The 239,107-nt window shown below is 42.6% G+C and overlaps 42 protein-coding genes and 4 non-coding genes across 95 annotated transcripts; 25 read left to right on the forward strand and 21 right to left on the reverse strand.

Moving 5' to 3' along the window:
- Positions 1-1,993: 1,993 nt before the first annotated feature.
- LOC115764452 (ryanodine receptor) lies at positions 1,994-26,543 on the forward strand. 21 transcript variants are annotated; one of them, XM_030707468.1, is made up of 27 exons: positions 1,994-2,147; positions 4,898-5,101; positions 5,446-5,457; positions 6,294-6,371; positions 6,438-6,826; positions 6,895-7,419; positions 7,498-7,622; positions 7,696-9,118; positions 9,182-9,785; positions 10,335-10,434; positions 11,415-11,619; positions 11,679-13,652; positions 13,985-14,137; positions 14,209-14,324; positions 14,424-16,696; positions 16,806-17,285; positions 17,421-17,558; positions 17,730-18,016; positions 18,085-20,182; positions 20,464-20,576; positions 21,542-21,890; positions 21,979-21,999; positions 22,101-22,401; positions 22,689-22,823; positions 22,885-23,304; positions 23,360-23,561; positions 23,626-26,543. In XM_030707468.1, the coding sequence occupies exons 1-27, from the start codon at positions 2,094-2,096 to the stop codon at positions 26,312-26,314; spliced, it is 15,468 nt and encodes a 5,155-aa protein (XP_030563328.1). In that variant the 5' UTR covers positions 1,994-2,093; the 3' UTR covers positions 26,315-26,543. The 21 variants fall into 21 exon arrangements, with proteins under 21 accessions (XP_030563328.1, XP_030563330.1, XP_030563329.1 ...); XM_030707485.1 differs by lacking the exon at positions 21,979-21,999 and having other exon boundaries at positions 1,995-2,147; positions 11,679-12,435; positions 12,493-13,652; positions 17,742-18,016; positions 22,713-22,823; XM_030707477.1 differs by lacking the exons at positions 10,335-10,434; positions 20,464-20,576; positions 21,979-21,999 and adding exons at positions 9,966-10,065; positions 20,985-21,094 and having other exon boundaries at positions 2,094-2,147; positions 11,679-12,435; positions 12,493-13,652; positions 13,943-14,137; positions 22,713-22,823.
- An 87-nt stretch (positions 26,544-26,630) lies between these two features.
- On the reverse strand, positions 26,631-29,957 carry LOC115764483 (F-box/LRR-repeat protein 14). 2 transcript variants are annotated; one of them, XM_030707568.1, is made up of 3 exons: positions 29,582-29,899; positions 28,230-29,495; positions 26,631-27,833 (listed from the first exon to the last, which is right to left on the reverse strand). In XM_030707568.1, the coding sequence occupies exons 1-3, from the start codon at positions 29,630-29,632 to the stop codon at positions 27,114-27,116; spliced, it is 2,037 nt and encodes a 678-aa protein (XP_030563428.1). In that variant the 5' UTR covers positions 29,633-29,899; the 3' UTR covers positions 26,631-27,113. The 2 variants fall into 2 exon arrangements, with proteins under 2 accessions (XP_030563428.1, XP_030563429.1); XM_030707569.1 differs by lacking the exon at positions 26,631-27,833 and adding an exon at positions 27,852-28,152 and having other exon boundaries at positions 29,582-29,957.
- Positions 29,958-30,043: 86 nt separating this feature from the next.
- On the forward strand, positions 30,044-31,512 carry LOC115764484 (dynactin subunit 2). The gene is made up of 3 exons (XM_030707570.1): positions 30,044-30,190; positions 30,243-31,161; positions 31,221-31,512. Exons 1-3 carry the CDS (start codon positions 30,155-30,157, stop codon positions 31,403-31,405), a joined length of 1,140 nt encoding a protein of 379 aa, XP_030563430.1. The 5' UTR covers positions 30,044-30,154; the 3' UTR covers positions 31,406-31,512.
- Positions 31,513-31,806: 294 nt separating this feature from the next.
- Positions 31,807-36,651, forward strand: LOC115764498 (protein transport protein Sec31A). The gene is made up of 11 exons (XM_030707586.1): positions 31,807-31,836; positions 32,024-32,229; positions 32,283-33,252; positions 33,315-33,558; positions 33,614-33,726; positions 34,085-34,178; positions 34,272-35,677; positions 35,734-35,844; positions 35,929-36,243; positions 36,304-36,375; positions 36,444-36,651. Exons 2-11 carry the CDS (start codon positions 32,033-32,035, stop codon positions 36,630-36,632), a joined length of 3,711 nt encoding a protein of 1,236 aa, XP_030563446.1. The 5' UTR covers positions 31,807-31,836; positions 32,024-32,032; the 3' UTR covers positions 36,633-36,651.
- Positions 36,652-36,772: 121 nt separating this feature from the next.
- Positions 36,773-38,224, reverse strand: LOC115764500. The gene is made up of 2 exons (XM_030707589.1): positions 37,437-38,224; positions 36,773-37,372 (listed from the first exon to the last, which is right to left on the reverse strand). The coding sequence occupies exons 1-2, from the start codon at positions 38,188-38,190 to the stop codon at positions 36,789-36,791; spliced, it is 1,338 nt and encodes a 445-aa protein (XP_030563449.1). The 5' UTR covers positions 38,191-38,224; the 3' UTR covers positions 36,773-36,788.
- Positions 38,225-38,331: 107 nt separating this feature from the next.
- Positions 38,332-38,664, forward strand: LOC115764502. The gene has a single exon (XM_030707591.1). It carries the CDS (start codon positions 38,416-38,418, stop codon positions 38,638-38,640), a length of 225 nt encoding a protein of 74 aa, XP_030563451.1. The 5' UTR covers positions 38,332-38,415; the 3' UTR covers positions 38,641-38,664.
- A 76-nt stretch (positions 38,665-38,740) lies between these two features.
- LOC115764501 (MRG/MORF4L-binding protein) lies at positions 38,741-39,400 on the reverse strand. The gene is made up of 2 exons (XM_030707590.1): positions 38,980-39,400; positions 38,741-38,924 (listed from the first exon to the last, which is right to left on the reverse strand). The coding sequence occupies exons 1-2, from the start codon at positions 39,377-39,379 to the stop codon at positions 38,755-38,757; spliced, it is 570 nt and encodes a 189-aa protein (XP_030563450.1). The 5' UTR covers positions 39,380-39,400; the 3' UTR covers positions 38,741-38,754.
- A 64-nt stretch (positions 39,401-39,464) lies between these two features.
- Positions 39,465-41,909, forward strand: LOC115764503 (guanine nucleotide-binding protein subunit gamma-1). 2 transcript variants are annotated; one of them, XM_030707593.1, is made up of 2 exons: positions 39,465-39,562; positions 40,157-41,909. In XM_030707593.1, exon 2 carries the CDS (start codon positions 40,343-40,345, stop codon positions 40,553-40,555), a length of 213 nt encoding a protein of 70 aa, XP_030563453.1. In that variant the 5' UTR covers positions 39,465-39,562; positions 40,157-40,342; the 3' UTR covers positions 40,556-41,909. The 2 variants fall into 2 exon arrangements, with proteins under 2 accessions (XP_030563453.1, XP_030563452.1); XM_030707592.1 differs by having other exon boundaries at positions 40,323-41,909.
- An 838-nt stretch (positions 41,910-42,747) lies between these two features.
- LOC115764499 (T-complex protein 1 subunit theta) lies at positions 42,748-44,995 on the reverse strand. The gene is made up of 3 exons (XM_030707588.1): positions 44,761-44,995; positions 43,573-44,603; positions 42,748-43,510 (listed from the first exon to the last, which is right to left on the reverse strand). The coding sequence occupies exons 1-3, from the start codon at positions 44,818-44,820 to the stop codon at positions 42,961-42,963; spliced, it is 1,641 nt and encodes a 546-aa protein (XP_030563448.1). The 5' UTR covers positions 44,821-44,995; the 3' UTR covers positions 42,748-42,960.
- A 254-nt stretch (positions 44,996-45,249) lies between these two features.
- Positions 45,250-48,586, forward strand: LOC115764510 (WD repeat-containing protein 43). Of its 2 annotated transcripts, none has more exons than XM_030707605.1 (7): positions 45,250-45,599; positions 45,663-46,189; positions 46,251-46,733; positions 46,790-46,918; positions 46,981-47,130; positions 48,210-48,307; positions 48,362-48,586. In XM_030707605.1, the coding sequence occupies exons 1-7, from the start codon at positions 45,291-45,293 to the stop codon at positions 48,565-48,567; spliced, it is 1,902 nt and encodes a 633-aa protein (XP_030563465.1). In that variant the 5' UTR covers positions 45,250-45,290; the 3' UTR covers positions 48,568-48,586. The 2 variants fall into 2 exon arrangements, with proteins under 2 accessions (XP_030563465.1, XP_030563466.1); XM_030707606.1 differs by having other exon boundaries at positions 48,365-48,586.
- On the reverse strand, positions 47,226-48,192 carry LOC115764512. The gene has a single exon (XM_030707609.1). It carries the CDS (start codon positions 48,091-48,093, stop codon positions 47,260-47,262), a length of 834 nt encoding a protein of 277 aa, XP_030563469.1. The 5' UTR covers positions 48,094-48,192; the 3' UTR covers positions 47,226-47,259.
- Positions 48,587-48,649: 63 nt separating the features above from the next.
- Positions 48,650-51,739, reverse strand: LOC115764511 (glucose-6-phosphate isomerase). The gene is made up of 6 exons (XM_030707607.1): positions 51,462-51,739; positions 51,244-51,381; positions 50,102-50,684; positions 49,801-50,040; positions 49,200-49,728; positions 48,650-49,137 (listed from the first exon to the last, which is right to left on the reverse strand). Exons 2-6 carry the CDS (start codon positions 51,375-51,377, stop codon positions 48,947-48,949), a joined length of 1,677 nt encoding a protein of 558 aa, XP_030563467.1. The 5' UTR covers positions 51,378-51,381; positions 51,462-51,739; the 3' UTR covers positions 48,650-48,946.
- A 210-nt stretch (positions 51,740-51,949) lies between these two features.
- Positions 51,950-55,753, forward strand: LOC115764583 (protein lines). Its single transcript, XM_030707732.1, has 2 exons — positions 51,950-52,296; positions 52,582-55,753. The coding sequence occupies exon 2, from the start codon at positions 52,648-52,650 to the stop codon at positions 55,189-55,191; it is 2,544 nt and encodes an 847-aa protein (XP_030563592.1). The 5' UTR covers positions 51,950-52,296; positions 52,582-52,647; the 3' UTR covers positions 55,192-55,753.
- Positions 55,754-55,877: 124 nt separating this feature from the next.
- Positions 55,878-57,899, reverse strand: LOC115764586. 2 transcript variants are annotated; one of them, XM_030707737.1, is made up of 4 exons: positions 57,144-57,899; positions 56,981-57,074; positions 56,294-56,494; positions 55,878-56,222 (listed from the first exon to the last, which is right to left on the reverse strand). In XM_030707737.1, the coding sequence occupies exons 1-4, from the start codon at positions 57,696-57,698 to the stop codon at positions 56,014-56,016; spliced, it is 1,059 nt and encodes a 352-aa protein (XP_030563597.1). In that variant the 5' UTR covers positions 57,699-57,899; the 3' UTR covers positions 55,878-56,013. The 2 variants fall into 2 exon arrangements, with proteins under 2 accessions (XP_030563597.1, XP_030563596.1); XM_030707736.1 differs by having other exon boundaries at positions 56,981-57,077; positions 57,144-57,879.
- Positions 57,900-57,933: 34 nt separating this feature from the next.
- Positions 57,934-61,019, reverse strand: LOC115764584 (serendipity locus protein alpha). Of its 2 annotated transcripts, XM_030707733.1 has the most exons (7): positions 60,844-61,019; positions 60,603-60,776; positions 60,220-60,543; positions 59,552-59,876; positions 58,782-59,495; positions 58,176-58,277; positions 57,934-58,106 (listed from the first exon to the last, which is right to left on the reverse strand). In XM_030707733.1, the coding sequence occupies exons 1-7, from the start codon at positions 60,931-60,933 to the stop codon at positions 58,045-58,047; spliced, it is 1,791 nt and encodes a 596-aa protein (XP_030563593.1). In that variant the 5' UTR covers positions 60,934-61,019; the 3' UTR covers positions 57,934-58,044. The 2 variants fall into 2 exon arrangements, with proteins under 2 accessions (XP_030563593.1, XP_030563594.1); XM_030707734.1 differs by lacking the exons at positions 60,220-60,543; positions 60,603-60,776; positions 60,844-61,019 and adding an exon at positions 60,021-60,201.
- Positions 61,020-61,095: 76 nt separating this feature from the next.
- Positions 61,096-63,706, forward strand: LOC115764585 (stromal membrane-associated protein 1). Its single transcript, XM_030707735.1, has 2 exons — positions 61,096-61,444; positions 62,048-63,706. The coding sequence occupies exons 1-2, from the start codon at positions 61,315-61,317 to the stop codon at positions 63,478-63,480; spliced, it is 1,563 nt and encodes a 520-aa protein (XP_030563595.1). The 5' UTR covers positions 61,096-61,314; the 3' UTR covers positions 63,481-63,706.
- A 773-nt stretch (positions 63,707-64,479) lies between these two features.
- On the forward strand, positions 64,480-65,947 carry LOC115764589 (protein FAM8A1). Its single transcript, XM_030707740.1, has one exon. It carries the CDS (start codon positions 64,574-64,576, stop codon positions 65,579-65,581), a length of 1,008 nt encoding a protein of 335 aa, XP_030563600.1. The 5' UTR covers positions 64,480-64,573; the 3' UTR covers positions 65,582-65,947.
- Positions 65,948-65,966: 19 nt separating this feature from the next.
- Positions 65,967-67,223, reverse strand: LOC115764590 (aminoacyl tRNA synthase complex-interacting multifunctional protein 1). The gene is made up of 2 exons (XM_030707741.1): positions 66,866-67,223; positions 65,967-66,810 (listed from the first exon to the last, which is right to left on the reverse strand). The coding sequence occupies exons 1-2, from the start codon at positions 67,001-67,003 to the stop codon at positions 66,013-66,015; spliced, it is 936 nt and encodes a 311-aa protein (XP_030563601.1). The 5' UTR covers positions 67,004-67,223; the 3' UTR covers positions 65,967-66,012.
- A 207-nt stretch (positions 67,224-67,430) lies between these two features.
- On the forward strand, positions 67,431-72,600 carry LOC115764587 (PAN2-PAN3 deadenylation complex catalytic subunit PAN2). Of its 2 annotated transcripts, none has more exons than XM_030707738.1 (16): positions 67,431-67,591; positions 67,727-67,920; positions 67,995-68,164; positions 68,309-69,464; positions 69,526-69,640; positions 69,703-69,824; positions 69,896-69,992; positions 70,053-70,109; positions 70,225-70,343; positions 70,397-70,573; positions 70,639-70,832; positions 70,892-71,462; positions 71,525-71,736; positions 71,797-72,018; positions 72,108-72,217; positions 72,276-72,600. In XM_030707738.1, exons 1-16 carry the CDS (start codon positions 67,534-67,536, stop codon positions 72,440-72,442), a joined length of 3,741 nt encoding a protein of 1,246 aa, XP_030563598.1. In that variant the 5' UTR covers positions 67,431-67,533; the 3' UTR covers positions 72,443-72,600. The 2 variants fall into 2 exon arrangements, with proteins under 2 accessions (XP_030563598.1, XP_030563599.1); XM_030707739.1 differs by having other exon boundaries at positions 67,432-67,591; positions 70,056-70,109.
- A 997-nt stretch (positions 72,601-73,597) lies between these two features.
- On the forward strand, positions 73,598-74,730 carry LOC115764461 (immune-induced peptides). The gene is made up of 4 exons (XM_030707501.1): positions 73,598-73,696; positions 73,769-73,984; positions 74,042-74,550; positions 74,611-74,730. The coding sequence occupies exons 1-4, from the start codon at positions 73,645-73,647 to the stop codon at positions 74,620-74,622; spliced, it is 789 nt and encodes a 262-aa protein (XP_030563361.1). The 5' UTR covers positions 73,598-73,644; the 3' UTR covers positions 74,623-74,730.
- Positions 74,731-74,826: 96 nt separating this feature from the next.
- Positions 74,827-76,763, forward strand: LOC115764462 (immune-induced peptides-like). 2 transcript variants are annotated; one of them, XM_030707502.1, is made up of 3 exons: positions 74,827-75,398; positions 75,462-75,677; positions 75,734-76,763. In XM_030707502.1, exons 1-3 carry the CDS (start codon positions 75,311-75,313, stop codon positions 76,027-76,029), a joined length of 600 nt encoding a protein of 199 aa, XP_030563362.1. In that variant the 5' UTR covers positions 74,827-75,310; the 3' UTR covers positions 76,030-76,763. The 2 variants fall into 2 exon arrangements, with proteins under 2 accessions (XP_030563362.1, XP_030563363.1); XM_030707503.1 differs by having other exon boundaries at positions 75,465-75,677; positions 75,734-76,721.
- An 80-nt stretch (positions 76,764-76,843) lies between these two features.
- LOC115764460 (leucine-rich repeat-containing protein 1) lies at positions 76,844-78,163 on the forward strand. The gene is made up of 3 exons (XM_030707498.1): positions 76,844-77,122; positions 77,188-77,772; positions 77,880-78,163. The coding sequence occupies exons 1-3, from the start codon at positions 76,943-76,945 to the stop codon at positions 78,132-78,134; spliced, it is 1,020 nt and encodes a 339-aa protein (XP_030563358.1). The 5' UTR covers positions 76,844-76,942; the 3' UTR covers positions 78,135-78,163.
- LOC115764463 (mitochondrial import inner membrane translocase subunit Tim10) lies at positions 78,139-78,707 on the reverse strand. The gene is made up of 2 exons (XM_030707504.1): positions 78,469-78,707; positions 78,139-78,399 (listed from the first exon to the last, which is right to left on the reverse strand). The coding sequence occupies exons 1-2, from the start codon at positions 78,617-78,619 to the stop codon at positions 78,272-78,274; spliced, it is 279 nt and encodes a 92-aa protein (XP_030563364.1). The 5' UTR covers positions 78,620-78,707; the 3' UTR covers positions 78,139-78,271.
- LOC115764464 lies at positions 78,685-78,983 on the reverse strand. The gene is made up of 2 exons (XM_030707505.1): positions 78,925-78,983; positions 78,685-78,858 (listed from the first exon to the last, which is right to left on the reverse strand). The coding sequence occupies exons 1-2, from the start codon at positions 78,960-78,962 to the stop codon at positions 78,705-78,707; spliced, it is 192 nt and encodes a 63-aa protein (XP_030563365.1). The 5' UTR covers positions 78,963-78,983; the 3' UTR covers positions 78,685-78,704.
- Positions 78,984-79,197: 214 nt separating this feature from the next.
- Positions 79,198-82,254, reverse strand: LOC115764573 (golgin subfamily A member 1). Its single transcript, XM_030707711.1, has 6 exons — positions 81,928-82,254; positions 81,072-81,857; positions 80,917-81,015; positions 80,191-80,604; positions 79,794-80,033; positions 79,198-79,738 (listed from the first exon to the last, which is right to left on the reverse strand). Exons 1-6 carry the CDS (start codon positions 82,111-82,113, stop codon positions 79,616-79,618), a joined length of 1,848 nt encoding a protein of 615 aa, XP_030563571.1. The 5' UTR covers positions 82,114-82,254; the 3' UTR covers positions 79,198-79,615.
- Positions 82,255-82,516: 262 nt separating this feature from the next.
- On the forward strand, positions 82,517-94,088 carry LOC115764572 (centrosomin). 6 transcript variants are annotated; one of them, XM_030707706.1, is made up of 9 exons: positions 82,517-82,762; positions 88,026-88,069; positions 88,560-88,930; positions 88,991-89,068; positions 89,158-89,361; positions 90,857-91,045; positions 91,110-93,144; positions 93,202-93,275; positions 93,991-94,088. In XM_030707706.1, exons 1-9 carry the CDS (start codon positions 82,569-82,571, stop codon positions 94,024-94,026), a joined length of 3,225 nt encoding a protein of 1,074 aa, XP_030563566.1. In that variant the 5' UTR covers positions 82,517-82,568; the 3' UTR covers positions 94,027-94,088. The 6 variants fall into 6 exon arrangements, with proteins under 6 accessions (XP_030563566.1, XP_030563563.1, XP_030563564.1 ...); XM_030707703.1 differs by lacking the exon at positions 93,991-94,088 and having other exon boundaries at positions 82,518-82,762; positions 93,202-93,961; XM_030707704.1 differs by lacking the exon at positions 93,991-94,088 and having other exon boundaries at positions 82,518-82,762; positions 93,205-93,960.
- Positions 86,807-87,976, forward strand: LOC115764574 (lysozyme 1). The gene has a single exon (XM_030707712.1). It carries the CDS (start codon positions 87,217-87,219, stop codon positions 87,727-87,729), a length of 513 nt encoding a protein of 170 aa, XP_030563572.1. The 5' UTR covers positions 86,807-87,216; the 3' UTR covers positions 87,730-87,976.
- Positions 94,089-94,655: 567 nt separating the features above from the next.
- On the forward strand, positions 94,656-119,149 carry LOC115764547 (probable phospholipid-transporting ATPase IA). Of its 6 annotated transcripts, none has more exons than XM_030707664.1 (11): positions 106,315-106,955; positions 111,008-111,134; positions 111,287-111,470; positions 111,556-111,716; positions 111,802-111,999; positions 112,064-113,435; positions 113,494-114,300; positions 114,403-114,656; positions 114,726-114,824; positions 117,579-117,610; positions 118,688-119,149. In XM_030707664.1, the coding sequence occupies exons 1-11, from the start codon at positions 106,490-106,492 to the stop codon at positions 118,783-118,785; spliced, it is 3,798 nt and encodes a 1,265-aa protein (XP_030563524.1). In that variant the 5' UTR covers positions 106,315-106,489; the 3' UTR covers positions 118,786-119,149. The 6 variants fall into 6 exon arrangements, with proteins under 6 accessions (XP_030563526.1, XP_030563522.1, XP_030563524.1 ...); XM_030707663.1 differs by lacking the exon at positions 117,579-117,610 and adding an exon at positions 118,213-118,295 and having other exon boundaries at positions 106,316-106,955; XM_030707666.1 differs by lacking the exons at positions 106,315-106,955; positions 117,579-117,610; positions 118,688-119,149 and adding exons at positions 94,656-94,932; positions 116,267-117,183.
- Positions 95,197-95,270, reverse strand: Trnai-aau. Its single transcript has one exon. It is a non-coding gene; the product is annotated as a tRNA-Ile (tRNA).
- Positions 97,459-98,378, reverse strand: LOC115764549 (trypsin alpha-3). Its single transcript, XM_030707668.1, has one exon. The coding sequence runs from the start codon at positions 98,367-98,369 to the stop codon at positions 97,590-97,592; it is 780 nt and encodes a 259-aa protein (XP_030563528.1). The 5' UTR covers positions 98,370-98,378; the 3' UTR covers positions 97,459-97,589.
- Trnai-aau lies at positions 100,884-100,957 on the reverse strand. Its single transcript has one exon. It is a non-coding gene; the product is annotated as a tRNA-Ile (tRNA).
- Trnal-caa lies at positions 101,281-101,403 on the forward strand. Its single transcript has 2 exons — positions 101,281-101,318; positions 101,359-101,403. It is a non-coding gene; the product is annotated as a tRNA-Leu (tRNA).
- Positions 101,685-101,758, forward strand: Trnan-guu. Its single transcript has one exon. It is a non-coding gene; the product is annotated as a tRNA-Asn (tRNA).
- LOC115764550 (protein D2) lies at positions 109,718-111,071 on the forward strand. The gene is made up of 2 exons (XM_030707669.1): positions 109,718-110,851; positions 111,008-111,071. The coding sequence occupies exon 1, from the start codon at positions 110,119-110,121 to the stop codon at positions 110,683-110,685; it is 567 nt and encodes a 188-aa protein (XP_030563529.1). The 5' UTR covers positions 109,718-110,118; the 3' UTR covers positions 110,686-110,851; positions 111,008-111,071.
- A 240-nt stretch (positions 119,150-119,389) lies between the features above and the next one.
- LOC115764531 (TATA-box-binding protein) lies at positions 119,390-120,808 on the forward strand. Its single transcript, XM_030707629.1, has 2 exons — positions 119,390-120,319; positions 120,418-120,808. Exons 1-2 carry the CDS (start codon positions 119,543-119,545, stop codon positions 120,694-120,696), a joined length of 1,056 nt encoding a protein of 351 aa, XP_030563489.1. The 5' UTR covers positions 119,390-119,542; the 3' UTR covers positions 120,697-120,808.
- Positions 120,809-120,825: 17 nt separating this feature from the next.
- LOC115764532 (eukaryotic translation initiation factor 3 subunit K) lies at positions 120,826-121,748 on the reverse strand. Its single transcript, XM_030707631.1, has 2 exons — positions 121,576-121,748; positions 120,826-121,503 (listed from the first exon to the last, which is right to left on the reverse strand). Exons 1-2 carry the CDS (start codon positions 121,644-121,646, stop codon positions 120,906-120,908), a joined length of 669 nt encoding a protein of 222 aa, XP_030563491.1. The 5' UTR covers positions 121,647-121,748; the 3' UTR covers positions 120,826-120,905.
- A 532-nt stretch (positions 121,749-122,280) lies between these two features.
- LOC115764571 (protein stum) lies at positions 122,281-131,217 on the reverse strand. The gene is made up of 9 exons (XM_030707702.1): positions 130,485-131,217; positions 129,917-130,426; positions 127,312-129,854; positions 126,587-127,166; positions 123,748-124,389; positions 123,583-123,688; positions 122,983-123,109; positions 122,730-122,924; positions 122,281-122,669 (listed from the first exon to the last, which is right to left on the reverse strand). Exons 1-9 carry the CDS (start codon positions 131,174-131,176, stop codon positions 122,548-122,550), a joined length of 5,517 nt encoding a protein of 1,838 aa, XP_030563562.1. The 5' UTR covers positions 131,177-131,217; the 3' UTR covers positions 122,281-122,547.
- Positions 131,218-136,454: 5,237 nt separating this feature from the next.
- On the forward strand, positions 136,455-138,523 carry LOC115764580 (probable cysteine--tRNA ligase, mitochondrial). The gene is made up of 2 exons (XM_030707728.1): positions 136,455-136,710; positions 136,771-138,523. The coding sequence occupies exons 1-2, from the start codon at positions 136,700-136,702 to the stop codon at positions 138,425-138,427; spliced, it is 1,668 nt and encodes a 555-aa protein (XP_030563588.1). The 5' UTR covers positions 136,455-136,699; the 3' UTR covers positions 138,428-138,523.
- A 124-nt stretch (positions 138,524-138,647) lies between these two features.
- On the reverse strand, positions 138,648-140,343 carry LOC115764581 (transmembrane protein 39A). Its single transcript, XM_030707729.1, has 4 exons — positions 139,994-140,343; positions 139,707-139,933; positions 139,086-139,650; positions 138,648-139,027 (listed from the first exon to the last, which is right to left on the reverse strand). Exons 1-4 carry the CDS (start codon positions 140,264-140,266, stop codon positions 138,800-138,802), a joined length of 1,293 nt encoding a protein of 430 aa, XP_030563589.1. The 5' UTR covers positions 140,267-140,343; the 3' UTR covers positions 138,648-138,799.
- A 105-nt stretch (positions 140,344-140,448) lies between these two features.
- On the forward strand, positions 140,449-140,953 carry LOC115764582 (cytochrome c oxidase assembly factor 5). Its single transcript, XM_030707730.1, has 2 exons — positions 140,449-140,780; positions 140,833-140,953. Exons 1-2 carry the CDS (start codon positions 140,580-140,582, stop codon positions 140,872-140,874), a joined length of 243 nt encoding a protein of 80 aa, XP_030563590.1. The 5' UTR covers positions 140,449-140,579; the 3' UTR covers positions 140,875-140,953.
- LOC115764578 (ATP-dependent RNA helicase DHX8) lies at positions 140,951-145,000 on the reverse strand. Its single transcript, XM_030707727.1, has 2 exons — positions 141,667-145,000; positions 140,951-141,517 (listed from the first exon to the last, which is right to left on the reverse strand). The coding sequence occupies exons 1-2, from the start codon at positions 144,926-144,928 to the stop codon at positions 140,970-140,972; spliced, it is 3,810 nt and encodes a 1,269-aa protein (XP_030563587.1). The 5' UTR covers positions 144,929-145,000; the 3' UTR covers positions 140,951-140,969.
- Positions 145,001-145,394: 394 nt separating this feature from the next.
- LOC115764533 (KAT8 regulatory NSL complex subunit 3) lies at positions 145,395-151,198 on the forward strand. 11 transcript variants are annotated; one of them, XM_030707640.1, is made up of 8 exons: positions 145,395-145,630; positions 146,645-146,958; positions 147,023-147,549; positions 147,616-148,061; positions 148,129-148,360; positions 148,556-148,624; positions 149,048-149,800; positions 149,869-151,198. In XM_030707640.1, exons 1-8 carry the CDS (start codon positions 145,487-145,489, stop codon positions 150,645-150,647), a joined length of 3,264 nt encoding a protein of 1,087 aa, XP_030563500.1. In that variant the 5' UTR covers positions 145,395-145,486; the 3' UTR covers positions 150,648-151,198. The 11 variants fall into 11 exon arrangements, with proteins under 11 accessions (XP_030563500.1, XP_030563499.1, XP_030563501.1 ...); XM_030707639.1 differs by having other exon boundaries at positions 148,553-148,624; positions 149,866-151,197; XM_030707642.1 differs by lacking the exon at positions 145,395-145,630 and adding an exon at positions 145,848-146,019 and having other exon boundaries at positions 148,553-148,624; positions 149,866-151,197.
- A 10,535-nt stretch (positions 151,199-161,733) lies between these two features.
- On the forward strand, positions 161,734-163,471 carry LOC115764490 (RE1-silencing transcription factor-like). The gene is made up of 2 exons (XM_030707577.1): positions 161,734-162,429; positions 162,550-163,471. Exon 1 carries the CDS (start codon positions 161,813-161,815, stop codon positions 162,347-162,349), a length of 537 nt encoding a protein of 178 aa, XP_030563437.1. The 5' UTR covers positions 161,734-161,812; the 3' UTR covers positions 162,350-162,429; positions 162,550-163,471.
- Positions 163,472-199,366: 35,895 nt separating this feature from the next.
- LOC115764459 (SH3 and multiple ankyrin repeat domains protein 1) lies at positions 199,367-234,688 on the forward strand. Of its 2 annotated transcripts, XM_030707496.1 has the most exons (11): positions 199,367-199,874; positions 225,306-225,431; positions 225,492-225,823; positions 225,967-226,135; positions 226,347-226,541; positions 226,743-226,809; positions 228,368-228,808; positions 229,869-230,445; positions 230,507-232,444; positions 232,519-232,913; positions 233,067-234,688. In XM_030707496.1, the coding sequence occupies exons 1-11, from the start codon at positions 199,698-199,700 to the stop codon at positions 234,179-234,181; spliced, it is 5,532 nt and encodes a 1,843-aa protein (XP_030563356.1). In that variant the 5' UTR covers positions 199,367-199,697; the 3' UTR covers positions 234,182-234,688. The 2 variants fall into 2 exon arrangements, with proteins under 2 accessions (XP_030563356.1, XP_030563357.1); XM_030707497.1 differs by lacking the exon at positions 228,368-228,808.
- Positions 200,168-201,766, reverse strand: LOC115764458. Its single transcript, XM_030707495.1, has 4 exons — positions 201,712-201,766; positions 200,763-201,045; positions 200,513-200,636; positions 200,168-200,454 (listed from the first exon to the last, which is right to left on the reverse strand). The coding sequence occupies exons 2-4, from the start codon at positions 201,027-201,029 to the stop codon at positions 200,360-200,362; spliced, it is 486 nt and encodes a 161-aa protein (XP_030563355.1). The 5' UTR covers positions 201,030-201,045; positions 201,712-201,766; the 3' UTR covers positions 200,168-200,359.
- LOC115764457 lies at positions 201,716-203,292 on the reverse strand. Of its 2 annotated transcripts, XM_030707493.1 has the most exons (7): positions 203,095-203,292; positions 202,924-203,030; positions 202,818-202,873; positions 202,256-202,392; positions 202,096-202,187; positions 201,881-202,016; positions 201,716-201,803 (listed from the first exon to the last, which is right to left on the reverse strand). In XM_030707493.1, the coding sequence occupies exons 1-7, from the start codon at positions 203,222-203,224 to the stop codon at positions 201,745-201,747; spliced, it is 717 nt and encodes a 238-aa protein (XP_030563353.1). In that variant the 5' UTR covers positions 203,225-203,292; the 3' UTR covers positions 201,716-201,744. The 2 variants fall into 2 exon arrangements, with proteins under 2 accessions (XP_030563353.1, XP_030563354.1); XM_030707494.1 differs by lacking the exons at positions 202,924-203,030; positions 203,095-203,292 and having other exon boundaries at positions 202,256-202,566; positions 202,740-202,821.
- Positions 234,689-239,107: the final 4,419 nt, after the last annotated feature.

Raw genomic sequence — 239,107 nt, forward strand, 5'->3', positions numbered from 1 at the left:
ACCTACATACTAAGAAAAAGAGAGAGACGCAGAGAGAGAGAGAGAGAGAGAGAGCAAAACTAACAAGCAACAAGCTGCCAGTCGCCCATTATCGCGGCACGCCCACTTTCCATAGTCAGAGCGCAGACCTTATTGCCTTCGTGCAACAGTGTGCCGGACCGTTTCCACTACAATGTTGCCGGAATTCGGTTCATACATTTTCCAAAATATTAAGAACAGATAAAAAAAAAGAATAACCAAATTTGATTTTTATCGATTGCTTGAAAACGGAACAAGATATCGATTATAGGTTCTACGTGTTCTTACATACGGAAAGACAGACGGACGGACAGGCATGGCCAGAATATATATATATTTCACGGAGTCGGAGATGCTTCTTTCTGGCTGTTACATACATTTGAACAAATACATTATACCCTCAAGCATTTTCAATGGGTTCAGGGTATAAAACAACTTGGAATTGCGCATTCACAACGATTCGGTCTGCAAGCCTTAATGTATGCAAATGCTTAAGAATTTGTCGTGCGCTGCACACATTGCGTATACTTGAACCACTGTGCACTGAGATACTTTTTGGTCGCCGCTGCTGCCGCATGCTGCGTGCCGCAGTTTTTGGCGCTCGGCGCTCGCCGCTCGGCGGCATTCGGCAATCGGCATTTTCCCAGTCGCCGTTCGACCGTGCTCGTCAGTCTAGAGAGTAATATCGACACGAAAAGTAAGTTGGCCTGTGGGTCCCTGTCCGTTGGCCCACAGCAGCTAAATCGAGTATAGAATTTATAAGTGTGTGAGCATATAATCATTTACATAGTTCTACATGTGATGGAACTGCGTGGAAAACGTGGAAAATCCATGCGTACGAATCAGTTGCCGCGCGTGTGCTTTTCCAATAGGCAATTGCATAAGAAATGCAATTAAATCTATGTTCAAAATATGAACAATTTTGAAAGAAATTTTCAAATTCTGTGCTAGTTTTTTGTGCTGCCCAGGGCTTTGCGTGTGATATTTTTGGACTGGATGTCTGAAGCGCTCGTTTACTCTTCGGGCGCGTTCGTGCGGCGAAAAAACCCAAAAATAAACACACGACAGTGCTGCAAACTGCCAAAATGTCTTCTGGCTAGATTGAAAGAAGTATCACACTTATATCTATATATATAAAAGATATAATGAAATCCCAATGTGGGTGCTAGTGCCGGATATAATCCAATATATAATATTAGACGCTGCGTCCATTGCGTGCCATCGGACCCTGGATTACTGATGGCCGCAGTGGGAGCGTCCTAGTGAAATCCTGATGCCAAGTCAAATGTCTCTATACTTTGCACAGATATCAGTGGATATATATAACATGAATATAATTATTAACATATTCTTTGTATCATGCTAGCGACGCCTTGCGAATCCCTAATTTATTTATATTGGGCATGCTCAGATGCATATGCTCATCTACGTAACATTTAAAAATTTGCGGCCTAAAGTCCACAGTAAATTTGGCATGGCCCCAAAAAACAAAATATATTAAATAGAATCCACCTATTTATACAATTAACCATATTATATACACAACATCTGAATGAGGCGCACATAACATGCTGAAAAGCACGCGAAGGCGCCGCAAAACAAAATGACAAATGACACAGAAATGCGACTAGGAAAAGTGGGGAAAACAAATTGGAAAAACCGGCAGAACAGCTGTGCCAACTTGGCAAGCAAAAGCATATGACAAACTTGTAAAAGCCGACGAGCCCACCACGCTAACTTGTGGCAAGAGCGAGAGGGGGACAGAGAGAGAGAGAGAGAGAGAGAGAGAGAGAGAGAGATGGAAAGTTTTCTCTCGCGAGAGTAAATCTCTGTATACAAGGTCAAACATGACTAAATCGTGTAATTTTTCGCATTATAGAGAATTGTCGTTTAGGCATGACCAAAGAATATGTTTGTAATTATATTTGTAATCAAAACTAGTTCGAACCGTTTTTTTAATTGCTCCTAGAGACCGGTTTGAGAGTTACCTGGGAAAATAGACAAATAAACGAAATACTACACACAATTGCATAAAACTTGGTTTGGACGCTGCAGTCGTTGCGTAAACCGGCAAAATGGCTGAAGCGGAAGGTGGCTCCGAGCAGGATGATGTCTCATTCCTGAGAACGGTGAGTAAAAAAACAAATAAATATATAAAATACAAGAAAACAATTTGAAAGCACATCTAAAATCAATTACGTTCAGTCAATAAAACATGACGAGGATTTCACACAATTGATGTCATAAAGCACACACACACACGTGCTAGACAGGGGCGCTGATGGGGCTCCATAAAGGATACACGAATCCTATTTATTTATGGCTTCAGACACACAGCCCCAACTTTCTTTATGGCTGTCAATAAATACAAAAGTCAGGTCCACACTTTCAATCACAGCAGTTTAAGGCTTTCGCCAGATTTGTTGGCTCAATTTACATAAACAGCAGCGAGGTGTGGACTGGGAGATGAACACATCAGCTGACAAATGCACCTGGACATATATATATGTAACACCCTTAACTTGAGGGTGCGCTTTTCTAGTTTTATTAACTTTAGTATTAATACCCCTTGCTTAGGCACATCTATAAATGATAATAACAACGTTATTGGCCCTATTCATAAATGTAAAATATGTATTCGTATTTATACAAAAATATATATTTCATATTTACTTATCTGTTAACTCACACGCATAATTATTTTATCGTTAAACTTGTACAAACAAATAACTGAAAGAACAGAAAAAGTAGAGATATTGCTTAATATAGTCAGAATCGCGTAATAGAGCAGTATTTATGAATTCATGTCTGGGTCATCTTTAGCTCGACTTAATATACGCACTCATATAAATAAAGGTATTCAAATACATTCAAATATATACATTTCCACCAAGAAGGCTAGGTTTGAAAAATGTGAAACAAGTCTTCAATGAATTTTCATAAAAAGTTTTGGAACTCTTTTTGAAGCCAAGACCTGACACAACAAGTCTTTGACCCCATTCCCAACAAGGAGAAATGGATATTCCGTATAGTATGAAACACGCCTCAAATCAAATTCAACGAAAATATTTCGAAATTTAAATTATTTAATTCAAAATAAAATTAAAGTAACTACGGTTTGTGCTGTGATTTCATCACCAATTAGTCAGTCAGGAGAAATAGTTTTTATACCCTGAACCCATTAAAAATGGGTATAAGGGTATATTGTATTTGTGCAAAATCCAAATGTATGTAACAGGCAGAAGGAAGCATCTCCGACCCCATAAAGTATATATATTCTTGGTCAGCATCAATAGCCGAGTCGATCTAGTCTAGTCCGTCTGTCTGTCCGTCCGTCTGTCCGTATGTATGAACGCAAGGATCTCGGAACCTATAAAAGCTAGAGACTTGAAATTTTAGATGTAGATGCTCCTAGCTCGCGCGCAGATCGAGTTTGTTTCCGATAATCGATAGCTTACTCCGTTTCCAAGCAATCGATAAAAATCAATATCGATGTCCTGTTTTTTGGGCAATTTTGGTAAATAATAAGAGCTAGAGTCACCAAACTTGACATATAGCTTCTAAAATAGAATATATATATGCATTTGATGTTGGAAGAAGAAGGTTCAGGGTATCCCCTAGTCGGGAGCTCCCGACTAGAACCTCTTACTTGTTTATATATAAAGTCGTATATTGCCTACCTACCTGCCTGTATCAAAACCTACACCTGGCGCCGAAAATGACAGTCATTATCTGTAAATATGTATAGTTAAATCTGTCTGTAAATAAATAGCCCTTGGCCAGTGTGTTGCCCGTAATCCTTGGCGGTTCCCCCAGGGGCCAAGGAGGTCAGCCTGGGCACCTGCCTGCAATAAATAAACATTCTCCTATGCTTTGTAGCCGTATCTATTACTTTGCTGCCCGCCGGCTTTACCGATGCTCAAATTCAATAAATATGCTCCAAATATAGGCTGAAACACAGTAAGTGTTTTTCTACTTTGACCATTTTTTATATTGTGTGTCCTGTGGCCAGGAAATGCTGGGGGGCGTTGTTGTTTTCACAAGACAACTACGCCAGGGGAGAAATTTTCTTGGGTTTTTCTTTTTAGTTGTTTGCCGTCAAATTAGACTTAACGATAATTCTTTCAAATTTATAGCAATAGCTTCCCAAAGGATGTCTGACCTGGTAGAATGGAATACAAATGTATGCGTTAGAATGGAATAGAACGCACCACTCTAATTGTTCTAATTCTGAAATGATCAGCATTTTTACAATATAAACTATCAAAAACTCTAAGAATCTTCCGCTTATACCATTCATAGATTCTGGCATCGACTTTAGCTTAAACTCGTTGTGAATTATAACTAACAACAGCAAAGCGAGCAGAGACAAAACCTTCCTTCCAAATGTTTGCACCTAGATTGTAGTTGTCAGCTCATTGTCCCAGCCAAATGACTAAAATGTTGTGTTTGGCAATTCATTCCGATTGAAAATATGTAAATTGCTCGATTTGAAATCCATTACCGTTCATTTAACTTCGACTACACACAATAATTCTGGCCACACACCCAACTGACTTGGCCAAGTGCTAGGGTTGGGGCTGTGGTCATAGATGATGATGCCTCAAATTCGGTAACACGCTCGCAAGAGTAGCCTTTGCATCGATTCATGTCCTCAGTCAGGCTCATTTTGCGGGTGCATAGCTTTTGGTTGACTGGTCATTCAGGACGCTTGGGTAAACCAATTGGCAATTGGCAAGTGGTATTTGGATGACATGAATGCTGTCTCGTTGCCCAAAAGAGGGGCAAACGTAACGCACTTTCGGTGCAATTGAAATAAACTGTCGCCTGTGAGTTACCATAAACACTGTGATTAATATTATGATCTGTCAATTTACAGGAAGATATGGTCACGCTTTCCTGCACAGCAACTGGAGAACGTGTCTGCTTGGCCGCTGAGGGATTCGGTAACCGGCATTGTTTTCTCGAAAATATTGCCGATAAAAATGTACCGCCTGACTTGTCCCAATGCGTTTTTGTCATTGAGCAAGCCCTATCCGTGCGTGCGCTTCAAGAACTGGTGACAGCAGCTGGATCAGAGACCGTAAGTCCTTAACCAATTGTTTATCTTATTATATTGATTATAAGACCGTAACTTATCAGCATGAGATTAGTCTGACAAAATAAGAACCACTTCTACCTTCTACCCAATTATGTCGTACGCTACTTCCGTTGTTTCCTCTTTCCAACTCCTACGAACATGTAGTCCATGTATTAAATTCCTTCTTCAATAATAATTCACATATATTCATCTTTAAAAAAAAAAAAACGTATCTACAAATCCTCTCCCTCTGCATGACCTCACTATAATTTCCATTTCTCTTTTTACACAAATTGTAACCTATAAATTTCTCGTTATTTTTCAAAATTTTTCTAAATACACAACAGGATAGTCAAGTTGTAAGTATAAAGAACGTTCTTTACTCGTATTTTGACTTTAAAATCGCGCTTCTTTCTCTTTTTTTCTTAATTTATAACTATTACTGTATCTATTCTTTCTCTTTTTCACTCTGCCAGTCTAATGTAGTTGTTGTCCTTATTATTATTACTATTATTATTGTTATAATTATTATATTGCTATTGCCGCTACATTTGCTTCTCTGTCTCGTCCAGCGGGCTTCAGCTAGTTTAATCTATTAGCATTTAAATATGTGTTACTCTCTCTCTCTTTCTCTCTGTCTCTCTGACTCTTTCTGTATATGTTTTCCGACGATTTGTGAAGAACCAGACCGTGGATTCAGTTGACAAATCAGTTATCAAATCGACTGCTCCTACCGCATTTAACAATCTCATTGACATACTCATCAAGAGTGAATTTTGCCTCAGTTCTACCCACAAAGCATCATTCAACTTAACCTGGCATTCTCAATTAACTTCAAGTGCAAAACTCTCAACTACACAATGCTAATTATCAACACTTCGCGATGATGCACTCAGAGAAAAACTCAAGAATGTTGTTTAATTGTCAATATTCGAATAAGGCGTATGTTAGTTTAAAGAAAGCTTTTTCTTTGACAACAATGCTTATTTAACATATTTCAATTCTTTTCTACTTTAATTAATGCTAAAATATAAAACATCATATTTCTCTGAGTGCGCTTTACATAGTTGTTCATTCTCATTCTTTTTTTCTTACTATACACTGATTGTAGTAGCTGTAGAAACCCAAGCAATTCCCCTTAAACTCTCCGAACATCATTTTGTGGCTGCTTACTTATTAATTTTCAAATCTTCAGGGTAAAGGCACTGGATCTGGCCATAGAACACTACTCTATGGCAATGCCATACTTCTCAGGCATCACAACAGCGATATGGTAAGCTGGACTTTTGATAGTTTTGATAATAGATATTTCCAATTGATCATATTTATATCCTTGCAGTACCTCGCCTGCTTGTCAACCTCATCGTCGAATGATAAGCTCTCCTTCGACGTGGGCCTGCAGGAGCATAGCCAGGGTGAGGCCTGTTGGTGGACCGTCCATCCGGCCAGCAAACAGCGTTCAGAAGGTGAAAAGGTTCGTGTCGGCGATGATTTAATTCTGGTGTCCGTTGCCACCGAACGGTATCTGCACACAACGAAGGAGAACGAGCAGTCCATTGTGAATGCCAGCTTCCATGTGACCCACTGGTCCGTGCAGCCATACGGCACTGGCATATCACGCATGAAATATGTCGGCTATGTGTTTGGTGGAGATGTCTTGCGTTTCTTCCACGGCGGCGACGAGTGCCTGACCATACCCAGTACGTGGGGCCGTGAAGCAGGTCAAAAGTAAGTCGCATCTTAATGCAATCTTCATCGAAGTTGAGGTAAAACTAACAGGTATCATTAACTACCAGCATTGTCATATACGAGGGAGGCGTGGTCATGGCACAGGCGCGTTCTCTGTGGCGTCTGGAGTTGGCGCGCACCAAGTGGACGGGCGGCTTCATAAACTGGTACCATCCCATGCGTATACGTCATATAACAACGGGACGCTATTTGGGCGTCAACGATAGCAACGAGCTTATCCTGGTCAAAAAGGAGGAGGCATCGATTGCAACGACGACTTTCTGCCTGAGGCAAGAAAAAGACGACGAAAAGAAAGTACTCGAGGACAAAGACTTAGAAATAATCGGCTCGCCGATCATCAAATATGGTGACACTACGGTCATTGTACAGCATTGTGAATCCAGCCTGTGGCTCAGTTACAAGAGCTACGAGACAAAAAAGAAGGGTGTCGGCAAGGTGGAGGAGAAACAGGCCATTTTGCACGAAGAAGGCAAAATGGACGATTGCCTGGACTTTTCGCGCTCGCAGGAGGAGGAATCAAAGACGGCACGCGTCATCCGAAAATGTAGCAGCCTCTTCACTCAGTTCATAACGTAAGCTCTAACTTATCCCTGTTTTCGTAGAAAGAAAAGAATTTCTTAGTAATAACTTAAGTTATTTCTCACTTTCAGGGCCTTGGAAACTTTGCAGTCCAATCGTCGGCATTCAGTTTTTTTCCAAAAAGTTAACCTTAATGAGATGGTCATGTGCCTGGAAGATTTAATCAACTACTTCTCGCAGCCAGAAGATGATATGGGTATGCTTCATAAGAGCTTAAGTAGCTTAAAGTATATTAAAAACTGTCTTCCTTTTTTGTAAAAACAACATAGAACACGAGGAGAAACAAAACCGTTTTCGTGCCTTGCGCAATCGCCAGGATCTGTTCCAGGAAGAGGGCGTGCTCAATCTCATACTGGAGGCCATTGACAAGATAAACATTATTACCTCGCAAGGCTTCTTGGCCAGTTTTCTGGCCGGCGATGAGACCGGCCAGAGTTGGGATTTAATCTCCACGTACCTGTACCAACTGCTGGCCGCCATCATCAAGGGCAACCACACGAACTGCGCCCAGTTTGCAAACAGCAATCGCCTAAACTGGCTCTTCTCCCGTCTGGGCTCACAGGCGTCCAGTGAAGGATCCGGCATGTTGGATGTGCTACACTGTGTGCTCATCGACTCTCCGGAGGCGCTGAACATGATGCGCGATGAGCACATCAAAGTGATTATATCGCTGCTAGAAAAGCACGGACGTGACCCCAAAGTTCTCGATGTCCTCTGCTCTCTATGTGTGGGTAACGGAGTTGCAGTGCGCTCTTCGCAGAATAACATATGCGATTTTTTGCTGCCCGGCAAGAATCTACTGTTGCAAACATTGCTGGTCGATCATGTGGCGAGTATACGGCCCAATATCTTTGTTGGCCGCGTCGACGGCTCCTCCATGTACCAGAAGTGGTATTTCGAGGTGACCATGGATCACATTGAGCAAACAACGCACATAATGCCCCACCTACGCATTGGATGGGCCAATACGTCCGGCTATGTGCCCTATCCCGGCGGCGGTAAGAAATGGGGCGGCAATGGCGTCGGCGATGACCTCTACTCATTTGGCTTCGATGGCGCCCACCTGTGGACTGGCGGACGCAAATCGCTTGTCGTGGATGCATTGCCCGAAGAACCGTTCATCAGGAAGGGTGATGTCATTGGCGTCGCCATAGATCTGTCCGTGCCAGTAATAACGTTCACCTTTAATGGCGCCAAGGTACGCGGCTGCTTCAGGGATTTCAATCTGGATGGCATGTTCTTCCCGGTGATGAGTTGCTCATCCAAACTGAGTTGCCGCTTTCTGTTTGGTGGTGATCATGGTCGCTTGAAGTATGCACCACCTATGGGCTTTTCGGCGCTCGTACAGTGCCTGATGCCTCATCAGATTTTAAGCCTGGATCCTTGCTTCTACTTTGGTAATCTAAGCAAAAACGTATTGGCCGGACCCTGGCTCATCGAGGATGATACACCCTTTGTGCCTAAGCCCGTGGATACGACAGGCGTTTCCCTGCCAAGCTCTGTGGACCAAATTAAGGAGAAGCTTGCAGAGAATATACACGAAATGTGGGCCTTAAATAAAATCGATGCTGGCTGGACCTGGGGCGAACATCGAGACGACTATCATCGCATACATCCCTGCCTCACCCAGTTCGAAAAACTGCCAGCTGCTGAGAAGCGCTATGACAATCAACTAGCGGTCCAAACATTAAAGTAAGCACAATTAAATGCTCTCGAATGCACTTTTTATTTGAACGTTCTGCTCCCGCTCTACAGAACCATTATTTCGTTGGGCTACTATATAACCATGGATAAGCCGCCGGCACGCATACGTCCCGTCCGCCTGCCCAACGAGATATTCATGCAAGCCAATGGCTACAAGCCGGCACCGCTTGACTTAAGCGCCGTGACGCTGACGCCAAAGCTGGAGGAGCTTGTGGATCAGTTGGCTGAGAACACGCACAATTTGTGGGCACGAGAACGCATCCAACAGGGTTGGACCTACGGTCTGAACGAAGATTCTGAGAATCATCGCAGTCCCCATCTGGTGCCGTATGCCAAGGTCGATGAGGCCATCAAGAAGGCGAATCGCGATACTGCCTCCGAGACGGTGCGTACCCTGTTGGTCTATGGCTATGTCCTGGATCCACCCACTGGAGAGGGCACTGAAGCGCTGCTAGCCGAGGCACAACGCCTGAAATTCGCCGCATTCCGGACGTATCGAGTGGAGCGCAATTATGCTGTTACCTCGGGCAAATGGTATTTTGAATTTGAGGTCCTGACGGCGGGTCCAATGCGCGTTGGCTGGGCTCGCGCCGATTGCTATCCGGGAGCGATGCTGGGCAGCGAGGACACCAGCTGGGCGTTTGATGGTCACAATGTGAGTATACAAGGTTCCAGGGTTGTTCTGTAGGATCTGTCTACGTTATACCCAAGGATTTATGGTTTGAACGAAGGTTCCATTGTGCCTGCCCTCCGGGGGGTAGCGTGATGTCCAGTTCACATCGATAGGTTAGACTTTAATGATCAAGATCAACTCAAAACCCAAACATGATTATAGGTGACAAAAATGCATGCCGGAACGATCGAGCACTTTGGTGTTCGCTACGAGGCTGGTGACGTCATTGGTTGTTTCATCGATGTTAAGGAGCAAACCATCAGTAAGGATTCTAGCTGCACTGTCAACGTTTCAACGTTGTTTTACTTATTGAAATTTCGTTATGATCGAACGCATTTTGTTTAACTCTCTCTACTTTTTATCATTCAATAATTTGTTTTCTAATCAATACTTTTTTGTTAATTTAGCGATACTCTTTCACATCTGATCATTAACCAAAACCAAAACCAACATAGATACATGTGTATAACTGGGGCTTTGAAAGATCACAAGATCAATCTGTACATTAAACATAATATTACAACTTTTTAGGAAGAGAAAGTCTACGGTGGCAACAGTGAATCCTTTGGTAAACAGTGTGGACCCGGGGATATAGTCGGAGTCTTTTTAGATCTAGCCGATCATACTATTAGTAAGAATTTCTTCTACATGCTCGTTTGTTGTAATGTACCCCCAAACAAGATATGTACATCCGTGCTTTTGATATCTACTAAATGTCAAGGTCCCTGCTATACGAAAGCTAAGTACAATACATATGCATATTCAGTGTATCACATAAAAAGTGTCAACAAAGACCCAACGACCGACAGATCAACAATGTACTGTGAAATGGATAAAAAACAAAAATACATATAGTCAATATTCGAAGCAGGGCATCATATTTCGAACCACATACAAATCGGATAATGTTAAATATACAAAACAAAAATGCATTTATAGAAACATTTTGTAGTCCATTATAAATATTGCTCTTTTTTTTTTTAATAAGTCCAACAAATGTCCCATGCCCTAACACCTGATTTTTGTTACTTTGAACACAAAGCCTAACTATTGCATAATATCGAAGGACTACCTGAGCAAAAGGTGACACATCAGCTCATCTAAAATGCTTATTACCTAATTATTGCCTGTAACTACATCCATAGTATTAAGTTTCAATATTGACTAATTAAAGAATGAAATCGAAACTGAAGTTTCATAATATCTAAGTCAAATTTCGGTTACGATTTCAATCAGCCTACCAAAATATTATACAACAATTTGGCATGATAGCTTACAGTTGAATCTGTTTAATCCGCTTTTCTTTTGTGGCAACTAAACCAAGAACTGCAAAGTGAACTGCAAGCAATCTAACACGCACGCATTTTGTATAGGAATTTATTTTGTTTTTCTAGTGCGATGTGACTTTTTGGTGAATTTTGATTTCTATTTAGAAAGTCAAGGCATTACGGATCGATTAGTAAGCACATTTTGTGATCCTGTGCAGATTACGGCCTGATTAGAATTCTTAATTTATTTCAAAGCGGCTTCGCTTAGATACGTTTATGCATAACATACGTTCAAATTCTGCTGGCTGATTAAGAACTAAATCAAATTCAAAACCTTATACAGGCTTCTCATTGAACGGAGAACTGCTTATGGATGCCCTGGGTGGCGAGACAACATTTGCCGATGTCACTGCCGAGGGCGTGGGCTTTGTGCCCGCCTGCACCTTGGGCGTGGGTCAGAAGGCGCGTTTAATTTACGGTCAAGATGTGGACTCCCTAAAGTTCTTCACCACGTGTGGTCTACAGGAAGGTTACGAGCCATTCTGTGTGTAAGTATTCGGAATGAGAAACATGATCGGAATTGAAATATTATCCGTCCCATTTGCAGCAATATGCGACGCCCAGTTACGCATTGGTACACAAAAGATCAGCCTATATTTGAGAACACCGAGGAAATGCCCGATTGCCGCATTGATGTGACGCGTATTCCTGGTGGTGCCGATACTCCGCCTCATTTGAAAATCTCGCATAACACGTTTGAGACAATGGAAAAAGCGAACTGGGAATTCCTGCGTCTCTCCCTGCCTGTTACTTGCATGAGTGACTTCATCAGCGAACAGGAGAAGGCGAGGCGCTGGGAAGAAATCAAAATTCGCCAATACCGCTTAATGCGAGAAGCACAAGAGGCGGCAGCACAAATGCAAACCCAAACAGTGGCACATATGGATCACATGCTCAAGGGCGGCTTCAACATGAACGACATCAAGGGTTTGACACGCAATTTCGATGACCACGCCGAGGCAGAGGCAGAGCATATGATGCGTGTGCCCTCGCGACCATCACGCAAAGGCTCCTTGACGCGTAATATAACCTTTGAGTCCGATATGACGGCTGCATTAGATGAGATGCAGCGCTCGTCTTCGGTGTTGGATATAAATGGCTTGGGGGATGAATTGGATGACAAAAAGAAACGTGGTCGTAGTCCATTCAAGTTCTTTTCGAAGAAATCCCGCGATCAGAGCCGTGAGAAAAATGGAGCAAGAACTGCAGATGCGTCGCTAGAACGCAGAAATACGGTAGCCCATGGCAGGAACGTGGTTAACCAGCAGATGACAACACGAACACCAACGCTACGACTAAATAATGTGAGTAGAAGAAGACTTTTATTCCATACAAACAGTTTATGTATAAACTTACTTCAGGCCGAAATACCACCCAGCCCAGTGCCTCAGGGTCCAAAGCAGTTGAGCTCATCGAACTTGGGCCAGCCGCCCGTGGAATCATCTGGAAATGAAATGTTCGATGCCGAGTGCCTTAAGCTGATCAACGAATACTTTTATGGTGTGCGCATTTTCCCTGGTCAGGATCCCACCCATGTTTACGTGGGCTGGGTGACCACCCAATATCATCTGCACAGTCGCGAGTTCAATAAGAGCAAGGTGCGACGGGGCTCGGTATACATTGAAGATTACTATGAAGTGCCCATCGAGCGCATAGATCGTCAGAGCTGTTACGTAGTACGCGCGGATGAGCTCTTCAACGAGGTAACGCAAGATGCTTCGGGCAAAGGTGCGTCGCAGGGCATGTTTGTAGGCTGTTTTGTGGACACAGCAACAGGCATCATACGGTTCACTTGCGAGGGCAAGGATACCTCACATCGCTGGATGATGGAACCGGATACGAAATTATTTCCAGCCATTTTCGTTGAAGCCACCAGCAAGGAGATCCTTCAAATTGAGCTCGGTCGAACACCAACTACGCTACCCCTGTCGGCAGCCGTGCTGCCCACCAGCGACAAGCACATTAATCCACAATCGCCACCTCGATTGAAGGTGCAGTGCCTGCGGCCACATCAGTGGGCACGTGTTCCCAACACATCGTTACAGGTGCATGCGCTCAAGCTCTCGGACATACGTGGCTGGTCGATGCTCTGCGAAGATCCAATCTCAATGCTAGCGCTACACATACCCGAGGAGGATCGTTGCATCGACATATTGGAGCTTATCGAAATGGATAAGCTGCTCTCCTTTCATGCGCACACGCTCACGCTCTATGCCGCGCTCTGCTATCAGTCAAACTATCGGGCTGCACATGCACTTTGCCAGCATGTCGATCAGAAGCAGCTGCTTTATGCCATACGCTCGGAGTACATGAGTGGACCGCTGCGTCAAGGTTTCTATGATCTACTCATAGCCCTGCATCTGGAGTCGCATGCCACCACAATGGAGGTATGCAAAAATGAATATATTACACCCTTGGGTGTTGAACTGAAGGAACTGTACGCTGAAGATGAAATGCGTCACTCGCTCCGTTCGCTTGTCACGGAGTCTGTGCGCCCACAGCTGCGCATGACGGAAATCACGTAAGTGCAGACGTGTTAGGTTAGCTGCGGCTCCTAAGATTACTTCCTTGCATTATCACACAGTAGTAGACCACATTTACATACTTGTACATTTTAACGACAGGCATAAGTATGAAAGGTTCTCTTTTCTGTGGCCCATTATCCATATTGCATCTGTGGTTTGCTCATAACCCATTTTATTTCCAATACTTTCAATCAAAACACCTGCACTGATCCAACACTCTATGCACCACCAATCGATACCGATACCGATCACAACAACAACAACAACAACAACTCCACCCGTTCAGACCCCCTGTGATTGCAACATCTAGTATGCCAAGTGTTTCTAGCGAACCGATACCCAACATCGATCAGTTGTACTCCCCGAAGTTCCCATTAGAAGTAGTCAGAGAATTTGTAATGGAAGCTTTAAAGGATGCTGTGGAAATAAATCAAGTGCACAACCGTGATCCCATCGGTTGGACCAATGAGAACCTATTTTTGTAAGTATACGGAATATAAATGCATAATCGTGTGTCGATAATTTATTAACGATTTACGAATTTAATTGTAGACCACTTATTAAGCTTACGGATCGCCTACTGTTAGTGGGCGTCCTTACTGATGAGGACGTTCAGAAACTATTGGTAATGGTGGACCCAGAGACTTGGGATGCCACTTTCGAGAAAGGTGGGAAATGACTGAAGGAAACTTATACAAGAAGCTTTAAAAAATATTCAACACAATTTATCAAAGTCGTATCTAATCCTTTAACTTATCTTTTTGCAGAGGGGAAAGACGAGCATCGCAAAGGCCTGCTCACCATGAAAATGGCTGAGGGAGCCAAACTACAAATGTGCTACCTGTTGCACCATCTGTATGATACTCAACTTCGGCATCGGGTGGAGAGCATAATTGCGTTCTCACACGATTTTGTGGGCGATCTACAAACCGATCAGTTGCGCCGTTATATCGAGATTAAACAATCCGATTTGCCAAGTGCTGTTGCGGCCAAAAAGACTAAGGAATTCCGTTGTCCACCCCGAGAACAAATGAACCAGATTCTGTGCTTTAAGAATCTTGAGGTTGACGATCAGGACAACTGCACCTGTGGTCTTGAGTTGCGCAGTCGCCTAAGCGAATTCCACGACTGTCTAATGCAAAAGGTGTCGCTGAATGCGCTGCAGGAGCCTGATGGTACCGAGAGCAATGCAATCGAAGAAATCAAAACTGGCCCCATAACGAAAATCTATAATTTTATCAATACCGTCAAGGAATTAGAAGAGGGACCCAAAGAAGTGGAGGAGCCTGAGAAAAAGACACCTGAAGAGATTTTCCGCAAAGTCCTAATTAAAACCATCGTCAGCTGGGCTGAAGAATCGCAAATAGAGAATCCAAAATTAGTGCGCGAGATGTTCAGTTTACTAGTACGGCAATACGATACGGTCGGTGAGCTGGTAAGAGCTCTGGAGAAGACCTATGTGATTAACAACCGAGCACGGGATGATGTCGCTGAGATGTGGGTTGGCTTGAGCCAGATTCGTGCATTGCTGCCCGTCCAAATGAGCCAGGAAGAGGAGGAGCTTATGCGTAAGCGTCTCTGGAAATTGGTCAACAATGCCACATTCTTCCAGCATCCAGATTTGATACGCATTCTGCGCGTTCATGAAAACGTCATGGCCGTCATGATGAATACTCTAGGCCGCCGTGCTCAAGCCCAGAGTGATGCCCCCACCCAGACCGAGGGGGCCGAGGGTGTTCCTTCCAAGGAGAAAGACACATCACACGAAATGGTCGTGGCCTGCTGCCGCTTCCTCTGTTACTTTTGCCGTACCGGCCGTCAAAACCAAAAGGCCATGTTCGATCATTTTGACTTTCTGCTGGACAATGCGAATATATTGTTAGCCAGACCCAGTCTGCGTGGTTCCACACCATTGGATGTGGCATATTCGAGTTTGATGGAGAACACAGAATTAGCTCTGGCACTTAGGGAGCACTATTTGGAGAAAATTGCCGTTTATCTATCCAGATGTGGCCTGCAAAGCAATTCGGAGCTTGTTGAAAAGGGCTACCCCGATTTGGGCTGGGATCCAGTCGAGGGTGAACGATATCTGGACTTTTTGCGTTATTGCGTTTGGGTCAACGGCGAGAGTGTCGAGGAGAATGCTAACCTTGTCATTCGTCTTCTTATCCGTCGTCCAGAATGTTTGGGACCGGCTCTAAGAGGAGAAGGAGAAGGTCTCTTCCGGGCAATCGTCGAGGCCAATCGTATGTCGGAGCGCATATCAGATCGTTGTAAAATGCAAGACGAAGCCGAAGGCACCATAGCCGGACTTAATTTTACACATCCGTTGCCCGAAGGCGATGAAGACGAGGACTACATCGATACCGGTGCCGCCATATTGAACTTCTATTGTACGCTTGTTGACCTGCTGGGAAGATGCGCTCCAGACGTGTCTGTCATCGAGCAAGGCAAGAACGAATCACTGAGAGCTAGAGCTATTTTGAGATCTCTTGTGCCACTGGAAGACCTTCAGGGTGTGCTCAGCTTAAAGTTTACGCTCACACAAACTGCTCCCGGGGAGGAGCGTCCGAAATCGGATATGCCCTCAGGCCTCTTACCCAATAACAAGCAGAGCATAGTGTTATTTTTGGAACGTGTATATGGCATCGAAACGCAAGATCTTTTCTATCGGCTGCTGGAAGATGCATTTTTGCCGGATCTGCGTACTGCCACTATTTTGGATAAGAGTGATGGTTCCGAAAGCGACATGGCCTTGGCCATGAATCGCTATATCGGCAACTCCATTTTGCCATTGCTTATCAAGCACTCAAAGTTCTATAACGAGGCTGAAAACTATGCCAGCCTCTTGGATGCCACACTGCACACGGTCTATAGGTTATCCAAGAACCGTATGCTAACCAAGGGGCAGCGTGAGGCAGTATCCGATTTCCTAGTGGCGTTGACATCGCAAATGCAACCTGCCATGCTTCTGAAGCTATTGCGCAAGTTGACTGTTGATGTATCCAAGCTATCGGAATACACGACGGTTGCACTCAGGGTAAGTTTGAAAGTCAAAAATAGTATTATACCTACATTATAGCAAATAATACTTATTTCGGGGGAAAGCCTAGTCACTAGTCGATTAATAAACTGTTCCCTTTCTACAGCTGCTCACACTGCACTTCGATCGCTGCGCCAAGTACTATGGCTCGACTCAAGGCCAGGGCTCATATGGGGCTTCGTCAGATGAGGAGAAGCGTTTAACAATGCTTCTGTTCTCGAACATTTTTGACTCGCTGAGCAACATGGACTATGACCCGGAACTGTTCGGTAAAGCCCTGCCCTGTCTAATAGCCATCGGCTGTGCCCTGCCACCAGATTACAGTCTATCGAAAAATACCGACGAGGATTACTATGGCAGACAAATGGGCGCACCCGATCAACCGCAATATGTACCAAATCCAATCGATACCAACAATGTACATTTGGACAATGACTTGAATTCGTTGGTTCAAAAGTTCAGCGAACATTATCACGATGCTTGGGCCAGTCGCCGATTGGAAGGTGGCTGGACATATGGCGAAGTTCGGTCCGATAACGACCGCAAGCATCCACGCCTCAAGCCCTACAATATGCTTAGCGAATATGTACGTAGTATCTATACATTGAGCAACTCGTTCTAATGGCCATACTCATCGTTAATTGCAATCATATGCATCTTCTACATGTGTCTCTGAGAATATTGAGAACCATTTATCTAATATTTTAAACTGATCTTTCAGGAACGTGAGCGCTACCGTGATCCAGTGCGTGAATGCCTTAAGGGTCTCCTGGCCATTGGCTGGACCGTTGAGCATTCTGAAATGGATTTACCACTCAATCATCGTGGCTCTACGCGTCGTCAATCGAAGCCTACAATTGTATGTATCCCAACACTACTGACTAATATATATTTCCCAATATTTCTCTAACGCCTCTTGAAAATTTCTTCCGCCTGCAATGGAATACCCCTAACACAATTGGCAAAACCACTTGTACTCAAAAACCTGAACACACGCTTGCTTTCACACTGCTGGCGCTTAAACAAATAGCATGATTTTCAGAATGAGGGCAGCCCCTTCAACTATAATCCACATCCTGTGGACATGAGCAACTTGACACTAAGCAGAGAAATGCAGAACATGGCCGAACGTCTGGCTGAGAACTCACACGACATATGGGCGAAGAAGAAGAACGAAGAGCTGAACGGTTGCGGCGGTGTCATACATCCACAGTTGGTTCCCTATGATTTACTCACGGACAAGGAAAAGAAGAAGGATCGCGAGCGCTCGCAGGAGTTCCTCAAATATATGCAGTATCAGGGATACAAATTGCACAAGTAAATAGTAACGAGAAGGAACTAAACTAAACATTCTAGCTTAAACCCTATATTCCTGTTACTGATAGGCCCTCCAAGGGTGGCGCTGTTGAGGAAGGAGGTGCCACACAGGCTGCCGTTGAGCTGCGCTTCTCCTATTCGCTGCTGGAGAAGCTCATCCAATATCTGGACCGTGCGACCATCAACATGAAGCTGCTGAAGCCATCGACCACGTTTAGTCGAAGAACCTCATTTAAGACGGCATCGCGAGACATCAAGTTTTTCTCAAAGGTGGTGCTGCCTCTGATGGAAAAGTACTTCTCAACCCATCGCAATTACTTTATTGCCATTGCCACGGCCACAAACAACATAGGCGCCGCTTCGCTCAAGGAGAAAGAAATGGTTGCATCCATATTCTGTAAACTAGCCGCATTGTTGCGCAATCGTTTGAGCGCTTTTGGACCTGATGTACGCATCACTGTGCGCTGCCTGCAGGTGCTTGTCAAGGGCATTGACGCCAAGACATTGACCAAAAATTGTCCCGAATTTATTCGCACATCTATGCTAACATTTTTCAATCAAACGTCCGATGATCTGGGCAACACCATTATGAATCTACAGGACGGAAAGTATAGCCATCTGCGTGGCACACACCTGAAGACCTCCACATCGCTGGGCTACGTCAATCAGGTTGTGCTGCCAGTGCTAACAGCCATGTTTGACCACTTGGCCGCCTGTGATTATGGCAGTGATCTGCTGCTGGATGAAATTCAGGTGGCTTCTTACAAGATCTTGGCTGCTCTATACCATTTGGGCACCGATGCTACCTTAACGCATGATCGAAAGTATCTAAAAACCGAAATCGAGCGACATCGACCTGCTTTGGGCTCGTGTCTGGGCGCTTACAGCTCGTGCTTTCCGGTCGCGTATCTGGAGCCGCATCTAAATAAGCACAATCAGTACTCCCTGCTGAATCGCATTGCTGATCATTCGCTGGAGGCACAGGACATTATGGTTAAAATGGAAAGCTGTATGCCCAATTTGGAGGCGATACTGAGTGAAGTGGACCAATTCGTCGAGTCGGATAAGACTTACAATGATGCGCCGCATATTATTGATGTCATACTTCCGCTGTTATGCGCCTATCTGCCGTTCTGGTGGTCCCAGGGCCCCGACAACGTGAGTCCAACTAGTGGCAACCATGTGACCATGGTCACAGCAGATCACATGAATTCGCTGTTGCGCAATGTGCTCAAAATGATCAAGAAAAATATTGGCAACGACAATGCGCCCTGGATGACGCGCATTGCGGCGTACACGCAGCAGATAATCATCAATACATCTGAGGAACTACTGAAGGATCCATTCCTGCCGCTGGCCGAGCGCGTCAAGAAGCGTACCGAAAATATGCTTCATAAGGAGGAAAGCATGCGGGGCTTTATCAAGTCAGCTACCGATGATACCTCGCAAGTTGAGACGCAGCTTCAAGAGGATTGGAATCTGCTAGTCCGCGATATATACTCGTTCTATCCGCTACTCATCAAGTACGTGGACTTGCAGCGCAACCATTGGCTAAAGGATAACATTCCAGAAGCCGAAGAGCTTTACAATCACGTTGCAGAAATCTTCAATATCTGGTCGAAGAGCCAATACTTCTTGAAGGAGGAACAGAACTTTATATCAGCTAATGAAATTGACAACATGGCCTTAATAATGCCCACGGCCACACGACGCTCGGCCATTTCGGAGGGCGTGCCGGCAGTGGGCGGCAAGGTGAAAAAGAAGAAAAAGAACAGGGATAAGAAACGCGACAAGGACAAGGAGGTGCAGGCAAGTCTGATGGTCGCCTGCCTGAAGCGTTTACTGCCCGTTGGACTTAATCTATTCGCGGGACGAGAACAAGAGCTGGTCCAGCACTGCAAGGACAGATATTTGAAAAAGATGCCCGAATATGATGTCATAGAATTTGCACGCAATCAACTAACGCTACCCGACAAACTGGATCCCTCGGATGAGATGTCCTGGCAGCACTATCTATACTCGAAACTGGGCAAAACGGAAGAGATCGTCGATGAGCAGGCACTGGAGAAGGTTAACACCAATTCAAATGAGAAGGGTAAAGACAAGACAACAGAGACCGTCGATCGCATTGTGGCCATGGCAAAGGTGTTATTTGGCCTGCATATGGTAAGTACGGACGGACTTATTACAAAGTTTGTAATACAAACCTATATATGGTATTGCAAATACATGTACTCGCATACAAGTATCTATCTTTTTTCACTTATGTACAATATTATTTTTCAATGCCAATTGATATTACTTACTTATACTTTTTGAACTTTGCACATTTCTAATTTTCTTTTCGATACGATACCCAAACAAACAACTATATAACGTACCGCTAAACAACATTTAAATTTCAACGGTTTTATATGCTGACCAAATCGTGAACCAAACAATTACAGATCGACCATCCACAACAGCAGAGCAAAAATGTCTACAGGAGCGTTGTATCGATCCAAAGGAAGCGTGCCGTCATTGCATGTTTCCGTCAGACATCGCTACATTCTCTACCCAGGTTATTACCAACTTATTAACTACTACAAGCAAACATACATACATACATATGTCGATTCGATAGGTCTGTGATGAGTGATATGTATGTATGCAATGTAACGGTACTCTGCGAAAACGATGCTAACAAATAAGAATTTTAGTTGTTAGAACAAGACATTTTACTTACACTCAGCTACAACTTGGGACCAAGCGATAGGCCTTTATACCTATTTGATCTAATATTATTTATAATTTCTATCACATTCCGCACTTTGATATTTTTTGTTTTCATTTTCCACTTTTGTATTTCAACTAACAAAATTGTACTAACGCGCAATACCACTTAGTGTGACCGTAGTGCTCTACACCCATTGTTGTATTATATGTATATTTTTATGCTCTTGCTCTTGCTATTGTACGCTCCATATAGGCAACCGGCGCCAAGAACAAAACAAAACATTGGACTTCGAAAATTTCGGTCGCTCGACGCCAGGCAGTTATTTCAAGCTTACGCGCCAAGCATCTATATCGTTTCAGCAGGTGGTAGCCACATAAAATACTAATATCTTATACACACACGAGTAGTATTCAAATGTATACAAAAAAGAAAAAAAAACTCTTATACACATGTATATAAGTATGTGCAAATGATCGCTTAACTGATTTCAGTTATTTTTTAGTATATTTAGTATTTAACTCCTTGCAGAATCGTGTATTTATCATATTTTAAATGTATGGTCTCTCTTATTACTTATTGTAAAATTCTGAAGTATTTATCGATCTTATTTCGTTTATTTCCATATTTTGTATTATTTATGACAATAATCAAAAAACTCTGCAAGGATAATATTTAACGTTCGGCGAACCGATTAGCTTTCTTTTCGTAGTATGTAAAAGCTTTTAAATTTAAATACTAAACGCATGCCCATTAACGTTGACGGTTGATAAATTCAAATATTTCTAATCGTGATCTATTATTGCCTACAGACATCGTGCCTGCAATATCTTTGCACGCACCTACTACGAGCAATGGCTGCAGGAGGAAAACGTCGGCCAGGAGGTGATGATTGAGGATCTGACTCAGACATTCGAGGAGTCTGAAAAGTCCAAAAAAGATGAAGAAGAAGCTGACGGTAAGCCGGATCCATTGACCCAGCTGGTGACCACCTTCTGCCGCGGTGCCATGACGGAGCGCAGTGGTGCCCTACAAGAGGACTTGCTGTATATGTCGTATGCGCAAATAGCGGCAAAATCCTGCGGCGAAGAAGAAGAGGAGGGCGGTGAGGACGGCGAAGCCGGCGAAGGCGGCGAGGAGGGCGAAGGCACAAGTATTCATGTAAGCTTAGCGATAATTAACTACCAAATGCAGAACTAATCAAACGTAACCCAATTGTGCTTTCAAATCAATCAAATTTGATTGCAAGTGTCGCATGTCCCATTTAATGGTAACTATTTAAGCTAAATTTAATAACTGAGCCCACTAACGTTGCACTTTGCTATATATGAAGCCATATGCTAACAATCAAATACTCTAAACTATCGTTAGGAACAAGAAATGGAGAAACAGAAGTTGCTATTCCATCAAGCGCGTCTGTCGAATCGTGGCGTTGCCGAAATGGTGCTGTTGCACATATCCGCCTCCAAAGGTATACCTTCGGAGATGGTCATGACGACACTCAATTTGGGCATCGCCATATTGCGTGGCGGAAACATTGATATACAGATGGGCATGCTGAATCATTTGAAGGAGAAGAAGGATGTGGGCTTCTTCACATCCATCGCCGGGCTGATGAACTCGTGCAGCGTGCTGGACTTGGACGCGTTTGAGCGCAACACGAAAGCCGAGGGTAAGTTAGTGTGCCTCCCAATTTCGGGATATGACAACCTGAATCGTGAATATCCCGCTTTTAATTTGCTGCCCTCTTAACTTATTATTATTGTTATTGTGGCATCATCGTGCACCACCGTCTCCTGCATTTATTCTGAGTTCAATTATTAATTTGGTCTCTCCTTCCGACTACTGTCCCAATCACCCAACATACTCGCATGCCATCACCACCACCAATCCCGTATATGTACTTGATCCCCGCTATCGTTGTAAATCCCAATGCAACATTTTTGCAACACAACAAAGAGTATATTCCAAGTGCGGGTGCAGGTCTTGGTGTCGGCTCGGAGGGCGCTGCGGGTGAGAAGAATATGCACGATGCCGAATTCACGTGTGCTCTCTTCCGGTTCATCCAACTCACCTGTGAGGGACACAATTTGGGTAGGTGACAATAAATCAAGCAAGTTGACATATACATGTACTCATAATTAATTTCTCATAGAATGGCAGAACTATTTGCGCACACAAGCGGGAAACACGACCACGGTCAATGTGGTAATTTGCACTGTGGATTATTTGCTGCGTCTACAGGAATCGATCATGGACTTTTACTGGCACTATTCCAGTAAGGAAATCATTGATCCTGCTGGCAAAGCGAACTTTTTCAAGGCCATCGGAGTGGCAAGTCAAGTGTTTAATACCCTCACTGAAGTCATACAGGGTCCATGTACTTTGAATCAGCAAGCCTTGGCCCATTCCAGATTATGGGATGCTGTTGGTGGATTCCTATTTCTGTTTTCTCACATGCAGGACAAACTCTCAAAGCATTCGAGTCAAGTGGACTTGCTGAAAGAGCTGCTTAATCTACAAAAGGATATGATCACCATGATGTTGTCCATGCTGGAAGGCAACGTAGTAAATGGTATGTCCTTAAATTTCCTGTACCCAATATATTTAATTACTATTATTCTCTTCAGGCACTATTGGCAAGCAGATGGTGGATACCCTTGTTGAGTCTGCAGGCAATGTTGAACTGATTCTTAAGTATTTCGACATGTTCCTGAAATTGGCCGACTTGATTGAGTCGCCCAGTTTCCATGAGATAGATATGAAGAACGAAGGCTGGGTTATACCCAAAGATTTCAGAGAGAAAATGGAGCAATCCAAGAACTACACACCGTAAGTGAAAAACAGATTGTTGACAGCCAGTTTCTTATGGTGTTTTTTATTAAACCGCATTTAGGGAAGAAATGGATTTCCTTTTGGCCTGCTGTGAACGCAATCACGAAGGTAAAATTGACTATAGAGCCTTTGTCGAACGTTTCCACGAGCCATCAAAGGAGATCGGTTTCAACCTGGCTGTGCTGCTGACCAACCTAAGCGAACACATGCCCAATGAGCCGCGTCTGGCGCGATTCCTAGAGACGGCTGGTTCTGTGCTGAACTACTTTGAGCCGTTCTTGGGTCGCATCGAGATATTGGGCAGCTCGAAGCGTATTGAACGTGTATACTTTGAGATCAAGGACTCCAATATCGAGCAATGGGAGAAGCCGCAGATTCGCGAATCAAAACGAGCCTTCTTCTATTCCATTGTGACCGAGGGAGGCGATAAGGAGAAACTAGAAGCGTTTGTTAACTTCTGTGAGGACGCGATCTTTGAAATGACCCATGCCTCCGGACTGATGGCAACGGACGATGGTGGCAGCAATGTGAAGCGTGATACCGCCTATAGTTCCTATATGAGTGAAGAGGAGGAGGAGCGTGCCGCTCGCGATCCCATCAGACGCACAATTACCGCAGTAAAGGAGGGTCTTAAGTTCGGAGTGCACATGCTGAGTCCATCGAACATCAAACATCAAATCGGAGTTATGCAAACCAAATCTATACCTGAGCTGATTGTTGGTTTCTTCAAGATCATATTCTATATGTTCTACTACACGGGCTATGCACATTACTGTGTAGTCCGCTATATCTTTGGTATTCTTTTGAATTTGATGCGCGGTCCCGCACCAGAGCAGGAGGAGGAAGAAGCTGTTGTTGAAGAGGAAACATTTGGACGTGCGCTGCCACCGTTGCCATTGGAAGAGCCGCCGGGCACTGTTCAGGCCTTTGGCCTGGACATAAACAAGGAGGAAAACGGCATGTATAAGGTGGTGGTGCACGAGTCTCCAGCGGGCTCTTCTGTTGAAGAGGGCGGTGAATCCAGTCCAGAAGATGGCGCAGCTGCTACTGCTGAACTTATCGAGGGCGAACCATATCAGGAGCCCATTTCGATCGTTGATCTGCTGGGCGGTGAGGCCGCTAAGAAAGCGGCTCAGGAGCGTCAGGAGGCACAGAAGGCCCAAGAGGCAGCCATGGCCTCCATCGAGGCGGAGGCTAAGAAGTCATCGGCAGCACCACAGGAGACACCAGCTGTGCACCAGATTGACTTCTCCCAGTATACGCACCGCGCCGTCAGCTTTTTGGCCCGAAACTTTTACAATTTGAAATATGTTGCCCTGGTTTTGGCCTTCAGCATTAATTTCATGTTGCTCTTCTATAAGGTTACCTCGTACCCCGAGGAATCCGATGGATCTGGTGAGGATGAACTTATTCTAGGATCGGGCTCGGGTGGTGGTGCAGACGTAGCTGGCTCTGGCCTGGGTGGTTCGGGTGATGGTGGCTCTGGCGATGGCGATTTTGATGAGGACGATATACCGGAACTTGTGCATGTGGATGAGGACTTCTTCTACATGGAGCACGTTTTACGAATAGCCGCATTGCTCCACTCCCTTGTGTCATTGGCCATGCTGATCGCCTACTACCATTTGAAGGTACCGCTGGCCATATTCAAGCGGGAGAAGGAAATCGCACGACGTTTGGAATTTGATGGTCTATTCATTGCCGAACAGCCGGAGGATGATGATTTCAAGTCGCATTGGGACAAGCTGGTCATCTCGGCCAAAAGCTTTCCGGTCAACTATTGGGACAAGTTTGTGAAAAAGAAGGTGCGCCAAAAGTACAGTGAAACCTATGATTTCGATTCAATCTCCAACTTGCTGGGTATGGAAAAGAGCGCATTTACCGCACAGGAGAGCGAGGAGACGGGCATCTTAAGGTACATCATGAACATCGACTGGCGCTACCAAGTGTGGAAAGCCGGCGTTACCTTCACCGACAACGCTTTCCTCTACTCCTTGTGGTACTTTAGTTTCTCGGTGATGGGCAACTTTAACAACTTCTTCTTTGCGGCCCATTTGCTGGATGTGGCTGTCGGCTTTAAGACCCTGCGTACCATTCTACAATCTGTCACCCACAATGGCAAACAGCTGGTACTGACAGTCATGCTCCTCACGATTATAGTGTATATATATACGGTAATTGCGTTCAACTTCTTCCGCAAGTTCTACATACAGGAGGAGGACGAGGAAGTGGACAAAAAGTGTCATGACATGTTGACCTGCTTCGTGTTTCATTTGTACAAGGGCGTGCGAGCAGGCGGTGGCATTGGTGATGAAATTGGCGATCCGGATGGGGATGATTATGAGGTTTATCGCATTATCTTCGACATCACATTCTTCTTCTTCGTTATTGTTATCCTGTTGGCCATCATCCAGGGTTTGATTATCGACGCATTTGGCGAGCTGCGTGATCAATTGGAGTCGGTCAAAGATAATATGGAGTCCAATTGCTTTATATGCGGCATGGGCAAGGACTTCTTTGATATAGTGCCGCACGGCTTTGATACCCATGTTCAGAAAGAGCACAATCTGGCCAACTATATGTTCTTCCTGATGCATTTGATTAATAAACCGGACACGGAGTATACCGGCCAGGAGACATACGTCTGGAATATGTACCAGCAGCGCAGCTGGGACTTCTTCCCGGTCGGCGACTGTTTCCGCAAGCAATACGAGGATGAGCTCTCTGGCGGCGGTGGTGGTGGAGGCTAGCTCCCCATAGTCTAGATTCTCTCATTTTTCATTGAAAACAATTTATAATGGTTGATAACGATATGATAATGATGCTTGTTTCAATTCTTTTTTTGCTATGTCAATAATTTTAATATAATCTAAGTACTTATACATATGTATGGATATTTTGCATATATATGGACGGATGGATGTTGATGATTCTAGCATGTACAGTTAGAATGCTCCTAACTCAAATAAATAAATCGATTCATTTATACCGAAGGTATTGTTATATTTTTTATTAAGGACACATTGATAACATTTATAAATATATACTTATAGTGTAAAACCACAAATCACATAACACGCAATACACATTAATTGTTTTCTTTTTTTTTTTTAATTTTGCATAAATCACAGCTACTAATTTATTCTAATTTCTACAATTTGGCTAACTTAAAAATTATGTTAATTTCTTGGTGGACATTTATCGAGCATATTTTTCACATTCATATTTGTGCGCTATATATACAAGTGTTCACATAGATAGCCATATATATATATATATATATAACATGTCTGCAAATTCGATTCGGTTCGAGTCCGGAATTCCAAAATATCCTGGTCAACCGGGCATTGGCTCCAGCCAGTTTTCAATTTTATTGGAATTTGCAGTCATGATATGAATAAATTTAACAATTGGTTATAAAATAGTTCTTAGTTGCCTCATAGGCTGTCATATAAATATATTCTAGGTATTTTTTTGTTTCTTTGACTAGCGAAAATTGTACAATTGAAAATAATATAGGATAAATACAACGAAAATTGCCGCAAAATATCAGCAATCGAGTCGCTTCTTTAAGCGAAAGAACTCGGCATTGTCAATGCTATTGATGTTATCCATATATAAATTGCGTAAAGTGCGCACATCCGACATCCGATCCTCGATATCGGTGTACATTCGACGACAGCGATAAATCGAGAGGGTCTCCAGGCAGGCACAGTTCACAATAATTGCATCGATTGTGTGATCCGTCAGCTGGCTGCAGCCGCTGATGTCCAGGGAACGCAGTCGTTGTAGCTTCTCGGTGATAATCTTGATGCCCTGATCGCTGATGTTGTAGCAATCGGACAGATCTAGCATCTCTATGGCTGGGCAGTTGTTGACTAGCGCTTCCATGCCCAATAGCGATATTTGTTGGCAATTGGAGAGCAATAGCCTATTCAGCTCCAAATGTTTTAGGCCATATTTTAGGGAAACATCGCTTATTTTATTGCAGCCGCGCAAATTTAAGGACCGCAATCCTCGGAGCTCCTGTATATTATGACCCTCGAAATCCTCGTCATTGATTAGATTCATTTCGTAGGCCGCAAACATTGCCTGCTTGCGTTTGGCATCCCGTACAATCTCCTCTTCTGCTTTGCTGCGTAACGATATCTTAATAGACTGCAATGAGCCAGTAAAACTATCGGACGGTGGGCACGCATTTCCAGCGGAGGAGGCTCGGTTCAGTTCCAGCTTGGCTATATTAATGCCAGTAAGCGCTGCGTCAGTTAGCTACAAAAATAAACGAATATAAGATTTATTTCTCTATGCAAAGGTTACTTTCGTCACGATTTAGCTGTCACTTTTCTATCCGGTATCCGGCAGTGGAAAACTTAATCCTTTCGCCCCATTTTTAACCAGAGATGTGGAGTTCCCGCTCTGGCTCACAACTCTCAAACAAAATTAGAAAATATAAGTTTTAAGCCAATAGAAAAAAGGAGAAGATAAGATGAGTTTAAATCCAATCTTTCACCCCCATTTGCACTCGGAAATCGGCTTTCCATAGTGTGTTTCACACATTTTTCGGATCTTAGTTTACAATATATTCCGTCTAAGTATGCACACTCATCATTATATTGCCAATCAGTTTATGTAAAAGGAAGCTTTATGTTAACTTTTCTGACTCACCCGGCAACAACTCTCCAGCGAAAGCTCACGGAGCCAACACAGCTGGCTAATGATAAGCTGCATTACCTCATCCGTGACGCCGTTGACGCAGTGGTTCAAGTGAAGGGAGCGCAGAGCGCGCAGATTTCTGGCTATGGACTTAATGGACTCCTCACAGATAGTCAAATATGAGACGTTCAGCTCCAGCAACACGGTGTTCTCTTCCCGTGCTACGCCCTCCATAATGCCATTACTGCTAATGCCGTCGCAATTGGAAATATCCAAGAGACGTAAGCGCGGTAAATGCCGCAGCTTCGCGGCACCCAGGTTGGTGATGCCCGAGCAAGCGTTTATCTTGAGATCATGCAATTGTGGATTTGCCTGCACAATCGCCGCCAGGCATTCATCGTTTAGACACATCGTGGCGGACAAATCCAACACACTTAATTGCCTTTGCGTGCTGAGGAAGCTTTTAATGGTAGCTGCATTCAACTGCCTACAGCCGGCTAAATACAAACGGCGCAATTGCAAGCCACGCTGGGCGTTCTCATCCGCCTGGCTGAGCTCGCACAGTGCCAGCAACGAGTGTCCGATTAGCGTGTGACTAAAGTCGAGTGTGTGCAGCATCCGACGCTGCTGGGTGAGCACGTTCAAGATGTATTTGAATGTCAGCACCGACTCACTTGGCATGCTCGGCTCCTGGGGATAGAAGCGTCGATGTATGGCATTGTGAAACGAGATCTGGCAACCGGACATATTGAGCAACTCCAGCTTTGGCATCAGCGCAGTCAGGCGCAGCAGTATGGCATCGGTGAGATACTGATTCTTGCATATAGTAAGCTCCCGTATGCTGGCGAGATGTGCCGAGATCTCATTCAAATCGCACGCATTTGAGTCTAAGAAGGTGGCCGACATGAACAGGGGCAAACAACGTGTTACGGCCAGGACCTGTAAATGTGGCAGCAGGCGTAGAATGCCATAGAACTGCTTATCATTCAAATCGACATTATCCAGGCTTAACGAACGCGCCGATTGTCCTATGAATGACATCAGCTCAGGTACCTGGCCCAGGGTCACATCCTCGAACAGAAAGTGACGAAAGCGTCTTTCGCATCTCATCAAATCAACAGCGGGACTATGCTGATCCGAGAGCACAACTTTCGAGAAACGTACGCGTGTTCGGGCTATAAATTCAGTTTGATATAGGGCGCTTCTCCAACGGTGACAAGTGGTGCCAGCTGCCAATAGATCGGAATAGCCCAGATACTTGTATATATGCAGCACTATCTGTGTGTAAGAATCGTATATTCAATTATTGTCAGCTGACTTGAGGTCACGAGTGGAAAACTTGCTATTAACCATTGTATACATACCTCTAACGGCAGCTCACTATAGCTGTATGGGTAATAGTCCGAGGACGACATTCTCAATTTAATTCAACGATCCCAACACCGAATATCTCACCTAATTATAGTCCAACTACCTCAATACTAAGCTAACTATAACTATTAAGCAGTGCGACCGTATTGGGTATACTGCAAAATACCATTGTCTTATAATAATAATGGTATTCCTAGATGTAATTTGAAGCATGCTTAATTGACGTTTTGTTGTTAACCCGGAATGTGTTAAGCAAATACAGAAGGGTTAGCTACATAGAAACTCGTTTCTTGATAAAATCGAAAAGGCAAGTAAAATTAAATACATTTACAATAATTTGTAAATTAATTGTACAAAATGGCAAGTCAGTATTTTATTAGGCACAGCTGATCTTATGCTTTAGTTCAATTTACTTTTTTTACGACGGTCACACTTTGTCTATGACATCAGTTTTAGCTTTGCTGTCCATTTTTGTTTTGCAAAACTTTTTGCAAATTTCTGCAATTAGAAAATAATCTACAACATCAAAACGCTGTCGAAATATATAACTCGCAGTGCCCAACATAATGGCCGATCCGAAATTTCAAAACTTGCCCGGCATTGTAAGCATACAAACTTTCATATTTTCTATATGTACACTCATTTCTTGCCTAGGCTTATGACCAGCCGGATGTTTTTGAGACTCCCGACGATCCGGAGCCTGATACGTCCGACTATTACGAAGAGGAGCCGGAAAACGAAGCCATTGAGCGAATGCACATTTCGCCCAGCGCAGCACACAAACGCTTTAGTAATTCAACTCTCGAGGGCAACGTTGATTTCACGGATCGCATTGGACGTCGCGTGTGCCGCGGCTACGATGTGCGCGGCGGGGAATACGAGCTGGTTTGCCAGGGTGAAAAGGAAACGCCGGTGCAAAAGTGTCAGCGCCTGCAAATTGAGATGAATGAGCTGCTCAATGAAGTTGCAGCCCTGCAAGTCGATCGAAAAATCGCCGAAGAAGAGAAACAATCTTATGATGCGGTTGCCACTGTGATTAGCACGGCCAAGAGAGTGTTGGATACCTTGAAACTGGAGCAAGTACTTGGCAAGGAGCAAACGCCCAATGATAAGCAGGTCAAAGCACTTGTCGCCCAAGTGGAGGAATTTAAGCAGTCTGGTGTGCTGACAGCTCTGCCGACGCCTGGCACGGATTTGGCATCCACAGCGCGTGTCGCGAATCTCGAACAACGTTTGCATCAACTGGAAAAGGCTGTCGGTGCGCACCCAGAGAAACTAAGTCGCTTGACAGCGGTCACCAACACGTCCAACGTGCTTGAGGCTGTCCGGCATCTGAGCACCAAGGCGGCCCTACTCCAGCCGGATAAACTGGACGCGATTGAGCAGCGTTTGACTTCTTTGGCTGGCAAAATGGATGCCATTGCCGAAAAGTCCAGCGGCAGCACTCAGGATGCGAAACGTGACCAAAAGGTGACCGAGCTCTATGATATTGCAAAACGTACCGAACCAGTTGTCGAAATGCTGCCACATGTCATTGAACGCATGCAGGCACTGGAGGCTTTGCATAAATATGGTAAGAATCAGTTGTTTGCGTTCTTAGTGATTAGATAATGCCTGTTTTTGTCTTTTCAGCAAACAATTTTGCCAAGATCATTGCGGAAATCGAACAAAAACAGGGCACCATTACGACCAGCCTGGTAAACAACAAGGAACTTCTTCATTCGGTTCAGGAGACTTTTGCCCAAAATCTGGAAACGATCAACACAAAAATGGCTAAAGTTGAACAGCGTGTTGCGGCCATAACCAGCGCTAAGTAAATAGGACAGGATATTTCAAATGTCTAGCACACATGACTAGAATTATAACAATTATCAATGAAAATATTTATTTGTATCAATAAAGCAAACGCTTGGAATTTCCACATGTACTTTAAACGAAACTGTATTAACACTGGTGTCCGTTTTAGAGAGCATACCCCATATAAAATTTGAAATGTGGCGCGAGCTCTTGATTTTAATGCATACAGTATGTATTTGTATGCAACATAAAAATACCGATGCCTTGCACAAACTAATTATCGATTCATCGATATTTTAATGTTGGCAACCGTAAAATGTCGCTGCCTTCGATAGAAACATCGATTCTGCGACAGCTTTTAGTTCTTATAAAAATATTAAAAAACGTATTTATATATATTTTTAATTAATTTAAACATACTGTTCAAGCAATAAACACAAATTAATTGCGTGTAAGTACAGTTTAAGAGTAACTACAACATGACAAAACATAAGAGGCAGCATTTTTCGGCCACGCCAATGTTGTAGCGACTGACAAAAAAAAGTGATGACGGGGCGCGCTCCAATTGGACGTGCCACAATTTCGTTTAAATTCCATTTGGCCAGAGCCATAAGCTAATAATCTAATTGCATTTGCAGGGCGAAAAAATGAAAATTAAAGAGCTACAGAAGACTGTAAACATTGCCTGGTCGCCAGCGCAGCAGCAACAAATACTGCTGGCCGCCGGCACAGCGGCTCAGCAGTTCGATTCGAATGCAAGTGCCACATTGGAGATATATTCACCAAGCATCGGCGATGCCAGCTACGATTTGGAGCTGAAGGCTAGCGTTCCGAGCGACTTTAAGTGAGTTGGAGCTTTATTTGTGTAAGAACTGATAGATAAACGTTATTTGATAGATTTCAGAAACTCATTTGGAGTCCGCACGGTGCAAATGGCACGCATGCAAATGGATTGATTGTCGGCGGCTGTGAGGCTGGCCATATCAATGTCTATTCGGCTGCGAAGCTTCTAGCTAACGAGGAGTCGCTGCTGGCGCGTCAGGATAAGCATACCGGCGCAGTAAGCGGCTTGGACTTTAATCCGTTTCTAAACAACCTGCTTGCGTCATGTGCTTCTGAATCGGAGATTTATATCTGGGATCTGAACAACCCGGTCAGTCCTCTGAATCCGGGCGCAAAGACGCAGCCGCTGGAGGATGTCAAGAATGTCGCTTGGAACCGGCAAGTTCAGCACATATTGGCATCTGTGTTCAGCACACGCTGTGTTATTTGGGATTTGCGCAAGAGTCAGCAGATTATCAAACTGTCGGACACGCAGTCACGCGTTAGATGGCATGCCATTGAATGGCATCCTGAGGTGGCCACACAGGTATGGCTGGCATCGGAGGATGATCAGGCGCCGGTTGTGCAGCTCTGGGATTTGCGTTACGCCACTGCACCGGCAAAAACATATCAGATACACGATCGTGGAGTGCTTGGCATGTCGTGGTGCTTGCAGGATACGGATCTGATGGTCTCATGTGGCAAGGATAATCGCATCTACTGCTGGAATCCGAATACCAAAATACCCGAAGGCGAAATACTTTCAGAGGTAGCCACCACGGCCTCTTGGTATTCGGATGTGCAGTTCTGTCCGCGCAATCCTGCGCTGATTGCCAGCGCCAGCTTAGAGGGAGCAGTTTCGATATACTCGCTGAATGGCGGCACGCACCATTTGGTGCAAACATCCGAGAAAATAGCCGACTCCTTTCCAGGAATGGATCAATTTGCCCAGGCGCCACTGCCTCAGCAAGCCACTCAAGTTGTCTATCACGATCTGACGCACGCTCCCAAATGGATGAAGCGTCCCTGTGGCGTGTCGTTTGGTGTTAGTATTTCCAAGTAATTCCACATAGCACTGTGCCCAATTAATTACAATTTCATCAACAGTTCGGGGGCAAGCTGGTTAGTTTCAACGCAACATCGAAAACTGTGAAGGTATCCCAGCTAACAACCGAGCCAGGTCTCGTGGAGCGTGCGAATGCATTGGAGTTGTCTCTGGCCGAGGCCAACTATGCAGATTATTGTCGACAGCGTGCAGATAAATCAACGGATCAGCACGGTCGCTACATTTGGTATTTCATCAAGGCAAACTTTGAACTGAATCCCAAAGAAGAAATGCTCAACCTTTTGGGTAAGCGCCAAGAGTTCATTATTAAAGCAATCGCTTTAAAGGTTTTTTATTTTAGGTTACAACAAGGATGACATCGATGGAAAATTTACAAAGTTTATCAAAGAGGCCGAGAGCAACTCGCAGTCTGACGTAGATACGCTCACGACCCGCATATCAACTCTTACACATGTGAGTTTCCGCTATGGGCTTTCTATTTGTTCAGCTCGGTCCAGCTCTTATCTCTAAGAACAGAAAAAACATATGTGTATGCTACAACACGCTATCAATATTAAGCATTGCTTCAGTTTGTTCATCTTTCCTTGTATATTCTTCTGATAACAATTTTTCATGCTTGCCTAACATTTGCTCTAAGTAGAGCGACTCATCTGAGGTTGAATGCGACCAAAGCACCAACTCAAGCACCGATAATTCGGTAAGAAATTGGATGCCCTACGAAAAGTATATGCAAATATTCATTCGCGACACTGACATCGAACTAACATTTAATTTATTTGGTAAGAGTTTATTAACATAAATCCATTTCCAGCAAACGAATGACAACAAAACCCCATTTGATGGCGCCTCAATCGACCCGCAAAACGACTATGCTAGACCTCAGTTCAAAATACCAAACGGTGATCGTAAGTAGAAAAGAAAAGGGTTATCTTCGAAAGACCGAATATACCCATTGCAGAATTTGATGCCATCTCCTTATTGAATTAATTTTCTTGCAGACACCGACAGCTTAATTACGGAAGCCATACTCACGGGCAATGTTGAGGCTGCCGTGGAACTGTGCCTGGAGGCGCAGCGCATACCGGAGGCACTAATCATAGCTTCTACAGCGGGCATAGAGACGCTAACACGCACTCAGACCCGTTATTTGCTGCAGCAAAAGAACGAGCTGTCCAATGTCATATCGGCATTGGTAACGCGCGATTGGCTGGACTTTGTCAATCGCTGTACCGTGGACTCCTGGAAAGAGGCTCTCGTAGCTGCGCTCAAGCACAGCGAGCGCAAATTGGACGACATTTGTGAGAGGCTCGGCGATCGCCTGTTGAACGAGTCCGCCAGCAGCATCGAGCTGACGCGCAATGCCATGCTATGCTATATCTGTGCCGGCAGCATTGATAAGCTGGTAACCGCCTGGTATCAGTTAAAGCAACTGGAGCAGCAGAATAACAACTACAAGCTCAATACAACGGAGCTGCAGGAGCTGGCCGAGGTAGTAATGCTGCTAACCAAGTCATTAGAACAGCAAGGCATTGCTGTCGACTTGGCCGGACGCTTTGCCAGATTTATATCTGAATATAGTGGACTACTGGCCTCCCAGGGTGCCCTGACCGCAGCTCTGCAATATATAACAACGCTAAGTAAAGCCAATGCGGAAAGCGAAGATCTGAATGAGTTGCGTGAGCGCATTAGCAATGCTGTCAATGTGGATCCCATACAGCCAGCAGCATCCGCTGCCGCTCCCATGGGTTATATGCGTCAAATGGAGCCGCGTGGTTCCTTCTCAAAGCCAGCCAATCCACTGCCGTATAACCCCTATAATGCAACAACAAATGGAAGCTGGCAGCAGGCAGCAGCACCGCCAGCTGTACCTTTGCCGAGCGCACCTTTCCAGGCAGCTCAGCAACCAACACAAATCTACAATCCGCCTCAAATGAAAGCAGAACCCGTAACGCATCCGCCACGACCCCACAGCAATGCTAGCTCCTCGGGCGGGCCCCCGGTGGCTACGTCAACTGGGTCTGGATCCGGATCTGGCCTCCACTCGCGCTCTAAATACGTTTTAGATCCTTCTGTGGCAGCGCCTACCAGCGCATATGGTATGGCATATAACCCAGTTCCAGCTCCAGCGGCAGTTCCGTTTGGTGGCGCCCCTGTCTCACAGCCTGCCAGTGTACCACAGACTTATAATAGCAACGTCTTCAACACCAACCCTATATCTACGGCTCAACAATACAACCCAGCTCCCTTCATTGGGGCCCCACAAAGCAACTACTTGTCGGGTGCTGCACCCATTGAGACAATGCCAGTGGCTAATGCACCGCCACCTCTTCTCCAAAATATACAACGTAATCCTACGCCACCACCTGGCTGGAATGATCCACCAGCTTTGAAATCCTCGCGTGTGGTAAGTCTTGACTTCATTTTTCCATCTCCTTTTTAACGATTTAATGCAATTTTTAGCCAAAGCCACGACCAACAGCGGAATCAACTGCAGCACCAATACTTCATCCACTATACGGCGTTGATCCGAATCAGAATCAGAACAGCCTTATGGATCCCAACCAGTATCAGGTACCATAAACTTGAAAAGCCTGTACTAATTAGAAATGTTTGTCTAATTGTTGTTCATTTGTCTAATACGATATTTTTCTTCAGGGCGCTCCACCGCCAAGTGCTACATCTTTCTACAATCCAGCTGCCAATAATAATCCGCAGGTCTTTCCACCTCAACAACAACAACAGCAAATAAATTTCCAACCAACGGCAGTGCCTAATCAACAACAGCAACAATACTGGCCGGGTCAGCCACAACAGCAATCGTTCGGCTACACCGAACAGCCAGCACCAATACAAGAACAGCGCCAACCAGAGCCGCCCAAGGAGAAGCCTCCACTCCCGGAGGAATACATTTACTTGCAAACCGTTTTGGAGGAGCTGAAAAACCAATGCCTGAGCGCAACTAATGATCCGGTAAGCAGACAAATTTTAAACTGTTTCTTGTTATTGAATCAATATTTTTATTTTTCGCAGCGCACCAAACGAAAATTTGTGGATGTGGTGAAACGCTTGGAAAATCTCTACGATTGCTTGCGCGACGGACGGGTAAGCATACAGTGAAATTTTTAAATAATATTGAAAGGCTAATAAAATCTTCCACATTGTCGCATTAGCTAACGGCCACAACTGTGCAACATCTGAATCAAATTGTGCAGTATATACAAATAGCCGACTATGCAAATGCCCTGGAGGTGCATACACGCATTGCATTTGGCACGGACTTTTCGCAGTGTGCGGGCTTCATGCAGGGCCTAAAAGTTTTACTTCAATCGGCAGCGGAGCTGCACCTGGTTTTGCGCTAGTTTACGATTATTTGTGGTTTGTGTGTCTAAATCAAAAGCGCGTTTATGTTTGTTCCATTTGATTTTGTGTACTCCTGCTTTTTGTTAGATGCAGTTATTATAAAGGATTTCAAAAATTATACATACATAAATATACAGCTTTGGCTATAATAACAGCTATAATAGCTTTGGCTGATTTCGTATATTATCCAAGTCCAGCATGGGCTCCTGGTGCTGCGCGGCTGCTGGTGATCCGGAACGTGGCATTTTATGCATTGCTTGCGGGGATAATATATGATGATCATAGCCCAATTGCTCTTCGGGCAGCAATCGATATTTTTTGAGATATTTATATGAAGCGTTTGACATGTTACTGGGACTCGGGCTGAAATTGTCAATTTGACGCAATGGTGTTGAATTGGAGCCCGCATTGACCATCACATCATTGCCTGTTTTTGGTGATACATGCAGGTCCTCCATCAGTTCGTTGATTTGCCGTTGGGGCAAATATTTCAGAGCCAGCTCATTCATGACCAAAGTTTTATCTGTGTTCGACTTGGGCAGCGCGGATGCAGCCAGTGGCGGCACCGGTGACTGCTTGCCCTGCGGCGTGTTGGCTCGATATCCAGTGGATTGTGCTACGGGTGGCGCAGCGTGTGGTGATTGAAATTGTGGCAGTTGTCTCGCTGGTAGTTCAAGCTTATCTTCTTCAACTATATAATCGTGAACAATAGGCGTAATCCGCTTAACTGCAGCATTGCCTACAGGCCGTATTATACAAAGGTTTTCTATATAACTAAACTTATGATTTGACTTAATACTTACCCTTAGTTGGGACTACAATCGCGCACTGGGAGGCCGTTTCTTTAAAAGTCTTGGTGCTTGCTTGCTGTTGTTGCTGAGCCAGGGATTCGCATAGGCGTTTTAATTGCTTTTGCTCCTGGCGCATTGTTTCCAATAGAGTTAACAGCTCTCTGATATCCTTTTTATCTGCTAAATTGGTCAGCTCAGGCCTGGCATCCTTTACATCAGATATAGTTTCTGTTTCGGTCTGGGTGCTAGCACAAATTGTAAGCACATCGGCTGCAATTGCATTCGTTTGGGGCAAGCGCGTTGTTGGCACTGTGCAATCATCTGTGGCAAATGCTTCGCGTGTGTATTGGCTAGGTCCAGACACCGCAAATCCTAAATTCACATTGCTACCCACCGAATGCGTGGGGGCTATGTGCTCATCAAAAGCGCGAGTGCGCGGTAGAAAATTATATTCATTGCCACCGGAGGCTGTGCTGATTGCGCCGGGCGTAGCAGACGTCGGGTTGCCTGGGCCCAATTCTGTTGTTAGCACTGGAGAAAAGTTAACACGAGGAAGTATTTGTTTCTTCCAGGAGGCAAAACTGTTTGCTGGACGTTGAACTGGCGCTTGTTGTTGTTTTAGTTGAGCTTGTTGCTGAGGCGGTTGCCCGAACAATATGGACACTTCAGGGACAGTTGGCTTAACTATCTCGTCGGTATGTCCCAGCGGTATTGGCGCACTGGGCCTGGGAGCCGCTCGTGGCAGCATATCTTCTGTTTCAAACATTTTCTATTTGTTTATTGAAATTGAATTCGAGCGCGACATAAATTGTACTGCGCAAGCGAGCAGGGCTGCTATTAACCAGGGCCGTATACAAGCGAGACTCGTTGAATAATAAATGTCTAAAATTTACTGTAGCCCTAGCAGCTGTGTCATAGGAGAACAAAAAAAAGGAAAACAAACGCGTTACCTACAAGCCGACAATTTGAACAATTAAATATTAAAGCCAATATGCCACTGCTAGAGAACATTGAAGCCATGACCGTAAACACGCCACCAGCGCCAACGGCAGAAGCGGACGACCCACACCAGGAGCAGCCCGTACGCGAGCTAACACAAACGGATCACCTAAATAAACGCTTGTTGAAATCGTTGCTGGATTCGATGCAATCCGCAATCGAACCGCAGGATGAGTCAACTGAAACCGAATCAGGCGGCAGCGACTTCGACGATTGAAACTTTAATATATACACTTAATTTTTAAGTCAAAGTTTTGGTCACAATTTAACTAAAACTAATAAAAAATAACTATTTGTTCTTAAAGCATTGATGTGTTTCCAACAATGCATTTTAAATACGACGGCGTTTGCTGCTCTGCAAGGGGGGTGGTGTGGTGGAGGGGCTAATCGATTCATTTGACATGGAACCACGAGTTCGTTTAGCTGGTCTCTTTGGCATATCCAAGACTTTTGCCATCTTCTTTTCGTTATCTTTTGCCTGCACCACTGCCAACTTTGTGCCTATAGATTGGGCATTAATATTGTGAATAATATGGATTGAATCTTAATAGTGTACCTTTACTGTTGCTATCGGTGGCTTGAGCGGCGACCACTGGTACAAGGGAAGCATGTGTATCTGTTGTTTCTTCGCTAGCGTTGGCTCCAAGGGTCTTTTTGGTCACGAACGTGCCGTAATCCTGTTCTGGCAAACAAAACTCTCGCTCCTCATTGGGAAATGGCAGGCCCTCAAGATCATCCAGCTCTTTTAGTTTGTACATTGTGCTCAAGTGCCTCCAGATTAGATCACTGGGCATTTCGCGGTTTAACGATTTTGAGAGACGTTCCGCGATGCAGGACATGTAGAAATGTTTGTTGATGCCCACAGGTCGTAAGCCTTCCATGGCATGAAAGAGCTGCAATTCCTCTTCCGCGGACCATTCGTCCTTCGCCATAATCATTGCACTAGAGTCGGGCATTCAGGGATGGAAGCACATACAACCACCCGCATGTAATATGCCGATAACCGATAGCGATTACTTCGCCATCAATTCGCAGCCAACTTCACGTTCCATTGGTTTGGGTGTGTATCTTTTTGTTCAAGTCAGGCGAACCTGAACTTATTTGTCGGAAATATTGACAAAATATTAAACATAAAACTGGTAAATTTTGTACACATAACTTTATTAATATGTAGTTGTGCTTGTGTGTGTCCTACTAACTGAAAATTATTAGTGTAGTCAAAACATAAACGTTTCCGTGTTGACATTCGTATGCATGTATGTGTGCACTCATGCCCACAAATTTTGGCAAGGGAGAATAAAATCAATTGGCTAGAATTGAAAAACCCTTAATTTACTATCTTTAAATGTGAAACATTACAGTTGCGGTCAACTGCAAGAAAACATTCGATTTCATGAGCTGAAAAGTGAATCATTATGAGCAATAAATATTTACATTCTAATTAGGCAATAATACGTACAATATATTTCGCGTCATTAGTATTTACTCACACACATACATACATGCATCGGTGGACATGAGTGTACCGTTGCCATAACGGTATAGAGCATTTCTTAAAAGCTAACTAACACAATCTTGTCTAGAACTTAGATACTTCCTTTCAAGCTGTACCAACTTTCTGTGTATGTACTCGATGTCGTATCCACTGTCCGTGTCAGTATGCGAAATTTTTAAGAATATTTTAAACAATTATTTTGTGGCATTTGCTCTGTTTTCTTTTACTTCATTTACAGCGCGCGCGTCTGAATACACAGATTCATCCAAAAACGAGAAACCTTACCAAAGAAAAAAAAATCAAAAAGAAATTTAAACTATATTAAAAGCATTTTAAGCACACAACCAGCACTACTACTTACTATTGTATTTGCATATCGTATCTGAGAACATTTTCAACAATAGGCCTATCCGAGACAGCCGTAATGGACGTAATGTCATCATCACTGCAACAGCAGCGCATTGTCGTGGACCAGCTGCGTCGGGAGGCGGCCATAGATCGGCAGTCGGTGTCTGTGTCTTGCGACAAAATGAAGAAATATATATCGGAGCACGAGCAGGAGGATTACCTATTGACTGGTTTCACCAGCCAGAAGGTAAATCCCTTCCGCGAGAAATCCTCGTGCACTGCTCTTTAAGCCGATTCGTATCGGATAATATATTTGTTTTTCGTTATTAAGTTCTTTATAAACATCAAGCACCCAATCCCAATTAAAGATGATGAGTAAAAACCTGAACAATAACACCACCAGCTAAAAACATAATATATATATATATATAAACACAAATTACAAAAAGCAATATTATTACAAAGCAAAAGCGCATAGAAATCTGTAAAAGGGCCTAATGTGTACCAAGTCGTAAATACTTAGAACGAAAAGACATAACAACAAACAGCAATGAAAATCTTAAATTCTTCAAAAACTCTTAACTTTTGGCATTTATTCGGGTAATATCAGCATATATAGTAGAGCAACCAACCAGTGTACACGAATATATCCCAACTTAAAGGACAATTACTGTGCGGACTATAGCAACAACTACCTAAACTATGAAATCAATATGAAATTAATATATCAATCCAATATATATTTATTAAAGCATAGTAAACACACAAATAAATACAAAATTAACACGAACAACACCTATTTTGCCTACTTATTTCAAGAATAATCTGTACACGTTGTTAAACATACTCAATTATGAAGTATGCATATTCAAGAATATATTATTATATACATTTATAAATCCCAACTATGCGGATTCAAACTATATGATTACTTTAAAAGCTTTAAATGCAGGCAGAATTACGGCCATAACAAGCTAGTTCAACTTTACATAGTGTGTTTAATATCAAGTTTTTCTTAGCAAAATATTAAAGCTCGTTGCAGTAACGCGACAAAAATATATAAATGCAAAAATATATATGGTATATATATATATCTCTAAAGTAGTTTTTGTCATTTTGATTATCAACTGGCAGTTCATGCTAATATATTATCTTGCTAAAATGAACGATAATTTATTTTATGGATCTCTAGATCTCAATGAAACTCGACACGAATCTGAAAATTGTTTCTTTCAATTTCTGGCTTAAGCAAATTGTAACAATGTGTGATTCTGTGCTAAGTAAACGAAATATTAAGAAAAGAATTGACAAAAAAACTCACTCATAATACTTGCATATTATTAAAGCTAATGTCGACATTGTAAATCGGGTGTTATCACGACAGCACATGATGTCACATCTATCAAATGATTTGTGCGCGGTTGAGCCTATATTTTTGTAAAGGATAAACGAACCAAATTGTATTTGGCATGAGTGGCAAAGTATATATTAAAGCTGAGTTATTTTTCTACACTCTAACATGGTATTGGGCAAATTTGTATGGTATTGGAATGAAACAAAACGGTTCTCCCATCGAGAGAAACATTCAAATTTCCATAATCACATCTAAAACAAACCCACAACCCACACTCATAAAAAAAACAAAAAAACTATTAGCATAATGCAAATTTGCCTTGTCGACAAAGCTAACATTTTATATTTAATCGGTTCTTCCATTCCTGCATTTATTTGAACAAGGAACCACACATTTTTACTGAAAGCTTTTGTTTTCCAACACATTCAGATAGATTTTGAACTCTGTTCTGCTGTCGTGAGCATTCAGCAGAAAATTGTTCAAAATTGAAGATTCCCTACTTTAAGAGTAGCTTTTCTAGACGCTTCCAAAAAAACCAAAACTGCAGTTGGTTACGAGGCAACTATTTTCCGTAGATTAACAGTATTTGGCACAATTTTCAATTTGCTGCAAGTTTCATGTAGATATCCCGTTTTAATTAAAAGTTTTTGTTCTTCAATTGATTGAATCTATAAAGATTAAAGTGTGCTGAAAACAATTGAACTATCCACTGGAGCACGGATGGTTTCTTTTGCTTTCAGCGACAAACATCAAATCTGATATACGTATTTACAACTATACTTACTAAAGCATACACGAAATAATGGATATATAAAGCACCGAATACCAAGAATGAGAAAACACTTTAAGAACTTTATTAAACTTCAATTTGAAAACGACAACGATATCGTATTTTATTCGAACCAAATATTGAATTGTATCTGCGTATACGCATTTGAAATAATGTAATGTACTCCAAAATGAACAAATAATTGTTTGCTTGAATTCCAAAAATAAAAAGCTTAGATGAGTTATCTAGCGGACACAAAAAGCCTTTTCTTCTGCGTTTAATTTACAGGCATGGACATAAACACGTCGCTTGAATTCACTTAGAAGCCGCACTTCAGGCAATGAAACACAGCGTGAAATGCATTTAGTTTTTTTTTAAGGTTTTAGTTTATTAATACAAAGAAGCTGTTTATGTGAGTTGTGTGTGCGTGTGTGTGTGTGTGTGTGTTAATGAAATTTATAATTTCCATGTGTGACAAAGAATATGTGAAAATACATGTAAAGGATTCTTTGAAACTAAAATAATTAAGCTTTACATATTATCGAATCGTTTAGTTTAATATTACATAAGCTTAACTCTCATCATCGCTGCCAGCCGCCTGTCGCGGTTTTGGCCCTCCGGCACGCTTGGCCATGATAATCTGGTCCACTTTTAATATGGTTGCAGCTGCACTGACGGCATACTTGAGACCCCAGAATTTGGCTTGATACAGATCAAACAGTTTCGCCTCAGCCGCGTCGAGGGTCGTTGCTTTCTCCGCTTCAATGTCAAAACCAATATTCTTGCCCTTCTCCGAATTGTGCGCCAGGTACAGCTGATTGACAATATCTGTGCCATTGGATCCAGAGTTTTCGGCCAGAGCCTTGGGAAAGACTTCGAGTGCATTGGCGAACTTGCGCACAGCGTATTGGTCCAAACCGGGCAAAGTGTCTGCATAGGCAGACAGTTGTGTAGCCAGCTCTATTTCAGTAGCACCTGCGCCGGGCAGAAAACGACCATCGCGAGTCAGGCATTTGAAATTGTTGACACCGTCGTCCATGGCGCGCTCGATGTCATCCATGAAATTGTCTGTGGCACCACGAATCACAATGGTGGCAATGCGTGAGTCCTTGCCCTCATTTCTGTAAGTCAAATTGCACACATTTATGTTTGATTAAATTACCAGTAAGGCTTTGGTACGCACCTGAACGCCACAATTGCGGTGTCACCCAGCTCTTCAATGCAGACCTTGTCGCAATAGCCCAACTCTTCCTGGCTGGGTGTTGTGATGCGCGGCAGCACAGTGCCATTTACGGCGCGGCTCAAGCGACGCAAATCGAATTTGGAGTTCAAGCGAACCGCCATGAGGCCGTATTTGTTCAGAAAATGCAGGGCCATGTCACCGACTTTGCCACCAGCTACTACAACCTTCACGCCCGTATCGGCAATGGCTTTGATTTGGTTCTCTAACAAGCCCTCCTCACCCGAGGAGAAGTTCATCAGCTCATCCGCCGACTTGATCAGCACCGTGCCTTTCGTCTCCGTCTGTATGATATCGACTGGGCACGAGAATATAACGATCTTTGCCTTTTCAGCGTATGAAACATCGCCCTCGACGAAACGTTTGAAGACCATGCCGCGCACAACTTCCGACTTGTAAATGCCACTGCCCAGAATCTTGCAGATGCGGATGTTGTCCACATTGAACGTGCCATCATCTGGCAATATGGACACGCACGCCTTGCTCACCAGTTCCGTGAGGAAATCCTCCTGGCCGTACTGCTTCGACATGATGGCCGAGCGTAGGACTTCCTTGACTTTGTTGACATCGCGATAATCCTCCACCTTATGGCACACCAGAGTTGGCAGAATCTCGAGCGCTTTGTTCAATGCCTTCTCATATCCATCAGCTATTTCGGCTGTGGTGATGCCCAGGCGCAGCAGCTCCTCTGCTGATTCAAGCAGCGCACCAGCCAGCACAACCACAAAATTGGTGCCATCACCAACCTCGGCATCTTGCATTTGACTTGCCATTACAATCAGCTTGGCCGCTGGATGCTCTACATCCAATTCGCGGATTATGGTGCCCGCATCGCTTGTCACAAACTGCTTCTCAATGTGATTGATTATCATTTTGTTCATGCCGTTTGGGCCGTAGGCCGAACGCATTGTCTGTGAGAACTCCTTACAGGCACTGATGTTGCGATAGACTGCCTCCTCGAGACCACTATACATCTAGAAAATTCAAATGTGATGGAACCAATCATTATAAATGAACATATGCGATGACTAATCACGCGCTTCGGTAGAGGACCGCCGGTTTTTTTACAATTTCAATTAAAGCTATACCGAAAACTAGTCATTTATTGATTTTCATATTTATTACACTTACCCTGGCGCCATCCTTGAGCATTTGGGCCATTCCCGGGGCTTTTGGAACAGATAAAGCCATTTTAATGCACAGATATTTAACAAACGCAGAGCAGCTAAAGCAAGGCAATCAGTCGGTAGTGCACTTAACCTCAAAGTGAGGCGAACGAAAATTCTGGATTGTACACTGGTAGCTAGCAAAAAATACTGCTTCTGTTTTGTACAAAATACTGCAAATGTAGTTTCGTTGAGTTAATCGGACAACCAAAAAATATTTCAAAAATATTAACAATTATGTTTTCTATTGACATTAAATTGACAAAGTTGTTTAAACATGCAACTACTCAGCAATCGTTAAAATTTAGGTTATACAAAACTTAAGTTATGGTTAAACATTTAATATGTTAGAAAAATGTTTTTAGTATTTTCATGGCTGTTTACGCTTTATGAAAAACGACATACCAAGAAAACTACCAAAACATTTGGTCATTATATTTGCTTTGCTAACCAACACTAAACAAAGTGTTTTTTGTTCCAACCGATTTTAAAGAGATGTCGCTGGTCAAGAAGCACGTGTTGGGATTCTCCTCAAATGGAGGGAAACTATTTGCCTTGATTGATGAGCAGGGCACATTACGAATATGGGACACTGAGACGAATGCATTGAAACAGGAATTTACACCGAACCTTCAATTAGCTGCACACTGCATAGCGCTCACGTGGGTAACAATTGGCGCTCCTTGTCCAAAGAAGTCGCGCAAATCCCAGCCACAAAAGACTTCCACAGACGACGACAAGCTTTATTTAGCACTCGCTACGGTTAAGGGAACAGTCGCTCTCTATTCAGTGGCAGAGGGAAAGGTATTTGTTATCTTAGTCTATGCCTTATGTTGTACAAAAAATAATCAATTTATTGCTTTGCAGATTGAGCGCATACTGGAAAATGAAAGCCACGACGGGCCTGTCACATCGATTGCCTATGACAACGATGGGCACCTGTACACTGTGGGGGCAGATTGCCGCGCCCTGGTGTGGTCATTAGCCGAGGAACGCTGCACTGGCGAGTGGCCAGTTGGGCCCGAGAAGCCGCTGAATATTGCATATTCGCCAAAAAGCCGCACACTGGCCGTCGCTTCACGCCAAATTAAAATCTTTGATGTGGATAAAAAGGAGTTGGTGGAAACATGCACAGGACACTCGGGAGAAATAAATGCAATTAACCACTTTCAATGCAACAATAATGAATACGTTATTACGACGGCCAAAATGGAGCGGGTCATATCGTTCTGGAAAATTGACAGAAAAGGCAGGAATAAGGCATCGGTGTGTACGCTATTAATGGAGGATGTGGCCCATAGCTTGGCGTGCGAGGTGCGTGAAGATGGACAGTTGCGTGTGGCAAGTGTGACGCGCAATGGCAACATACACATATACTTGCTCAATGCGGATAGGTAACTAGACAAGAATTAAAATGATATTTGTACGAATTATTTATACCGTCACACTCTACAGCCTGTCAGCGGAGAAGTACATTAAGCCTAAGGTTTCACTGCAAATTGCATCAGATGGAGCTGACACCGTGGAACCTATTTATGCTGTAGCCGCACACTTTGTGCATGACGCCCAACGCTCTCACGAGATACTCTTTGGATATGGCAGTCGCCGCCAGCTGCAGTTCGAACGATACACTCCCAATTACGCTGAGAAGCTGAACGTCATTGTGCGCGCCGATCCCAAAAAATTGTACACTAAGAAGCAGCGCATCGAGCACAGCACGGAAGCTGCCCTCAAGTCGCAAACACCTGTCGTGCGTCCCAATGACGTGGAATACAATAGCGCCTTGCCCAAGTCCAAAAAGAAGATAAAGAACGAGGTGCCCATGGAGGCGCGACTGCAGAATTTGACTATCCAGGCGACCAATCTGCCAGGTGGCAAGCTGCAAAGCCAGAGTAAGACGCAACTATTGATGCAAGCCCTACACAGCCAGAACCAAACGTAAGATATTCTACTTAAGGCTATCGAATCACACTCAATGCTTGTTCTCTTTAAAGCATGTTACATGCCGTGCTGGGCACAAACAATGAGAATACAATACAATTAACATTAGATCGTTTGCCACTTGAGTATATAAGCCCGCTGGTCAACGAGCTATCGGTGCTGCTACAAGGAAAGGCTGCCAAGTGAGTAGAAATAAATATATCTTATATAAGCATATGCCAAGTAAATCTATCTTTTCCTTTAGGGTAATGTGTGCCTTACGTTGGCTGCAGATCTTAGCTACAACACATACGAGTGTCATGATGTCAGAGGATAAGGAGGAATTGCGCGACAAGCTGGGTGTCTGCCTAGGCATTGCGGAGCAACGTCTGCATTGTATTACAGAAGCACTGCAGTAAGTGTACATGCAGCTTAATCTCCATATCCATTTCCATTTCGTCCGAGACATTATACCAAACTCTGCCCCGTATGAGTTTTTGTTAGAGCCCCCACCTCGTTTATTGATTCGATCTCTAAAAACATTTTAGCTCGTTTTCTTAACATTCTTGGACTTAACGTTATTCTTGGGCTTGTCGATGGTACCATGGCGACACTCACAGATCTCAGCATAGAAACTCAGTTTTGTGTGTAGTATGGTATCAATATAAAATCTTTGAAATGTATTCAAAGTCAGCGCACGATCGCCCACAGCGTAATATAGTGTGCGATATCCTTCGAAACGGTACGTTATCATCACGGGATAATATTTTTGCATGACAGTGGATACCGTGATTATAAAACGAACCTTGGCAACTGCCAAGGGATTGGGACAACGTTGTGTGGGTCGCGAGAAGTGCGCATCGACAAAGTAAATGGTGCCCTTTAAGGCCACATCGTGTCGTCGGGTATTTGTAAGCACCACGCATTTCGTTTTTGGGGACAGCTGCCATTTACCAATAAAGTCCCGAATCACAGCCAGCACATTGTTGTACTCAAATTCACCAATTTTTAGCCATTGTTGGACGAAATCACTTGAAATGTCACTCAAGCCCATTGAGGGTGTCACTGGGTATTGAAATTCGTCCGAGACATTATACAATGTCTTCGGATACTTGTAGCAGAAGAGTCCGCGCGGATCCGACTCAATTATTTTGATCGCTTCACAGATGGTTGCATTGACCATATTAGAGACGCACTCCAGATCAGCGTCATCGCACAAAGGCTTTTGACAGTTGGCTACGGATTCAATCAGATAATCGAGTTCAGGCAAATGCACACCGTCGACTTTCTCGTTGGATGGCAACCCAAAATTTTCAACTATAATTGGTTCGTTCCCTTCAGCTTCTGTTGCAGAGTCTTTATTGGATATTGGCGCCATTTGCAGAATATTTATTACAACCAGATTTGGGAATGGAAAATTTTGTATAAATAATTAGGAAGAGAGTATCGAGTTTTTTTGCTTTTGTTTTAAACGCTTGTTTTTGTGTATTTCAGAGTTTCTGGAAGGGTTAACTTGATTATAAATCAAATGAAGCGTAACACGGACAATCATTTAAATGAAAACAATGTTTTAGTTGTGGACGAGGATCCTGGTAATGCATATATTATCTATTGTTATCATTTGTAAAAACAATTAGCACTTTTAGCAGATGAAAATCCTACGCACTTGGCCGAAAACAATTGGAGCGATTTGGAGGAGCAAGATAACACAAACTACGCTTTCGATGATGATGATAAAATGGAGGCTGACGATGACATAGCAGCCGATGAAGAGGATTTGATAATGACACAGAATTCTTCAGATGAAGACGAAGATGCAGAGACTACAGACACAGATGCATCTGCTGGTTAACCCATCTGTTCCGTCTCAGTTTAATGTTGAACAAAAGAATTTTCCTTCTCGCCTGCCCAAAAATAGATGCAACTTTAATAAATTTTGTTCCAAATACATTTTATGACTCAAATTTCATGCATTCGTTTTTTTTTGTTTTTTACATGTAATTAACTACTGCCAAACAACAACAAATATCTGTGTAATAGTGTAACTACCGATAGTGAGATTTTTGCCAATTTGCAAACAAATGCTTTACGTATAATTTCAATATGCATGCAAATATAGTGTAAGTATATATGGTTACATATATATTAATTTTGTACCAAGAATAGGATTGGTAGCGCGAGTATATAAATAAGTAAAAGACCTAATTGTCAATGTTGTTGGGCTGCACGATTTACTTCCAATTGGCTTTAATGAAATTAATCAATCCATTCGTGGAACTATCATGTCCGGAGACTTCTTCGCAATGATCAAGCTCTGGTTCGATGGCCTTGGCCAGTTGTTTACCCAACTCGACGCCCCATTGATCGAACGAGTTGATGTCCCAAATGATGCCCTGAACAAAGATCTTATGTTCGTAGAGTGCTGTAAAATGGAATTGAGATATTTCAGAGATCATCGAGTTCGTTCCGCTTCAGTCCACTTACCAATCAAAGCTCCCAACGTGAATGGTGATACCTTCTTTACTATAATCGAGTTAGTCGGCCTGTTGCCGGCAAACACCTTGTGTGGCAACAAGTTGTCCAGCTCGTTGCCGCACAAGCCCGCCTTGGACAGCTCTTCTTTGGCCTGGTCGGAGGTCTTGCCCATCATTAATGCCTCGGTTTGAGCTAGGAAATTCGACAGTAAAATCTTATGGTGCTTGCCACCAGCAATGGGATTGTGCGTCTGTGCAGGCGCGATAAAATCGCAAGGAATTAGACGCGTGCCCTGATGTATCAGCTGATAGAAAGCATGTTGACCGTTTGTGCCCGGCTCGCCCCAAACAATTGGACCCGTATTGTAGCCAACCTTCTTTCCCGATTTGCTGACAAATTTGCCGTTACTCTCCATATCACCCTGTTGGAAATATGCCGCAAATCGATGCATATACTGATCGTATGGCAGTAGAGCGTGCGTCTCGGCGTTATAAAAATTCGAGTACCAAATGCCAAGTAGTGCCAGAATAACAGGTGCCTACGGAATTGAATTTGTATTATTATATTATTATAAAACATTATTTTTTTGTTTTTCAAAAAGTGTACTCACATTTTTGGTCAGTGGTGCAGTTCTAAAATGGTTATCCATAAAATGGGCGCCCTCAAGCAACTGTTCAAAGTTCTCGAAACCAATGGACAAGCAAATGGAGAGTCCAATTGCCGACCACAGGGAGTAACGTCCGCCCACCCAATCCCAGAAGCCAAACATGTTGGCACTGTCAATGCCAAAGGCGGTCACCTTTTCCTTGTTTGTGGACAGAGCCACGAAATGTTTAGCTACCGAATCCTCCTAGAAGCAAATCACATTAAGTCCGAAATGCAGCCTCTCTCTCGCCGATTGGTACACTTACATCCTTGGCGTGCTCCAGCAGCCAAGCCTTGGCCGATGTGGCGTTCGTAATGGTCTCCTGAGTAGTAAATGTTTTCGACGCGATGATGAACAGCGTTGTCTCATAGCAGACCTTTTTCAGGACCTCGGCCATGTGGGTACCATCGATATTGGACACGAAATGCGAATGCAGGCCCTTGCCGTAAGGCTTCAACGCTTCGGTGACCATGAGTGGACCCAAATCGGAGCCTCCAATGCCAATGTTGACCACATCGGTGATTTGTTTGCCAGTGCAGCCACGCCAAACACCAGAAATGACCTTGTTGGTGAACTCTTTCATGTGCGCCAGTTCGGCACGCACATCGGGCATCACATCCTTACCATCCAGCAAAACCGGGTCCAGACCACGATTACGCAATGCCGTATGCAGAACGGCACGATTCTCGGTAATGTTGATGTGCTGTCCGGAGAACATGGCATCACGTGCCGCCTCCACGCGTCGCACTTTCGCCAGTTCCAACAACAGAGGCCACACATCTTCATTCACGCGATTCTTTGAGTAATCCAACAGTATTTCACCATCGCTGGGCGTTGGCAGACGCAAGCTGAAAGCAAAGTTAATTGATTATTGATAAAAATCAATTTATTTGACCTTAATCAAGTATAAATTGGCATATGAAATGGAATGAACGGCTAGCCGACGATTAAATACGCTTGTCAAAAAATAGAAAGAAAACAAACAGTATATAGACCCAACTTGATTCTGATCAATAATATATATACATTAGGTATCTATTGGGATCCGAGATGCCTTCTTTTATGCGTTACACATTTCATGACCATATCAAAATACCCGCAGTGAAAGTATAAATGTCGTTGCTTTGACCTTATGCAAGGACAAATATAATCAGATAACTTTACTAAATTAAATATTATTGTCTGAATACAGTTAAATTCCTTTACCTAATCTCTTTTGCTAAACCCTAACCAACACTTTTTTACTCCCTAGTTTAATGCTCTTTGATTTGGGCGCTCAATCAATACATTAAAATAAATATGTATATCAACGATTAAACACATACACACACATGTGTAAAAATGTAATTGAATCGGTATTCATATGCGCATAGATGTGAGTGTCCATAGATGACCGTGAAAACTCACCTATATTTGGTAAACCGTTTTGGATCATTGACAAACAGGTCCTTAATGACCAGATTCTTGTGGTGAATGTCATAGTACTCCTGGAGTTTCTTAAAGATTGGCTCTTGATTCAGCGGAGGCAGATTACCAGCCATTTTCCTTTTGAAGGTTTCGTTAACACAAGTTGACACAAACAAAGACAGAATTGAACTGCACTCGCAACAGAGTTTACACTTTACTTAAATGTTATTATTACTGTTTTTGGCTCACTGGAGCACAAGTTCTTTGATAATCGGTACTGGGCAGCTCGGCCCACAGCGTAGCTCCACAAAAGCGCCGTTGTTATACTAATTGCCTGTATGGTACCGCAATGGTAGTCCTTTTCCACCCACCAGCTGGAAATGTGTTCACCTTCAATGTCAAATGAAAAACAAGTATCGGTGTTGCCACGTCGTCAATTTGTGTTCGTACCAAAATAAAAGAAATGATTTTGGCTACATAAATTATAAATGTGAAATGTGTTATCAGCTGTCAAAAGTGTTTATAAGCATGTGGTTTTGATTTAAACATAAAATATAATTAATTTTTTTATATTTTAAAATGTGGCAGCTCTGCCTAACAGAGGTGCCAGACAAGGCGAATTAGTATTACTACAATGATGGCCACATTTTTAGCATAATTATAAATTGAAATATTCATTTGAAGTTTCTTTCCCCTTTAACACACAATGGAAGATGAAGTTATTAATTTTTGGAAAAAATTTTCAATATGATAACTTGCATGTATGGTCGTAACGTGTGCGGCGCACGCCTACATGGCTGGCCGTTTGAGTCGTAACGTGTGTGTGCCCACTGGCCAGCATATGAACAACCCAACACTATAAAGATGGCGACGCGCTCGCTACTTGTTAATTAACAGTGGCAGTTGTTTTTTTCACAAACCTTAAATAGAATGAATAAATAATGTAAACAAAATAATGCAAGTCTTGCATGCAAAAAATGTGCACTACAATACCATAATGCAAGCTTCTTGGGAAAATAAAAGTGAAGTGAAACTTATACAAACATTGCAAAGGTAAATGAGCAACAAGTAGCCAAATATTAAAAATATTGAGAACCAACAATACAATAAATTGTGCTATAAAAACTAACAATACACAGTTAGTAAACGGTGTAAATATTTAACAAATATCTGTATTGTCATAATACATAAAATTAAATGCAGCCACACTGCACACGTAACCTTGTGAATACGCGTAATTCGGTAGCACTCGCAGTAGCTGTGGCATGGCTTGGTTGGGGTTTCGTTTGAGTATTTTTGGTGTGCAAAATAATATTATTGGCTTACGTTTACTTGCAGCGCACAAAAGAAAGAGCGAGCAAACAATTAACAAAAGGGCGTCGGGTACGTCAGGTATAACTCAACATGGACCCAACTACGGGCAGCAGTTGCAGCAGCGGCAGTTCAAGCAGCAGCACCAGCGGAAGCAACGGAAATGCTGGCTGCCCCTGTACCGCGTCCAGCACGGGATGTACTGGTGTCTCCACAAATCATCACAACGAACAGCCGCAGACAAAGCGGCAGAAAATAGATAAACAAATACGTTTGGTGGGCAGCAAATCGCCGCCGGATATACTGGCTGAAGCGGATGTAATGGACGCCAACGGCAACAATCAGAGTCATCATTTATGCTCATCATTGTCCTCCTCATGCTCCACACATTCCTTGTCCAGCAGCACAAACAATTCACCCACAAATACGCCATGCAATTCGCGGGCCGCCTCCTATGCGCAGCTGCTGGTCAACAATATCATGCCACAAAATAGTGAAATCGTCGCCAAGGACGAAGTGGACCGTGCTGCCCAGCTGACCGAACTGTTAATTGCCACAAAAGATGCGTCACAGACTAACTGCAGCGAGCGCAGCACCACTACCAGCACAAGCACGAACACTGGCTGTTCCAGCTCTAGCATCGATGATATGCTGGAATTCGAGCAGTCACTGACGCGGCAGTGCCTGTGCGGGGTTTCGGAGCGTACATTGAGGAAGCCTTTTCAGTCGCACTACTCACACGACTCGAATGGCCAGAAGCGCATTGCGTATCTGCGCGAATGGCCCACCAATAAGCTATTGCAGTTCCTGTCCAATCTGCAGCTGCTCTTCGATATTTACCTTAAGCAAAACGCCAAGGGCTACATCTGCACAAGGATTATGGACGTTTGCGATGCGTTGATACGCAACGATCACAAGTTGATCGATGAGATTATTGTATTGGCCGGCTATAATAATTCGTATGTGCAATTTCTGGCGGCACGTGTGCTGGCCGCATTTTTGGTAATTGCCAAGCAGGAGCTGAACGATGAGTGGCTGCAAAAGATTGTCGATCAGCTCTTTAACTATGTGCAGCTGGATGTGGCGGCCGTGCAGAAAATACACTTTAGCTTAGATATAATCAAACGCATTGTTGAGTGGAAGGATGTGGAGCTACATCCGCTGGACGATGACTACACGGTGGCAGCAAGCACGGTCACGAGCACTGTGACAGCGGATGCGTCCGTTAGCTTCATGCATTTCCCGGTGCAGGATCAGCCGCTGGCAAATAACTACTTTGCGCTGCAGTTTCGTGATGCAACCGCAGATCCGACAGATGCGGACCTTTATGATAACAGCAATATTACAGCTAGCAGTAGTACACCCGCTAATTATATGCCGCCTAATGGTTGTCATGTCGTCGCTCTTACCGACTCTGAAAGCTTCGATACAACGCATCTGAAATGCGTGACCATACAGAAATTGGAGCACAAATGGCCAACGCTCGTGAAGAATATGTCGGAGCTGATGACGCCGGCACAACAGGACAGTGCGGAGCATTGTGTGCTCAATTTTCTGCAGCTGTGGGAGAACATTATATCGGTCAAGGCGAATCTCTCGATAGACGAAACGCGACCATTCTATGCGCAACTGGACAAATTTGAGCTATTGCTCAATCACAATTTGTCCTGCACGGTTTATAAGCAGATGCTGTGCCTATTTAATGAGGCTCTTTGCTATGGCTCCACGCTGGCGCTGCAGGACATGCTGCCGGAGGAGACGTGCAAGCTGGCGCATCAGATTGTATGCCATGTGCGTAGCCTGCGCATTCTAGAATCGCTGCCACGTCGCCAACCCGAGAACATTGTCGGATTAATTGGTTATAATGGTGCGCCCGTTAATTATGTTTCAGGCACGCTCCACAATTCGATACAGGCAGCGGCTGTAGCTGCTGACGGCGGCGACCTCATTGAAATGGACAAGACTTTGCTGCAAAAGATGGTGCTGCTGGTGCTGAAATCGATTGCGGTGACCGTTAAGGAGATACGCAGCGATTCATCAGATTCGTCAATTGATTCAACCGATTATGACGCGTTTCAGGATATACAGCTTATCGAGCGATCCATACGGGATGTGCTCAGTAAACTGGAAACGTTCATTAAGCAAACACTGGAGTTTCATCCGGAATGCCATTTTAGTAAAATATTGATACATCTCTTCGATGATCAGGACGATCATCTAATTGAGGCGATGGTCTGCACACTGGATGTCACCTCCGGCATATCGTTTCGTAATAATGCATTTCCGGAGCTGGTCGCTATGTTGAATCCTGTATATACATTTCTTGAGTTTCTCAAAATGACATCGAATAGCTCGGACCTGCTGCTGGATCTGCTCGTCAGCAATGAGACCTGTTTCCTCTTGTATTTGCTCCGTCTGCTCAAATATATACGCATGAACTGGACCATGTTTGTGCACAGCTGCCATAGCTTTGGCATGGGCAATGCCATGCTCGACGAAGCTATGGGAGTACTAATACGCCTCCGACTGCAAATATCCAGACTGGTGTCGCGCCAGCTCTACCCATATGATATATCGCCGGTTCTGCGTTTATTGGAGAGCTGCGAGAGTCTGTACGAGGGCAATGAGCTTAGTTAAAGATAATGTTTAATCACACACAGACACACACACACACACACACACAAACAAACATACACACACGCAAGCCTTATGCAATTAAAATACGTAATTTATTTTTGTATTTAAAGGAATAGAAGAAAACTAGCACAAAATTCAAGAAAGTTTTGTAGATTTGTCACATACTTAATGTACTGATACTCTTTGTACTCTGAGAACATGCATAGACTCTTTTTTTTAACTCATCTCAACCTAAAATCTAAGCAATACACATAAAGAGAACACTTGATAACCTATTCAAATCATATGCATATTGAACTGTAAATCAACTCTTTTTCCATGGATACTCGATATTCCATTCTAAAACAAAACACAATACAATAATTTAGCTTAAGATTGTTTTAAATCTTGCCGTTAAGTAGATTATTAGCATATAGACGTTTTGGTAATACGGCTCATCTGTGCAATTTATTAAATGTGTGTATATTGTATATCTTAATAATTGCATGGGCGTAGTTATAATATATTTTGTGTTTAAAAATGCCTTAATAATACTACACTTATTAATTAAAAGCAAAAAACAAAAACATTAAGATCATATTCTATGATTTGTGTTCGATTTCAAATTCCAGTCGTTGGGGAAGATTAAAATTTGTATTGGTTAGCATTGCTACTCCTTGGCCATGATTCAAACCTAGTTTGAACCTGCAATTTTAGTTTTAATATATATTTATCAAATAGGTACATCTGTAATAGTCGTTTGGATGAGTCTGAGTACACCTAGATATTGCACATAAATTCGTTGAAAGTTATTTCTTATTCGTTTTTTAAAAATGACTTCGCTTAGTGGCGATTTATCATGCGGACCCTACGCTTGCTGTCCGGTGTTTGCAGTGTTGGCAGGACACTTGGAAGCGTCGGGGGCAGACCTGGGATCGCCATGTCTGCTACTGAGCCGCGTCTTACCATTTCGGGATGCATAAGCGGAGAGACGTGCACAGTCTGATAGTTTATGCTGATCGGAACCGATAAGCGGCGGCTCATACGTGGCTCTAGAATAGGAAAACGTAATCTTAGCTCGGATGAATCTCTGTTTTGATGGAGTTGAAGTTTGGTCCATTACCCAAAATCGCATCGCTTGTGAAATGCTTGCCTACAGATGGATGGATGGGCTTGAATGGGTAAGTCCTGGGATGGTCACCAATTGAAGTCTGCTGGCGCACGCTCCTCAGCAGCTCTTTGGGCGCCTTTCCTTCCCGGTAACGATCCAGCGATACGGAACGGCCCTCCGTAAAAATGTTGTGTCTAGTGTGCAATGGAAAATCTGCATTGCCGGCGTGAAAATATAAAATGGGTATCAGTACTTGAAGATTTGAAGAGTATTTGAGAATGAAAGGTAAATAAAACGCAAACTTTTGCATTGTGGCAAGATAATACTTTGTAAAATCATCACAGGAGTGCAGAGAAGAGTTTTATTTGTAACATACATTTCACAGATTCATATAGGGTATATATATAGGCATATAAACATACAAAGTCAATAACACTTAAACTTATATATATTTATAGGAATCGAAGTACATTCACATACAGAAATAGCTTCTAAGTGGAGTTTGAGAGTAAAATTAGTAGTAGATAGGATATGTCTTATATCGATATAGTAGAAAATCAAGTTATAGCTCACAACACATATATGACAATAAAAACTACTTTGTATCTTAAAGTTTTGATTTGTTCCCTATTTGAAAAGCATACAGTTACATTTATGTGGATCCTCTTTAAAATTTTGGAAAACTTTTTGCTGAAATACCTTTTGAAGCACGTCGATCTTGATGATTGTGTCTTTGCTCCTTCTGGGCGTAGGATTGGAGGGAACAGCGACGCAGTCGTTTATCTCCTTTGTTCTGCTGTTGACAATAAAGATGTGTTAATATATATATACCATTTTATAATGATGGTTAAACAATTGTTACCGTTTTATAATGTTGATTAATATCGGATGCTGCCTTTAGCAATAGATATATAAACACCAATGCAAAGAGATAAATAATGGGCTCAGCTGTGTTTGATTTCTTGGAGTTGTCCCTTTTCCTTGCAGACTCAGACTTGGACTTAGTGGACTTCAGCTGTTTGCGTCGTTTTATAAGGAGATTGCTAGACATTATGGGTTGACCTGTGGACTCATTGGTTGTCTTTAATGTAAACAATTCCTTGGAAAAAACCTCAATTTTTCTGCACAGGGGCTGCTCTTCAAAACCCAACTCCTTTCGATAAACGTGTACATTTTTATCCTTGAAGTTGGCATTTGGATTGCTTAGCTTTAAAGCAACAACCCCTGGTTTTACATAGCCGTTGTAATTATTGCGTACTCCTGCGATCATTAGATAGACTGTGACAAGCACTATAAGAATGCCCATAGGGACCACATGATGATTGTTGTTCCGACAGTCGCGCCATTCATTTGGGTTTTCATCGCTTAACCTAACTCTATCAACTGTGGAGTTTTCATCTTTCGTATCCTTTTGCATTGCCAACCCAGTTCAGTTAAAACTTTAAATAACGAAACTATATTTCATATGCGCGCAAATATGTATCTACAAGTCGCTTGGGAAAATCGATAGTCGAACTTTTGGCATTGTACAATTTCGTTCTCAATCTTGCTGTTTTAACAAAACAATTTTTATTGTTGCAATTTGTAGCGGAAATATTTCTTAATATTATAATTTTTTTGTTTTTTTTTTTTATATTTTAAAGATTTGCAAAATAAAAACACCGCGTACTACCACTACGAATACGAGTATGAATATGAATACGAGTTAAAGCGCGTGCGAATGTGTTGTCGGCATTCACAATAGTTTTTTTTTTTAAATTCGCCTACTTCCCCTGCAGGCTCTTGCTGAAGCTGGACGTTAGGCATGTTAGCTGGTTGAGTATTTCTATAAAAAAAAAATAGAAATATTATTAGTAAATGATAAAGTTGTTGAAAAGTCAGTTATAAGTCATACCACTGATTTCTAAACTGGCGGATTGATTATTGCTGGTAGTATGAAGTTGGAGACTCTCAAAAACAGTTTGGCGCTTGAACATCGTTGTGCGAAGACTGTCCTCTGCAAAATTTAAATGTCAGAATTAGCAACTTAAAAAGAAAATCGAATACCTCTGCAGAGAGTAACATCTCAACAGATAAAGATCTCAAGAACAGATGCAAATGCTCGTAATTATGGTTAAGATATCTTAAAATACAAAGATTTTTTCACATTCCTAAGGATACTTTAGATATATCTGCTCTGTTTTAAGATTTCACTCTTATGCGGAGCTTATAACTGCAAAAATTGGTAGGAACTACAAAATCCATCAGTTATTGCTCTAAGAACTCTACTTTAGATGAATAGTTCCCCATTTCGGCTTGATCGTGAAGCAAAAAAGCAAATCTATACCAAGTTTTATCCAGATAGCTTCAGAGCTGCGAGCAGACAGACAATGGCACATGGATATATAGACCAGGCTCTTGATTGCACCTCATAAGTTGATTGTGCTCAATATATTGCTGAAAAAATATAAAGACCCTCCGAAAGAGTATTACATTCGAATAAACCTATGCGATAACTTACTCCGACGTAGACAGTTGTGGGCCTTCGGCTTAAGACAGTCCGAATGAATTTGTTCAGCATTTGGATCTGTTAGCGTACAACTGCTTCCTTTACTGTGATCCTTGCGAGTTGCGTAAAGTATACTGCGTGATGGAGAACACAGTATGCCTTTCGGATTACCTTCATCCGTGCAGTTATTTGGATACTCCATTATGGTATGCTTTATATTTTCTGTAAATGCAGCAGGTTTATTCTGATCTCCAGTAATCTGGCTGTGTAGTTTGCGCAAAATGGTGCGTAATATCTTAAATCTCTTAATAATACGGTCTTGCTGAACCTGGGACGCACACATGAGTATGGCTTTGCATTCCCGCAAGATTCGCACGAAATTTTGCAAGTGCTCGTGACCCGGCTGTAGGACAACCTTTTGATTAGTATCCAGCTGGAAATGTTCGAGTATTGAAAAGCCCATTTGGACCAAGTCTTCCAGTTGACTTTTGTCAAACTTTTTCTCAGCCGCATTAAGGCCAGTTGTAAGAATTTGCAAATAGCAGCCGACAAAAGCGCGGCTATCCATAATCTCTTGCAGTGACTGCTTAAATTTAGACATTTCCTCCTTAAAGTGCTGTTCCAAGAGTTCTGAGTGCAAGTCTGAGGCATTCGACTGCAGCGATGGTATTAAACTGGTATCCAAATATTCAAATGAGGCGAGACAGCTGCGTACAATGGTTTTAACTAAAAAGAGTTATAGTTTTAGTAAACAATAAGAAACTTGATTTAAAGGCACACACTTTTTAAGTTTGGCGCAAAGGCAATTGCAAAAATGCCAATTTGTGTTGCGCGATCCAAATTTACATCGAAATCGGCTATGAATTCATCAGCAGTGGCATCGGTATCCGCAGTGTTTGAGTTACGCAATATATTGCGTATTTTATCGACTGAAATTCTTTGAAAGTCCAGAAAACAGGTGTATACCAAACGCAATAGGGACTCATTTACGTGGTCCTCCAGTTGGCAAACTGCCTGCTCTAAGCTCATGGCTTTAAGTTTTTGCATGGAATAGTTGGTGGCTGTCAGTTGGCATTCCTCTTGGAAGGCACTGCAATCGCGCATGACCTGAAAATAGAGTTATATATAATACAATTGACTTTTTAAGTATAAATAGTAATATATAATAGGTAACAGGTTGCTGCCCGAACGTAAATCAGGCATAAAATGGATTCAGGTAATTTGTTTTGTTACTTGACGCTTGGAATTCACCACAAGTTAAAGCATCGGAAGGAGGACAAGTTGTTAGCAATAGGAACACAGACAATATGCTCAATTTTGTATGCTTATAGCTTCATTTTTTCTGGCATCACATTTAAATAGAAAATAGTCAATATTCATATTAGCTTAATATTAGGAAAGTTATATGCATCAATTTGAATTCATTTCGTACATGGCATAAAGGAAATACCTTCTGACAAAGCGCACTCAACGCCTTCTTATCCTGTTGCAATGCCACATTGGCAAAGGACAATGTTTGGCCAAGAAGTAAATCTATGTGGCACTTTATTTGCTTGCTTAGGGCTAGCACGTTTGCCGGTGAATCTATAACGAGACTTCTGTCTACATTCTCGCTGGTGAACTCTGAGAGGGAATCTAACACAGAATCCAGTAGTTTCAGAAATGAGACGCCTTCTGTAGCGCTGTTCTCTGAAGGTCCTGTCGAAGGCAGCAGACACACGCACAGTCTTTTAAGGCAAACCGAGATGCGGTCAGTAAAATGGTGATGGCTAGCCTAAAATTAAAGGATTTTAAAGCTCAGTGACACAAATTGCGGCTTAAGTAATAATCTACCTGAATCCTTATGCCACTTGCTGCTTCGGTTTGGATTGTGTACTCCAAGTGCCGAATACATATTAAAATTTGCGTTAAGCATAGGCAAATTATTTCCAGACAATCATGTTCTAGCTGGTTGCTTAAGCACTTTTGCAGCGTACTCACAAAACCCAAAAATTTTGCACAGAAGTTCTGAAATGAATAAATTCATATACAAAAAAAAACAGCTGCAAAGGACGCCGGTAATGTTTATGTTTACGTTAAGCCAATTTATATCGCCGTTATTAGTGGATCCACCACAATCTAGCATGTGTAGGCATGCATCTAGTTTCTCTCTCAATGATTGCATATTTATATCAGATTAAAAGTTCACTTGTTGCACATAAAAAGAAAAGTACACACTACAAAGGTTTTAAAAAAGTGGCTTGCCATTTGAACATCTGGCAGCACTGTCTGCCTTTTGCATTTTGACATTATTGTTGCCAGACTTTTAAAATGAGTCTGACGTACAGACGCAGACGTACACTATTTTCGATAGCAAAAATTGTAGTATTCTTAAACCAATAAAAAAATTGACTAAGATCTATGCGAAAATAACTAAACAACGGCCAATCACTTAAACACTCAAGCCCACGTCTCACAATCTGTTTGACTCATTATTAGAAACCTAGAAACACAATTCCAGACATAGAATTTCGTGCAGCGCGTACACAACGACAAGTGCAAGAAAATGAGCACGTCAAATGCAAGCCGTAAGGAAACGGAGCGCACCAAACTGATGCAGGAAAAATGTCAAACCCTGTTAACCCAAATGCTACGTGACGATGACAATAAATATTGTGTGGATTGCGACGCCAAGGGTAAGTACACTGTCACAAAGGGTACGAATCTCTCTACATACATGTACAACACAAAAACAAAAAACATTATGTACTAGCATATGCACACATGCATACATACATTTATTATTAATCTGATTTAATTATAAGGCATAATTTAATAAATGTCGGCGCACGCAACCAGCACGTTCAGAGAGTATTCCCTTTTTAATTAGGGTCAGGGTCAGCTTAAGACAACCACGCAATGTCCTGTACATAATGTACAGTGAAAGGTCTACGGACGGACAGCTCCCTTGGACGAGCCATCCTTCCTTTTGCAAGCAAAAGGCATCCAGTGCTATACATGGCAGTATTAGTTTTGTGAGCACAAATTGCATTAAGCTTCACATTAAAACCCTAAAAAACGGCCAAATGTGTTGAAACGTTTTGGGTAGATAGATGTTTAGCCAGAAAATAGCCAAATTCGCAGCACTTCTGTGGCTAACCGCCTCCTTTATAACGCTTATATACATGTATTTATAACTAAGGCTTCAAGATAAGCACAAATGTTGGATAATTCGTTCTTGGTGCTTTGTTTGTTTGACTGTGTATACAAATTACTCATTGGGTCTTGTAAATTTTCAGGTCCCCGCTGGGCATCATGGAATCTGGGTGTGTTTTTGTGCATTCGATGCGCTGGCATCCATCGCAACTTGGGCGTACACATATCGCGCGTGAAGAGCGTCAATCTGGATGCATGGACACCAGAGCAGGTGATATCGCTGCAACAAATGGGCAATTCCCGGGCACGTGCCGTCTATGAGGCGCAGCTGCCAGATGGTTTCAGACGCCCTCAAACAGATACGGCTCTGGAGAACTTTATACGGGCCAAGTACGAGCATAAAAAGTATTTGGCGCGCGAATGGGTTCCGCCCTCGCCACCCAAGGTCGATTGGGCCAAGGAGATAGATGAGGAGCTGGAGCGGCAGAAACGTAAAAAGAAATCAGCTCAAACCGGTCTCGGCATTAGCAACATAACTAGTAGCAACAGCGGGTCCGTCGATAAACGCCCCTCGGCGACAGCAACAGCGAAAAGTACACCATTGCCGGCGCCACTGCCCAAGCCGAAGCCCAATCAGGTCGGTGGCTGTAGTCCAAAGACATCGCATCGTGTGCATAACAATAGCACCCAAAGTGCCGCCGAAAGTGATCTGTTGGGTCTCGCCTCGCCCACAAAGCCAATCGCCCACAGCGGTGTACAGGACTTGCAGAATGATAGCTTCACTAGCTTCCTGAGTGCCAGCAGTAATGTGAGCGCCATAACAACTCCGGAAAAAACAAATGGGAATAGTGGCGACCATACTACGCTGAACATGCCCAGCCAGCAGTCGAACTCTTTAGCCCAACAGGAGCAGGACTTCTTCAATCAGGGCACACTAGGAGGTGCCAGCGATAAGGATCAGTCGGGCAAAATGTCCAAGGACAGCATATTGGCGTTGTATGGCAATGCACCAACCACACACAATCCACAATTGAGCTTTGGTAATTTTACGGGCATGGCACCTGGCGGCTACATGCATCACCAGCAACAGCAGCAGGTCCCACAACAGGCACATCATCATCATCAGTTCATGACACCTCCCAATTCAGTGAGCATGTACAATGCACCCGTCATGGCCGCACCGAATGCGTTCAGCAATGCGCCCACTGGCGGCGCCATGAATCTGGTGGGCAATGTCGCCTTTGGCGGTGGCCAGTTTCCCAATGTCAGCGCCAGTCCGTATTTGGTGGGCAACAGTCTGGCGGCCGGCCAGGGCACGGCATCAAATTTGATGCAGACAAATCAGAATCTGCTCAGTGGTATGCAGCTGTTTGGTGCCGCTGGAGCACCGCAGGCGACAACACAACAACAACAGCAGCAACAACAAGTGGGAATCGGGATGAACTTGATGCAGCCCATGTCGAGTGGGTTGCCTTCAACTGGTTATCCGGCTGCAACTGGTACCACCGCCTCGTCCGTGACGTCAAACTTAAATCAGCAATTTGGCAATTTAAATATCGGTAATGTTTGGCAATAAATGAAGACTCCTGTGCATTCCTTTATCGAAGGTCCATATGCTGAAATAAGTTATAATTGTTAATGTATAACTTTTTGTACCTACTTGCCGCCGAAGCCAGTGTTTGTGTTGAATTGTATTAATAGATGAATTCTGTATTTTTTTTTTCTGCGCCCCGCCCAACCCTTTCTGTTTATTTGTTTATAAGATGTTGTACAAAAGAGAAAACTATTATTGTCAACAAAAAGAGCTGCATACACATATTTATTTATGTAGGTGCATATGCATACATACGTACTTGTATGTAACTAACAAATGTTCCCGGTTTGTACATCCACATATAATGCATGTGTAGGTAAGTGCATATGTATGCATATGCATTGGCATATACGTACGTACGTGTTTCCGAATTGAACGTGCATACATAATACATAAAAAACATACATACATATAACTAACGATAACAAATTGATAAGTTCTGACCACATAGCTGTATATGTTCATGTTTATGTACTTATCTACTATGCTCATCCAGCCATACGTATGATACGTTCCACCAATACTGGGAAGAAGTAAGTGAGATTTTTTGGCAAGTGTACTTGTAAGTTATATTATATCCTTAGCTGAACTATGTATGTATGTCATTCAATACCTAATTGAGCATCCGCAGTATGAAATACGTATGTACTTCTATTGATAAGTGGATACCATTTTAATAAATAAATATTCATTAACTACATAATAAAATAATTTAACTACAGCTTTTACTTATTTCAAACTTCAACTTCAAAGTCCGATAAATATTTGATCATGGTTTGTCCTCTGGATTAATATGAAATTTAAAATGTATGTATTTTCAATGTTGCCGTTACAATGCTTACATGCTAACTTTTTAGCAGTGAAAAACAAGAGAAATAGCACGCCTGTGTCTTGCGTTTTATCCCACTGGGTATTTGAATGCAACCCTGAAACGAAATAAATACCTCCGATATTTCTGCACACCCCGCGGCCGTCTATTGTTTAACACGTCAACTTCAACAACAAAGTAAATCAAATAAAAGTAAAATTTGAAAAAATCAAATAATATATAATTGATTGCAAAACAATAAGTGAGATGGAGAGCAGCGAAGGGGCAGCTGGAAGCTCAAATGAGCTCCGAGAGCGCAAGTGCAAAGACATAAACAAGGAGTTGTCAACAAAGGAGGCATATTTTGCTAGCCTCGCAGAATGGGCCAAACAGGCGGCGCTCATGCAAATGTTTCCCAATTACCTGCTCGCCAATTATAGCTATCCACAATTGTTGCAAACTCCATTGCCATACGAAGCGCCGCCAGGCATTGAGCAGCTGCAGACAAATCGCCAAACCCAACAGCCGCAGCAGCAGTCAGCGCAGGCGAATGCATCGCCAGCTGTTAGGCCCAGCTTCAGTCGTTTTCGGGTGCTTGACGAGGTGCAGCAACAAGAGATTATCCAAAGAGTTGGTGGCACTGAGATGGTTGTGGCGCCATTTTGGAAACGCGCCTTTGCGGAGGCCATAGACATTTTCATATTATTCATATTGAAAATAATTGTGACCTTTTCACTGTTTCACGTTTTTGATCTGGATTTCGACAAGGATGTGATGCGTAAGACATTGGAGGACGACGATATCTTTGTGAATTTTCTGGACATCTCCATGGACTTCATCAGTCTATCGTCGGATCTAATACTAATTGAGTTGCTGACCAAATTGTTGGTATGCTGCTATGAATGCCTCTGGACGGTGTTTTATAATGGCGCAACACCTGGCAAATCGCTGATGAAGATTCGCATACTCTATGTGGAGGCCGTAATGCCGCTGCAGGCACCTGTAATGCCTCAATTTGTTTTCCAAGCTCAGCGCGAACCGTTGCGAGCTGTGCTCTATCCCGCTGAGACACCTAGCTTCCTCAGGGCATTGATGCGCGCATTAGCCAAGAATCTGGTCATGACGCTACTATTTCCCATTTGCGTCGTTATGGTTTTCTTCAAGAATAATCGCACAGCCTACGACATTATAACAAAGACCATAGTTGTCGAGTCAAACCGAAATCCAGCTCCACCTATCGTGCCGCCCGCCATGCCACGCCCACATCAGCAGTAGTCAGACACAAGATGCGGGACACTTCTATATATAAAGCCAAATCTTGTAAAGAAATGTAGACGACCATGGCATAGCAGAAACAACAAATTAATTTATAATTTTGTTAACCATAAAATGTCTGAGTTCATGTTTGTCAGATAGACACAAATATTTTCTTCCTATTATGATGTAAATAGAAGAAATGTAAAAAAATGTTTTCCAAGCATACGAAGTTCATATCTCTTTTACTCCTATGAACTTAGTCTTAAGTCCGTTTTCTCAATGTTTGAAAGATATCGTTTCCTGAAACCGTATGTTAAGAAACCGGGCCTAACATTGTTATATTATTGATTCCTAGTGAAAGTTAAACAAGACGTCAAAATAAATATAGAATGATAAATAACTTGCAGAATCATAACGCATTTATTGCCAAATAACATTATGCCAAACAATTATTTAACCAAAACATTTTTCAAAGACTGTGCCACAACATTACCTTTGCCTGGCACATGGAGCGGTGCACCCTTATAGCAAGCCACCAGCTCAGAGTTGGTCATAAGATCTGGAGCACACGTTTCAAACACTTTCTTCTTCGGGTTGAGCTGCGCATCTGGTTGGCGTACGTAGCCATCACAATGCACTAAATCACCGGGTACGGCGCCAGTTGGGGGACTGAGTACTTCAACCTTTTCGGGGGTTGAGGCGCACATAACCATTGCCTCAGAGGTGACGCCACGCATCTTGGCCGGCTTCAGATTGCACAGTACAACGACCATTCGGTTCTGCATTTCCTCCAGCGGTACAAATTTAACTAGTCCTGAGACAACAGTACGCGGCGCTGGTTCGCCACAATCGATCTTTTCCAGATATAAGCTGTCCGCATCCGGATGGCGTCCGACCTCAACAATTTTACCCACGCGCATATCCAGGCGTCCGACATCCACTGGAGCCTCTGCCACAGCACTTGGTTTCGCAGCGGCGGGTTTTTTCTCCTTGACCTTTTTCTCTTTGGGAGTAGCGGTAGCTGCGGATGCTTTCGACTCACTCGCAACAGGCGCAGGTGCATCGGATGTTTCAGTTGTGGTGCAAATGCCCCGGTTGCCGGGCACCGGTATCTGCTTCTTGCCATTGCGTACTTCAAGCGCCACTAGCTGCGCCAGAGCTGCTTCTATTTCCTTAGCCAGCACAGCGTTCTCTTTAATCAGCTCCTGTTTTTTACGCTGGACAATCTCGTTTTGTAATGCCACCATCTAAAGTTGTTAATCAGCAAAGTTTTTGGTATGTGGGTGCATTCATCTACTTTACCTCTTCCTTTAATGAGTCAATCAGCATTTCGGCACGTTGGTTATTTTCAACAATTTTTTGAAAAGCAGCCATGTTTACGCTCTTTCTGAACTGATCTCCAGTTAGGTTTAATGCGATTCTGCATGTGGCACGCAGCATTATTGAGACAACCAGGGCTGCAAAACAGTGTTGCTAGCTACCGCTGCAAAAAAAAGCTTAAAATAGCTGAATCGGCTTTCTGAGCGTAACCTTCTATATATGGGATTACTTGAACTTGGCATCGACATGCTTAAAAGAGCTAAATCGGCCTAAAATTGGCCAAATTCGGCTAGAAAATTGAATTGCCAACACTGCTGCATCGTCTAAATAATTTGACATTTAAATAAATCATTTTGATAAGATATTGGTTTGCCCTAAATTTTGAATAAATAGTTTGGACTGCCCCGAATCGTAGTTATCTCATTAGCTCTGTTCTATTTAAAATGTATATAATTTGCTTAAAATTAAATTAATATTTTTTGGAATTCGAAATATCGATGTTAATATTGCTACGACATATCGATAACTTTTTGATACTAAACAATGATGAGTCGTGAGCATAAATATATATACGCAACAACAACTGATGCAAATAGAACTTGTTAAATATAATAATAATAAACAATAGATAAAGAGTGTTCATATTGCAAATGGATTACGTTTATTGTGGCGGCACCGATCAAATCGGTGCGTCCGAAGACATTTTAAGTACGTCAACCAATATACACATAAAATTGTATTTGTATTTGTCTGTACAACGCATATGTATCATGTATTTTGCCAACTTTCTCCATTTTTATTGAAATATACATATACATGTATTATATTTTATATTTGCTTAAGGTGTTTACGATACAGGGCCCCCGCGTAACTCTGAGCATTATTCACCAAGTTTCAATGGCTTCAATATTGGTTCCAGCGATGCCGACTACGTCGCTAGCCCAATTCCAATTCTTGCTGACGGCGGGGAAAATTTTGGCGTCTCGACTGTAGCCTTCGATGACTATGAAGAATTGCTTTGGATGGGAAATCAAGGTGTAAGCAGCATCTGTTTAAACTTAAGTCTGCCCTCTGCTTTGATCAAAAACTTCTTTTAATATACTTTTTACAGGGACATGTTACCTCGTACTACACGAGCTCCCTGCAAAAATACACCTCCTTCCAAGTACACGCCAGCGATATAGTGCGACAAATAATTACCATCGATTCGGGAGTTCTAGTATTAACACAGACTTCACTGCGACACCAGATACGTCGAGGATTGCCAAAGTTTACGCACAAGTGAGGGTTTAACACAATTCCTTTTCATACCTGTGCAAAACGATATGTATACCAAATTTCTGCAAGAGTCTTTAATCTTCGGCAACCCGAAGACAACGGTTCTGTTCTTTTGTAACACTTATGTATAAATATTTTACCAACCAGATCCAATAACATGGTGGAAATGGTGTGCATGCTGCAGTTATCCCCGCATCGTTTAGTCATGGCTGGCTTGCAGGAGGAGCTCATAGATTTCGATATGCGCAGTCTGAAGGAGACGCGGTTGGAGCATGTCGGATCCGCTGGATGTACGGTGTTGCGAAAGAACTCCCGGTATCTATTTGCAGGTGACCAATTTGGCACAGTCACACTAAGAGATTTGAACACCCTAAGCGTGGAGCATACAATCAAAACGCATACAAATAGTCTCTCAGATTTTGATGTGCAGGGCAATTATCTTATATCGTGTGGTTATAGTGGCAGGCAAAATAATTTGGCAATCGATCGTTTTCTGATGGTCTACGATTTGCGTATGTTGCGACTGATATCACCCATACAAGTTCTGATTGATCCGCAAATGCTGAAGTTTTTGCCATCGCTTACATCCCGTCTCGCTGTCGTGTCCAGCTATGGACAATTTCAGCTGGTTGACACTGTGGAGCTGAGCGAGCCACGCGTATCCATGTACCAAATTAATACGAATGGCAGCCAATGCTTGAGTTTCGACATCAGCTCCTCATCGCAAGCTATGGCCTTTGGCGATCAATCGGGTCATATAAATACAATTGCCTCCATACAAACGCCACAGCCACAGTTTAATGCGTTCTCGAGAAACACTGAGTTTGCGGACGTTGTGCCACAGTTGCCAATGGTACCATTTACAGACACAAATTTTCCACTGTCATCGGTTATGCTGCCGCATTTGACGACAGGCACGCGTTGGTTTTCTGATTGGCCAGAGGACCTGTTGCGCTATGGTTATCATCGCCCAAAGACCATAGATCCAGATGTGCTTAATAGTATGAAAATGCAAGGACCCATTGGATATTCACCGAATCCACGAACCGCACGACGAAATCAAATACCCTACTTCCTTATTGACCAGGGACAGAGCGGTGGCGGTAATGCGAATGCAAATGGCAACACGACGGCTACAAAAACCGAGAGCGGCGTTAAAATCATACCCAGGCGATATCGTAAAGTGGAATTGAAATATAGCAAACTGGGTACGCAAGATTTTGATTTCGAACAGCATAATCAAACTTGCTTCGCCGGACTCGAAGCTACCTTGCCCAATTCCTATTGCAATGCCATGCTACAGGTAAGCTAGCCCTAATTGAATTGCTAACCAGAAAATTGATTTAAACCTACTTTCCCATTAGATCTTGTACTTTACGGAACCTTTACGAATGAAGCTAATTGGACACACGTGCTCCAAGGAGTTTTGCTTATCCTGCGAACTGGGTTTCCTCTTTCATATGCTGGACAAAAGCACTGGTTGGTTTTAGTACGCATACAAGTAAATGGCTATTAGATGATGTACGCAAAACTTATTTTAGCTTCAACTCCTTGCCAAGCCAGCAATTTTCTGCGCTCGTTTCGCACAGTGCCTGAAGCATCTGCTTTAGGCTTGATTTTATCTGATCGATCGTCAAATGTTAATCTAATTACACTAATTCAGGCAAGCATTGAAATTTATATCCGCATTGGGAAAGCAAATTAAGTGTGCATTATGAACTTTTTTATTTACAGAACTGGAATCGGTTTATATTGCATCAAATGCATTATGAAATTCTGGATTCTGGCAAAAACTCTGGCTTGAATGGTCCTCAAAGTGCATTATTTGTCGGTAAATGTTTATTACTTTGTATTTCAATTATAATTGGTTTCTCACCAAGTTATATTTTAGCAGAAAGTATGTGCACAGAAAGTAACACGGCTACTGAGTTATATGAATCAATCTCTGGTCAGTAACTGCTCTTAAGAAGTCCCCTAAAGCAATGTATACTTTTTACAGTTTTAAGATTAAGTGTAGCTCGTGCATGCTTTTATGTTCAAATTTAATCATTTCCATCTTACAGACGAAAGCACAAAGGAGGAGGAACGGGAACGTTGTAAAATAAACGCCGAAACGGATATAAGTAAAATTTTTGGAACTAAACAGATATGCATAAACAGATGTATCAAGTGTCAGGCAGAGGTGAATATTAAAATTATAAAATACAATTAATTCTATAAATAACATTTTAACAGAAATCAAAAGAAAATATTTTGCTGGCTTGCAACTTATCATACCCCACGCATATAAAGGACAATGAGCAGCACTTTGATTTTGGTAACATTTTGAAGCGATCTTTGAGCTCTGAAAAAAATATTCAAGCCTTCTGTGAGAGCTGTAAGAAGTTTTCGCCAACGAATCAGAGCGTTAAGGTAACACATCGATTAATATAAATTTCGTATTAAGCCATTAAATTGAATTTTTATTTCTCGACTAGGTTACATCGCTGCCGCAAGTATTGGCGATCAACTGTGGGCTAAACAATGAAAAGGATATTAGCTTCTTGAAACGCCAGCTTAATCGTAACAACGATCGACCAACTGCTGAGGCAGCATCCTTAAGTACCAGCAAGCCGTGCCGTTATGGCATCAACTGCTCGCGTAGTGATTGCCATTTTATGCATCCGGATAGGTGAGTGATTAATTCTTTGTGTATAAAGAATTATAAATTAATGTTTTCTATCTATATAGAAAATCTCCTTCACACACAAATCAGCCAAGCAATGTCAACAGCTCACCAAGTGCGCGTCAAAAATCCTGGTTCCCACTGGCCTTCAACATGGGCATCAGTGAGACAGGTGAGCTGAGCGTGCTATCACCCACACACGCTTCCAAAACGGAACAGGAGTCGGAAGATGAGGAGCTAATGCAGCAGCAACAACAGCAAACGCTGCCCAAGGATCACATCCAACGAATGTATGCCCTCCATGCAGTTGTCTGTCAAATTGACGATGGCACCCAGAAGAATTTGGTGTCCCTAATAAATGTGCGCCAAAAATATCATACTATGAAGGCGACTACCTCGGATGCAATCGATGAGACGCAGTCGCAGTGGTATATTTTCAATGATTTTAGCATTTCACCTGTTTCACCACAAGAATCTGTTTGGTTCACGTTGGATTGGAAGGTGCCGTGTGTGCTGTTTTATCGCAGTGTAGAGGATGAAACAGACGCAACTCCAACCGTGGGAGAGCCCGCTACTGTAACAGCCACACAAACCAACGATTCAGCCAGCAATACTCCAACCAATCCATTCTTGCAAGTAAGAGTATTGACCACATAAACTAGATAACACCATTTTATTAATTCTTTAAATGCTTATAGGACATCTTAAACCCGATACCAAAAAAACCCGGCACTGATGCAACCTTGCGACCACTGCAATCAAATGAGATGCCGCAGGCAGGCGACTTAATCGCCATGGATGCGGAATTTGTAACATTAAACCCGGAGGAAAACGAAATACGGCCGGATGGCAAAACGGCGACCATAAAACCCTGTCATATGAGTGTGGCGCGTATATCCTGTATTCGTGGGCAAGTTTGTGTGCGCAGTGTCCAAGAGGATCAATTACTTAATATCTTATTTAATATTAGGCAAGGCCCTGATGAAGGTGTACCATTCATAGATGATTACATTTCGACACAAGAGAAGGTTGTCGATTACCTTACACAATTTTCTGGCATTAAACCCGGCGACCTCGATGCTAACTTTAGTAATAAACGTTTGACTGCCTTGAAGTATTCGTATCAGAAATTAAAGTTTCTTGTCGATATTGGCGTCATATTTGTGGGTCATGGCTTAAAGAATGATTTCAGGTAATTTGAATATACATAACATGTAATTTGAATATATATATATATAACATGTGAGATATAAGATTTGATCGAATTTGTTATCTTTAAAGGGTCATTAATATATACGTACCATCCGATCAAATCATCGACACGGTGCACCTGTTTCATCTTCCCCATCATCGCATGGTTTCATTGCGCTTTTTGGCTTGGCATTTTTTGGGTAAGTTCCACAATTTGACAGGGTTTTACCACTCATTATTCACATTCAATTTTGATAGGCACAAAAATACAATCTGAAACGCATGACTCCATTGAGGATGCTCGCACAACCCTTCAGCTATACAAACATTATTTGCAATTGCAAGCAGAGAAGAAATTTACGCTAGCATTGAAAAATCTATACGATCGTGGTAAACAGCTGCAGTGGAAGGTGCCGGAGGATTAAGAATTATTGGTACCATCCGCTGGTTAACGATAGTTAAAGCCAGTACAAATGCTAGACCGGCCACCTAGATTGCAAATTTTTTAAATGTTGTATTTGAAAAAAGAATTCCATTTAGTTTTAAGCTCAATATCGTCTGGACAGACATGCCCACAATAAAATCAAATCTAATATATATTTTCATTAATAGTCTGTGTTATGTCTTAAACCAAGCAATACGTAATTTGTTATACCCTGTACTCATTATTAGGTAATAATGGGTATATTGGTATATGAGCTGTGCCTAATAAGCATAAATTCTATATAAATTATGAAAGTCCTGAAATTTAATCAATTCCACATTAAAAATTGCGAATTGCTTTAAAAGGGTATTTTCGAGTCGAATACTCTTGTTTGTTTCAGGGATTGCTTGGGCAAGTGGTTCGGTTCAAAGTTCGGTTCACTTGAATGTTCCTGGAATTCCAGGTTCACATTGGTTCGGCTTAAACTCTGCATCCCTGATTTAAATAAAAAACGTATACAAGAAAAACATTGAAGCTTATTGTAAAACTCGTTTGTAATGCTTATTAAGTGGAGGTTACTTTTTGTTATTGCCTATTTTACGAGCATGATTTGTATTCAATTATAATACACACACACACACACACACACACACAAACTCGCACACACACACACACATATGCATACATATATGCGTATTTACTAATATGCATGCTGTGCATTGAATCGATTTGATCTGGCGTAGATTAATTCAACTTGTTCGTTCGTTGGGTATTGCCCGGGCCATTATTCTGTGTAATCAGAACTAGAAGCTATTGAAAACAAACAATGTGATCTTATTATAAACATGTACTATGTGCATATGCGCCTGAGTTTGATGGGAACGTAAGGTGAGCGCCAGTTTAAATAGTCATATTTATCCATTTTACTGGGGTCAAATCTGGCAGATGGAAGTCTTGGAAGTGTCACAGATGCAAAGTGCCAATATATGAGATATGTTAGCTCAAAGGCAAGTAGATGTTATTAGCGGTTAGCTGGGACTGGCAGCCTCTGAATTTCCCGAGCCCGATCTGTGCTTATCAAACCGAATGTCGTCGTCTGGGGAAATTTTCTGCCGATTAGCACCTTCCGAGACTCTTGCTATAAATACTGGAGAAGCACGGCGCTTATAGCATTCAAAACAGATCAGTTGTGGAATAGGCAACATGGGGTCACAAGCGATGTTTGGATTGAGCTGCGTGCTCTTGCTTTGTGCTGGTAATTAAATATCAATATCAACGCGCTAGCTTTTTCCAATTAAATTAACATTATATTGAATTCCGCCTACAGCGGCTAGCGCACAAAAAACCTATGACGGGCGCAATGGTCCGCACGTATTTGGAACACCTGGCCAGCAGGTATATATACGCGGTCAAAATGAAGGCAGCTACCAGGTGCCTGGTGTGGCTGGCACGTTCCAGAACACGCCCGGAAGTGGATCGCACAGCTATACCGACGAGCGGGGCAACACCTATGTACATAATAAGAATGGCGCCGGCCAGCCAGGTAAATTCCATTATCAGCTTCAACCTCATTAATGGCTGCAAAGTCATAACCTTTTAGCTACCCACAGCATAAGTGGACCGGACCTAGTGGCCCAGCGCAGACCGGCAGCTAATGCATATCGTGGTCGCCGAGGCGTCGTAGTGAGCCGTCCGGATCGCGTTGTCGCCAGCGGCGGTGGTCAAGTCTATGTTGGCCGCAGTAGCCGGGACATTCACGTTGCTCGCCCGGATCGCACAGTCGACTATGGCGGCCCTGGCGGTGACTTTGTTATACAACGAGCCCGCCGCAGCCCCCAGTCTGGGCACGTGAGCCGTCCGGATGGACGCTCTGTTAGCTATGGCGAAGGCGGCTTCGTTGCCACTGGCAACGATGGCCGCACTGTCGCCCACTCCCGTCAAAGACGCGCTCGCGTCCAAGGTGACAACTTTGTGGCACGCGATGATCAAGCTGGAGTCTGGAACGATGGTGTCTCTGTTTGGAAGCGCCCGGATGGACGCACAGTTAGCATTGACAGAAATGGCAACGTCATCACCTCAGGCAGCCCCAATGGACGTGGTCCACAACGCGTAAGTGATATATAACATAGCTAACAAATAGAAAATATTAGCTAATTTACTTCTTTGCAGTATTCCGGTTAATCCTAGATGGAGCGACAATCGTACCCAAAAATCGAAATGTATAAAGTAGGGAAGTAATTATTATTGCTGAGTTAACTCCTAAATGAAATAAATAAGTAGAAAACTATATATATTCTGTTTTTATAATTGAATTTATTATTTTAAAAACGAATCTTTAGTTCAGACTTAAGCCGGGTCAAAACCAGTTTGCGGTCTTTGAAATAATCAATGCTTATTGTAGAACCTTTGCATTTCATGTTAAGTGCAGGCTGCTGGTATTTATTGTCAACTTTACAAGCAAGATTTGTATTTAATTAAAAGCAATACATATAGTGTTTTCTGAGAACTAATTAACATGACCTGTCGTACATTGATTAAAGTTATTTTTTCATTCTGTGTAATTCTGAGCATGTTTTTTGAAATCTATAAGATCGTTAAGTAAGCGCCTGTTAAGTCGCGTTAAATAGTGTTATTTTTCAGTTTTGTTGTTGCATGTCAAATTTAGCAGATAGCTAGAAAAAGTCACAGGTGAGAGGTGGTGAAAATTAATATACATATGTAAATGGAATATATGGAAGTTGTCAGCTTAAAGACAAGTTTGCATTGAATGGGGATTTTCCGAATTTCCCGAGCCCGATCAAGCCGAATGTCGTCGTCTGAGATCTGGAACTTCGCTTCCGATTGGCGCCCGCTGAGATTCTTGGTATAAATGTTGAAAGAGCTTTCCGGCCAGATCATTCGCGGAATAGGCAACATGGAATCACAAGCAATACTTGGATTGAGCTTGCTTTGTATCGGTAATTAAACTGATTTGCATTCTTGCCTTTTTAATTTACATCAACATTCGATTCCGCCTGCAGCAGTCGGTGCACAAAGCACTTACGATGGAAGCAGTGGTCCGCACGTGCTCAGTGCATCTAGCCAGCCGGTTTTAATACGCGGTCAAAATGAAGTTAGCTACCAGGTGCCTAGTGTGGCTGGCACGTTCCAGAACACGCCTGGGAGTGGATCGCACAGCTACACCGACGAGCGGGGCAACACCTATGTGCATAATATGAATGGTGCCGGCAATTCAGGTGAATCCCATGATAAGCATGAACACCATTTGTGAATACCATATCCATGCCCTCAGCTACTCAGCACAATCGTGATCCCACAGTCCGGGCTTATCGGGGCACTCGCAGCGTAGTTGTGAGTCGTCCTAATCGTGATGTTGCGAAACTCGAGCCTAGTTTCGGCTCTAGCTCCGCTCATTCCGAACGAGAGTGTTTCGATGTGGAAAAGCCCAGAACGAAGAAATCAAGTGAATCCGTCCAAATCGCTGAAGATGGCAAAATAATTAAGTCAAGCGAATATCTAGTCGAGATCGAACGAGTGTGTCTTGAACTCTATTATACCAACACAGACCTGTACATAAATTCTAAGTAATTTGTAAAGCCACCAAAAAATTACCCGGCGTTGCATGTGGCACTAAAATACATACGTTTCTTTGTCAACTTTACAATTCGTAACATATTCAATTCGATTTTCTTTATTAACAACGTTTTTTCTCTTTTCAAATAAAGTGAAAGGTCAATTATAAAAAAATGCAATGCTTTCATACAAAAGTTGACCCTCACATTCCTCAATTTGAGACACAAAAGAAAGCATTTCTAAAAATCCCAGTTTTCTAGCCCTTACCGTTGGGAAAAGCCGGCTAGGAAAATGTTATGGCTGAGCTAATTAGCTTACTGTTAAATCGAATATTGTCAAATTGAATGCATGCTCAGATATGTATGTGGTTATACTTGAACTAATTATTAATAAAGAATCCAACCGATGCACAATACCTTATTTGTTTGCCAGCAAATAAATTGAGAGATAACCCGGCACATTGAATCAGGTTGCTAAATGATCTCTTAATTGTAGCTGACATTGATTTCAACTCTAAGTCAATGATGAAATATGAGCACAATAAAAAACCCGCAGAGTCCAATTAGTCTCTCAAGCCGGACCCTATAGCTATGAATTATTTGTTCACCTATATAGTGAGGGTATATTACTTTCGGTGCCATCAAATTTGCGCTGTTATTGCAATTTTGTTTGGCGAGCAACTCAATTTTAAATTTAGAAACCCAGGACTGTGTTGTGTATGCAAATGCCAGAGGGTTCTATACTATAGATTCTATATAGATATATATATATGTGTAGATGACTAGACAAAATGATTTGTACTGGCATTTTAGTTTGTCGCCCAGCCTGTGCTTCGAAAATGTATTATAGATTTGGAAAATATTCGTCCTAAATTGTAACTGTCGGAGACAATTCTCGAGTACTGAGGAGAAACAACGGAAAGCCAGAGATGGACGCAGTTTGCCATTTTTTTCGCACCAATTATATATTGGCCAACTGTGAGGATGTGATATGCAAGAAAGCGTTTTCCTTAAATCTATCGCATTACCAAATGGCCGAGCTACCAGATATTATCGAGCATTGTGAAACGCTGATGAAGCTATTTCTAAATCAGAATAAACTAACTAAGGTAGGCCAATGGCAAAGAGATGTGTGTACAAAATGAATATATGTATCTACTTATAAAATATACAGGTGCCATCCAGTCTAGGCAACTTGATGCGCTTGCAGGTCTTGGCGCTGGACTACAACAAGCTGGATGAATTTCCCGCGTGCATCTGTCAATTGGTCAGATTGAAATTCCTGAATGTCAGCTGCAACAATATAAGTCGCTTGCCGCCGGAACTGGGACATCTCACTGCTCTGGAAACATTCTGGTGCAATAATACGGGATTGCGCAGGCTGCCAACGGAAGTCTCCAATTGCGAGCGCCTGCAAACGCTGGGTGTACGTGGCAATCGTTTGCGCAAGCTTCCCGATGCACTGGGCAAGCTGGCAGAACTGCGCTGGTTTACGGCGGAGAGCAATGAGCTTGGCGAGCTACCAGAAACATTTGGATTACTGCAAAATTTAATACATCTAAATCTGAAGGGCAATCGTCTGAATCGTCTGCCATGCATGCTAATTACCATGCCCAATTTGAAATTCGTTTTCCTCAATGAAAATCGTATTGAACTAATTCCCGATCGCGCTGAGCTGGAGCAACTGCGTTTTCTGCGTATGCTCAATTTATCAAAGAATCCAATTAGCACGCTACCTGCGCTGCAGGAACTGGCGCAGGTTAGTTTTATAATTGGACAAATCCCGCTCAGTATCTAACATAATAACATTATGTTACACAAAAGTTAGTCTTGATTTGTTACATACGAATAATTTGTGCTTTGCAGAACCAGGCAAACATCTATGTGGAGTCGGTGATTGAGCTGCTGCCCGAAGCTGGAGTCACGGCGAACGGGTTAAGTGCCAATGCCAATGTAGAAGAAGAACCAAATGCGCAGCAGGAGCAGGAGTCCTCATCGGATTGGGCTAATAGTGCACGCACCAGCCAATTGGATAGTTCGGATGAGAGCAACTTGGAGAATACCATTGAGGATTTGAGCGTTATGCTGCCTGAAATGTCTCGTTTTGTGACAACATTTTAAGATATTTCAAATAGAATTGTTGCGTACTATGTTTATTTGTGTTTGTGTGTGTGTGCCTGTCGTGGTGTGTGTAAAACGTAACAATTGAAATGCGCTTTGGCTTGGGTCAATGTGACCAAATCCTAGAAACTTAAAATTTAACTAGACATTTTCTTGATCAGCTCCTCGTCCTGCATGGACATGGCAGTTAGCTTCTTGCCAATCTTTTCATGTATGTCCAAATATTTTGCAACGCATCTGTCGATGCAAACCATTTCGCCTTTGCCTACAAACAGCAAATTTGTTGATTATTATAATTAGAAATGGAAATGCTTTCCTATGAATTAAAGCTCACCCAATTCTGACTCGCCGTAGCGCGGCGGGATGCACTTCTTGTGACAGGCGTTTGTCATGCGGTTATATAAATCCGACATCATTTCAATTTCCATTTCTTGCATCAGCTGCAATTTTGCCTGGTCGGCCACGCTTATTTGTGGCATAGCCATTTTTGTTATGTATTATATGTAGTTGCTAATGTAAGTTGGTTATAAATATATATATTTTTTATTTGATTGTATTTGCAGTTGTTTTCTAGTCGAAGCGCCTGTCCGAAATTGTATGATCGTAATCACCGTGGTTTGCCTTTTTCATGCGCTCTCGCACACGTAATGTCTCGAATCTGCGGCCTTCTACTGATCTTTTTGACAATACAAATGCATACACTCCACCAACGGTTAAAAATGCCCTAATGAACACACAATTTTAATTTTAGGTAACAACGTGTTTTTTCTAATGCACGTATTTTACAAACCAACAAACAGCAATTCGCCCAGCGTTTCCAAGCGGCATTGTCAATAGACACAGTGTGACTGTGCCTATTGACACATATGGAAATACCTAAATTTCCTCACAAAAATACCAAGTTCAGAAAATACCATTACTGTGAAGTTTTACGATAACACGAGTTATCGATATTAAATTTTCGCGGCTAAATATGCGCGTGTGCTGTTGCTTTTTAACTTCAAATTAACTTGAAGCAAATTTTATTTAATTCAACTGGTAAGTGTTGCATTAAGAATAGGCTTTTATTGACAGTGCATCACAAACCGTTCTAATTGTATGTATGTACGAATATGTTCATGGTTATGTGTAAAATGTACTGTGTAAAAATGTTACTATATATTTTTAACAAATAATGAGATTAATAAACAAAAAACATAATTAAATCAACAATATAATTACCACAGTATAACTGACGCGTATAGAATGTCGTCATTTTTCGAAGCAATACATTTGTAATTTTTTTTGGTAAGATATTAGATGTATACAGAAATTTTAAAAATCACAATGTAATTCAATGTAATATGTACATAGTACAAATGGCTCACAATGAAAAACTAAATTATATATGAATGTAGGAATGTATGTGTATATGTACATATGAATGTACCTAATTATTGCACATGAAAATGCATGCATTTATCACTTGTCATCGATCGAGTTTAACTGGGTTTCACGCCAAACCAGCTCATTTTCCAATTAAGCGTATCGTGCAGCAGTTTCTCTTCCTCCGGAGAAAGCTGCAACAGCGTGGAAACGGCTCGCACCAGATGACGCGCTTCGACCTGCAAGAAGAGTTTACTTTAAAATACTTTTACGGATATTAAACTCAATCCATACCTCTCTGCTTGTCAAGAACTTGACGATGACATGTTTTAGATACTTAAAATTTACTTCATCCATAATTATGCAATTGGGTTTGTTGTCCGATTGAAAGCTCTCAATTGGTGCATTGGAAATTCTAAAGGCGGGTATAACTTGGTCCGTATCAACATCAATGGTAGCTGTTTGCGAGCTTCGAAATTCTTTTTGCAAGGTCTTTTTAAGGTCTCCCAAACGCTGATTTAACGTTTTTATTGTCTGCATAAGAGATATGACAATGTGTTTAGTGAACTTAGTAATATGAAGATATAAACACCACAGAATGCACAGGCTACCTTTATAGCTAAGTTCTTCTTCGATGCTTTAACTTAGAATTATAATCAACATATGAGATAAATCCCTTGGATACGCTCACCTTATTCTTTTCAGCAATTTCTCGTTGTGTCAGCTCGTATTTTGCCTGATCCATTGCATTCTGTTGGGCCGCATCGTTGAGTAGCTGCAAGGCTTGACGTGCCTCTTGCACATCCTTCTCCAGTTGCTTGTTCTTGTCGAGCAAATCATTGGATTCGGTTTGCTCCATGCGCAGCTCCTTCTTCAGCAGCTCTTCGCTCTGGGAGATCTCCGCGTTGCGCAGCAAGGCAGTCAGTTTCTCCTCGCGCTCAACTTCCAATTTCATTTGTGTGTCGCCTAAAAGATCTTGTTTCTCGGTAATTTGTGTGCGCAGCTTTTGAGCGACTTGCTCAGCATTTTTCACATATTCACTGAATCTTTCGTCAGCGGTATCAAGTCGCATTTTGAGATCTTTTGTTTCAGCTGCCAGTGTTTCCTAAGTTTAAATTTAGTTGAAATAAGTTGTAACATTTGTTTTTGGTTGTAAACCATAAAAGCAGTTTAATAGAAAAAGGATAGTTTCTTGGATTATAATACAGATTGTTAAATAAGAAGAAATGCAACAAAGTATAAAATACATATTATCATTGTATGAAACAATTGCGAGGAAAGTGTTAATTTACTTGCTAATAGAATTTGTTAGTTATATAAATAATTATTCATGCCATTAATAAATGTGTATTACGTGTGTGTGTATGTATGTTTGTGTGTGCCACTGCTAACCGCCAACGTCAGAAGGGATACTCACGGATTTGTTGCGCTCAAATAGAATTTGCTGCTCATTCTCTTCGCGGCATTCTTTTAATGAAATGTTCAGCTCGTTGAGTTCATCTTCCAATAGTTTAATCTATATGCAAACAGTTGAATGAAACATCTCTAGTAAGTTAAATATGGTGTGTTTACCTTATCGTCTCGTTGTTTGATCTCACTGTTGGCTTTTTCCAGCTCGAATGCGACTTGCTTTCGATTTTCTATGGCATCGTCGCGCGCTTTGAGCGCCTTTCGCTTTTCGGTGGTCTCCTCGGCCACCTGTTGGGACAGGCGACTCACTTGCTTCTCTAGCGCAAAGTTCTGGCCACTCCACGAGCTCTTGATGTCGGCTAACTGCAAATGCGCCTCCTCGAGATGCTGCTCCAACAATTTATGCTCCTGCACAAGTGCCTGCACTTGCTGTTCGGTATTCAGTTGGGGCAAAGCTTCCAGACGCGCTTCCTCAATAATTCTCATACGCATTTTCATGTTGCGATTATCCTCCTGCACGGCAGCCAGAGTTGTAGTTAAATGGTTCTTCTCCTGCTGTGTGGCATGGCGCAACTGCTCCAGTTCATCGCGCAAATCCTCAGCAATGGGCTCAATGGAGCGCAATCGTTCCAGCTCCTGGTTAAAATTCTCAATCTGCTGCTGATACTGGCGTATGGCATTCATATGATCAACGGCTTCCTGCTCGCGAAAGCCGAGCAAACTTTTCAGCTTGTCAATTTCAATTTGCTGCAGATTTTGTATCTTTTCCTGTTCCTCGCAATAGATATCCTTTTGGGTCTGAGCGACTCGAACGCTTTCCAATAGAATCTCATTTGTCTTATCCACTCGTGTCTTCTCCTCCTGCAATTTTTGTAAACTTTGACTCAGGCAGCTAACTCTGGACGCGAGCTCATTGCATTGGCTTCGTAGCTGGCACAGTTGTTCGGACTAGAATATAAACAGATGTTTCTCAGTATTATTATTAAATATATAAATGTTGTGTTTGCTTTGACCTCACCTCGCTGTAGACTCCGCCACCGCCCACATCATCAGCTACGTTGGAATTAATGCTCACACGTCGACTGCGTATGCGATAATTATTATTGTTGTTGTTGTTGGTGTGTCGTTGATGCGTCTGGGTTGCCGACGTGGACACATCTTCTCCAGTTTCTTCCTTAATTTTGTTTTTAAGCGTTGCAAACATTTTTTGTTGCCTGCGTGCCGTTGGCTATTGTAATTTTTAGACTCAACTAAGCGTATTCAGTTTATCGCGATGCGGCACACCAGCGTTACGGCTACTTGGTTTTATATCATTGCTCCAATTAGGGTATTTCTTGTGCATGTGCTTATCAATGAAATGTAAATGTAAATCTATTTAAATTTGCAGTCTATATATGTTGCTTCTTCTTTTTATAGCACTACGTGCAAGTGGAGCTTGCCACTTTGTTATGTTCTTAAGTCTGGCAACACAATAGTTGAAAGTTGCCACCTATGTAGCGTACATCGCGACTTATCGATAACAATAAAAAACAGACGCCAAAAAACATCTGAGGCGAGCGCGCTAAATTCTTATAATTGTTTAATATAATATTTGAATAGTTAAGTTTAAAGCAGATATTTTAATTTACAGCCTGGGAATATTAAGACGAGCTAACAAAAATGGAGCAGGATTATTCCAAACAAACGCCGCGTGACTTTTGTGACAGTGACGGCGTTTGTACCTCCTCCTTAAAGGAAATTTCATTGATAGAAACTGTGACCAGTTTCCTAGAAGAAAACGGAGCTGCAAACGTCGATCCAAGGGTTTTAAAAGACTTAGCCGAGGCGCTGTCGAAACGTATCAGCATAGACGAGTGAGTACTAATTAAATATGTTCTTATTGTCCGTGCGTTTGTGATTGTTGTGTGTATGTGTGTGTTGTAGCTGCGTCTTTGAAGTTCTGTTTGGCAGTGCAATTTTGCAAGTGCAACGCACACTTTGGCTTTGATCCAAAACTATATTTGGATTCATAAAAATGAAAGCAGCACATTTCTATTTACTAATGACAATACTCAACCATCCGCATCTGAGCACAAAGTGAGCAAAACTGCATCAGAAGATCAAATGCAGTGCGTACGCGCTCAGCGGCAGGTCCCAGATGAACTCCCCTCACTCGCTGGTGAGAATATATGTACACATGATGTATGTACATAACCCACCCCATTTTGTGGGAGAGCCAAACCCAACACAGCCACATTGGTCATATGGTGGGTGAGCAGCGAGCGCGCTCCGGAAAAAAGTAGCAACATCTGCCGTGCATTTGTGTGAGTTTTGCTGAGCGCATTTTCCTTGCGGAGCGAACAAACATACGGTTGGATGAGATGAACGGATGATGCTTGCCGTTTGGGGGTTTTCTCTCACGTTATCTTGATGCGCATTTTCAGTACTATTCTGGCTTTCGGTTCAATTAGACATATGTATATGAAGAGAACCATAATTCTAGTATTTTCAATTGTATTTTTGTTCGTTTGTTGTGATTGTGATTCGCTTAACGCCTATCAGTCTTTCTTTTTGCGAAATACATATAAGCAAACAAATAAGCATACACTGCGGTTCGCGTTAAAATAAATATATACATTCGAGCGTACACATATATGCGTATATGTATGTGCAAGTATGCAGCAACAAAAGTGAGAATTATATATATTTGTTTTTTTAATCACTGTGTGCTATATGTGTAGATAAAAATTGTCGAATATGCTCGATGAATGCTCTCGAACAGTGTAAAAAGACAATATTCTTATATAAATTACAGACGTGTCTATATGCATGTACATGACTGTGTGCATGAGCATGTGTGTGTGCATAAATTACGGGTACGCGCCTCGTCTTGTTGTTGATTTCCTTTGTCGCTGTTGTTGTTGTTGCTGCTGCATCTAAATTTAGTAGTGGAAAAATATAGCACAGCATCTTATGGATATATGTACATACATATAATATTAATAACTGCGTATTATCATGCTCGATAAGTCGAGCAAATATGTTTACAGGGAACGCTCTGTAAAGCGTACTTCTAGATGTTCAGTCCTGCACATAAAAAAACATCACAAAAAATCGAAAAATTAAAACTAATATTAACAATTTAACTAGTTTAGTATTCAAAAAAGCAAAGTATTCTCGCTTAAATTTCATTTTCATACAAAAAGAGTTTCGAAAAAATATGTATAAAATGTAAACGGCTTTTGTAGATGTTCACCCAGGTAAGCTGTCCGTCAGTAGAGCTTTCACTGTATATACAAGTAGGAGGATATATGTACTTGTGTTTAAGTGGCAAGTTGTTCAGTTTATATGCACACGTTTGCGGCTGTTTGACCTTTGTTTGAACCCCTCACCCCGCTTGCATTGTGCCGTTATAATGCCCTCAGGTTACGCTTTGCACCACCACCACGATTCAGCTAAGAGTACAGTTTCCTTTATTAACGCTAGTTTTATCCCTCTAATGTCTGTACATCGATATGTGCATATTTAGTTACACAAATGCACATCCGTTTTTTCACAGTGCACGGCTTTTCAAAATGAGTTCAGTTTTGTACACGAAGACGCATTCATTTATGGGCAAGCGTCACAATCAAGTATCTTGTTTACGTTCTAGCTTCAAGCCCCAACTAATAGGGGGACCCGGGCGGGAAATCGTTTTTAGACTGCATTTTCATCGTCTTTTGGCGCCAATTGTTGTTAATTATTTTCAGGGCCTTATAATGTTAGACATATGCTACATTCAACTGACGGCTATTTGCTAATTGTTCAGGTAGTGAGCCTCCCGAACAGGACACATGTGGCACATGCAACAGCTGTTGCAACTACAGTTTTCTCTCGCAAACTGCAACACATAGCACTTGGTACCAGAAGGCAACTTAGATCCCATTAAGTATATACATATATATATATGCATATCAATTTATCGTTCTTAACAGATGCATGTGAGGAAGGTAAATTGCATCTTTATCTTTATCTTAGCCCCTTTATCAGTAGCCCGTGAAACTATATCGTTCTGCATTGCAAACTTCAACTGTATAGACACATGTGCATCCTTATGTGGGTCACAATTTGAGCACCTGTTGTGTGCCGAAAGTGGAGCTTTGCTACTCCAAAATCTGCACATATGTTCGGCAGCTGTGTGTGCCCCCATTGATTACCACTGGAAACCGTTGTAACCATAGCTATGTCGGGTCAAAACAAAGCGTAACAGCAACGATTTCAGGCCGACAAAATTATTTCACAGCATAAGCTGCATTTGGTATTTGTGTTTTTGCTCAATTCCCAAAATAATTCATATTGAAGAGGCCCTCACGTGAAATGCGTGGCCCACATGTGTCGCCGGGGCTGCGTCCGGTCCGGTTCGCAAATTTGCAAGCAAACCAAAAAAAAAATAATAGAAACAAGATACATATCTAGCGTAGTCTTGGATGCAGCAGATGCCCCAAAAATATACCCTTCCCAGATAAATATATACGCATGTGTGCAGCTATGTGGCGCTCCTGAGTGATGTGATGCGCCATCATTTCGGGGACATTTGCTTACCCAAAACATGCGCCATGGCTGGCAGCAGAAAGTTGGCGCGCCAATGACTCATCGACGCATAGGACGTGCTACATACATATCTAAGTGTGTGTGTGTGTGTACGTATGCGGTGTAACCCCAGAGTAATTATATACCTGCACTGAAGTTGCATTTATAGACTGGTGTGCCGCAAGTTATTTAGGATAAGCACAATAGCAGCAACAACAACAACAACAGCAAAAGTAAAAACAAACAACGAGATGACGCATTCGTTTCGACTTTAACTAAATCAAAGTCATATTTGTACCGTCAGTATATTCAATGTACTGGAGTGAAGAATACCTAAAACTGAAGCTGCATATTAATGCCAAGAATCAAAAAACAATATAATGGCGGGCCTATATCGCACAAACTCTATGATCAGCACAAATGAATCCCCAAGATCGCCATTTAAACGGTTCTCAGTTTGTGCTGGAGCTGGGGCCACTTTTTGGTAAGTTTCTTCAAGTCAAATAAATATATATAGTAGTATGTTTAAAGATTAGATTGCGCGGGTTTTGAATTTCTTTCAGTTTGCTAAAGTAAACTGCATTTATATCAAGTTTAGATAGCGCGCATTTCTGCTTGCTTCTATGCATTTGAAACCTTAAAAACAATTCTATCTTCTTGTCAGGCCGAGAAAGTTTATTTAAAAATGATTTGCTTATTGAATCGAATAGATTGTCGTCATTTTACATTAATCGACTTAAATGACATCAGAAGCACAATTTATTTGAAAAAAGACAAAAAAAAAAATAGATAGGAGTGCCATTTCTATTCTACTACAGAATTTACACGCTTCACTTAACTCTAGTCCAAATTTTCGGCTGCTCGTATAAATGTACTAGCTACTTATTTGCATGTCATATGTATGTACATTTGAAACCATCTGTCGCTGGGTTTTGCTTTAAACACGAAAGACTTGAATTCATGAAAATCGCATAGAACGGCGATGTGTCCGCTCTTTTTTAAATATATCTTCCACAAACAATTGCACTTAAACTCTCTCAATTTGAACCGATATATTCTCTTTTTCCTCTCTTGTAAATATATCTTTCACAAACTCTCTTTTACTCTCTCATACTTGATCTCACTCTTTCCTCGCTCTAACTCTCTTTCACACAAGTTCCTACTTTGTCTTCTCTTACATTTGCACTCTTGCGTTCATTCCCGTGTTCACTTATCAATATCACATAAAGGTGCGATATAAGCCCGCGTATGATCGAGTACAGAGCTTAGTAATCGGTATCTTTTCGTCGAGCAGTTAAAATATTATACGTTTTATTATAAGACTTATCAAATATGTTTGTTTGTATGTACAAGCCATGTTGATAAACTAGCAGTTAATAATAGGTGCTTGAGGCAGCATTAAAACAATTCAAACCTGTTTAAATTGACCTCCAGACTAGAGATGGATGCGTGATTGAAAAGTGAATGCAAATGTGTAAGCCCTAAAGGGCTAGAAAATATTTGAAATTGTGTTTAGGGCACAGAGCCGTAAAGTGTAGGAACTTGTAATATGGCAATAGAACAGAAGATATCATGAATTTCATGGAATCGGCCGAAATATGTTTGTTTCGTGTTGAATCAGACTGTCACGGCTTGACCGACCACCTCTACTGCACGCCGTGGAATACAGGTGTTGTGACTTATCCAGCTGGTTGCTCAGTTAAATCGTGCTTGAAAGCTGGCCGGATAACTGTCGCTCATAGCAGGAAAAATAGTTAAAATGGATAAGTTCGCCCTGGGCATGTGGATGTGCCTGCTGGTGCTATCACCCATGTTGGCGATACGTCTGACGCCTTGCGATTTGGCCGGACAACTTTATATATTGGACGTGCCCAAAACGGAACTTGCCCAATGGCTGTGCATAGCCGAGTTCGAGAGTCGCTTCAACACACACGTTGTCGGACAGGGCAACTCGGATGGCTCGAGGGACTATGGTCTCTTTCAGATTAGCGATCGCTTCTGGTGTGCGCCCCCAAAGGCAACGCCCTACCACGCTTTCAATGGCTGCAATGTGAACTGCACAGAGCTCTTGAGCGATAATATCACGACGGCTGTGCACTGTGCCCGGCTTATCAAGAAGCAGCAGGGCTGGACGGCCTGGTCTGTCTACGAGGAGTTCTGCAATGGAACCCTCTCGGATGCCGAAAACTGTTTCCAACCGGAAACCACAGAAACGACTGTGACGCCTGATCCGGAAATAGAAACCACGACTGTCGTAACGGAAATGGATTGAGCACCTATTTCGTGCGGATTGATCACTGCCAATGGACAACATTTATTGTAAACTTCTAGACTATATATATTAAAGTACTAGCTGGTGTTACCCGGCTTTGCCCGAGCCAATTGTTTTTCTTTTAATTATCACGTCGCTTCCACTTCTTTTCTGATCCAGTTGGTTTTTTGATATTCGTATTGAATCCATTTGATTGAATCCTGGCAAATTGGAGTTTATATTGATCCTGTTGGAGGTATTACCTCCTGCTACGTGTTTTCCAGTTTTAATCAAGTTTGATGGTTTTTTATTTGCAGCACAAGTCCCGGCGGTATTCACGATGTAACCATGGAAAATTCATGTAAGTATAGAAGAAAAAATAACATTTACTTTTTAGCTGCCGAATGTGAAATACCCTGGCACACAATCCCGATTTCAGCAGAGACTATCAAATTAATTTTACAAGCTTATCGAGTAGACTTTGTTTTGAGGGCATCATGTTTTCGTTCTGGATTTTCTGTCCAACTTTTCTTTTGACATTTTGGGGCAACTATTTATTTGGCTTGCCTGAGCTACTTGTCCGTGTGTATTATGTCAACACACACATCTATTTTATTAGAGTTTAGTTTGGAAACACACCCGTAAATACTATATGCAAGTCAGTCACTCAGTTTCCTTTTATATATTTTTTTATTTATTGCCGGAATGGGCAAAAACGGCATACTATCAGCGGTCTCGCCACGGACATCGACGACAAATGGCTTACGCATGTTTGATGGTTATACGAACGATTCATGGGTTTGAGACAAGTTGCTAGATTAAATTAACGATATTTCTCTGTCTTTTTGTAGATACCAGCTTCGATGCAGCGCGTGCACCGGGAGGTATTCATTCGCCGATGCAGGGTCGGTCCGTGCGCGAGCTAGAGGAGCAGATGTCGACACTGCGCAAGGAGAACTTCAATTTGAAGCTGCGAATTTACTTTATGGAGGAGGGTCAGCATGGCGCACGTGGCGGCAAAAATGCCGCCGAATCCCCCTCTAAGCAGCTCATAGATTCTAAAATTGAAATCGAAATACTACGGAAGCGAGTGGAAGAGAAGACCGAACTCTTAAAGGATGCGGCTCGAGCTATATCACAGCACGAGGAGATGCAAAAGAAGGCTGACATGGAGAGTCAGGCGATGATTGAGCAAATGCAGCAATACATAAATCAGTTAGAGGTAAGTCTCATAATTTTCCATTTTAAATTGAAAGGGAATTCACGATTTCTCTTGGAGCAGGCAGCCGCCACGCAGAAGGCAACCAAAAAGTCAATTGATACGCTGAATGCTGAAAAATTGAAGACTTTGGAAGCAGAGGTTAGTCTTAGTTTTCCACGTCGGCCCTTGACGTTAGCTTAAAATCCAACTGTATATAAATATATTAATGTGAATTCCGCCCCAAACAGGTGCTTAAGTTGGAGAACGAACTGCTCGAAGCCGATTTGCGGGAGACGGAGTCTAGGCGTCAACAGGAGCTCTTGACAAATGATCTAGCCGAACGCCAGGAGACGCTGGTCGCATGCGAAGCCAAGATTGAGGAGCTGGCAATTAAAAATGCCAAATTGGTTGAGCAGATTGAAAAGCAGACGGAAATTGAGCAGCTAGCAAATGTAAGTAAAATAGTTTGTAGTGTATATAAATCATAGTGTTTGCGTGAGTTGGTTTTCGGACCTGGTGGAAGCCACGTGAGATGAGGATTGATAAGTGGTTTGAACTCTTAGCAAACGATAAGTCGCCAGAAGCTCGATTTAAGCGCCTCTTTAGCGGGAAGTGAACGTCTACTCAGGGAGCTAAAAGACGCCGAGCAAGAAATCCAGCGCAAGAATATGTGGGTAGTCGAGGCGGTGACCATATTGAACGTTCAGCGCAAGACAATAAATGTGATGGAAGTAAGTAGTATGTGCAACGAGCAGGGAAACGGTGTGATACCTAATCGAAACTTCCCGCAAACAAGGACCTGATCAGTGATAAGGACCTTGCGCACAGGCGTCTATATCTACGGCTTCTTGAATACGAGAGCGTCATTAGAAAACAGAGCTGCGAGGTTGATATGGTGCGACGCGAAAAGCAATTCTATCAGGATCTGAGCAATAAATTGCAATATACGGATAGACTGCATTGCTTGGAACGGATTGCCATTGTACAGCCGATGCGTTTTGATAAATTTCAAAGTTGTTTTCAAAGTTGTGCCAGCAGTTGTTCGCATCGTTCCAACTTTTCAGCGATCAGCGTATTGCTTGGCAATCAGGATCTCTCCGGCGCCAGTCACGTCAGGCGTTTATATTTCTCAATGCCAGAGGTGAACCATTTGAACAAAAATTCTGTGGTGTATATCAACTCAATCCCCTCCCCGATCCGCAGCATTGCAGGGCAGCTCCAATGCCATTATCCGTTGCCGCACCTAGTACGGCCTTTTACAACTATTCGTTGCCGCCGTTCAATGGATTGCGTGAGCTGCTGTGCCGATGGTGCTGGTGCTCCACGCACCATCCAAACTGATGTTCCTACCTTGCCAAATAGCTGCACTGTACTGCAATGCGACATTCTGTGTTTCCAGACAGAGGCGCGCATCACTGTGTCTGCCTGCTCCGGCCACCGTGCTGATGTCTACCTTGTCTCTGAAATGCAGCATGGCTCAACTGGACAGTGCACTATTCACTCTGATGATCTGATGAGAATATACACACCATACGCCGGCCGTCGCAATTTTGTTTCTATTTATGTCGAGTTCAACATTGTTAGCATAGAGTGTCAACATATTCGCTGGTAGTTATGCAAAAATTTCTCGTTATTAAATACTTACAAATGTAATTCAAATAAAAAGAACAAAAAATAGTGGGCATAATTTGACATGTGCAGAGATCGATATCAGATGGCTATTAAGCGTTCATTTTTGAAAATCAGTTCCAACGATTTTCCACCATAGGTGAATTGTATGAAATCGGCGAAACATGTTAACCTTTCAATTTAAGTGTGTGCTTAAGGTGCAGCTTCTACAACCTATGTTTTGGTCTATGCACTGACCATACGTCGGCGCCGTTTTATAAACATAGATATGGAGTATATATATAGACTAATAATCTTTGTATTTAAATATACTTTCAGCCCCATCAAGAGCTGCGCACACAATTGGCCGACAAGATCTGCGAGTTGCAGGACGCCGAGGAGAAACTGGTTGAAAGGGAGCGAGTGCACGAACAGGCCTGTCGCACCATTCAGAAGCTGATGCAAAAACTCAGCAGCCAGGAGAAGGAAATCAACCGAATGAAACAGCAGCAGCAGCAGGCGCATACGGTATATAGAAATGCCAACTAGATGCCTTAAAGGCCATTTATATTAAATATGTATTTTTTTACAGAGTAAATCAAGCGCGGAGTCCTCGCCCGGCAAACGGTTGCATTCGCTGAGCGACAGCGAGTCCTGTGCCGTAGACATTTCGCGCAGCCTGAAGCAGCGCTATGAAAAACAAATTGCGGATCAGGATGAGCTAATCAAGCAGCTGCAGGCGGATGTTAAAAAGAAGACGGCCAATTTGCAGAATCTCGTCAACAAGGAGCTGTGGGAAAAGAATCGCGAAGTTGAGCGCCTGACCAAGTTGGTGAGCAGCAGTCAGCAGCAACAGTCCGTGGAACACTCAGGCGATGATTCCACAGTTGGCGCCGATTCCCAGCAATCCTTTTCGGAGGCAGAATTCGCTAAAGCTCTCAAACGCAACAAATTGCTTCAGCGCAAGGTTGATGTGCTGCTACAACGTCTGGATGGTGCGCAGCAGGACAGCGAACTTATTGGACAGCTGCGTCAGGAGCTACAAACCATGAAGTTGGATGTGGAGAATGCCAACAAGTGGCGTCTGGAGTGTGCGGACGTATGCAGCGTGCTGACCAATCGTTTGGAAGAGCTAGCTGGCTTCCTCAATTCGCTGCTCAAGCACAAGGATGTGCTGGGCGTGTTGGCAGCGGATCGTCGGCATGCTATGCGCCGCGCGGTGGATCGCAGCTTAGACTTGTCCAAGAGCTTGAATATGACACTGTCCATAACTGGTGTTTCCCTTGCTGATCAGAGTCTAGCGCAACTTAGCAAACTCTCGGAAATATTGTACACTGAGGCGGATGAGTGCAATCATACGTACAATTCGCACGAGGATCTACAGGGAGCAAAGACGGAGAACAAGGCGTTGAAATCAGAGCGAAAAGAACGACGCTCGCTGCCCCTGCCGCAACAACAGCCAGATAATCAAAGCGAATCGGAAGCCTGGTCCGAGCCCGATCGTAAGGTATCTTTGGCGCGCATCGGTCTGGAAGACACATCGAACAGCATGGTGGGCGAGCAACATCTGAGCGAATCGGATAGTGAGGGTCACGCATGTTCGGCCAATACGCTTAAGCAGGAGCGCAGTCGCCACAGCGAACGCATCAGCCAGCTGGAGGCGCTAATAGCCCAGCGAGATGAGCGCATACTGCAGGCCCAATGTCAACTGGTGGACGCGGACAACCGCTTCAAGCAGGAGCAGCTGCGTGTCATTGAATTAACTCAACAGCTGGAACAGCTGCGTGCACAAAACGAGACGCTGCACGCGGATCTGCGTGCGATTGGCAGCCAAGAGGATCAGGAAATTGCCGAGTTGCAATCTCGAATTGAACTCAAGACGCAGCAGTTGGAACAGCTGCAAATGATGCACAATACGCTGCAGGCGGATGCACAAATCTCAGAGCTTGAGCTGCAGGAAGCGCAAAAGAAAATACTGGAAATGGAAAATGAATATAAGACAGCGCTCGCTGAAGCACGCAACGAGCTGGCGCAATTCAAGTTGGAGGCGTCACAACGTTTCGAGGCACAGCAGCGTCTGCATCAGGAGGCATTGGAACGCGACTGGATTGCGGTGTCCAAGCATGAGGAGCTTAAGTGCCAGCTGCTCGACGTGCAACGTTCGCTGGAGTTCTATCAGGACAACGAAAAGGAGCTGAAGCAGACGCTCGTTGAAAATGAGTTGGCAGCGCGTTCGCTTAAAAAAGAATTGGATGAAAGCACGCTGCAGGCTTCCAAGGCTATCATGGAGCGCACCAAGGCCTACAATGACAAATTGCAGCTGGAGAAACGGCTGGAAGAGCTTAAGGTTCAATTAGTACAGCTGCAGGAGGAGCAACGGCAGCATCAGTGCCCACAGCCCAGCGATGTCTCCCAGTCCGGCTACACGTCCGAGGAGGTGCCGCTGCGTGTGGCTCACCAGAGAGCCGGCCGCATTAATAATCCCTCGCCGGATCTGGGCATAGAGAGTGATACTGGTCGTGTCCTGAGCGTCGAGCTATCCAATGCGCAGCGCACCTTGCTTAAGACGGTGGAGCTAGGTGAGCATAATTCGCAGCAAGCCGCTGATATTTTGGACGAGAAGGAGGGTAAGTGTGTGAAGCGCACAATACTGTACAAAAATAAAGAAGATTTCCCTGTGACAGCAGACCTTTCACCCGACACAGAGGCTGTTGCATCGAGTACTGGGGAGCTGCCGCCCATCCACGACTGCGCCAAGGTAGAGCAAGAAAATGCCGATTTACGGCGTAAACTAATACGCACCAAGCGCGCATTTGAAGACACCTATGAAAAGTTACGTGTGGTTAACAAAGCTAAAGCACAAGTCGAGAAGGACATTAAAAATCAAATACTTAAGACGCACAATGTACTGCGAAATGTTCGCTCGAATATGGAGAATGTGTTATAACAATTGATTTGATTTGATTTGATTATCATTTTCGAGTGGGCTCACAAATACCATTGATTTCTTACAATTTCCTCTTTCATTTTTACTAATTTTCTTGTTTCTTTTAAATGTTCTTGTAAATGTCTGTATATAAGGCACGAAAGCAACGAGTTATTAATACTTGCATTTTTTCAAAAGACTGTGTATAATAAAAATATATATAATGTATATGTAACAAAATGCAAGTTTCCACCAACTGCACCTAACTGGTATTAAGTTAACCAGACACACATACACACATTCGTTCATATTGAATGACCTTAAAATACATAGTTAATTAAGAGCATTACTAACCGATTCTGAACAGTATCATAAACACATATAGCTCGCTAGAAATAACCCTTGGATAACCCTGATGCCGAATGCCATTTCTTGCCATATCAAACTAAATGTTCTGTAACAAATAAAAGACTAAACATAATATTTTGCTTGAATTAATATTAATCTCTTTTTTATCCTCAATTTTGGTATGAATTTTCGTTTTCAGTTAACAATTGGAACGGATATTGAAATAATACTATGATTTATTTGTTTTGAATTAATTTTTCTGCTGTACAATTTGTATAATCTGTAAAGATAATAGACCTAAGCGTTTTGTACCATTATGCAATAGAATAAAATACATTTGTAGTTCGTTTTAAAAATTGGTTCGTAATTGGTATTTACGGTATTCGCGGGTCGGTCGTTTAAATGATAACATTTACGTATTTTGTATTTGGCGTTGCCAGATGTTTGTCTTTGTGGCCCAGAATCTAAAAAGATTTTAGCACTTGTAGGGCTTCTGTTAAGTAGCATAATCAGTTATGTTAAAAACAGCTGTTTTCGGCAAAAGCTCTGTTACCATTATTAAACACAATGATTTTCAGTTAATTAACTGTTTTCAAGTTTTTGATATAAACTACATGCTTTTTAATAAAGCGTTCTTTAACTAATTTCAAATTGTAGTCTATTCGAAGATATTTTAAGTATTTATTAAGCAGCAGCTATCGGCAGTTTTACGGCCCTTACATTTGTCCCACTGTTATTAACAGTTTGGCGTAATGTTCTGCATCTGGCTATTTATTTGCCAGTCTGTTTACATCTCATTCCTGCGCGTGTGTGTTTGTTTTTATTTTCTTTTGTTTCGGCTTATCAATAATTAAAATAATAGCAAAATGGGCTTAAGATAATAGCAACAGCCAAAAGTGCATTAGTTACGCAGAATCGGTGTAGTTTCGTATTATTACGTTCGTTCGCGCGTGTTTGTATGTGTGTGCGCTTGTGTGATATTTTTGTTCACACCAGTTGCTTTAATCTCTGTCGGAAGCCCTACACACACACATGGTGTCCCGTTATAAGCTACACGAGGAAGATGTGGATGCCACAGCAGCACCCGCACCTAGGCAAAGTCGATACTCCAGGCCTGAGTCTGCCGGTCTTTTGCAACCACGTAAGTAAACATTTATCAGTTATCTAAAAATACTGTTGTGTGTGTGTGAAAGGAACACAGTCTCAAAGTGATTCATAGGTAAACATGATAGATATCTAATAATGAACTAATGAACAGTATTTCTGTAACACATTTTGTATTTGCGGTACTTTTGATAAGATTGTTGTCATGTGAAACGCTACTATGTGTGCTAGTTTTAAGAATATATATTAAGAGTATGGTAACTACAATTTTCATTTATGAATGTATAAAAAAAAAGAGAACTGGCCCATGGGGGGATCGAACCCGCGACCTTCGCGTTATTAGCACGACGCTCTAACCAGCTGAGCTAATGGGCCGTATTGTCTACGGGAGATCCAAGGCGGCATATAACATAAACGCTTGACATTGTATTGAAATAGAGGTTTCTTTTTATTGACCTAACATGCAATGGAAATCAATAAAAAGTTTCATTTGCTTAATTATTTATTTTTTTTTTTTTGCATATTTTAAGAAATATATTGTACTCTTTAATACACTTTTGTTTTGATTTTCGGTTATATGTTTTATATGTCACGACCTGCTGCCGTTTCGTAGTTGACAACTTACACTTCGGCTTCGTGCAAGCGAGCCCCACACGAAGGACAAAATATTGAGTGTCCTTTTTTGTGGCTTGCCCGCAGTTGGCTTTCGGCTCTTGCACGTAGTGGACGCATTTGGCTGGGCGGATGCCTGAGCAATATGGAATAAATAAATATTAACTGTGCCGCCCCTTAAAAACGCGAAAATCAGAGCTGATCTGAACTAATGTAGATATAGCATACATCTATATCGGCAGACAGTGCGAAATGAAATAAAAGTGGGTTGTACTAACTAAGCCGCCAACTGCACTCAGTTCGATAATTTGAAGGCTTTCGCTAATTTTAACTTGTGCATTTACGAATAACAAATGAAATGAACAAACTAACTGTCTGAAGAAAAGAGATGTGTAAAGTGCCTTTTGGAAAATCAACAAATCTGATTGTTAGTGCATATAACACGTACCTCCCCGCCCAACCCCGCCATATATAGTATTCGCTGTCAGCGACTGCATGTGCGTGACGGGAATAAACTACATATATGTTTTTCGAATATTATAAATTTTTGATGTTTTGACTGCAAGCAAGTAGATACATTTTGGTCGAAAGCTGGCATTGCTTTCGTTTTAAAAATTAGTCTGGAAAGGCGGCGGCGACGGCGGCCCGAAAGGGCGCCAGTTCTTGGCATTGGCTGTGGCTGTCAGTTGTTTTGGTTCTCAAACACATGTCAGAGCTTAAGTTCAAGGCTATTGTTAGCCGTCTTTTAAAGTCGCCCCACACACAGTGCCCACCCGGAAGAGGTTAAAGACCTTATATAACTGAAATATGATCTAATGAACAACAAGCTGCGTTAAAGGTGCCTTGAACGACGCTTTACTTGTGCTATTTATTAAGTGCCTTGGGGTTCTGACCCCCTTCCCCCCCTAATCTACACACAACATGTCCGGCTGTTATCAGCGCCAGAGTCTGGAGCTGCAGGCTCCACAGGACAGCCGAAACACGCGCACCATTTCAGTGGAGCTGAACAGAACGAACACCACCTCCAGCTGCAATCCCAGCCAGAGACGGCGGCAACAGCGGGCAGCCCAGCATCGGCAGGAGTCCTGGTTTCGCCATTCGATGCCGCCGGCAATTAATCGGGACTTTGAATCGTTGGAGCATCTGCAGGCGCAGGAGACGACCAACGGCCTGGATGAGCAGCTGGCGGCCTCATTGAGCGGCAAGCTGCCCGTTCTGAGCCACACCAGCATACACCTAAACAGTGCCAATAGCAATCTCGGCTTCATCGACTCCGACACACCAAATACGCCCATCACGCCGCTTTCCAACTCGGTGGCGGGCACACTCTCCTCCTGTCAAGCGGCTGCAGCCGGAGCCGGAGCCGGCGGCGATAATGGCTCCAGGCACAAGTCGCGTCATCGCAAGGACTCCAGAGCCTCCATCTTATCCAATGCAGCACGCGGCCTGCGCATGACCACATCATTCCTACGCAGAAAACGCAAGGAATACGAAGGTGAGTCGATAGCCAGGAATCAGGATGAATACAAGAAAGAAAAGATGTCTTTAAGTGGGTTTAGTTTGAAGAACTTTGCAGATATTTATCAGATTTTAAATATGTCTCATTCAATTAGCTAATTGCTCCTATGGAAGCTATATATATAAATAGTAATCCGATGTTGAAAACAGATTTATCATATATGGCAGAAGCATAGTTGAACGTTTTTTTTCAAGATATCTTTAAATAATAAAAGAGTTTTTTCCCTACAAATATTATTTTCTAATGAAGCTTTCTAGATTTAAAGCAGTGGAAAATCTAGTTTTGTCCTGATCTGTTCAAGATGTGGGTTCGGTTTGGAAAAAAGTGACTCAAATGCCAGAGAAATCTTAAAGTAACTCGGGTTTAGCTCTGAGCTACTCAAATCTAGTGCGAATGAGAATTTCTTTGCCAAATGCTGAAGATGCTGTAAGATTTTAGCTGGAGAGCCCTGATTTCTGCATTCTCTTGACTTTTATTATTATTAGTATACGAAATAGTTATAAACTATAGAGCTGACCTTTTGATAGTAAATTAGTCACGACTTAAATTGTTTCTCAATGATATTAAATTGTTTTCTGTGCTTGGGCGACCCAAGCGCTGAGCTCGGCCACATTGGCATAGACGCCCGGATAGTTGGGCAGGGCGCAGTTTCTGCCCCAGGACACGATGCCGACCAGCTTGCCGCCCGATACGAGCGGTCCGCCGGAGTCACCCTGGCAGGCATCCTTATTGCTAGACGCCGCACACAACATGGTCGCCCTGATCGTGCCGCCATAGCCATAGCTGGAGCTGGCGCACTCCGTGCGACCCACAATGCGGGTGTTGATGTACAGCAGTGTGGAGGAGGAGGCTCCCTGGTAGCTAGTCGATCCCCAGCCGGTGCAGGTGGCCGCTGCGCCGTGTTGAGGCGTGCTGCTGGCCAATGGAATGGTGTTGATATTGGTGCCCAGCTTGAGCTTGGTCTTCAGCCGCACCAGAGCAATGTCGTACATCTTTGCGCTGCTGTTGTAGGCCTCGTGTACCTTGTAGGCGGACACGGCGCTCAGTGTGCCGCCAAAGAATCTATAATTGGAGCCAGCGCGCACACGCAAATTGGCCACTGTCACGGTCGATTTGATCAGGCAGTGGGCGGCGGAGACCACCAGATTCCGGCTGATCAAGCTGCCGCCACAGAAATGGGCGCCCGAACGCTGCAGCGAAACTTGCCAAGGATGCGCGCCAATTGCAGCCGGCGAGCCGCCCACAATGCGTCCATCCGGCTGTGGAGTGAGGCCCAGCGGCATGATGGCTCCACTGGCCAGGGCCAGCAGAGCGAGTAGCACCATTAAGGTCTTGCAATACATTTTTACTGTCCAAACTTGGGTCTGCCAATGGCATACAAATCGCTGGTCTACTCTATATATATATTTTGCAGCTGATTAACCCTATCGATATTGTTATTGACGCACACTCCCCACTAAATTTACAATCCCCTGTAAATAATCATCAGTTACAGCCGTAAGTCTTTCACTTCAGACTGATAAACTCTAGGCCCACCTGCGTCGATATTTCCGGTTGTCTTTCAGAAAGCAAAATCTTACCAAAATGATAAATTGGCTCACGATCTTTATATTATATATCTCTAACATTTTGGCAGGAAATATATATATATATATATATATTGACTCAGGATTTCTGTAATTCACATCTATTTCTAATTTCTATCATATTGACAATTATTTAGTGTCATTATCTTTTGATTTTATGGTCCTGTAATCAAAACTAACAAGCTCTCATTCTGTTGTGCTTGGGTTTTGCCTGTCGTAAATGCCAAGACATGCAGAAAAAGGCTGTTGCTTGTTATATATAACATATATAAAGATAGTAATTAGTTAAATATTTAACACCCCTTGAGACTTAAAGCAGTCAGCGATTTATTTCTATGCCCAGCCACAGAATTGTTAATTGTTCCCACAGCAGAAATATTTCATAGTATGATTTTGTATCCATCAAAGAAGTAACTCAGCTTTAGAGTTTGATTCAAATATCGCGAAAACAATAAAGTTGATCGTACAAAAACAGAATCTATAGTCTTATCCTATGGCAGCTATATCTCTATATATAAAACTGTTTGTCCTGACTGACTGACTGATTGACTGACTGACTGACTGACTGACTGACAGACTGACTGATTGGTGATCAACGCACAGCCCAAACCGTAAGAGCTAGGAAGCTGAAGCTGTAGTTACCTTAACCCTTCGGGAGATTCCACCCGCAAGTATTGGAAAAATCGCGAAAAACGTTTGTATGAAACTTTTTGGCTTACCATCTGATCGACCTTAAACTCAATTTCAAAGTTCTTTGTTCAAATTCGTTTGCGGGGTGTTTCAAACTTTTCCAAAAATGTATTGCTTATTGGTGGAAATGGGGGAAAACGTTTGTATGAAAGTTGTTTATTTGCCGTCCGATCAGTTTCAAAATCATTTTCAAAGCCTTTTGAGAACATTTATTTTATACGTGCCACGGGCGGCCTTGCCCGCGGCTATCCCGCTAGCATATAATATACTTAGTAATAAGTTGTTGATGAAATATTAACTCATATTGCTAGCATGGCAAAACTAATAGAGTTTCGTTCACATAACGAAAATCAAAATAGGTTTTTCAAATAACAACTACAATATGCTATTTAGTGACTATAGAGCTTGTCCCTCAGAAAAAGGCGCCAATTAACCCTAAGTGGAAGTAGTTTATTGAAGAACTCGTCAACTGTCACGTAGCCTCCATAAAAACATTTGCTGGTTCCGGCCACGCTTTGTAGACTGGGCTGTCTCTATAATTTATTACGTAATCAACTAATATAAAATATAAACTTCATAAACGTTGCCCTCATTTTCCCCTGGCGGATACTCCATTAAGCTGTTCCTCATTCAGATCCTAAAAGGCAGCTTGTTAGTAAAATGTAAAGCATAAATATTTAAGAGCTACCCAATCATCATTCGAGAGCGGACACGTTTTCTCCTGTTTCACTTGCCAATTCTCCGTATATGAGTAATATTTCGTAAAACGATCGAAGGTTACGTGCTTTTTGGACTGTTTCGGTCCATTACCCTTGACTTTGTCCACAGCCGCATCCTTGAGGATGAGTATCGACTTTGGACAGCCCATCGTCTTTGTTCCAGTTCCCAGTTTCGAAGTGCCTGTATTCATTTTATTTGATTTGAATTGTGAAAGGGCTTTTTACTTGTGATATAAAAACAGCTGGTTGCTAAATAGTTCTATTTGTTCAACCAGAAAATGTCTTTCTAAGTACAATTTTTTATATATTCCCCAACTGTTGCACTTTACTGGGGCCCGGCTTGGAAATGTAATTAAAAGCGTTTGGTGGCAAACCTTTTAGTGCAGCAATCTTTTTAGATAAGAAATTAAATGACATTTGACCTGGGCTGCGCCTCTGAGATCACCAATGTCTCAGCATTAACGTACTTGCTTGGATTTCTCTTACTTCATTCTCATGACATCACCGTCGTGGGGGTTGGGACCGACCTTATATCCTAATGTGCCCGACATGAAAGTATATTACTTGCTGTGATTGTGCCGGATACGTTGACATTTTCCAGTCATTGCAAAAAGCTTTTCAGACTCTATTTTTCATGTCCATATAATATAGAGATAGAGGTAGTTAACGACTCGGTTTCCCGTGGTGTTTGAGGCTGCTTCAGGTTTGTCGCTGCTTAAAAAAATCAATGAAAATGTCTTTACATGTGACCGTGTACTCCGGTTCCTTTCATTTGAGTACACATACGAGCAATAAAAAACTATTTTATATGCTCTGAGATACCTTTAAACTGTTGTGAAAAATTAAAAAAAAAATATAAACTTGGCCCATGAGGGGATCGAACCCGCGACCTTCGCGTTATTAGCACGACGCTCTAACCAACTGAGCTAATGGGCCAGTATAAATGTGGGGCACAGGCAGCAAAAAACTGATTTTACGTTCAAAAATAAAAAGCTATTATTCGCATTGATGTATTCTATAATAGATGCATTTCTATGTTAATCTAAACAAAAAAATATATATATATACACATTAAGGTGTGCAATTTTATTTATTTGTGATATGTTTATTTTTTACGTTGAGCAGGTAACGAAACACGGGTACGGCTAAAACAAAACACAATAACATTACAGCGGCAGCTGCTGCGCATGATAACAGTTTACTGCTTCCACACTCGCTCGTACCATATAAGTTTGATTTGCGACAGACTGTTACCAAGTGTCAGGATGGCCGAGCGGTCTAAGGCGCCAGACTCAAGGTTATAAATCTTGCCTCTCAAACAGGGGTTCGTATGAGCGTTCTGGTCCTCTCTGAGGGCGTGGGTTCGAATCCCACTTCTGACAATAGTTTTTTTTTATTTTAAAAAGGTATTTAATAAATATGCAACAACTGTAAACAATAGATAAATTTAACTTTAGTCATTTTTTTCTATCTATAGTGTGGATTTAAGAATATAATAATTTAAACAAATATTATAACAAATTATTATCTGATATATTAAAAAAGAATTTCGCTTAACAATATTAAATCAATCCAGCACATTTAAGGCAGAAGCAAGGGATAAAAATGTGAGTCCTTTTCAGCAGACGTACTAAATGCTATTGTATCGACCAGTTCAACAAGTGCCTCCGTGGCGCAATCGGTTAGCGCGTTCGGCTGTTAACCGAAAGGTTGGTGGTTCGAGTCCACCCGGGGGCGGCAACAAATATTTTATTTTTCGTTACTAGCAATCAAACATAATTTTTTACCTTGAAAATTTGTCCCACATAAATCTTATGTGAGCGAAATCAGCAAGATTAACTATGTTTTAAAACAAGTACTACACCAAGGGCTAACAACAGAATCAATTGTGCTTAACAGTGAAATAACAGCAACAGCGCAAAAATGCGCATACATTTTTTGTTAGTGTAATCTAGTGTGGTGGCTTTGTGATTTTGAATGCATTGACATTTTTGCGCCAGTTTTGTTAGTGGTGAATTCGCCGCTCAGCTGGTGAAATCTGCGGTGTTTTAGCGCTCTTCAGCAATATCCATATGTGTTGCTCTCTCTTGAGCGCTCACAGGTTAGTCAATGGCGGCATTTGTTCAGTTGCTTTCTAAACTCACGAGCGTTAACTACGTGAATCGCGTTATTACTGCTAAACAAACTCGTCGTGCTTAATTGGTGTGAATAATAAATACATTGTGTTTCGTAGAAACGTATTTGGATACGCGATAAAATCCTGTTTTGGAACAATGCCTTTAAGCATGCCCCCCTTAAATACTTTGATTTTCTATACCCAGTGAATCGGCATTGAAAGATAAATGTAAATTACAGAGCTTTTGACGACAACAGTTATTCACATATGACTTGTACATGCAATACATATGCAATGGTATTGGTAATACTAGTTGCGGCTTAACGTTGGTTACTTATGCGCCACGTTTTGTATAGTTGTGTGTGTGTGTGTAGATAAGTTAAATCCATGACCAATCTAATGTTGATAGAATCAGTCACACAACCACACACATGCATGCAAATTGTGTGTTTACGTATATTCAAGATTGTGTGGGTTGGCGCCTTCTCTATTAATTCTGTTTTACTCTATCCAACACCTTCTTCTCTCGCGCGAAAATGTCAGCGGCGATTGTCTTGTTTTATTTTTATTTTGTTTAGCGTTTCTTGCCGTTTATTTCTTTTCCATTGTTGCATTATTGTAATTGTAGTTTTCTCATGTGTATATATATAAATATACATACATATACAAATATTGGCTATGTGTGTGTGTACACAAATGTCGTCCAAACTAGTTTCCTCGTGTTTTTTTTTCGGGGTTTGTTTTAAATGATATTGCCTCCCCCTGTTTATCAGCGTTTTGTTTTCGTATGCTATTTACAGTTTGTTTTTTTTTGTAAATTCAATGCAAGCCTTGCGTTGCAGATTTCAGTTGATGTTTGATAAATGTTGGAAAGGGTGAAAATAATTTCCCACTATTTCAATGAATCAAATATGTTGAATATATATTGTGCAGAAAGTAAACATAAACTACGTGCGGAAGGTAAATTGTCTGAAACTGTTGCATTGCATGAAATATTAAAGGTTCACGAAATGTCATGGAATATATAAGTTCTTGTTATATTCGTATTTTTATACATTTAATGCTTGCCAAATGCAGTGTATATTATTTTTTTTTCCAATTTATTTATACATCGGTTACGTTTGAATTTCAAAATAATTATAATGCTGTTTCAAAAAAAAAAAAATAAAAGAAAAACGTCATCATATGTTCATATATTATAGAAGTGGGAAAATATATTTAAATAATAAATGTGTGCACATTTTTATGTAAGCAGCAGCGGAAAATATTTGTAAAATATCCCAAATCAAGCATGTCTGGGTAATTTATTTTTTCGAAAATATATTTTTGAATCTGCAAGTTTTGCTCGATCTACATATGCTTTATCATGAATAAGAATCCCAACTTCATTTTTATCGCTTCTAAATTATATTCCATATTTGATTTTGTTTTGGATCAGCCGTTTCCGTCCACTTCTCAAACAATGTGACCGGCTGCGGCTAGACAATTATTGTTCGATTGACAATAATTTGCCATTGATTCGTTTTTTACAATTGTCGACAATAACAACTATTGTTGTTGCTGAGCTACATATATATATAGATACATATATATATATATTGGGACCAGCATTGTCAATTTAGCTATTTTCAAGCTAAATTGGACACTTTTCAGAGGGCAACTAATTAGGATTTTTTATGCCAGTTTTCTGATAATAACTTAAAACCTTTTCAACTGTAAATTGTTGCTAAGAAAGTTAGTAGTAGTTTTTTTAACATTTGATTCGGCTACATCTTTAAATGGCGTTTGGCAACACTGTTACGGACCTTGCAATCAGCCAAGCTTTGCTCACAATGATATAATACACACACGCGCACACATACACACACGCATGCACCTATGCGGGCCATATGCATGTGTATGTGTATGCAAATAGGTAATTTTCGAACTGATGACAAATTTCCTTTACTTGTGTGTAGTACCCGTATTCGAAAAACCTTTAAAAAGTGCTGTGGGCTTGCCATAAATGGCATCGGTATATTCCATACTAAATTTCTTGATTGTTGACAAGTAGTATATATATACATATGCAGAGAGAGAGAAAGAGAGACGGAGAGAGAGCGAGAAAGAGAGGGAGCGAGAGAGTATTCAAGGCAAATATTTTGATTAGAGTTCGTTAAGTTCCATTGTACTTTAAATTTTTAAAAACAAATGCGCGTATACAACTAGTTTAAGAGTTTTTCATGAACAGAAAAGCGAATACTAAGCAAAATAGTGAAGTTCCTTATCGTGAACCGAAACATTTTTCAAGTTAAAAAGCTGCTGTTGTGTATTTGCTTACATTATAAATTTAAAAAAAAACATTTTTTGGCGTATTAAATTTATCACAACATTAAATAAAATATTTACAACTTAAAAGCTGCTTCGAATAACAACTGATTCCTTGAAGTACGTGAAACGTTTAATTTGGTTCACGATTCAATGAACTAGTTCATCGAAAACGGAGCGAAAAGTTCCCATTCAAATTTACACGTGTTGTAGATTGGTGTTGTCATTGCCTTGCTTTTTCTTAGTGTTAAATGTTTGCGCAAGTGTTGACTGTACAGGTACATGTGTATATACTATATGCATATACATGTATGTATGTATGTGTATATAAATATGTATATATGTATGTGTACAGTGAGCTGTGCTGCTGTGAAATATGTCATTTAGCGTTAACTGATTGGTGAATCAACCTCAGGTTGAAGCTTTTGAGGCAACTTTGCAACTGTTTCGAGCCAGTTGAGTTGTTGCTAATTTTGTATTAGCCCAGTTTTACTCAACAGAAACCAGTAATTGCAATTTTAATGCGTATTTTTAGTGGACATGCTTGAATAGCGAACACAAATATGCAAGTAAAGCTGTTTGGAATGAATCCAAAATATGCGCCCATATATACATAGAGAATATGTATTATTTTATGCTGATATTTATAGAAGCGGAATAAAGACGGGCGACCGAACGTTGCCAGTTCTGATCAGACTCCATCAGCTTTTGCTGTTATTTTTGGATTTCTTTGAAAGTTAACAACGTAAAGAACTTACTATTAATTGGGCTTACTTTCTGTAAACATACGCGCGGCCTTGTACAGGCACAAATGTCATCTGTAATTACGAAAATTCACAACGTTCTGACCGGGCCAGGCCAGGCCAGGCCAGCGCGGCGCCTTTTTTAATATTTATGATCAATTTCGACCCTCCGCATGCAATCCCAATTGGGGCCTCCACCTGCTTAGCTGCTCTAGTATTGATATATTCCCTGTAATTTAGCACACGGGTTCCGGAACGAGCCCCATTAAATCCCGACGAATCGTCGCCTGACTAAATATAGACACATACCACACATCTGCCATATGAGAGTATTTAATCTTTGACCAAGTCAAAATAACACTTTTTCTCCTTCTAAAGTAATGCTCCTTCTTCTTTAACCAATTGCTCTGAAAATCTGTTAAATAGTTAAGATTTTGGATTGTGATTTATTTGTCCACCAATAAACCCCAATAAACCCCCAAAAACCCCAATAAGCCCCCAATAAACCCCAATAAACCCCCTATAAACCCCCAATAAACTCTCACAAATCGTCGGCTGACTAAATATAGAAATATATCACACATATGATAGTATTTAATCTTTGATCAATCCGAAAAGAACTTTTTCTCCTTCTAAAGTAATGCCCCTTCTTCTTTAACCAATTGCTCTGAAAGTGTGTTAAATAATTAAGTTTTCTGATTGATTATAATTTATTTGTGCAATGCTTAAACACTTGTCGCCACGTTTACAGTAATTATTAATTTTAAATATTTAAGCAATGCATTAAGGTTAGCAGCGCATATTTGCGTTATTTGAGTAACTCTGAAAGGGCTTAATTATATTTGAGTGTTTACTGTAGCTAACGTAAACACGCCAAAGGACAGACCCGGATAGACCATACCAATCCATTCCATGCATGTTTTTGGACACGCGCAAATGTGAGTGTTTACTTGGGATTTGTGAATGGTCGACAGACAGGTTAACAGTGCTGAGTAGTTCCCTAATGTTATGTGGAAGGTCGTTGACTCTTTTACCAGGGTGAATGTCGTCGCATTGCTTTAATGAATCTTGACCAAAATCAATACCTAATGTGTGAATAATTAGTCGTCAAACCAAAGTAGGCATTGAAAAGAACAAAAGCATATGTAAAGGCACGCCCCGAAAGGGTATTTGAAAATGATAATTAAATGTCAAATCGGAAGTACAGTCAAATTTCGTGTGTGCGAGCTAAACTAAACCCATCGAAGCCATCGTTGAATTTGGAGAGAAACACAAAATAGCATATAGAAGAACCATGTCAACATGACAGATCCCAATAGGAATAATACAAATGGCAACAACAAGCCCAAGGGCAGTCACACACGCCGTCCACAAGCGGCTGCAGATCCGAGCTCCACCGAGATTAATGCATCCGGCATCGGCACCGGTGCCGGCTACGTTTTCCACAATCCGCGAGCAGTGGCAACTGTGCCGGCACAGCTGCGCCTGTGGTGCAAGGAATGCCTGCGCCGGCTGAGGGGCGAGGCCTTGCGACACACGGCGACAACGGGACCCACAAGCTTCGCCCCAGATGCGGGAACCAATACACGACGCCCAGACGAGGAGTCCTCCGATACCAGCAGTGCGGGCACAACAGAAGTGGATGCCTCCATAGCGCCGCAGCGCCTCCAAAGCGAACGGACGGAGCCCAAGCCACAGCCGAGCTGGTTCTCGACCACCCGGCGAAAGTTCCTGGAGAGAACGGGCCTGAGGAAGCGCAAATGTGAAGGTGTATATCTATCTATTTTATTATTATTACCAACAGTTCAGGTATACTTTAAACTAACTGCCCAGGTTTTAGGTGACACTCCCTTAAACAAGCTAAGTACCTCCTTGTTCAGTTGACCGAGAGTCTGAATCACTTTGTCAACTTACATCTACTGAGGACTGCAGTTGTATTAGTATTATTTGTTCTTATCTTTTTTGTAATCTTATCGTTAAGCCAGAGACAACAATCTAAAGTCAAATAAGGCAGTTAAATAGTGTTGAGTTGATAGTTGTGTACAGATGTACAACATGCGGGATATGGATATATAGATAGATATTATCTTTCCACTAGGTACACTCCAGTGGTAAATTGACATCAACCCATCTTGTTTTCCACATAAAAAACCAAGTGGTGGAATCAGTTCTTATAAAGATCTTTTAAAACGATTTTAAATCCGAACGGACGGTAAATAAAACAGCTTCCGCCAATTTACCACTGTTGCGGGTGGAATTTGCCAAATCGCTGAAACACATATTCATTAAGTTCTTATGTAGAGCTTTAAAAATAAGTTTCAATCAACTCTTAGAATCGCGCTTTCCACCGGGGAAGCTTTGATATTGCGAAAAGTGTGAAACGCAATGTCACCCACCAAATCTTTGATCTCCATTTCCACCAAGGAAAAAGGCATTTCTTCGAAAAGTGGAAAACACCTCAAGTTGAACAAAGATCTTTCAAATTGAGTTTGAATCCGATCGTATGGTAAACATGCAAATTTTTTCACGATTTTTCCACACATGCGGGTGGAATTTGTCGAAAGCCCGTCTTCAGGTAACTACAGTGAAAATTGTAGCTCTCAGTCAGTCATTCAGGTTATCAGTCAATCAGTCAGTCAGTCAGTATTAACAGTTTTACACATAGAGAAGAATAAGTGCAGGGTAGCTGCTAGTCTAGCACGCACGTCTAGTCAATTTTATAGATTTCAATCGTTATTGGCCCAATGCGGCTAAGAAATGCACTCTCTTTGTAAATACCGTCCAGGGACGACGGCTAGTTACAGTTGCCAGATATCCAAATACAAAGAAGCTCATTCGAGTGCCCAACTACGAGATACCCTGTACTCACAGATGAGCTGCCATAACCTACATTTATTCTAGTCTCAAAAAGCTTATCCCATACCTCAATACAGTCTACAGTCCTTCGGGTCTAATCTTTGAAAATATTGTAGAACTTAAAGATAAAAATCAAACGTGTGAATATGCCACAAATCAGTTTCTCTCAAATGTGGCTATTCGAAGTGTGAAATATTGTTGAAATGTGTTGCAAAATGAATTCAACGTGAACCGAGACGCACAACTGTTGATGATGCTGCCTTCCACAAGCTGTTTCATGCATTTGCACAGCTGCGCTATACCCCTTGTTTATGCCCATGCTATTGACTAAAGGGCAGAGCATGTTTCAAGGGTTTGCGACACACCCCAAAGGATACAAATCAGAACGACGCAAATCGCCTCCGCCAGGGCCGACCCCGAGCGCCTAGAACGTTTCGCTCATTATTACCTACCGTGGCCAAGTCCGGCTCGGCTCTCCCGTGTTGGATTCAGTCGCAACGTTAAGCTGCAAGAGAGCACAACACGCAGCACGCAACAAACTGGGCCAACAATTCGGTGGAAAATTCTCTGTGTGTGTGCGTGTGTGTGTGTGTGTGTGTGCAGCTAAATTGTGTGTATGCAAATACATATTTTGCAATATTTGGCAATTGCTGTTTGTTTGTGAAGAATTAGTGTTAGTTGCAACGGTTTGTGGCACAATTGTCGAGTGCATCACGTGGCAGTCGCTGCGTTCAACGTGCGACAAATCGATAGTGCGCACTTTTCACGCACTTGGCCGTGAGTGAGTGAGTCGGAGCCAAGTGTTGAATCTGTCGCGAGTTCCTTCAAGTCTACCTAGCTAAAAACTCCAATTCTTGCATCATATATACACCTGAATATAGAACAATTTAAACTTCTGATGTACCTGGCAAAATGTCAAAGTTGATGCGAGTTGAAGAAATTATTCCGCCCGAGCAAACGGCATTTGAACGAAATGTGGCCAAAATTAAGAGCGCAAGCGCTGGCTCTGTGAAGCACCTTAAACGCCCACTGGCACGCCCACTTGTGGCTTGCTCGAGCAGGCAGTAGAGCATTTGGTCACAAGCACAATCAACCTGGAGGGCATACTGAAAACGAAGGCAGGCAGCAGGGAGAGCATTGCTTTTCAGGCCGTCGGCTCGGGCATTGAGGAGAGGGACGTGACGGACGCAGCGGATCTGGAATCGATTGAGACGGCCGCAACGGAGCTTATTGGCGACATCAACGACGATTCGAATCGTATCTTGAACGTGACGAAGCGTCCAAGCCGACGCCGGAGACCATCCGTGAGGCAGTGCGGCCGTCGCTGGACCAGAATGAACTTTCGCAATGTTTACAGAGCGCTGCGTATACGTTGGAGTCGTAAGTCCATCTAGTTTTTTTCAAAGATCATTGTGAAAATTCTGCAAATCCACCAGGATGGGTGGAAGTGATTCCGTGAACCCACCCGCAGGGGTAAAAGTGGGAGAAAGTGCGTTTCAAACTCACTCTCCAAGTGTTTCGCAATAGTTACAGAACTCTGCGTATACGTTGGAGTCGCAAGCCCACCTAGTTTTTTTTACAGATGATTGTAAAAATTCTGGAAATCCACCGGAATGGGTGGAGGTGTGGGAAAGTACGCTTCAAATTCAGTGTCTAAGTATTTCGCAATGTTTACAGAGCGCTGCGTATACGTTGAAGTCGTTAGTGCATTTAGTCATTTTCAGAGATCCCTGTGAAGATGTGAATCCACCCGAATGGGTGAAAGTGGGGGAAAGTACGTTTCAAACTCAGTCTCCAAGTGTTTCGCAATACTTACAGAGCTCTGCGTATACCTCTGAATATTCGGTAAATCCACCAGAATGGGTTGAAGTAGGGGGAGTGCTTTGCAAACTCAGTGTCTAAGTGGAAAAGTTTCATTGTTTTCAACACTTTGGGGAATCAAGAAATTAAGAAAAAAACATCTTTGACCGGGCAACGCCGTGAATATGTGCTCTAGTACCTACGTATTTAAAGTCACCTTTTTAGGCTAGTTAAAGTTAGCTCCAAAAATTAGAATATTCAAAATTCCGAACATCATGTTTGTAACCTGTGTCGAGGTGGATCCACTCATTAAACTGGGCCGCTTGATGAAGAAGCACAGGATCATACCAGACGTTGTGAACTGCAGGCCCCATATAATCATCGATGTGCTCTATCCTTGTGATACCGTTGTCCAGCCGGGCTGTCATCTAACCCCACTGAAAGTGAGAAACGAGCCAATCATTAGGTGGATGGCAGACCCTATCAAGTTTCACACGCTGGCCATGATTGACCCGGATGCCCCAAGTCGTGCCTCGCCCACCAAACGGGAATGGCTTCACTGGCTGGTCGGCAACATACGCGGCTGCGATGTGGTGCTTGGCCAGCCGCTGGTGGGCTACATTGGCAGCCGTCCGCCCGCCAAGACCGGCCAGCATCGTTACGTCTTCCTGGCCTTCAGGCAGCACTGCGAGCTGGACTTTGACGAGCCCTACATACCCAACAGCAGCTACGAGGGGCGGCCCTGCTTCAGCATCAAGCGATTTGCCAAAAAGTATGCGCTGGGCAACCCCATCGCTATCAATTTCTTCTTTTCCAACTGGGAGGACGATGATTTGTACTAAAGCAAACATTGGCTGCTGCTTTTGGTTTTAATAAAAATCTATAATGAAAGCAAGGCTCTGTAAGATTTGTATCCATATTGACTGATTGATTGATTGATTGATCGGCGGAAAGTCGAGGTTTTAGAAAATGTCTACTGCAAATATGGAAAATTTGTGAAAAAATAAGGTATTAAATCGTGTTGGTATTCCACCGATTGATTTTTAACTTAAGTGCAAAAAATAATGTATAGTTGCTTAGCTGATTTTAAATAATCCTGCCCATACGCTGGGCAACTTCGTATATGCAGTTCTTTTTAACAAATTTGTTGCTTTATCGTTCCAGATGATGAGGATGACGTTCCGCACTTCAATGGTTACGAGGCGAATGACTCGGAAAAACGCGTCATTACGCTGAACGCGCCACAGCCCACAAAATATTGCAATAACCGTATATCCACGGCTAAATATAAGTGAGTAATGCGAATGGGCAACGATTATCAGCAGAGTAGTCGGCGCATTTATTTGCTATGATCTATTTAAGGGTCGTGGCTAGCGCTGATAAGATATGACCTCCATTTCTAATACTAATTGATTAATAAATGCTTTTGTATTTATCACACAGTGTCCTCACCTTTATACCGTCGTTCCTCTTTGAGCAATTCCGACGATATTCCAATATATTTTTCTTACTAATTGCATTATTACAACAAATTCCGGATGTGTCGCCAACGGGTCGCTACACCACATTGGTGCCACTCCTCTTTATACTCTCTGTAAGCGCCATAAAGGAAATCATCGAGGATTTGGTAAGTACATGTGTTGAAAGCGACATCTCAGAGAGGTATATATATACATATATATATATATATATATATATATATTTATTTGCAGAAACGACATCGCGCAGATAATGAAATCAATCATCGATTGATTGAACGCTTAGAAAATGACACTTGGACCACGGTGCGCTGGTCCGAGCTGACAGTTGGGGATATTATCAAGGTGGTCATCGATACATTCTTTCCTGCCGATTTAATATTGTTGTCGTCAAGGTGAGCAGCCACTATATACACATATATATATATATCTATATTATTACACACTATATCTGAATTTGATGTATTGAAATCTTTGCAGCGAGCCGCAGGCCATGTGTTTCATTGAAACGGCAAATTTGGATGGCGAGACGAACTTGAAGATTCGACAGGGTTTGCCGTCGACAGCCAAATTACTGGAAACAAAAGACTTGTTGCAATTGGAGGGCAAGCTCGAATGTGAATTGCCGAACCGGCTATTGTACGAGTTTAATGGCGTGCTGAAGGAGTATGGTAAACCGTAAGTGCATCTCTGCTATAGCTGATTGATTCCGATTTAAAAACAAAGATTCATTCTTTTGCAGTGCCTGTTCACTTGGCAGCGATCAGGTGCTACAGCGTGGCGCTATGTTAAGGAATACGGCCTGGATATTTGGCATTGTCGTTTATTCGGGACACGAAACAAAGCTGATGAAGAACTCGACCTCGGCGCCACTTAAGCGATCCACTGTCGACAAACTGACCAACACACAGATCCTGATGTTGTTCATGATACTGATCTCTCTCTGCATAACGAGCGGGCTGTGCAATTTGTTTTGGACGCAAAAACATTCCCAAACGGACTGGTATTTGGCCATTGGAGACTTTAAGAGCATGAGCCTCGGCTATAATCTGCTGACGTTCTTCATTCTGTACAACAATCTGATACCCATATCGCTGCAGGTCACCCTCGAATTGGTGCGTTTTCTACAGGCAATCTTCATTAACTATGACATTGAGATGTATCACGAAGAGTCCAATATGCCGGCCAGTGCGCGCACCTCCAATCTCAACGAAGAGCTTGGCCTGATTAAGTATATCTTCTCGGACAAAACGGGCACGCTGACACGGAACGTGATGGTGTTCAAGAAGTGCTCCATAGCGAGGCGCATTTATCAGCCCGAACGCACGCCCGAGGAATCGGACTTGGTGCAGAATATACTTAGGAGGCAGAACTCCTACAAGGACATTGAGGACTTTCTAGTGCTGTTGTCCGTGTGCCATACGGTGATACCGGAGAAAAAGGAAGATGGCACCATTATCTACCATGCCGCCAGTCCCGATGAGCGTGCTCTGGTCGATGGTGCACGCAAGTTTGGCTACATTTTCGACACACGCACGCCTGACTATGTGGAGATAAATGCATTGGGGAAGCGTATGCGCTTCCAGGTACTAAATGTACTCGAATTTACGTCGACACGGAAACGGATGTCGGTCATTGTGCGAACGCCAGAGGGTAAAATAAAGCTATTCACCAAGGGCGCCGATTCAGTCATATACGAGCGTCTCGCGCCGCGAGATCAGTCATACCGGGAGACAACTTTGCAGCATTTAGAGGAGTTCGCCTCCGAGGGCTTGCGCACGCTGTGCTTGGCCGTGGCCGACATTGATGAAGAAGTGTACCAGGAATGGAACGAGACACACCACAAGGCGTCGATATCATTGCAGTACCGCCACAGCAAGCTGGAAGATTCCGCGAATTTAATCGAGACCAATCTACGTCTGCTAGGCGCAACGGCAATCGAGGACAAATTACAGGATGGCGTGCCAGAGACCATATCCGCCCTGCTCGAAGCGGGCATATACATTTGGGTTTTGACCGGTGACAAGCAGGAAACGGCCATCAACATTGGTTACTCGTGCAAGCTGATCACACACACCATGGACATTATCATACTCAACGAGGGCAGTCTGGACGTAAGTTGCATTGTGTGCAGCGATAAAAACATGTCAATAATTTCAATTTGCTTTGCAGGCTACTCGTGATGTCATTCTGCGGCACATTGGCGAGTTCAAGAGCACCTCGGCCAAGGATGCGAATGTGGCGCTCGTCATCGATGGCAAGACCCTTAAGTATGCATTGACCTGTGACATGCGCGGCGATTTCCAGGAGTTGTGCCTAATTTGCCGCGTCGTCATTTGCTGTCGCGTTTCGCCCATCCAAAAGGCCGAGGTAGTCGAGATGGTTACGCAAAGCACCAAGGCGGTTACCCTGGCCATTGGCGACGGTGCCAACGATGTGGCCATGATACAGAAGGCAAGCGTTGGCATTGGCATTTCGGGCGTGGAAGGTCTGCAGGCATCCTGTGCCTCCGACTACTCGATTGCCCAGTTTCGATATTTGCGTCGCTTGATTCTCGTCCATGGCGCCTGGAATTATGCACGCATCAGCAAGCTGATCCTCTATAGTTTCTATAAAAATGTCTGCTTATATGTCATTGAGCTCTGGTTCGCCCTCTATTCGGGCTGGTCGGGCCAAATTCTGTTTGAGCGCTGGACCATTGGCCTGTATAACGTTCTCTTCACCGCCATGCCCCCATTTGCAATTGGCCTCTTTGAGAAGTTCTGCACGGCCGACACAATGCTTAAGTATCCGCTGCTGTATAAACCCTCGCAGAATGCCAAACTCTTCAATGTGCGAGTCTTTTGGATTTGGATTTTCAATGCTTTGCTGCACTCGGTCTTTCTCTTCTGGCTGCCACTGTTCGCATTCCAGGAGGAAGCCATTTGGGGGGATGGCAAAACGAGTGACTATCTGCTGCTGGGCAATATGGTCTACACGGTGAGTTGGTGCACGAATTTATTCAAATGAAGCAAGAGGATATGTATACATAACTATACTTAATATTTATAATTTTATAATAACTTGTTTGTATATTTGCAGTATGTTATTGTAACTGTTTGCTTGAAAGCTGGCCTCATCACTAGCTCCTGGACCTGGCTAACGCATGCCGCCATTTGGGGCTCCATTCTGCTCTGGTTTGTGTTCGTTCTGATATATAGCCACATTTGGCCAGGATTGAGCTTTGCCAGCAACTTTGCGGGCATGGACACTCAACTGTTGTCGACGCCCGTCTTTTGGTTTGGTCTAGTGCTGGTGCCCATCGCCAGCCTGTTGATCGATGTCATCTGTAAGCTGTAAGTTGCGAGACACCAAACAAATCTGGGTGCATAGGCAGCTATTAATTATTGTTCGATTGCTTGTAGAATACATAATACCGTTTTCAAGTCGCTCACCGAGGCTGTGCGTGAGTCGGAAATACAGCGTCACGATCCCTCACAGGTGATGGAAGAGTCGCGCTCCTCGTAAGTATTCAGTTGACAGAGAGAATCTATTGATAAACACTATGTATTTGCAATATTTCTGGATTTATTTTCCTATCGATTGGTTAACTATTTGGCATCAACTGAGCAAAACCAAAAATATGCTACTCTACATTTTCAATTTGAATTGTTGTGCATTTTTCTATTATTTAGTAGCTATTTTTATTTATTTTTGGCAAGGACCGTTTGGAAATTGAACAAGATATAATATCTCTGTAAATGTCATACTATATATATATATATAAATATATATATATATATATATATATATTCCTTGCGGTCCCTGCTTTTATGTATGCAATTTTCGTTTTGTAGTTGTCTGCACCACTTTGTGAGACGTCTTTTTATCATATAGCTAATGCTATTAGCTATTAGATCATTTTGCATTTAACTAATCACCTAATTTAATTAATCTGTTAGTCACTTGTCCAACTGTTCAGACACACATGTGTGTAACTGCTTATGTATCTGCCATTTTTGATTGAACTTTTATTAATTGCCTAACTATTAGTCAGCAAATCTATTGCAATTTGTACTCACAAAGAACACGAGCCTTTAGAAAACTAGTTGCAATTAGCGCCAAAAATAACGAACAAAAACTTATACTAATCACTTAAATATATATATATATATACGTGGATTCATATCAAATCGTAAAACAGCTCTATATATATTTGAAGGCAAAAATGTATATTGGTCTCGAATAAGTTTTTTTTTTACTTGTATCAAGTAAAAACATAAATCTAAGCTAAAGATCTGTTCAGTCGAAAAATGCGTGTTGTCCAACACTGGTCGCTCTTTGATATTTTCCCAGGCTCAATTGCCCGACTCTGAGTCTTCCGCCCGTTTACAGGGAATACTTAAAAGTTAATTGTTAAGCAATAATTATACACAAACAAAGAAAAACGAACACAGCACAGGGTATTAAATAGTCGACTAAAGTTGTTTTTTGTTAGCAAAAACACAAAGCATTGCATATTTGTATTATAAATATATATTTTTAGCAACAAATGCTTGGATTAAATTACGTATTTATTTAGTCATGAATTGAAATTGAGTTGATTAGCAAAAATGTGTGTGTTTTTTTTAAGTAGCAAATAAACACGATTACGTTAAATTAGGAGGCAAAATTTGAAAAGAAATATTAAGTATCAAATACCGAAATTGGTAACATTATTTACTTATTAGCAACAATAACTTTGAAACCAACAAAACCCAACAACAAATGTAATTTTCTCTATCCTCTATCCTTTATTAACAATTGACACACACATTTCGAATACATATAACCTAATGCTCGATCCGAAATGTGAAATCGCATAAACTCATTGTAATCAATCCCAACTCCTCATGCCTAATCCACGATAATTGTCAAAAACTACGTATTCCCGCCGACTCCTTCCATGATGAATGGCAAATAAAAGGGACTTTCGTTTTAAGCACGGACGTATGGAAAATATGTTGAATCGCAGAAGAGCTTCAGACAGGAAGTCGTCGTCGCATATCGCGCCTCGTCACTTGCGCGTCGAAAACTGGGATATCGATGATGATGAGCTGGATAGCCGGGAACAGCAGCGGCAATATCATCGCCGCAGTCACCGATTGGCGGGTGGTTCCCATCATGTGGACAGCGTGGACAGTGGGACTCTGCATATGTAGCCAGGCTGTTGGAGCAGAATCTATATAATAAGTCAGGTGCTTGTATTTGTACCATATATATTAACAGAGAATCTATTGTTTTGTGTCTTGATATAAATAAATTATATATAAATTAGGGCTCATTTAATATATTATATACATATTTATTGTATGTGCTCAGGGCGCACAAAGCCATATCCATTCCAAGCAAAACTTGTAGTATTCAAACTAGAAATCTGCATTATTCATAAATGTACAGGTGTAACTCTTAAAATTGATCCAACTGTGATACTGATTGCTGTAGCAAATGAATTGTGTGCAATTATGAAAATGTTTTAAACTTTAAATAAGCTGATTGTTCTACTATTAAGCATTCTTTTACTTAAAACTTAACATGCCAACAAACAGTTGTTTCCTTTTCTACAATGAACTATACCAACGTCTATAGTATATGTACAAAAACTTGTATGGAATCCAGTTAACAAGAACTATAATTTAAGAGAACGTTTCCTGTCTCAATTGTTGTGCTTTTATGTTATTGTTATTTTGTGACATATACATATATATTTATATATATAGTCAATTAACTGAATAAACATAGTCACTAGCTTAAGCCAGTGTACAGCCCATCCTCAAACCTTCCTGTATACCCAAACAGTTCAATTAATACTTAAACTCAAAATACACTGCGTTTTAAAAAGAGTATAGCGATAAGTATAATATATGGCAAAAATTTTATACAGCCTCAATGAAAGTGAAAAGGTTAACAAGAATCTTAATTTTATCTATGTGGAAAGTGAATAAAATATGTTATTAACTATATAAGTTTTATATTGGCTGCCGAAGTACGCATGCAATTTAATACCCTAACAAAAAAAAAAAATGAAGTCCACTAACAGAACAGTTCGGCGCACATTTGACATTTGGCTGAATGTAATGCACTTTAATTATTGTTTTAATTTAATTCTAACACAAAGCAACAATTAAATACGCAAATTAATTTCCTTTATAAAATAAAACTCAATGCAATTTTCTCAAATATGTATTTTAAAATTCTCATCAATATTTTCTTTGCGTAACTTGTATGTGTGTGCGCAGTACTATGTATGCCTTGGGATCAATTATTCGATGTAAGTAATTCATAGATCAAATGTGTAAATCAAAAAAAATAATACTATATGTATATCTATATATACATAAAGTCCAACTCATAATCATATACAGTCACAACCATCCACGATATTACAATAGGTCACGAATTTATTTGCAATTAAAGGATTTCTCTTAGGTACTCGTAGTAGTTTCTGTATAAAAGGGCAAAGGTAAACAGCACCGAGTTAATAATTAAATAAATATATTTAAGGTTTATTTCTTTCGTTTTTCTTTATCCCTCAGATTATCAAGTTTGTACGCATTGCATGTTCTATATTTTTCTCAAGATTTCGCCATTACTTTTATGTTTGCCGTTTGTCGAATAACAGTCTTTAGTTTTAACTAATAATGCCAAAATTTGCATGCTCCATTAATTTGGTCAACCTCGATTTAATGTAGCGACCTGTGCTTAATTATCATATATTTTTTTTTAATGGCCGTAGAGTGCTAACAATTTAAATTGAAAATTTAAGATCTGCCACGAAAAATGTTGAAGAACCAAAGAACCAACCACTCTTATCCAAATTTATATACTAAACGTCCTGCGAATCTCCAAAACCATAAACAATTAATTCTACAGATTCACTGAAACTGCGAGATTGCTACGCAATGTTTTCACCCGTCGTGCCAACACAAGAGTCGAAACGGAACTAGAATTATCGCGTGAGTACTACCCATATATCAATCAGTTCCAGTGTGTACAGTCCAGTGTAGGACAGTGTGCCCCCAAGGGCGTTTGTTTTTAGTACAGTTTGGTCAAATGGCCAACATTTGGTGGCAGCATTTCATTTTTTAATGGGATAGTTGAGTACGTTTATAGCCACGGTTATCAGCTGTAGCGTATCGGCTAATTAAAGAAATGGCTTTTGATTTTATATTTTTCGAACGCGTGGGTGGTGTGGGGAGGGGGGGGGGGTTGGTGTCAGTATCTATTGTTTTCATAGCAAAAACACATTTCATCCACATGTTCATTAAAAAGCAAACCCCACCCAACTCTACCATGTGCAACGTATAATTATTGTATCTGATATGCAAATATACATGTTTTTCCTCAGATGGCTATGCATTTTCCCAAGAGGAAGGCGGTGCTGTGCCGCAATCTATAGTCATACGCGCCTATGACACGAACTTGCCCAAACCAGAGGGCAATTGAGAACCTCTCGAGAGATAAATAAATCGACAGATAACGGCAGCTATTGTATTTATGGCTATGCATTAGTTAAAGCAACACCTGAAACTTATGAAAGCTTATGTATGTAAAAGGGCCAAAGAATAAAATCATTTAAACACATATTTTAAGCATACTAAATAAACATCAAAAACAAAAAAAAAAAAAACAAGAAAAAACAATGTTAACTGAAACTTTTGTGAAACCACACACTCTTTTTCTGGTATTATTGCATCAATATATATTCTATATGTGTCTTACATTACTATTTTTTTATATATGCTGCATATGATAACTTAAATGTGTATGTGTATCCTAACTGTTAATTATTTTTTAAGTCAGAAACACTTAAATAAAGCCGTTAGAAGCATTTCATTCTTTGTACATATCTAAATCGACTGTGTTTATTGCTTAACTTTTCAAAGATGTTGGCCGTTATGTGTCGAGGTTTTTTCGATTTCTTGATAAATTGTGAAAATAGAACTATCGAAACTAGTGATATTTTGTGTATATCGATAAAATACCTAAACGAACTAAAAATCAAATGAACGAAAATAATGGAGCAATGGATCTAATTCAGTGTTATTTGGTACTACACACACATGAAATACATTTAGTGTGAATGCAACCCTGAGGAGCGACGCGGCTTTCCATTTACGCTCACATATTTTTGTTGAATTTTCACCCAGCCTTGCATTAACACGAATTTGCGGCTCCAAGAATTAAATAAAACAACGTCACAATGGATGACATTATGAGCCCGAACTTTTCCATACCCAGCATTGGGCATGCACCAACGCCGATACACCACAGCCTGGACGCCGATCAACAAATTGAAGCATTACCACATCAGGTTTATCACCCAGCCGCACTGGAGCCAACGCCAACAGCTGCCACAACAGTGCAGCAGCAACAGCAGCCCGACGGCAACAATGGAGTAAGTGCTGCCGATGGAAGCGGCGGCAGTGGCTTGTTTGGCCATGAGCCATCGATACCCTTGGCCCACAAACAAATGCAAAGCTATCAGCCGTCTGCCTCGTACCAGCAGCAGCAGCAGCAGCAGAACCAGAGCAGCAACACGGGCGGCACCACTCCCCAATCTCTAATGCAGCCACAGACGCCGCAGAGCATGATGTCGCACATGATGCCAATGACGGAGCGCAGCTCCACCGGGGATGCATCCCTCAGCAACATACATCAGACTATGGGTCCATCTACTCCGATGACGCCTGCTACGCCCGGCTCGGCGGATCCGGGCATTGTGCCACAGCTGCAAAATATTGTGTCCACCGTCAACTTGTGCTGTAAATTGGATTTAAAGAAAATTGCTCTACATGCGCGCAACGCCGAATATAATCCCAAGCGTTTCGCGGCCGTGATTATGCGTATTCGTGAGCCACGTACCACCGCATTGATCTTCAGTTCTGGAAAAATGGTCTGCACCGGGGCCAAGAGCGAAGATGACTCAAGGCTGGCAGCTCGAAAGTATGCGCGCATCATACAGAAGTTGGGCTTTCCGGTAAGTGTGTAGCTAAATGTATACCCTGTAGGTGGCAGCTCGTAGCTGAGTACAGGGTATCTTAGAGCACTTTTGACATTGAATTGTTCCGCTTTCAGGCCAAATTCCTTGACTTTAAGATACAAAATATGGTCGGCTCATGCGATGTCAAATTCCCCATACGCCTCGAGGGTCTAGTCCTGACGCATTGCAACTTCAGCAGCTATGAGCCGGAACTGTTTCCGGGTCTTATCTACCGCATGGTGCGACCACGCATTGTCCTACTCATCTTCGTCTCAGGTAAGGTAGTGCTGACGGGCGCCAAAGTGCGACAGGAGATATATGATGCCTTCGACAAGATATTTCCAATCTTGAAAAAGTTCAAGAAGCAATCATAAGGCCTACTTCATCATCGCTAAGCACATGTAGTTTTCTAGGGTATTAACTCTTAAAGTTGACTAATTGTAATTTGTATTAAGTTAAGATGCCTGCGTGAGCGCCAAATAAAACTGTATTTAGTTTGTATATATGTTGTAAGATGTGCCTGGATTTTATTGGCATATATAGAGCGTCACTTAACCGTATAAAATTTAAACCTTATTTAAGCTTAGATACATTGTGCCATCAGTGCACCCACATTCTCGAACTCGATCTTCTCCGTAATGTTCTTGGTCTTGATTTTATCGTCCTGCGTTGCGACGACGACGAGATCGTGTCCCTGATGCTTCCAACCATTGCGTTTAATCCAGTTCTCCAGTGTCGAGTCCTCGATGCCGCCCAACAGCTCCTTCAGCAAATCCTTCTTGATTGTCTGGAACGTGGTTCCCACTACATGCGAGACAAATTTGCGTATGGAATCATGGAAGCCGGTTATATGGCGGAACATGGTGCGATTGACTTCAGCGCGTTGCCAGAACAAAGTGAAGTCAGCGCGCTCCAGTATGTCTGCCAAATCGATAATGGTCTGGACATTCTCATCCTTCATCTGCTGGGGCAGCAACAGGCACTTGGCCATAACGAAATCTGTGTGGGGCAAGTTCGTCAGGCACTTCAGCAGAATCGTGTAGGTGATGTCAAAGTTGAGCATGTGCGGATTGAACTGATATAGCTTGAGTACAGCGAGATTTGCCTCCAGATCGTAGGTATTGTTCTTGGCCTGGTCCTGGACGTAAGATTCCAGTATTTTTAAGTGATCCGGATTGTAGCTGGACACATAAAAATATAGGTTATGTTTGTGTGTATTTTTTGACTGCGGTGATTAATGCTGAACAATTTACCGCTCAATGCAGCCCAACATTTCTTGTATGGTCTGGCTTTGGCCGTTTTCCATTTTCACCAAGTGTGCCATATTGAATTATGTGCGATTTTGATTAGTTGATGTATAATTTATATGCAAAAAATAAACGAAACAATATTCGCGTGGCGATGCTAAAGTTATTTTCCACACAGAGCTGTATTGAATTGGAACAAGTTCAATCGAACGACTGACTCACATGAGCCAGCAAACTGTACTGCTGCCCTGGCACTGTTGTTTACAGCAAGCAGTGTTTAGTTAGAGAAAGCTGCCGTTACTCCCATTTTGGTCTAGTGAAAAATTGAATTATCTGTTTGTAATAAAAATAATGAATGAACTATAGTGCGGAATTCTGTGTATACAGTAATAAGTAGTTGGTGAAATTGCGGATATATTCAAGTATACAATTGAGACAAGAATGCATCAAAATAAAAGTGAAATAAAAGTGCAACCAAATGAAACCACATTGAGTAGAAACGGTACTTTTTGCGCGGGAAGCATGTCACAAGTAACTGTCAGCATGTCGATCCAGCCAACTTCCAGTTTCCAGGTTTTTAAGTGAAGCTTTTTAATATCCATTAAAAATGCAATTTTTATATTAGTAAATAAAATGTTTTTTATTTTTTATATTTTTTATTAATCCCAAATTGTTGTTGGGCTCAAGTTTTTTAAATGACTATGTTTAAGGTCACTTATTTGCAAAAGTTTATATAAATACTTATTTATACATATGTGTATATATGTACATATGGAAGTGAATTTTGTTTATCTCCCCTGTACCGTACGCCACTTTTCACTGGAAGTTTGACGATTATTGTTAATTCCCAAAAGGATTATCCACATCCATCTCACTTTGTCTAGGAAGTTTAATTGGAAGTGTGTGTACGTAGTATGTGGAAGCTACTTTTTATTTATACCCAAATGGATGCATTTGGGTTTTGGTATTTCAAGGCCTTTAAGTCTTTGCCGGCTCCGTCTCGCCACGTACCGCAATGGTCGCAGCGGCCGCCAGCTCAGCCTGGCGCTGTTCCTCCTCCAGTTCGAGACGCTCCACCTTTTTGATTTTGCTCAGTTTCCCTGAAAATACCAGGGTCAATGCGATCCATATATGTAAATAAGCTTATTAGCTGAACTCACTTGCACACTTGAGCATAATGGTGCCCCACCAGATCGACCAGCCCCAACCGACAAAGCAGAAGAGCACACAGAAGAATTGTGACACTGCGACAATAATATTTATGATAAAGGATCCAATGCGGGCGCGCGCGCTGTCGAACTGCGAGAAACGGGGAATTCCCACACACAAGCAGAATAGTCCAGAGAGCAGGGTGCCTACAGAAATTGTGCGCTTTAAAATGGGTATAAGGATTTGGTTTAGGAAAAAGCTAACCTAAGCCCGGAAAGATGACATTGCAAAAGGCGCAAAACCAGGCAAGGTAAAGCGGCAGCACGGGTATGGCACCCTTCATCTTGGAAGTATACTCGACCAGATCATTATGCAGCTTGCGACGCGTTTCCTAAAGGTTGAAACGAAACAAATATGGAAAACAGTCAGATACATATATACTAGTATCAGGATTATGTCCTGGCTCAGAAGCTAGCTACTCCAAGCCCCATGTTCACCTAGGTGAGTCGATCGATTGATCGATTGATCGATTCAAAAACATCTCTAAGTAAAATCAATTGGATGAAATTCAAAAAATTGTCATACAACAGTTTTTCTTCCATTTCCCGACTATTTGGACTGGATTGGAAATCGGTAAAACGCGTTTCTAATAAAATAAGTATGAATCGAATTGGGGCGGGGGAAACACGAAAAACTTCATGCAACCGTTTTTCATAAGTATTCCGCCCTTGTAAGTGAAATTTCCAGAAACGCTGTCTTAGTCTTAAGTCATAAAAGGCTACTGTAATAAGTTAAGCTTTGAAGCTCTTACGGTTTAGGCTGCGCGCCGATCATCAGTCAGTCAGTCAATCAATCAGGACTTACTTCGCTGGCTGGTGGCGCTTTAATACTCTGTCGGCGTGCATCGGAGCCGCGGCGCGGTTTCTTGCGGCAGCAGAGCAGCATCAGCCAAAAACGCCTGCAGCAACTCCTGAAATCGCACAAATGATGTATCTACATATACGCTCGTATAGACTCGCTCCGACTTACATCTTGGTGACGTCCTCGGCCACCGTGGCTGTTGACGGTGCCACTGAAGTGCCCTCCAGTACAGCCGCATCTGTGGCAGCTATGCCCAGCTCCGGATCCTGATCGCGCCAGGCCACTTTGGGCTCTGTGGCGGTCGCTCTTTGCCGCCGGCAGGGTATGCAAAAGCAGCACTTCCTTAGCTCCGTCTCGTCGCCCGTTACGGGATCGACTTTGTTAACGGAACGACAGCAGAAAACCTTTCTCAGGCACAGGCCACACTTGCTCTGCTGCTGCTTTGGTCGCATGGAAGTGGATTGATGCATTGGCTCCACGCTCATTTTGGTCTCTTTGTGCTCTGGGCTCGCATTTGGTTTTGGCTTTTTGCGGCAGCTCTTGCAGCAATTGGATGTTGGCCAACAGCGCGACTTCTTAGCGTTTTTGGACTCATCAATTATCTCCAGCTGTGTGGTTGTGGTCGAGGCGCTGCTCCGGGCACTCGAGAGTACAGGCTGCTGCTCCTCAGTGGCGTCATGCAGGCGCTCCTTCCGCACACCGCAGCAGCGCATGCAGCGGGAGCGACGGAATCGTATGCAAAGCGTGGTGCAGCAGCGGCAGCAGCCGCCTTTGCCCACATCGTCCTTGAGGAACTCCTGACTGCTGGTTCTGGAAAATAATGAAAAGAAGACGGCTTAGAAAATTCGTCTTGGGAAAGTGCGAAAGTGAATTTGAACCAGCTTGCAGCCTTGATCTATAATAGATATTCACTGTCTAGCGGATATTGCCGGAGTATAATCATTGTGGGTAATAACCGTAGACCTTGTCCTTTTTGTAATATCATGGAAATAATTTGCACACAATTTGCATGGGGCACATTTATTATGCAAATCGATTTCGTGCCCTGCGGCTGCGGTGCATTCCCATCATTTGCATTTTAGCATATTTAATGACTTTTGCATTCAATACGATAAAGATGAACTGCACGAGAGCACATACATTACCATATGTGTGCACATATTTCAGCTAATAGGTCAAAAGTTCGCCCCAGAGCATATATAATAAATACTTCATTCATGGAACCGATTGTTATATTGTTACGCACACGCATTGCCTGGGTTATTAAACCCACTTTAAGTTCAAGGTTGGCCTTTTCTTTGGCCAAGTCGGGCACTTTAACTTAACATAAATTAGCCCAAACTTACACAATTTTCCACTCGACCACGTGCCACAGAGAGAACCTATACGCCAATAAATAAGATTTCAACGACCGCACGAGCCAACGACCAAACTTATTTTGGAGGTCGAGAACTTGACGCCAGTGAAAGAAATCACAAGTCTTGTACTTTCCCCAACTTTTGACGCATTAACTACTTAATTAATCTGGCGTATATAAGGGAAATAAACAAACTTTGCTAGAGGAGCTTTTCTGTTCTTTACACCCAAACGGATATTTTTCCGCATCAATCAGTTATGTATATATAGCTATATATAAATTAAAAAAAGTTTGATTTAGCAGCTTGTGGTTTACATCCAAAATTTGATCTGATTATCAAATAATTATCAAGATTTTCTGGTTTACCTAAATAGATATTTATCCGCATCAATCAACGAATTCTGCGGTAGATCTATGTGAAAGATGACCGAGTTCTTTTTCTTCTTAGTCAGCATTTCGAATATACTCAAACGTTAGGAATCACTCGTTTTGCGATTGAATCTTTTTGGGAGTAAGTTTTGTGCTGCGCTTGGCGCGATTGTCCGGCTGTAACTGATTTGTTATTGCGGCATGAAACTTTGGACATGCCACGAAAACTAACTAAGCAGCCAGAGTGTTATGTAGCTAGTGTGTGCACACCTCTCGCCAGGCGGACCTGCAATACCATATACCCGCACGTATGTAGGCTTGTATGTATATGCATTGAAGGACGCGGCGCAGCTCACGACCAACGTTGGGGACGACAAGCCAGCCAACGGATATCCTTAAAGGCGTTTCGTATGGTCGCCCAGGCCCCAAACCCCCAACTAGTTCGTAAATTTATTGACGCATTTATGAGTGGCTTGGCGGCCCCTAGCCCCTATATGTATATATATATAAATATACTTATTCTCCTATATACATATAAATGTTGTGTGTGGAGCTACGTGGTTTGCTGGTCTGAAGTTTTGCCCGCACGGTTCTTGTTCGGCGAGTTTCCGGCTATGTAAATTTCCTGGCCAAGGGGTATATGGCTGGCAATTGTTTTTACTTGGAGACTTTAAGGACGTGGCAAAAAGTTAGTAGACTTCACAAATAAAAAAACTATGGCAAATTGCGGCTCGTTCTTCTATTTACTATATATACAAATTGTTGCCCCATAGAGGACGCGTCCAACTAGCAGGGCCAAGCGTTTTTATTGACATTTTCCGACCGTGGGAAAATTAAATTTTAATCGTAGACAAGTGGATTTTTCCTAATCGGTCTAGTAAGGATCTTATACTAAGCAGTTGCAATCAACCTGTTTTTTTTTTATTGGACCTTGGGAGCTATTAAAATAATTAGACTTCCATCGGATCAAAATACAATTTTTACAAACAAAACCTTCTACCTTATCCAGTGATTACTTTGAAGCGAATCAAATGCATAGATTTAACCCTCCTGAACCCTTTACTTAGGCAATTGATGTACAAATTTAGCTATCTTCCTCTGAAGCTTTGCGAGCTAATGATTAGTAAATTAGTTAGTCTATCGAGCAGCCTTAAGTGCATAGACACATGGGCCTGCACATTAGTCATCAGTCAGTGCATCAGTCCATCAATCAGCTCGACATACATCGGCACATTGCTGTGTAACGCTTTGGGTCAATCGGTAATCGGTTAGGCTACTTACTTGGCAATTCCCCCGCTGCCTGCCGTCGAGCCACCCTGTCCGTCGGGTGAAAGTCTTTTGTCATCCACTGGGAAGTCGTCGCCAAGACCAGCCGCAGATGTCGCGTGTTCAAGGTTGACCACGCGTTCCTCCTGCAAATTGGCTTTATCACAGTCGGCCTCTGGCTTGGCCGATACGCCATGTGCACTGATCTGAGCGCTGGCCGCGTCCGTATCGACTGCATTCAGCACGGATATAGACGCTTCAATGGGCTGAGTTGGTGGCAGGGGGGACTTTTGTGTCTCGGCGGGGGAGCTGCGCTGGGCATTGCTGCCATCGGCCGTGTCCAGGCGCGGGGCGGCGTCGTGGGGCTTGGCCAGCATTGTGACTCCACTTGGGGTGGGCGAGGCTCCAGTAACTGGGGCAAGTCCCGATTCGTTTTCGTGCGTTTTATGGTCAATTAAATGTTCATTAACTGTTTTGTGTGCCTCGGTGGTGGCCGCTGCGTTGGACTTCTGTGTGGCCTCTAAGGCATCCGAACTTGTTGCAGCCGGATCCAAGCTATCACTGCCGTCCAGTGGATCCGCCTGGCTGTTAGATGCTGTGTATAAAATGCAGAGAGAGTTAAACTGTTATAAGAGGAAGCAACAGACAGCAGAGGCATGGTATGAGTTCAGAGACATCTTCTCTTAAGGCTTAAGCTTTTTGGCATATTGAAAGTGAATTCATTTGTAAACTGGACATACCCTCGACTTCCGGAGTCTGTTCCGGCACCGTTGCCACTTTGCGATTCTGTGCAGAATCGACTCGCTTCTTGTTGCTTATCATGCTGAGTCGCGAGCTCATGCGGATCAGTGTGGACATGTTTGAGCCTTGTCGCTTGACGGCGCCGCTTTTGGCTGGAGTCGCATTCACCTCGTTGCGGACAGCGGGCAGTGCGTCTGCCGCCGCATTTACTGCGTTGCCCACGTGCATTGCTAGCGGCTTCATGCTGTCCCCCGGGACATCCTTAGCAGCAGCAGAAGCAGTAGCCTCCACTTTTTCGGGTGACTCTTTTTGCTTAGGCTTCGTTGGTGGACTTTCGTTAGGTTTCTTATTGTTCTGCTGGGATCCAGTGCGGGCTAGGGGCTTGGGTAAGCCGCTAGCTCCATTAGTTTTGGTGGCAAGTTTCTCTGTTTTACCGGTATTTTGTCCCGGCTCCTGTTTCTGCGGCTTTGCAGTTGGAGTTTTTGGCTTGGCTGCTAGGTTTTTGGGTGTGGCTTTTGCCAGGACTTTACCTCCGTTACGCTTGACACCCAGCTCGGGCTTACTTATTGACGAGGTCTTCTTTTTGGCACTTTCAGCTTTGTTTGACTTTGCCTTGGGGCTGCTTTTGGACAGTACTTGTGCTGCCTTTTTGCCCTTCGACGCTCCTGATTTACCAGAGGGCGTGTCTGCCTGTTTCTTGGATGGCGAACTGGACTTGGACGCATTCCGACTAACGCTCGTGCTGGTTGGTATGCGGGAGCGTGAGCTCCTACGTTGACTACTTGAGGGCGTCTTATTGCCGTCACGTCTTGGCGAAGGTTTTGCCTGCTTAGCCGCTGGACTCAGTGACATTCGGCGCGCAGCCATTCCCTTTATTGTTTGGCGTTTAGGACTCGTGGAAATGGATTTTCTGCGATTAGGTGCGGTATCAGCGTGACGATCGTTGCGGACTGAAGTCGCCGGTGAAATGCTTGTTGCACGTAGGGATGAACGCACGCTCAGTCTAGAGTTAGCCCGAGAGTTGGCCTGGGAATCTGCGCGAGAGTTGGCCCGAGAGTTAGCCCGGGAATTGGCCTGGGAATCTGCCCGTGAGTTAGCCCGAGAGTTGGCCCGAGAGTTAGCCTGAGAAGTATCCTTAGCTTGGGCTATGCGTGAGGAGGGCCTGGAAGGTGGTCCTCGGGAAACTGGACGACTGACATTGAAGCGAGTGGGCGTCAATCTGCTGTCGGCAAGCGTCGCACCCTGGTTGTCAATGCTACTGCGGATCGTGGCCTGCGAGGGTGAACGACTGTTGCTCGCCTGGGAGTTACGGCCGGACAAGCTGGACAAATTGGCAAAGTCCTTCAATGGTGAATTGGAGCGACTGTTTGGATATGAATCCTGGCGACTGCGCACTGGTATGCGTGATATGGAATCGCGACGCATCGACAACTCAGAAGGCGTATCGCGGTGAGCAGCCTCATAGGCATCCCCATGCAGTGGACTATCCTTGCCGCTATCCTTGTTTGGCGTACCTATAATGGGCGATAGAGTGCTTGGCTTGGCAATCTTGGCACGCTTTGAATCCTTGCTGGCAAAGGGCGGACGTCTTGGGCTCCGCTCGTTGCGCGGCGGTTGATAAACGGAACTGCGACGTTGTGTAGTGGTTGGCAGTGTTGATAGCGTCGATGGTCGACGAAAACTGAAGTCGGAGGTGGTGATGCTGCTCAGATTGGAGCTGCGACGATCGGAAGCGGTTTGCGTGGAGCTGCGTCGCTCTGGCGATGTGGAACTCGAACGTCGTCTCGCCTGGATGCGCATTGGATCAAACGCAGACTTCGCAAGATGCGTACCAATCGTCAGGTCATCCAAACTTAACCAATTCGAGCTGGGTGGGTTGCGAGGGAAGTCGTCTGCCCTATTTATGACTCCAAGCAGTCCACGCTGCTTGCGTGTTGGATTCGGGTTTGGCTTTAAAGGACGCGGCAGTGTACCCGGTGGTATAATCGAAGGTTCTTTGTCCAGTTCCATGGAAGATCTATGTAGTCGGGGTATAGCGCTGCGATATGGATCCGTTATCAAGGGCAACGCCTCCAGACTCTTGATCCGCTGGCCAAACGGAGATGAGCCCATATTCATGGAACCACGACGCTGCACGCGTGGCGTATACGTATCCACCGATGAGGTCAGCGAATCTCTTTGCTGCAGTATGCCCTTGGTGGGCATGGCCAATTTGCTTGGACTATAGCGCCCGCTCATGTTAAATTGCACAGAGGGGCGTGGCGAGTCATCATTGGCCAGCTGGCTGCCGGGCGCGTGAGCGCTTGTCGGCAGTTGCGGCAAACGAGATGCAGTCAGCGACTTGCGCCGCGGCCTCACCTGCGGCTGGGCTGTATTGGAAGAGGTAGTGGTTGACTGTAGGGAGGGATGTCGAGCTGCGGGCACTCGTGTACGGCGAGGAGCCACAGGCGTGGCGCTGGGACTGTGGCCAAGCGAGGTTTTGGGTGAGCGCAACGAGAGTATGGTGAAGGAGGACTTCTTGTGCAGGCGAGTATCTCCCACGCTTTGGAGAAAGAAAAACAGAAATGAGAAATGGGAGCTAAAGCTATTCACTGCAAACCTTACCGATATTCACCGCCCGTTGAGACCGAGTCCTTGATAACCACTGGGGACATAGTCTGCGATGGCAGATGCTCCTGCGCAGGCGTGATATCAATGCTGGATTCAGCTAGAGGCGGCTGACTTGGTGTTCGTGGCGTGTCCAGGCCGTAAGCCCGCATGGTCTCCAGCAACTGTCGTTCATGGAGCAGCAGCTCCTGTTGCTGTTGCTGCAGATATTGCTTTGGCGATAGTATGAGATTCCTGTCCATGGTGGGAGTTGTGCTTGTCATCGGTGAACATTCGTGCATTTGTTGTCCTTGATTGTTTAACAATTGGTCCTCGCCGCCGCTGCTCGAACCGTTCGAGTCCTGCAGCATTGTAGCCAGTGGCGACAGTGGCATCTCCTCGTGCTTCATGGACATCACCATTTTGGAGCTTGGCCGCAGCTTTGGTATGCGACTGAACTCTGCGAAGTGCTGAGCTGTCGGACGGTACCAATCCAAGCCACTGCTCGCATAGGAGCCTGATATGGGCCTAGAAAATTTGGAAATTGATTAGTTATCCTCTTTGCTGTTGGTCTTGCTCCACTTACCTATGCTCGGTCTGTGATTCCAGCTCGTCGAATGTATTGTCCGGGGCTGCCTGGACTGCCTGGGCTGCCTGCTCATATTCACATTCATAAACATCTGGCTTATTAACAATGTCCTGCGGTGCGAGTAACATGAAATTCGGCGAGTCAAGCTGCTCGGAGCTGGAGCCGCCACTCGAATTGGGCAGTATCTGAATGTCGGGCGGTTGCAGGCGCGGTATGGATTGAGTCTGAGCTCTGCTGTAGGGCACATTGGAGAAGAGCCGGCGTCCACCCTCGCGGTGGCCCATGAGGGTGTTGAGAGCAACGGCAGCCACAAGTGTATCCTCCTCGGAACTGGGCATGTCCATAGATCCGGCACGTATCGTCTCAAAGGCGGCCGTGCCGAAATAATCCTCGGGCTGCGGTGGGGGCACTGGATCACCAAATAGGCTGCTGTACGGCTGATTACTCGCGGACGTCTTCTCCATGTAGAGCGTCTCCGAGACGATCTCTGAGTTGCGCTTATAGCTGCCATTGCTCTGTGCAGATGGGGACATTATGCGACCGGGATCGTAGCTAAAGTCGACGGATATTATGGCTGGCGTAGCTGCGGCTGTGTCTGTGTCTGCGTCCGTGGGCGATCTTATTGTCTGGGCTATTGTCGAGATGAGTGTTGGTGATGGCGATGATGAATAGGACAATGTTTGCTGCATGATTTTTCATTTGTGCTGCTCTCTCCACCCGATGCTACACTGATGCTAAGCGAAAAACTCCTTGAGGGGAAATGCAGAGGGCTACAGTGGAAGCACGCCGTTCTTTTAACGTGAGCTGCAATTGTTGTAGCCTGGAAGAAGTGCCATTGTTCTTAATTCTGTAACAAGAATGAAAAATGCGTTAGTTTAATGCAACCTAGTTCAATTTAAGTCATTAATTTTCATTTTTTAAATGAAGGCCAAATTTCGGCCTAAATAGGTTGAATCACAATTTCAAAGCAAAATCTTAATTTAAATACTCTCTCTCTCTTTCCCTTTCTCTCTCTCTCTCGCTCTCTCTCCGCCCCTCTCTAATATCCTGCGAGTGCGTGTTGCCAGTAGGCGTTCTCCTGTTAAACGAGAAATTGCCGGTTCGAACCCTCAATTTTTCGACTGAGTTTATTGTTGAGCGCAAGTTTTCCTTTTCCTTTGATTTACCAAACTCATCAGAAAACATTTGATGTTTATTTATAAATATATGCTGAGAGCCTTACTAAAATACTCAAGTCCTTCGGCTGCACAAGTAAAGTAAGTGACGCGAGGCAACTAAAACTATATCGGCGCACTTACGTATCCAATTTTACAGCCATAGACTGTCAGTTAGACCTTCTGGCCAATGCAATGTCAGTGCACCAAACACGCGAAGCTCCACAGGCCGACTGAAGACGGGCCCAAGCCCGGGCAAATGTGCAACGGAAAAGCCGATATACGAAGCATCAAAAAGAAATAGTTGCGAAAAATAGTAATTATTATTTACAACAATACACTTATTATATCTACTGGGTTTTCTAATATCTAGTATTTCACTGCCATTGCCATTGAGCGCCCCAGGCTGCAGTTAACAGTCCGGCGAGTGCTTATACCCTGTACTAGAGATGTGTTGGGTATAGATGGTACCTCATTTCACACTCAGCTCAAGTATGTTGAAACTTCTTGAATACGTAATTCGAGAAACTATTTGAATTCTACTCCGGTTTTACTACAATTCGAATTAGCACACATCTAAACTGTTGCATGTGTACAGGGTATTTCAATGTCGTGCGCTATGCTACTTTTCACTTATTATTTGCCTGCCTTCAAATGATGTTCGCTAACGAGAGCATAACTTGTGCGTGTCTAGATTATGGCTATGCCCCGCGTTGCATGTTGCAAATTGCTGAATAATGTTGCACTTTAAGGCTGCACCGAATGCCACCGAATTCCCAGCAAAAATTTGCAATGACTTTAACTGTAATTAAGCAATCCCCCCTTTTATCTTTCGTACATGTCTTAAATTAATGAGTGAAAGTGTTTTGCCCGAAACTAAACACTATTATTTATGGAAATCATAAATGTATTAAAGCATTTGCTTTTATAAAGTCAAAAGGTCTGCTTGTGGGTGGAACTCTCTTAAAGCTCGAGCCAAAGATACTTTCGCCACGCCCGCAAATAGGAATAGCTATTATATCCTAAATTCACAGTTTAAAAAAAAAGGATATTTCCCATTTGTTTCGACCAATAAACTAATGTAAAGATAAATATGCATTGAATATAATTAATAGTAATTATAATGTTTTTAACTTTTGAAGTCAGTTACATGAGAACACAGCAAACATTGGCCATAAACAAAAAGAAAATCACTTAAAAATAAGTTATTCCGTTTTTGGGTTAAATCCAATCAGAATCGACTAAAGTGTCAACCGTTCGCCAAGGCGAAATCAAAGCGAAATTTGTAATTGCTTTGAAAGACACTCGAGTTGGCAAATTGGCTACGTCAAGTAGCAAACGTGAATTCGCCGTCGAATTTCGCCGCAAAGAACCGCTGCCGTCGCATGCTAGTTTCGCGTGTGTGTGTGTGTGTTTGTTTGTTCACTTGCCGCGTGGCACCTGTTGGTATGACACGCGATGTGCATTTGATGTGTGCGTGTGTGTGTGTGTGTGCGAATATGTATACACATGCATATATATGCGTGTGTGTCCGTATATGTTACAGTTACAATTTTTGCATGCGTTATAAGCCAGAAAACAATTTGATTAACCCATATTAAAAGGCTTTACGCACAGGCAAACGAAACTTTTGGCTTAAAATGACGTGAAATCTATTTTCAATACAAACACACACACACACACACACACACACATATACATGGTTGCACTTGTGTGTATGTGTGCTGAGGCATAGGACTTTACAGTCGCGCGCACACGAGTGGGTCCACCTTCGGTTGCCTTCTCCTTGGCTTTGGCTCAGGGGGTCAAAATAGCAACAATTTTACACACATTCGCCTTGTGCCCTGCGCCGACAAGTCAACAACCAGGCAGCACTTGAATGACCAACGACTTGCCACGCTCCTGGCGCCGCACTGTTGCAACATGAAAGCAGCACACACAGTGCCAACAACCACAACAACAACAACAACAGCAACAACTATTAATGTGCCACACACAGCCATAGAAGAGTTTTCCGTTAGGCGTTTTGGCTAAAAGAAAATCCTTGGTTAGTGTCGTGATGGCAAATTTCCATTCAGCTTAAGACTTGGCAATTTTCTTTTGCTTTAAGAATTGAAAAATTTTGTTACTTTCATTTAAATTCTGAATATTCGATTTTCAGCTTTAAACTTGAGGAATTTTGTTTGTTTTTTATACGCTGAACCCATTGAAAATGGGTAAAAAGGGTAAAATTATGTTTTATATATATAACTTTATTGCCGAATTTATATTCTTTTATTTGGTTTCGCTTTAAAAAATCGTTATTTCAAGTTTTAGTTTTTCTCCTCGAGCAATTTGTTATTTATGTTGCTTTTTGTTAAGAAATTATAAAAACAAAAAATTTTTAGAAGAATTGAAGATTTGCTTTAAAGGGAATTCAACAGTTTTTTTATATAAGGTTTGCTTCTTTATTTCGATTCAAATTTCGATTACAAATTTTCACTCAAATCAAACATTTACGTTTTTTGTTTCACTTTAAGATTTAAACACTTTAGTATTGGGATTTAGGCTTTGTTATATTCGATTGCAAGTTTTTCTTTTTAACATTCTTTTCGACTTATTGACCATTTAATTTATGCAGGCTTTAATTCAGGACTTTTCAATTGACGCATTTAGATTTCAGTTGGGCTTCCTTTGTTAAATATTACACCTTAGGCTACACTTGAATGTGGAGCAATGCTTATTTAAAATGTGGCAGGATTGTGTGCGTGTGTGTGTGTGTGTGTGTGTGTGTGTGTGTGTGTGTGTGTGTGTGTGTGTACATACAATTATTTAAATCGAATTAAGAGGCAGAGCACAACGCGCTTCTCGCATCGATCCGATGCACTTGCCGTTCGTTGGAAAACTAAACCGCTGAAAGAAAATGCCTTCTTATACTACGTGTTGTCGTCGTCGCCGCCGTCGTCGTCGTCGTCGTCCTCCTGGCCGGCGAAGCTAAGGCAGCGTTTCTTTGATGTGTCCAGTTGTTGTGCCTCTGAATGTTATTGGGCAGCCGAAGTGGCCACCGGAGTCGGTCGGCTGCCCGTCGCTGAAACGTATACGTGGGTCAGTAAACCTACTTCCGGTTGACATAAATACGCCTTGGACATGAAAACTTGCCACTGGCGTTGCGGCCCACCAGTTGTTGTTGTTGTTTTTAGACTGACATTCTATGGCTATAGATATGAATTTCGTTTTTTTTTTTTCAGCTGCGTGTCTCTCTTTTTCTGTTGCAGAATATCAGCCTGAAGAATATATACCGAGACTTTTGTGCCCAAATCTCAAACGTTGTCAATATTCGGCCAAGGTCGAAGTGCTTAAGCCAAGCACGAAATTCTTAACACAAGAACTATTCTTAAACAGCCGCAGTTTCCAAAAAAAAGAGATGTATGTACCTAAATCGAGTATTTGCTAATTTGTTCCTAATTTTAACATTTCAAAGAACATCATTTAACTCAGGAAAATGTTTTAAAGTAGTTGGCGTGAAAGTATCGGACGGCCCGGTTGACCTGGCGACGCCGGGCAACTTCTTCTGCTTCTCAGTGCAAGAGAAATAGTTGGGAATTGCAATTCGCAAATAGTTTAAGCTTTTAGGCACTCGTTGCGGCTTGAAAGCCTTTTGGGGCTGGGTTTCCTTGCTCCACACCCACACACTCCTAGCGTAATCGCTGTGCTGACCTTAATCAGCGGTACCAAACCCAGAATCATATTTGGCCTGGCCGGGCTTTCAATCTAATTTCTATTATCCAAAACTGCACCTTGCACTGGGTGCGACTTGCAACAAGCTGATAGCTATTCATGCTAATTTCTGGGCGCACAAATGTTTTCACGCGATGCCGATTTAAAGCACGGCCAATAAATTAATATCAATTGCTCAGAAGCGAGCAATATGTTAGACCAAGCCCTGGTCGGAAATCTGTGAAATTCCCATTACCGGCAGTATGCGCTATTTTCTATTGGCACAAACTTCAAGGGGAATTCCAGGGGCGCATTATGACTCCTTTTTAATTTGTTGGCAATTTAACTTAACCTCCTTTTTAGCTTGTTGGTCACAAGCAAATGCCTAAATCACATTTAATTTAGTTGCCGAAAATACTACGCTACTTTTCCCTTTGACCTCCCACCTGCTTGTGCCTAATATCCTTGACCCCAATACTCGTTTTTTTTGCTTACGCATTGAAGCTTTGGCAAACGCTTGGACCATGGTGCGTATGATTTTTGCCATTTTCCAAACAATGAGTTCTTATATTGATTTGGCACATAATACAGAACTGTACTGGCATAATTTAACTTCTTTTTACTTGTGGAACTGAATGATTTATTAAGAAATCATTTCTTTTTATTCTCTACTCCCAATGGGTATATTGTGTTTGGGCAATGTACGCTTGTTTGTCGCTCAGTTCCTATGGACGCATATCGCAGTAAGAGCCTGCTGGGAGGACTTAGACCAAAAATTTAAGGATTTGAAGCACATACTTTTCTAAACTCTGAGCAACCATAAGGCGTTTAGTTTTGTTAGAGTTATAGAAGGTTAAAGTTTGGGCAGAGCATTTACTAAAGATTTCGGAATGAGGGGGCAGTAAGGACTTAAGTCCTTGCAATGCGATGGATAGGAAGGAATAGAAACACATAATATAGATACCGGCTTGTATGTTTTTATAACTTTTGGGCAGGTAAAATAAAACTATTTTTATCTTGATTTGCAGCTATTTTTGGAAATCAATTCGTAACGAAAGAGTCAGTTTTAGTGTTAATTGTCATCAACATCAAAACACTAGGCAATATAAATTTATCAACACAAATTTTTAAAAACCAGGGACTGCAGCAAACGAATCGCGGTAAAAAATAAGTACATGGACGTATTTATATCGATAGTTCTCGACTGTAGCAAGTAATCGCGGTAAAAATTAAAAGTATCGATAGTTTCGACGCTGTGCAACAATTGTCAATCGTTTATCAGCTGTTGTTATAAATTTAAGCAAGACACTTTGTACGTATGTAGATCAAACATTTTAAAATTATTGTGGAGAAACAGAGATTATGTTGAAACTGTAAGTAGATCGATAGATCAATGCTGATCCATGGCAGACGCTTATATTCCCTTTTATCAGCTGCCGCCTAGAAGAATGCATGCAGCTGCGCAACTCCCAATGGTGGCTTCGTAAGCTCAGCAGCGGCGCCGAACCGGCACCGCCTGCATCTGCGTTTGGCGGTTGGCAAAGGCCCTGCGGGGAGGATACCGGCATTCGCATATACAATCATAGTGTGCGCGGCAAAGTGCCGCTGGTGCTGCGCAATCCCCAGATGGTCACTTGGTACACCTGTGGTCCGACGGTGTATGACAAGACGCATGTGGGGCATGCCAGCACCTATGTCAAGGTGGACATAATACAGCGCATACTGCGGGACCACTTTAAGTACAATCTGGTGACGGCCATGAATATTACAGACGTCGATGACAAGATCATCAAGCGTAGCCAGGAGACCGGTCGCAATTGGCGAGAGCTAGCACACGCCTACGATGCAGAGTTCAAGGAGAACATGATGTGGCTGAATGTGAAGCCGCCCAATTTGCGCGCGTACGTATCCGCAAATATTCCCGTCATCCAGCGCTTCATCGAGCACCTGCTGGATAATAAGCAGGCTTACATGGCCCAGGATAATTCGGTATACTTTGATGTATCCAAATATGCAAACTACGGCAAGCTGGAGAAGATTAGCAAACAGCCGCAGGCGGTAGCGGAGATGGGCAAGCGTAATGCTGCGGACTTTGCGCTGTGGAAAGCGCAAAAGGAGGAGCACGAGCCCAGCTGGCCTGCGTCCTGGGGTGGCGCCGGACGACCTGGCTGGCATATTGAATGCAGTGCTATTGCCGGCATGTTTTTTGGCAACAAAGTGGATTTCCATGCGGGTGGCCTTGATTTGCGCTTTCCCCATCACGAGAACGAGGAGGCACAATGTTGTGCACACTTCCAGACCGATCAATGGGTCAACTACTGGCTGCATACCGGCCAGCTGCATTTGCTAGGTGAGGAGCAGAAGATGTCCAAATCTTTGGGCAACACCGTAACCGTAGAGCAGCTGCTGCAAAAATACACAGCGGATGAGTTTCGCATGGCCTGCCTGTTGTCCAACTATCGCAACGCCATGCAGTACAGTGACCAGCTGATGCTGACAGCACGGCAAACGCTGCGCAAGTTCAAGAACTTCCACGCCGATCTCAGCGCCTACATGCAGTTCCAGAAGCCGCTCAAGTTACTCGACCAGGGCGCGCTGCAGGCGCAGCTAAAGCACATGGTTCAGGAGTTCGATAATAGCCTGCGTGATGATTTTGATACGGCACGTTGCATTGCCGTGTTGTTAGATCAGATGAGCAGCATCAGTCGCTGCATCAACGAGCAGCAAGCAGATGCACAACAGGATCCGGCACACTGTCTAGACCTGCTGCTGGCAGCGGGCAACTTTATCAGCGTAGCCATGCTCAACTTTGGCATCAGTCCGCTGGCCGCCATTCAACAGCAACAGTTACAACCAGCCGATGCAACAGCTCGCGTCGACATCAACGCGCTCATTGCGGATGTCCTGGCCATACGTTGCCAGCTGCGGGAGCAGGCTGTGAATGGCAATGTCAAAAACGTTCAGTTGTTAGGCCTATGTGATAGGCTGCGGGATCTGCTGCAACGACATGGCTTCAGTGTTCGCGACCACAAGAAGGGCAGCTCCTGGGTTTATGACCCGCAAAAGAGCGCCTCCAGCAGCACAAACTAAATTAGTAATCGTATAGTCGTCGAATTGGAGTAAAACATTAGCTGTCATTTAAAATTAAGCCAGAATAGTTTGTAACTTATAGGTTATATAAAAATTTATATTTCTTCAGCTCAATATATTTATACTTGTTCAAGAGCACATTACCTGACTTCCTAAACATATTTGAACATTTGGCAAAGTGAGTTTGAAGCGAATCGAATCCAATAGCGATAAATGCTATGGAAAATATAGCTTTAATTAGTAAATCAGGATGAAATGTTTTATATAGATCGATATTGAAATCTAGCGTATATTCGATATACATTGATAACGTGGCTTTTTGGCATGACACTGCTAGGAGTTCTTTGATATATGTAGGTGCTTGTAGATGGCTTAATTGTAAATGGTGGAACACTCTGCCTTGTAGAGATGTTTGGTGATGAGATAATCTCGAACCAGTTTAAAGAAAGCGACCATGCTGGTGAAGGCCACAAAGCTAATGGACAGCACAAAATGCCATTCAATGCTGGCCGCGCTTAACGAAGCAATCTCCACCAGCAGCACGGCTGCCTGCAGCGTGGCCAACGTGGAGTAGATGACAGTGGGATTATGGAACAGTTTCTGTAAATGCACAACGAAATATGTGAGCTAGAGTTCCTGCTTATATATATTTACTTACATAGAAACGCAGATGACTGGCGTTGCCCGGCGTGGCCACCGTGACCAGGCCATGGCTGCGGTAGAGAGCTCCATTGTGCTTCACCACAGTGCCATGGCCGTAGACTGTGTACTTTGCCCAGGTCTGAGCATTGGCTGCCACGATAAGCTGCGACGGCACTCCCTGTGTATCGCGGTCCATACGCTGCCAGCTGCCCAGATGAAGGGTGGCACGATGCAGAGTATCGCTGTATTTGGCCGGGTACAGAAAGACCGCAGACAAGCTAAACGCACCCAGGCACACAATAATGCAATGCTGGGCGGCGCGCATTACATTATACTGCACGCTGAGTGCCAGGAGACAGGGTATCAGCACCAGATAGGCATTCAGCATGCAGGTGAAAATTAACTGCTTAAAGCGCTTATTGAAGTCATGTCGCAGGATTTCAATCTCGTCGCGAATTTGGACGGCATTCGTGGTGCAGCTATGCACGGGCATGTCGTTGATATAGACGCCGGGCACCTCGAATCTAGTGCGAAGAAACGGCTCCAATTGAAAGCCAAAGATGATTAGATACACGACCACACTGAAAAGGAAAAAGCTACATGTAGTAGGAAGTGGGCCAAGTACGCAGCTGCTTACGGATAACTGAGATAGAAGAGCAACATGTAGGTGTGCTGCTGATAGAGCCTGAAGGCGCAGTAGCACAGACCCAGCTGGACGAGGCCACCAAAGCCATACTTGATGCCCAAACGGACCAGACGACGCTCGTGGCTCTTCCACTTGGCCAGCAGCATGCAGTACAGGAACCGTCGCGTATTCAGTATGAGTATGAGATAGCGTAAATATGGATCGATTAGCTCAATGTTCTGAAAGTGGACAATGTTATTTGAGGACTGCGGCAAATAAAGATTAGCAGCAACACTTACCACCATGTGCCGCGTTTGGAACTGTGGCAGCCACCAGTTTGTGCGATAAATGTTTATGAATTGCACAATGGCTGCGCCCATGGTAAAGGCGCACATAATGAGCTCACTTAGCCATTCGGATGTGGTTGCGTGCTCCGGAAAGGGTATATGTTTGGGCATTGTCACCTGCTGTGTGCCCATTTTGGTTGACATGCTGCGCTGAAAACATTCCTGTGCATCGCTCGAGCTGCTGCCATCGCTGCGTTCATCATAAACCATTTTATTTTGGTGCATTCTCAACCAATTGGAAACTACATTTAAACAAATTGCCGGAATCGCAGTTGGCTTCACGAAAAACTACTGTATAAAATATCGATAAGTCGCTATTTCGATTGTTTTTGGTAATCAATGTTGAGAAACAGCAAAACAAGGAAACTGTGTTGTACAATCTATGAATACATTATTTTCAATTTCTCTTCCCAATCGGGTGTCTGGCAACACTGCAACCAGCCGCAATAAACAGCTGCTTTGGCTGATTTTATAACAAATTTTGTTTTGTGCATTGGAATTCAAAACAACCACTTGTAATACTCAAAGTTCTTATAAAATGATGCGCTACGAAGGCAACGAAAAGCTGGCGGATGAAACAGCCTGTGCTGGCGTCCGTGCAGATCTGAAAATGTGCTTGCTGGAGAGCGACTGTTGTCGTTTGGATCGCAAGACGCCCCGACAATGCCTGCAGGACAACAATGTGCCGCCCGAGTGTCAGGTGCTGCGAAACACCTTTTATGAGTGCAAACGCTCGTTGGTAAGTGGTCAGTAGCCACATATGTAACCCAAAGTAATATAAAACATTCCAGCTGGATAATCGGCAACGCTTTCGCGGCCACAAGGGCTACTAAAAACTCAGCATGGTGTCTCCGGAAACTTTAAACTTATTTTATTTGTTACTTAGCGTTTACTAAATACAACACGAATTAGACAAAAACTGTCCAACTTAATTGCGGCGTCGGCGCACGCGCGAAATGCGCCAAGCATTTGGCTCCTCGTATTTGTTGTAGAGCGGCTCCAGCCGTTGGTTTTTCTTGAACTTGCTGAGCTTGGTGGGATCCGAGAAGCGGAAGAACGATGGCGCAAATTCTACCAACCATTTGGGATCAATTGTGGTCACCTCGCGCATATACTCCTTGGTCGTCTGCACCAGCTCATGGTAGATGACCCACTCGGGCTGGCGATTGAACAGCGCACTCGATGGATGTATATAGACCACTTGAGAGTCGACCAGGGTGCGATAGCCCTCTTGCGGATCCTTTTTGGCTGCATTCCGAAAGAAGCCCGAGCAGACGGCCTTCTGTATGCGCACCGAGTTCTTGCCCGCAGACACCACGTCCAGCTTGTGGCGATCCATGATGCCCAGCAGCTGTTTGCGCACATCTTGCGAACGTTTCAGCGTCCGGATTTGCACAAAGTTTTCATAGCACCAGGCATTCGAGAACTTGTTGTTCTTCCAGCTGTTGTAAACGGCCAGCAGTGTCAGATGGTCACCTGTAGGGATAATAATTTAATTAGTAAAAATTATTGTAATGGAGTAGGGTAGAAAATTGTTCTTCATCCGACCCGCTTCTAAAGTCGTCTTTGAAAGTTCATTCACTTATTGTCAAATCAACCCAAATAGGTTGAACGTGAGAGCTTACCTTCGGCCTGGTTGAACTTGGCCTTCTTTTGATCGGCCAGCGCCTGCTTGTCCTTGGGCCTGTAGAACACGTTCTGCACGCTGAGCATGGACACAATTGTTAGGATCTCGTCAGAGCATTGCAGCGCCACGGACATGATGAGCATTTTGGAGAGATTCGGCTCCAGCGGAAACTCGGCCATCCGGCGACCGAGACGCGTCAACAAACCTTCATCATCCAGCGCGGAGAGCGAGTGCAGCTGCTCCAAAGCCATGACCAGCGACTCCACCGGCGGCGCATCCATGAAATCAAAGTGCAGCAAATCATTGATGCCCATCGTCTTCAACTGGAGTACTGTGGTGGCCAGATTGGTACGCTGGATCTCTGGCACTGGCGTTGGCAGCATCTCATCCCGATACGCTCGCTCCGTGTAGAGGCGATAGCATTTGCCGGGTCCAGTGCGGCCCGCACGGCCGGCACGCTGCTTGGCGGCTGCCTGCGAAATGGGCGTGACCACCAGCGAGTCCATGCCCGTCTTCGAGTTGTAGACCTTCTGTTTTACAAAGCCGGGATCAACCACATAGAAGATGCCATCGATTGTCAGCGACGTTTCCGCTATATTTGTGGCAATCACCACTTTGCGACTGCCGGCGGGCGCTGGATCAAAGATGCGAGTCTGCATCTCGGAGGGCAGCGCCGAATACACGGGCAATATGATTAGCTCCGGCACATCTGGTCCTAGGCTCTTCATGCGCTCGTAGAGTATCTCGCAGGCGGTGTCAATCTCCTCCTGACCCGTTAAGAAGAGCAGTATGTCCCCTGGTGGTTCGCGCAAATGGATTTGCATGACAGTTATCAGCGAAGCATCCAAGTAGTCCGTCTCCGGCTCCTTGGTGTACAGCACCTCGACAGGAAACGTGCGTCCGGGTATTGTAAAAATGGGCGCCTCGAAGAAGTACTGCGAAAACTTGACCGCATCCAGCGTTGCCGAGGTGACAATTAGCTTCAGTTCCGGCCGCTTCTGCACGGCGGTCTTTAGCAGACCGAAGAGCACATCCGTGTGTATAGTGCGCTCGTGCGCCTCGTCCAACATGATGACCGAGTAGGTCTTTAGCTCCGCCTCCATGAGGCACTCGCGCAACAACATGCCGTCTGTCATGTACTTGATGACCGTCTCGGGACTGGTGCAATCCTCGAAACGTATCGTGTAGCCCACCTCCTGGCCAAGGCGACAGCCGTACTCCTCGGCCACACGCTTTGCCACGGACATGGCGGCCACACGACGCGGCTGTGTGCAGCCAATCTTGCCCCGTGCTGTAAAGCCGCATTCGCCCAAATACTGGGTAATCTGTGTGGTCTTGCCGGAGCCCGTTTCGCCAATGACAATCAGTATCTGGTTGTCCGTGACGGCCTTTATGAGATCGTCGCGCAGCTTGTAAATGGGCAGCGATTGGCGCTGCTCGACGAGCGTCAGATCCGTTTTCTTGCCAAAAGAGGATTTCTTGCCGCCAATCACATGCTTCTTCCATTCGGGCACCTCTTGGGGTGTGGCGCCCATGCCGCGCATATTGGCCGCCAGATGGCGTGAGCTGTCATCCTCGGGCAGTGGATCGATCCAGTTCTTGTTGAGATTGCTGGGCAGGGCTTCCATTTCCTGTTCCCGTTGCAGCATTTTCTGCTCGCGTCGCTCCTTGGACAACGCTGACTGCATCATTGCTGCCTGGGCAAGCGAGCCATCCGGATTTTTGACAATGCGCACGGGCGACAGATCGTGCAGTGCTCGTCCATGGCCGGAGAGGAATGGTGGCTCCTCTTCTACAATTTCTATTTCAATGTCCGCCTCGTCGTCCTCGTCCTTGGGCAGCAGGCCCGTCTCTTCATCAAAGTCCGGCATTTCGCTGCGATCCAGAACACCGGAGCTTATCATTTGCTTAATCTCCCAACGCTCCGGACTGGAGATGCGTGTGACGCGCTTGCGGGACTCGTGCTCGTCGCCATCAATGTTATTGCCCTGCAGATTGAGCATGGAGGATGTGCTGCTGTAGGGTCCATCAGGATTGCGATCACGCAAAGACACCGCATCCTCCTCTGGTGCATGCGACAGCGGATTGAGATCGCGTCCGCTCTCCTGATCCACTTCTTTCATGGAAAGTGAAACCTTTTGGCCCGTCAGCGACATGACCTTAACCTTGACCGTCTGATTACGGGCAACCACCTCGGTCACATCGGTGACGCGACCCTCGGCGCGGAGCTGCGAGATGTGCACCAAACCTTCCCAGCGCTTGCGCAGCCCAAACAGCTGCACGAAGCAACCAAATGGCACTATGTTGGCCACCTTGCCGGAATAGATTTTTCCAAGTTCTGGATCATCGCTCATGGCAGCTGCCGGTGGCGGCATTTTATCCTGTTGCTGACGGCTGCTGCGTTCGCGGGATCGGGAACGAGAGCGTCGTCTTCGTTGTTCGTGTCTGTCGTGATGCGGCTCCCGTGAACTGGAGCGACGCCTGCGACGATCACGATCCCGATCTCGATCCTCCCGGGATCTGCTCCGCCTGCGACGACGCTCCTTATCCCGATTGCTATCCCTATCCCGCTCCTTATCCCGATGGCTGTCCCTATCCCGCTCCTTATCCCGATTGCTATCCCTATCCCGATCCTTATCTCTTTGCCTATCCCTGTCCCGCTCTTTATCTCTCTGCCTGTCCCTATCCCGCTCCTTGTCACGACTCCGACTGCGCTCTTTGCGTTTAATCCGCTCACGTGAACTGGATCGTTGCCGCCGCTTGCTCTCTTTGCCATCCCTCTGTTCTTTGCTGTCACCTGGTGCCAGAGCCTCCAGTTCCAGCATGGCCGCATCCACGTCACTCATTTCGTTTTTTTTCTGTTTGGGCTCTTTGACACCCTGCTGCTCTTTCTCATCATCCTCCTCCGACATCTTGCTACTGAATTTGTCATTAGGCAAAGCTAACCCGGGAAACATTTTGATTAGCTGCGATTGTTTGTCCCCTTTGCTGTCCTTTCCATTCATTGCCTTTGCATCGCCACCAGCACGACTAGGCCGCATTAAATTAATGATGCGCTGTAAATTCTGCACAAGCGAATCGGGAAATTCTGCGCCATTTTCCAGGAGCGCCTTGCGAAACGCATCGTAGCTGCGATGCTTGTGCTCAAGATCGATGATAAATTCGGCCAGGTCCTTGTCATTGATGCCCAAGTGATTGTCCAACTCTGTGCAGATTTTCGATACCAGCGACAGGTACTCCAGCTGCTGCAGCTCGTCCATTTTGCAAAATGAACGCAAACACTGCGACAATAATTCAATAAAGTTTATAAAACGGACACAAAACGTTTCGAAAGAAAATTTAAACAAAATGAGCACGCCAACTAGGGATGAGCTCGTGCAAAACACGATGCGATACCTTTTCGTCGCGGCATAATGTAGCAAAACTATTACTTGATGAACTATATGGTACTCTTGTTAAAATACTTTATTTTAAATACAAATTCATTTTATTGTTGGAAAAAAATATTAAATCTTTGCTGAAATTATGGCTGAAAAACATCGTATATATCTGCCTGTACCTTATTTCATTCATATCGAAAAAGAAATTTGTATGCCCACTACAGTAACACGACTTGCGTTCATATCAAACGTAAACGAAACAGCTATTTGGCGGACAGTGCTGTAAAACGCCGTTAGTACATAGAGTGGCAACACTTTTGTACTCTTGACATATTTTGAGCTAGCTACGCTCGCTTTTTAATGTTTTGGATTTTGTTTATAAGTTTCAAAATATACGTTTGAGTTCAAGTGAGAAATTGTTTACAAAACGCTTCGGAAATGTCCTCGTTTTTCGAGTGCTTCAACAATTTCGTGCAAAGCGGTGGACATGTTGCACAGAATGTCGCCCATGAAGAGAGCGAACAGCATCTTCCGCCGAATATTACTAATATGCCGCCTGCAACGCCTACACCCAGTGATACAGTAAGTAGATAGATTTATCATAAAGTTGTAATCTTATAATACGGCGGGAATGTTGCGTTGTTAAATATATGGTAGCGAAATTGCTTAGCTTAGGGGGCAATTGCTAGCAGTGTTTGGAGTTGCCAGACATGCGCACAGTTACATACACTTTTCATCGGACCATTCTGGCAACGCCCAAAGCACACGCCATGTTTTAATTGCAAAGACGCAGGAACTAATTTGTTGAGGAAAACTTAAAAAACAAAGGAATTAAAAAAAAATAACAATATCGCGACATCGATTGAAATTTGATTCTGCAATAGACAAGTGCTAATAGTTTGTGTATATTGAAAAACACCGCCAAGGGCGCTGCAACGCAGCCTAAGAAGAAGAAAACCTGCAGCCAGCGAGTAACCAAATAAAACAAATAATTAAAAAACAAAAACTACACACAAAATGCTGCCAATGAAGCAAACGAAAAACAATAAAAACGAAATTATGGTGGTCGAGAAGAAACCAAAGATGCAGTCGGCCAACACAAACACCTCGATTATTACATATAGCCCGAGCAAATTTATTGCCAGGGCTGGCAACCCATACACAAAAATACAAACCCACACACACACGCACACACATATAGCCAGAGCGTCGGCTCCAGCAGCAGCAGCAACAACGACAGCAACGGCCAAAATACCCACAGCTGGAGCCGCAAACACCTCATATTATGTGGTTAAGGCGGGCCAGCTGGGTAGCGCCGCGTCCATATTGAGCTCGCCACCCAAAACAGCAGCAGCGGCGGCGGCGGCAGCAGCTGCAGCAGCCGCGTCTGCACCGATTTCAACAGAGAGTGTAATAATACGTCATTCTACTCCTCACTTCAGATTCTAAAGCACGCGCACTAATCTGTCCTGCATGAGTCACTCACACTTGAATCCTTACTAGCATCCAACTCCATTTGATCTATTACCAAATTATCTTGTAATCTTACTTGTCTTTTGTGCTTTCCTTCTAAATATTTGTTTCTATATATTGCAGTCCAGCACAATTTCGGCACCCAGCGAAACAGCCCCCATGGAGCACACCTATATGCGCGATGCTCCGCGCCCGGACAACACCATAAACAATGGCCTAGCACCGGCACGCACCATTCTGGTGCGCCATGCGCCGCAGTGCCCCACCTGCCACACGTATCCAGCTCATGAGGAGTCTGGTGACGCGCAGCAGTCGGCACATATTCCGCCATACGATGAGATTGCGGCAAAGGAAATGATGAACGAGTGCGCACGCATTGCCAAATATGTGCGAAACAGTAATTCCGATGAGCAGGATTGGCAGGCACGCATCAACCGGTTAGTGTATTTCATCGAAATACTGAATAATTTAATAAAATTATAAACTATTTCCTCTTTTTAGTGTTGGCTGGACACATATGCAGGAAACACTGTTTGATAAAGTTGCGACCATATTGGATCAGGATCAATTGGCGCGACTTGCCAACGATAAGCGCCAGAATGAGGCAGTGCATCGGCGGGTGGCCGTTGACAAATCCAGTTCACGCATGCGTCGCGCTTTGGCCAGCATTGCCTGGGAGCCACGCACCACGCAGTGGCTGCATGCACTGCTCATGGAACAGCTGCCACCTTCGTATATGGCTTCCTATCTAGACATTATACAAACTCTGAAAAGCAAGCTGCCCACACTCATTGATAAAATGCTCTTCAGTCGGCCGCTGAACACTAGCCAAGAGCTGCTTGCCCCAGTTATGAAAAAGCGTTGGCAACCGGAAATTCTGGCCAAGTCGCGTCATCTGGCCCACAATGCCATAATGGTTGCGGTGCCTAATATGCCCACCAGTGGCCCAGTGCCGGAGCGCATGCAAAATTGGTATCAATCCTTGGCCAGCATAACACAAATTGTCCAAATCACGCTGCCCAATACGAGTAAGTAGCTTATTGGACGCATGGCCTGGCATATTTTATTATTATTCTGTAATTTATGCTGCACAGATGACCGCATTGGACGCCAGAATCTGGACCAAGTGGCCGAGACAATTGTCTCGCTGACACGCGTACGCATACATGAGCTACGCACTGAGAATCCTAATCGTGGAATCATTCTGATTGGCTTCAATGCCGGCTCAGCTCTGGCCCTTCAAGTGGCCATGTCGGAGAGCGTTGCTTGCGTCATTTGCATGGGTTTTGCGTACAATACGTTGCGCGGACCGCGCGGTGCTCCGGATGATCGGTTGCTGGATATAAAGGCTCCCATTTTGTTCGTCATCGGTCAGAATGCGGCACGCAGCAGCCAAGAAGAAATGGAGGGTCTGCGCGAGCGCATGCAATCTGAATCCTCGCTAGTCGTCGTGGGCAGTGCGGATGATGCGCTGCGTGTGCCCAAAAGCAAGCGACGCATTGAGGGTGTCACTCAAGCCATGGTGGATTCCATGGTAGTGGTAGGTCTTCTACAAATAAATATGAAATTCGTTGTGATATATAAACATTCTCCGCAATTCTTTGCAGGATGAGGTCTACGAGTTTGTTAATAAGACGCTGAGCAATCCGCCGGGTCCGCGCATGCCCACTTCGCTGCTAGGCAGCAATTCGTACCAGCGACAGCCCAAACAACAGCAGCATATCCTGGCAGATGGCACTATCAACAAGGTGCCGCTCGCATCAGCGCGAAAACGCAAAGCCCATGACGGGCAAGAGGAGGGCAGCATGCAGGCCACCAAATCCAAAATCGTGCCGCACAGTGAGTAGAATGTTCAACTTTAAATTGCACTTTAAACATTTGATCATCATCTTAACATCATTATTAATTATTTTGCCTACCCGTAATCCAACCGTTCTCCTATTGCATGTTGCCGCACGTTGCACGTTCTCCCCCAAAAACCATAAAAAAAATCATTTTGCACCAATCCACTAACTCCCACTAATCAATCAGAAGTGCGCGCTCCCAAATTGCCCAAACCAAAGCCGCCGCGACTCATTGATCCGTTTGCGGTCAAGCGAAAGGGTAAATCCAAAGTGTGAAAGCTGCGACAAAGACCATCGCTGGCTTCTTCCTCATATCAGGGACCGTAACGGTTATGAGTCCTTGCATGTTCAACTAACTACAGTAAAAGCTCTTCTAATGGACAGCTCACTTTTCGATCCCCTTGATAACCCAAACTATACAAGTTCATATAAAGCGCTCAGAATTAGTTAAAGTAATGATTTATTATTAGTTAATTTCATTAGTGTCTGTCTTAGGGAGCTTTCACTGTATTTGTATGCATCATTTTTAGTTATTCATCAAACTAACCATTATGCATAATGTTCGCCTTATTTTTAATATAATTTTAACGTTCATACATACTCATGATTTATATTTACGGTCCCTGTCTTAATATGCTGATCATTCCTCCGTTTCATCGACTAACAGTAACCATTTCCACAGTTGGGCGCCCACGCACGCGTCCACTGCCCGGTGGCGTGCCCACTGCGATCAAGCCAAGCATGGCGGAGAAGCATTCGCTGAGCAACGAGGAGATGAACATGTCCATTGAGTCTATCTTGGAGGAAACACTTGAATATGATGATAATCAGCCGTCAATGCCTGCGCCGGCTGTTGTGAAGCCAACGCCAAGTGTGGTCAAGCCCCCGCCGACCACCGTTTCGCTGTCAACAGGCACCAAGATCAAGATGATACCCTCCAGCCAGTTTGTGCAGCTGAAGGCGCTACCCACGCAGAGTAAACTGGTCAACTACACCATCAGCAAGAACAGCAACACTAGCAGCAGCAGCCCCACAGCGGCGGGCACTACGAGCATTGGCAGCATTGTGAAGACCTTGCCCGCATCCAGTGGCCAGCAGATCTTTACGCTTAAAACGCCCACGGGCCAAACGACACAGTTTGTGACCGCTGCGCCCGCCGGCGCCGCCAGCTCAACACCAGCGGCGGCCCAGCAAAAGTATACGGTGGTTAAGAATGCCAGCGGCATAACAATGCTGCAAATGACCAAAAATACGCCGGCGGCATCGCCAAGCATAGCCAACAGCATGGATTTATCCAATATCATAGACATGCCCATTGTGTTTGCGGACAACGAGGGCAACTTTGCCGAACAGCAGCAGCAACAACAGCAACAACAGCAGCAACAACAGCAGCAGCAACAGCAACTGCAGCTACAAGTGGAACCCATCAAAAATGGTAACAAGATTTAGAACCCACTAAAGCTATCAGATATTAATGTATATTGTTTGCTCTTCCATTAGCAGCCGGCGCCAGCCCATTGATTATCAGCCAGAAGATCCTAAAGGAGGCTCCCAATACCATCAAGCCCAACAGCATTGTCACCAATAGCAAGGGCATAGTGATTAACAAAGGCATCCAGCAGTTGTTTACCACAACACCAACCACCATGGGGGGTGGCAATAAGCTCGTCTACTTGAATCGCAGCACCATGAAGCCGGTGGGCACAACGACGACAGCGCGTCTGCCAAGCGGCGCCACAGCACTGCCCATACGCATTGTGAGCAGCCCCAAGCCGCCAACTGCTGGCACGCCCACAACGAGCAGCTCTTTGCTGCTGGATGCGGCGAATGTGAAGACGCTTAATCTGCAGACAATCAAGACAACTGCGGGCACGCCCGTACTAAACCCTGTCACGTCGGGCGCACTGCGGCTGGGCAACAAGACCTATCCACAGTTTCAGGTCATCAACAGTCCAGTTGTTAACTCCAGCATAGCAGGCGATGGCAAGCAGCCGCTGCGCAATATTTACTTCAAATCAGCGACGGGTCTCAAGCCCGTGCAAATGTTGGCCAATCGGTCGCCGGCCATACCGGCCATAGCGCCGGGCGGCGCTGCAGTGCGACGCGTGCTAAACATTGGCGCCATGGCCAAGCCAACCACTGTGACAGTTAACGCCCATGCGATCAAGGACTCGAAGATCATCAAAGCAGCGACGACGCCGACGCCAACGAGTTCGACGCCCACAACGACGACGACAGGCACCATAGGAACGCTCACGCAGAGCAAGGCCTTGGAACAGTAGCTGTGCCTCGAGCTTTGCTGAGCATCTTCCTCCCGCGTTGTTTGTTAACTTTACATTAAGATATAGTACTTGGGTTCTAGAATCCTCAAGATATGCCATAAGTTATATTATACGAGCTGTGTAAATAGACCTTGTTGATCTTTAAATACATTTACAGATTTTAATCATTTTATGATCAGCAAACAGTGAAAGCTCTTTTGAGCGGACGCCCAAGCTGTTCGATATTTATTCGAATAGCAATAAATGTATAGGAAAATCTCTTAACAACTATTATGATTTGTTTATATTCTAATCAACGTTTACTGTATGTATAAGTTTTTTAATATCTTTGAAAAAGAAATGTATGAATACTCTTAAAAAGTTCAATTTACAAATTATTTATTTGTTTAAGAAAACTTGATTTTCCATTTGCCTGGACATGGTTTTGCAAATAGATAAGAACCAAATTGGCCAATTAAAGCTGTTCGTTAGCGGAGCTTTCACTGTACATTATTTCGTGGCCTTGAGTTGTGTTATATAAATATATATTCCAGAGCCAAAGCGGGAATAGAACTGCTGCCATTTAATGCATTTTGGCATATGTATGTATATATATAAATTGTATAATGTATTTTAATAGATATAGCAACTTGTGCAAATTCCTGAGCGTCTCGCTGAAGTTTTCAGTTACTTTCAGCTTGGCTCCCATTGGCTGCGCTGCCGCCGTCGCTGTCAACGTCGCCGCCAGCGTCGCCGTCGGCGTCAGTACAGGAAATGAAGTCGTGAGAAATCCGCAGCGCTATCAAAAATTCGACAAAAGACCACGAATTCCAGGTAAAAAAAAAATAAAAATACTTGAAAATATGAATGCGTAAAACGGAATTTAGATAACAATTAAAATGTTTACATATATTTATTATTTGACGGTCGGCTTCTGCGTTACGTAAGCTGCGTTTCACACGCTGCACTGGGTTAGTGCTTGTCAAACTGTAGATAACTAGAAGCATTTTTCCTTTTTCGCTGAGCGCTGCATTTATTTTTATACGCTGAACCCATTAAAAATGGGTGAAAAGGGTATATTGAATTTGTGCAAAATCCAAATCTATGTATGTAACAGGCAGAAGGAAGCATCTCCGACCCCATAAAGTATATACATATATTCTTGATCAGCATCAACAGTCGAGTCGATCTAGCCATGTCCGTCTGTCTGTCCGTACGTATGAACGCAAGGATATCAGAATCTATAAGAGCTAGAGACTTGAAAATTTAGATGTAGGTGTTCCTAGTGCCTGCGCATATCGAGTTTATTTCCAATAATCGATAACTTACTCCGTTTCCAAGCAATCGATAAAAATCGATATCGATATCCTGTTTTTTGAGCAATTTTGGTAAATAATAAGAGCTAGAGTCACCAAACTTAACATGTAGCTTCTAGAATAGTATATATACTTGCATTTGGTGTTAAAAGAAGAGGGTTTAGGGTATTCCCTAGTCGGGAGCTCCCGACTAGAACCTCTTACTAGAACCTTACGCAAGGAGTCGAAATGGGGTATATTGGTGACATATATTCGCATGAAGATGAAATATGTTATCAAATCGATATTTTCATTAATAGCCTCAAATATATCCGTCTTATGGGAAACTGTGGGGCTGCTCAAGACGATAGATCCCTTGAATTATATAGGATATATCCGAGTCGGTTGGCCCCTTGCCTTATGCCTGTTGCATGCGGCGATGTCTAAAATTTCATTGGAGTGCAACAAGTGCAACTACAACAAAAGCTAATGTCAATGCAAAGTGCTTGTTGTTCTCGCCGACTTTTGGCTTGATCAGCAAAATTTGATTTTGAACGCGCTGCAGGAGAAGGCAAAAGCTGAAGGCGAGTTGAGTTGGGTTTTGTTGAGTCTCCGCCATGTGCGCCAATGTATACATGCACACACATAAGTGGGCTGATATATATCATTATATTACATTTATGTACAGTACCACAATGTGGAGTTATACATATTGTGTGCTGCAGTTGACGGCGGCGTCGCTGCCTTTTTGGCTTTGCTCTAAATCATAATTACGAGCTGCGAGGGCAGCTTTTAGTAACGCGGTCAAGTTGAACGTGTGTGGAGCGAGTTGCTCAGAACAAGGATTCGCAAATAGTGGACAAAGTGTTAAAGTGTCGTCCAAAGGAAAACAAACAGGAGTTGAAAATCTTAAAACTTCTAAACTATCTTTGCCTTGGCTTCACATTCAAGACTTGGTCAGTCATTTTTGGTTTACGCAATTGTAAGACTCGATGCAAGCCAATTCCCAGGCTCAGACCAAGCCGAATGCAAATCGATTTTGATTTTCAAATGACTTTTGGGCTGCTGTACTTTTTTTTTTCATATACATATATATTTTGGCCATTTGCTGCACCACCTGCGATTCGAGGCGTTTAATTTGCGCCCATTTGTTGCCGCCGTGCTTCCAGTTGCTGCCCCACTGTCCCCCCCAGATGTTACGACCGCAACTGCAACTCAAATTTCGACTTCGACATGTTCGCAATTTTGAAATTAATTTTTTAACATAATCTTTGCAAGCACTTGGCACAGCTCGAACAGCCGGGCACATGATATATATATCTATTCCATGATTGACATCGTATCAGCCCGGCTCTGGCAGCAGGAAGCACTTCGTTTCAAGTGATTTATTATCGTGTGTGGGGCCGTTTTTAAATGTTCGCATAGAGCTTGCTCAATTAATTGAAAGTCAAGTGAATACAGTGAAAAGTATGCTCCCTTTGTTAATGCCTCCACATATCTTCAAGGCTGACATCCTGCTTGTCACTGAAATCGTTTCGATCCGATCTTGAAAGAATTATTTATTTACTTTAATCAGTTTAAAATTTCAAATTAAATTTCTTACCCTTTAAATTGTGCCACATTTGGTAGTCGCTTGCGCCAATGAATGCCTGATAAGAATGCTAGTGTGTCCCTGCCAGAGCCCAGACCCACAGATTGCCTCCCCTCATTCTGGGGGGGTTAATTTGGGGCTCTCTCCTGGCAGCCGGCAAATACTCAATCATTGGCGCATAATCAGATGGTCGCCTGGCAGCGAATGCTGCTATTTGCGTATGAAATATATTGAGAGTGTCCCCACACAACCCCAACCTGCCCCCATTCGTGCACGGTCTATGCGTAGAAATCAGGACAAATAGTTGGATTGGGAGGGGTCAAGGGGGAAGGAGGGGAAAATGTAAGTGGCATTTGGGTTTCTGCCCACGTTTTTCGCTGCATTTTCACATCATTTGCATTTTATTAAGCTGCGCTCCGATTGTCGAGTTGAGGCAGGGGGTGGGGGGAGGGGGAGCAGGGTATTGGGGTTGGGTTTCTAAAACAAACTATCTGCGATTTTGCCAACTGAATAGCTTCCCCCAGCTGCTGCCTCGTCGATGGCGCTCTTATTAGTATTTGTGCAAAGGATTTGCGAAAATCTTCAGCAAGGATTCAGGCGCTTTCCACTCATATTAACCGACGAGAGGAGAACAAAAATAAGAAAAACGATTCGGGAATTGGCCACTACCTCGCAGTCACGTGATCCACTAACGCAGCCGGCTCTGGTGCTTGGGAAAAATACAATTTTCTTTTGTTTTCCTGGGCGCCGCAACGTTTTGCGTTGATTTCATAATTCATGTGATGTGACGTAGTGGAACATTCCTGACGTTTGCAGCCACAACGCGAAGTGCTAAATAACCAATGGTTGACGTGGAAACTCGAAAAAAAAGAAGACAAAAACGCAAAGCTGTCACAAAAGGCGAACAATCAGCTGTCAAATATCAGGACAATGGTGGAAAAGTACGCTTAGCTGGTGAAAAGATGAGAGTAAAATCTACAGTTTGGCAAGCATTGAACCAGACGAAAAGGAAACCTAAGTAATGTATAAGCTATAAGTAAAATATTCACAAGCTAAATTTTATTTGAAATTGATCTACAAAAGGGAACGCAATTGATCATCTATTAAGAGTAAGGGAAGATGAGAGAAACCCTCTTCAGTTTGACAAGCACTGAACAAATCGAATGGACTTTTTCAATAACGTATAAATAACTAGGAAAACATTCACATGCTGCACTTAAAAGTAATATATATTAAAATTGAAATTGATCGAGCATCGGAATACAGTTTAACAAGCATTGGACTGATCAGCATTTAGGAATATGTTCAAAGTTAAGAGTAAGAAAAGATGAGAGAAACTCCATACAGTTTGACAAGCGCTGAACAAGTCAAAAGAAAAACTGAAATAACGTAATAATTAGGAAAACCTTCAGATGCTACGCTTCAAACTTTTAAGCTAAAAGTAATTTGAATTAATTGAATTTTAAAGTGATCAATCATATATATATATATATATATATATATATATATATATATATATATATATATATATATATATATATATATATATATATATATTGACCACACAGTTTGACAAGCATTGAAGAAGTCTAGAAAAAAAAGAAATGTATTAACAATTACGAATATGTTGGAAATGAACAGTAATTTAATCAAAATGATGCCAATCTTTTCCAGGTCACAAATCAGGAAGGTTGCCGGCTCGAATCCTTGTGCAGTGGATACAGCAAAAGTCCTAGCAAAAGGCCACAGAAGCTAGAACTTATGTTAGCTTAAGGTAATATTTACTTTTTAAGAAACTAACATAATTGTTTTAAACTTCTGTTTGCCTAATGCCGAATCACGCGGCCATCTCTAGAGCTCGGTTTCTGCATCCGTTTGGGAAGCGCTGGCCAAAAAGTTTGACAGGCGCAACCGAGGTGGACGAGGGGGAGGGGGTAGGGGGGAGGAGCAGCAAAAGCTGCGACACCACAAAACCCAAAGCGAGACGAACCGTGAGGCAGCCGCCATGTGCTAAAAATAACAATCAGCAGTGTCCCCAAGGATTTGAAATGGAGCAGCAGCCGGGCAGACCACGCGGCAGCCCGTCAGACTCTGTCGCTCCTGGAATAATATGAATTACAATGTGCTTGGCAGCGCGAAATTCGTGTAACTAAGTGCTGGGCCCCCATCATCAACCGCTTGGCCAGGTACGTGGCTCCATCTTCTTGCCGTCGAGTTGTTTTTGCGTCTGTTTCTGCTGACAAAGCAAAAGTTTACAGCTTAGTATCTGGAATTTTACATAAATTTATTGCTTAATTCCTTAGTTGGCGGCCGCTCAATTTTGTGCATAATTTGATTCTAACTGAATCCCAAAATGAATCAAGACTAAACTTATCTAAAACTTATCATCAAATACAAATACCTTTGCATAAATATCAAAACGCGACTACAAAGTTGAGCAGAAAGGACTTGAGACTTACAAGATATCTTAAGATCAAAATGCAGCTAAAAGTAGCCAACATTTTAATTATTATTTATCAATTAATTATTTATTAATTATTTAAGTTTAACTTATATAGCAGCAACTTTATTGTTTTTCAGGACATTTTTGGAATAGCAAAAAAAGTAGCCGAGATTTTAGTTATTGTTTATTATTTCTCAAGATATGTTTGGGGGAAGTCCAAAACTGCTTCAGTTACATTCCATTCGATTAAATAACATAAGCCGAACTGAAAGTAAGTTCTTCTGGGCACAATTTAACTGTTTTTCAAGATACCCTATGAGAACTCAAAGTATGCTTCCAATATTTGTGCTTACCCTTAAAACGATTGTACTCTGTTCTTCTATATTTTTTAATCTTTAATCTAAAATATGGAATAAAATATTAAAATTATGAATAATCAAAAAATCAATAAACATGTAAGTATTAAGTTTCCTTAGAACCTTTCTGATTGCAACTGAATTTGATATAGACATATGCTGCGTTTGCATGTGCCCTATACAAGTGAGAGTATTTAATATTCGGCACTCTGAGGACAACTTTTCTTGCTTGAATAGTTTCCATTCCAGAACAAAGCCCTTTTTCGATCATTTTATAAAAATATTTCATATAAATTTATAATCTAAATCCAAAGCCTAAAAAGCAACTCCTGTATTTTATGCCCATCATCTTGTATATCATCTATATATATATATATATCATCTATATTCATATATATATATTTGTGTGTATGCACCTTTGGCAATCACTCTTCACGTTTCGTTTAATCCCCAAATTTACTTTTGCCATTTGTCATGCATCACAGTTTGACAGGCGCTGCCAATTGCTAAATACTGCAGCATTTCCTGTTCAGATTTCTTGATTCTGTTTTCGTCTGCCCACAAGTCGAGCCCTGCCCCCAGCCCCCCTTACCCACTCCCCTTTGGCGCTCACTTTCGCTCATTTGGCGGCGACCTGCTTCGATATCATTTTTGTTGTTGTTGTTGTTGTTTTTTAACTGATACTTTGGCTTTTATTTATGCAATTTTCACTTTCCTGCAGTTGAGCAAAAAGAAAATGCAAATGCATTTTCATGCAAATGTTGTTTTTTTCTTCTGCTTCTTCTTCTGCCGCCGCTGCTGCTGCCAAACATTTTCATTATGTTAAAACGCATGCCACGCCCCCGCCCGCCGCCTCCGGCCCGTCACTCACTGCCATTTGCAGCCGGTTTGTCTGGCCCAGCTTTGGGTCTGTCTTAAGTTTCTGGCCCGGCCCGACTCGTTAATATAGTAAATCACGAGGTTAGTGAGCCGTGAGCCGGGCTGTGGATGCCTTACAGTTTGACAGCCATCACACTAGAGCTGTTAGCTGTGAGCTGTGAGCGTGTCGTGACACGAGCCTGACACGAAGAAATGCTATAAATAACAAGCATTAAAGTTAAAATAAATAGAACTTGTTTTTATATATTTTTGAAATTTTTGCTCGTGCTCGTGTCGTGCCGTGCCACTCGCACGTGCGACACGCGCCCATCTCTGACTGTGTGCATCTCCGATGGAGCATTCGCAATTTCGACTTTCACTGCGTCGCCGCAATCTTCTCGGCTTGGCTGCGCTATGGTCAATCCCAATCCCAATTCCAAGCCCCATTCCCAATTCCCAAACACATCATAAACTTTTGCAAAAATGTTTCCTCACGATGACGCGGGTGGCCCCCGTTGCCACTTGTAGGCTCCATTTCGCTGGCCCGCAGCTGCGCCTTTTGTGGCACCAAGCACTGCTCCCCCTCCCCCCTTTGCCCCTTGCCCCCTTGCCCCTTTGGCGCACATTCCACCCACTGGCAGCTACCTGATTGTTATTTATTGTCTGTTCGTCTGCTACTTTTGCTCTATCGGACTGGACATTATGAAAGCTGACGAGTGCTTGCCGACCGGGTGGGCGGAGGGGGTCTGAGGGTGTGGCATGTATACACACACACACACACACTCACGCAATGTCTGGCTGCAGCTGCCGGTCCATAAATCGCATAATGAGCTTAACAGTGACTGCCAAACTGTGAGGTGTATTGTTAGTGCCGTGGAGCCGGCTAAGAGGCTGCTTACATGCTCGGATAAGCATCGACCCGACAACAACAAGCAAGAGCGAGAAGAAGAAGATGACGGCAAAAACATTGTCAGTTGCATCTAGTTAGAGCGCGTTGCCAGTTGGTTGTTGCTGTTGTTGCCACAACCTAGCATCAAATTTGTATTTACATATGCCCTCTCACAGTGGGCAAAACTAGAAGATATTACGAGAAAAAAAACACGATTGGCCAATTAGCTCATAATTAAGTATTAGAAAATTATGGTATAACCAACTTCTCATCCTTCTTTTTCATCAAAAAGGCGACTTCTATACAAAATTCAACTTGCTCGCCGTTATGGATTGCGTTAAGCGCTGTTCATCAGTCAGTCAATCATTCCATCAGCACTGTCATCTTAGTCATTAAGTCGATCATCAATCAGTCAATCACTAAGGCAACTTATGTACAAAAATGTGGCTTTCTAGCTGTTAGGGCTTGTGCTAAGTGTTGTTCATCAATCATTCAATCAGCTTTATCACTCTAAACATTAGGTTGATCATCAATCAATCAATCAAACAGCAGAGACAAAAACAAAGAATGTAACAAATTGGCCTGCCCAGCTATTGCGTCTTCGCTTTAAAACATGTTCATCAATCAGTCAATCATTTAATCAGCTTCAATCCCCTTCATTACGTTCAGTCAATCATCGGCAGCGGCATTCTAGCTATAATGGCTTGGCCTGTGCGTTGTGCATCCATCTTTCAATCATTCAATCAGCGTCATCAATGAGCGTAATCAACAGAGTTAAAGGCTTCCTAACCATTAAGGCTTGTCTTTGGCTTTGTTCATCAATCATTCAATCAGATTTATTATTTAAAAATCAATCAGTCAATCATTCAATCAGTAGTAACAAATTGATGGGCAGATTGTTAAAAGCTTTTCTAGCATTTGCACACAGTGCGCCGCTTGCCTCACGTGGCTGATTTCACAAAGACGATAGCACCAGGCTGCCCCAACAACAACAACAACACCAACACCAACAACAATAGTTGGACTAGCCGCAAGCGGAGGCATTTTCCTTGGAACAACAAATAAAAACAACAAAAATAAACAAGATCTGCCTTCTTCGTCTCCGCGTCCCCTTCTGCGTCTTCATCTCCGTCTCAGCTGCGTTCTGCTAATTTCAACCTTTTTCCCGAGACGCGTCTTCTCTGAAAAACGAAACGCAGCTCACTTCCACTTCACTGGGTTGCCAAGCCCCTACCCCTCCCCCACACCCCGCCCCGCTCCCTCTTCCTTCAATTGTCCCCCCGCCCTCAGCTGATCGTCTGGCGACGGAGCTGATGTCTTGTGCCGTTTACTTTATGGGCGCTTCGGCCACTTGGCCACATTTTGTTTGCTTGTTTAACAACCAGATTAGCAACAACAACAGCAACAACAACAACAATAACAACAACAACAACAACAACAACAACTTATTGTACAAGCTCACAACACGCGTCGTCGGCGCCTTTTGACCCATTCGCAGACATTTTTGTTTATTACCTCAATTCAGACTATTCATAAATCTGCAAAGCAGATTCAGTACAAAATGTAGGGTATGCGTTGAGGAGATGGACTCCATTTTAGGGAAGTAAACCTCAAAGTGGCCTTCATCTTAGCGTAGAGTCCGGGTCTAAAATATGTACAATACTTTGCCAGGTGCCTATATACTATATATATATATGTTATATGTTCTTGATCAGCATTCATTGCCTGCATTCATAGACTGTTTCATGGATTGCACGGATCGGTCCACTATAGGGGAACTATAAGTTCCTCCATCGGGCAATTGGTTGGGTATATCTGGAGCATTTATTATTCCTTCATAGAACTCCCCCATAATTGTGCATAATTCGCATCATAGATTTGGCTTGGCCAGCCGGAAACGGAAGTGGACTGAAAGCTTCCTCTTGCTGCATTCCAGTCCAAGGCCGATGAATTGAGTTGCAATCGAATCACAATGTGCATTTGACGGCCAAAAAGAGCCTTTGGGCTCTAATCAGGAGCAGGCGCTGATAATTGCACGGTCAATGAACCTGACTGGCGTATAGGGTGAATAGGGGTTTGGGGGTAATTAACCCCGCCACCCGCCAACCCCCAGCCCCTTCCCACTGCGGCTATGTGATCTAATAGGGCGTGAAATTTGAAAGCTTTGCGTGGCAAATTCATGTGTGCAAAATTGCAGAGCTCTGCAGAAAGAAGATGAGGGGGGTTGCGGATGATGAAGAAGGAGGGGTGAGGAGGCAGGAGGGGTGGGGCTGGGGGCTAATAAAACTCATTGCATGCCGCGTTGCACATTTTCATAGGTATTTCGTGTCCATTTGTTCGCCCCGCTTGCGTTTGACCCCTTGAACCCCTGGGTTCAGCTTGTGGCTCACGTTTATGGCAGAAATTGCATTTCCTGCCAAACCAAAAATGATTTACATAAAAATGAGATTTGGCCCAAAAGCAGGTAAATGTTAGAAATTTAAAAAATCATGATTTGAGAATCGAATCGAACAAAATAATTTTCTATACATCAATTTATCTTTGAACTAGCAAAATAAACTTTAATAAATAAAAATAAATATATTTAAAAAATGTTTAAATATTTTCTTTCCGTTTTTATTACTTTAATTGAACATTAAGTCTAAAAATTTTGTCTTTTATTCAGATTAAATTAGTTTAATTTGCTTGCTTAAAAGCTGAAAAAAAGTAGAAAATTCAAACGACAGTAATAACGGTAATTTTGGCGCCCCAAGAAATATGTACATATGTGAAGAGCAACAACAACAACAACGGGCCCGTATTTGTGGCAAATGTGTCAAATGGTCGGCAACAAATGTTGCCAATTGTGTTTTTTTGTCGCCGCAACAATAAAAACCAATTCAAAGTAGCCCCCCATCCCCCCTTCGCCTTCAAACAACAGCTGCTGGGGAAAACCTTAAAGGTAATGGAAAAGTGTGCCCAAGTGACCCAGAACTTGTTGTAGCAGGGCGCCTGTTGGTCAGATGTGGAAAAAGGGCGAAGGGGGTGGTGTTGGGTGTTGTGTCCACTTTGATGTTTTAGCTCAATGAGACGCTGACCAATAAAAGCGCGGCGAAGGCAAGCTTAACAGTTATTTACTTTGCCGGACTGTTATCAACATAGCAGGTGCCCGCTGCAGAAAAGAGAAAATCTGATTTCTAGAATTTTATTGATGACTAACAGGATATAAGAGCTAATAACAGCGGCCGGTTGTAGTAACAAATGTGTTAACAGCTACTCAGACTCCAGCAATGGTATTTAACAGCGTAACAGAAGTTAGCATAAACAGAATAGCTAAGAGTAGAGAGAGAGCATAACACTCAAGAGACTTTAACAGACTACAAAGTTAAATGTAAGCGCGTATGGTGTGATTCGGTATTTTTTTAGCGTAGCAATATGCCAAAAACTGCAAGTTATCATTAAAATATATATTACAATATGATGGAGAATGAAATAAAGCCTAACATAATTGACATTTTCCATTTAAATTAATGACAAAATTGGAATCATTAAAATTTTTAATGGAAGAATGACAAAATTGGAATCATTAAAATCTTTAATGGTAGAAAATGGTCATATTTTATAGTGGCGCCTGTCGCAATGTTGCTTGGAGAATATATCGGCCGGCCGCCACAGCTTATCGGATAACATTATCGGCTGCGCATCATAATAAAAACTAATTTACGCGAATATTGCATTTAAAGCAGATTTTACTGCAGTAAATTACAATTAAATCATGGAGGACGTTAAGAAGAAAAAGTACGCAATTGTATTTCGTTGCACCGTGCCGAAGTGCTCGTATTCCAGCAAACGACTGTACAACCTGCAGCGCCACGAGAAGACGCACGGCAAGGAGCACTGGCGCTCGAAGAGATTTCCATGTCCCTGTTGCGCCTATGCGGCCGCCACGCGGGCTCATCTGAAGCGGCACATGGGCAACAAGCATCCGACGGAGGATATTTCCAACCATGATCTAACTGTACTTGCCTACGAGGACTTTGAAACGCCGGCGGAAAAGCAAATGAAGTCGTCACCGACGGAGCAAATGAAAGAGCCAACGGAAGAGCCAAAGAGCACGCCACAGTCACAACAGAAAGAGGCGCCACTGGTTCTCGAGGGTCCGGTGACCGTGCTGCAATTGGTGACGCCCCTAAGCCCGCAGTCGAGGCCCCAGCCGGGTGAGGTTTACTGCAATGTAACACTCGAGGGCGAAGCCTTTCGCCTGATCCCAGTCGAATTTTTGCCGGTGGAAGCGGCGACGCAGGAGCTCTAACACACCCGCACGCACTCAGAAACAGCGAAAGCCACACGATGACCCACCCACCCAGCGGGTGTTGCAAAAGATCCTCTCATGTAAGAACCAACTGCTTGGATATATACCCTTGGGTATATACTCTTGCAGAGGTTACTTTGAATGCGCCATGCAATTTGTAACCCTTAGAAATCTTCTTTCTAATCGAATCTTCCTTTCAGTTCTCCGTAATCAGCGGCTTCCGGCATTTGCGTAGATGCATTTAGAAGAATCCCGGAAGTATCACAGTGCAGGGCAATGAAATATATTCAGTCTATGGGTGAGAAAAGGTTTTGTAATGCCGACAAGTACAGTGAAAGCTGCCTAGTATGGACGCCTAGGGCAAAGTCTTGTTGAAAATCTTCAACAACATTTTAATATGTGTGCTAAGGATAAGTCTACTCACGCTGATAAAAGTTGCTAAGCAAAGTACTAGAAAATTAGCTGCAATTAAAAGAATTTTAACCCAAAAAAATAATTTAATGATAATGGATGAGTCTAAACTTGTTTTTAAAAATCTTTTCTATAAAAATCATTAGCGAGTTTTGCTTCAAGATGTTCAGGTTTTTTTTTATTTTTCATTTACAAACCTAGAAGATAAGATAAAAGATTCGAAGTGTAAAAATTGGCCAAATGTAGTACAGGTGCGCACAAGGGAGTTTTCACTGTACTTGGTGTTGCTTCAATCCAGGCGGATATCATCTTGACACAAATGCTGGGTTCGGGCGAAGCCTTCAATTGTGGTAGAGTATGGGTAAAGCAATACTAAAGAGAATATATTTTTTGAAGCGAAAGTGGCATAGAATATATTTCAATAATTAGAATTAAAGCGAAAGAAAATTATTTTCCATTTTCAAAGTGGCAAATTCAAAGTTTTATTCGACAATTTATTTTACAGACTGTTTGTAAATAAATAATAAGTAAAATTCATAAAACTGCTCGACAACAGTAAATACTGTTTTTTAAATTATAATATTGTTTAATTTATTGTAAGACACATTTATAAAAAGAAAAAACATATTTTGATATCAATTCATTGAAATGTAGTTATTAAAATATATTTAACGGGCACCTCGTAAATGTGCCTTTGTATATATAAAATGCAAGCTAGCTTAACACATTTATAAATGTATTTAATAAATTGTATAAAGCACAATATATTTTAATGTGTTGAAGACAAAAAAAAAAGATTTGAAATATAACGACGACATTCAGAGTCCACAGCCGATTAGCAGAAATGTTAACTGACGTTCGCTCCGCCACTGTTAATAATAAATAGAGCGCGCGTCTAAGAGAGCGACGTGACGCTGTTAATGCTGTTAAGTCATGCCATTCTGAGTATAGCAGTGGCACTTTGAACCGCCGATATAAGAGCAAGTTTCAGTCTGCAAACAACTTCGACTTGGGACGGTTGGTATCTGCGTGTCGCGGCTATGTAAGCGGCTAAAAATCGAGTGCGAGTGAAACGGCAATAGAAAAAAAAGTGTTTTCGTGTGGGAGCGCAAAAGGGAAGCAAATCTAAAACGGAATAACGGTGCATACGCATGCCAACCATAAAGAAAATAAAACCGCCGAGTGCAACTGAATCGCATTTATTGCAATGCGAATTAATTTTAATCAATTTTTGAATTGTTGTCAAATGCAGCAGCAGCAGCAGCAGCCAAAGCCAAATACAAAGTGAAGTGCAAAAACAAAAACCGGTTCGCCTCTGCAGCATCAAAAACAACAACAAGAAAACCAAAACCAAAACCAAAAGCAAGAGCAAAGCAAAGGAAGGCAAATCCAAAGGCAGCGAAAGAATTTTGGTTGCTCTCTGCGTGTGAGTGAGTGTGTGCGTGTGCGTACGTGTGTGTCCGTTTGTGTTTCTGTGTGTTTGCGTCCAAGGCAGAAAAGGCAGCAGGAAAAGGCAGTTGGAATTTGTTGTTGCCGCTGCCGGCTCCGTTGCTGCTGCGATTTGGTTTCGGCCCAGGCGAAGAATTTGTATTTGTATAGCCAAAGCAAACCTGTTCCCCTGCAGCAGCAGCCAACAACAACAAAAACAACAACAACAACAACTACAACGACAACGACAATAATAGCAAAACAAAACAAGCGAAAAAAGTGGCACAAGTGAAAATTCCTGCGTTGCGAGTGTATTTGTGTCTGTGTGTGTTGTCTTTTTTTTTTTTTGACAGTCTTGGCCAAAAGTGAAAATCAATTTGCTGAGTGTGCGCGGCCCAGCGAGCGAGAGAGCGAAAGAGAGAGAGAGCGCGAGAGTACGCAACTTTTTCGTCCTTTTGGTCCAAAAATACCAGAAAAGCAACCAGGCGAGAACGAAAACTTGACGAAAATCTACTACTGAATGCCGATAAAAAGAGCAACAACAAAAACAATAACAACACGACGAAGAGCATCACAAAGCAAAAAGTAAACAATCTGTGCAAAAAAAAAAACAAACGAGAACAACAAAAAGCAGCAACAACAACTAAGCAAAAGGTCAGTATTCCAGCAGAGCCTAAAATCATATAAAATATGCCATATATTTGAACGAATAACATGTGAGGCAACCGAATTGGGAACAGTTTATAATAATGTATTCCCGTTATAAAGCCACTGATCAGTCATGCTCTACCATTTGGGGTACATGCTCTACCATACACGCTACAACAACATTTTATAGCTCTTCAGTTGTGACCTTCGCTTTTGATTTTGTTTTCTTTTGTTTAAATATGTCCATATACTCTAACAGAATTGGGAACACTTTGCAAAATAGCTGTGCAGATCTGGAAACCAAATGTGTTCCCACTATTTATATTAAGCCACTGATCATTCATGCTTTCTGAAATTTCTTGTGATTTTGTTTTCTTTTATTTAAATATGTCCGTATACTTTAACAGAATTGGGAACACTTTGCAGGAAACTAAATGTGTTTCCTTTATTAATATTAGGCCAGTGCTGATCATTCATGCTTTTCAAAATTTCGGCCTTATCGCACACTATAACAACTTTTTACAGCTCTTCAGTTGTGACCTTCGCTTGTGATTTTATGGCGCCGGCAGAAAAACAAAAAGATTGCGATAGAAGCTGTTCTTATCTTTGCTTTTAGTTGATAGCGAAAAATAAAAGTTACTCGAATTGACAGTAAAGTCAAATCTCGGTAATGTGGACGGCTGCGATTTTGGGCTCAGTTCGAACGAATTATAAATAGTTTTTGATCTTTGTTATGAAATGTTTTGGCCTCAACCGAACCCCGTCACCCGCTCCGCCCCCGCTTGTTGGCTTGCATAACTGCGATATTGAAAATCTTGCGTGTTTGCTCGTAATATTTGACTTTTTAAATGAGTTATTTTTAGTTTTTTATTTATTTATATTTTTTATCAGATTTGAAAACGCCAATTAACTATTTTGTACACATGTGCGCGGGTCACGTAACGCTCGTCGCAGCCTCGTTGAGGAATTTTCGTCTGTTTTTCACATCACGTACAGCTGCGAGTCAGATTTGATCAGCTCGAATCAGATAATAAACATATAGTTCATATTTGTCAAAGACAGCTTGAAGTTCACGTCAAGCGTTTGTCACAGTTTGACAGCCACTCTTGGGCCACATTTGCTTGGCCCACAAATTGACATTATTTTTGTTGATCATTTCACCAAATTTGCATAAATTGATTATTTAAATTGCAAAGACAAAAAGAAAATAAAATACAACTTTGACTTTTATGGCAAAAACAGCAATTTTGATTTATTTAATGAGCAAAATTTGTCGGCAGTCGCAGATCTGCGATTTGGACTTAAATTTGTTGTTCAGATTTTGTTTCTTCTGTTGCTGCTGCCGCCGATTTTTGTGGCTTACAAATTTGAGGCAATTTTCGGCGCTGCTTTTTGGTTTTTGGGGTCAATTAAATTAGACGACGCGAAGTCGTTGAAATCGCTTGATTTGATTTGATGCCAGCTTAACGGTATATGTATATGCTCGATTTCAAATGTTGCCTAAAAATCTTTAGTGGAAAAGCTACCCAAGGTCTCAATTTGCCCAACTGCCTTTATTAGAGTCCAAGCAAGTCTTGGAACTATGAATCTGGTTCAGATTCCTCTTAAGATCTTTATTGATGTTCGCATTTCTCTGCTTAATCCTCCTTTGCCGTTTTTCAATGTTATGTCCTTTTTGCGCATTATTATACTCAATTTTCTTTATTATTGCCGAGCGCTTCTTTTCGCGGCTTTCAGCTGCTTTTGTCCCATTTTTTTTCTATGGCCGTCGCCTTTCGGGCTAATCAGACTTGAGTTTTTATTTTCTAAAGGAAAAATTCTTGAACGCGTTGCATTCATCAGGCAAACAAAAGTTTTGCAGTGAAAAGTTCTGCTCGGTCGAGTTTCCACTTTCTCACTCATAAAATCAAGGAAAAAGAGAACGCCCATAATGCATACACACACACACAGAGACACACACATACACACAGGCACACTGTAGCCCGGAGAAACAACAACAAACAAAAGGAAAATCGATTTAAAACAGATGATTTGACAGCAGCCGCCTTTCAGTTATGTATCCGTATCTTTTGCTAGCTGAACGCCTGGGATGGAGGAAAAGGGGGAGGAGGAGGCGGGCTGAGACACATTTCACAGTCAGTTTAGATATTCGCACAGGGCGAGGGCTCACTGTGCCCGCACAGCCAAGGGCAGAGCCCAACGAACGTCCCCCAGTTGTCCTTCCGCCTGCCTTCGCCGCTTTCCCCGCCCCGCCCACATTTGCTGTGTGCCAAATTTTTGCTCAGCTTTCAACAGCTGTGACCCGGGCCAAGGGCCTCGGCTTGGAGTGGGCGTGGCTGGTGTCTTGCCATTAACACGAGCTGGAACGAGCAGCGCGGCCTGATGCGCATTTAATGAGCAGATGATTAGCATTTTTCGGGCAAATCCTTGAAGTAGTTTCGCATTCCGCAGTCCGCATAAATCCCGCCGCGCTGCAAGTTAATTGAACTGTCCGAGCCCTTAGTTTATGGGCCTTCCATTTGTTAATAGTTCCTTGAGACGCTGCCTGTTGCCAGCTGCTGCACTGATAGCCGCGATAAGAACAGGCCACGTGCCGCGTCAACGATTTATGTTTCGTGTGGTTAAGCTGGAGCTGCGGGCGGGCTTGGGCTTGGGCTTTCCCCCGTTGCCACCTGGCCATCGTCATCTGCGAGCACCCTTAAGCGCTCCAAATTGATGATGCTCACGCAGAAAGATGAGCTGATTTATGAACCGGCGAGTAAAGGAGCAGATAAAAATGGCAATCCGTTTAAAGGATATGTTAAAGGGGAGGGAAGGAGGCATCCTCCAATCCATACGCCATAAGCACTTTTGATGATGAGAGCTGCAGGGTATCTTCTGGCCGACACTCTCGGCTACTCTGTTACTTTCCGCATAGCTAACGATGCGGGGCTTGGGGGGAAGCTGCTCGGCACTGGCTTTCCTTAGAGCCGGCTTTGCTATTGTGCGTGCAATAAAAGGCAATTATATTATATCCCAAAAACGTTGGCAAATCCTTGAACTAATTTCTGTCTCTCTCACACACACGCACTCAGGTAAAGGCCTGAAACAATACAAATGAAAATGAACGGAAATGTGGAAAGCCATTAGGTTCCTTTCTCTCTCAATCTCTCTCACCCTCTCTCTCTCTCTCTTTCTCTCTCGCTGCGTACAAATCAAAGTTCGAACTATTAAGTCCACAATGCCAACCACAAAGTCAATCCTCCGCCCTCCGCCCCGCCGTCTGATCCAGTTGCCCACATGCATCCTGTCCGACGCAGCAAATGAAATTAACTTGTCGCCCCTCGCCCCTCGCCACTGCCTTTGCAGGGAAATGCCTGTGATTTCAATGCGCCCTGCATAATGCAATTAAAAAACATTTTCTTTTGTTTTGCTTTTCCTTTTGCTTCCTCTTTTTTGCCTCTTTGTGCGCTTTGCCAACGCAAAAAGAAAAATCAATAAGGGAAGCATGTGAAAAAAAAACAACAACGAACATAATATGCAGCAACAGAACAGAGCAACTAAACTAACAACAACAGCTACTAGAGCTCTGCTAATACAAGCTCAGACCGCCTGCAATATACCCTTCCCCGATAATTGAGTGGGTCTTGAGAATTGGCTAGAGATCAAATAACATCCTTCATTCTTTTTGCCTATTTATTGTATTTTCTTTAATAATAAATTATTTTTTTAATGTTTACTTAAGAACACCATTTTCTCTACTAACATCTGCCTTCCTAGCCGAACGTCTAATAAGGTACTGACAAAATTTGCTGTGAAAGGGGGCATATAAAATACCTCCATCGGTTGGCGATGCCATTAGAAAATTGTGTATGCTATACACAATTTATATACTGTATAATTGGGAAGACACTCGCTTTTGTCGACCATTAATAAATAAATATATATGTGATAGTACCAGGACAAATGGTTGAAATTTGCTTAAAATTTGGTTTTCCTTCCATTTGCTGCTAGTGTTGAGTCTTCCCTCAGTCAATCAGCCTTTCAGCTAGATATATATTGTCAGATACCCTGTTCTATTTACGAGTCGCAGCCAACGTACCTGTTACAAACTGCAAGTGCGAGGTATTAAAATCAATCTGGCACAAGGATAATAATAAACATGGCAGGTCCTCGGCTTGCAAATGTAAAATGCGGGCGTAATGTGTGGGCGTGGCAAGTGTATACCGCACAAATGATGCACAGAATGAAGCTTTTGCATTATTAATGCCAGATAGAGATGAGAATAGACGCAACTACGCATCGCATTGTTGCACAAAGCAGCAAGAAGAAACGACCTTCGCAGATGCTTCAAATCCAGTTCCAATTCCATAATTTATATCGTTGTTGTGCCATATGCATTTCTTATAATTTAACCAACTGATATCCGCACAGTTTACAGCTGTATAAAGCGAGTATTGCCAACTGTGTTGCCTTAACTTATCTAATATCAAAGTCAACAGAAGTTGCGGCTATTACATTTACAGCCACAAAGCGAACGTCGTAATAAATGTTGCCTTTTGTTGCAGACCGCCGGCGTTTTTGTTAGCTGATTCTTATACCCCGTACTTTTTAGCAAGGGTTATAATAGATTCGTGCACAGAATGTTATTTGTAGGTCCAGCTGTCCGGCCGTACGAATGGGCTGTTTTCGTAGATTAAGAGCTATTGAAATAATGTCGGGTATCATTCTCCTTATTTCTTCATATTCGCTTACTCTCTTACACTTTTCGCTCTCTTTCTGTTCGTTTACACTCAATCGTATACCTAATAGTACGCTCTCTTTTTCACTCTTTTTCACTCTCGTTGACTGTCTGTCGCTGAAACAAAGCCTTTCTATGCGATTTTCATGACTTCAAGTAGGTGTTAATGGATTCTAATAGGCAAAAGTATGTTTGAGTGACGCACTCTCGACTAGAATATACTTCTTAGATACAAACGCCTTGTATGACAAAGTTTTTTTTTATTATTTTGTACAGAATTGTAGGCCAGCTATCGGCTGCACTGAATGATTCAGAGTGTTTCGATAAGCTGCTTGTGGCACGGTTGCTTCCATTGAAGGAAATCCTTATCGTGCTGGGGTTTTACTTTTGCATTGCGGAATGCATATACTATTTATATTATGATGTACATGTATTGAAGTATATTGTTGATAAATCGTATAGCTGTGCGCGGGGGCGGATCACAGTATCCAGAGCTGATGTTGTGGAATTTTTCATGTGCAAATTATTTATTTCTGTTATTTATTAAAAAGTTGCTGGCAAAAATGTGCATGCACAAGTTTGCGGTTGGCCCTTGTGCATATTTTAAACTTGTTTATTTATTCAATTATTTGGGAATTTTTCCCAGGAACTCGATAAAGGCAACATTAAAACTGGGGCTTGAATTTATTTAACGTGGCAAAATATGTTGCGGGCCAGAATAATTAATAGCGAATCAATTGGCATTAGTGATATTACGAAAGGAACAACAAATATTACACATTATGTGGCCCATTAAAAGGCAGGTGAAATTTGCATAACTCGAAAGGGAAACTTAACGGCGACCGACACGCAATTTTGGCCAAAAAGAGGACCAAATACACTCGCAGAAAACCCAAGCAGGAACTTTGAGCCCACTCGAAAGAAAGCAGCATTTTTTTCTCTATGTAAATCAAATAAAGTCAAATCAAAGGTCCACATGCAGCCGAAGGAAACCCCAAATAAGAACCCCGAATCTCCTCGAAACAAGCTGTACTTCAAATGGTGTCAATTTTACTCCAGTCTTACAATAAGCCCCTTTTTTCTGCAAGTGTAAATCCAATAAAGTTTGCTCCAAATAAGACGCTGACGCCTCGAGTTAGTGTGGGGCGGCTCATTAGGAGCTGAAGCACGCAATCGAGTGGGGCGTGGCAGCGCCTTTAAGCGAAATCCTGCCAAACTCTGGCCAACTTGGCTTAGCTGGGCTCACCAAAAGTTTGGCCAAGACCCTAGCTGAGGGCCAACTTAATAGTTGGAGATTCAATTAAAGTGTGCTGCAAGCCAAATCCGGCAATTTAATATAAGAAATGAAAAAGTTCTGATGTAGCTGTGCTGAAAATTAAATGAAATAAATATGAAAACAATAATTAATAATTAAATTAACGTTTTGCTTAAAGAAATTTCCAAAGAGCAAAGCAAAAAACCGCAGCAGCAACAGACCACAAGAGAAACGATTATAATAATATTTTCAAAGCACTTGCAATGTTTTTGCCCCCGCCCCACCTCTTCAACCCGACAAAACGTCGAGGACGGAGAAAAAGTTGTATTTTTATTTCCGCTGGCTAAGTGCAACTAAATTACGCTAATTGCTGCGCTGTGAAGAGCACAAAGTGCGCTTGAATTAAGCCCTGAAGAAAGCCAACTCAAGAAAACGGCAACAAAATGTGGCTAAATCAAGCGAGAAACAAAAAACATGCACAGCCACAAAAAAGCTAAATAAATTATATAAAAGTTGGTGATGAATTTTCCCGGCAAAAAGCATTCAATTTGCTTTTTGTTTTGTTTAGAAAGTAAAACAGAAAAGAAACCAAATGACACTGAATTAATATCAAATGCCACTTTTATGACCAAAACAAAAAAAAAAAAGAAAAAGAAGAGCTCACTGAAATTAAATGAAATGGAAAATACAATCGATGGCCAAAATGAAAGCGAAGCGCGCTATGCATAGGAATTTTTTATTTGACATAGGGCGTGGCCAGCTGGAGAGGAAGCGAGGAAGAGAGTTGTTTTTGCAGGGTATTCAAACGGACGGACAGTTGTATGTAAAGGACGCTTGCGAAATTGATGATGGATCAACGAGGGATCAAACAGAACCACTTAAAACTAATGACGCCAGCAAAATATTGTCCCAGAAATAGAAACAAAAACAAAGAAAACATAATGAATTTTTGATGGAACACCGCGACCAAAAGCCGCTCAGCGAATAACACCAGGGCTAAAACACAAAAAAAACAAAAATTGCCTTAAATATTTCATATGACAGCTGCGTGGCATTTGTCTAAGAAATTGGCATAGAGTAAGATCAAGAAATGGAGTAAGCTAACCATGACTAACAGGGTCCAACAAAAGAGTGAAAACAGGGTAGATAAAGAACAAAAATAGAATCTCGAAAAAAAAACACACACAGCATGCGGCTTATGCACTGCAAAAAATGCTTGGCTTCCACTGTGCTCAAAATATGTTACATTTACAAACATTCACATTCTGCGATTCCATTGGCAGGTAACAGCGCTTCGTTTAATAAACAGCTAATCGGTTTGATTTGGTTGACCTAAGCGCCGCAAAGTTTTCGTTCCGAAAGTTAAATAATACGGCCCGAAGTAGGGACTCCTTTTAATGCACTCTTCGCGGGATTTGGCCATCTTTAAATGTTAAAAACTGTGGGATTAGTCACATTTAAAATGTTATTTTAAGTAACCGCTTGACTTCGTTGCTTTATTTGCTAACTTTTATGTTTATCATAAAATCGAAAAATTTACGAAATTTGATTAAGCATAGCAAAAAAACCCGAAGTACTCGGGCCGAATGCCAACATTTCTTGCAAATGTGAAATATGTTGTTTCCCATGGGCAAACGTACAGGCAACATATTTCACATTCGTAAAAAATGTAAGAAATGTTTACGTGCATTTGGAATTCAATTGAATTTCAGTCTTCGCCCATATTTTATGTTTATTATTATTTATTTATTTATTTAAATATATATTTTATTTAAATTATCAACGAGAATTACATTTTGTTGTATTACCATATTCTTTATAAAGTCGGTTACATATCCATATCCAGTTTGCAAAACCAATCATGAATTTATTTAAAGTCAACAACGACATGATTTTAATTTAAAAGCAACAATTTTTTGCTGTGTAAGCGCCAGGGCATATCGTTAACAATCGTTTAAAACGAAGGAGCAGAGAACAACGGAGAAGATGGCCTAAACTCATTTTCGCGCTGCTTTTGCGACAAACTGGGCGACAATCAATCAATCAATCAAGCGATGTAACAATCAAGAGCCACGAGAGCTGCACAAACGGGTCTGATGGAATGGGCCAAGATAATGGGCCAAGGCATGAAATTTAATAAGTGTTAGGGAGCTTCCGCATTGCCAACAGCTCGCCAGATTGAAGATTGCAGATTGAAGCTGGAACAAGAAGAAGCTGAAGAAAACCAACACTAAATAGAAATAGAAATAGAAAACTCGTTTGGCGTCACACTAAAACGAAGTTAATAGAATATTTAAAGGGCGTGTCAGACTCTGAGGCGTTGCTCGGTTATAAAAAGCTCGCAAACTGGCAGCAGTTAAACAACAGTTAGCCAAGTTAACTGTAATCAATCAGTGGCCGGACTAATGAGGGGGCAGGGGCAGCCAGAAGTTTAATTAAAAGACAACCTCTAAGCCGCCGGAGCACAAATATTTTCACAAAATTAAACAGCAAATTGCGTAATTCGCAGCTGCATGTTAATAATCCAGCAGGTGGGGGGGTTGCAGGGTATGTAACAGTGGTGCGGTGGGTGGGTGGGGGGTGGGATGGTATCTTTTTGTTTTATGTCTCCCTCCGGCTGTCGCTCAATGATTGTCGAACTGTAAACAAGTCTCTGGCAATTATTTTGCAGCTCATTTAACAACATTTCGTTCATCGAGATCAAATTGGATGCGGAATTTGTGTTTGGCTTTGGCTTTGGGTTTCGGCTTTTTGTGGCAAATTATGAAAACCACATTTATTATTGCAACTGTTGTTGGGTCCACATTGTCATAAATTCCAAATAACATTGAGCAAGTCTCAAAGTGTTGCAGCACATGTGCGATACACTGCAAAAAATTAGCCACCGTTACGTGAATGGAAAATTGTTTTGATAAATTGTGTATTTAAAATAAAATGTTGATTTAAATTGTGAAATCCGTAAGGAATTTATATCGAAACAGCCTTCCTTTTTTTACTGCGTCCACAAAATTGTCTCTGGGCAGTTGGCCAGGGTCATAAGCTTCCCAGAGGCGCAGAAGACGCTGGGCAACTGCGCGTAGAGCAGAACCACGGGGCATATTTGTGCACACACATACAAACACACACTCGCACACACTCGCATTAAAATGCAAATCACGCCGTTGGCTGCTTATGGGCCCTGGCAATTTGAGCCCGGCCGACAGCCAGCAGGCAGCATACATACTTAATCAGATACAGATGCACACACGTAGATACAAATACAGAAGAGAAAAAGATACTTTTAGGCACTTACGCGCACATAATTACGTGTTGTATGCGTATTGATGTTGTGTGTGTGTGTGTGTGTGTGTGTTTTGTGTTGTATCTTTCGGGCTCTAACAAGGCTGCTTGTTTAGGCCTTTGGCTTTCATCGAGCGGTTTGATTATGCACTATGTGAGCGGCCTCCAAGGAGCTATGTTATCTGTATATTTATCTATCAAAACATCCGGTTATATAGCTGTCATTTATCTACCTTTAAGAAAATAGCATGAAATGAAATAAATAAAACAACAATAAAACAATTGTCTAATGTTTTTTTGAGTAAAACTCTTTTGATAAGTTCAAAAACACTTTTGGGTTCTAAAACAAATATATATATTTATATGCACAAATGTATATATGTACACATATATGCGTGCGTGTGTGTGTGTGTGTTTGTGTTTGGCTTAGCAACCGCAACAACAATCGCACTCAGAGCCAACGACAAGTGCGTCAAAATCATCAAACAAAAGCGCAAATGAATGAACAGCGGATCCCACAGAGATGACGCTGGCGTCGTCTCATCATCATCATCATCATCATCATCATCATCATCATCATCATCATCATCATCATCATCAACATCATCATCATTGTCGTTGCCTGCTGTTGAAACAGGCCTCAAATATTTGCCTAAGCGGCGTGGCATACAATAAAAGGCATCAGAGAAACCTTAGCTTGAGTTTGGTATAGATAGATATGAGGGCAGTTCTCTGCGTAACCAGAATAAACCAAATAAATTATTAGTGCATTTTAGTTAATTTTCAGTTCTAATTGGTATTTTTATGTCATACTTTTTGCTCTGATTGATTGTGCGTACAGCACAAGTCGTTAGAGAAAGCTGGAGCTTCTTTGTTTTCGAGCTTATCTTCTGGCATTTCATTTTTAAAGAACTCTCTAGACATTCATTGGATACCTGTTGCTCCTTCTAATTGCTCCTCAAACTTGTTGCCACTTGTTAGTTATTCGAAATTAACATAAATTTACAAATTCCAAGCAATTGTGTGCGCCCATTGAGCATTCTGAACACGAACATAACTTGACCTGCCCTCGCACGTGGTTTGTGTCTATATTCAACATATGTACACACACACACATACATATATATATATATATATATATATATAAATATACTTATTTTTTGTGTCTGCCTCGCTTTGAGGCACTCAGCATTTCAAAATGGCCGCCGTTTTCTACATGCCCCTTGAAAATGAAATCGAAAAGCCGCACGAGTCTGGGCGACAACCAAATATTGATGAATGTCTGTACATGTGTGTATATATTTTTCCAGCCAGGCGCCTAGCTGAGCTTCAATTTTCCAGATCCACAATGTCGGCGAAAAAAAAAATGTTCAACGAAATTGAAAGGCAAGCACTAAAAACCAAACATAAACTAAATAAATATTTCAACAAAAAAAAGCTGTGCACTTCAATTCAGTTGACAAATGCAAAAATAAAACGAAACACGAGCCCAACAAAAACCACTTGCAAAATAAATAAACGTAATGCAAGTACACTCAGAGAAAAACACTATTCTAAATTCTAAATTTGCACTTTAGATTTCAAGTGTACTTCATTCTTGAATATTCTTAACTTAAGTGCTTGGATTAAGCATGAAATACTTGCTTGCGGAATTTGCATACTTAAAACAAGCTTAAAGAGTTCATAATGCTCAATGAAAGGCCACAATTTCTTAAGCTGAGCACTATATTTAAGAGTTTTTAAATAAAAGAAGAGCTACCGAAATAAACACATCGTTCTGGCTTAAATTTTGCCATAGTAAAAGTTGTTGGTTGTTTCTCTAAGTGTACATGTGTATAAATCGTAAGAAACTTCAGCTTTATTTTGTTTTGGCCATAAATGAGAAACGGCTTGGCCTTTTATTGATTTCTTTTTTGGTAGCTCGCTCGTAGGCGTTGCACAAATTTTCGTACCTCCATTTTTGTGCATTCCCATTTAATGGCTGAGCTGTTGTTGTTGCCAAATAAAATGTCGACAATTAATGTCCAATAAGTAATTATTTAATATTTTTGTGTTTTGATATATCTAGCAAATTGATTGATTAGACATTTGATTGATGTCCCAAGTGATGTACACAGCATGAAAACTAGATGCAATATGCGCATAGCAGGCAGCTTTCTGTCAGCCCGCCGACAGGGTTGCCCTGAGCATATTTGAAGCATTCGAAAAAACAAGTTCAATGCTCAAATTGCGTTCGCCACGAAACTTTAATCAAAACAATTAACGCGTAAAAGTCGTAAGAAAAAAAACAACAACAACAACAGACAACTTGTGTTGTCTGTTCAAAAAAACAACTTTCCTAAAGGTCGGTAACCGGTTTTCCACGTTTTTTTTTGGCACGAATCTGATGTCTGTCGAAGGGGGCAACATTCTGTTTGGAATCAATTTTGAGTGCTTCGTCTCTTTGCACGTAATGTGCGTAATGTGTTCTTTTGGGCCATTAGAAGAACGTTTGGCGCTTAGCACCTTGCCTACATGTCCGAGTACTGTTAGCACACCGTTTTACGACAACACCTTCTGCTAGTTAATGGTGTATGTATGTGGAGTGTGTGTGTTCCAATTGATGCAGAGACACATGTCTGCAGCCGAACTCAATTTGTCTGCCACGCCGAAGTTGAACGAACCAGAAAAAGGTCGCCCCATTGTCGCAATGCATATTATAAACATTTCTACTTAACGATCTCACATTATCAATTTGCCAAGTTGGGAATTTTTTTAATTTGAATTCAAATTTTGTTGAAACGAAAGCCACAAATTGCGTGATTGGCAATTTTTGTGGGCTGTGTGAAATTTGAAGTATTTTTTTTTATCAATATTTTTTGATTAATGTTTTATTTTTAATTTAAACACTTTAATTGATTTGAATATACATTTTTTGAAAATGCACATATCGCTAAGCCTTGTTTTTGAAATATTCTTATATATTTGTGTCTTTTGTATTGGAAGTGTCCTTTAGGCCTCGTTGAATAACAACTTTTTTGATGGGAACAAGATTTTTTACCCCGCTTTTGAATCTTCAGATCTGCAGCAGCCCATTCTAATATCTCTGTGTCCTCATTCGCTTATTCAGCCTAACAATTTATACTCTACATGGAGTTGGGGGCATTTGTTACCTGCTGCTTCTTCGAAATATTTGCCTTTATTTTTGTTTTGGCTGGCCTGCAATGGTATTTACCTTTATTCATAGCCTCATTACCTCATTGTCTTTTCTCTCACTTTGTTTTCACATTATTCACTGTTCGGGCTGTTTCCTCTGTATCTGCACTTCTTTTGAGTTGGGTTCTCTTCTAACCCATTCGTTCGATCGTTCGCTTTCGTTTCTCACACGCTCTTCTAAAAATTCCCAATTCATTTCTCATGCGGAGTAAGTAATTTTTATGATTTATTGTGCTTTTTATTTAGCTTTTATTGATTTCCCCCTTTGCCCATCGCTCCTCGGTTTCCCTAACTCTCTCGCTTTGTTCTCAGCTGGCTGCAGCTACTGGCTGTTGCTTCTTACCTCACCTCACCTGCCGCATTTTCTTGCTTTCGCTTCGTTTCTTTTGTGTACGGTTTTTTTTAGAGACTTTTGCATATTGCGCATTTTTTGTTGCTGTTCCCAGATTTTCCAGCTTAAAGCGACATTTTTCGTTTTCGTTACGTTTTGGTTTCGTTTTCGCTTTATTCGAGTATTGTTCGCATCACAATTTGTATCTGAATCCGAATTTGTATCTGTATCTGTATCTGAACCTGCACCTGTATTTGTATCTGCATCTGTGTGTTGTTTCCTCTTCTGTCTTTGGGCTCAGCTGTTTGCGTTTTTGTGGGCTTTGATGGCTCAGCATTTACATTTCGTTTTATATTGAAATTCATTTTAGTTATTTATGTTCGAGCTGCGCTTTTTCTTTATGTTTTCTTTCGAGTAATCCTACCCTGCCCACCCGCGGAAACAAGTGGATCGCTGATTGGCGGCCCTGAGCAGGGGATTTTGAGTGTTTTTTGTTATTTTATTATTATTGTTAGAAATTAGTTGTCCATTTTGAAGCTGGTTGAGCTTATGCAATCGATTTGGTCGTCTAATTGCATTGCAGCAATATGTAACTAATTAAACTGGCATGCAAAAAGGATTTCTGCTGATTTAATTAAATTCCAAATTACAATAATTGAATGCAGCAGCTGCATTTAAACACGCCGATGTGTATTATGATTATGCAATATATATATTTAATTTTGACACTAACTAACATTAACCCGAACAGACACTCGCTCCGACTTCATTCAATTGTCGGAATTGCATAATTATGTCGATAAGGCAAATTTACAACGATGTGTGATTGCCTGTGTAGGGGAGTGTGTGTCTACACACACATGTGTGTGTGTGTGCGTTTCAATTTGCATTAATTAAAATTGACAGGCCAAAAATGTTGCACACAGCTTGAATGCTTGAAAACTGCTGCAACAAAGTTGGACGAAAAGCAATACATTTATTTTATTTTATTAATTTATTTTTATTTTTGAAAAGTTGCCTCAAGTGAAGGCACTAAAACATAAAATGCAGTCGCTGATGAATGTGAAGCAGAAAAAAAATATACAACAGAGAGCTGGAAAATAATTATATGAGTGGCTTAAATGCCTGGCAGGTTCTTTAAAATGCGTGAAATGGGAAAGGCCTTTAACCTGGTGTGAGAAAGAACCGGGTTTCCAGGCAGAATGCAGTGCCTACAGCAAAACTACTTAACTGTCTGCGTATTGGTGATCTTTAAGTAGCCCGAATGGAGTTTATGGCTAGCTGTGTGAGTGAGAGATTTAGGGCTCAGAGGAGACTAACTAACCAGATGAAAATCAGTTACTCTGACGACATGTCATGAGAAAAGACATAATTGCTGACAAGTCATGCAGAGTGTCTTGCAAGGCAACTGGCATGACAGCTCGTCAAGAGCATCTTTGCCTTTGCCGACTTGCATACCCAGCTTCAATCAGTTTTTAGGCAGCACAGCACTCATTAAATATGTGATTGTAAATGTCCCAGTGTTGTTTGTGCCAGCCATCATCGAATAGATCGAGCAATCAGCAATCAACAAATTGAACAGGCTGCAGGAGTATATGTATATGACCATAATAATTGTCAGAGCTAAATGCATTTTCCAATTAACACGCCAGCTGCCTTGTTGAAAGTCCTTGTTGTTGTTGCCGCGGGTACAGCAAAAGCAGAAATTTGCGTGTGAAGTTGTCTCTGAGCCGGAGTCGGAGTTGGAGTCTGAATCCGTTTCTGTATCTGGAACTGAATCTGGTTGAGCAATGCATGCTGCAGATGCCAAAGCTATGAAACTCGCTCAAGTTTAGCCATGTGTGGGCTCATTTACAACTCACTTTGTTTGCGCCACGTATTGCTTTGATGCAGTCAGGCCGTCGCCCACGCCAGGCCCCGGAGAGAGAGAGAGAGAGAGAGAGAGAGAGAGAGAGAGAGATTAACAAGCGAAGTGCAGCGACGGATGCCCAAAGTCTGAAGTGTCGACATGAAGTCTGACAGTTGCAAATGTTGTTTGCTGCACGGGTCTACCTTGTTATATACCCTAAGCTCGTTTCAAGTGCTTCAAACAGGGTATATTGACATTTGGAATGCTGGTTTTCCAAAGCAAGCGCCGATCAAAAGCTCTCTTAATAATGATTAATCGAGGATATCAATAGGTATAAATATCAAATTTAGTATAAAGACACACATTCAGAATTGTCTACTTTTGTGGATACCCTCTTCCACTTACAGGGTATCTTCCAGTCGTTTGCACTCTGACTCGTCTTGATTGCCGTTTGTGGTTGCAACAACAATAAAAAAAAAGTTGTATTTGAAGCACTTTTTTGGCGTCAGATATCGCTCTATCAGAGCTTGAGTTATGAAATCGCAGCAGGCCACTCGAGATACAAGTTATTCGGAATGGCTCGAATGGGTTTGTTGGCCAACAACTTTGGGTCGACCCACTGGCCGCGTCCGTGTCTGGTGGCTATGTCAAGTTCATAGGCAAAATGAAGCCTAACTGAGCCGAGCCGATCTGAGCTGAGCGAACTCTTAATGCAGTTTCACACGAGCATCAAAGATGCGGGAAGCCGCTGGGCGGGGCAGTCACTGCAAGTATTATTTTTATAAATTAGCAAAAAAAAGGGGCGTCCAATGCGGTTGACGTTGTTGTTGCAGTGGATGCGGCTGGCGATGCAATTTTATGCGCAGACGCCTAAATTGAATGCGACGCGAGGCGGCAGCAAACGAGGCGTTCTGCCAAAGGGGCACAGTTTGACAGGCACTGGCAGCGCCCTACGAATAAACACAGACACACACTCACAATGCATATGTAAATAGAAATCTCTAGGCAGCAAGGGTCATTAACATGCCCAACAGAGAGCAAAGAGAGCCCAACCAGGCAGCCAGGAAAAACCAAGCGAAGCAAACGGCTGGCGACAAAAGCCGTGTAAAGCAGGGAGTCAGGGTTAAAGAGGGGGCGGGTGCTGGTTAGGGAAGGAAGGCAATTGCATCTAGCATAGCGCATGAGAATGCATAGCGCCTGTATAAACAGTCGAGCCTGCCATGGAAACAAGTCTTCTGTAATTGTGGGTGTCTGTGGATGCCGCCGAGCCCAGCCAAAGGGTTGCCAGGGTGGAGGATGTGGAGGATTTGGCGAGTTGCCCTGGCGTTGTTTGCTCTGCTTTGCCGTGCTCTCCTGTGCTGTACGTGCTCCGGCCACAATTTCTAAATAGCTAATGGAACGGGCACAGGCTCTAAAGCACTGAAGACAGGGTTCAATCCGGCGGGTCAGAGTTGATTTTTGTTTACTTTTTGCAAAAGTTGAAGTTGCGATAAAAATGTAAATTTCATTATCAATTGCTGAATGAAGAACTTTAATCGACACTTAATTTGATATTATCGGCACTTGTCGGTAAATTTGCAAGTATAAATTAGATTTGAATATATTGTAATATATTTCACCTAAGATTTACAGGAAAGAGTCGGATCTAGCATTAACTTTAACATGCATGGTTAAATATCGATATATATTGTATCAGCATGATTCTATAGTTTTGAAAATCGTAGCTATGTTAAGTAATGAAAAGAATACATATATACATATATATATATATATGTATATATATATATATTCTTATTAATGGCCTGGTGGCTGTTGTTACTTGAATATCGGCTTCCATTTCTGGATATAGGCAAATAAATCAAGTTATTGTACTTATTGTAAAACACTTGAGACTTTATTTTTACTAATTGCCATATTTTCCATCTCTTTCAGGTAAATAAACGGATTTGGTTTTCAACAATTTCACGGAATTAAGCCAGCCAAATTGTGGGTTGGCTTAAATAAATATGGCTCATTTATTAAAATGCGCAGAACGCGTTAAAAACGTTGCTAAATGGCAAACAAAAGTTCGAGTAAAAAGCATTAAATCCATTCGCCTTTGTTTGCTGAAATTGCCAAGGGGCAAGAGGCTGGCGGAGGGTCTTTTTAATTTTTTGTTAGGTTTCGTTGAAACATGAGACCGCACTTTACGCTGTCCAATTTGTTAATGTCTCTATAGAATGCAATGCGCTCACTATTCGGCTGTTACTGGGGGGCCAGAGTTAATGACCTTTCGAATGGGCTTAGAATAAACTATCCCCACGCTGTGTTTCGACACTTTCTTGGCCGAAACATTTCCTGTGTCTAATATGGCCCAGACATGCAACAGCCACGAGTAACTCTTCTCATTTGGCTTGATAGCATTATATACCTATTGGTTAGAAAAGCGGTTATTAACTTGATTAGTTCAGGTGATAAACTCCATTTGGTGCACTCGAACAAAAATTAAACAACAATTCCATGAGTAGGCTCCAATTCGTAACGTTTGGTTCAAAAACTTTTTGGATTTTTCTTAAAATATATGTTTTAAAAAGAAGTTCTTTATTATATTTAATAAAGCATTTCATTTACTGGTTAAAAAGTTTTGCTCTTTACTCGATTATGTTCTTTTACTGGGATTTTTCTCTGAGTGTAACTTTCACTACCAAAGGGCAGCCTAATGTTAGCCATTATCTGCCGGCATTTGGTCTAGTTAATAGTTAATAGGTAATAGCTTGTAGCCCGGTTGTTAATCAGAAAGCTAGCTTCACATATTCCGTCATTATGACATGATTAGGCTACACTCACGCTCTCAGGTCATAGATCAGGCTAGGTGTCAAGTTCCTTAGCCAGTTTCAATTAGCATTCAGCTGTTGAAGATTCCCAGCCAGTTGACATGCAAACAGTGAGAACTGAAGGTTCTTTTAGCCATTGATTTGTGTGTGTGTGTGTGTGTGTGTGACTTCAGAATTAGCATTTCGTCTTTTGTTTGTCTTCGGGGAAACTGAAAAGGAGACTATTTGTACAGTTTACGCTTGGCTGACTCATAGAACTAAATGTGGCTCTAATGGCTTCTTAAAGTGACCAAAATGAACGCATTTGGCTCGTGTGCCCCCACTTCAAGTTAAGTGCTGTCAATTAGCTAAGGTGGAGTTAATTTTGGGGGCCACTGCAAGCAGCAGGAGGCCTTCAGAGCATCAATTTATTGGATCACTTAAGAGTTGTCGCTCGATTATAAAGTAATGCGATGGGCAACTAAATTTCAATTTGTCACACACAATGTTCACAATCCAAAAATAACAATATTTTAATATAAATATATAAATATAGATAGATGTTTATCCTGACAGACTTATTGACTGTCTAATCGACACATTTTTCGGAAAATCCATTTGAAGATTTAAATATTTAGGAGGGAAAAGACACTAATGCTTTTCAGTTGATTGTAAGAACATTGATATTTTCTTTTAATATATTTATTCGTATTTGTGAAGCATTTTCAATTTTGTGCAGCGCTTCGTTTAATTGCCGTCAAAACAAGTTGCGAATTACAACAAACGAAAAAGTGAGTTCACTTTTGCTTTAGCCAACATTTCGGGCCCACTTTGAACTACTTTTTATGCTTTTCATATTAAACAATCGTTTTTATTATACGCTTTATAAACGAGACATTTCAAAAGCCAACTCCAAATGACTTTTTTCTTTTGTCGCGTCTTTTGGGACGCGCTCTTTTGGCATTTTTGTCATTTTTGGCGTTTTTGGCGTTTTTGGCACTAATTTGACAAGGTCGCTGGGTGGCTTTTGTCTCGATGGTTGTTTATTGAAATCACGAACACGTTTGCGTCGAGCTCGAAGCGAATATATTTGCAGCTTAATTTTTATTTGGGTTGTTAATTAAGCGCAGCCCCCCTCTGCGCTCCCCTTTATCCTAAATCTGTTCGTTGAATTGTGGGTCTCTGTGTCTGGCTTAGCGTATTTAAAAATATATATTTACATAAACATTTGACGACTCATCTTGGCGTCTTGACATAGGTGCGAAATTGTTGCTGTGAAATCTATTCATATGAATTAGTGGGTCATTTTTGCTGCTTGACCCCAAATAAATTTGTGTGGACACTGACAGCGCAACGGATTTCCTGTTAGAAAGGCTCTGGGAGCGTCTTTCAAATTGAAATTGATTGCCGAATTCAGTTCGTGACTGGCAAAAGGGCAAGCAATTAACCCCAGTGTGACCAGGATAACTCTGACCAACTGGGCTCATTTGCATGCGAGTGGAGAGCATCGAGTGGCCTCTAATGGCAGAGTCCAAGAGTGCATCCGATGCGGGCTGGGAAACCCACTCAGCGCTCTGGCGGCCTTTCATTTAATTCAATTAATTAGCTAGCCGAGCAGCAGCAAGCGTTTAGCATATACTTTTATACCCTGCACGCATTCAAATGGCTGAGAAAGGGTATATGATTGTAGAGCATATGTGTTGCAGGCAGAAGAGAGAAGCTGGAGCTAGAGTGGGATCAATGAGTTGAGCTCAGAAACTAGAAGAGCTACATACTATACATATCAAATAAATATCAAAATGATTCGAGACATATAAAAAGGAATTTTCCATGTCAGCTTGGCGAAAAGAACTACAGCTAGGTACAGGGTGTCTACCAGTTCAGCCAGCACTCTGGTTTCCTCTGGCATTTCTTCTAAGGCTTCTTGCAACGTGCGGCGTGTGATGAACATTTCCGCTGAAGTTTGCATCTATCTGGTTGCTCTGGCTGTTGTTGGCTGCAATCAAAATTAATTAAGGCACACACAAAATGCAACCAGCTAAGGCACTTTGCATGTGCAGCTTCTCGGCCCCTTTTGGCGTAGCCTCTTTATGGCTTTTTACCGCTGCTGCTGTTGCACCTGCAACTCAACGTTGTCTTTGTCTTGACATGGACATTTTGCCACCAGCAGCGACTGCACTTTGCTGCCAGCTGCAATTCGAGTTGCTCAAGTCGCGCATAATTAAAAGTGGAAAAAACAGTTTAAACTGGCCAAGTAATTGGCTGGATCTAAGCGAAAAGTGATCTATCAGCAAATCGTGTTGCCATTGCTTCGCCGTGTCATCCAATCCGTTTACGCTTGACGTTAACTGAATCGCCATTTCGTGAATTTTGGAACACAACTCGTTTTTTGGTAATTACTACACAAAAATATGCTTAAAAGTTTTCTCGCAATTTTTGTTATTGGGCTATTCATTTGCCAACTTGTTTGCAGCAAAGTAAAGCTGACATTGATCCCGCTTTTGTTTCTCTTTAAGAAAACTGACAAAGCTGGCAATATATCTAGATATCCAACTTGAAAAGATATAACTGCGATATTTTTGTTGACTTTTTTTCCACTAGTACGAAATATGCTTGGGTCTACCCAGCAGCCATCATTAATACACTTCATGAAAGTTCTCTTTAGTTTACAAAGCTAAAATTTATGATTTGGCATGGTTATTAGTTCTCATTGAGTCCTAAAGACTTGTGTAGACCTGAGCTGAGATTTTATTAATGACTGAAGAAAATCACTATTTAACACACCTTCCACTCGGTCCATTCACAAACGTTTATCAAATAGCTTGCCATAAAAATCACAAAACGATGTCAGCAACAGAACTTTCCCAGGCTGGAGAAAGAGTGGAGTATTTTCTGTAATGTAAAGTTGTGAGAGTGAGATAGTGAGTGAGGGGAGAGAGTGAGGGGGGAGAGAGAGGCAGAGGGAATATCATGCAAAGTGAAATATATAATGAGCATAATGTTGGTGCTCGGCACGATAATGATAATGTGTGTCTATGTGTGTGTGTGTGTGTGTGTATGTGTGTGCGACGACACCTGAGAGCAGGAGGATGACAACGGGACAGCCCCCAGTGAAATTTGAGAAATGTGCACAGTAATTAAATGCAAAGCTTCAAGCGCGACAGCAAAGTCTTCAGATGCAAGAGATAATGCATAATTGTGCAAGACAAAAGGAAATGGCAGCAAATGGAAATGCAGCAAGAACAGAGGAGCATGCAAAATATGAGTAGAAGAAAATCTAAGCGCTTGCTGCATGCCACGTTCTCTCGCTGCTGCTGGCTCAAAGTAAAACGGCGTCCAAATTAATGACTGAGTTTCACATGGCAAAGACTGAAGCAGCAGCAGCAGCAGCAGTAGATGCAGACAATTGGCCAAGAGGCGCATGTGTGTGTGTGTGTGTGTGTGTGTGGAAAGCGGAGGAGCTGCCGCTACAATTGCAGATAACTACAATACAAGATACAAGTGGCCAGATACAAAATAGAACAAGAGCAGCAGCAAAAACACAACAAAAATAACAGCATGTAATGAATGCGTGTAGGAAGCGAGCAGACGAGCCAAGTCGAGACGAGACGAACAAGTGACTGGCGCTTCGATTCACTCGCTACAAGGTAAACATCGCGAGTGCTAGGCGGAGAGATGCCCTGCTAAAAAAAAGAGAACGACAATTGATAGCGTCTAGGATCGATAAATTAAGATATCGACTTCTGAAATCAGATGAAGTACAATCGTCAAATTAGTCCTGTCTTAAACCGGATTCCCGGTGAATCCCTAATTCATCTTTAATCGGAAGTTTACAACCAACTTTATCTTCAAAATGGACAAACAAAACACACAGGTAGATAATTTTGCTATTGCTTTGTTGCTCGAAGGTTGTAATTCTCAACAGGGTCAAGCTTTGTTAAGGGGACAAGATGATTTAAATTCTGGAATTTGCTGGTTCTGCGCATGGCTATAGATATTTTTAGCATTAGCCACCCTATTGGGAATTTAGCTGTAGGGCATAGAAGACAAGGCACATTGATTGCAACTGCAACTGCAACTGCAACTCCGATGTTTTCAAAGTAAACTTCACGTAATTAGCGCAGTGGAATGTTGCCAGCAGATGCCGCCCACGCGAACAGCTTTCAATCGGTTAAATTACGAGCAGGTGCCAAGAATGACGCGCCATATAGTAAATAATAGAGAACGTTAAGTGCAGTTGCAGTTACAGTTCCAGCTACAACAGTTGCCGTTCTATTGGCAAAAACATTATATGGGCGCATTAAAAGGAACTCTGGACTGATTCCCCCTTTTGAGCCTATGTTTGCAGCGAGCACACCAAATGTGTGCTGGTTGGCAAACTGTATTTGGGTTAGCGATTGCTCAAATATTTATGAAAGACTTACGACAGAGGCGGGCAGGTCTACATAGGGGCCACAGAGAGGGGGCTGGCATAAAGGTGGCTAGCTAGGGAGCAGTTTCAGAGCTCAAGTTATTTAAAGAAGCTCCATTTTTAATTGTGTGTGTGCGCCTTGCAGGCAGGTCTTGTACTATATGCGACACTTAGAGAAAAACACATGCGAATTTCCATCTAAGAAACTTTAAGCATCAGTTGAAAGAACTTATTTCAAGTACACAAAGTGGTTTTGCCTTGATTTAAACCAAGTTTGCTTATTTTAGTATACTTTATGCAATATTCAAGAATATCTTTAATATTTTAAAAGCCTGACATTCACTTTCTTTCAGTAATAGAATTTGGAAACACAATGTTTCGCTGAGTGCAGAAGCTCCTCATGAAGTTGTCGGCAAATTTGTTATTTATGGTAGCCCAGTCTATTCATCTGACAGGTATTTAAAGCAGGCCACCCACTCAAGCTTTTTGTAGTCGAGCAAAATATGGCCAGGGCAAGTGGCCAAGTGGCCAAGAGACTTGCGAGCGGCTTTCACGTTGCGGAAGTGCTGCTGAGTGGGCGAAAGTGGTGCAATTGGTGGTGCAGATGCTGGAAAAGCATCGAGTGGCCGTTGTCATTTAACAAATTGCATTTTAATGTCAATGAGAAAACACATAAATACATTTAATTAGCGGCTAAATCGTTTGGAAAACCAGTGGAAAACTCAACTTAACTCTCTTGTAGTTTTTTTTAAATTATTTTAAAGTTATCTTTGCTCTTTTTTCAGGATGAAAGGGGGTATTAGCTATATTGACCGAGTATACAAAATATATATTTTAAAGGCACAGTTTGGCTGCCACTGCCTGTATGTTACAGTTTAAGAATCACCTGTCCAATAATCAAGTAGACTGTTTTTGAACTGCCTTTAGTTCTTACTGTGAGTTGAAAATACACAGTCTTACTGGGTTTTCCCTCAAGTGCTGTTCAACCTTTGCCATGATGCTCAAACTGTAAAAACGAAATTGTATATTTAAGCTCGCGCGATATATTTGCAAACCCCTGAGAACCCCATCGTACATTATTTTTAATAATCATCTTTTATTGTGTGATGTTCAAACTGTGCTCTTCTTGGCTTTTCCAACCGTTCTCCGTTGTGGTATTCCCACAATTATAATAAAATGATATATTAAAATTTTGCTCACGATATATTGAGAATTACAATTTGCTAAACGGCCGCAATGGAGCAAACAATCGATGGACCCAGCGAGATATGCCACACGAAATCCATCCAATTAAATGTTGCCGAATGCAACACGCTCGACACTTGCCACAAAACGTTGGGCAAATATGAGACCTGAAGATCTGCCAGTCAACCAAAACAGCAACAACAATAAAGAGGCAATCCGTTAGTGGAGGCGACTCGCTGACGATGATATGCAAAGTGCATCTAAAGGGTAACCTAGAGAGGGTAGGGGTGGCAGGGGAGGGGAGAGTGCTTGCAGCAAAAAACAAAAGGCGCACATGTGGCACAAATACATGCTGAGTGATGATTTGGACGGAGGGGCGGTGGGGCGATGGGTCCGGGCAGTGGCAACAGCGACAGTCGCTGTCACGTGGGAAATTTTCAAGTTCAAAGCAATTTTCCAAAGAAGAAGCAACTGTAAAAAGAAGAAGGCAATAACAACAACAAGAGCTACAACAAAGCCTGCACTCACGTGAGGCTGATATTAATCGGCTTTTGGAATCGTGCGGCGGCCCAACGTGGAGGCACAAAATGCCAACACAGACACCACAGCAAAATACTTGAAGCCAATTCTAATACTTGAACAAATGCTGATGCACTTGGTCTGACTGCTGCGGAAGCGACGGCTAAACAGGTTGACAACAACACCAACAGCAACAACAACATCAACAGCGAGTACAGCAAATGCAGAAAAATACCACAAACAATTGCAACAGCTGAGGGCTAGAGATGAGACCGTGACGCGTAAAACAGGGTCGTGGGTAGCGTGAGTTTTGAATTAAAAACAAAAATATATGCAGATATTTTATGTATATATATATATATATATATATATATATATATATATATATATATCAGATATCAGACAATACTAAAAGCGTATATATATGAAGGAATCTGAGTCAGAGTAAGACGCAAAGCGTACTACGAAAACTTTTGGCAAACTCAAATCAGTGAGTTGAAAAGTATTCAAAAAGTACTCATTGCAGATTTTGGCTGTGCGAATTTCACCATGTCCAGAATTAAATCATAAGTGAGCAGGTTATTCAATTGGTTAACGCCTTCTGTAATTTCTTACAGAACTATTTGATACGAGCTCTTAGTAAATAATTAGGGTTAAGTGTATGCATGGTATTATGTTAAAGGAGCATTAAGAAACTCTAAAGCCGATATTTTTTACAGTCCCGTAATGCATCAATATTACTTTGTTGATATTTCTTAACCGTACATCTACTGCACCCAAATTTTAAAGTGCTACTTTAGTGCATTTCAAAAATGAAATCATTGCAAGAAAGTTTCAATTTTTCCATGTTTATCTACATATTTAAAACGTACGACTGTCACGTGCGTGGCACCGCCACAGCCCACCTATGAGTACCCGTGATTGCAACTCACGCGTGCAACTCTTCTCTGGCGTGATTAGAACTCTTGACTTCCTCGGCAGCCATCCATCAGAGCTGGCAGCGGCTCTTCACTCTCGCTGCTGGCTCTGGCCTGTAGCTCCGGCAGCCGCGTCTCGTCTGTTGCAAGCCCCGCCCTGCGATGGCTTGGCTACTGTTTAATGGCCACCCCAGCGGGCAGCATACCATGTGGCATACCAACAGTTAGAATTAATTGACGTTAATAATGTACCGATATCAAGATTTATGCCAAGAGTCTTCATCAACCAACTAGCTACTGTTCAGGTCGGTTCTATTCTATTCTATTTGCTGGGCCATTCCGCGACTTGACGACAGGTTTGAGTGCTGCGAATACTCTGCGTCATGTGCTTAGGCTGAGTAGAGTTTGCGTTGGTCCATTGCAACGGTTCTTCGCCAGGCCTCAAGCAGCAGAAGCCCCATCAATTTTACAGCTGCTTCTTTGTGTCAGCATTTTGCATTTACCAGCTACAATTTCCCATTCACGTGAAAAGTGGAAAAGTCTCTGCTAAACTCTACAACGATAATCGCAGTTGACAATTTGTCGTACGCTCGGGTCATAATTTAGTCGCTGTTGGCTCATAAACATTTCTCAGCCCGGTGACTGACGGTAAGATGGAATTTTATGACCCTGAGCTCATCCACACATCATATGCCTGCGCCATTACAAATCTTGATACATGGCAGAACATCAGCTAGGTTAAAGATCGGTCAAATATATGTAATCAATATGATTGACTGACTGACTGATTGATGATCAACATAGAGCACAAACTATCTTAGTAGTTGTTGCAATACTTTTCTTCTATAAGAAACCAAGAACTAGATTTGAAGGTGTGTCCCGCTTCTTCTTCTTTGTAGCTACCGTTTGGGCCCCGAGAGGCCGTTGTGAGCCACAGTCAGTTCATGAAAAGCTCTTGAGGGCCTAATAGAATCTGGCACTTTGTGTGGACGCTGGACGGTGGATAGATTGCACTTCCATGCCCGCGAGCACGTACCAAATCGCAATGGGTCATAAACAGAAGTTTACGATGGCACAAAAACTACAACAACTATAACGAGTAGCACACCTTAATGTGTCAGCTTGGAGGAGGAGTGTGAATCTAGCAGGGGGCAGGGCAATTAAAAAGAACTTAGCACATGGTCGCGACACGAGCGATAAATGCAAAGAGCAACTGCCAAGTGGCAGGTTACAGTCCAGCAAAGAGTTCATAAATGTCAAGTTCAGGGTTATGGGCAAAAAACGTAAATAAAGACAAAAGCGTAATGCCTGCACGAGGGGGGGGGGGGGCAGGTCAGTTAAAGTGTTTTTTTTAAATGCGACTTGGCCCAGTCAGAGTTAATGTGCCCAGCGGCAACAACACAGTAAAATAAAAACCACAATGAAATGCGTAATTAATTCGACGCACTGCATCTTAATCTGCCAGTGCCCCAGTACCGCACCCCTCCTGCCCAGAGCCCACCCCTGGCCCGATAACTTGTCGCTGACAGCTGGTGAGAATCGCGGCGGCATTTATCTTGAGAACTTTAAGTTGATTTAATGAGTTTCTTTCTTGTCTTCTTCTTGTTTTTGCTCGCGAAAAGCAATTCAATTTTTATGTAAACAGTTCAATGAGCCCAGCAGAGGCGAGGGAGAGAACGCTTGTGAGCCAATTAAAAACTAATTAACCACATGATTTGATTAGGTTTTATCACATTTTTAAAGAGTATTTAAATGAGGTTGCTATGCTCTGAAAAGGGTATAATAGTTTTGTGCACGAGTTCCTAAACTATATATTTTAGACTGAGTTGATCTCCTCTTGAGTGAATGCCTTGATATCAATAAAATCGATAAAGATCGGTTTTGATACGCGGTTGACAGTCAGATATACAAGAAATCAATCAGGCTATATGTATACCCTCTTGTATGCCATACTTCAAGCCTGATCGGGCTATATGCACGGAACCTATTCAAAGCTGCATTCAAATACCTTTTATGGTAATCTGATTCAGATGAATGCCATGAATACAGACCAAGGATGGATAAATTTTATGGGATTTAAGATGCCCGCTGGTAGAGTATAAAACTTAGAGCTAGCTGTGAGAATCTCAACTTGAATAATGTATTCAAGCACTGGGATTTTCTTAAGGGGAGGCTGTTCAAAAACCAGCCTTAAGTCTTGGCCAGCTTTGGCTACAACTGGTCGCATCGAAATTCATTTATAATGACCATAATGTGTGAGAGTAACTCGACATTTTACCGTTTCGGTCTTATGGCCATATAGCATCTACCATATGGGGAGACGTGGCCCGATGAAGAAACATAAGCGGCTTAACTTGAGCTCAAATGCAAAACCTGCGTGATCAAAATGCATGTAATTTGAGTTTAATGAGTGTCAAAGTTATTAAAAATCATTTGTTGACCACTTTTTTTTGGTTAGCCAAGCTGCCACTTCTGGGGCCATAAAAAGTCAAAGTTGGCCAAAAGCGTTTACAGCTTTTTTCCAAACCATTTTTGGCAGTCATTGCAGCCTAATTACACGAGTGTGTGTGTGACGAGTGTCTGTGTGTGTGTGTGTGTGTGTGTGTGCGTTAGCCGAAATTGCTGTTAATTATTATCTATGTAGTCGAGGCTGTTACAACTTGTGGCCGAGCCAAGGAGATGCCACACTCAACGAGCATTTACATAACACTAGCCGAACTCCCCCAACCCTCAGGCCCGGTTCACAAATTGAGCGATTGGGCTCAAATGGCACTGAGCGAGGTCTTTCTATAAAGTTGTTTGGTGTCAAAGACAACAACAACAACAACACTGACAACGCCAGTGGGTCTATAAATAAGAAAACTTAGGCAAACTTATGCCAGCTTAAACGCCTGCCGAATTATAAATACTCTGTGTTTATATTGTTTGACTAAAACTGGCATCAAATGTTGTTTACTTCAGCCTAAACTGTGTGTTATGTGATCCATATACGAACAGCTCTTGTTTTCAATAAAGTAAATTGAGGTTTCGTTGTGTTTCATGTTTACACTGGCAAGTATTACCCGGCCTTGAACGGCAAAGTATTATTCACTTTTCAAAAATCAATGAATCACGCATTAATGTAAATTTTTTTTTTCCATATAACACCTTTGAAAAGTGTGAGACACGCATTGAATGCATTTCCGCAAAGATCTTTGCTAAAAAGTTAGAATTCGATCAAAAGAAAGACAATGAAAAATGTATTAAACTGTTCTCACCAATTTTCCACACCTATAGGTGAACATTTTCAAATTTTAACCTACCTACGTCTTGAGCTGTACGTTATTTATCAATCAGTCAATCAGTCAGGCTGGACGAACATTTGTCTATATCCAATTAGTGCTATGTCTCGCTCCACAGAAGTGTATTTCGATTGGCTGCACGTTAATTTGCCCGCAAGTAAAGACATTTGCTGTTATTTCTCCTTCTTCTTCTTCTTCTTGCTGTTGTCGTTTTTCTGCCAGCGCGAAAATTTGTTAGCCGTTGCTGCCAATTGGCATGCAATTTTCATGCGACTGTGGGCGTTGTACAACATTGCACGCGTGTGTGCTTGTGTTTGTTATGTGTGTTGTGCAGCCACCCACAGCTGGCTACGCAGTGCGCTGTACAACACTATGTTATGCTCTTTTGGGGGAGGGGTGGGCGTCTGTTCATTGATTTGCTGTTGCGTCTGCGTCTGCTGTTCACATGGCGTATGATTGATGGCCCTGCAGCCAGTATTGGTTAGCATAAAGGGAGGGAAGCCAGACGCAAAATATGAAATTAGCCTTGTTGAAGTCTGCTGCTGCTGGCCAAATAAATTACGTTTATCGAGTAAATTGACAGGAAAAATATTTGTACGTTAAATAGAAATTAAGGAACTCCATAAAAACTGAAAATTTTGATGATTACGCAGACTCGCTCCCTTTTTTCACTAGCCTTAAAGCACATGCTTGAGGCGAAGCACTGCAGGGGGACTTATTAAGTAAAACGCGTTCATGTGCTTGCAAATTGAACATGAGGTTTTTAATAAAGTTTTTTTTTCTGCATTTAAATGGCTTTGGATTTCATTTATAATATATTTATTTTCATGTTATTGCCAATGAGTGTGCGTGTGTGTGTGTTGTGTGTCGTGTGTGCTTGCTGTCTGTCGTTTGTTTTTACCTGCGCTGCATTCAAACCGGTCGAAGCAGTCGCCGCATTTGCATAGAGTTTTGTTCTTTTTTAATCGGCGTTTTAATTTATTTCCATTGATTGCAGCAACAAGCTAACATATGAGCCATACTACCTTTATATGTTTGTATCTCTATATAGTTATATATCTCGCTGAGACTCTGACTTAATGGCGCATTTTGTGCGCAGTGACGTAATTCGGCTGCTGAAATTAGCGAGAAATTTGTGTGTGCGGCGTCTGGTAAGCGACTTGGCCATAAAACTCACCTCATATTGTGAAATCCAATTGGTTGTGCATTTACTGCAATTGACATGTGTCTTAAAAGCCTTTTTGAAATGTTTGTTGAAATTGAATGCGTTCTGTGCGATATTAGGTTGAATTTTAAAATATAGCACAATAATTTAAACTTTTAAGATTTCAATTAAAATCGAACTTAAACCTAAAGTCGCTCAACTTAAACACTTTCAGATAAGAATCTCAATTGTCTTTTGTTTAGTCAAAGAAAATCAATCAATGTTACTTTAAATTTTTCTCAACTTCAAGGCTTAAAGCAAGTCCATTTCGGAAATGTTTTATAAAAGCACGAAAATGATTTCAAATGCAAACCAACTTTTGTTTGATTGTCTGGCGTTCAGCTCAAGTGCATTTAACGTTCTGCTGCATTTCCATGTCCAAACTTTTTGGACTATCTTTTAGCAAGTGAAACAACAATCAAACAATTTCAATCAAATAGATGCTCGATGCCCAAATTGTCAGTGGCAGGTAAAAGTTTTTGTTTTACAGCATTTGCCAGGTTTCGACTCGCACAGAACAGGAAGTCAGTTTGTGGTTTTGGAGCTTGAGTTTAGCGTAATTTGCTGTGGTTCCTGCCATCAACTGAACTGTATTCAATTCAGAAACCATTCAGGCATTCCCCACAGGCAGCAACTAGACAAAGAATCCGACCGGGGGCCAGTTGACGGCTCTTGGAGAGGGCGCAAAGGAAGGGTTAAGGGCAACAGCCATTGGGGCCACATATGTGTGGCCGCTGGCTTGGCCAGCCGCATGGGTCAGAGTTAATTTTCTTATTGTATTAGTTTTCTCTCTCTCTCTCTCTGAATTGTTTGGCATATAATGATGCCACTTGATTGAAAATGAACGTGACTGGAAAACAAGTTTTCGGTTCTTTTCTTTTTTTTTTTGTTTTGTATTTCTTTAGATTTGTTTTTCTGTTGCTGCTGATGCTGATGCTGTTGTTTCCTCTTCGCCTTGGAAATACAAAAATAGTGAAATAAATTAGCCAAGAAACTTTGACATTGCCACAAACTTGAGCGACGTGTTTTGCTGTGCTGACAGTCTAAAATCTATCCTGACTTCCAGTTCCAGTTTAAGTTTGTGCCCAGCTGAAAGGCGGAGAGCATAATTGTATTTAATATTATTTAATTAAAGCACGCGTCTCTGGAATTCCAGATGAAGAACGGCGACCGGAGCCTGTGGCTTGCTCATGGACTGTACCACGTATTTTAACAGAATTATGCGCACATTTCCGTTTCCGGTACACACAACACAGTGCACCAAGAGCCGAGCGGAGCGCAAACAAAATGGCGATTCGATTTGCAAACTGCAAGCTGCACAGTGAGGCAGTGTATAGAAAAAAACAAAGTAAAAAAACGGTTGAGCTTAAATCTTTAATATCAGGCTCAGGTATGGGCAATATTTAATATAAGTTTAATGAGAGAATTTGGGCTCAAATCACAAACTCTAGGCTAATAGATCTATAGGAATTCAAATAAGTATAAAGATGGAAGCTGGTTCGACCCTCAGCATTTTGCAGTTTTCCCATTACGTTTCACTGTGCCACTGCTCGAGAAAAATGGCTGTGTATTTATTAAGTTGTGGGTGAGGGCGTGACCGTCCGCCTCGCTGCAGCTGGTTGTTGGCAATTTGGTGCTGCGTTGCCAAGGCAAATAATTCGCAACATCCGACAAGATTGCGGACCGGCTCCGACACAACCAACCCAACCCAACCCAAGCCAACCCCTACGCCACAGCAGCCCTGCCACCCCAAGCTGCTGCTCGCCGAAATCACAGTGCCTCATTTAAAGCTCAGCCATTAAAATGACAAAAGTAATTTGCTTTAAAGCTGTACGCAGTTTAAAATATGCATGACTAAGGGTATTCGCTTGCGAATGCCGCAACACTCATGAGTGCTGCGGCAACTGAGTGACATTTTGTTGCACGCTGACCCACAAATCGCGCTGAGCCCCTTGGGCTATAGTCAGTCGTCCATCAGTCAGGGAACTAATTTCCACTAAAATCCATTCGATGTGGCATAATTTCAGCTGAGTGTCTTTCAAGTGTGCCCAGACTTGCCGCAGCTGCACTTTGTGGGGCATTGGGTTAGGCCACAGCAGGCGGGCACTTTGCCAGTCACACTCTGCTCCTTGTAATATTCTTCATCTACTTTTTGGCAAATTTCGATGGCTGTCAGAAAGTGTCACAAATACTTGAGCTGAACTTTGCGACAGCCGGCGCACACGAGCGCATTCAGCTCAGAGGCTGCTCAAGTGGGCGTCAGGGTTGTCCAAATTTAAGAGCTTTCCATGTTTTACAACCTGACTGCAAGTTAAACAACTAAGTTGCAAAAAGTCTGCACTAAAAGCGTAGATTATGAATGTAAGACCATCAAAAGGAAACAGTGGACATAAATGGAAAAACTGAACTTTACCCTGTGCTTAAAAATGGCTGCGCAAATATAACATGAAGACGTAGACATTTTCATCTACTTTCTTTATAGGAAATGTCTTGATCCTTGTTATATTTTGAATGTTATAGTTCAGACCTGAAATATGCATCTAGATTGGAGTATAAAGGCAAACGTTATTAAAGACATTTTTTGGTATATTATGGGGTTACGGAAAGCAGCCTCCCAGATACAGAGTATCTTTTAGTAGAGTATACTCGATTAAAGAACCCTCGCTTATTTTTGTTTATTTTTACAGGGGTTTGCTGTCCGCCGAATCAGCTATATATCAGGTAGCTTATTTCGGAATTGGGGCGCATAAAAGAACCCCCGGCAATGAATGTTGCCCGTCAGGCGTGAAGAGCACATAACTGTCAGATGGATTTGAGGGTTGAGGGCGAGAATTGGCTGTTGCGCCACCTGGCGGTCGAAGTACAGACACGTACACACACGACAAACTGACAGCTGTCAGGTACTGACAAAACAATTGGAGCGAAATGACCAGCAGGCGGGGGGCGGAGAGAGGAGCAGAGCAAACATAAATGATGATTTGTGCACATGTCACAAGCGCAAAGGTCAAACATAATTTTTCAATCAAAGTCAACAGAAAAGGGGTTGCGCAGCCCCAAGCCTAAATGCTTTTTGCGCAAAATTATGCGCTTTAAGTGAAAAATCGCAGCACTTAGCTGGCATGGAAATTGCGATAATCAAATGTTGTTGCTTTAGTGGTTGTTGGTGTTGCAGTTCGCACCATAATTGCGATAATTGAGTTGTTGCTGTTTTGCGCTATTCATAAATCAACACTGCGCACTTTAAACTGCGATTAAAAAGTATTGGCCAAGTTGTTGGATGGAAAGGCGCAGCAAAGTGGGTGGCTGCATAACAAACGTTGGCTTAGCAACTTTTCCAATTAAAAGCGATTGGCCATAAAAAGCGCAGCAAATGTCAGCGTTAAACTTTGGGCTAAGACCCGAAGATTCAGCGCTCTGAAATTCAATTCAATTCGAGACAAGGAAGAGAAAGAGCGAGAGAGATAGAGCGAGTGAGATAGAGAGAGAGAGAGTTATTTTCGGCTTACTGACTCTTAAATACCTTGGCAGTTGGGCAACATATTTATGTATTTTCTCTGATTCATATAGCAAGCATATAATATGGAATTCTTGATAAGCAATATAGCTTTAATTGGAAGTCCGATTGCCAGCCATATGATATGGGGATTCTAGAGGATAATAATAAGATGAGTTCGGATAAAAGCAGAGGGACACGGTTATAAAGGATATGCCGAGGCTGAATTAGAATGCCCTTTGGCAATATAATTGAATTCCAACTTCTTCTTCTGCTGGGGCTGATAAACTTGAGGCGCATAAAAAGATTATTGCATAGATATGGCACACTCCGCTTGCTTTTTTTAATTAAGTTGAATGACTTGTGACCACGTGGCGTATGCGTAATGTATGCGGCGACAATTGCTGTTAATTAAAAGTTTTGTTTACCTTAGCGCCCCAGAATTCATAGCCAGTTCTTATCAGAGAGAGAGAGAGAGAGAGAGAGAGAGAGAGAGAGAGCGAGAGAGGGCTTATCAAACAATCGTGCCTGCTCGTTAGCCAAATCAGCTGCCTTTGACTTTGCCTTTGCCTTGGCCATGTTATTATCTGTCCAAAATATTGGAGTCGCAGTTGAGCTGTTGATAATTTTCACTTGGCCTTTTTGATTGACAGGTGGGTTGCCAAGGTGAACGGCTCTTGTTTTCAGTCCACTTGTTTAAATTTATTTAATTTATGTATTTCGGCAAAGTGTACGCAGTTTCTTGACCGTGACATCTTTTCAATTGTCGTGTTTCTGGGTCCCTTTTCGAGTGCACTGAACTGGATAAATATTGTGTGTGTGTTCTGTTTGCATTGCCTTCTATTAAAAAACAAAAGTCAACTCGCTTTCAAATGTGCTTTCTACTTGTAGGTTCTTAAGCCATATATATTTCTAGTTAAGAAGTAAGTAGACTGCAACAATCTGAATCGTTTAGGCGCAATTTAATGATTTACGAGCGAGATAATTGAGTGTTGTACTTGGTTTTTTTTTGTTTAAGTGTTCTAAGAGAAGTGGCACTCGAAATGCTTTGAGCTATGCTTGAGCACTGCTGTAAAGATTTGTTCCGACTACAATTGTGTGTTTTAGGCAGCGCTAAAGACTCGCGTGAGAAGGTGAGGTGGATTTTTATAAATTTGTTTGATCAACTTTCCAGCCTGGTAGGAATGCTGTCTTAGAGCTTATTCACAGCACCAAACAGGCCCCTAAAAATCTAGCATTGAGCTGTGTGTTGATCGTCAATCAGATTGATTGACCCAATTTCTGTAAACGATCGCCTATCACTTTCTGTTCCGGCTAAAGATGCTTTCAGCTAATCTGCCACCCGCAACTTTTATTTCGAACCATTCTGAGCCAATTACTAAAACAATCAACACGGCTGCCATAAAATGCCTGATCCCCATAGCCCCTGCCGCGCTCTCTATTTGGCACACATTCACAGGCTGATGCCATAAAAACCGCCTTCCAGTTTGCTTGTTTCGCTTTTGAGGTTAGCGTGTGAATTTAATTTGTGCATAATTGCGGCAACTGCAACTGCAACTCGGACTGCAGCAGTGAGTGTGCTGCTGCGGCTATAAAATGTCAATATCAGCGACTAATCAGCAATAGCAGCAACAGCAACAGCAACAGCGAATGTTGAATGTGTCTGCTTTTTGCCCGCCTTGGCAATTTATGGGGTTTATGGGGAAGTGTCCGTGCGACTGACACAATGACAGCGACCGATTGACAGACTGCCTGACTGCCAAAAGCGGCGGGGGTGCGGACGGGTCGGGATTGTAGTCGCTAAAAAAAATTGTAAACCAATTTACAAATTAAGTTTTTTTGCGTCAACCAAGTGCTGTGACAACATATTTGACGTCTTGCGTGGTTACTGAAGTGCTCACAGATACAGATTGGGCTCTAAAAGAGGCAAAGAGTGGCTACACTCAGAGAAAAACTGTGTGCTAAGCGAGCGTAAAAAGTAACTATTAAATATTCTAGATTGAGTACGGTATAAAATTCGCATTTCTTATTGTTTTTTTTCTCTGATTTTTAAACCTTATTAATTAACAATGTTGAAATCCTTCTCTCTTTTTAGCAGCATTATAATGCACATTCCAATTGATAAGCTGTCCACTCAACGGAAAAGCCCCGAGGAAATGTCTGAGCGAAACGCTTTTCAACAATTGGCAACGGCCAGCTCAATCAAATAAATGCGCCATTGACAAGAAGATTTCTAAAAGACCAACGAAAAATACGAGCTGCAAAGCAACTAAAAGGCATAAAGGACAGTAAAGAATAGAGAAGGCACAAAACTTGCCTCTTCAGCCAATTAATTTTTTTTTTTGTAAACTGTGACGCTGTGCGCGAAAAGCCGTCAAAATTACGACGTATCACCCACCCACGCCCAAAGTCAAACAGAACCCGGCCAATATGGACAGCACGTCCGGGCCGGGTGCGTTTGACGATGAGCCGCCGCCAGAACCCCGGGATGGTTGGCTACTGGTGCGCATCCATGTACCGGAGCTGAATGTCTACAAGTGTCTGCAGTTTCCATCGGAGCGTCTCGTCTGGGATGTCAAGCAGCAGGTGCTCGCCTCACTGCCAAAGGTGAGTTCAGACCCCAGCTCTTAAACTACAGACAACTAGATCAACCCGCATGACGCATCATGCATGACAGCCAAAAAGTCGTGTAAATAAAATGTGTAAAAGATAAGCCCTAATCATACGTGTATGCCATTATATCAGATATTACTCTCCAGATTTCCCCGAGCCAAGTATTTTCTTGAAATTTTCCATATCCATTAAACATCCATATCCATTTCCACATAATGAAATTGATTTATTCGAGAAATGTAGATATTCAAGAATTTGTATATCGAAAAAACATAAGAAAATATATTCATGCAAGCATTTTCCCAACACACACAGACCGGAAAAATTTTCCATTGACAACAGTAGGCAACTCTCTTTTCCAATGGAAAACTTTCATTAGACTGGCGACTAAAACGAATTATTCACTTGAACAATTTTTACTCCAGCAAATCAATTAAAACATGCAGAAAATAAATAAACCGTTTTGACCAATTTGTGTCTTAGATGTAGGTGTGGTGTGGCTGCTCATCATCGTAGGCATAGCGCAGTTCCGAAAAGTAGGAGAAGATTATCACCCAGGCATAGATTAAAACAACTGCGTAAGTTAGTTGAAAACCAATTAGAAGAGAATCAGCCGAACTTGATCCACTCACTTATTGTAATTAGAAAGAGAGCGATGATGACCCAGACCCAGGCATACACTATCATAGCTATTATGTGCACGAAGATATAGAAAGGAGTGAGCACCAGAAATGGCACAAACAACAGTTCGTTATTCTGTGGGAGATAGGATTCCGTAAGATTGGGTTGTGAATGCGGCATGCCCATGCAGAGACATCTTCCATAGGAGTATTATTGCAAGGGTATACACAGTTCGGCAGGTTTTTCTAAATTTTTACTCACATTATGCACTCCAATGCAAACCATTGAGGCGGCTATGATGCCAAAGAACGAGAAGACCATTGTTGTCTTTGGGGCTGCCGGAGGACCAAAAATCTCACGCTGATATTCGTTGGGGAAGATGCACCGCATCATGAAAGCGCTGCCAAGGCATAGGTAAACGAACCAGGTCAAGAATATGCAGCCCAACAATAATGTGCCCGTGCGCAGCGAGAAGCAGAAGCAGCATTTGTTCAAAATCTTTATAAAGTACTTGCAGTGACAAGCCATCTTGGTTAGTAAGTATCTATAAGAAACCAGCAAAAAAAAACCGATATGCTATGATCCTCCCGGTCTTCACGTAATTTGGAACTTTGAAATATTTGAAATGAAAAATCAAGTTTTATTTTTTTTGAAGTTAAGCTCTGTGGAGAGTGCACAGCTTTTTGTAAATGATAGCTCTCAAATTTGGTATACAATAACATTTTACAGAAGGTCAACTCGATTGCTCAAGCCAAACATAAAACGAATAACTAAAATATATATGCAAATATATATATATATAAGTACTAAAAGAAATTATCTGGAGTCCTTCGTTGCAAGTTGCACCAAAAATAGTTGGGAAATTCGTTTCGACTATGCATCCTTCTTTTGATATATTTCACTTTTTAATTATTGAAAATTCTCTTTTCTTTGTATGAATATTACAAAATGTTACTCAAACACTAAAATAGAAAATTTCTGTTGAATTTGGCAGCATTTTTATTAAGGTTGTCTTTATACAAGCTTTAACCATTGGAGGACGAGTTTTCTGAAACCCCGTCGTGGTGCACATTTCCAGACGGAAACTGAAAAGTCAGTAAGTCTGTCACAAAACACACTCTTAAATATATATATATATATATATATATATATATATATATCGATTTTTATACGACAGTAAGATGGAAAACAAAAATGATAAAACACGTACGCAATTTATGACAGTTGAATTTAATTTTCTGCATTATGACGAGAGTTCCCTGAAGTGGGAATGCACAAACATCAGTGAGAGGGCTATACTAACTGATAAAGGAGTAAATGAAATGAGAGTAAAATATAAAATAAGAAGATAGAATAGATAATTCCTTTAGCAGACTTACGTAGAATAATTACTTGCATGCTTAGACCCTCAATTGAGTAATGGTACAATACTATATCTAAAATGAACATCACGAGGTATAATACGAATATGATCAGGAAGCTTATCATCCAGACTATTAAGAGACATCGTTTTTCCTGCCAATAGTAGTCAGATAATGTAAAAGATATTGCTTGAATTCTCTGAAGACATGTATGTAGATGTAGAGTAAGTTACCTTAAAGGCCCCATAGATCAACATTAATGAGGAAATAATACCGGTTGTCAAAATGATCGACTGCAAAAAATTCCACTCGTTGGTTTTAGTATCTGTAAAGGTCAGTGTAGAAAACGTATGTTGGATGGATAAAGGCATATATATATATATATAGACTTACAGATAAAAACACACTGCTCGCCATGGAAGGCCATCTCGGCAAAGAAGAGACAGGTAAATACAATGCCGATAATCAGGCTGCCATAACGCAGGGGAAAACAGCAGCAGCATCGCCGAAAGAGCATGATCAAGTTTATGCTGAGAGAAGAGTGTTAAGACTTATACGTATTTAAGTGTACCAAAAATTTTGACAGTGAATGCGAAGCAGGGTTGAGTGAAATGTGAAATATGAAATTGTAAAAATGGAACATCAATCGGCCAATAGATCTTTAAAAAAGAATAAAACAACCAGCCAAAAATAAGTGTATATAGCTGCAAATTAAAGGAAATTCGATTACAAGTAATTAAGGACTTGATTAAGATCAAGGCTGCAAACCGGATCTGAACCGTCCGTGCTCGAACGGGAATTTTTTAATCTAGTTTTACTCTCAGCCAAAGTTCGAACACTTTGGTTTGCAGCCCTGTCTTAAATATCCTCTACTCACTCAAGGCTGTGAATGTTATAAGAATCAAATATAAAGGCCCACCGTAGCGAATAATCAAAATGAATGTTATGCACTCACCAACGATGTGTATGCAAACGAATAGTAGCCAGGGCAGGGCGAAAGAACGGAATTTCCTACAGATACAGATACAGATACAGTTGTAGATACAGATACACTTGCTTACCAATTGTGCGCCAAAGGCTAACAAGAGAGCGCTTATTAGCATAACTGATGATGCAATGAGCACATAAAGTTGCGTATCCTGGAAAAGATATTCGTTGGCCAGCTCGGCTAAAGAAATAGACAGTCGAGGATGTGCTATGTGCTTTGTGATATGGGCGTTGCCAACGCTTACCTGGCAGCTTGTTAGCCAGAAGGAGCGCCATAGTCACCATAGACAAGGCATACATTAGCGCCGTTATCACGGCTATTAAAGTAGTGCCCAATCTTAAGCTTAAGCAGTAGCAGCAGCTTCTTAGCTTCATGCTTAGCTTTCACGCTGCTTTTGGAGACGAGCTATTCAGAAAGTCGACAAATTTTAGATAGAATACGAATCTGTGTTTGCTGAGTGGAAACAAAAACATGCACATGTAATCAATATAAATGGAAGAGTTTGTCTTAACTGATTGAATGGAAGACACACTGAGCGAAGAGTTTGGGTGTCGAACCCCCAAAAACAATGAAAGCAATTATCATTCCAATTAAATTCTAATCTTTGATTATTATAATATCACATACTGTCAGTTGGACAGTAGGAACGATCTGTCGTTATAGTCGTATCTGAGACGAAAAATCTGCCATATATACCAATAATATATGTTTATCCCGAATCTGACGCTCCATTTGGAAAGTCTTTGCCCAAATGGAATTTCGAGACAATTAATTAGATTTTATGTAGTTCAACTTTCTTTTGAAATATTGCGCTGCATGTAACGCTCGCAGCTGCCACGTGCCCCAGCAGCCGCCACGCCCATGGCCGTGGCCCAAGCTGCCAGCGAGCCAGCAAATTTCAATTGAAGTTCAATGCAAAACCAATTTCCGACAGCCAGAAGGCAGCAAGTCGTGACGATCGACGATCGAGCCGCGCAGATATTGACAATTGAATGACAGTCTGTCTAAAAAATAAAATAGAGAAAAACAAAGAAAATCTGCGCAAAAACCGAAAACTCGTTTTTATTTTTGGTTGGCTCCAAAAAGGGCCCAAAAACTGGCTGGCCTAAAAGTGGGCAGCCCAACTTAGTTTCAGTTTCAGCTTGAGTCTTGGGCCTCCGATTTGCAATTAACTTGACACAATGGCCAATCGTTGGCAGACATTGTACTATTTAATAACAATTTGTTAAACAAATTGTGGCCAAAACATTGTCCGCTTGCCTGACGTGGGTAGCGCTCCGCACCCATTTCAATATCAACACAACAGACACACACATATGTATGCAGCCAAAATGCTGGCCGGACAAACGACCTCCAGCTAATTGCACGGACCGGGTTCACTCAATAAAACAACAGCAACAAGCAACAACAAGTGACAGACGGGCGTTGCATTTGTTTGTCCGCAACTGAGGGGCAGAGGTTGGGGAGGGTGATTTTTTTTTCGGGTGTCTCTGTCAAGTGTATTTGGAACCATTGCAGAGTCGGTTCGCTGGGAACCAAGCGCTAGTTTTGCATAACGGCATGTGGGTGTCCAGCGCCAATCACATATGAGAAACGTGAGTGTTGTGAGTGTCGTGAGTGTCGTGTGAGTGCGACTCATGCAGATCAAGTCATGACATGGCCCGAAACTGTAAATTGATTGAGCAAAGCGTGAGATTGGGTTCTACTTGCGACAAAGAAGAGCCACAAAGTCTGGTAGCATTAATGAATCAATAAGTATATATGTATTTCGTTTGACTTGAATGGGAATGGACAAAAAGCTGGGCTCGAACACCCAAAGCAGGCGCTTGCCGTGTGCTTCTTACAATTTAAATTATGGAATTTGATCTAGAAGCATGGGTTGATTGATTCTAATCTGTACTTCCGCCAGAACGCAGTTGTTCTATATATTTATACCCGTTACCTGAGTATATATCTTATCGCCTTTGCTGGCCGAAACACTTACAAGTGCTATAAAATACAATTCATAATGCTCACACGCAATTCGCATAGGTATTTATGAAGTGCTATCAACGCACAAATACTTGCAACTCACCAGCTGCCCTGCCAGCTCATCCAGATGCCTCGCTCATGAGTCCATTTGTTTGGTTAACAGCTTTACGAGTAGCTATTTTAAAATCCAAGACAAATATCTGTTGAGCGTGCATTATTTTCACATTGTATATGCTTGACGTGATTAGAGTACACTGAAAGAAAAGCTCTGTTTTAAATTCTAATTTGTCCATCTATTATATTATATATCCTGAATATTCTGAAATTAAGTGAGACTTTAAAATGAAACGATGATGAAAGTAAATGTAAGTAGTATCTAGGATTTTTCTCCGAGTGTAGCACTTGCCTTGCCTTATCGGGCATTGTGTTATCGGCCACTTGATTCGCAGACTATCTTCGCTTTATCGCCAGCGTCTATACGCAATCGTCGTAAATTTGATGAGTAGCCCACAAATTGCCTTTGTCAGCAGCGAGAGTAGCGCACTTCAATTAGAGTTCACATCATCAATCAGTCGAACTGGCAGTCAATCAGTCAATCAATGCTCCAGTTGTAACTGCATGACTGAGCACTGCGCATGGCCCACACATGCGTTTGGTTCTTAGTCAGGTTTTGGTCTTGGTCTTGATTTCCGCCTGCTAATCAATTTAATCGCTATATGGGGGTTTATTTTTTCTCGTTTCTTTCTGCTTTTATTTTTAGGTGGGCGGGCCACATAGAGCTTACCGGTTCGCTCTAAGTTGTTTTGCGTGTAATGCGCAGCTTTAATTGATTCCAGCCATCTGTTATGGCTTGAGCTTCGATTTGGCATCAGGTACAGGTACACTCACTCTTAGCAAGTTCGCTAATGTATACAAGTAATCGAATGACTAGACGAAACTTGAATGCCCTAACCCAACTATCACTTGATTAATCTAAGCAAAGAAAATATTATTGGTAAACCTTTAAGTCAATTACAAATATAGCTCACTTTAAGGATTTGCTGTAATAATGTCTCATAATAAATTCAAAGTAAACTAAGAGTATTCAAAATGCTTGCCACTTGCCTTAACGCTGCCCCTAGAGAGCAAGAGCGAGAGGAAGAGGGAACGAACGTGTGTCGCTGGGAATTGATTGGCTTTTAAGCTTTTGAGCTCAATTGAAAAAGAAGCGCTGCCAGACTTTCTGTGGCAAAGCAAGTGCGAGGGGCTGACAGAGTGGGTCAGACTCCTTTACCAGAGCGGGCTGCAACGGCAAGGATGACTGCTATTGGCCAAGTTTGAATAGCATTGCAGAAGGCATTTTGGCTTTGATAAAAAGTTTGTAATATAAGCAGTTCGCCGAATCGGAATACCATATCCACAGTTGCCTTTGGAATTAAGACAGCTGACTATATGTGTGCAAGGGTATCTACAGTTCGGCAACACGAATTTAACTTGCTTCCTTGTTGTCCTTTTGAAATCAGCGACTCAGTCAGCAGTTTATTAGACATTTCTTTGCTGAAACTGGCTATTTAATGGTTAAACTTAAATCAATTTAAATGTTTGTCTTTTGGAATTGGCCCATAAATCAGAGTCTGTAATTTGGCCAGCCCATTATAAGGACATAATTTATGGATACCCTAGAAATAGTTTAAGAGGAAGCTGTCACAGATGTGTAATTAAGCCAAAGCTAATGCTTTGGCTAATGCTCGAGCTTATGTGAAAACCACGTTGTCAGCCAGCAGCCTGTCTATTAGAATGTGGAATATAGACATTTTGCATGTACCCAAATCCAGCTACAATCTCAATCTCAATACCAATCCCAGTCCCAGTGCCCATCCCATTACCAAAATGTAAAGACAAGTCGCAGACCCTAGACACTCGTTAGATTTAATGACAGCGCATAGTTTGCGCACGCACGACATCATTTCTGGCCCAGAGCTTAAGCCGGAGCCTGTGGCAAGTACCACAGAGACCCCGTTTGAGATACTTACGAGTGTGTGTTTGTGGGTGTGTGTACCGCTCTCTATTGAACCGTTAATTTGTATGTCAACTTAACTTGGCACTTGCCACAAGCGGACGCCTCGTTCTTTAGCATTTCAAATACCCTTGCCGAGGGTATTTCAATTTTGACACGAAATGTGCGCATCGTAGAACAAAATATCATCAGCATGGCCCTACTACTATACAATATCTGCTCTTTACATATTAAATAGATATGATAATCATTCATCTTCTAAGACATCTTCTTTTGCATCCGTAAGGGTATTTAATAGTTGCCATACCGAACAGTTAATTTGCCTCTTTCTATCTCCTATTTCCAAGAGCATTTCGAGTCCTGCGACGTGCCTGATTTTTAGTATGGCATAGTTCTGTGGCATGCTAACTCCTCACCCTCTTCTATTCAATTGCGCAGCTTTTGTACTGAACATTCACTTACAACGCCTTGGCACAATAAAGATGGCACTGATAAGGCGCCAACGGAACCGCACTGAACTACTTCGATTGGGGTGCGGCTTGTGGCAACTCTTTGGTTCCACCAGCTGCTGCTGTTTCTTTCTCCAGTTTTGGAGAATTTTTTGCTCGGCTAGATAAGAGAACGTGGGGATTGCGCTTGTCAGGCAAATGAAGTGATAAAGTTTTATAGAGACGCGAAGCAGGCCCGTAAAACATAGTTTCCCGATTGCCATTAGATAGGAAGATAGGAAGAGCTGTGATTTATAAACGGAATGCAGTACATGCTCATAAATTGCTTTGATATATGCCCGACTAAAAAACCTCGCCATGTTTATAGCGCAATAAATGCCAAATTTATCATTTATTTATTTTGTGATAATTGCTCTAAATTTAGTTTTTATTTTGGGCACTCTTTTAAGTTTAGCTTTAATTTATTTTGTTTTTAATTTATTTAAGCATATTTGCATATTTGCGTATTTCGACTTACGATCAGATTAAAAAAGTTATTTATTTTATGTTCAAATCCTTTGAAATGCGCGCTTTTCACAGCATGTTCTGAAAATGTAATTTGCATACTGAAAATAAAATGTGTCCCACCCACCCACATGAAACTCATAAAGCAGCCCAATAAAAGCATGTTCATGTTGTAAAGACATTTGCATTGCCAGCCTCGGCGTATGCGTGATATTTTGAATATTGTTTATCTGTATGCTAAACATGTACATGTCACAGGATTTTCGTACATAATTCCATCCAAAAATTATTAAGAACATGACTTTATAGCATGACAGCAACAGAACAACAACAAGACAATTTTTTGCTGCTTTTTATTAATAATTAAAATGTTTTGTTTTCACGCACATTTTTTTGCTGATGCTGCTGCTGCTCGCACTTCTCGTTTAATTAAATGCAAAAACAAACAATGTTCTGCGTTCGGATAACGAACCGCGTGCCAAACACATTTAACTTCTTATAAATGCGTTATTAATTTAATAACAATAACTACAACAACAACCACAACAACGGCTGAAATGCTGCCTGGCAAACGCGGCGTATGCGCAATGTTCGATATTAAACGTTGACCCGCTTGCCCGACATATATAATTGAATGAAAATCCGCAATGAAAACTGATGAAAACATGATTGAAAAATGACGTCACAATTTAACAAACTGAACAATCAACACACACACACACACAAATACACACTCATGTGTATATACTTACGATATTGATACTTGTTTGTGGGCATTATGCGATACTTAATGACATTAAATGGCCGCTTGCACTTTCGTCGGGCCTTTGCCTAACGTTCAATGTGAACCCACAATAAAAATAATGTAATTGACATCATGAACGTAACCACAATACAACAAAAACAACAACAACAACGACAACAATGGGAAACAGGTGGCTTTCTGGTTTAAGGTTGGTGTCGGCATTTTATCTATATAAATATATATATACTATATAGTTATAAGTACATACAGTGAAAACTAATGAGTTATCTAGAAAACAACTAAGGATGCACATTTTGCAGTTTATAAAAAAATAGCTTTCATTACATATTTTAAATATAATATCTTAAAAGGAGAAAAACAGACAAAATTATGTTTAAATTAAATTTTCAAGTTTATTTTAAGTGTGATTGAAACAAAGCAAACAAATAAGGAAAACAACTTATATTATGTTGCCGTTAGGCTATTACAGCTGCGAATCGTTTTACGTCCTACTTGTTTATATGCTTATTACTTTGGTTGTTTATTTAGTTGTTAATTTAAGTTTAATATTAATTTACACGAATTCTCAACGTCGCGACAACTGAACAACTGAGCAAAAGCACCTACGTAAATATTTATGCAAATTGTTGCGCTTGTAACTACATGTGTGTGTTTGTGAGTGTGTGTGTATGTGTGTGTGTCTCCATGTAGTGTCTATAAGGCACACACGAACTGCACTCGAATCCCAACTCCTACTCCAACTTCAACTATGAAATGTGTCAAGTACAGCAAACAGTTAAAAAATGTATGGGCAGGGGCAATACACGCGACCAGGACCCGCCCTCCTCCTCCTGCTACCCATTGCCCCCTTCCCGGGGTGTCAGCCTGCTCCGCTTGTAATTCAATTAAAATGCAAAGAGATTTTAGCGCTTCGGGCACAGCAAATGGAGCGTGCAGACCCGATGCCAAGAGAGAGAGAGAGAGAGAGAGAGAAAGAGAAAGAGATACTCTCAGGTCTGTTGTCTGGCACGTCCACCTCTCACTGTCACTGGGCGTTCAAGTGCTGTTGGTATTTTGCATACCCTGTAGAGGTGTCAGATGTGCAATAAAACACGAGGAGGATTAGTTAGACGAATCTCGATTTAAACTTAAGCTCCAATATGCTACTAGAGATAAGCTATTCCATACTCTTATAAGTTTGCAGTTGTATTTCATCTTTTGCAATCCGTAGATAACTATTTGACCCTCTCACTTGGAGTTCTTTACAGGGTATCTTAGTGTACTTCATGCTCGAGATCTGTACAGTTGTACTTCTCATTTGAAATTGTTGTTTTGCATTTGACAACTATTATTATATTTATTTATTTTTTTATACCTTCCGTGATTTCTGCCCTGTTATCAGAGCAAATTATATTTCAGCCATGTTCTGTACAAAAATGTAAAGCTTCTCTTAATGGCTGTCATCTCGTATCAGCTCCCCAAAAATGTCCAAATAAAATAACACAATTTACAATTAGCCCCACGGCCAGCAAAACACAAAAAAGTATTTTTGGTCTGTTTTTGCGAGACGGGGCAAAAATTGTTGTGGTTACGAAAGATCTTGTGATAAACTTGTGACATTCTGTTTATGCCTCAAATATGATTTTAGGATCCGCCCATAAATTTTATCTAGGTGTTAATTTGACTCAAATATAACTTGGTTAGACAAAAGCAGCGCTTTGTTCTGGTCTTCTCTTTAATTTTTAGCTGTTTATTGATTACGTAATAAATTTACAAAACATTTGATCCGGTTCAGCAAATAAATTAACATATATTTATTACTGCATTAGAGGTCAGCTTGATTATGCTGACCTCTCACAAGCCCTGCAAATGACCTTGACTCTGAACGTCGTTTTTTGTGGCTCGATACAATTGTCAAAGCGCTTTTTTAATGAAAGTTGCATAAAGCTAAATAATTGGCTTTAACAAAAGCGCAAAAGCGGAAAAAACAAGCCAAAGCTATTAAAGAGTGTAGGCTGTGAGGGGACGGGGTCAAAACACACACACACAAAAGAGACAACAGAGCATTTACCGTTGGCACAATGGCAAATAATTGCTGTTATTTTGGCTTAGACAACAAAGCCCAACTAGCCCAGTGGCTGTCAAACTGTTTGCGGGCGTTTTAAATCGCGCCAAAGTCGTTCGAATGTGAGTGTGTGTGTTTGTTTGTTTGTTTAGCTGCGGGCGTAAATTGAGCATCACAAGTTCAATTCACACACACACACACACTTGCGCATGTGTGTGCCGCTTTGAGCTGCCCTCCAACTAAATTTTTAATGGCACTTTTATTTTGTTTTACATTTATTTCACTTCTTTTTCATTTTTTTGCACAAATTTTTCCCATTTTAATTTGATGTTGGTTTCGGTTTGCTTTTCAATTTCCGACGCCAACGTTGTCAGGCGTATTTACGGTTCTTGTTGTTGTTGAACAACAATGAAGCATTTCCGGTTACCAGATGTGCTTGTGTCTGTGTGCGTGTCTGTATCTGTGTGTGTGCCAGTGTGCAAACATTCTGTGGATTATATTCATTGGTCTGCGTCAATTTGTTTTAAAATGTATATACACACGCTAACATATATATAAATGGTGCCAACAACTAATGAATGTTGCAGCGGGTCTATGCGATCTCTCTAGAAACGGATATATTAATAATATATAAATGTTATGATGTCCAACCAGCATTATGATGGACTAAATAGGCTTTTCAATGCTCCCATTAAATTTGTATTTGCGTGAATGATGACAAATGTAAATGTTAACTTTAACTAGAGGATAAACAATGACCAAGATCATGAATAACATTTAACTCTGATAGAGTAGTAGGGGTTAAAGCTTAGCATAAGGTAGGGTTTATTATTAATCCACATTCCTTGCCGGATGAGCTCTCAAAGTGACTCAGTCATTCGAAGATTCGCGATTCAAGTCCCTGACAATTGTCTGGTTGTAGAATTGTCTTAGTGAAAGGCCTTAGCTACTTCTATAGCTAATAACTATAGTAATAATATAATTAATATAATTCTCGAATTCTTGCAATATTTTATTAATCTCTATTTACGACATTCTTTCTACTTGCAGGTAAGAGACGTCAACGCTAATTCAAGTATTCGCAGCAAGTGTGAGTGTGTGTACTAACCTAATTGAGTGCGATTGTGAGTACATAGTCATAACGCGATCGAATCAAACTCGTGAATACTCTTGCCGTCTTCAGCCCACGCAGTGCATAGTTGAGTGCCCGGTTTTATGGCACATTCAATGAGTGGAACGGCACATTTCAGGCCTATCGCGTGTCCAGAAAGTGTCAAAAGGCGTGGGCCGGCAAAACACTCGAAGAACTCATACGGAGAATTGAGAACTGAACAGAGACAGGCAGACATAGAGACAGAGAGACAGACAGACAGATTTTCAGACTGGAGTAGATCGTTGTGTTCTGGGGATCCATAACTGTTTACGTTCGGGTGGAAGACCCCCCACTAGTGCCCACTAGTACACGCAATAATTCTTAGCCCCATTCCCTTTGCTCTCTGCTGGTGCGCCCCGCTCTCTCACCCTCTCTCTGCCCATCGCGAGCTATTTCAGTGCTGTGCCAAGGCACCAAATGACACCAAGCAGGTCCCCTTTGGGTGTTGCGAATTGAAGCCCCTTGTGCTCTGCTTGTTATTGTAAGCATTGCAAATATGCTAGCAATTTAGTGGGCGTGGCAGGGCCCTAGTAGAAAACTTTGACGCCAGCAAGCTGTCCGCAGGCGCAGGCTGCAGCCACAGAAACGCGGGCAGTGGAAGGAGGGGAATTGCTGCAGCGATATCTTTCGAGTTCATTGCTTGTAAAATTGACTTTAGCACAAGCGCATCCAGCAACAACGATGGCAACGACAACAACTTTCAGCCGGCAGCTAAACAAGCCAAAGATACTTAGCCACAATTTTGCTGAGCTGCCTTTCCTTTTAGCCTCTTTTTTTCGATACCCTGCAAGCATTGGAAATGTGTAAGAAAGGGTATATTGCGGTAAGGTTCTATAATAAGCATATATAAAGACTTGATTGTTGGTATAAAAGAATTTATGAATGTCATCTGAAAGCGATGAAACTCTCAAGACGATCTATTCATTAAAGCAAAGAATTCATTATATTATAGGATAAGGGCAACAGGGTATGTGCTAGTCGAGCACTCTCTTTGGTTTTGATTTTTTTGTGTGCGCGCATTTTGTGCTTACCTTTTGGCCTGACAGTCAAAGCATGGCCACAATTTGTGTGCTGCGTTTTTCTACTTTGTTGCGGCTGCATTTTCGCAATTTTTCTAGCTCATTTGCCCAGACGCCGAATGTCCTTCAGCACAGTCGCAGTTGTAGACGTGGTCTTAGTCCCAGTTGCCGTCTCCAAAGCGCGGCTTTAGTTATCTTTGCCGCTGCTGCCATTTGGCAAATTAAAGTGCGCGCAAAGCCCAGAGCGCAAAACCCGTTTGGAAGCCAGGCGCAAGGCGCACGTGCAACATGGCAACTGGCAACTGGCAACTGGCAACTTGCAACATGGCAACTCGCTGCAAGGCTGCATCTCAAGCTCAGGCCAGGCCAGGCCAATTTGGCAATGCATGAAAAACAATCCACAGATTTTTCTTCTTGTTTGGTCTTGGTGCTCATTTCATTTGTTGCCGCTTGGTGGCATAATTCGCGCGCCAGCCGACGCCCCAAAAAACGCCTCGGACCAGCACAGAGGACACATTGACTACTCAAAGGCAGAGCGCGAGGGGGAGTTGGGGGCCTCAGCTGTGCTGTCGATTTACGAGCTGTGATATTTTGTGCATGGCCTGCCAAATTGCATGTGTATTTGCTTTTTTTTTTTCTTTTTGCTTTTGTGGCAGCAGGCAACACACTTGGCCCCAAGCCAGCTGTGCGCCATCGATGGCCAGCTGATAGCCAAAGCCACTTAACTAATCTACCGAGCTGTTCCACAAGAAACTCCTGCAAGGAGTTTTAAAAAAGCTCCTGCTTACAAAGAATATTGTTTACTAATGCACCTCATTACGCCTTTAAAGAACAATTTTAATTTTGCATAGCATTGTGTAACACATAGAAGAGGACATATGCTTAATGAGCATTAGGTATAAATTTTTATTAGCCATATGTAATTCCTACAGGGGGTTCTAAGAAACCTCTTACTTACAAAGAATATTACTTACCAACGCACTTTTCTACAAAGAAAATTGCTTTATAAGCTTAAAGTATGTTTGTTTGTTATATGTATATATTAACAGTCGAGTAAATGCTGCATATGAGCCTGTCTTTCTGCTCCAGTCTCTCAGTTTTTTGTACATTTTATATATAACCATCTTTTAGCCGCTGGCCGTACTCTTGGAAATTGCCCGACTTCTTATATCAATTTCCCATAGAAACTCTCGGACGCAAACATAGTTTGACATATCTTCAGAAAATATGCATGCCCCATATATATATATCCTTCGTTTTAAAATCGAGGCTGTTTGGTTTCTTAAGACTTCTTAACTCATCATCAACAAACAAAATGTCACCCATAGGGTGAATCGCCTGTGTTACAAATATCTATCCCGAATAAGCTATATATATTCTTATATCTTTAGGGTATTCAAAAATTCTTTTCAGTTGATACTTCCCAAGCTCTTTATTGTCACTTGTTAATGGATTCGTTGCAGTTGCAGTTGCAATTATAAAATACGAGCCACCCGCCTCCTCGTGCCCAAAAGGGCACCTCAAATGGGCCATTTGCCATTTTCCACTCCCGTTTAAAGTGCTTCAATCGATGGTGGGCAAAAAGAAAAAAGTTCTTGAAACTGCGATTCGCTGGCGATTGATTTAATGCGGAACCGGCACGGGAATGGGAATGGGATTGAGAACGGGATTTCAGATTGGCCATGGACACTGGCGGGGCGGACAAGCTGCTGGCTTCCTAGTTGAGCTGAGCTGGAGTGAGCACGTTCCATTGCCGTTGCCGTTGTCAAATATGGCTGCGGTCAGTTTTCTAACTGCTTTGACCAGCAACAACAGCAACAACAACAACAACGAGAAGAAAATGTTGGAAAAACTTTGGCTTGGCAGCTGCCTGCACTGTTGAGCGCGCATAAATTTCGCATCCCAAGTTGCTTTTACCTTTTGCGGCCACCCTTTTCACATTTACCGTTAAGTTCTGTGCTACAAATTTGCGCTACGCGAATTTGTTTCCACATTTTCTTTTTCCTCTTTGTTTTTTTTTTTTTTTCGGCAAGCAGCCGCCTTCTCTATTGCGCATTTCTGTGCGATTCGCCAGTGAAGCAGGCCAAGTGGCGCTCGCCTCAGCGCTGAGATTCAAATTGAGGCGACTGCGTGAATTGGGACTCAACTAACCGAAAGACAGAAGGAAAAAAATGAAAAAGAACTCAGTAGCAGCAGTTGGCAAAGGCGGCTACCAGCTCGTTTAGGCCACGTTAGCCTGCCACTGACTTGTCTTAAATTGCAGGCGTACAATAAAAAGGCAACGCCAGCCAGGTGGCTTTTATCAGCAGCGGCAACACCAGCCCAGACCAGACCCCACATGCCACATGCCACATGCCACATGCCGAATCCCATATCCAATATTCCATATGTGTCTATCTGCAATTTGTATACCCTGCGCACCAAAAAAAAGTAAAGAGTTTGCCGCATTTAGGCAAGTGTATGTAACAGACTGAGTTGATTTAGACAGTCATAAGCATAAAAAATATATATGTACTAAATATTCTCTCATTTTAAAAAGGCCTGCCATTAGCTTATACTCGATAAATATCGATTTCCAGCCTTGACTTAATTTGTTTGATTCACGCACATGTTATCCAGTTGCTCAAACTTGAAGTTGGATACAGGGTATTTGCTAGTCTCGACTGGAGCCCGCTTGTTTTTTTTTCTCCATTCCGCTTTTCCATTTTCACGAATTTGATTGTATTTACGAGTGTTTTTGTTTTTCACACCTGAAACTGCAGAGTTGAGTGTTCCATATTTTCGCATTGTTCGGCGCCGCCTCGAGTCGACTCCATTTCCCGATGGCTGCACCTCGCACCCTTCCATTCACTGGCGGCTCCCCAGGCGCTTAACAAGTCGGGTAATTGCCGTTGAGTGCGACACACGTGACGTATACGCAATCTTTAGTTTGTTTTTTCTTCTTCTATAATAACTGTTGGCAATGCGTGTTCGTCTATAATTTCATAATAAGCGACAGTCGATGGCCAAGTTGATGGACTGTTTGAGTGTTGCAAGTGGAACTGGTTGCCACTCGACACCTCGAGGGAGGTCGCTGTCGAGTGGATTGGAGGTGGGACTGGCAAACGGCTTAAGGGCAACTTTCCGCTTGTTGGTGCTCGGTTTGATTTCTCATCGATGGCAATTGCAGGCACTTAATTGCTGCCTGCTGGTGACACGTTATTGCAGCTTTTTGCTTTTTGTTGCACGTCGCCTGCCGCCTGCCAGAGTTGCCCGAGCTGCCTGTTGCTGCCTCCGCTCGCTCACAGCTTCCCGGGGCGCTTTTTATGAGCAGCGAGTTGGCTATTTGGGTCAGCGCCTGCAGCGTACAGCATGCAGCGTGTTGAAGTGCAACCAGACGGAAGTTTCGTTTGTTTACAGCCCGTTTGTATGTGGCATCTACAAGGCGAAAGGCTGGCAACGCCAGCGGCTAACGAACTTCTGTCGGTTTGTGCCACACTGACCAACAGCATCGCCAGCTAATCGGGCCATTGGGGAATGCGCTTTTGTGGCGAGTCTAATCAGACTAAATCTCAAGTTGATCACACACAGTAACATTTACTGCTGTAGCTCAATCAAATTGAATGATTGACCCAGCAAATAGCTGCTATCGAGTATCGAATCGGTTGCTGCTACAATCAATCGCATACAAAAGGGCAAAAAGGTTAAGAAAGATTTCAATCAGTCATTGACCACAATAAGTTACAAAATATATAGTTTAAAGCTAGAGAGTTTCCATCTTTAATTTATTTAGTTCAGCTCTTAAGCCTCTTGTCTTTCTGCCTGCATTCCTTCAGGTTTACAGGTTTTCATTTCCGCATTTCTGGAGTCTAATCAAAAACATTTCGTTTCATACAAAAATAAAAATAGAAGAGAAATGTTTAATTTTCTGCTTGCGCGGCTGCTGGGGGTGGTTAGTTTTCCAGTTGGGGGCGTAAATAACAGACAGTGAAGAGATAGAGAGAGAGAGAGCGAGACAGGAAAGAGAGAGAGATAGAGAGGGATGGTCGGTAAATGGTTTTTCACGGTTGGCCATAATTAATTTAATGTCTAATGCTCGCTTGTGCATGGCGAGCAATTGGAAAAGTTTGCTCAAGAAATCATCGTCACGTTGACAACAAGTTGGCTGCTGCAGCTGTGGGAGCAGAACAGAGCGTGGGGAATAGTCAGCGGGGCGGGTCAGCTTGGCAGTTGTAGTGGCCAGGCACACGGCTGACATAAATAGCAAAACGCAGAACGTTGGACGTTAGAAAGCCAAGTGGTCAGAACCAATGTGGCCAAGTGGCAATAGGAATTGGCCAATCGTTGTGACTGTTGCAGTTGCACGTTTGCCATCAAATCGATTAGCGCGAGTCATGAGCAGTTGGACATGCTGAGCGTGCTTTGACTTTCGGCTGTTGTTCTTCAAATACCCTGTATGTAAGCAATGAAAACAAATGGACCCAGCGACATCCGTGTGTTTGCCTCTATAATAGCATCCATCTCAGAGACTTAACTTAAGTACATTGTCGTGCATATCATAGTTATATTCGATTTCCTCCATTTGACAAATATCTTGTTCCACCTAGATTTTTTGAATCCCTCATATAACTCAAGCTGGAGACAGCAAATTAGCTAGGTATATTATCATTTAGACCATACACAACTAGAATAGATGACTTTTTGAAATGTTACAGGGTATGTCCTAGTCGGTCATTAGCCATCCTGTTGCTGATTTTGTTGTTGCGTCGTGTGTGTCGTTTCATTGTTCCACATTGACCGTTGGCCAATGACTTTGACATAGAAACAGGCCACAGATCCGACTTGGAAAGTCGCAGCGGCCTTTCACTGTGCAGCAGCGGGTAGCAGCAGGCTAAAGGTATTTCCAGCCTCGCCGCAGCACGCTCCAAGCCCACCTCGCTCTCCCCTGCTCTCCCCAAAAGCTTAAGAACATGCCATTGCACCCGTACCTTTGGGGAGGGCCCAGCCCTTGCAGCTTGTGACCATCCCTTGAGTTGCTGGCGGCGTTTTGTTTCTGTTTTTACGTCTTTACGCCTTTTATTTATTTTCTGTTTGTTTGCTAGAAATGCGTCCCCGCCCTCTTCCCCTTGCCCCAAGGCGCACCTCCTCTCTGTCGCTGTGTTATGAATATGAAAAATGCTGAAAGCATTTCAACGGTACTTTAACCCCACGACAACAACGACGCATATCTTGATATTCATCACATCCCTTTGCCACTCCCCGTGCCCAGCCCTGCCCTGCCCCCAGACCCTGGCTTTAGCCAAATGGGCAGCTTTTGTCGCCTGTTTATTGTCGCCTCTTCGTTGTTGTTGTTGCTGTTGTACTATTATATTGTTGTCGTCGCGCAGGCCTAGACAAATTTGTAACGTACTTTCCGGCGCTCACATACCGGTTCCAGTTTTAGTTCCAGGTCCAGCTCCAGTTCCAGCTTCTGTTCGCCTTTTTAAATTGCCGGAGTCAACAATCATAACCGTTATACATGTGTGTTTTTTTGTTTTATGTGTACATTTGTTTTTGTTGTTGTTGTTGTTGTTGTTGTTGCAGCAGCATTCCTTGTGTGTCTGTGTAAATATTGATTTTATTTTTTCTGTTTTCGGTATGCTTAATGTGAGAAAGCAGGCTAGAAATTTGTTTAGGTGAGCCGCATTAGTTTAACCTTTGAAGCTAAAATACATATTGCTGGAATATCAGCGAGGGGCAAACCACAGTGAAAAACTGTGGAAGTAGCAGGTAGTTCTCATTTCATTCGGTTTGAAATAATATGTTGTGAATGACCATATATTTAGAGGGAAACCCGATTACACTCTAACTGCAAACAAATTCAGATAGTTTAGCTTAAGTGCAGCTTAGATTATAAAGATAACTTCAGGCTGAGGTTTATCCAATTTCTCTTTATTAAATGTATCACGCTGTCCGACCCCATTCGTTTTCAGGAGAAACAGCTAAGTTGAAAGAATACATCTCTTCTACTATCGATCAAAAATGGAGTTTGGTTTCTTAAGGTATCAAATTGGGGCTTCATATTGATCCTCACATCTGCAAATATATTTCAGCTTTATATCGTACAGCACCCAATTGGACAAAAGTTTAATTTTTGTAAGTGCAGCTGTGTTAGACGAACATATAACAAATACAAACACAAGTTTATATTAAAATAATTCGAGATACCCATCCTGTTGTCCATTCATTTTGAGATGGTAGGCGATGTCATTGTCAGGCATCAACAGTTAATATCTGAAAGGTTTGCCAATCTAGCACCCGCTCTGCTTAAAGCCTTTCTCTATTGTCCCTCCCTCTCTGTGCCTCACTCTCTCTACCGAGACTAGTGACATTCTCTTCTGTTTTATTGCAATGCCTGTCACCTGCAATTGCATTCACAGCGCGTGGCTCATGGCTCGTGGCTGATGGCTATAAGACTGTCATGTTGTCCGCATCCTTTGGCAACTACTTGCTGCACTTTTAGTTTACCTTTCGACGGCTGCTGTCAATGTCCTTTGGCCCAGGGCGACAGCGAGACAGCAAGAAAGACAGCGACACAGGGAGGCAGGTAGACAAGCTGCAGCGGGGTGGGGGGGACAGCGAGACAGACCTGATGGGAAGATGTTTGTCTGAATGCAGTCGAGTGTAAAAATATGAATGGCGAATGGGCGGCGGGCACGCCCACAGCTCTGGGGGCAAATAAATTGCATAGGTACACTTAGAGAAAAAGGGCTACAGCTACAAGTGAGACGGGCAGAGATTTAAATTAGTTTTAAGAATAAATAAAAATAAGTAAATAGTTTTTAAAGGGATTACAAAATATCTCGAGTCTTGTATTTAGAAATTGCTGGGCTAAAAAAATTTCTGTAAACAAGAATTTTATTGAGCAGCTTTTGTCCTCGTTTTTATTTAAGTTGAGTGCAAAACACTTGTGTCTTTCTCCGAGTGTACATGCATACGTTCACATTCTACTGGATGGGGAGTTCAATGCACCTATGGGCTCCGCTGATAAATGTTTAGTCAGCGCCTCTGCAGAGCGGCCTCCAATTTACTAGTCAAAGCGTCTTGCAACACTTTCTTCTGGCAATCAGAAGACGAAGAAGATGCTCCTGGCCCCAGCGCTGGCTGTAGGTGGGTATGACAAGCTGCATGCTGCATGCTGCATGCCGCATGCTGTTGCATGTTGCAACACGAAATGCAGCGCAACGAAACTAGTTTTTTATGATAAGCAAAAAGACAGGCACTGAGCCCAGAACAGAGCAGAACAGAACAGAACTGACTGCCCTGCCCCTTAAACAACAAGGAGCCAACCATGGGCAGGCCCTGGGCCAGGCCCATCCTTGCAGCAAGGCGGCTGCTTTGCTTGTAAAGTTGTTGTTGTTGTTGTTGTTGTTGCATTGTGTTGGGTTGTCTAGTGTTCTGTAGGACTTTGAGGCGGCTGCTGCTTGTCTTCTGCAGGCGGCAAAGCGTCATTGACCCCAACTTAAAGGCGGATAATGCAAAAGTTGCAGTTGCAGCGGCAACTGTTGCAACTGTAGGTGCGGCTGCTGCTGCCAAAATTGAAACCAAGCCGAATAAAATGACAGCAATCGCGAGGCCAATGCACGCATAAATGAAACCAACAAAATTCAGAGCCCTGCTCGAGCCCAAAGCGAGTGTCAACTGTCAATGCCACGCCCACGCCGCAACCCAAGTTCAATTCTGGCCAAAAGCTGGTCAAGAATGCGCCCAAGCAAACAGCTAACAGCCAACAGCCAAAGAAAACAACAAAACAAAACTCAATCAAACTCAAAGCGCCGAAACCGAAAACGAAACCCGTTTTTATGGCGCGACAGCTACAACTGAACATGGAGGATGCAGGAAAGAGCATGGGAGGACGCAGCTCCAGCTCGAGCTGTAGCTGGGCAGAGCGTCTGTGCTAGAGATGGGCGCGTGCTCGATGTTTGCACGAGTTTCGGAACTACAGTGAAAACTCTCATAACGGAAAGCTACACAGGCTATCCATTTTTATTTATCATAAGCATAAATAGGATATCGCAGGAATTTAACACCAAATTATTTTTTACGTGTGTTTTTCTTTACTTTTGTGTTTAATCTTATTGCAAACACGGATTGGATTTTGTACTCAACACGACACGCGCTCAGCTCTAGTATCGTGGACTGTGTTGGACTTCGGCTCTGGCTGCGCCTGCGCATTGTTTGGCCACAGAACTTACTCTAATTCAAAGTGCCTCCGATGCTCCGCAGCCCCTTTGACCCCCTCCGACCGAGCACCCTGCCGTCTGCGCTTTGCGGTTAACCACAGGCATCTTCGCCAACGAGCAAAATGTATAAGATGATGTGCCTGGCATATTCCGCCGATCCGATTCCGGCTCCCCCTGCTCCCGATTCGGTTCTGTTCAGTTCTGTGTATTGTTCAGATTACATAAATTGATGTTGAAGCCGCTTGGGCCGCAACTTGAGACGTTGCAGCAGACGCAAAATGTTGCAGAACGAAGCGTTAAATGCGCCCTCGGCTCTGTTTGCCACAATAGCAGGCAATGACAGTTGGCCATCAAAAGGCATTTCTGCCCAGAATTATGATAATCAGAGTGTGTAGAGAGTCTACTATATAATTAGATAATAGCCAGTTTATGGCCCAACGATGAAGATGATGTGCCCCTGACAGCCATCAAATGTAATAAATAATAAATATTCAACATTTTCTACTATTTTATCAGACTTTAATTGACCTTCCCAGACCTAAAACCAGGTGGTTTATTTTTAGTTTATTGCTTGACTAACAAATTAATTTTAATTTATTGACACTTTTAATGGAATTTATTCATTTTGATAGCCAAGTTTGCACAAGCGATTTTGCAGGGAAGGTCGCAGCAAAATTGTCTGGGACAGGAAATGGTAAATAAATATGGAGAGAACTCAGAGAAGAACGGCTCTTTGGAGTTTATTTATAGAGAAGATGAAATAAGGCTTAGCTAAAACAAAAACTAATTTGAAAAATGAGACAGCAAACGGGTTGAACGATTAGGTTTTTAATCCCTAAAGCTGTGTTCGTTTGGGCCAGTCCAGGGCCACGCAAAAGGCAGTCCTACGATTTTTGCATAATAATAAAATAATGTTGGGAGTACGAGGCTTCTTTTCGTATGCTTATAAGTTAAAACTTTCAGAGGCTTGCCAGAGCATCCTGATGCAATTTATTTGTATATGATCTGGATTAGTCTTGGATTTAATTTTATCGTCTGAAGTTATTTATACTTGACAGGCATTTGTCTAAAACAGATTTCAGACAAGTTACATTTTGACTTTTGGCTTATTAAAAGTAGCTCGCATTCAAAATATTAACCCGCATGTAAACTAATTTTGCCCACTGTGCGGCGACATCTTTTCCGTTATCATTTGGTTGACTCTTCCCGTTGGGGCCTTGTCGACTTTGTCAAGGCATTCGGTCGTGCCGTGTAATTCGATACCTTTTTGCAGTGGGTGTTTGTGGCCTGACCGTACAGTAAACTAAATGAAACCGAAGTTTAAGCTATGCTGTGGCTGTCAAACTGTGCATGTGACTGCCAAAACCAAATAGAATACGAAAATAAATAAGAAAACCTAAAGCAAAGCAAATGCTGACGCTAATGAGACCATAAATGTAAAGCCTGCCACAAGACACAGGCCGTGGCGCGAGACGGCGACGGCAAATGCAACAGCGACTCTAATTGCTGCAATAGAATGAGATTACGAGCAACTGCAACAGCAGCGGCAACAGCAGCAGCAACTGCAGCGGCAACTGCAACAGATGGCCGCCAATTGTAGCGACCCAATTGCAATTGACTTGGCCAACTGGCTGGCTGTTTACTTTTTGCTGGCACTGTGTTTATGTTTACCTGCTGACCGTGCCGTCTGTCTGTCCGTCCGTTCGACTGTCTGTCTGCCTGTCTCTCTATCTAACTGTCCGTCTTTGCAAACAATTGCAACAGGCCCGGCAACAACTACTGTTTGACAATTTATCAATGAATGCCTTTTGTTGCTGTTGCTGCTGTTGCTGTTGTTATTGTCGCTGTTGCCATTGTGCGTTGCCTTTTCTTATTGGAACAGGAAGTCGCTTATTTGCTGCAAGTGCGCATCGCATTGACATTTACGCTCTTGGCGCTCTTGAGAAAAACAGCTGAGGCAAATCAAAGCCCACTTCCCACCCCGCTGGCTGCATTTGCATCTTGCTTGCAATTTATTGTCAGCTAAAAGAAATAACAAATGCATATATTCTAATTTAAAATAATATCCCTAAACTTTGTGCTCAGCAAAAACAAGCCCCAACAGACTATAATACGTATAACGCATTGAAGAAGACATCTCGGCAAGGGTATTCATAACTTCGGCCAGCCAAAGCTTGCCATTTCTTTTCTTTTTTTTTTTGAGGGGTATTTTGAAAACTGGGATACTCTTATACAGATTCCCTAACAAAAATACGTGCAACGCGTTGAAGTAGACGCAAGGGTATTTAAGTTTCGGCCAGTCAAAGCTTACCATTTCTTTCGTTTTTTTTTTTGGAGGGATACTTTGCATTGATTTATGGCTTTTTCACCGAAGCACCAAATACATCGAATGCAAAATAAAAATATAAAAAATGGAATATTCCATGTGCCCCAATTTCGTTGCAGCCAGCGGAATTTACGAGCTGCAACAACGCAACAAAATGAGCAAAAATTCTAAATTACTTTTTAGCCTCGCTCTCTGGGCCAGTGCCACGGCCAGGGCCAGGGCCGTAAGCCGTGCCTTGCGGATTGCAAAATCGAAATCAAAACTCATAAAAATGCAATTTGCGCCAACAAGTTGACTTTAAGCAGGGCGCCCGCAAACAGCCCCTGCAAGGAAACCCCAAGTCGAAGTACATAATCCAAATCCGATGGCAGCTTTAGGCCGGGGCGAGACGTGTCTGCAATTTGCATGTGGTGCATGTCACGGGGGAGTTGCCCAAAGTTAAAGGAGAAGAAGAAGCAGCAGCGACAACGAGGGGCGCCATAAAGGGTGTGGAAGGGTGCGCCCGGCATTTGGGGGCGTTTTAGTTTGTGTGGTGGAAATTTATGATTGCGCCGAGGGTGGCGAATTCTGCAGACAGGGCTGCATAGCTACGATTTGTTGCTACATAGCAGCAGTTAAGATCCGGAAATAACTCTTACGTATGCCGAGTTACGTGAGGCTAGTTTAACATTTTACATATTTATGGACGTTCGATAGAATTAGCTTGAGACGAAATGTGAGTGTTTGATAGAACCAAAAACCAAACAGAACAAAGTGATAACAACTTTGTATATTGTTAAAAATAAATCTATATCTCAACATCATTCCACACACTCAATTATTCTAGGTTCAATTGGAATCTTGTCTCTCTTCTTCTTCTTTAACACCTTATACAACACTACACGTAGTCTAATTAGACGTTATATATATAACTCAACCTTTTACTTGATATTTATTCCTTCTAGCGTAGAGTGAAATCTCTGCGAGGTTATGAAAAGGGATGGGGAACCATTAAAAGTTTTCTCATTTTTAAAAAGCTTTTACAACACTACACAACATCGGTAAAGTAGCACACTTCCTAGCACTTGCTATGCCACATTTAACGGCCACATTTGTCACATTACGAATTATGGGCTTTGCCTTAGGGAAACAGTCAGGTTTCCACTCCTAACCAGATCCCAAATTTCTAATCCGAACCCAATTCTGGCCACACATGTGTGCACATAGCACGCACTTTGCATAATTAATGCACTGGCAATGTCACCAGTTACACACTTGAGACTGCAGGGCGAATGACAAACATGAGTACCTATACATATATATATATATATATATATATATATATATATATATATATATATATATATACATATATACATATATATACATATATATATATATATATATATATACATATATATATATATATACGTATATATATATATATATAGAGGGGGTGCGGCAGGGGGAGTGAGAGTTTTCCCATTGCGTTGGAAAATGTTACGGAAGTTCTCTGTGTTGCTTGTTAGTGCCGGAGCATTTTTTTGTATAATTAACAGAAGATATTGCCACTTAAAGGCAACGTTAGAAAAGTAAGAACGTTAAAGTCGGGTGCAAGCGACTGCGTAATACTCTGTTTACAGTAAAGAAACTTGTCGAGGTTATAAATACTTAATGCAAGGCAGTTATAAATGTTCTTTATATTCTGTAACTTTAAGACACGCACGTTGCTCGAAAGGAATATACCCCTTTTCACCTGAAAAACAGAGAATAACTAAGCATGCAATGCCGAACGCTAGATGGCGCTGTTGTCACGCGCTCATTAGCGACAGCATTGTGAGGCGCCCGCATCTGCTGCTTCACCCAACAGGAAGTCTTTTGTGTGTGGGTGTGCGAGTGTGTGCGAATGACTGTGGGTGTATGAGAGGCTATGCGTGTGTAAAGTGAACAACTTGAGCACGTGAATGGCACACCTGATGGACGAGCAGCACTCAGTACTCACTGCAGCCCGACTTGGACTCATCTATTTCTCTTTGTCATATTGCAGGAGCTTAAGGAGAGCTTCAACTATGGCCTCTTTGCGCCGCCCTCGAATGGCAAGGCGGGCAAATTTTTGGACGAGGAACGACGCCTGGGCGACTATCCATTCAATGGACCAGTTGGCTATCTAGAGGTAAGTTGCAGCAGTTGCATATTATGCGTTCAACTGACCCGATCTCCTTTTGCCCCACAGCTCAAGTACAAGCGTCGCGTGTATAAGATGCTGACCCTGGACGAGCGCCAGCTGAAGGCGCTGCACACACGCGCCAATTTGCGTCGCTTCCTGGAGTGCATCAATGGCGGGCATGTCGAGAAGATAGCCAAGATGTGTGCCAAGGGCCTAGATCCCAATTTTCATTGCTCAGAAAGCGGCGAGACGCCGCTCTCCGTGGCCACCGGCGCCAAGAAGCCCAACAAGCTGCTCATTGCCCTGGTCAATGGCGGTGCTCTGCTGGACTACCGCACCAAGGATGGCACCACGGCGCTCCATAGAGCCGTCGAACATGACTCGCTCGAGGCAGTTAGGTGAGACCTATTACTATTTGGGATATACTTCTCCTGACCGATTGTCTGACTGGCTACGAAGCTGGATATTCCCACTCCAGAATCGAAGAATGACCGAAAACCTGATTAAAAATTTGATTAATTGTCATATGTATTTTATACAGCACACTGCTGGAGCTGGGCGCCTCGCCCAACTATCGTGACGGACGTGGAATAACGCCCCTGTACATTTCTATAACACGCAAATGCGAGGCGAAGATCACGGAGAGCCTCTTGCACGATCACGCCACTCTGGGCATACAGGACAGCCAGGGCTGGAACGAGGTGCATCAGGTAAGTCGGTGACGGTCCAGATAGCTTTACGACTTCTATTTATTCATATATATATTTTTTGGTTCTTGTGAAAGCCCCCGCTCCCTATCCAAATTGAGAGAAACTTTGGTGCTGGTGCTGGGAAAGATATAAGATTTGTTTGCTAATTGATTTTTACTTCTCTTCTGTCTAACTTTAAACGCTTGCCTAACTATTGTTAAACTGTGCTCAGGCCTGTAGGCATGGCCTGGTGCAGCACTTGGAGCACTTGTTGTTCTACGGTGCTGACATGGATGGACGCAATGCGTCCGGTAACAGCCCGTTGCATGTTTGCGCTGTTAACAACCAAGAGGCTTGTGCTAGAATGCTTCTCTTTCGCGGCGCACAACGCGGTGCCCAGAACTTTGCCAACCAAACTCCCTATCAGGTATTTAAAACAAAAACGAATCCAAATTAAAGTCTGACACACTTTTAGCTACAGTTAAACGTAATATATACTCGTATATACTTATAATATACTAGTTGTCTTCATGGTACTTTTCACGTAGTTTTGCTTGTAGTCAATCCGAATTTAGTGCCTAGCCAAGCTTCTGGTTTCACTCTGGGCTAATATAACTTTATTCCTCAGGTTGCTGTCATCGCTGGCAACTTGGAACTTGCCGAGATAATTGAGAACTACAAATCGGAGGATATTGGTGAGTGTAAACGAGCCTATCGTAATCATACAAACATTCATTCGCACTCACACAAATCACGGAACGTTGATATCATTTCACGTAATCTAAAAAATGAATGACAGACTCGAGTGATTGATGACCCACATTCAGCCCGAAGCGCTAGAGCGCTTTTTTACAATAAATTTGTGGAAAACGGCCCAAGTTATTTTGGCCAATTTTGCTTAATAAACATGATATCAACGTTCCTGAAACGCATCGACCAATCCCAATCGACTCGTACTCGACATTGACATATATTGTACTTTTTACTCATACTCAGCCTCGTTTACCACTCAGTTAATCCCATTTTTTTGTCACACCTTGATTTATTTTAGTTTTCTCGAGTTTCCTCTACTCAATCTATAGTATCTATAGCCTAGATCAATTCCAACCGATTTTTATGCTCTGTTTTAATCACTTTTAGTCCCAAAATCCCTTAAAAAACTGTTAAGTTCTTAAAGACACTTAAACTGTTCATATCAAAATCATATATCAACAAATCATTTCATCATTTAGGACTCCTCGAATCGAAAATCATTTTTCATATATATCAATTAAACATACAACATTTGGCTCATATTATATAACAAACGCTATATGTACAAGATTTTATATGTATTTGCCTTGCATATTTTTGCATTTGCTTGAGATATATTTTCTATATATACTACCTCTCTTTCTATATATATATATGCATAGTACTTATTCGTAACTGTAACTTGTTTCAATTTTTGCTCGTGTACTCGTTTGACTCTCACACCTCATTGCCACGTCTATATATCTCTCTTTCTCTTTCTCTGTCTGTGTCTCTCTTGGCTGTCTTGTTCAATGTTTTGTTAAATTTTTACCGTTATCCATGTATTCATACAGCATACATAACCTATACATCATATTGTTTAGCTAGTTTGTTTTTGCACATTACTAGAATGTGAACTTTTTGCTACATTTTGCTTTATCCTACGGTCAATTGCCTTGAGCTACATTCATGCAGCAGAGCAGTAAGTACAGTAAGTAACAGAAGAACCTTTGGTGTACCGATCCCAAGTGTTAGCATCCATAGGAAATGGTCTAGGAATTTGATCCTTTATTTTTTGTCTTTATATTTTATTTGTTTTTTTTTTTTTTTAATGCGAGTATGCCCGATTCTAGATTCTAGATTGAGTAGAGCTAGCTAGGGTTGAGCAATAACATATTCTGCCTAACATGCGTCAGTTATGTTAGTTAACAGCTGTTAAGAAATGACAGTCTCTTATCGAACATTTGCTCATCTCTAGCACAGCCCGCATAAGCCATTATCATAAACCTGGAATCCGGATGGTTTCGCCACAAACTTGGCCACAAAATGTGACAAAAATACATAACCATAGCTAACAGAAAAATATATGTATCAGAGCCCTTTTCCCCAACACCGCGACACATAAACCCAGCTCTTTAGCTGCGACTGACAAAACTCTTCCCACAACAAGAACAATAACCACAACACACACACAAATATACACGTATAAATCGCAAACTATCCTTACTATCCACATCGCAGTACCCTTCCGGGGACCACCGCGCTACAATCCGAAGCGCCGCTCGGGCATCGGCTGGCTGAGCGCCAACGGGGCCGCTGGCGCTGGGCTGCTTGCTGCGGCTGCCGGTGGGCTGGGTGGTGCAGGGGGCGCTGGTGCCGGGCCAGGTGGCGGCATGTGTGTGAATGGCAACGGAGGCGGCAGCCTGATGGGCACGCTCTCGCGCCAGCAACTGCAGCAGCTGCAGCCGCACCAGACCCAGAACCAGCCCCATAACCATAACCAGCACGTGCAGCATTTGCACCACCAGCACCAGCACCAGCAGCCGCATCTGCAGCTGCACGGCCCGCCCTCGCCCTGTCCATCGGAGCACATGCTGGGCGCCTACAGCTCGGCCAGTTCGAGCCTATCCGAGGGCTCGTCGGGACATCGCTCTCACGAGGACGACATCAGCATTGTGACAGGTAATGGAATTTACTTTGATTTCGCCTTTTACCTAAGTTCTCCTTAAGTTTATTTATAATTTCAATTAATTTAAAATGGAGCATCATCAATTGAGGCTTAGGGTTTACTAAGAGAGAGCCATACACACACATATATTTCGGTATTACTGTACATATTTTCTGCTTTTACTATAATGAACAATGTATAAACCCAAGAAAAGGTCAAGTATTAAATTTGCAACGATTCAAGCATGCGTATTAGCTTTAGTTTAATTTAAGAATATAGTTTATTTTTTATGTAATCCAATTCCACAAGTGCATGTCTTTTACCTGTTTTTAAAAGAAACAGTTTATGATAATTATCGATTTTATCAATATACTTAAGCACGTTTTTAATCGATTACAAATTCACACTGTGACTCAGTTATCGATAAATTGTTCAACGATTCATTAGGCCGAGTGAATCATGCGAATCAGTCATATTTACACTTAATATATCTAACTGACTGACTGACTGAGGCTTAACGCGCAGACTCTGTAACAGATGTTTACTTAAAAAAACTAGGACTGGGTAGGAAAATGGGAAAGTAGCCGACAGTTGAGACATAACAAACAAATAAATAGAGGTTACCAATGGTGAAAAATTCACCCCGAGGATCGGAAACTGGGTGGGAAGTAGACTTTAATTAAATGAAAAGCACGTTGCACGGGCAACGCCGAGTAATACCAAATAGCAGGCACATAGAACAACTCATTCACTTGTAGATTAATTAAAGACACATTCGCTGCAAAATAATGAGTCGCCCGCAATTTCGCCCGTGTCTAAGCGATTCGCCACGCAATTATTCCAGCCACATTCACAAATGTCTCGAAACGCATTGCTTCTTGTGCTCACCTCTCCTTCCTTCCGCCTGTAATATACTTTCCACTCTCTACATTCGCATGTAATCGTCATACTCAATGTTGTCTCTGTCCAGCTCCCAGCTCCGGCTGTGGCTCCGGCTGCAGCACGGAGCTGGTCAAATCATTTGTCCGTGGACCTATCGACTTACTTGATTTTCCGCTTTTGCCATCCGCACAGATAAATCGCTGGGCGACACCAGCGACATCATCAGCGACTCGTCGGGCGTGGGCACCAATTCGGATTCGGCGGCCTGCTCGATCGGGCATCCCAGCACCACGGTGGTGTGCATGGAGCCCTATGCGGGCAATACAGTGGGTCACATACGGCTGCAGCCGGGCGATGTGATCGAGGTGGTGGGCAGCACCGACTGCGGCCTGCTCGAAGGCTATGTGCGCGGCACCAATCAGTCGGGCTTCTTTCCCGCCGACTGCGTGCAGGAGGTGAATCTGCGCCAGAAGCACATCACCAATGTGATGACCGCCAGCACGGGCATGGCTGCTCCACAACAGCAGCAGCCGCTGCAGCCACAGCCCGCATCCTACCAGGGCTCGCCCCAACTGAGCCTGGGCGGGCACTCGGGCAGCTCTAGCACGTTGCTCCATCAGCCCCATCAGTCGCCCTCGCTCTCGATGACCAGCAACGGCTCCTGCCAGCAGCAGCAGCAGCAACATCTGCCGGAGGGCAATGGTGGCCACATAGGCAACAATTCCATTGGACAATATAGCAGCGCCACAGCGCCTCGCATCAAGAAGGGGTAAGTTTGCTTTCTAATCCTTGTCAGGTCTCTTATTAATCCACATGCTGGAATCTTTCAGGGCCTACAATGCGCCCCGCTCGGTGGTGCTGCATCGGGCCAAGCGGGGCTTTGGCTTCATTTTGCGCGGCGCCAAGGCCAGCTCCCAGCTGATGCAGCTGCGTCCCTCCGAGCGCTTCCCGGCACTGCAGTACTTGGATGACGTGGATCCCGGCGGCGTCGCCGACATGGCCGGACTGCGTCCGGGCGACTTTTTGCTCACCATCAACGGCGAAGATGTCAGCGCCGCCTCGCACGAGCAGGTTGTCGAGATGATACGCTCGGCGGGTGCCCTGGTCAACATGACCGTGGTCTCGCCACAGTTTCCGCTCCAGATGCAGGCTAGCGCTCAGTACTTGCCGAGTGGCGCACGCGCCGGCAGCCAGCATCTGAACAGTGGACCCAGCACGCCGCAGAGCGCGCACCGCCAATGCGCCACGCTGCCGCGCAAGATGTCCATGGGCCCGGGCAGCCATGCCAGCGGCAGCTCCGCCTCGGGCGGCGGTGGCAGCGTGCGCATGGCGCCCATGCCGCCACGACGTGATCCCAAGACGACGCTTAGTGTGGGGCGGGCCAGGGCCAAGTCTATGGTCGCCGGCCTGGAGAATGGCGGCGAGAAGGAGCAGGACGAGGTGCCGCATACCAAATCCAATTCGGTCGAGTCCATTGCCACGCCCACGCCCACACATCCGGGCACACCGGTGCAGCTGCGCACGGCCAGCATCAAGGCGCGGCCCACATCCAGCCGCATCACCGCCGCCGAGCTGGAGGAGCTCTTTCAGCGGCAGCAGGGCGAGGGCAGCGCCTCGAGCGCTAGCCGTTATGCGACCATGATGACCAGCTCGCGTTTCCAGTCGGGCACGGACAGTGGTGCCGCCACGCCCCCAGCTGCCAATGGCTCGCCCATGCGCACCGGGCCGCTGGTCTATGGCAGCGTCGCCGAGATGAAGCGCAAGACAGCCAGGAGCAAGCACGGCAGCGGCACGCTGCGTGGCAAGCCGGTGGCCACGCCCACGGTAGGTGGGGCGATTGTTGGCAGCGGTCGCGATCAGAAGCGTTTCCACTCGACACCCGATCTGCACGGACCGCAGCTGCACGGCTCCGCCTCGTCCATCTGGCAGGCGGCGGGCAAGGGTCACCACTCGCAGGACGACGTGGCCACATTGCACGCCTCGCTGCAGCGTCTCAACACGGCGGGCAACAAGGAGGAGAGCAAAGCTGCTGCTGCCGCTGGTGGAGCAGTGCTGCCGCCGCCCAATCACCCACCGCCGCCGCCGCCCGTCGGCCAGGTGGTCAAGGTGGAGACACGCAGCAGCGTATCGGAGTACGAGAGCACAATATCCTTGCAGCAGAAGCTGAAGAAGCGCGCCGAGAATGACGCAGTCACCTCGGCGGCCATCGATGGCGTCCAGAGCAGCTTCAATCCATCGGCCAATGCCAAGATCTATGCCTCGCCCCAGGAGCTGCGCAACGTGATGGCCTGGAAGCTGCGGCAGGCGCAGGAAAAGCCGCAGCAGGAAGCCGCCTCACAGCAACAACAGCAGCAGCCGCAGCAGCAACATGTCAGTCAATATGCGGCGCCCACTCAGCTGCGTGCTCAAGCGCCTGCTCCGGCCGGCTCCCACTATGCGGCGCCACAGCTACAGCAGCAGCAACCAACAACAGCCGCAGCAACAGCAGCAGCACCTCAATCGCCGCCAGCTCCGACACCGCCGGCGCCACAACCACCGCCAGCAGCAGCAGCAGCTGCACAAGAGCAGCAGCAGGCGAATGGCAATGCAACGGCAACTGTTGCAGCTGCCACAACTGGCGCGGCACCGCCCATTCCCGAGCCAGATTACAGCTGCAGCGAGTCAGATGGCGAGGATGAGAACTCGATTCTGGTGGCGCGCAACACGAAGCTCAATGAGAAAATTGCGCTCTTCGATGTGCCGGAAACAAGCGGCAACAGTCAGGCCAGGTAAGTGCCACAAATAGCTGTTAACCGGACTCATGCCTCCACTTACTCCTGCCCCTCTCTCTGTCCCTCTTTAGCGGCAGCAGCTCTGCCTCTGGCTCAGGTGCCTCCATTTCGCACTCGCTGTCCGTGGAGGAAATTCAGCGCATACGCAGCAATCTTAAGACCTCCAAGTCTTCGCCCAACGGCTTCCTTAAGAAGGAAGACGAACAACCGCAGCAACAGCAGCAGCAGCACCCGCAGCAGTTACTGCCACAGCCTGCTGCTGGCGAGGACGAGTGCGACAACAGCAGTTCCGGCGTGAGCAGCGATCAGGAGCTGCTGGCCACGTGCGCCGGCAAGCCCACGGATACCATCAAGAAGAAGCCAAGCGTGACCATTGTCGAGGAGCCTAAGACCATACCCGATCCGCCGGCTAAGCCCCTGGCCAAGACAACCATCAGTGTTGGTGCAGCAACGGCAACAGCAACTGGCAACACAAAAGCCAGCAGCAACATTAACGCGGGCACAAATGTGGCCCATGCTGCTGCTGCCTACGAGGCGGCCACCAAGTCCACGTCCACTGGCAATCTCAACAACAATGGCAGCGGCAATCACAACAACAACAGCAGCAACAACACAGCAGCAACAACAACGCTGACAGTTAAGCAACTGGTGCAGCAGCAACATGCACCAGTTATACAGCAGCAGCAGCAACAGCTGAGCAGCAAGGCAGCAACAACAGTTGCTAACAAGCTGCCAGCAACAGCAGCAACAGCTCAAGTCAAATCGAATCAGCCGGTGCTCAGCCCTCAGGTGCTGGGCCGCATACCCAATGTGCATCACCAGCAACAGCTGCAGCAACAGCAGCAGCTGCATCATCAGTCGAATCCCAATCTGAAGCTGATTGCCACACAGCAGCAGATACTGCAGCAGCAACAGCAGCAACTGGCGCATCAGCAACACTTGCAGCAGATACTCAAAGCCAAAGCAGCGGCCGCTGGTGGTGCCAGCACTGCCGCCCTGGTGGCCAAGCAGCAGCAGCAGCTGCACAAGGGCCACGACTCGGAGCTGGAGCAGCGCTCCGATCTGGATGATGACGACGGCGAGCTAAGTCCGTCGCCGCCGGCCAAGGCCTTTCAGCGTCACAATTCGCTCACGCGTAAACAGGCAGCGGCCATTGCCATGCAGCGTGGCGCCACGCGCACCACCGCCGTCTCGCTGGTGCAGTTGCCGCCGCCCCTCGAGGCGGAAAGCGACGGTGAGCCAACACAGCAGCAACATCTACAGCACCACCAGCAGCAGCAGCAGCAGATGGCCACGCATATTGTGGGCATGCTGCCCAGCGGTCAACTGGTGGCTGTGCCTTCTGCTGCCGTTGCTGCTGCTGCTGCTGTGCCGCAGCCGGGCAACAACAATCTACAGCTGTGCACCGAGAATCTGGTACTGGCGCCGCCGCCGCAATTCTGTGATTGCAACGATGCCAAACACGCGCCGCAGTACCATCCACAGCAACAGCAGCAGCAACATCTACAGCAGCAACAGCAGCAGCTACTGCAGCAGCAGCAGCGTCACCAGCAGCAACTGCAATTGCTGCAACAGCAACATCAGCAGCAGCAGCAGCAGCAACAGCAGCAGCAGCAGCAACAACAGCAGCATCAGCGGCTGTCTGGTGGCGCTGGCGCTGGCGCAGTGGGCACCTTGGGCCGTGTGCGCATTGTCGGCGCCATGCCCAAGGCCAATCATCACAGACTGCACTAAACCAATCGATATATAGTATATAATCGATAATTCAACAATTTGCCAAAAACGTTAAAACGTTAATTAGAATTACATCAAACAGTCATTGCCATTCACAACGAATAGCTGCACTCGAAATTAATACACACACACACACACACACATATGCGCACCTTGGCAGCATGTTGCCAGCAACATGTTTTCGAATCAATTTTAACTGCAACATGTATGCAAATGCTATCGATGTATATTAGTAAAATTAACATTTAATTGAAAAGCATAAAAATATAACATTCAAGTTCAAAGCATGTAAAAACATATACTAAAAAAATCACGTTAAAAAAAGGTAATTAGTTAATAACGCAATATGGCACGAGCACGATTTTTAATTTGTTTAATTTCGAAAAAAAAAAACAAAAGAAAGAAATGTTCTTTTATATTATTATATTTATTGCGTGTGATATAAATTTATGTACGCGGCGTAAACGCAGCAAAGTAGAAAAAAGAAAAAAGAAGAAGCAAAAATAATATTGAAATATTTTTAATCGAGCATTCGAAACATGTTTGCAATATTTAAGTAAAGTTCAATTTATATAAATCTTAAACATTAAGTTCTTAAAAATTGAAAACAAACTGAACCTATTACGAAAGACTCAGTTTGTTTTCGAGCTGCACAAGTGGAAATTGTCGCGATTGTTGTGGAAATGCTCAATCACAAATGTTTGCATTATGGTTATCCACAACAAATGCCCGTGACAAGCGTTAATCATTAGCCTAAGCATCGAGTGTCTAACTAGAAGCTAGAACTTTGTTTCAAGTGCATTTCAACTGCATTTCAATATCCATCCATCCATTCATCAATATTCACGCGTTCGAATGCACAAACCATTCAACACTCACATCTAATCTACAGTTTAGTGGTACTCTTTAGAGGAACAAAAGTAATAATAATAATAACAATAATAATGCTACTAAAAGAGTTTGAATTTGCGCATTTAGTCGAGTCGAGTCAAATGAAATACAGTAAACTATACTTAACTAAATCACTACAAGTAATTACCTAATTAACAATTAAACGCATTTTTAAAAAGCATATTTAATATAACTTATAACGAGCGGCAAAACTTTTGTAAGCGTACATTTTTGGTAGTAAAATTTACAGATTTTTACTTTTAACGCTCTTTTTGTATAATTGTTTTTTAGAGAGAATCTTTAACTTGCGCAAGTATTACAAAGTAAAATTGAAAGACACATAAAGATAACATAATTCAAATATAACGATATAACGATAATACTATTGAAATTGAAAGAGGTTCTCAAGTATTTGCAGGCACTTGCCGCAAATGATTGTTAAGGACTCATGAAAATACAGAAATGCGTATTCACAAGTAACAATTATTATGACTAAGGCTGATTTTATTGCATAATAGTACGTGCAACATGCAACGTGCAACATTTAACATTGATTACTAGTAATTAATCACATTTAAAAACTCAACTAATGCAACAAACAGGCAACAGGCAAAGGCATTTACACTGTTTAAACAAAACCCGTTAAATGAAAGTGTCGCAAATAATTTATAACTAATAATAATAATAAGCTAAATATTTAAACATTTAGTATTGGCAGGCCGCACCTTTGCACTAGCATCTAAGTGTTGAAAAGTTATTAATCATAGCCCCACACATACATACATACATACATGCATTCACACACACACGAATACACACGCGAATATACATGAACATTGGCAAAGCTAAACTCTAATTAGACTTAGCACACTATTTAGTTCCCGCAATAGTTTCTAATTATTTGTAAATCATTTTTAGTTCAGCACCTGCCCCCCAGCCAACCTCCTTTTAGCCCTCTAATTTTAGCCAAGCTTGTTTTATGTTTAAGTTAACTGCGTGGATATATCCATGTCGAGTTGTCATGCACGTCCTACCTATCAGAACTATACCATATACTATAAAACACACACACATACATATAGATCGGGTACATGCAAAGTAAGCGAGTATGATAAATATGCTATACACATTTATAATGTTAAACAATTGAAGCACACATACATACACACACACATTGAATGTATTTACAATTGTGGAATATAATTATATTAAGTCATAAAATATGCAATTATGTATTATGAACATGCGTATAAAGAAATCAATAAATATGAATGAAAATTATATCAACGGGATGCTTATATGATTTTTGCATGGAATTGATCCTTACGAACCTAATCTATGCTAGAATGTCCTTTTCACAAAAATATCTATAACTTACCGAAATCCTTGCGGATTTGCAATGGACTTGGTGCGTTAGGATTGCAATCAGTAAATCTATCGAACTGCATAAAAACATAAAGGGGTCATCTACGGATCAATGATCCTTTTTCTTCGGCTATATCTTTTCAGATCCTGATGAGTCAGGTGCTAAGCGATGTGTATGAAGCAGGATATTCAACTGTCCAAAGGACATCTATTGCGTCCTCGTAGTTTCCGAGACATTTCCACGATTAAAATTTGACAAGTCCTGGATCCTTAGATAACCCCCTACTGTCTTGATGCAGTTTTCTGCAGTTCGTCCTTGCAATCCTAAAACACCAAGTCCATTGGAAATCCGCAAGGATATGGCCGAGTTATGGCTATTTGTATGAAAAGATAACCATATTTTTAGCTATAGCTCGGCCACATCCTTAATGATATCAAAAGGATATACCTTTTTAAAATCGTGAAGATCAGTATTGTCGATTGGCATTCAAGGATTTCCAAGATTCGACAAAAAAATGTTCTTTCAGTATCGGCAAGGGGGTTAGTCAGAAAATCGAAAATTTCAGGACTAACTTTGCCATTTGAAGACCTATCGGGCTGTGCTTTGGTCAGAAAATAGTCCTCGTCCTTCCATTTAAGAATATTCCACCCGAAGGACGATAGTCCTTCAAACAGCTGAGAAAAAATTGATTTGTTGTAATCAAAAATTAGGCCATAACTCGGCTATATCCTTGCGTGTCCTGATCCGTGTCAAAAACATTGTATTGAGCAGGTCTACCAACTGGCCAAAGGACATCCAAATCGTCCTTGTAGTTTCGGAGATAATAAGGATTTTGTGTCAATTGCCCATTTCCTTGCATTCGTCGCTGAAAAAATAACCAAGTCCAGGACTCTTAGATGTTGCCCTGCCGATAAAATCAATTGCATACCAGAAAGGGGCATCCGGAAGCTTTACATTACCTGCAGCTGCCAACAGCTGGCCGTTAAACCTAACAATTTTTGCCCCTTACAAAAAGAATTTTGCCAAATTATGGCTATGAATAGAATGTCCTTATTTGAAAAATAGGCATAATTCGTCAACTACAAGTACTATAAAAATTTGCTTTGGCCTACTTTTAGTCCTAATTCATACCAAATGTTTGACATAGGATTCATCAGGATACGCAAGGATATGACGGATCTATGAGACTTTATCTGCATACGCAATTGTACATTTTTCTTCTCACTTTAAAAGGTCTTTCGTCCTTTTTGTTGTATATTGCAGATTTTCCTTGTAGATTTTCGAAATGCGTTAGGATCGTTAGAACTAATTGCGCCAAATGGCATCAAAACAATAGGGGATCTTCTAAGAATGCATTACATGCCAACATTTTTGTCGTGGGGCGCAAGGAAACACAAAATCTTTCATATCTCGAAAATAAAAGCACGAATTTGGTGTCCTTTGGACAGTTTACAGTCATTTATGATCGTTTCGAAATATGAAAAATGATTTGTCTTTGATTCTTAAATGACCCCCTAATGTTTTAATACAGTTTCTCCCTGCATTACTAACACACCAAGTCCTTTGAAAACCCACAAGGATATGGCCAAGTTAAGGGTATTTATCAAAATGCAAAATATGCTCTAAGCAATAATTGTCATCCCCAAGAGTATGCAGCGTAATTAAACGTGAATTGCTTCTTTGTGTACCTTAAGAGTATGCCGTGCTCTTATAACAATAGAAAAGAATTAGTTACTTGGGTCGGCCCAAGAGTATGCAATTGCCGTGGCATTTTTCGTGAAATAAGAAGAAATTGTTGATTTATTTACAAAAGTAATATTTTACTATTTTATTTTGTTGCTTTTTGTTTTTGTTTTATCTGGTTTCTTTAATATTAAAAGAAAATCTACAAATGTTTGTATTTTTTTTTTTGTATGTTTGTTTTTTGGGGCCAACAATTCGTACGTGTTCGAGTTATTGACACATAAGTTCTGTTGCACATCCTGGAGGACAACAAAACGACAAACCGAAGACTTGTGCACCAAACATCTTTTGGCTAAATTATAAAAAAAGAAAAACAAAACAAAATGCTGCAAAAGGCCCTCAAATCGAATTCAAATCCAATTCGATTGTTGTATTTTTTTGTTTTTGTTTTTTGTTTTTTTTTTTTATAAATTATGAGCTAAAATTAATTTGCATTTGCATTTGCTTTTGTTTTTGTTTTTGTTTTTTGCTTTTGAAGTTTGCTTTTTGTAAATTGTTAAAGTTTTGGTTTGCCGCTGGCAGCTGTTTGCTTTTAATTGATATCGAGTTGTGTCTGGCTGTGTGTGTATATGTGTATATGTGTATATGTGTGTGTGTCTGTGTGTGTGTTTTACTTGCAACACTTGCAACTCGCTGCGCCTCGATTCGGTTGCAAGCTGCGCTGCTAATTTGTGTACTCATTTTTAATATATATATATATATATATCTGTACTCGTATATATATGTAATAATAATATGCCATATTGTATATAGTAATAATAATAATAATGTATATATATATATACTATATAATATATAATTTTCGTGGTTTTTAATTTTTTTCTTTTTTTTTGTAAACAAATTGGTTTCGTATAATTAATTACAAACTACAATTCGCGTATTTTTTTATAATAATAATTATTTAATAATAATTTTTGTTAGTTTTT

The sequence above is a fragment of the Drosophila novamexicana genome, unplaced genomic scaffold, assembly GCF_003285875.2.
Source record: "Drosophila novamexicana strain 15010-1031.04,08,12 unplaced genomic scaffold, DnovRS2.1 tig00000858-arrow-arrow-pilon, whole genome shotgun sequence".
Classification (NCBI taxonomy): Eukaryota; Metazoa; Arthropoda; class Insecta; order Diptera; family Drosophilidae; genus Drosophila; species Drosophila novamexicana.

Bases quoted from the DNA above. Each gene is read 5' to 3' on its own strand.
- LOC115764511 (XM_030707607.1), bottom strand. From the start codon at position 51,377: ATGGCTGGTAATCTGCCTCCGCTGAATCAAGAGCCAATCTTTAAGAAA. The intron at 50,685-51,243 runs GTGAGTTTTCAC...CTTTGCTTTCAG, and splicing joins AAACGGTTTACCAAATATAG to CTTGCGTCTGCCAACGCCCA. The intron at 49,729-49,800 runs GTGAGTACACTT...TCAATTCCGTAG, and splicing joins CTGCACCACTGACCAAAAAT to GCACCTGTTATTCTGGCACT.
- LOC115764547 (XM_030707662.1), top strand. From the start codon at position 106,490: ATGACAGATCCCAATAGGAATAATACAAATGGCAACAACAAGCCCAAG. The intron at 111,471-111,555 runs GTAAGTACATGT...ATTTATTTGCAG, and splicing joins AGGAAATCATCGAGGATTTG to AAACGACATCGCGCAGATAA. The intron at 114,301-114,402 runs GTGAGTTGGTGC...GTATATTTGCAG, and splicing joins TGGGCAATATGGTCTACACG to TATGTTATTGTAACTGTTTG.
- LOC115764584 (XM_030707733.1), bottom strand. From the start codon at position 60,933: ATGCAATCATTGAGAGAGAAACTAGATGCATGCCTACACATGCTAGAT. The intron at 60,777-60,843 runs GTAAACATAAAC...TATTCATTTCAG, and splicing joins GCGATATAAATTGGCTTAAC to AACTTCTGTGCAAAATTTTT. The intron at 59,496-59,551 runs GTGTGTGCCTTT...AACTCTTTTTAG, and splicing joins CTTTGCGCCAAACTTAAAAA to TTAAAACCATTGTACGCAGC.
- LOC115764462 (XM_030707502.1), top strand. From the start codon at position 75,311: ATGTTGAAAGAGCTTTCCGGCCAGATCATTCGCGGAATAGGCAACATG. The intron at 75,399-75,461 runs GTAATTAAACTG...TTCCGCCTGCAG, and splicing joins ATTGAGCTTGCTTTGTATCG to CAGTCGGTGCACAAAGCACT. The intron at 75,678-75,733 runs GTGAATCCCATG...CCATGCCCTCAG, and splicing joins GAATGGTGCCGGCAATTCAG to CTACTCAGCACAATCGTGAT.
- LOC115764510 (XM_030707605.1), top strand. From the start codon at position 45,291: ATGTCGCTGGTCAAGAAGCACGTGTTGGGATTCTCCTCAAATGGAGGG. The intron at 46,734-46,789 runs GTAAGATATTCT...TTCTCTTTAAAG, and splicing joins CTACACAGCCAGAACCAAAC to CATGTTACATGCCGTGCTGG. The intron at 48,308-48,361 runs GTAATGCATATA...TAGCACTTTTAG, and splicing joins AGTTGTGGACGAGGATCCTG to CAGATGAAAATCCTACGCAC.
- LOC115764498 (XM_030707586.1), top strand. From the start codon at position 32,033: ATGAAAATTAAAGAGCTACAGAAGACTGTAAACATTGCCTGGTCGCCA. The intron at 35,678-35,733 runs GTAAGTCTTGAC...TGCAATTTTTAG, and splicing joins CTTTGAAATCCTCGCGTGTG to CCAAAGCCACGACCAACAGC. The intron at 36,244-36,303 runs GTAAGCAGACAA...TATTTTTCGCAG, and splicing joins TGAGCGCAACTAATGATCCG to CGCACCAAACGAAAATTTGT.
- LOC115764461 (XM_030707501.1), top strand. From the start codon at position 73,645: ATGGGGTCACAAGCGATGTTTGGATTGAGCTGCGTGCTCTTGCTTTGT. The intron at 73,697-73,768 runs GTAATTAAATAT...TTCCGCCTACAG, and splicing joins CGTGCTCTTGCTTTGTGCTG to CGGCTAGCGCACAAAAAACC. The intron at 73,985-74,041 runs GTAAATTCCATT...ATAACCTTTTAG, and splicing joins GAATGGCGCCGGCCAGCCAG to CTACCCACAGCATAAGTGGA.
- LOC115764590 (XM_030707741.1), bottom strand. From the start codon at position 67,003: ATGCTGCGTGCCACATGCAGAATCGCATTAAACCTAACTGGAGATCAG. The intron at 66,811-66,865 runs GTAAAGTAGATG...TAACAACTTTAG, and splicing joins TTGACTCATTAAAGGAAGAG to ATGGTGGCATTACAAAACGA.
- LOC115764572 (XM_030707703.1), top strand. From the start codon at position 82,569: ATGGAGCAGGATTATTCCAAACAAACGCCGCGTGACTTTTGTGACAGT. The intron at 91,046-91,109 runs GTATATAGAAAT...ATTTTTTTACAG, and splicing joins AGCAGCAGCAGGCGCATACG to AGTAAATCAAGCGCGGAGTC. The intron at 93,145-93,201 runs GTAAGTGTGTGA...TCCCTGTGACAG, and splicing joins TATTTTGGACGAGAAGGAGG to CAGACCTTTCACCCGACACA.
- LOC115764583 (XM_030707732.1), top strand. From the start codon at position 52,648: ATGGACCCAACTACGGGCAGCAGTTGCAGCAGCGGCAGTTCAAGCAGC.
- LOC115764587 (XM_030707738.1), top strand. From the start codon at position 67,534: ATGGATTACGTTTATTGTGGCGGCACCGATCAAATCGGTGCGTCCGAA. The intron at 68,165-68,308 runs GTGAGGGTTTAA...TTTACCAACCAG, and splicing joins TTGCCAAAGTTTACGCACAA to ATCCAATAACATGGTGGAAA. The intron at 69,993-70,052 runs GTAAATGTTTAT...GTTATATTTTAG, and splicing joins TCAAAGTGCATTATTTGTCG to CAGAAAGTATGTGCACAGAA.
- LOC115764589 (XM_030707740.1), top strand. From the start codon at position 64,574: ATGGAGAGCAGCGAAGGGGCAGCTGGAAGCTCAAATGAGCTCCGAGAG.
- LOC115764532 (XM_030707631.1), bottom strand. From the start codon at position 121,646: ATGGCACACTTGGTGAAAATGGAAAACGGCCAAAGCCAGACCATACAA. The intron at 121,504-121,575 runs GTAAATTGTTCA...TTATGTGTCCAG, and splicing joins ATGTTGGGCTGCATTGAGCG to CTACAATCCGGATCACTTAA.
- LOC115764578 (XM_030707727.1), bottom strand. From the start codon at position 144,928: ATGGACGAGCTGCAGCAGCTGGAGTACCTGTCGCTGGTATCGAAAATC. The intron at 141,518-141,666 runs GTAAGCTCTCAC...TTATCCCTACAG, and splicing joins CAAGTTCAACCAGGCCGAAG to GTGACCATCTGACACTGCTG.
- LOC115764574 (XM_030707712.1), top strand. From the start codon at position 87,217: ATGGATAAGTTCGCCCTGGGCATGTGGATGTGCCTGCTGGTGCTATCA.
- LOC115764573 (XM_030707711.1), bottom strand. From the start codon at position 82,113: ATGTTTGCAACGCTTAAAAACAAAATTAAGGAAGAAACTGGAGAAGAT. The intron at 81,016-81,071 runs GTAAACACACCA...GTTTGCATATAG, and splicing joins TCAAACAACGAGACGATAAG to ATTAAACTATTGGAAGATGA. The intron at 79,739-79,793 runs GTATGGATTGAG...CTCTTCTTGCAG, and splicing joins AGTTCTTGACAAGCAGAGAG to GTCGAAGCGCGTCATCTGGT.
- LOC115764464 (XM_030707505.1), bottom strand. From the start codon at position 78,962: ATGCCGCTTGGAAACGCTGGGCGAATTGCTGTTTGTTG. The intron at 78,859-78,924 runs GTTTGTAAAATA...TGTGTTCATTAG, and splicing joins GGGCGAATTGCTGTTTGTTG to GGCATTTTTAACCGTTGGTG.
- LOC115764484 (XM_030707570.1), top strand. From the start codon at position 30,155: ATGGCCGATCCGAAATTTCAAAACTTGCCCGGCATT. The intron at 30,191-30,242 runs GTAAGCATACAA...TTTCTTGCCTAG, and splicing joins TTCAAAACTTGCCCGGCATT to GCTTATGACCAGCCGGATGT. The intron at 31,162-31,220 runs GTAAGAATCAGT...TTGTCTTTTCAG, and splicing joins GGAGGCTTTGCATAAATATG to CAAACAATTTTGCCAAGATC.
- LOC115764586 (XM_030707736.1), bottom strand. From the start codon at position 57,698: ATGCAAAAGGATACGAAAGATGAAAACTCCACAGTTGATAGAGTTAGG. The intron at 57,078-57,143 runs GTAACAATTGTT...TATTGTCAACAG, and splicing joins TTAATCAACATTATAAAACG to CAGAACAAAGGAGATAAACG. The intron at 56,223-56,293 runs GTAATGGACCAA...TTCCTATTCTAG, and splicing joins CACAAGCGATGCGATTTTGG to AGCCACGTATGAGCCGCCGC.
- LOC115764582 (XM_030707730.1), top strand. From the start codon at position 140,580: ATGATGCGCTACGAAGGCAACGAAAAGCTGGCGGATGAAACAGCCTGT. The intron at 140,781-140,832 runs GTAAGTGGTCAG...AAAACATTCCAG, and splicing joins ATGAGTGCAAACGCTCGTTG to CTGGATAATCGGCAACGCTT.
- LOC115764502 (XM_030707591.1), top strand. From the start codon at position 38,416: ATGCCACTGCTAGAGAACATTGAAGCCATGACCGTAAACACGCCACCA.
- LOC115764533 (XM_030707632.1), top strand. From the start codon at position 146,066: ATGCTGCCAATGAAGCAAACGAAAAACAATAAAAACGAAATTATGGTG. The intron at 148,062-148,128 runs GTAGGTCTTCTA...AATTCTTTGCAG, and splicing joins TGGTGGATTCCATGGTAGTG to GATGAGGTCTACGAGTTTGT. The intron at 148,361-148,552 runs GTGAGTAGAATG...CTAATCAATCAG, and splicing joins ATCCAAAATCGTGCCGCACA to AAGTGCGCGCTCCCAAATTG.
- LOC115764499 (XM_030707588.1), bottom strand. From the start codon at position 44,820: ATGGCTTTATCTGTTCCAAAAGCCCCGGGAATGGCCCAAATGCTCAAG. The intron at 44,604-44,760 runs GTAAGTGTAATA...TGAATTTTCTAG, and splicing joins TGCTCAAGGATGGCGCCAGG to ATGTATAGTGGTCTCGAGGA. The intron at 43,511-43,572 runs GTGCGTACCAAA...TTTGACTTACAG, and splicing joins ACCGCAATTGTGGCGTTCAG to AAATGAGGGCAAGGACTCAC.
- LOC115764452 (XM_030707468.1), top strand. From the start codon at position 2,094: ATGGCTGAAGCGGAAGGTGGCTCCGAGCAGGATGATGTCTCATTCCTG. The intron at 14,138-14,208 runs GTAAGTATACGG...ATTTAATTGTAG, and splicing joins ACCAATGAGAACCTATTTTT to ACCACTTATTAAGCTTACGG. The intron at 16,697-16,805 runs GTAAGTTTGAAA...CCCTTTCTACAG, and splicing joins ACACGACGGTTGCACTCAGG to CTGCTCACACTGCACTTCGA.
- LOC115764457 (XM_030707493.1), bottom strand. From the start codon at position 203,224: ATGAAGCTAAGAAGCTGCTGCTACTGCTTAAGCTTAAGATTGGGCACT. The intron at 202,874-202,923 runs GTAAGCAAGTGT...CTGTATCTGTAG, and splicing joins TAGCCTTTGGCGCACAATTG to GAAATTCCGTTCTTTCGCCC. The intron at 202,393-202,817 runs GTGAGTGCATAA...CTCTTCTCTCAG, and splicing joins CGTTTGCATACACATCGTTG to CATAAACTTGATCATGCTCT.
- LOC115764490 (XM_030707577.1), top strand. From the start codon at position 161,813: ATGGAGGACGTTAAGAAGAAAAAGTACGCAATTGTATTTCGTTGCACC.
- LOC115764463 (XM_030707504.1), bottom strand. From the start codon at position 78,619: ATGGCTATGCCACAAATAAGCGTGGCCGACCAGGCAAAATTGCAGCTG. The intron at 78,400-78,468 runs GTGAGCTTTAAT...TGCTGTTTGTAG, and splicing joins CTACGGCGAGTCAGAATTGG to GCAAAGGCGAAATGGTTTGC.
- LOC115764458 (XM_030707495.1), bottom strand. From the start codon at position 201,029: ATGGCTTGTCACTGCAAGTACTTTATAAAGATTTTGAACAAATGCTGC. The intron at 200,637-200,762 runs GTGAGTAAAAAT...TATCTCCCACAG, and splicing joins TTTGCATTGGAGTGCATAAT to AATAACGAACTGTTGTTTGT. The intron at 200,455-200,512 runs GTGAGTGGATCA...TAACTTACGCAG, and splicing joins TCTCTTTCTAATTACAATAA to TTGTTTTAATCTATGCCTGG.
- LOC115764581 (XM_030707729.1), bottom strand. From the start codon at position 140,266: ATGCACCAAAATAAAATGGTTTATGATGAACGCAGCGATGGCAGCAGC. The intron at 139,651-139,706 runs GTAAGCAGCTGC...TTTCCTTTTCAG, and splicing joins CTCTTCTATCTCAGTTATCC to TGTGGTCGTGTATCTAATCA. The intron at 139,028-139,085 runs GTAAGTAAATAT...GTGCATTTACAG, and splicing joins CCAGTCATCTGCGTTTCTAT to AAACTGTTCCATAATCCCAC.
- LOC115764549 (XM_030707668.1), bottom strand. From the start codon at position 98,369: ATGTATTGCAAGACCTTAATGGTGCTACTCGCTCTGCTGGCCCTGGCC.
- LOC115764571 (XM_030707702.1), bottom strand. From the start codon at position 131,176: ATGCAGCAAACATTGTCCTATTCATCATCGCCATCACCAACACTCATC. The intron at 129,855-129,916 runs GTAAGGTTTGCA...CTTTCTCCAAAG, and splicing joins TCAACGGGCGGTGAATATCG to CGTGGGAGATACTCGCCTGC. The intron at 122,925-122,982 runs GTTAGCTTTTTC...CAATTTCTGTAG, and splicing joins TGTCATCTTTCCGGGCTTAG to GCACCCTGCTCTCTGGACTA.
- LOC115764483 (XM_030707568.1), bottom strand. From the start codon at position 29,632: ATGTCGTCCTCGGACTATTACCCATACAGCTATAGTGAGCTGCCGTTA. The intron at 29,496-29,581 runs GTATGTATACAA...TCTTACACACAG, and splicing joins ATAGTGAGCTGCCGTTAGAG to ATAGTGCTGCATATATACAA. The intron at 27,834-28,229 runs GTGAGTCAGAAA...TTATTTTTGTAG, and splicing joins CGCTGGAGAGTTGTTGCCGG to CTAACTGACGCAGCGCTTAC.
- LOC115764550 (XM_030707669.1), top strand. From the start codon at position 110,119: ATGTTTGTAACCTGTGTCGAGGTGGATCCACTCATTAAACTGGGCCGC.
- LOC115764501 (XM_030707590.1), bottom strand. From the start codon at position 39,379: ATGCCCGACTCTAGTGCAATGATTATGGCGAAGGACGAATGGTCCGCG. The intron at 38,925-38,979 runs GTACACTATTAA...CCCAATCTATAG, and splicing joins CACCGATAGCAACAGTAAAG to GCACAAAGTTGGCAGTGGTG.
- LOC115764500 (XM_030707589.1), bottom strand. From the start codon at position 38,190: ATGTTTGAAACAGAAGATATGCTGCCACGAGCGGCTCCCAGGCCCAGT. The intron at 37,373-37,436 runs GTAAGTATTAAG...TACGGCCTGTAG, and splicing joins GATTGTAGTCCCAACTAAGG to GCAATGCTGCAGTTAAGCGG.
- LOC115764585 (XM_030707735.1), top strand. From the start codon at position 61,315: ATGAGCACGTCAAATGCAAGCCGTAAGGAAACGGAGCGCACCAAACTG. The intron at 61,445-62,047 runs GTAAGTACACTG...GTAAATTTTCAG, and splicing joins TGTGGATTGCGACGCCAAGG to GTCCCCGCTGGGCATCATGG.
- LOC115764503 (XM_030707593.1), top strand. From the start codon at position 40,343: ATGGACGTAATGTCATCATCACTGCAACAGCAGCGCATTGTCGTGGAC.
- LOC115764531 (XM_030707629.1), top strand. From the start codon at position 119,543: ATGGATGACATTATGAGCCCGAACTTTTCCATACCCAGCATTGGGCAT. The intron at 120,320-120,417 runs GTAAGTGTGTAG...TTCCGCTTTCAG, and splicing joins TACAGAAGTTGGGCTTTCCG to GCCAAATTCCTTGACTTTAA.
- LOC115764459 (XM_030707496.1), top strand. From the start codon at position 199,698: ATGGACAGCACGTCCGGGCCGGGTGCGTTTGACGATGAGCCGCCGCCA. The intron at 225,432-225,491 runs GTAAGTTGCAGC...TTTGCCCCACAG, and splicing joins GACCAGTTGGCTATCTAGAG to CTCAAGTACAAGCGTCGCGT. The intron at 232,445-232,518 runs GTAAGTGCCACA...GTCCCTCTTTAG, and splicing joins AGCGGCAACAGTCAGGCCAG to CGGCAGCAGCTCTGCCTCTG.
- LOC115764512 (XM_030707609.1), bottom strand. From the start codon at position 48,093: ATGGCGCCAATATCCAATAAAGACTCTGCAACAGAAGCTGAAGGGAAC.
- LOC115764460 (XM_030707498.1), top strand. From the start codon at position 76,943: ATGGACGCAGTTTGCCATTTTTTTCGCACCAATTATATATTGGCCAAC. The intron at 77,123-77,187 runs GTAGGCCAATGG...TAAAATATACAG, and splicing joins ATCAGAATAAACTAACTAAG to GTGCCATCCAGTCTAGGCAA. The intron at 77,773-77,879 runs GTTAGTTTTATA...TGTGCTTTGCAG, and splicing joins CGCTGCAGGAACTGGCGCAG to AACCAGGCAAACATCTATGT.